Source organism: Crassostrea angulata, chromosome 2, assembly GCF_025612915.1.
Source record: "Crassostrea angulata isolate pt1a10 chromosome 2, ASM2561291v2, whole genome shotgun sequence".
Lineage (NCBI taxonomy): Eukaryota > Metazoa > Mollusca > Bivalvia > Ostreida > Ostreidae > Magallana > Magallana angulata.
Window position 1 is genome coordinate 61,427,563 of NC_069112.1, and position 288,358 is coordinate 61,715,920.

Consider the following 288,358-nt stretch of genomic DNA (forward strand, 5'->3'; position numbering starts at 1 on the left):
CTGAATTTTTAATTCAGCAAATATAATGCAGTCTGTCAGTTACAAAGTGATTCTTAACCAAACTTTTTTTTCAACACTTTGCACTTTTAGTTGAGCAAGACTGTGTTAAAACTAAATAATATGATGTTCAGAAGACAATCAAGTTTTAAATTAAACATCCATTTAAAGTTAAGAATCAAATGATCATAAAAGAAATTCATTATTGCATAATCTACTATATATAAATGTAATGCAAATATCATTACAATCTAATATATTAACTCATTGAACAAATTAAGACTTAAATTCTCAAAAGCAAGTTCAGAACAAAAATGTAATTCACCTTCAGTGCATCATTAATGTTTAACACTTTAACTTTTTTTCAATATTTCATAGGATCAAATTCAGAAAATTGATGAGTTGTTTCATCAAACTAGTAATCTAATACATAAGTTTACATCATTACTTTAATCAATGTCCTTTTAATCAGTTATTTCATTCAATTCTTCAGTAGACAATTTCACAATAATTCAATGTTTTTGTTTAAATTTATTCTATATATGCACCTTTTCCAACACACGACATTATCATAACTTACTTTAAAAGAAAATTAAACAAAGCTTCTTTAAGATCAAGATCTTGTACATGCAAGGTGCCTACAGGATTATGAAATTCAAGATATAAATATTTTTATTGATGCTTCATAAAAACAGCTTTGTTTGATTCGGTGTGGTGGGGCTATGAACACTATGAAAACTCATGTTTCAAACTGTCATTTTCAATAAAATATAATGGAAATAAGGCTCGTGCCATGTTTTTGTTTACATAAGTTCAATATACCGGTAAAGGTTCTTTTTCAGGCTGAGTTTTCTAATTACTAAATCGTTTTTAACAGTTCCTAGCGTTTGTAACATTCTTTTTTGGTCTAAACCTGACATTTTTCCTCAACATTTAAAATGTACCGGTAATCAAAATCATGACATCAGCTTTGGTTACATAATCAAAATTGTGAGCTCTATATCTCGCTTATAACTTCACGACTGACACTCAAATTTTTGGTTGATTATTAGAAATGCCTATTTAAGTCATTGTAAACATTAAAAAGAGAAAAATTAATTTTGAGCCAAATCGTGACCATGCCCCTTTAACATTAAAGGCATCAAGTTATTTGCAGTATGTAACATTTTGCAACACAGATCTTTTCTATAGGGATGTACAGGTTACATCTGCAATTATTCTTGGTAACAACAAATATCAATTTTTTTTTAAAAGAAACAAAATTCTAAAGGTCAATTCATTACAAACAAACAAGATATCTGTGAGCCAATACTCAAAAGTGATACCCCTGCTCTGATCTGAATATACAAAATATGCAGTCGATATTTCACAGGGAGTTGACATCATTTTTTTAAAAAATGGATCCCATCATATGGCATGCCTACACAAAGAGGTTAAAATTTTAAGCCTCTGCTATAAATAGGTGCCGAGAAATTTTTGACAAAAATTTGTTTGAAAATTTAAGCTAAAAATAAACAGTCGTCATTTAACAAAAAGTTGACATTTGATTGGTACACAAGGGTAACGCAGTATACGCCCTCTCCTTTTGAGTGGAGTATTAAAATACAATAACCCAGCACAATAAAAATGCAGACAATATGGCAATTCAAAGAATACTGCATGTACATATAGGCCAAGTTCCATGTTTGTTTTAAAAGGGGCATGGTCATGATTTTGGTCAAAATTTATTTTTCCATTTTGAATGTTCATCATGCTCAAGTAATGCATTTCTAATAGTCAACCAAACTTTGAGTTTCAGTTCTCGAGTTTTAAGCGAGACACAGGGCTAACAATTCTTTGGTATGTAAACAAAACTTGTGCCATGTGTTTGTTTACATTTTGAAATTCCAGGTTAAGACATGAAATGAATATGACAAATACAAGGAGCTGTTTATTGATGTACAAAACAAATTAGCAGATAAAAAAATCAGCTTGAAAAAGAACTTTTACCGGTGTATTGAACCAATGTAAATCAAAAAAATAAGACACAAGCCTTCTTACAAAACAAAGAATTGAAGCTCTGCATCTGGCTAATAACACTACAACTAACACTCAAATTGTGGTTGGTCATTAGAAATGCATTATACTAATGCATTATAAACAATAAAAAATACAAAAATAAAAATCTGACCAAAATCGTGACCACTCCCCCATGAGATGTACTAATTGCTAATATCTGACTAGAAAACTACATACTATTCATATGCATATTCACAAGTCATGTTCATTTCTAAATTGTTCATATAGCCACCAACTCCAACTCTGCAAGTTTTTTGGAACTTCTTAGCCTCGCCGTTTTTCTCTCATTAAAAATCTTTGTTCTGGCTTTGGAAATTGTTGTCTTCATATGAAGACCATCTAATGATGATATATTATTTGTCTTCAGGAAGTCTTCAATTTCTTTCTTACCTGTAAAAAATAAAGAGGATTGAATGATTTGTCATTGATTATATTTTTAAAAACATGTTCATGAACACCACATAAATAGGCATAAAGTCATCATTTTAAACATTAATATTTTAATCAATCTCAATGAAATAATCCTAAATTAGGTAACAAATTCCCCAACCGACTTCACTGAAGGGAACTAGAGATTTTTTCTCCATCTGTCTATCCCACTTCAGTTTTTCACAATTTTTTTTCATTATGGGTTTGAAGAATAATATTAACTTGCTTCAAAATGTCAAACAACAGATCAAGTTTACATTTTAGTAGCCTCTGGTCGTCATATTTTTGAGAGAATTGATTTTGAATTTTACATTCCAATTTTTTTAATGACTGGATTCGGTGTATGTACTCAATAAATGAGGCCAGTATGTGGTCAGTAATAATATCATGTATTACTTGTATCATTACTTTTATCATTTCTTACAAACAAAAAAGTTTTGTAAAATATGTCAAGTATCGTGCTGTACATTTTATCGGCAGTTTTTTTTTTTTGTATTATAACAATCCAGTGTTATTGTGTCTGGGTTGTTAAATATTAAAGTTTGGTTTGAGGTTCAGGGTACAGAAGACTGCAATGATTTTGTGTATAAAACAGGGAATACTTCTAGCAGCGAACACTTAATTGACTTGGCAAAATTATACGAGATAAAATAAAGAGTATTAGTTTACCCACTTTGTATTTAATTTCAACATCGACTGTGTCTGCTTCGCTTCGAATATGTATTTTCAAAATGGAATTTCAAGGTTGTTAGCTGTTTGTTGTAATTATTTTTCATAATTTCATACTATACAAGAAGTCATTAATTTCTGAGTATTTCAACATTTATGATGGGGGATATTTATTACAAAAGGTCTCAAAATTTTGCCATTCTTAATTACTTTATAATGTAAAATTTAAATTATAATATAAAATAATTATATGATAAATATTTAACATCTGATGCAGGTTATGTATTTTTCGGCATGTCGCTACAATCATATTCTGCAGGAATCACATTGAAATAAAAACTTTAACTTAAGTCTATTCTCATGCAGTTAGTGGTCTTGTGACAAAATAGTCAACAGACAGGAGGGCTTACAGCCAACTTCATGTCATTAGCCAGGCTCGCTTGAAGTAACAATTCAAATGATCACCTTTAATTTACAGTTCATGAGCTAAATAAATTGTTACTTACATGGTAGATTCCCTGTGTTATTGTTTTTCTGAGTAAATATGTACTTTCTAAAATGATATTTCAAATCTGCTGTATCTTCCTTTGACCACTTAACTGTTGAAATACAGAAAAAAACATTGATAATTCAAATTTGCATGGGTTAGGTGACATAAAATTATCATTACGTTTCTCGGGCCAAATTTCTCCTAAATAGATGGAGGAGGGTGGCAATTTTTTTTAAAGTAGTAAATAAGTAGATGCGGGAGGGCTTTTTTATATATTCATTAGCCATCTTGAGTTCCACAAGCGCATACCTAATGAAATTGTCATCAACACAACCCGCCCCCTCCTCCCCCCAAAAAATTCAGGGCCATACTTAAACAAGGAAAAAGCTGTCAAAATGACAGCAAACCAGGTTTCCTTTTGTGTGAACAGTATCCATTATACATTTGTCAATCCTAAATTGATATCCAATCCAGAAAATTGAGGCACTTTATAATCTATAAAAACATAGGTAATCACAGATTACAAAGCTCACCGAGACGAGACATCACCCTTAAGAGACTTCACCTTTAAGAGACCACCTTTATCATATTAAATGAAAATCATACTTTATGATCTTGGATATTCATGGATTCTGTTTTGACACAATATCGTATATCATCTGTTAAAAAATTGTATGATAATCATATGTTCATTTGTTAATCAATACAATAATATAACATTAAAGTTTGCGTCCTATCATATTTACAACATATATCATAAAATACAATAAAATACCATAATAAACAATAATGAGATATGATATTGTAACGTATGATATGACATTGTATTGTGTTATACGTTATTGTATTTGATCAAATAATACATTATCATTATATAATATATATAACAATATAGTATTATATTACAATATCATATTACATAATACATCATAACATTGAAACATATGATATTATATTGTAAAATATAGTATGATATTGTATGATACTGTATCATTTTTAATACATAATATGATATTGTATCATATGATACAATATAATTTGATACAACATTGTATCATATCAAATGATACAATATTATGTGATAAAGTAAAATATTATATAAGACAATATTATATTATACATATTATACAATATCGTATGATACAATATTATAGAATATACAATATTGTATCATATGATACAATATTATATTTTGCAATATCTTATGTAATAGTATCTTGTGATGAAATAATAAATTAATAATACAATATAATATTATACATATTATATTGTACCATAATATACAATACTATACATAACGATATCATGATACAATATCATAACATAAAATATAAATAAAATTGATACAATATCATATCGTATCATACAACTTTCTATAATATTATATATGATATTATATTGTGTCATATTAAACAATATTGTTTCATACCAAACAATACTATATCATAGGAATCATGTTATATCATTAATCAACAAACACATCTATTCATCGAGCAGGTTTGAATGAGGTAGGAGATTTCTTTAGCATCCTTGATAATGGAGATCAGGCTCTGCATCTGAAGCAACCTCTGCGTTTCATTTATAATATAGTTAAATCAACTACGCAATTATCATCTATAAAACATGTGACATGTTCCAAAAAAACTAAACCTCATCCAGCATCCGAAACCTATGGCTCATTTTCAGCATTCAAGCCTGTCAGGTGCATCAGTATACATAAGACGCATCTTCATGCAAGTTTGGTGAAATTCAGACCAGTAATAACTAAGCTATTATCATCAGAGGGCACTAGCAATTAAAACCTTAACTTGCTCCAGCATCCACAACCTATGGCTCAGGTTCAACATCCATGCCTGTCAGGTGCATCTGTATCATAAGACACACCATTCATACAAGTTTGGTGAAGTTAGGACCTGTAATAACTAAGATATATTTTTTAGCATCCTTGATAATGGAGATCAAGCTCTGCATCTGAAGCTTCCTCTGTGATTCATTCATACTACAGTTTAATCAACTATGCAAGTTTGAAATAGTACTATTATCTATTAAACATGTGACCTGTTCCAAAAAACTTAACTTTATCCAGCATCTGAAACCTATGGCTCAGACTAAGCATTCAAACCTGTCAGGTGCATCAGTATCATAAAACGCACCATCCATGGAAGTCTGGTGAAGTAAGGAAAAGTAGTAACTAAGATATAATCATCAGAGGGCACCTGCAACAAAAACTTTAACCAGCTCTAAAAACCTTAACCTCCTTCAGCATCTGAAACCTATAGCTCAGATTCAGCACCCAAGCCTGCCTGGTGCATCAGTATCATAAGACACACCATCAATGCAAGTTTGGTGAAGTATGGACCAGCAGTAACTTAGATATTGCTATCAACGGGCAACTGCAACAAAATCTTTAACCTGCTCAAAAAATATTAACCTCCTCCAGCATCCGAAACCTATAGCTCAGATTCAGCACTCAAGCCTGTCTGGTGCATCAGTATCATAAGACACACCATCCATGCAAGTTTGGTGAAGTATGGACCTGCAGTAACTTAGATATTGCTATCAAAGGGCACCTGCAACAAAAACTTTAACCTGCTCCAAAAACCTTATTCTCCTCCAGCATCTGAAACCTATAGCTCAGATTCAGCACTCAAGCCTGTCTGGTGCATCAGTATCATAAGACACACCATCCATGCAAGTTTGGTGAAGTACAGACCTGCAGTTACTTAGATATTGCTATCAAAGGGCACCTGCAACAAAAACTTTAACCTGCTCCAAAAACCTTATTCTCCTCCAGCATCTGAAATTTAGGACTCAGATTCAGCATCCAAGTCTTTCAAGTCCATAAGTAGGTCCAGATGCATCATCCATGCAAGTTTGGTGAAGATAGGACAAGTAATAGCTTAGATACAGGACCTGCAACAAAAACTTTAACCAGGTCCGGACGCCGACGCCGACGCCAACACCGACGCCGACGCCGAGGGTATAGCATAAGCTTCCCCTGACTTCGTCTCGGTGAGCTAAAAAGTACATTGTTATACCCCTGTAAAACAGTTACTATATAACTCTATACAAAAAAAGTCCAGCATTTTGACTGTTGGACTGGAACTGTTAGATTGGAACTGTTAAAATCGACTGTTAAAAACTAGAACTGTCCTAATGGGACTAATACCCCCGCTAGGCTAATTTCAAATGGGACAAATAATTGAATTGAATAATAATTAAGGTTTGGAACATATACAAAAAAAAAAATTCTAGAATTGTAAAACAAAAAAAAATAGTTAAAGAAAAATTAAAATCAAAATTGTCAGAATTTCACTGTAAATACATATCTATAACAGTAATACATTTACAAATGTATGTATTTGATGATATATTTTTTTAATTTAATTGATTGTTGACTGTGTCTCATGCAACAGTTGATCTGTCGGACGGGCTCGCAAAATGTTGCCCGCGGCCTTCGACCTTGGGCAACAGTTTGCGAGCCGGTCCAACAGATCTACTGCTGCCCTCGACCCCAGTCAACAACTGTATAATATTGTCTATATTTAAAGAATAAAGAATCATTTTTTGGGTATTTTGAGGTGATAAATTTGGTCGAGTGTGATCAAATCCATTACTTTATTTTTACTTTAACATTTACTTGAATGGAAATATATGCATAAAGGAAAAGTTTTCCACCTCAAACAATATCTGACATTTCAACTGAACTAACATGTAAACAATGAAGACAAGTATGCACATTATTTTTTAGCAGGGGTGGGGAATGGGGGGGGGGGTATAGTTTCAATTAGGCTGGAGGCAATTCCAAACAAACAATAATTCTATTTTGCCCCAAAATACATTGACATTAATAATACATAAATATTTACCAGTCCTTGGGTTTTTCTTCTCTTTTGACTCTAGAATTTCATCTAAGTAGGAGAAAAAAATTAATGATAAGTCTATATGATATGTTAAATATAAGGTTTCACATCATCTGTCATTCAAGTTGCTTTTAAATAAGTAATATTAACATTAAGAATTTAAAACTAAGGTGGCCAACTTTGGATTTCATTGCACATGCTTTTGTGCTTGCCATGTATATACAAATTTGTTGATACCATTTACCAATATTTAACCAAATAACAAATTACCAATCAAAACAATTTGGGGTGTTTTAAAATCTGGTAATATAGTAAGATAGTTAATGTATATTTTATGATGCCCCCTAAAATGAAAACAAATGATTAGATTTTCATAAAACACTGCAGGTACATGTACAGGAGCACTTAAGTTGACTGAAAATTAAATATTTTTTTTCCTCTTACAGTGGTGATATCATGAAAGTTGACAAAACAAAACAATCCTATCCTATATCCTGTATCATGTATCCTTTCCTGCAAACAAGCTCTATTCTATCCTATCCTATCCCATATTTAGGAATAAAAGATAAATGAAACGAAAAAAGAAATTAATAACTTTATCAACTAATATTATGCTCAAAAGATCCAATTAATACAGGTACATAAACGTGACGATTTTCAGAGCGAGGTAGCATTTTTACCTGCCTTGAATAATCCATTATTATGCCTCCTGTCAGTTTCTCTATATATATTCAATACTCATCTATTTTCGCATAGTATACAAAGGGATGACAACCGCGGATTTTACATATATGATACGTAGATACATACGATTGACATCGAACAATTAATATAAATAGCACATAATACTGACGGGAATTCTAAAGTTAAAGTTTCAAATAAACATTTGAACAAATTGATTAAACATTTGTGATCGAAATTGTACTTGAGAATCCCGAAAACCCTATATTAAATGATGCTTGATAAAGAATATATGGGATAAAAATTAAATGAGATAATTTTGTCTGCTAAACAACTTAAGTTTCCCCGGTAGAGTCCCTCGCATCTCATTTCTTGAAAAGAACATAAACGTTTGTCAATTTATTTATTGAACAGCAACTTGTTGATAAAATAATCAATCAAATCAAATGATTTATTTGAATGAACAAACGTTTGCCTTTCTGGTTACTAGACAACATTCGAACGTCACAGCTACTTATAGAAAGGCACACCAGTATATTCAACAGTCGGCATAACAATAATAGTGTTGTGCATGTACTATGCTTAAATAGTGGTCAGGGTTTGATACAGGCTCGTGCACTTTGTATCAAACCCTAACTACTATTTAGGGATAGTACTTGTAAAACACAACACTATTATATAAATAAGCAAAGCATTGTTTTCAACATGAAATAACCTACATGTAATTTAAGAATGTGACACTATTAAGATTTCTTTCCATTAATTCTAAACAGTATAACACATCAGTTAAAATTCTTTCAACATTAAGTTCTGCTTTACTTACCAAGACAGTGTGTTCAGTTCAGAAAGAGGAACTGTAAAAAGATTTTGTTGAAAGATTAATGCAAGGCAATAGTAAGAGTCTTTACATCCTAGAAACAGAGGTTTTATAAATTATTTAAAGGGAAATAAGTTTAGTGAATTGCATGCACTTGACTGCCTCATGTCCATCATTCGGCATAACTTCAGTTTAAGAGGGCTAGATGGTCGTTGCCATTTTTTGACAATATCAGTCTCCTTCAAAAGAAGAGCTCTGTATAAAACTATATATATAAAAGCTAAGCTATTTGGATTTGTGTTTTTCTGATTATTATGGCCAAAATAAAAAATTGCTGTAGTTTTCAAGTACATTTGATAGGCAAGTTGTTGATTACCCAATGCCCTTAAAAATTACATGATCAGAAGCCATATACATGTAATTTTTTAAAGGGACCAAAACGCGATTTGAGCTTCAATTTTTCATATTTAGTTCTCCATTTTTAATGTTTAGAATTGTAAATATGGTTATCTTTAAGGCTTCATTTAAATTTGAAAGTCAATATCGAGTAACCTCCAAGGAAAGAGTTTAGAATTCTTTGTGTGATGTAGTGGTATAAATTTTGATCAAGTGTTGCTTTCTTTGCTGACAATATTATTTATGAACATATTAAATCAAATGATCTTGTTTGCCACAAGTCATTTGTGACTAACTTTACTTTACATTATCTGTAAACAAACACAAGACTTGAGATTTTTTTGACGTAAAAATGAGCTTTCATCTCTGTATTTAGCTTGTAATTTGACTCCTAACATTCAAATTTTGTCTGATCATTCGAAATGCACATTCAAACCATTTTATACATAAAATATAAAATGTTGACCTCAAATCATGTCCAATTCCCTTTAAGTTATGTTTAGTAAGAATAGGGTATGTAGGACTAAGAGCTGGTCCTCTTATATTTATCCCAACTTGGAAGGAAGCTACCCAAAATGGCCCCTTAAATCATCCCAACAAAGATACACAAAATCTAAAGTACACAAACAAAAGATATGAAATTGGTCCCCTTAATCATCCCAGCAAAGATATACAAAAGTGGTCCCCTTAATCATTCCAACAGATACATAAAATGTAAAGTATAAAACAAAAGATACTAAATTGGTCTCCATAATCATACAAACAAAGATACTCAAAATGTAGAGTATATATACATAAGTTATTGAATTAGTTTTTTTATCATCCCAAATAAGATACATTTAATATGATAAAAAAAACACATTAATGAATAGGTCCCATAATCATTCTATTTAGGATAAACAACATGATTATCACCTACTCTTTAATAACAAAGTTAACTTAACTGGTCCCCTTAATCATCCCAAAGAAGAAACACAAAATATAAAGTACACATAGATCACTTTATTGGTCTCCTTAATCACCCCACAGAAGATACACAATACCAATGTCTCTAATTTGGTCCCCTTAAAAAAAACTCAAGATGAATAAAGAAATGTATGATGAATTCTTACCTAGAGAGGAGAGACTATCGCTATATGATTCTTCCACCAAAGATGACTCATTTAAGTCAAATGGATCCGAGTCACTATCTGCAAGAAAGTAACAAATATATACATTAATGTCATTTTTCTAAAAATAGATTTGCTGCAGTTATGAAAAAAAAAAAATGAAAAAAAGTGGGCCAAAATCATTCTTTCACAATAACTTATGACTTCACAACTGACAAGATTAGTAACAAAAATGATTTGCAATGACCAATCTTTCATATCATAAACTCTATGTAAAAGATCTTGAATATATCTAAGTTGGCATAATATTGAGTTCAAAGCCTGATAACTCAATCTCGTAATTGCACAAATTAAGTATTTTGGGGGGTATTAATATGATAAAAATCCACAGACTATTTGGAAAACAGCAATTCATTAATGGTCAATTCCCCTTTCTCTTGTGGTGCATAATTACCACACGATGCATCATCCAGCAAAATTTGGCAAAGGTAGACCCAATAATTACGTAGATATGGTAATCCCAAATATTTGACCTGCTTCAAAAACCTTAACTTCCTCCAGCATCTGAAATTGACTGCTCAGATTCCAAGCATCCAAGCATGTCATTTGCATTCAAAGTATCATAAGATATACCATTCATGCAAGTTTAGTGTAGTAAGGACTAGTAATTAATAACTTAGTAATGGCCATCAAAGGGCGCCTGCTCCAAAAAATATAACCTGTTCAAAAACATTAAACAACTCAAGCACCTGAAATCTATGGGTCAGATTCAGCATTCAAGCCTATTAAGTACTTTGGTATCAGAAGATGTATCATCCATCTAAGTGTATATAGTAAAGCTAAAACCAATAATTTAGATGTTTCTGTTTAAGGTCACATGCCCAAAAAACTTTCACTTGCTCTAAAAACTTTAACCTCCTTCAGCATCTAAAATTGATGGGTCAGATTCAGCATTCAAGCATGTCAGCTGTAAATGTATCATAAGATGTCATCCATGCAAGTTTAGTAAAGTAATGACTAGTAATAACTTAAATAAGACCATCAAAGATTGATAAAATAACAGGAATAAGTTAACAAAACATAGAAATGCAGCAACAAATAATAATGTTGTCAACTAAATGCAGATAAAACAATAACTGGAATAAGTTATCAAAACATAGAAATAGAGCAACTGATAATAATTTTATCAACTAAATGCAGATTAATGTTGGTGTAAAACCTTCAAATAATACAAAAATAAAAAAGGAATTTTCCAATTACCATAGGTATACACATCAGGTATAATTTTTTCCTAAAAGAAAAGGATGAATATTAAATTGATAATTGGCAAGACTTAACCATTAATTTTATTGATAAATATTAAGACTGTTAAAGTCCTATAACACACCTGGCCATGTAGACAAATTAAAAACTGCCTTATTATTGACATGGTATGATAATTTGTCTGCATGGCCTGGTGAGTTATAGGATAGGACCAAAGATATCCTAAAATAAGCTTTTATTTATATTCATTTTTATGTTTACTTGTAATGAAATATTCTTGTATCACACTAAAAAGTCATTATACACGCTCCTTGTCAGAAATATGAATAACAAATGGAGCAGCAATAAAAAATGGTTAACAGTGTGCTTCTGCTGCTAAAAACATTGCCTAGAAAATTCTATTTAAGATTGAATTTTTATGATTTAACAATTATTTTTCAAAAGTATGTAACAAATTGGTTATGTAACTTTGAGTGTTTCATTTAATCTTACAATAAGAAATATATTCAAAACTTTTAACGTTCACTTGTGATCGTATGCCGTGTCAGATTTGACATTATTAATCAAAGTAACTGAAGTACTGACGGGAGTTGATTTTATCGATTATCATTTATTAAAAATCATCGATATGTGATTTTGCATGGCAAGTAGTATCAGTAATCGAAATATTTCTGAGAAATTGTATGGATTTAGGCAAGATTGAACTCTTGTCTTGTTCAACCAAACGCTCGGCTGTCTCCGTTTATCTCCGACAAACAAGAGAGACTCTGTTTTGTCGGATATTAACAGAGACAGCCAAGCGTCTGGTTGAACGAGACTACATTGAACTCTAGCGTGGGAATACATACGACTTTAAAATAAAAAAATATCTAAATTGTTTGTACAATTTATAAATCTTATTATTTTCATGGTATTAATAAATACGTTTTCCTGAAAAACTATTCTTCAGAATACATAGCATCGGATTTATATCGATTATTTTCAAGAACTAAGTGTTGTCAGCGGTATTGATTTGTGCTTAGGTCCAAACACTGTTTCACTTTCGTTTTGCCCGAGTAAGTGCATAGGAGAGTTGATTAACATCAACTCCCAAAAATTGAATGTCACAGATTTCCAATGCAGACATAAGGAAAAAATACATAAACGGGCATATGAGAACTTATGCATGTTGTTAATTCTTGCCTTAATATTCTAAACTAAAAGTTTCAAATATTTACAGAATCTTTTTTTTTTATAATAAACCATTTCTGCACTGAAAATGGGGTATATAATGTAACTTTGAATGCTTTCATCATCCAAAATTTTTGTAAATAGCTGTAATTATACCCTATCTAAACTGTACAGCTGTACATCACATCCCTTCTCCAAAATTATTACAGTCAATGCACATTTTGCACAAAATACAACCAGCCAAAAAAGCATAGTGCCAGTCCAGCAAAAACATCTTTAAATCAAATAAGATGATACTATTCATTAAGCTAATAAGATTTTATCGTTTAATTTTAATTTAACAGGCGTTTATCACACTCCTAGTTAATAAAATATTGACTAACAGACATTGCATTACCTTAATTAAAATCCTCTAAATAAATAAAAAATAATGCATTTTAAAATTAAGTTTCAAAATAAACAGAACATGCCTTATTTCTCCACCAAAGATTTTTGTCATCTCCATATGGATAAGACAATTCTTCACCTACTCCTATGTCTTTGTAGCAAAAAGACATAGTTTCGGCCTCCCATCGATATCCAGTAGTTTCATTCTGGCGTTTGCATCCTTCACATTGTTGTCGTTCACATACTGACAAATATGTTCAACACAAGTTGCAGCATCAATGCTGAAATAAAGAGCAAAATGAAAGCATCATAATAACTATATATATATATATTTATATACATCATTAACATAGTAAATTACTGATATACATGTATAACTTTTTTTGGCAACTTTTATTGATATGAAAAATGAAGATACTGTGATAAGTAAATAGTCATCGGTATTGATTTTCATGTTTTAATTGAAAATCAGTTTAAAGGGTAGAGTAATGACCCTTTAAATTCAACTTGTTATTTGATATTGCATTACAAGAACTCTCGATTTTAATAAATTTATGGATCAACTCAACAACGAAAACTAAAATATTGGTATTCAATGAATATTGATGAATCTACAGTAACTTACCAGTATTGCTTTCCTTTATAAAAAAAAGAAATATCATGTTACAATCCAGCTTCTTGGAACGAACAGCAGCTTCTTCTGGTGAAATATTTTCACCGAAATATTCCAGCAAAAACTCTCCTTTTTTGAACTGTTCTTTTGCAAAAACACCAAAACCTTAGGATGATAATGAATAACATATTTTGAGTGTTTCAATTTCTTCCTTTCAATTTAGCGTCATTTTTGCTTTTCTCAAATACCATGAAGTAAGAAAGTTAATCTAGTATTTACACCAATGTAAATTATGCATATCAATTGAAAATTTGTTATGCTTTGTCTATAACCAAGCCCCACCCCTAAACAGAAAACCATTCTATACTTTCAACAATATGTGTCACATACAGTACCTGCAACATTATTTTTTACAAGATAAACGATAGGATAGGATACATGCACGATAGGATAGGATTAACGCACAATAGAGCAGGATACACGCACGATACGATAGGATTGATACACGATTGGAAAGGATAAATGATGTTCAGGATAAACTCATTATCCAGTGAGTATATACAATAGTCACACTAAACCTGATGATTGCATACTTTGATAAACAAAAGGTACGAAGCAATTAAGTTATAAGCAGAATTTCTATTTTATTTTCAAACGAAATGTATTGCTAAATATAGATGCCTCATTTGAAATGAATACACTGAAAATATAATTGAGGTGGGCTAAAACTATCTGTATTGTACATATACACAAATGTTGTTTACGTTACCTATCAGCCAATCGTGGAACAGCTCAGCCTGATGAAAATTCACACAGAAAATAGTGGCCTAGAATAAAATTCAATCTTGTTTTGAATTATTATAAAATCTATTATTAATATAATTATTTTTTTAAAGATTATTGCATAAAATATGTACATCGCGTAACGTACAAGTTGTGTGAAGCAGTAAGACACTCTCCGCGTACGATTTAATAAATTAAATGTACGGGTAAATAATATGTTACCTTGTTCCTTTAAATTTTGACTGCTCATATTACTCATTTATCTCCATTTTGTAGAGATGATTATATTTTGTTTATTTCTTTTTAAAATATCTTTGAAATAAAGTAATTGCCTACATATAACTCAATATTGTTCATCTGATTGAGTGCTTTATCTAGTTGTGCATTATTATTCGATAAATTATCGTTTGCGGCTTACTGAACGACTTTTAACTTGAATATAAAATCACTTTCCCACGAAAAGGCAGCATACGATTAACACAATCGGATAAACGAAAATAATGATAAACGATAATTCTGATAGGATTAACGCACGATAGGATATGATTAACGCACGATAGAACAGTATACACGCACGATACGATAGGATTAACGCACAATAGGATAGAATAGGATTGTAAAAAATAACGTTGCGGGTAGCTCACCTGAGCAACAGTGTCTCTAGATAGAAGTATTTGGTAATTTGCTTATGAACCAATGAAATGCTTAAACACACAGCTTCATTCAGGTGAACTAAATATGTATTGTATAACCTCAAATTTACCTTTGAAATCAGAAATGTATTTAACTTGAAATCCGTCTTTATCTAGACCAGACCGAATATAAAATTTTAGCATCCTCCTCTGGTGACGGTCGCCTTCTCTAAAAAAATTATGTAGTAGAACATTATTAAGTAATTTTTGAACAAATATTGTGATGCTGGCTAAAAGAAGAATTGCTAATAAAATCAGACAAAATTGTGAATTTGCCATTTTGAATCAAGATTATGGTGTGGTTGTTTATAAACCCACACCACTGGGGATCTTCTGACTTTTCTGTATCTGTCTTAGTCAAAATATCTTAGCTATAGAAAAACCTAATATGCCAGTCATGTTATGTTGAATGCTGTTTCACTGAAATAATGCAATTTTACTTCTGCTGCAAATATTTTTTTCTTTTCATACTATATTCAATATTGGCATTTTTGGTGATGCTACTTTCTTTAATTCAATTCAACAATGTCACAAAATCTTATTTGTAAAAAATTTCATTCGGCACGTTCTCCAGACAAAAAATTTAACCAATAAGCTTATATTGTGTCTAGTGATGTTTACTCTATTGCGATATTATATTCATCTGTTATTTCATATCACTAATTAAGCTACAATAAGCTTTTCCAATTTAATTACCATTAAACAGGAATTTATAGATATAGACAGGAAGGCATATTTGTTTTCTTTTTACACAATTTAGTTTAATAAATAAAAAAAATGTGTTATTATGCATATTGTGCAGTAAAGACCAACAAACACTCTCTCTCTCTCTCTCTCTCTCTCTCTCTCTCTCTCTCTCTCTCTCTCTCATGCTTTAAATGTTGACAAAGCATCAGAAAGCGACTTAACATCAACATCATGCTTTTAAAGGAAATACAGCCTACTCCGGATATATTGAAATTCAGGGGACCATGCAAATTATTTCAATATATCCGTATTTCAATATAAGCGAAATTGACTGACGTGAAGCCGCCATTTTTGAAAGTTCAATCCTGATGTAAGCCTAGAAAACCAAATCCGAACAGATTATTTGGTCATCATGTATCTATTATACAGTGGACAGATTGCAAGGTATATTAGTCCTTGAAAGTTTGATTAAAATTATATCCGTAAGTTTTGTAAGTTTCATTTTGTTTACTATCTTAAACATCATCATCATCTCCGATCGCATTCTTTTACGTTTTAGAGAAAAATCACCAGACTCAAACGATTCAAATCAGTACTGCTAAACGCTGCTTGTATATCATCCTAAGTGTACTCGCGATAATCTCAACACCCTAAGCTATTTCGAATTTAGGCTTTGTCCTTTTATCAATAGCCATAACTAGTTCGTATTTAGTGTCTGAAGATAAGGTTTTTCTTTTCCGTGGGGTTTCCATATTGCGTCTAGCCTCAATACATCCGTATAAGTAAAAACAAAAAATTCAACAGTGAATAAAGTTTACTTTTTAAAAGAAGTATAAAAACACACATGATGAAAACTTATCTATTCACACCTTAATATATCAACCGGTCAGTCTGGCATAATTACTGTCACCAACCGTGACGACAGCAGCCAGGGAGTACTTCAATATAACCATTATAAAAACAACTAATTATCACCTATGGGGACTGATCAGTGGCTTCAATATAAGCAATATTTCAAAATAACCGATTTCATTATAACCGTTATATCAATGCAAAGAAAATGAGAGGCAAAAACTGGGGATTTATATCTATTTCAAAACAAGCGGAATTTCAAAATAAGCGATTTCAATATAAGTGGAGTAAGCTGTACAACAATATTCTTCTCGTAGGCAATTCTCAGGAGAGTTTTTAAAAAGCCAGAGGACACTAAATCAACATAAACTCTGACTACTCAATAACTTTTTATAAAAGGAAATAACTCTAACTGTAATGGACAACAATTTGATTTTACACCGAAATCTCTCTGAATTATCGAATCTAAGAATCTCACAACAGCTATCAAATGAGGACATTTCTTCAGAGTTGGATAGGTGTTTGTAACCTGCCTTTATTTGAATGACTACATTTGGTGAAATAAGATTTTGAGGATTCCATTGATTTCCTTAAATTTCAGTTATTAGTGACTGTACATGATTCTCCTCAAACCGAAATGACCCGTTTAGTGAAATGCGAACTGTAAACAACATGTTGACAAACCAAGAGTACTGGCTACGTTTCATGTTCTTCTTTAAGAAGTTTTAATTTATTTGACTCAATTAGGACAATTTGTTGAAATAAATTCTTGTTTGAATCACTCATTCACTATGCTGTCGTGGAAGTTACAATTTTCACAAGTTAATAAAGTAGTTGCAACATTCAATTTCAGTTTAATAAACTTAAGACAAGTTAAGTTATTAATTATCTTAATCCATATAAAAGTGTTTTTAATAACATTAACATGTTAATTTACACCATCTAATAGTTATACAGAGTTGGAGAAATGGCCTAGAAATCCACCAGACATTGTGTCCCATAAATTTTCAAAATTTGCCAGACATCTTGAAAATTATTCAGACAAGTAAATAAAATGACAAAAATACACGTTTAATATGTGAAAACATTTTCATTGTTTATATTTAAAGCCACTCGGCTTGAATTCTGTTTACCGTACTTCAATACGAACAGTTCTAAAATGGTTCTGCAGTGTTTGTTTCGCTGCAGTTTTGTCCAAATTTTGTAATGCCTTCTCATGTTATGTAGAATCTTGGTAAAGTCTAGAGGCTTTATAATCATATATACTGCTGATGTTTAAAAATAAGTTAGAATACCCTTAAATACTGAGCCTAGCAAGGCTTATATAAACGTAACACGTTTCTATATGAGAAAATCATTTTCAAACATAGAAGTTGAATTAGGGTTACTATCATCAAGCATCTCTTCCATCTCACTGGCGCCGCCATATCGGATGCCATTTTTTTAACAAAGTTAACTCGATCATTAAATGGTTGTTGGTCATTTATGTTTACTACTTTTAACTCCCTCTGAACTTGATACGAACGTCTTATTAAATTGATAAATGAAGGAAACCCCTAAATATCAAAAAACCAATCTTTGAGTTACTCAATTGAATTTTGTTTTCTATACTGCGTTTCAAAATTTACCAGACACAATGTCCAACGGAGTTCTAACATTCACCGGACAAACATAAAAACAACCACAGATCACCTGCCATCCGGCATATTTCGCCAACTCTGGTAATGGTAATACTAAAAGATTGAAAACTGTTCACACTGCTCTTTCTCAACAGATATTCTGGACATTTAATTAACATTTGGTGAGTGGATTTAGTATTTTTTATTAGAAAAAAAGCCTAAGAACAGATAGTTGTAGAAATCTAAATAAAGCTAATATTTGTTCAGTTTTTATGTTGGGACATCTTTATTTGATAAACGGGGAAAATGAACTTTTTGGCGACCTGGGGGTAACGGTTACCATAGAAAATTGTCAATAAAACACCTATTTTTTGATGCACTGGTTTTCTTCCTGTAAGAAATTTATTTAATAATCTTTCTTTGGTCGACATATCAATGCAAAAATTGACCAGAAAACTTCACCACTGCGTGTATTACATTGATGAATGTTTTCCGGTGAATGAACATAGTTTAAATGTCGACAAAAATAATATGTATGTATAATTTTTGCAAATGCCGTGGTAATTTGATAGCCAATGTGGTACTTAGGGATAATAGACCGTATTATCTTCGCACAAAGGACTATGTGTGGTATGGTCAAATATCTGCCCCCGATTTCAACCAATTTTTAAATATCATCGTATAAAAATAAAATCTTCACAAATCATTGAATAGAGGATGCTTATAACTTTAATCTTGATTTTAGTCACCATTGCTCATTCGCTGTTTATCTATGACGTCACTTAAATGACCTAATTCCCGCAAATTTGCAAAAAAATGAAAATATTCTCATTTTTTCACCATATTTTGCATTCGGAAGTATAGAGCACAGGTCTGCTCAAGTGCGATTTTAACATATGTTTTTCGTCAAATAGTTATACACATTGTATTAAAAAATGGTACTTGAGCAAGCCTGCGCTCGATGTTTCCCAGTCGAAAAACCATAGGAAAATACCCATATTTTGCAACAAAACACCAATTTATCAAAAAAGTGCAATCTTCATGACGTCATTTCTACATTATGACGTCACTGTGGTGATAACCTTTTACACCTTTATTTCCAATATGATTTTAACTATCTTTCACCTTATTTTTAAAGCTCTTTCTAAAACTTATATTTTGGGGGCAAAAAATGCATAAAACCGCACATAGTCCTTTATCTCGCATGTAAAATGAGCGATTGTTACGAACATCGAATTCACAATATTACGTCACAATAACTAAAACTCGATGAAAAATCGTTTATGACGCAATATATGGTTGTTTAACTTCATATATACACACTTTATAAGGCGCAAGTAGAGGCTGACCTTGCTATAATTTAACATGCTAAAATACGCTTTTCAACATAATTTAACATGCATAAATTTCTTTAGAGGATGTCACAGTACTGTAGTGAGATTTTTATTTGCTCAAGTTATTTATTGCCATATATATACTATGTAGCAGGTTTGAAACAAACGGTAGCCCGCTAGCCCGGGACAACTGAAACTTGTGGTCAGGCTACCAAACAAGTCATAAAGGTTGTACTGTGGGGCTACTGAAATTTTAAATACCATACTACCACTGAAAGCAATGTGTTAATATTTTTTTTACAAATTCCCAAATATTTGCTACCGAGATTTTTAAACATCGGTGTGAGATCTACTATGTTATTGTTCGACGTTGTTTTGGTCCGACTTAACAGAGAATGCAAGTGGTGCACCGATGTAGACATTTGATCTGGGGAAAATATGGCATTGCCTGGTGGATGGTTCTACCGCATCTATAGTAACCGGGTGTCAATTTTCTTTAAAGATTTGGCATTATTATGGGTTCTAACTCTTTAGAATCTCTTTATTTTGGAACAATATATGGATTCCCATGTTAGAAATCTTGGTACCAGTACTTTTTTTAAAGTAAAAAATTGACAGATGACGTTATGATAAAGTCATTATTTATCAATAACCTGTGGTTGAATTTAATCATATATCAACGGTCGCAGCGTTAACATTTTATCTCTTTGTAATTGTTTGAAAGAGTATGAAATAAATTGAAATATCTTACCAGGATCCGTTGAAAGTTCCCAAAACTAATAGGCTCATGGTGGTCTACCATTTCTTTAACGGTATTTCAATAACTCGTACATCAATGAATTCGAATTCTGTTTTAAAACCCTAACACAAGCAAGCAAGCAATATAAACTGTGCGAGTACGAGACCTTAATCGATCGACAATAATTATTTGAATCAGTAATTTGATTTAATTCATTAATATCAAATCTATCGACGACAAATTGAGCCCAGCAGCCTTTGGTAAACTTGTGAACTCCGGACCCCCCCCCCCCCCCAACACACACACACACCGCGAGTCATACAACGTTAGATATTCTATATTGCAAATTAAATCTTATAAAAAAAAAACAAAAAAAAACCCCACTCATCGGAAAGTTGAAATAATTATTATACAGACAGAACACTGTATGAAATTTGTAAGAAGGTTGTGTGTATTGTACATGTAGCGGCGTTGGATGCGATGTGCATTGTACATTAAAATATCGTCGGCTATTAACTTTATTGTTGTTTGTGGTAGTTTTCCCTACGAATAAACAAATTTAAAGAATAAAGCAACATTTACTCACCTTCTGACCGGTGACATTGAAAATGCAAGATGCCATTTTTCTTTGGAAATCCCCGGATTATGTACGAAGTACCCGAATGATAATGTCCGTAGACAAAATTGAATTCTTCACGGTGAGGTAAAAATTCGATTTTTTATGTGTTTTCATATTACGAAATAAACCATCCAAAAACCTTCCAAAATGACCACTGTGACTTATGATTTAAAAATTTTAACTACATACATGGCAAAATTGGGAGAAATCGTCGAATTTCCGCGGTACCCTTGTTGCGTATTTTTATGTATTTTGACATATATGTGGTCAATGATTTTGGCACCTTTTAAATCTTTAAAATGCAACAGAACAAACAATTTTAACAGGCTACAGTACGGATATGTCTTTAATTATTAGGCAATTAACAATTTACTATTAATCAAGGTTGCGTTGGCATACAAATTAAGCATGAATATTAGGGAACCCGGTTTGGTGTCCCCTTATTCTACAGGTCCCCTTAACATGTATATAAATTTACAGCCGGTGTCCCTAATGTTGAAACTCTGTGTATATATATATATATATATATATATATATATATATATATATATATATATATATATAAAGTGATTAGCAGAATTTTGTCCGTGCCATCCCTTGTAAAACAATCCCTCCCAATTTATAGATCCGCGCATTTCATGGCATTTTAGAGCGTACAGGCCCCGAGGTTATAAAACTTTTTTCCATATTCGTACTCCAACTCGTACTCCGTACTCCGAGTATGTGCTCCACTGAGTACGGTTCTAAAAACCGAGGTTATAAAAGTTTTGGAGTACGTTCTCCGCTGAGTACTATTTGAGGTATGCTCCAAAAGCCGATCTATGAAATTTTACGTCTCTGGAGAAAGACAGAGAACGGTAATTCATGTAAATAGTCCTGGCATGTAGGCAAACTGTACATGTATTCAGGATTAATTATTTGACTGCCGTCATGGGAAAAGGGCCCTTAAGGTCAAAATTTCACAAACTCACTTTTTTGTCAATTCTTATTAGTCAACTCTTTCTGAATACAAATATACTAAGATATCCAAGATCTTGTGTATTTTAAGCATTTTATGACAATTTTAGTAAAAGATGTTAACACGACTTTGAGGTAGCTCGTCGAAAACGTCACGGCGTCAATTTTTTAGGGTCTTCCGTCTTCAGCGGAAGACCCTTCTATTATTCTATTGTTTCTTTTTCACTTTTCTTATTGTTATTAGGGTCTTCCGTCTTCAGCGGAAGACCCTTCTATTATTCTTCGGTTTCTTTTTCACTTTTCTTATTCTTATTATTAGGGTCTTCCGTCTTCAGCGGAAGACCCTTCTATTATTGTAATGTTTCTTTTTCAGGTTTTTTTTTTTTCTTTTTCTTTTCTTTACAATTTTTGTGCAGAAGATTTCTCTGAGATGGGTGGTCCGATTTTTGTCAAATTTTCAGCATCGATCTATTATTATATAAACTTGATACGCTTTTTTTTATTTTGTAAAAAACACTTCCGGTTCGGACTTATCCGCCATTTTGTCATTTTTTAAAAAGTTCTTGTCCACGTATCTCCTCAAAAACGAGCAAAGATAGAAAGCTGAAATTTTCAGGAATGATAGAGGACATGAACGTCTAGCCTCACGAGGAAAATCATTGTCCGGAAATTCCGAGTACGGAAGCTAGCTGGGGTCAAAATATAGGACACGTTTTTGACGAAAACGTCTTGTCCACGCATCTCCTCAAAAACGTCCAAAGATAGAAAGCTGAAATTTTTAGGAATGATAGAGGACATGAACGTCTAGCCGCACGAGGAAAATCATTGTCTGGAAATTCCGAGTACGGAAGCTAGCTGGGGTCAAAATATAGGACACGTTTTTGACGAAAACGTCTTGTCCACGCATCTCCTCAAAAACGTCCAAAGATAAAAAGCTGACATTTTCAGGAATGATAGAGGACATGATCGTATAGCCTCCCGAGGAAAATCATTGTCCGGAAATTCCGAGTACGGAAGCTAGCCGGGGTCAAGATATAGAACACACTTTCGATGAGTTTTCATTGTCCACACATCTATTTGAAAGCGAGAAAAGATAGAAAGCTGAAAATTTCAGGAATGATAGAGGACATGATAGACTAGCATCACGAGAAAAATCATTGTCTGGAAATTCCGAGTAGGGAAGCTAAATTTTAAAACTCATATTAAATGTGTTATAATGACCTCAGACTAATTTTAAAACATAATATCTAAGTTGCATTTTAATTCTACGTCTAATAAAATCTTTTTCCAATTGATGGGATGAAATTTAAATTTTTTTGAAAATTTTAAATTTAATTAAATCGTTATAAAATGACCTCAGACTAATTTTAAAACATAATATCTAAGTTGCGCTTACAATTTTTTGTCCAATGAAATTTTTATCGAATTAATTGTATGAAATTTAACTTTTTTAAAAATTTAAAATTTAATTAAATCGTGTTAAAATGATCTCAGACTAATTTTAAAACATAATATCCAAGTTGCACTTACAATTCTGCGTCTGATGACATCTTTTTCGAATTGATTGGATAAATTATAAATTTTTAAAAAAATTTAAATTTAATTAAATCTTTATAAATTGACCTGAGACTAATTTTTAAATGTAATATTGAAGTTGTGCTGACAATTCTGCCTCTAATGACATCTTTCTCGAATTGATTGGATGATTTTTAAAAATTTTGAAAATTTTAAATTTAATTAAATCGTGTTTAAATGACTTCAGACTAATTTCAAAACATTATATTTAGGTTACGCTTACAATTTTAAGTGTGATGACATCTTTCTCGAATTGATTGGATGAATTTTAAATTTTTAAAAAAATTTAAACTCATTTAAATTGCATTAAAATGACCGCAGACTAATTTTAAAACATAATATCTAAGTTGCGCTTACAATTCTGCGTCTGATGACATCTTTCTCGAATAAATTGAATGAATTTTAAATTTTTAAAAATTTTTAAACTCACTTAAATCGCGTTAAAATGACCTCAGCCTAATTTTAAAACATGATATCTAAGATGTGCTTAGAATTTCGCGTCTAATGACATTTTTGTCGAAATGATTGGATGAGTTTTAAATTTTTAAAAGAATTTAAACTCATTTAAATTGCATTAAAATGACCTCAGACTAATTTTAAAACTTAATATCTAAGTTGCGCTTACAAATTTGCGTCTGATGACATCTTTCTTGAATAAATTGAATGAATTTTAAATTTTTTAAAAATTTTAAACTCATTTAAATCGCGTTAAAATGACTTCAGCCTAATTTTAAAACATGATATCTAAGTTGTGCTTAGAATTCTGCGTCTACTGACATCTTTGTCGAATTGATTGGATGATTTTTAAATTTTTTGAAAATTTTAAATTTAATCAAATCGTGTTTAAATGACATCAGACTAGTTCTTAAACATAATATCTAAGTTGCGCTTTGAATTCTGCGTCCAATGACATCTTTCTCGAATTGATGGGATGAATTTAAAAAAATTTAAAAAATTTAAATTTAATTAAATCGTGTTTAAATGAGATCATAAAAATTTTTGAACATGATATTTAAGTTGCGTTTTGAATTCTGCGTCTAATGATATCTTTGTCGAATTGATTGGATGATTTTAAATTTTTTGAAAATTTTAAATTTAATCAAATCGTGTTTTAATGACATCAGACTAATTTTTAAACATAATATCTAAGTTGCGCTTTGAATTCTGCGTCCAATGACATCTTTCTCGGATTGATTGGATGAATTTAAAATTTTTTAAAAAATTTAAATTTAATTAAATCGTGTTTAAATGACATCAGAATAATTTCCAAACATAATATCTAAGTTGCACTAACAATTCTGCGTCTAATGACATCTTTGTCGAAATGATTGGATGAATTTTAAATATTTAGAATTTTTTTTTATTTTTTTTTAAATCATGTGAAAATAAATTATTGGACGGAAGACCCACTCGTTGCTCGCAACGAGATCGAATCTAGTTATTATTATTATTCTTTTTTTTTCTTACCGATTTTGTGCAGACGATTTCTCAGAGATGGCTCAACCGATTTCATTCAAATTTTCAAGATTAACGCGACTTTATCTGAAGTTTATTGTTTTCTATCCATTTTTGAAAATACACTTCCGGTCGGAAGTTATCGTCCGTTTACGATTTTTAAAAGTCAGTTTTGTCTGTCGGGTTTCTCAAAAACGAGCAAAGATATAGAGCTGAAATTTTCAGAGATGATAGATCTACCGTTTTTCTAATGTACCTCGGTATAGCGAATGTCCGCCGTCACTTCCGGTCGTCATCGGAAGGAAATTTGAAAAATTGAATTTTTCAACTTTTTTATTTTTTAATATTTTTCTTTGAAATTTTTACACCTTATAGTGACCCTTTTACTGATTAAGAATATGTAATTAGTTTTAAAATCGATCAAGGCATTCTCGAGAAATTAAGCGTCAAAGTTCTGAAGCGGAGTCCGAGTAGCTCAGTCGTTATAGTCGTGGACATGGCCAAGGCGACCCGGGTTCAAGCCTCGAGTGCCGCAAATTTTTTTTCTCTTTTTCTCGCTAAGATCTATGATTTTATCTTTAAATTGATAAGTTTAATTTTATCTATTCAAAAATTGGACGGAAGACCCACTCGTTGCTCGCAACGAGATCGAATCTAGTTAGGGTCTTCCGTCTTCAGCGGAAGACCCTTCTATTATTCTATTGTTTCTTTTTCACTTTTCTTATTGTTATTATTATTATTCTTTTTTTTTCTTACCGATTTTGTGCAGACGATTTCTCGGAGATGGCTTGGTCGATTTCGCTCAAATTTTCAATACAAACGTGTTTTTATCTAAAGCTGATACATAATTTTTTTTTTTTGGAATAAAACTTCCGGTCAGAAGTTATCGTCCGTTTACGATTTTAAAAAGTCAATTTTGTCTGTCGGGTTTCTCAAAAACGAGTAAAGATAAAAGGCTGAAATTTTCAGAGATGTTAGATCTACCGTTTTTCTAATGTACCTCGGTCAAGAGAATGTCCGCCGTCACTTCCGGTCGTCACCGGAAGGAAATTTGAAAAATTGAATTTTTCGACTTTTTTATTTTTTTATATTTTTCTTTGAAATTTTTACACCTTATAGTGACCCTTTTACTGATTAAGAATATGTAATAAGTTTTAAAATCGATCAAGGCATTCTTGAGATATTAAGCGTCAAAGTTCTGAAGCGGAGTCCGAGTAGCTCAGTCGTTATGGTCGTGGACATGGCCCAGGAGACCCGGGTTCAAGCCTCGAGTGCCGCAAAAATTTTTTCTCTTTTTTTCGCTTAGATCTACGATTTTATCTTTGAATTGATAAGTTTAATCTTATCTATTCAAAAATTGGACGGAAGACCCACTCGTTGCTCGCAACGAGATCGAATCTAGTTATTATTATTATTCTTTTTTTTTCTTACCGATTTTGTGCAGACGATTTCTCAGAGATGGCTCAACCGATTTCAATCAAATTTTCAAGATTAACGCGATGTTATCTGAAGTTTATCGTTTTTTATCCATTTTTGAAAATACACTTCCGGTCGGAAGTTATCGTCCGTTTACGATTTTAAAAAGTCAATTTTGTCGGTCGGGTTTCTCAAAAACGAGTAAAGATAAAAGGCTGAAATTTTCAGAGATGATAGATCTACCGTTTTTCTGGTGCACCTCGGTCAAGAGAATGTCCGCCGTTACTTCTGGTCGTCACCGGAAGGAAATTTGAAAATTTGAATTTTTCGACTTTTTTATTTTTTAATATTTTTCTTTGAAATTTTAACACCTTATAGTGACCCTTTTACTGATTAAGAATATGTAATTAGTTTTAAAATCGATCAAGGCATTCTCGAGAAATTAAGCGTCAAAGTTCTGAAGCGGAGTCCGAGTAGCTCAGTCGATATAGTCGTGGACATGGCCCAGGCGACCCGGGTTCAAGCCTCGAGTGCTGCAAATTTTTTTTTCATTTTTTTCGCTTAAATCTACGATTTTATCTTTGAATTGATAAGTTTAATCTAATCTATTCAAAAATCGGACGGAAGACCCACTCGTTGCTCGCAACGAGATCGAATCTAGTTATTATTATTTTTTTTTCTTCTATACTTCCTTTAATCGTCTTTAATTGTTTGAAGTAGAGTAAATTTTTCTACAATTCTAGATTTCTTACAATTTTAGCAAAATAGATCAAAACATTTTGAATATCCAGATATAGTTAATGTTCTGCACATTTCTTATTATCCCCCCCCCCCCCACCCCCACCCCTTGAACATAAGATAGATCGATAAAGGATATCTAAGGAAAACAAATATCGAACTTCTCCCCAACCTTTAAATAAATCAAAGTTATTTAAGCTGCCGAGAAGCAAATTAAATAAGCAAACATGTAACAAACATAAAGATTGTCAAATTCGATGCTTATGTTTCCACAATTTCGGGGCACTGTCGAACTGCATACACGAATTTATTTTCAAAAAGAGAAATATTTATTCTTTTTAATTAGTTAACGTTTTGCACGGAAATATTATCGCATATTTACTGATATTACTTTTTAAGTATCTTCATAATTCTGATGCAAAATCAATTATATAGCTGTTTTGAAACTCGGATGTTATGGTGTTAAATTATTGTCATGATTTCTTTACTTTATCAACACTTAATTTTTATAAAATTACCGATGGAAAAAAATCGGCTTTGACTGTCTCACTAAAAAGTAATTACAACTGCAAGAATGTGGACGGTTGATTTGAGAAAAAAGATTTTAACAAAAATGGCATCTTATATTTCTATATTTAAATTGACATCCACTAAGTATTTTTCCCTCTATTTCTTACGAAAATTGATTGTAATTCACAGCTGTATAGAAACAGACAGGACTGAAATCTACTCGGTCCAGTTCTAACCATGCAGTTTACCGATCGGTCAAAATCTGCTGCAACGTATGAAAAATCACGGATTGCATGATGATGCCAAACTCAAATTCCCATACATTATAAGACGCTTTGGCTATAGCTTTTATCTAACGTACTGGTGTACATTAGCAATAATTTAGTGACTTTGACTTACTTTTTACGATCAATTCAATTCATTCATTTATTAAATGAAAGATGTGAATATAAACAATAAAATGCTTTCTTCGGTGATACATGCGGGCTATAAAGATAGCCACATTACAGAACGCGGATTACGTTAATTTTTTTCGGAATTGGTCGCTAATTTTTGTTTATGTTTATATATACTCTTACATCCCTAATTAAGTGTATCAAATACGACAGACCAACAAAGACAAAAGCCACCCAACGTGCAGAATCTACACTTCTATTCAATCGCTTCGTAAGTTCACGCGTACCGTTGTATTTTTTGTGATGCGATTTTTATAAACCATAATCGTACAGTTGAAATAATTAATTTTATAAACATTATTTACTTTTTTTTTCAAAATGCGTGATTGCAAATACATTTCAGTAAGACTTCTGCATTAATTATGTCCATTCTGTTGCACTAATTGGTAGTACAGTGCCGATAGACGTAGCTTATACTCAGTGAGAAGTAACATTTTTACATGTTGACTTTTCTTATTATCGATGCTACACGATGAATCTCTCTCTCTCTCTCTCATTGAATACAAATATCGGCCAAGCGATCAAAATGACAAATTAAATGATAGACGTTTATAGAGTGCATAAAGTGCATACGGTATTCCGAAGTTTTAAGAAATATCGCGATTCTCGGATTTTTTTATTGCTGTATTGTAACAAACGTACATAAACAATAACTTCAGTATCATCGAAATTTGTTTCTTGTATAAAAAAGAAAAGATGATAAACCACATCTATGAAGGTGAATCGCGATGGCCATGCATGTTATTGTCTTTTATTAATTTTCAATCTAAAGTTGAAAATGATTACATGACAAATTAAGTCACACCCTTTTGTTATTCGTCTTGTTATTTTGGTTATAAACAAAGACTTGGGCAGCTTCTCAACCCAATGGATGTATCCGTTTGTTGAGGCTAGATAGATTAAAAGAAGGCAGGAATAAAGCAAACGTCCGGCTGGTTTTATTCAATGATGAAAAGTGACCAACAAAGCTATAAAGAGCGACTCAAGGCCTTACAAATTTACCAATGTTATTACAAATTTCATTCCATCAAAGTTACTTAATTTAAACATGTTAAAGGTATAATAAAAAGAAATTAAACAACATATCATAAATCAATATCTGGATTAAATCAAACCAAAAATAAAACAATGTTATAAAACAAACCTGACATAACCTTTTTCTATACTTTTTCATGTAAACAATGTAACCAATAAAGTTGGGATCAGAGACTCGGCGATCGATTACGTAATACAAATAACTGAAAAGCTTTGCAAATTCTACTTTACCTGACATTGCTTCAAAAATGCGAAAACATGCATAATGCTTAAATGCTTTTGAGAATATAAATGCCATTATTATGTAATAGATCATTAATAACACATCGGCGATCATCTCACTAATATTTTCTAACAATAATGAAAGTAAGTCTGTCCATTTTTGGCAATAATTTGCACCTCGATCCCGATCCCATTGAACATAAAAATTTACAAATTTTACTGTGCAACATAAAAACTATTTCACTACATACCTTCACTCTGTAAACAGGTTTGCATTAGTGATGTATACAAAGGTAACTAACTACACTATAATTATTTCTAACTTAGACAAAGACCAAAGTGAGCAATGACCAAAATTAAAAAAAAATAAAACTTTTAATTAAATCCTTTACTAAATTAATTTCAAGCTCTAAAATTTCTTAATTCGAATGATTTTAAAGTTTAACCACAGTAATTAATTACCTAAGAAAAATAGAACTAAAGTTACCTAGATAGATTAAAAGAAGGCAGGAATAAAGCAAACGTCCGGCTGGTTTTATTCAATGATGAAAAGTGACCAGCCGGGACGCGCAACCTGTTTGAATCAAATTTCTAAGATGTCCTTTTTAACCAATCAAAATGATTCTGGAGATATTGGTTGTCCAAAAAAAAGAATTAGATTACAAAAGAACATTTGGTCAATGCGTGTCCACTTAATCTATAAGTCTTTGTGACGCAACTAATTAAACAACACTTGGCCAGGTAAATAATTCTAGGGGCATCGTTAATCCCGTAACAAAGAACTTATCACTCATGGATTAAATCAAATGGATGCTATAAAAACATTTACAACAAAATTACCTCAAAAATCTTGTGAAGCCCACGTTCGAAAATCATTTATCAGGAGAACAAAGAAACCTTAAGTTTGGCATACCCGATAAAATAAAGTTGACATGTGCAATAAATAAAATGACACCTCAGAGTAACCAGACAAAAGCTAAAATAAAATACAAAAACATTTCTGAACGTTTTTTTCTTAAAGCACCAAAATCATTAAATTCTGTAATAGTTAAATTTATCATAAAATATATTTCAAAGAAATGAAAATTTAACTGTTTGAATTACTAAATTTAAATACATATTTCAGAGATGAATAAGTATATTGAAAAACTGTAAGTTTTTCTCCACGACAAATGTCTTTTATTAATTTTCAATCTAAAGTTGAAAATGATTACATGACAAATTACCCCCCTGGCCACAATAGGTTTGGTCCCCAAACCAAAAATAAAACAAGTAGAGATTAAAATAAAAACCTAATATAAGTATTTACAATTGAGCAATAAAAAAATTGTTGCTGAATATAGTGAAAATTCACAGGTATCATTATGCTAATCAAGTTTCTTCTTTGATTTATTAAACAGAAGAACAGCATTTATAGAACACAAAAATGGTAGACAAATAAAACAAATCAGCAAACAAATAAAACATATATACATAAGATAGAACTACACTACATGTTGCACAGTATGAAAAAAAATATTTATTTGCAGAAAAAGAATTCAAATATCATCAAGTCCTGTTTATCATTCAAGTCAATTAATGCCCATAAAAAGATAAAACTCACTCATGTTGGTTGCTGAAAATGAAGGTATGATTAGTTAACTAAACAATTGTAAGCAAGTCACAAGAGTTTTGACTTAAGGAGGAGGGAGTTATGATTGTATTAAAACCTTGGTGTGTAACCATAACATATGCACAATATGGTTGTTTTAAAATTTTTGTCACATTTGAATGATTAAGCCAATTCAAAGTAATTACTTTCGGAATTTGGATTGTTTTGGAAGATTGTTTATCAATAACGTCGAATTGATCCCAGTCTGCATAAAGTTTAAAATTTAGAAAATTTGGGGAAGTTGTTAAATTTCTAATGACCGGGCTCTGAAATTTGTAATAAGATGGACACAAAGGCAAGGTCAAAAGAGGAATTATTGCACATTTACCACCAGATGTAATTTCCAATTGTAAAATTGTTTCTTTAGATGGTCTTGATCTCCAAAGGTAAAAGATAATAATGCACAAAATAATAAGTATGATGAAACCAACAGTGAAAACTGCATGAATCCAAGAAATCTCAGAAATTAACAACTTTTCAATAGACACTGGCGCTTTCAAAACAGGTGCTGTTGTTTTAGCTTGATAAATAAATGAAGGAATTGTTTGAGAATTTGCTTGTGCCACTTGTTGTAAGATTAATAATTCAATTTTGAGTTTTCTTAATTTGATTAAAGCCAAAACACAGAAAATCAGAGAGACAACTGTTCCTCCCATAGTGGTAAATATTAAAATAGCATTGGTGTCAGGCCAGGAAGAAGGAATATTAATCAATCCATCAATAAGAGGTTCTGATAACTGCTTAAAAATTGTCTCATCTTTCTTTGCTGCTTCAGCCATTTTATTTAAACTTAATTGATACCTGTGATCATCAGCAATGACTTTATCCATGGAATGGTTAAAAATTTTAAACAATGGGACTTTCAAATCAATAGGCTTAGGGAATATAGGATCACCTAATAAATTTGCAAGTTTGTTTTCATCAAAAAATTGTTGAAGTAAAGCAAGGTTGAAAGGATGCAGAATTGTAAAATTTTGCTGGGATTGATAGCAATTCACTAAACGAGGGGGTAAATATAAAGAATCAGTTGACAATGAACACTTGCATGGTACATGAATGATACAAAATGCACAACCTGAAATCACTTTCTTTTCTTTTGGGCAATCAAGTGATAAACTTTGAATCTTATAAATCAATACAGATGTTGGGGATAATTCAATGATGTTGGAATTCAACACATTTGGAATGAACTTAAAGTTACAGAGTTTATGAATCGCCTTGACATCATTGTTAAAAAGTGCAATGGAGCAATCCTTACTGGTTATAGGCTTCAATGGTAAGTTATGATCACAAAGGATAGTGGGACCTGCATGCACACAGTTAAGTAAAACATCAGATTTAAGGTTGAGATAGTAGTCATGGTGCTTGGTAATTGCAAAGTATTTTGGCATGTTAAGAAGTTGGGTAGCATGTGATGAGGAAATATTAATAGGAACAGGAAGGGAGGTAACTTCGTAAAGTTGCATTGGGGCCTTGTGAGTGGAAATGGGAAATTTAACAGATAGGTAGACATGCTTATTATTTCGTGCGTAGAGGAATTTACCATGTGAGTAATAGTACGTGGGATTAGTATGAGTTAGGTAGAATCCTTTGTGTGAAGTTCTGAGCATTTTTGAAATATCTTGTATAACTGATTTCAATTTTTGTTTTGGAATAAGAAAGGGAGATAACTTTCCTTCAATTAAATTTTGAATTGCAGATTGTAAATTGTCCAAATTGCTTCTCAATACATTTGCCTCATTTATTTGTTGAATCAAAAGAGATGACACATTAGTCATGGCATGCTCCATTTGAACAAATTTAGCATCAACTGCAGCAGCAATGTTGTTAATAACTTTAGTATTCAACTGAATTCCTTTAAGCAAGTTAGTAGTGCGATTATTAACAATGGATATGAAAGAAGACAGATGTGCATCATATTGTTGCATAGCAAGTGCAAATTTAGTAGTGCGTGCATTAAGAGCATTGACATGTCGGGCTAATAACTGAACATCTTCTATAGTGGCTGTTCCAAATAGACTTCTTGATAGAGAGCCAATAAAGGGCAAAAATGCTCTTGGGGATTTTTTTGAAGATTTTGTTGGAAAATTAGTTTGAGGAATTAAAGACCTAATAGTTTTCACAACTTCCTTGACATGACTTTGAGTTTCAACATGCAGAGTTTGAAAAACACTAACTAAATCATTCCATTTGTAACAGTGAGACTCATTACGATTGCACCTAGTTGAGACATTGGTGGGCTTAATAGAATTGGGTAGCTGTAGGTGAAAGGTGTGGGTCCAATATTCTTGTGACAAAACTAGAGTTGAGTCCTTCTTAAAGATTACTCCATAGTTGAGGCGATGAATGTTGTCTCCCACTGGACTAAACTCAACTTCTTTGTTTGTTGCAACTGCTACTGGGATTAGGGATAGCATGAAAAGACTGATGAGAGGCAGGAGTTGGTACCAGATTGATGAGAGAGACCCTACAAAATGCCAAAATGGGAAAAAAAAATGAGTTGTGATGATATCATTGACTGCAAGGTGGCCAACCTAACAATCTAGCACTATATAACCTACATAATATAATGTAAAAATGGGGGGCATCATCACAACAATTTTGATATTTTCAGAATTTAGAAAATACACCTAATGTCATCCAAATTTAGTTAGAAAAATAAAATATTAAACTCTCTACCAATGCAATCTCCTCATTAATCTCTTAAAGATCAATACTTATCAAAACCCTAACCTAAGCAGTCAAAAATAAACTGGAAGAGAAGAAGTCCATTGTATTGACACTGTTGCTTGTATGGAATAATTATACATGAAGATTTTAGATGTAAGACATGTAAGGAATCATTACATGTAAAGTGGCGCAATAAAGATGTGATGTATGGGATATCTACATACACATAAAGAAATATGAACATGTAGGGGATGTATACATGTCATAAATGGGATCAATATCATGTAGGGGATGTTTACATGACTTAATTGGGATAAACACAAGTATGGGATATATACATGTGTGTAATGGGATAAATAGTGTGTATGGGATAGCTACACATAAGAACAAAAAACATAACTCTGTGGCATATACAGAGAGCAATTACAAGTTTGGGGATGAATTTTGCATACAAAAGGGATAATAATTAGGATATCTATTTCAGAGATAATGGAATGGTAACAATTGGAATAAAGAGTAGTTTCCTGAGATTAAGAATAGCTTCTTGCACATGATAATGAAGGAATGAGTTTAAGATTGGGATGGTTTTACAAAACAAGTTCGTTTACGTTTACCATATTTGGTAAAGCGTCTGTTGATATCGGCTAGCATTTCAGGTGAGAACATTTCATCTGGTTCCCATGTCCTTGTACCGTCTTCCCATACAACCCTTATTAGTCTTCTGTTGTTCTTAAATTTGGCTGTTGGGATTTCTTTGATATTCCACATTTTATCCTGTGGCTGAGAAGAAGTACTCTGGTTACCTGTTGCAGGTGGTGTTGGATGATCTTGTGGTAAATTAGGCGTTGAGTCAGGAATGTTAGGAAGGGGATGGTGAGCAGGAGTGGGATTTGGAGTATTTTGTGGTCTATCAGGTGTAGCTGGGTTAGGAGGATCAGGTGCATCATTGCCTTCTGTTGATTGTGCATCACTGCCTTCTGTTGATTGTGTATCCTCTTGTCCTTCATCAGATGGGGGAAGTTGTAGATGAGCTCTGTATGTTTCTGGAGGATAGTAGTCTTTTAAGTGAATTGCACTTACCAAGGATGGGTGTACCTTGTTGTCAGATATTCGACGTAAGCGGTAGGTATAATTTGGTCCCAATCCTACGATTTGGTATGGTCCAGTACACTTATCCCATAGTTTGGAGGACTGACCTTTAGGCACTTGATGAGTTGTTGTCAGTACAGTGTCACCAATCTTAAAGTGAGGTGTTTTTGCTGTTCGGTCATATCTCTCTTTGTTCCTCTGCTGGTGATATTCCACATTTTTCTGTCCAATCTCATGGGATATTTTGAGACGTGACATGAACTCTCTTAGATATTCCCGTGTGTCCTGACTTAAGTTGTCCTTAGGTTGTAAATCTACGTCAAATGGTAATCTCATATCTTTACCAAACATCATATGGAAGGGAGAGAACTCAGTAGAATGAGAAGAGACAGATTTTCTGAAGGACATTAAAATACCAGGGAGAAACTTGGGCCATAATTGTTGATCCTTATCACAATATGCACGAAGAGATTGAGCTATGACACTATTCTGGCGTTCAACTAACCCATTGGTATTGGGGTGATATGCACTGGTATGATGCTGAGAAATGTCAAAAATTTCACAGAGAGCATTGATAAGTTTAGACATAAAGTTCCTACCTCGGTCAGAAAATAAAATTGAAGGAGCACCATAGCGAGCAAAGATGTTTTCAAAGAGAACATTAGCAACTTCCTTTGCATTCTGAGATTTAAGAGGGAATGCTTCTGGCCAATGGGTTCCAGCATCAATACACAATAGGATATACTCATATCCTTCAGGACTCTTGTGTAGCGGACCTAAAATATCTATTTGCCAGCATTCAAACCTTTCTCTAGCAGGCATGGGTTGCATGGGTGGCTTCACAGGATTGTAGTTCCTCTTGGCAAATTGACATCTGGAACAGGATTTGACATAGTCCACTATGTCTTGATGCAACCGTGGCCAAAAGTATCGCTGTATCAAGGAAGCACGTACCTTTTCTATTCCTAAGTGTCCACCACCTGCCAAACTATCGTGATATTGTTTAAGTGCATCTAGTCGCAAGACTTTAGGAAGAGCTATCTGTGTTATATACCTCATTTCCTCTGGTTGTCTGCTACAGCGTCTTTGAAAAAGATGGGTCAGAATACCATTCACTATAGAATAGTGTTTAGACTCGGCTACTATACTGTTATGTTTAGAAGTGTCTTGAGGCAGTTCTTGCTTTTCTACATACCTTATAATATCCTTGAAGTCTGGACATTCCCGTTGTAATTGAGCAATTGATTTTCTATTATCTAACACTGGTTGTAGGTGATCTTCTTCTAGGACTACTATATCAGTTTCAGAAGGGTCATAGAATAAATTTACTTGCACACATACCTTTTCAATGTCATTTTCTTCATCAGAAGATTCTGTCAGACAGATGGAATTGATAGGAGGTGTGGCAATAGTAATATTCTCTTGCTCCTCTGGGTAAGGGCGTCTGCTGAGAGCATCAGCTACAAAGTTGTTCTTACCTGGTCTATGGATGATTTCAAAATCATACTCCTGCAATTTCAATGCCCAACGTTCTAACCTACCTGTGTGTTTGGCAGACTTTAACCAGACTAGTGCTCTGTGATCTGTATATATGGTGAACTTACCTCCCACAAGATAGGGTCGATATGCTTCCACTCCCTTTACTACAGCTAAGAGCTCTTTTTCAGAAGTGGTATAACGTTTTTCCTCCTTAGATAAGGCCTTACCTCCATAGGCGATAACATGTTCCTTTTTGTCTGAGGATTGCTGACTTAGATAATAACCTATAGCTTTGTCTGACGCATCGCAGGTTAAGATGAAAGATTTCTGAGGATCAGGATAAGAAAGTATAGGTGCAGAAATAAGGGCACTTTTGAGAGTTTCAAAGGCAGTTTGGCATTCGGAGGTCCATTGAAAGCGTACATCGTGTCGTAGGAGTGCATTTAGGGGAGTAGCTATTTTAGCATAATTGTGAATGAACTTGCGATAATAATTGGCCATACCCAAGAAACTTCTGACATGTTTTTGTTTTCTGGGGACAGGAAATTCATTGACTGCTTTGGTTTTTTCTGGATCAACTTCACCCCATGACGTGAGATGACATGACCCAAAAACTTCAACTGTTTGACAGCAAAGTGACACTTTGAAGGTTGTAAGGTCAGGCCAGCTTCACGTAGCTTACTGAAAACCTGAGCAATGTCTCTAAGATGGGTTGAAAAGTCCTTGGAGAAAATCAATACATCATCAATGTACACAAGTACAGACCTGAAGTTCATTTCCCTAAGAACCCCTGACATGAGTGTCTGAAAGGAAATGGGTGAATTCATCAACCCGAATGGCATCCTTTTCCACTCATACACTCCATCTTGGGTTATAAATGCGGCTTTATGCTGTGAACATGGGCTCATTTCTACCTGCCAAAATGCAGATCGAAAATCAAGATTTGTGAAGTATTGAGCTTTAGTTTCACCAATAGCATCAAAAACAGTTTCAAGGTGAGGCAAAGGAAAGGACATTGGGACTGTGATCTTATTCAGAGCTCTGTAATCACATGCAAATCTCATCTGTCCATTCTTTTTCCTAACCATGACCACTGGAGAATGCCACTCAGAATTCGAAGGCTGGATGATGTCATGCTTGAGCATTTCATCGACCTGCCTTCGGATTTCCTTAGCGGTTTGAGGTGAAGTTCTATAGAACTGTTTTCTGACTGGCTTGGATCCAGGGAAGGTCTCAATTTTGTGTTTGTACAAACTGGTCTTCCCTAGCTCAGACAAGTCAGCAGAAAATATATCTCTGTAACCAACTAAAAACTTCTGAAGATTTTGTTTTTGAATTTCAGTTAGATCAGAATCAGAGAGGTCAAACTGTAAATCAGATTTGCACTCTGACTTCTCTGTTCCCATACTCACAGTATTAATGTTGGTGACACTTTTTTCTTCTAGGGGTATAACCTTACCTTTGGATAGTTCTTGTACTGTAGCAAGTACTTGATTATGGGTAAGATTGATGTCATTATAAGTAGGGTTCATGACCTTCAGATATGCACCATGATTGTGCACCGTGACAATGCATTTAGCAGCAATTATATGTTTAAGAGCTAGTGCTGGCACGGGCTCTAACAACACCTCTTCACCTTCTACACACCTAGAAATCTTAACTCTGATAGTTGTTTCACTACGCTTGGGAATAATGACGTTGCCAATGGCTCTAGCTAACCCAGTATCAGCAATAATGGGACAAACATGCATGTTAGTCTTAGTATCTATGTTCAATGTGTTAGTTGCATAGTCAATATTGGCATGATTGGTTCTCAAAAAGTCTAAGCCAAGTATGAAGGAATAATGAAGATCTTGTATGACATGCACAGAGTGAACAAACACCATACCATCAATAAATATTTCTATATCTAACATTCCCAGCACCTTTAAATAGTTTCCTGTGACACCTTTGACTTTTGGATGTTTAGCACTTAAAAGGGGAGAGTCTTTATAGCAAGTCTTACCTAAAAATTCCTGACTTACAATTGTTATACTAGCACCAGTGTCTAATAGAGCACGAATTCTTTTGTTTCCTACATTAATAAGCACTTTATTTTCCTTTAGTGAAGATACTAAACAAATTTCATGGCTTTTGCCTTTGTGCCCATCCTTAGACAAATGCCTATGGACAGGCTCGCACCCCTAACGATTTTGATTAAATTGAAGGGAATTTTCGATAAACCTCTTGTGACATACTTTAACTAAATGATTCTTGACACCACAATAAGAACAAAATTGATCATTAGCAGGGCATTTCGACTTGTCAAAACAGGACTTACCCCCACATCTGAAGCAAGGTCCTGGCTCTCTGCTCCTGTTAGTCTGTCTGAAGTTGTCCCTGTCCCTTGAGACTGGTTGGGGCCTTCGTTGTTGGGTTTGGCCTGCAAACACACCATTGACATCTGCAAGCTGATCGTCTAAGTGGTTTCGGACCTTGGTCTCCACTGCAGCATCCACACTGGCAAGGGCGATTTTGATTCCCTCCGCAAGGGCCGTCTTTAGGTCAGTAGGCGGGGTGTCGGTATCCTTACCAGTAGCTTCCTCTGCAAGGGCTGCCATTTTTCGGAGGTCTTCCAGGGACTTTGGGTTCTGTGGGACCACTATTACCGTCAGCTTCTGAAGAAGACCCTCTCGAGCGAAGTATGTGATGCTGTCCTCTTCCATTGAGCAGTCAGCAGCCAGTTTCCTCACTCGGTATAGGTATTTATCCACAGATTCGTTGGCTCCCTGCTTCACCCGCATCAAAGCTTGACTTATGGGGACTGTCGGTCGGAATCTAGAAAAGAAAGCATCCCTGATGCTGGTTAGTGAGGTTTTTGACAAGCTGTCCAAGTGTGTGAAGAATTGAAGGGCTATTCCCATCAAATAGAATGGCAATAGTTTTATGGCTTTGGCCTCGGTGATTGAATGTAGGGCGATGTAGGCCATAAATGTGGTCCACCATTCTGACACAGGGGTATTGCCATCAAATTTGTCCATTTGTGGCACTGGGATTCTGCGTGCTGGCTCCAAAACCTGCCTTGGTGTAGCTACCGGTTGAGGTTGTCTGTCAATTTGCTCCTCCAATTCTCTTCTCCGGCGATACTCTGCATCTCTGGATGCTTTTAAGGTCTCCAGCTGTCTCCGCAGGGCCTCTACTTCATTGACTGAAGCTGTGGCTTCAGTGATCCCTTGTTCTGATTGTTCCTCCTGTATTCTGCCTTGCTGAGAGGAACTTCTCAATTCCATGTTTGATGGGCCTGGCATGGTAACAGTGATGATATAATATTATGATGAATCTGGAATCTGGGGAAAAAGCTCGGATCGTTCCACTACCCGGATTCTCCACCAGTCACACCCTTTTGTTATTCGTCTTGTTATTTTGGTTATAAACAAAGACTTGGGCAGCTTCTCAACCCAATGGATGTATCCGTTTGTTGAGGCTAGATAGATTAAAAGAAGGCAGGAATAAAGCAAACGTCCGGCTGGTTTTATTCAATGATGAAAAGTGACCAACAAAGCTATAAAGAGCGACTCAAGGCCTTACAAATTTACCAATGTTATTACAAATTTCATTCCATCAAAGTTACTTAATTTAAACATGTTAAAGGTATAATAAAAAGAAATTAAACAACATATCATAAATCAATATCTGGATTAAATCAAACCAAAAATAAAACAATGTTATAAAACAAACCTGACATAACCTTTTTCTATACTTTTTCATGTAAACAATGTAACCAATAAAGTTGGGATCAGAGACTCGGCGATCGATTACGTAATACAAATAACTGAAAAGCTTTGCAAATTCTACTTTACCTGACATTGCTTCAAAAATGCGAAAACATGCATAATGCTTAAATGCTTTTGAGAATATAAATGCCATTATTATGTAATAGATCATTAATAACACATCGGCGATCATCTCACTAATATTTTCTAACAATGATGAAAGTAAGTCTGTCCATTTTTGGCAATAATTTGCACCTCGATCCCGATCCCATTGAACATAAAAATTTACAAATTTTACTGTGCAACATAAAAACTATTTCACTACATACCTTCACTCTGTAAACAGGTTTGCATTAGTGATGTATACAAAGGTAACTAACTACACTATAATTATTTCTAACTTAGACAAAGACCAAAGTGAGCAATGACCAAAATTAAAAAAAAATAAAACTTTTAATTAAATCCTTTACTTAATTAATTTCAAGCTCTAAAATTTCTTAATTCGAATGATTTTAAAGTTTAACCACAATAATTAATTACCTAAGAAAAATAGAACTAAAGTTACCTAGATAGATTAAAAGAAGGCAGGAATAAAGCAAACGTCCGGCTGGTTTTATTCAATGATGAAAAGTGACCAGCCGGGACGCGCAACCTGTTTGAATCAAATTTCTAAGATGTCCTTTTTAACCAATCAAAATGATTCTGGAGATATTGGTTGTCCAAAAAAAAGAATTAGATTACAAAAGAACATTTGGTCAATGCGTGTCCATTTAATCTATAAGTCTTTGTGACGCAACTAATTAAACAACACTTGGCCAGGTAAATAATTCTAGGGGCATCGTTAATCCCGTAACAAAGAACTCATCACTCATGGACTAAATCAAATGGATGCTATAAAAACATTTACAACAAAATTACCTCAAAAATCTTGTGAAGCCCACGTTCGAAAAACATTTATCAGGAGAACAAAGAAACCTTAAGTTTGGCATACCCGATAAAATAAAGTTGACATGTGCAATAAATAAAATGACACCTCAGAGTAACCAGACAAAAGCTAAAATAAAATACATAAAATTTTCTGAACGTTTTGTTCTTAAAGCACCAAAATCATTAAATTCTGTAATAGTTAAATTTATCGATAAACATGAATTGATTTAAAAAAACGGCAATTTTATCGACTTGATATCAAACGTACAGTAGATTAATGATTGCGTTTACAACCCTGTTTAATTTGAGGAATTTTGAATCATGTACGTAACTGATTTGAGATGAATATAATCTATACTACTATTTTAAAATAATAGACTCGAATTTTTAGTCTTTAATACCGAGAAATCGGAAGAATACTGTCTTTTGTTTTAGATATTTTAAACATCTTTCGTACTTGAAGATTACCAATTTGTTTTTATTTTTTCTCAGTTAAGCTTCGCTAATTAATAATCAACGAAAATTCCTCAAAAAATCCCGGAAATCACCTGGATTTTTTGGATTTTACAATCGTGCACTTGCGCAATACATTCACACTAACGGGATCTTTAGTTTATATTTGTTTCCACAATATCACATCTGCCTGAATAAACTCAGAAATGTCAATAATAAGGTGTATCGATGTACCTATTTCTAAATGTTCGATATGCAATGTCAACCCATGCACGCACGGGTCAAAGTCTAGTCATATAAAATGCAATAAATCCATGAAAATGTGGTGAGTTTTCAGGCATGTTATGACTGATTTTTTTTAATGTAAGTTAGCTCAAAAAGTACACACATGTGGATTTAATGTGGATTTGGGTTGATAAATTGCAAATTTAAGAAAACAAATAATGTTGCGCTCAAATAATAAACAATTTTTCATTCGTACAGGTATATATACTTTAATATTGTTTCATTTAGGGCACTTTTCATGAAAATGTCTCTAAGAATCAGTTTTTACGCTGTCAAAATATTTCTCAAACTCTTCCAATCCGTTCGTCATAGCTTTTTAATTCGTTTAATAATTTCAAAAGAATGTGGGCGCTTAAGATGTAGATTCGGCAGGAATCTGGGCGCACAAGGAGAGTGAAAATTTCATCAATTAAGTTTGAATATTTTTCGAATTATAACCGTTATTTGGTTTCTGTTGGATGTGGAATGAGTGGAAAAATATTTGAAATGCAAAAGGTTTTATTATAATATGGGTCTAAATATAGCAACACGATGCAATTCATGCAAAATCCTACTTATTTACAACTGATTTTAAATGATTTTGTTGTCTCTGGGTCTTCTCTCCACAAATTTGAAACGTGTAAAGATAACATATTTCAACATTAAAAATTTCGCTTTTTAAAAAAAGATGGAGAGATGACCCAGAGATGACTAATTATGTACTTTTTCAAATTATTTTTTGAAGGATAAAAAACAAAGTCCATTGATGTGACAGTGTTGTTTCAAACAGTACTTTATAGAGAATATATTGTCAAGTCTCCGTGGCGCAGTGGTTTCGTGCTGGATGTAGTGAATACATACATTCAGTGTTTTGGGTTCAAATCCAACTGGTCGTCTTTTTAAAAAAAATTAAACTTTTTTGTTTTAAATGTTTGTTATTATAACATGATGTTGAATTATAATATACCGGAATATTTTAATTTGGTTTTATTGATTTCTAGATCTGCTGTATGAACACTATTAAAAAATTCTTTTCTTATTACTAGTTTTTTAGGATATACCGGGTACACAATATAACTTCATTAAAATATGTTTACATTAACATTTCCAACTAGTTATCGGTTTACCTCTCATTGCCATATTTTGAAAGCTTTGTGAGTTTTTTAATAACCGGAATAGCCATGTACTTCGACTCTCAACATAATATATTTTTGTTGAAACCTGTACATAGCCTTTCGAGGTTATAGACATTTAAATCCCAATTGATTCGTGTCGAGGATTCCTGCAAACTTACAATCTTGTGCGCCCACTTTCTTTGATCGCAAATTCTTAAATTGTAATAGAACAGTCATGCGATAATTTATTTTGTATGTTGGCAGTAGCACTATAATTGAGATATACATGTAGCCGCTTCTCTCGTGTTCCTTCCGACTAATATAAAAAAAGTGTAGAATCGTCTGTGAGGTGAGCTTCCAAACTTATGATTTGAAATATTTGACTTGTATTGTTTCACAGTAATTACTGCACAGATAACTGTTAGATTTGAACAATACTGCTCTGCATCGATTCGGTATGTCTCAGCCTTCAACCCCTCTTATCAACAACGAGCGTGCGGTTTAGTTTTTTTTTACTTTATTAAATCATACATGTATTGCTCATGCAAACTAAAGTTGTATAATTTTACTCAGATTACTTTATAAATCATCATCGGAAATCCACGACCAGTCTCGCATTTAATTACAAACGCGTATGCGAAACGAGTCTTTGGTTGCTAACAATGATTTATAAAAAAGTGATTTCCAATTAGAGCATATTTTCGCCACACACTAGAATGTAAAATGTGGTGTTTTAGTTTAATAGCGGATGCAAAAGCAGCAATTTTACGACGTCTCAGCATCAATTTGTATGCAATATTACGCGTTCGAAATGGGTAGATATTGACGTTACATGTGTATATTTCATTTATCAAATGTTTATTCTTTAAATCAACATGTAATATTTGACTGAAAAAAATATTAATCGCGGTATAAAAACAAGGCCAGACTCTAGTTATTCAGAAAACACAACACAGACGTAGAAAAAAAAAATTAAAACAGAAAATGAAAAAAACCGCGTTTACAATGCCGCTACTTTGACGTCGTTTTCTGAGCATTGTGACGTCAAAAGATAAGGGCCCTTTTCTCATGACGGCAGTCATTTATCAACAAAATGTAACACATTATTTACATGTACATATTACCTTCTAAGTTCTTCATCTGCAAGCATGGAGATGTGTCTGCATCTATAACTAATTACTTATGAATTTTTGAGCAACAAAGACGATAAATCCAGTGTAATTGGTAAAATTATATTCAAATTGTGTTTATGTAAAGTATATATCTCTCTCTCTCTCTCTCTCTCTCATGAGACTCAGATAGTGATTCATGCTTGTGGTGGTTAATTATAATTATGTTGTAAGGAACGATATGAATATAAAAGAAAGAAGTAAGAATTTACACGGATATGAAGAGAGAATTTCAACATAGAATTTAGTTCGATAAATCTTAAGTTTTCCTGGCTTTTTAACGATTTTAAAATTTTACACGCCAAGAAAAGGTCAGAAACGACGTCAATATAAAACTGGAAAGTCACTGCCCCCAAATGGATATCTCTTAAGGTATCTTTTTTTTCTTTTTTTTACATATTAAACAAGCTTTAAATTAACTGTAAATTACCCGAATTCTCAAGCAGAATATATTTAAGGAATGAATTCAATATTTATTTGTTTTATACGATATAAAATGGTTTGGGGCAGTTTACGCTTTATAAACCGCGAAGCGGTTTATAAAAAAGCGTAAACTGTTTCAAACCATTTTATATCGTATAAAATTAATAAATATTGAATTCATTGCTTATAATTTAATTTTTTTTACTCTTCATTGTAGATAAAAACGGCCATTTGACCTTTAAAATGACGTAAAATTGTACAAAATTCAAACGTAACGTCAGGCGTATTGATACATTTTTCGACGTTAGTCTTACTATGACGTAGGCAACATTCTTTATACGATATAAAATAATTTTTTAGCCAATCAGAAAGCGCGTTACAGCCAGAATTAAATTATACGTCGATCATACTAATGTTTCTCCATTTTCACGATAATCAAAAAAGGGTCCCCGCAAGTACATCTGATCACTGCTGATTGAAATTGATTAATAACGATACATGTACATTGATTTCTTTGTTTTGACGGGGTGTATGACGGGGTGTATGGGTCGTATTTGACTAAAAACAGAATTCTTAAAAAGTCGAGCTTTTCAACGATAGTATTTTACGTAGATTTACATGTATATGTACATTAATTAATGAAGCAAACATTCTAAAAGTTATGTTGATAACTTTGCTTGCAGTTCGCCCTTACTCTTAAATTCCCCTCCATTATATCTAGATATGTCATAATATAAATAGTACCTATTTGAGAGCAATATGAACAATATTATATGTTTGCACTGCATTTTATTTAGATTAAATGTCTTGAATACGACTTTGAGAAAGCTTCATAGCTTACTCCGAAAATCGCCGTTTTGTACTCAGCTGGAGTACGAGTATGAGTATGAACAAGTTTTATAACCTCGATACCTTGAGTATGAGTACGGTTTGGAGCACGGAGTACGATTTGGAGTACGAAATTGGACTCAATAAAGTTTTATAACCTCGGGGCCTGGTTAAATACGTATTTTAAAAATAATACAGTGTGACATTTTTGTCAGATGTATAACAAAAGCGAAACATAGATCTATTCACATTTGTTATCAAACCGCTTCGGTTGAGTTTTTTCCGATAGCGTCACAATCAATCCTGTCAGCTATGTCAAACATACACAATACACATCGCCGATGTAAACACTTTACGATTTGTCAACTCCTTTTCTTAGGCGGTATTATGCAGTGCCAGAGCTGAGGGATTTCTCAGAACAGGTCACCCCCCCCCCCGATATTGACTATCAACAATATTTAAATTGTATGCAAATCTCTCTCTCTCTCTCTCTCTCTCTCTCTCTCTCTCTCTCTCTCTCTCTCTCTCTCTCTCTCTCTCTCGTGAACTATCATCAGGTGCTAGCTTTATTTCCAACACGCATATTAAACTTAAATAATTTAGAGTATATGAAAGTGTGCATTTCCTCGTCTCATATATCTATATGTTCTGTACAGTAATGCAAATCATGTTTCGACTGCAAGATAAAAGTTGGCATCGTGCTGTTTGAAACAACCGTATACATGCATGTACACCTGCTGAGTGGTTCTATTCAGTATCCGGGTCGATTGTCTTACGTGTTTTTGTTTTTCTATATATATTTATATACCTGCATAGGCGTCGGAACCGGGGGGGGGGGGGGGGGGGGGGGGGGGGGGGGGCTATCCCCCACTTTTTTTGCAAAGTCATACCTAACCATTAGAAACATAGCATGATAGAGGGTTAAGCCCCCCTCCCCCACTTTTTCCTCGCAGGAAAGATTATTGTTCCAAAATTTACCTTGAAAGATTGAGAAGATGGATTCAGAAGCATACTAGCCCCCCCCCCCCCCCCCCCCCCCCCCCCAACGGATTAGGAATTTCATGATTTTGGAGAAAAAAAATTTGGGTAAGTAATTTTTTTTTTTAAAGTTTAGGTATCCCCCCCCCCCCCCCCACGGATTAGGATTTCCATGATTTTGGGAATTACTTTTTTCTCAATATTTCTGAGGATTAGTCTAGCCCCCCCCCCCCCCACCTTTCAATTTGCTTCCGACGCCAGTGACCTGTGTCTACTGACTTTTGTTTGTTAAACCAGAAATCTAACAAAGCTAATGAATATCAATGACTGTTTAGAAATAAAGACAATATTTTACTTTGTCCCAAGATCATTTTGCAGCATATTTTTTTTTTTTTATAAATTTATTTGATATTTATAAAAATGATGTCCATTCAGTAGTATGGGAAAATCTTTATATACCGCAGCTTGAAATAAAAATTCAAATGAGATTTCGCGTTGCAAGTAAAATGAAAGTACCCGGATAATATCATTAAAACATTGTGCGAGGTTTTCCGAGTCACTTCCGAATGGAGAATAGATGTCAGTATTTTGCAGTATAAACTTCTGTTTCTTCAAAATTCAAACTCTGTTTTGTTCCTTTAAAATTTTACGAGTTCAAACTTGTATTGTGTCAATAAAGACATCTTGTAAATTTTCCCTTTCGTCAATTTCAATTACACTTATTTCACAGGTATGTGTGTTTCACAGGCACTTTACGTTATATATTTTTCTCATAAATATAATAAAATAATATTTATAGATACATACATGAATTTTTATTACAAATCGCACAAATGTGCTGCATATATATCCTGGAACAGACACAATGTTTTTTCCGTCTTGGCATGTGCCCGTACTGAAAAATGACCACCCCCGTTTAAAAATGTGCATGACTTCTAAAAACGATACCCAAGAAACATTAGTTAGAATGAAATGAGCGGTGTAGGCTATTTCTAAGGCAGTATAAAGAAAGTGCATGAAGGGTCAGACCTGCCTGAACACTTAAATATCTTCATTCGGGACATTTATGAAAATATAAAAATGTAGATGTTAAAAATGAACGTATGAAGTTTTTCTTAATTTCCTAAAAGCGATAAGTTCCCTACTTAATTTTTTTCTCTGCTATTTGTAGTATTCCGCCCCCCCCCCCCCCCTTCTTCTTCCAAGATCTAACTTCTCACACTGGATGCTGTTGTAGCTCTTCTAAGTTCAGCTGTATGACGTAACAGTTGTAACTACGTCAGATTTGGATGTATTTGCAAGATGTGCACACTAAATATGTGCTTCTTAACAGTGGCTAAAACATCGAGGCGGATCCAGAAATTTCAAAATTTTAAAGTTGGTTTTAATGCGGAACGACTACAAATTTCTTGGGGATCTTGGTGTATACATTCATTTGGTTAATGGAGAATCCTATTATCAGTATATATTAACATAATATTGATTATTATAGAATTTTTCTTAAAGAAATGATGAACCCAACAGGTTAAAATTATTTCTGCATATACAGAGAGACGTTTATTCATGTTTACACACCACTGCTTATTTGTGCAGTTTGACTAAAGAAGAAACATGCATTCAAAACGTCCATCATTCCTGTAATGTTAGAGATACCTATTATAGCGAGCGCAGCGAGGCGGTGCGAAGCGCCGCTCGCGTAGCGAGCTCCATAGACAACGTGTTCGAACTGAGGAAATTCGAGTTGAAATCTGCACATTGTTCAAAGAAAATTTTATGAGGCCACGTGAAAACGTTCTACTATCCCAGTGATCCTTTGCGGTGCATAGCAACATGGCTGAACAGGAAGCGTTTTTAAGGAAAATTCTTACCTGTAAATCGCATACATCATTTTCATTTAACAATAAAAAATCCTTTTAAAAACATTAAAGTAAACAACACATATGCTTACGTAAAAAACTGTACCTATGGCGTCATTTCCTTCCCCGAATTTGTCCGACAATTTACGAAAACTGTCGAGCGCAAAAAGTTATGTATGACGTCACAGTGATCTCGCGTTTTATATTCCCGCGATACATTTAGAGGTGGATCAAGCATCTGTACTGAATGTAACGTGTAGGAAGTACTCAGTAGGGAGTCACCGTTAATACTGATACTATGCTCGCTATTGACGGTGGCTGATTAGTTTTGTTTTGATGATTTTTTTTTGCTCAGTAAATACACATGCAAGTTCCATGCTAAATTTATTGTCATATTGATCCAATCAGTGTTATACGTTAGGTAGGTGACACAAATTATTAAAAAAGAAAAGTCTAATCGTTATTAGATCTACGTGTAGCCACGTCATTTTGTAATGAATGAATAAAAGAAAACAAATTAAACTGTTAAAATATCAACATGTATTTGTTATAGTTGCATATGTGGTCAAACCTTTCAATAATATTGGATATCACACACTAAAAAAGGGGGAGGGCACATATGTCTACAACGCTTATATAGCGTACAAAAATTAAAAAGATTAAAAACAAAATTGATGTCTCAGAGGAAAATAATTAAAACACCGGAAACAACAAGAAAAAATGAGATATAACACAGACACACAATTTATTGATTTTAATGATCATTATTAAAAGGTAAAGAAGAGATAAAAAAAAAACCGGCTTTGTGTTTATCAAAATAATTTAATAAGTCTGTTTAACATTTTATTAATGCTCAGTGGTAGTTTTTATGTTTAAGTGTATTTAATCCTAGGAAAGGACCATTAGAATAAAAGTTTGATATCTTCCGGTTCCTTGCGGTAGTAAAAGTTTTCGAGACAAAGCCAAAGTTTTTTGGTTTGGTTAAGTCCACGGGTTGCATTTAACAATGATGACAGATGTGTGGCTCCTTCTGCACTCGCCCCAACGGTCACACCGTAAAACATATTACATGTAGTATAGTAAAAATAAATAGTACTGCTTGTACTGTAATCACATGCAGAAACTGAAATAATTTAATTCTGGTTGTAACGCGCTATCTGATTGGTTGAAAAATTATTTTATATCGTATAAAGAATGTTGCCTACGTCATAATAACACTAACGTCAAAAACGTATCAATCCGCCTGACGTTACGTTTGAATTTTGTACAATTTTATGTCATTTTAAAGGTCAAATGACCGTTTTTATCTACAATGAAGAGTAAAAAATTGAATTATAAGCAATGAATTCAATATTTATTAGTTTTATACAATATAAAATGGTTTGGAACAGTTTACGCTTTTTTATAAACCGCTTCGCGGTTTATAAAGCGTAAACTGCCCCAAACCATTTTATATCGTATAAAACAAAAAAATATTGAATTCATTCCTTAAATAAAATGGTAATTTAAAAAATCAAATTAATGAATACAACTTGAACAACACATATAAATACCTGTTCAAGATACGTTATTTATATACCGTACTGTTAGAGTACATGTACCTGTAAAATAGGAGAAAATATATCCTTGTTACGTTAATATTTCTACTTAGTAATGTGTAAACACTTAGGTAAACCCCGCTGAAATTATATTTATTTTCATGTCGCCAGGGACTGATAAGATGTATCCAATTTTAAGTTCGTAGAGATTTCAGGCTTAATTCATGATCCGCCGATCAATTTCAACTCTCGGTGCAAACAGAAAATATTGACGTCACGAACACGGAAGTGACGCGGAGCGGTAAATCTTCTGTGGCAATGGATGCAGTGCTTGTTGGAACTTGTCATGTAAATAACGTCCGGCTTATAGCTATGATGTTTTATTGTAACTCGGAATTCGGTGAATTTCTTAACTGCCGCGACCGCAGTTTGGATTATGTACGTCTCGATCGTAGCCATCGCGTTTTAGCCAAGCATTGTCGCATACAAAGGCTACTTCACTTCGTTTCATTGTAAGTTTAGATTTGAGGATTGCAGTGTTTCTTCCAGTCAACATCTACGATGTTATAGTGGCGAATTTACAGCTTGTGGAGATGATTTACGTATTACAGATCAAATATCAATGTCTAAATTGAAAGGCAGCTGGATTTTACGCGAATGGGGGAGGGGGGGGGGGGGTTAGCTTTTCACTGAAAAACTAAGGGGGTTAGTTTTTCAGTGAAAAACTAACCCCCCCCCCCTTTTTCTACCGGAAGATGTTAGGAGATTTGTCGTACAAATCTGATTTATACAAATGAAAATTTATCAAATAAAGAACAAACAAACAATTACAAAACAAATAAATAGAATAAATTAAAACAAATAAATAAGATAAATACTGGTATATAAATTCAGAGCATAGAAAATCATGTATTTTTCTCCATTACTCCTGCCACTGCTAAAATCACACTATCTCATGGATTTATATTTTTTTTTATGTAACTAAGGCTATTAGGGCCAGTTACAATATTCCATCAGGAAAAAGGTGAATTCCGAGGAAAATAATTATTCCGAAATAAAATAATACCTTGTTACCAACTCTTACACAACAAATAATTAAAAGAGATTGTGTGATAACTAACAAACAATAATCATGAGAGTAATATAATTATTGTAATACTATAAGCAATATTCAAAAGTGAAAAAATTGTCAATTGAAGAATGACCTTTATAATATATTTACATGAAAAAGAACGAGGAGGCAGCTAGCGTAAGAATATGAATACTTCACATTTACATTTCTTGGGGTGGGGTGTTTATTCAAAATAATTTTAAGTGAATTTTGTTTTCTTCCACGTATTACATATATACATCGATATTCTAAATATTTATTGTAATGTTGTATCTGCTGATCATGAACATATCTATATATTTTAGCGCAAGAGTACCTGACTATAGTAATATATCTTGAATAGATAGTAGGCATCGAAAATATTTGTTTAGATATTTGATCAAGCTACTATTATTATTTTTATGACACTACATGGTAGACACAATGTTCTGTCGTTAAAATTACAAATGTCCTCGTACCCAGTTTAACGATAGAATTCATCCCGTATCCTCACTTTGTAGCAAATAAAAAAATTATATCGCGCTGTAGCTTGCCTAAATATGATTGGTCTCAAAAACCTACAATGTTGCTCTTTGTAGAATCCTATATTACCACATTAACTGTTTATGCAACAAAATCACTGCCACTTTTAACATCACGTTTGAAAATTCGCTGTTTATGGTCGCCATGTTAATGATAAAATCCAAGACATTCAAAGTGCGATTTACAACTAAATGGCAGGCAAATTCAAACGTGTACTTTAACAAAATGCCTTCGTATGACTCATTAAATGGATATTTTGTGGAATAAACGACATATGCATGTTCAAAAAGGTTTGTTATGTATACAAATGTGATTTTCCCCTGCAGATTATTTATAACAGACTTAAAATCGACACGAAGCTGATCAGCTTCGTGGCTGCTACATTGCAAGTTTATGGGACGAATTCTTACTGTGACCTGAGCTTAGCCTGGTCACGGTAAGATTATTCTTTCTAACCAGCTAACTACATGGCTATATTGTACAACATGGCTATTGTAGACTATCACAAATCAAGTAACTCATAACACTACTACAGTACATCTTCTATATATCATCAAAGTTCAAACGACATTAAATTTTAGTCAAGCATATGGAAATGCCATTAATTGCAAAATTTGGAGAATAAAGTGTCCAAGTCCCTTTCACATAAAAATAGCGTACAAGATGCCAGTCTACAATTGCTGTGCGAAATCATTGAACTATTTTTTTTGTTTTGGTTTTGATACAAAAGAAGTTGCATTATGTACTTACCTTCAAATGTTGAAAATCTCTTGCAAAATATTACAACCAACCGGCTATTCTTCTAGCTTTTCCTTCTCTTCTACTTCTGTTTACAATTTCTTATAAAATCGTTCGCAGCAGACGTGTGCAGTAAGCGACGGAATTACGTCACAAAACGGTGTCTTGATATTTCGTTCCGTACAAAATTCAGATCGCTGAATTACCGTCCTATCACACCATCGGTTTAATGTTGGATAACTTCCATTTTCTTAATTTTATTCATTTGATTCGACACTTATCTACCAGTGCTTCTCCTATGTTCTTCTTTTTTTCTTTCTTCCCTATGTTTGTACATAGTTTCATTATTTAGCAGTGTACATTTACCCCCTTCTTTTTTTCTTAGATTTTAAACCCAATGCATTGATTATACATAATCTTCATGCAATATATTGCTATAACAGATTTAAATTGAATTCTTCAATGGCCGCATTATACTGAGTCCAATTAAGAGTTACTTTATACATGTAGTTGAGTTAGATTTGCGCATCGATATAATAATTACATGTCCGACTCCACGCGCTCGTTCATCCCCCTCTCGCTCACCCAGCGACCCCCCCCCCCCCCCCCCCCACCCTTCCAAGAACACTGAATCTCGAGTGAAGATTTTATTTTTCTTACGATTTTCTTTAAGTGCTGTTAAGTATTAAGTATACACTCAGGTTCTCATACTAATTTCAATTGCTTCATTTAAGCATGCCATCGAATCATTATTTTTTAAATGATACAGTCTCATAACTGTGGCGGTGAGTGCATATAAATTGAGTAAATCTACGTTGGAGTACTCTAATTATTCATGCATTTATTTTTTTATGATTTTGGTTTTTTTTCTAATTTCTAATATTTTATTTCCTTTCTCTTATAGATCTATTCATGCTTTTCTTCCGATTATATATAGCCGGTGCGCTTATACATAAGCGTCTGTTTGTTGTTGTTATTGCTTTTTGTTTCCTGATTTTTTTTCCACAAACGCAATGTAATATTGATGATTATCGGAGCAAATTAGATCTATACAGCAATAGATAATTACAGTGTACATGTCCTTATCCACGATCTCGTTTACCACGAATATCTCAAGTTATCGCGTTACATGTCAAGGTACTTCCAGTAAGTATTCTTCAAGGCAGTGTGCACCCCCCCCCCCCCCCCCCAAGAAAATAAAATCAGTGGTCGAGGACCTCGGAAGAACTTTTATTAAACTTTTTAAATGTAATGTAATGTAATAATATTATATTATTGTGTTAACGAAGTTCTCATTCGTACTTCATTTCCTTTGTGTATTCTAATTGCGAATACACTGCGGTCAGTTGCTGATCCAAGATATATTGTAACGCAAACTGTGGTGGGGTGCAGTAGAAGATACCAGCTTCTGAAGAAGGGGGGGGGGGGGTGTTGGTTTTTTTTTACTCAATGATTGTAAAAAAAATTTTTAACTACAACGAGAGAAAAGGGGAGGAGCGCACATTCAAACACAGACACCCCCCCCCCCCCCCGCCGCACACGCAGGCATATACATGTATGTCCAGACAAAAGAGAAGGAAGATCGATCAACATGTCGATAACGCTGAAGATATGAATGCACATTTTAACTCATAAAATTACCCGCAGAAACGATCAAGCACCATTCTCAGCATCTGCAGTGGACCGAAAACCCTTGGCTAGCGAAGATGCATTCTCAATTACAGTTACATGGACCAAAAAAAGTCAACAAAATTACATTTCCGAGAGCTTAACACATTCAATGATGGAAGGAAATTTTCATTTCATTTTCATTTAGGCTTATATTAAATAGATATATTTTTTGTCGTAAAAAATTTCTTACTGATACATGTACATGTATTTAGATGTATATTTTTGTAGTAGCGTTTTCTTTATATATATATATAAATGAAAACTCCACGTCTCAGGTTCGATGGATTTATTATAATTTCATTATGAACCCTGTAAAAGGTCAACAATAGCGTATAAGCATTCATTATAACAATAAACATATTATATTAATACAATGACATTTTCATAGAATTATACATAAATAAATTTCTTTAAAAGTTGACAATATATACTGAGTAAATTATGCAAAAGAATCATAAGAGTTATTCCCCTTATATCAAAGTGATATACACGTATAAATTTATATAAGAACTTGATCGTTGATAAGTTCACGTACACAATTATAAATTATAATCATACGAGTTATACAGCTCTTATTCATAATAAATATAATACATATTTCTATACATGTATACCTGATTATGGATCAGGGTTCCAATTAGATGTATGGCCCGATTAATGGGTGAAAATACTGAATGGCCAATAGCCCTATTAATAAACATATAAAACCGATATACAAACTTCATATACATGTACTTTGATTCAATTACAGCTTAATTTGATCACTACTAAGTGAAACTCAGTATATTGCATTTAAATTACATTAAAGGTAAAAAACAGATTAATTAATGGAAAATAAAGAATTAGTATGAAAAAGAAGTCAACTTACAGTCAATGTCCTGGAATCTTTCGTAATTAATTAATGTAAATATATATATATAGTCAAATAACCCAGGAACCAAGATTGACCTCACAACTGGCTGAAAATATTTCTCGCTCTCACTGACCAGTACCAAGAACTTGGCGGGAATCTCCCTCAACCAATGAAAATCAAGGATTTCAATAACTAGCCTCAGGACTTATATGAATAAGTAAAACTAGAACTGTCCTAATGGGACTAATACCCCCGCTAGGCTAATTTCAAATGGGACAAATAATTGAATTGAATAATAAAGGTTTGGAACACATACAAAAAAAAATTTCTAGAATTGTAAAAAAAAAAAAAAAATAGTTAACAAAGAAAAATTAAAATCAAAATTGTCAGAATTTCACTGTAAATACATATCTATAACAGTAATACTTTTACAAATGTATGTATTTGATGATATATTTTTTTAATTTAATTGATTTAAAGAAAAACCAACAAAATGACAATAATCCCTCCCTTTGCAGTGAATAGAAATACCAGTAGCCAAGCAATGCTCTTCTGTTGATAAAACTTTCAATATCTTTCTAATAAGAGTCTTGACAGATGCAATTAGTTGTTTCAAATTTTCCTCACTTTCTCCTATGGCACAATGGAACTCCATATCAGAAAATTGATCCCATAGGACTATGATTTTCTTTGATTAACTTGTTAAATTTAATAAACTCCAAAAACATTACCATAATTACCATACTATGTAAAAATATGTAAAAAAAGAAAATTTAATATTACAAACAATTTTAAAATTGCCAAAACACTACAATCATATCAGTAATTTTGAATTTCATTAAAATTAATGCCCAATAGGGTCACTTCATCAATTTACTTGACAAATAAATTTAAACAACCTCTAAAAATAGTTTAACTTCTTTATTAATAATTATATTATTTATTTCCTTATAATGATAGACCTTTTGGTTTACATGAAACAGTTTTAAAATAGCCCCAAAACCATCACCCACTTTACAGATTATCAATTTCCCCTAAACACATGCTCCATCTGAACCATGGCTCAGATAATGGCTCCCTTGGGACAAATGAATTCAGCCACACTTGTCTTTGATGTTCTTATTAGCTCCTAAGAATTTATCATTGACAAACAAAAACTTTGCATTGTCAGTTGATAGAACACTTATAAAAAATAATTTCTTTTTTATTAATTAAGACATAAAGACAAAAAACTCCATCTGGATGTATTTATATAAATATATTTTAGAGTGTTTTCTATTAATTAATTAATAAAATCTGTAAGGATTACCTTCCTTACTTTTCAACATTAGTGTACAATATATAGAATAAGGAAAATGAAAACTGTCATAAAATCATTAAATCTTGTCTGATCTTAAAAAAAATTCCAGGTGCACATCTTCAGATGGTGTTCAACATATGTACAAATTTTCAAACTGTTCCATGCAGTAATAAAAAATTCTATAGGGGGGACAAAGTTGCGTCTACAGACAGACGGACAGACGGACGGACAGACAGACGGACAGACGGACGGACAGACAGACGGACAGGGTGAAACCAATTTACCCCCCTAAACTTCGTTTGCGGGGGTATAATAAAAACCAAAACTATTGTATGCTTTTATTAATTACGGAAAGTCATCGCGGATATTCAAAAACGCGAATTGTAGAAATTATTGGTTGCATTTGATATTTAATCATTTAAATAAAAACACATTAAAAATAACACTCTACCACATTTTAATGACTGCTCCCAGCTTACTTTAAAAAAAATGCTACGTGCTTGCATGGTTTTCTCATTTTTTTGTGGGGGGGGGGGGGGGGGGAGTTGTAGATGAATCCCCCCCCCCCCCCCCCAAAATCTTCCGATCCTATGACATAGCATCAAATCTATACGTCATTGTACGAAATTTTACCCGCTAAAAATTCCCGCGTTCAGGCACAGCTCGTGCAAAAAGCTTCATTTCCAAAGATGGCGGGGCTACGGTTAAAGGTATATGTGATTTCAGATGCCAACACTAGGAAAAGTGACAGGGGAACATTTTTCAATACAATTGCGTATGAAGAAAACGGCAAAACAATAAAAACAGTTCAATACCCGGAAAAGTTCCGTCTACAGAAGGAAAATTTTTACCTTTCAATCAACGTATCAGTGGTTGAGGACACGGTCAGACTAAACGACACATCGAGGGTAAGTAACTATATATCCATTAATTTAAATAAATATATACAGAGAGATAATACGATAACATTTTATTATGTTTATGAAATGCATGTACAAATTCTAAAAAAAAAAAATCTCCGAAAAAGGGAGATTGGCTCCGATAAAATATTGCACTATAATCACGCCACGTACACTTGCGCTATATTTTTCTTACTCCAAATCCTAATTTATTTTTTTTTACGTTTGTGCTGGAACTTTTCCTGGAGCATTCCAATTTGTTCTTGTAAATACACTATCATGTAACGGGGGTGAATAAATGACAGACATCTGACGAACATCTGAGGGTCTGTTGTTAAATATTTTTTTTGTAATTTACAAATTACCCTGTATATATGCATAGATATAATAAAGTTACAGAAAACTAATTCATATGATATAGTAATTAATTTCCCAAGCATGAAATATACATAGCATTTCAATGCTACAATATGAAAAAGTTATTTCCCTTATCGCATCATTTTTACATGAATATCCATTAGTTACTGAATTTTTACAAAAATCATCCATTCTCGGATTATCATTCATGATCTTTTCCGATCATATAAATATTGAAATATTCAAATATATATTATTAAAAAAAGTTTGCAACTGATTAAGTGTGACGGTCAGACCGGTTCGAATACCGGCGCCAGATAGCTCAGTTGGTAGAGCACCTGACTAGAGATTCAGGGGGCCCGGGTTCGATTCCCGGTCTGGTCAGTCATTATTTCTCCCATCCTGTTACATTTGGTGCTGTGACCAACCCCTGGAACTGAAAGGTGAACTCCTACCAGGGGAAGAGCCTGGGGTGATCTTCGAGAGAGAAGATCATTTAAGGGGGGAGGAATGTGACGGTCAGACCGGTTCGAATACCGGCGCCAGATAACTCAGTTGGTAGAGCACCTGACTAGAGATTCAGGGGGCCCGGGTTCGAATCCTGGTCTGGTCCGTCATTATTTCTCCCATCCCTTTCATTAGCATATGTTAATTAAGAACATTATAATAATTAGTACCTGTTTTAAAATAGAGCACAGTATATAATATAATTACAAGCTGATAACTTACAGTATAAATCAATCTTTGACTGTAATCAAAATAACATTTAATTAAGGAATAAGGAATTATTCTTTGAGTATTATGAGGTCACAATTTCGGTCGAGGCATGGTCAATTCGAATAAAGCCCAAACAGCTTTATGATACATTTCACCGCACATATGTATACTTCACATAACTGCAAAAGCACTTCAAAGTACAAGTTTTAAAAAAATCATTTTAATTATACTTCATATTTTAATTCCATATTTGTAGTTTATACCTTTTATAAGCATAACACAGTTACTATGCATTTTAACAGGTCTTCCAGTGTGCAAAGTTCGAAGTGGACAAACACAAAGTTGATATCATACTGAATCCACCAGTACACATGGTTGAGGACACGTACCTTATCCCACCAAAAACAATCATCTCCGTGAAGGGTATATTAAGAAAAGTAAGTCATATTGATTATGAATCAATATTAATTTCTTTTTAAATTATTGAATATTACTATAATCCAGTGTGTTGCCTGATTGAAAAAAAAACCCTGGTTGTAGGTAACTTAAAAACTTAACCATTTTCCAAAATCTTCTTCACTACCACTGTGCACATCTTAAGAAAAAGCCCAAATTATAACTATGTACACCAACAAGCCCTCTACCAAAATTGTACATTCCATGTTCCTCAGGGTATGGGTTTTGACTTGAGGACAAATAAGTCTTAACTTGTCAAATAGTCTTATAGATGTATAATATTTAAAAACTCCTCTACTACCACTACTTCCACAAATTTGTAAGAAAGATTATGTAGATGAAGAAGCCCTCTACCAAAATTATAAATTTCATGTCCAAAGGGGTTAATTGGCATTCTGACTTTAAAGTGGAACCAAAATTGTTATATTGTGTTAATGCATACAATATCTAAAAAAAAATTCTCTGCTCCTACACATCATTAAGAGAAACTAAATTCATGATTAGGTACACCAGGAAGCTTACTACCATAATAACCTTTGTCACTATGAAGCATTAACATGGCCTAACATAGAAATTTTATAAAATTGCCATTACATTGTTTTAAAACCACTCGAAGCAACTTGAGGTTTTCAAAACATGTATGTGGTTGGTGTGAAGAACACTAGATATCATTTGTCCCTGGAATTCATAGTTTGTCTATTTTAAAGCAGCAAGACCTGAAGTAACTTAAAGAGAAAGAGATCGATTGATGGATGAAATAATCTGATTTTACATTGCATGATGAACCCATATCAACAGAATAAACTGGATCATGTACACCCCTTCTTCCTGTCTCCCATTATCCTCAGAGAAAAACGGTGGTGGGTTAAACAAAGATAAAAACAGAGAGTTATGCAGATTGAGAAACGGAGACCCACCACCCAGTCCAATCCCATCCCTGCCTCTCATTTTTCTCCTAGAATTCGAAAATCTAAGTCCCTAACTATAAATCTTATCTAAATAATAAAAAACAATCAGTTATTATTTTTTTAAAATGTCAGTTAAACTTAAAAAAATGAAAGTAATTTTGATTCATAACTGCTATGACATTTATCTGCAGTGTACCACTCTTGAAGCAAAAAATCCTTCCTGGTAAAATTGAAAACTTTGTTAAAGGAGATTTAGGAAACAATCCATAACTATATATAGTATAATAAACCAAATGTATAACATCCAATTCTACAATATAATTGCATTGTAGATAAAAAAAAATTCATAAAATCCCCATATTATAAACAATAAAAACCAAGTATGGGATGTTGGGTTTGTTTTGTAGCCCTAGTTAAAATATTTCGGGGAATAATTTTCTGAAAGTCTTTCACAAACTATTTAATTGTAATATTGTGCATAATGCAGTAAAGATTCTTAATGAATTTGCAACACAAAAATAGTGGTATCCCACAATGAGTTCGATCTTCCAATGTATAAGATACATCTTTAAGCAGGGCGCTGACAAATCCAATTGCCTGACTCCCAGGGCAAGTGATATTTCCGATCGGGCAAGTAAAAATTCAATACGGACTTGCCCGTGGGCAGTATATTTATCGTTTATCTTTAATCACAATACAGAATTTGGTAGGGCTAGTAGATATTGAGGTAGGGCAAGTAAATTTTGCCTGACCACTTGCCCAAGGGCAAGTGTCTAAAATGTGTGTTTGTCATCCACTGTAATAAGGATTAAATGTGTTGCCTGTTGTGAATTGCTCAGTAAATAATGTAGCCACTGAGCCTCTTATTTCATTTTAACCTTTCTGTTTTATATTTTATCCAGTCTTCAGATTTGATAGAGAGCTCTAACAGCAGGAGAAAAGAATTGACCCTCGAGTCCCTTGACGGCCAAGACATTATAATATGCAAGTTATGGGGGGAAACTGCAGACTTGGTAGTCCCACCCATAGACTCAATTATCACTGCCACATGTGTACAAGTTGCTGTCTGGAAAGGGACTATGAGTCTTAACTCCACAAACCTGACAAAACTTAAGGTAAATAATGCATTTACTTTTAAAAACACATGATAATATCCCGCTCAAGCATTGGAATTGGCAGTTCACACATTTTAAAAGATGATACAATGCTTATTATGATCTAGAACCATATATTTGTTCATTTTGTATATTAACACACAATATGATTCAGCAAACATCTGATTTTGTATGTTTTTATTGTAATGCAGGAAACAGATGAAGAGACACTATTTCAAGGTGAAATAGAAGGGTTGGAAATCCTTGAGTAAGTTCAAATAATAATATAAATATACATGCACTTTACTAATTTTTAAGTCCCGCTCTGCGTGCCCCTTATAATAATCACTTTGGTCATCTATCTGTCCTTCTTCTGAGGATATGTTCTCTCCCCTTGGCCCAATCTGACAGAGTACCTTTGCATAAAATGTTTGCAGTGACCTTGAATGAAGTTTGTATGTCAGGAATCAACATCATATCTCATTATTTTAAATCTTTTTTTCACAGCATATATACTCTCTACCTAGCCCTATTTGGCTCATTCTTCACATGAAGAAATCTTTTAGGGGAAGGGTTATAGTCAACCTGCTTTTTTATGCCCCCCGCAAACGAAGTTTTGTGGGGTATATAGGAATCACCTTGTCCGTCCCTCCGTCTGTCTGTGCAAAATTTGTGTCCTGTCCATATCCTTTTTTTTTGGAGAAAATAGAATGTTCTTACTTCACACAAAGATTGCTTATGACCTAAGGCTGTGTCATGACCTTGACCCAAGGTAATTTGGGTAGGAAAAAGTCACTGACAGAAAAGTGCAAAATTTATATCCAGTCCATATCTTTCTTATGGACAAATATTGGAAGTTCTTAATTCACATAAAGATTGCTTATAACCCGAAGGTGTGACAATGACCAATTGAGAAAGGATAAGGTCATTGTTTAAAAAATGCTTAATTCCTGTCTGTGTCATGTCTTGTATTAATGGAAAAATTTAGAAGGGGAAATATTTCATGCAAAAAAAAAAATTCGAAAAAAAATCGGGTTCAGTATACCAATAATACAAAATGTGTATATAAAATGGTTGCTTGACATGTGAATTTCTGTTGATTCAAGTCATGTTTGTTAACATAAGAATACAAATGTCCTTATGCATTAACAGTTAACTTGAAATAAATACAATTTAAAGAATAGAAATTGGTTTGTGTATTCATATTAACAGTTGTAAAAAATGAACAGTGAAATAGATTTATCCGATATTTTCTAAAATAGAAAAAATACACGAGTTATGATTTTTTCTTAGCGGGGGATATCAATTGTGAGCTTGCTCACAGTACCTCCAGTTTTTTCTTACACAACCAAAAAATACATCATCAGATAGAGAAATTGTATTACATAACACGTATCTATAGTAAAATTCTAAATTTCACATTTTCAATTATTTTTCTTTTTTAAGTGAAATATCTTGTTAGCTCACCTAATCTGAAAGCTAAAGTGAGCTATTCTGATCACATTTTGTCTGTCATCCGTCTGTCTGTCTGTAAACTTTTCGCATTTTCAACATCTTCTCAAGAACCACAACCAAACTTGGCACAAAGCATCCTTAGCCTAACGGGATTCAAAGTTGTGAAAATTAAGGAACAAGTCCTCTTACAAGGGGACATAATTAGGAATTAATGAAAATTTTTGAGAAATTTTAAAAAATCTTCTTCTCAACAACCATTTGACCAGGAAAGCTGAAACATGTGTGGAAGCATCCTCAAGTAATGTAAATTCAAAGTTGTGAAAATCATGATCCCCCGGGGGAAGGGTGGGGCCAAATGGGGGGCGGGGGTCAACTTTTTACATAGGAACATATACAGTAAATCTTTAAAAATCTTCTTCTCAAAAACCATATGGCCATAAAAGCTGAAACTTATGTGGAAGCATCCTCAGGTAATGTAGATTCAAAGTTGTGAAAATCATGACCCTCGCGGTGTAGGGTGGGGCCATGGCAGGTCAATTTTTAACATATAAATATATAGAGTAAATCTTTAAAAATCTTCTCTTCATAAACCATTTGGCCAGGAGAGCTGAAACTTAGTGATGTGTGGAAGTATCCAAAGGTAGTGTACATTCAAAATTGTGAAAATCATGACCTTTGAGGTGTCGGGTGGGCTACAATGGACAGTAGATTTTTAACATAAGAATATATAAATTAAATCTTTAAATATCGTCTTCTCACAAACTATTTAGCCAGGAAAGCTGAAACTCGAGTGGATGCATTCACAGGTAGTGTATCTTTAGAGTTAAGGTGGAATAACACACCTTGTAAAAGTCACTCAAATCTACAGGACATTATTTGATAATGAGATATATAATGATAAATAAACTGTACATGTGCCAAATAAGCGAAAAATTTGCAGTTTGGGGATAAAAAATGAATATCTCAAATAATTTTTTCATTAAGTTACAACAAAAGCCCTTGTGGGATTCAAATTCAGGATGTACAGATCATAAGTCTGACGTACACTTTATCCCCTCGGCTATGGAGTAAATTACAGGTCGCAATCAATTAAATTATTTTAATAAAATATCTTTATTTATTTATATGTCACAGACCTTTATGATTCAATTATTTTACCGATAGTTACTTGAATTAGGGAAATTCACATAAAGTTTAATGCTACACTGGAATTTGATTTGCTGAGGTATTGATCCCATTAAAACAGTTTTGACTATACTGGATTGCTTGCATGTGAAAATATTAAATTACACCAAATATTAATATAACGTACGTTAATTATTCAAATATCAAGCTCTTTCCAAATAACAACTGCAATACAATAATTTTTAAGATTTATTTCAACTTTTCTTTCTTTCAGAGAATCAAATTACATCATCGTGGATGGCAAAACCTTAAAAGTAGACAATTCCCTATTGGAAACAATTTTCCCTGGAAAAATATTCAAAGAAACGATCTCCATTGCGGGCAAAGCAAAGGGTCTGACAATTGCTGAAGTGTAAGTCTTAGGAATCTTTATAAAAGTACTCACTGCTGATTAATTATAGTATAAATATTTTCAGCTCGCTTTTTCATGATTTTGATAAAAAAATATATAATAATATACCTTTGAGTAAATTGTGATTTCATTGGATAAAAAATACTTAGTACAAGATTTCTTTATCTCTTCTTATATACACAGGAGATATTGAATAGAAAAAAAACAAATTTCTTACTAAAATTTATATTAATGGAAAATATTTACATTGTTTATCTAATTCAACTTCTTAAAATGTCGCCAAACAAATTTTCTAACTTTATCATCCGGGTACTTCCCAGTAGGTTTCTTAGCTCATCTGAGCTAAAATCTGACATGAGCTTGAATTCCTGATAACTTTCTGTCTGGCGTCAGTCTTTCTGTCTGTCTGTAAACTTTTTGACCTCTTAAGTACAGCTATTTGTAAGAACCAGGCAGGGGGTGATTCATGACCAACTCAGATTTCTATGAAATTTTAATATGAAGTTTTATGGACCACCAGAACATCATTGGAGATGATGACTTTTTTGTTCAACCTTTGTTGCCATGGTAACGTGGCACCATGTAAATGTACCTGAACAGCAAACACCAAACACATACTATTTTGAATTAATCTCTTACTTTCGGCAATTAAAAAAAAATTAAACAAAACTATACAAATTTTATTTTTGTTTCTGTAAATATGGCCCAATATATTCACTGTTAATCATAATAACAATATTATTCTACCTTTCCAACAAATGGTAAAAATAAGTTAAAAACATGTTGTTTTTTAAGAAATCGTCATTAAGGTTTTTCCTCAGAATCAAACATTTTCAAGGGCATAATACGTAAAAATGCCACATGTGCCAAAATTTTGAGCACAGAGGATAAAAAGTACACATCCCTTACAAAACACTTTTAAGATAAAATTCATGGGTTTTTAAATACATAATGTGTTACCATGGCGATGAAACTACATGAAAATTCAAATTTTACATATACACTACCTATCATCATATTTTGGAAAGATGTTGTGGAAAAATAACACTTGTCAAAGAAATCTTAATACCTAAAATAGAAAGTACACACCTTGAACATTTAAAACTTTAGATAAAACCGATGGGTTTTTAAAAAGCATTTGGTAACCATGTCAATAAAATTTCCCAAAATATCGTTTTCATCAAAAAACCAAAAATTGTTACATTTTGTGGACATACTGCTAATAATAAATACAAGTTTAAAAAGAAATAGAGCATATAAGATAGAAAGTACACATCCTAAAAATGACAAAATACAGATAAAACTGGTGACTTATTAACTATCAAACTGTTACTATGGCAACGAAATATCCAAAAAATTGCCTTAAAAAATACAACTTAAATTTTTACATTTTGGGAGCATATTTCAGTTAGCCGCACAAGTTTAAAAAATTTTGAGCATATACATGTAGCAAGGAAAATACATATCTTAAACTTGAATTAAAGCATTTGGAATCTTAGTATTACTCTTTTACCTTAGCAACAAAAAATATCATCACAATCTGTATTTGAGTAAAATAAAATTTCGTCAAATATTTAAAAGATCAAACTGAGATATTAAACGAAACATTCATTAATTTCAAATATACAGAATTGACAATGCCAATCCTCAGAATTCAAAATTTAGATAAATTGTAAATTTCTGTTACCATGGCAGCATAATGACTACAGAAAGAGTTGAAGCAGAAATGACTTTTCACGTGTATATCTATATATAAATCAAAGTAAAGTCCTGTGCTAATATGTTTCAACAAGGAATATTTCAAAATCACAAAGAGTCTATTAGCTAGTAATTATGACTGTGAGCAAATTAAAGTTTAGCTTTTTTTCATTTCAATTCTTTAAAATTGATAAAAATTAATACAAAAAAATAACCCACATGTATATTTCCTTTCTTTTGAAATCTACTTTTTAGATATCTATGCATTATCACAACTGTTATTGCCATGACAACCACAGAAGCTGAAAGAATACATATAAAAATACACCTAGGTTTTGCCACATATCATTTATGATTCCATGCATGTTAGATGTACATACAGACATTATCTAAACAAACCAACAATCATTGAAAGACAGCACCAATATTTCTACATTTACAAGTTTAAACAATCATATTGGACTGTCAAGCTCTAAGGTCATGGCATCTCTAATGCTGTCTCTTTCTTCTTCCTCATATATTGACTGCAGTATTTCTCGCAGATGGTCATCTTCTTCTGGTTCATCCTTGATATCCTTGGCTTTTGCATTCAGAGAAAGTCTTGAAAAAAAGGAGTTAATCTGAGAAGGCTGCAGCCATTCATCGGGATTGAAAAACTTCTCTCCAGTGCTGTTTCGCAGAGATTTCATACGTTGAGATACTTCAACAGGAATTGCTTTCCTACCTGATTCTTCGCCCTCTTGAAAAACTCTATGGAGAAAATCTTTCACTTTGGAAGAGAAGCGTGCAAATTTCCTTGTTTTTTTCAGTGCCCATCCTTGTTGAAGCTTCTCTACTGATGAATTCTTCACAAGGGTATGGTGATCTCTGCCTATTTGCACCAGCTGTTTAGAAATGAACAAATTGGAATTACACAACTCGGACCAATGATGTCGTAGAGCATCATAAGTTGATGTTTTCTCTTGAACATGTCTATCCAGAAGAATATGCTCTTGAAGTATTTGGTATGAGGAAAACTGCTGATTACAGCCTAATTCAGAACAGTGGAAAATACTGGTTGGTGTAACTGAACAGTTTTTTATGTGAGAGATCACACCATAGTTTTTTGATGGTTCTTCAAAGTCAGACAGTATGATGAGTCCTGTGTCAAGCTGCTCACTTTTCAAGACATCTTCTCTTTTTATCTTGATACCAATACCAATACTAAATCTGTGCCAGGCAATGATATCATCCCCTTCAAAGGCAAGATTATTAATGTTGGTGATTCCCTTGATGCAATGACTAGTCATTGTCTGGTTTTTCCTGTCAACTTCCACAACTGCACATTGACATCCTGCTACACCACTTCCATCCATTATTGCCTTCTTCATGTCAAATGGTGTTGTTACATTTTCTCCAGATGAAACAAACATCCTTAATTTGGATCGCATATGGGCAATTTTGGCATCGCAATAACTTTTTCCTGCCTGAGGTTCACTGAAGTCATAGCGTACAATGCTGATACCTGAAAAAAAAGTTATTAAAACCTTATAAACACTACTTTCATCATTTGCACAAATTAAACAAGTACTCTATGGGCAATGAATAAACTTGATTCATGCTCACCTCACAGCCAATACCTACTGGCAGTCTTCTGGTCTAGTCTGAGATTCATTGGGTCAGAGAGAGAGAGAGAGAGAGAGAGAGAGAGAGAGAGAGAGAGAGAGAGAGAGAGAGAGAGAGAGCAAAGTCAAGACAAGGATTTTGACAAATAAAGGTCTGCTAGTCCCTTAAGGTTGATATAAAAACTTGATTCAAGGTCACTACACAAGTCAACCTTTACCAGAAGGCACTTTGTCTGTGAAGTATTTGCCAGATTGGGCCAAGGGAAGAGAAAATATGCCCCAGATAAGTGATACCAGAAAGACAGATGGATGGACGGACAGACAGACTGATCCCTATTGGGTGCCGGCTAGGAGGATACAATTTTTAGGGAATCAAGTATCAAAGCAAATACCTGTGACAAAGTCTCTGAATGGCACTGTTCAGCGGAATTCTCTGTCTCTGAATGGCACTGTTCAGCATAATTCTCTGTCCTTGTTTGGAGGTTCCTGGACTGCTGAAAATGTATATATGTTTATAAGTAAAAGATCAAACTCATACAGGTTTTATTTTAAAATGCAATTTTTTAAAAACTGTTTGGTCCAATTCTTTGCTCATTACAGTATTTCTGTAAATAATTTTTCATCCCAATCAATTCTCCAAAAATTTATAATATTTTTTCAAATTACCCAAGCAATATTCATCTCTTTTCAAAGAGATAAATTCAGAAATATTCAAATTTAAAAAAAAAAGAAGGTTTATAACAGGTTAAAGAAAAAACATATGTACAATGTGCATGTGACATGGAAATGTATAAACAAAACAAAATCATTTGAAAACAAAATCATTTGACTTTGTCCAAATTTGAGAGTTGATCGATTTACTGTACTTTTATGCATCATTAAAACAAACTTTAGAAAGTTTCTGACAAGTTGTACACACAACTATCTTCAGGATTTTATTACAATTAGCCTCATATTTTATAAGCACATGAAATTAGTGCATAAAATAAAACTGTTTGAAGACTAGTGAGAGACAAATTGATAACATTACCTGTAAGGTTGCTTCAGGGGTGTCATCCGAGGTATTTTTGCAAATTTGAGCAGAAGATGCATCTTTACAGCACTGAAATTATGTCATATATTAAAATTTAGCTTGACAAAATAGTTTGTTACTCCAAAATAATCACTAAAACGAGACACAAATGCATTTGAACTCTAACTTGGCCATGCAGCGATATAAATTTTTTATCTTATAAATGCCGATCCCGATTGTTTTTAGTTTAATTTGTGTATGACGTGCGATTCCGATAAGGTCAATATCATAATCATATTGATTATAGACATGATCAAACAGATAAATACATTGCCTTTATTCTAAGCAAATTTAAATACATTTTGTTAAAAATGCAGCCAAATTATTTTTAGAGTTATATATACTAGGTATTATGTACTTTAAAATAGCATATAGAAATAAGTTTTTTATGTGTGTGTGTGTGTGCTCATCTATTCCCATAATCAATCATGTATATCATACATGTATAAGTTATTTAATAGCATTCAATTCATTGTTTTATTTGTTTTAAAATAAAACATAAAAATTATTTCTTACCTCGCACCATTTCATTTCCTGGGTTACATTTTTTCTACATCTACTGCACAAGCCTAAAAATGTATTTTAAACTAGACTCTTGTTGCTATAGCAACAAAAAGGTCTTCCGTTCCTCATGTATTAATCTGCACAAATCTCCAGTTATCTTGTAAACAGGAAATGGATATAATATATACATTTTGTCTTTCCTCAAAGTTTGGATGTTCAAGTTTTTGTTTCCGGGTAGTTGTAATATCTCGTTGAAAAAAGGTTTTTGTCTCGGGACCGGAAACGAACAAACAGAAGTGATTAATGAAACGGAAAGTAGATATTTTAGTACATTTACCTACGGTACGTTACTATTCATCACATTGAGTAAAATGTTTAAAAGAAAAATTAAGAATTTAATAAAAAAGTTCTATTGCTTGAACGTTTCGAGTAAAACCGGAAGTGACGTACGACCAAATGAAACCCGTTAAACACATGTTCAATCAAACGTCCATCATTCATTTAAGCTTCGCGCTTTAATCTCTCACAGTTTCTGAAATCTTGCGGTTACTTTGTTTTTTATAAAAGAAGGCTACCTGAGATATTTGAGATGTCTCACCAGAAGTAGAGGTTTTGTTTTACCATGTGTAGATGACCTTTTGTATTTCTATGGCTAAAATGTTACTTCAATGCTTAATAACCAAATATTTCTAAAAATTCAAAATTTGGTGTACTTCCTGTGACGACCGGAAGTTACGCCGGATAAAACAAAATAATGTTAAAACATGTACATACATAGGTCTATCATCCTACAAAGTTTGGTTGTTGAAGTCGTTTCCGTTTTTGAGATTTCGTCGAAATAAGGTTTTTGGTTTCGGGACAGGAAACGGACAAACGGAAGTGCTCAATGTAAATTGTATTCAATATTTCTTGTATACTTGCCTTTTGTACATTATTTTTCATTTATCTAACTAAAATTATCAACGGAAAACAGATAAACTGATAAACAGCTTGATTTTTTTCGACTCTCCCTGTGTGGACCGGAAGTGACGGAAAACAAAATGAAACCAGTTAAACACATCTTCAATCATATGTCTATCATCCATGAAAGTTTCGTGTCTTGATCACTAATAGTTTCTGAGATCTCGCGGGTACAAAATGTGTTTTAAAAAAAGCTACCTGAGATGATTGAGATATCTCACCGGATGTAGATATTTGTTGTTGATTTAACATTGCATAGATAACTTATGTGTAGATTAATACTGATATAATTAATTTGTGGAAAATGAATTTTTTGCGTGAAATAACTATTTTTGAAGTGCTTCCGGTGACGACCGGAAGTTACGACGAACAAAACAAAAGTGTTTAAACACATCTGCATACATAGGTCTATTATCGTACAAAGTTTGGTTGTTCAAGTCTTTACCATTTTTGAGATCTCGAGGTGACAAGGTTTTTTGTTGCGGGACAGGAAACGGACGACCGGAAATGGATTTTGAAAAAATGAAAAAAACGTCCCTAGCGTTTATCATTTCCTATCATTCCTGAAAATTTCAAGGAAATATATCCAGTCATCGCTGAGAAAATCGGGGAAAAAAATAAGAATAATAATAATAATAATAATAATAAAAAGAAACATTACAATCACTATAAGGTCTTCCGTTGGAAACGGAAGACCTTAATTATGCATAAAAGACATAGAAGCTAAAATATGTTCCTTTATTGTGAGTTAATTTAATAGAATTTTTTAAAAGGCATTCAATGAAGATACAAGAGTGATATCTCAGAGACATAAATAACATAATAAATGTTATTTATGTCTCTGGATATATTAATTGTGGCATTTCGCACATAATTATAGGTGCTCCCTATTTAAATCAATATAACATTTTTTTTTATCTCCATATAACCTACTACTTGTATAAAATGTTATAGAACAAAAATTTTATACATTGATTAAGATGGGTTTTAGTGCCTATGTCAGAGACATAAATAACAGAGATTGTTATTTACTGTAAAACGAGAAAATATGGCGAACTACAAATTTTAGCGCCTTTGGCGCAACTGCCTCTGAGCGCTAAAATTAATAGTGCGCCAACGATTTTCCATATGTATTAAATTTCTTCAAGTTGCAAAACAATAACGTCAGTCCATTTTTAAGGCTATATAGAAGTGTCCATTTAAATATCAGATGCTGTCGGTTCTGTTTGTTTAAACAATTACACAGGTAAACGGTATGGGTTATCGGGTATAAGTGCCTAAACATGGATGAAATAATTCAGTTTTAATTGCTTTTAATATCTCTCATTAACACCTTGAAAATTGGGCTTCTCCCCATGCCACTTCCATTTAGCGCCTCGAGGTGAAAATGTGATTAAGCGTTGGCGATCGTAAACGCTGACAATACATGATTGATCATATTTTTTTTTTATCTCTGATTAGTGGATATAAAGATAACAAGACGATACCTATTTTTTTTCTGTTTTTTAATGTAAAATTACTGTAAAAAAGATTCTCTCATGGTGATCGAAACTCATGGTAAATGTAGGATTCGATTTCACTTTTAGTTTCGGGACTCTTCTAGTGTTATCCAAGTCGACACGTTAAATTTAAAGTCCGATAACTCAAATTTGTTTACCATTAAAAACAAGAAATCATATTGACGCAAGCGTCAAATGGGCCGCAAAAAATATAATTGTATAAATCATTGGTTGTTTACATAAAAACACACCACAAAGAAGAAAATAAGAGTTGGTTGTACTAATTTGTATGGTAAATTTTAATATACTTTCAGCAACTTGTTTTGAAGTTTAACATTTTACTATCATCATAAAGAATCGATTTTGTTACTGTAAGCATTTTTAACGGAAATTGTATGATCATTGCCATAGTATGAAGTAAAGGAGAACACATTGATTTTTACATTACTCTAATAAAAAGTTCAACTTATCATTTTTCTCTTGGAGATTATGTATTTCAAACCATTTTTTTTTTTGTTGCATTGCATTGAATGAAAACTTAATGCATTATATAGTCATTTTATTTGACACGGCACATAGAAATTCAAATGTATCATTTATATAAAATTTAATGACATTCAGGTCTTTCGTATTTCAGGTCTTTAGGATGTCCCGCATACCGATCCTGATGCATTGTTTTGAAAAGAATGAAGAACTCCGAAATTTTCCGAATAGATTATAGTCTCGATAAAAACGCGCCAAATACGACAATCTACTAAGTATGGCCTACTTTTCATTTACGAGTAAAACAAAAAATATGTGATATTTTCTAAAAGGCATAAAACATATTTCTACATGCAAATTTACGTTTAATTCATAAAAATAAGCATAGTATTAATTCTATTAAAAAAGAACTATCCCGCAGAAACGCAGTAACAATATTTAAATGTGTATCAAATAACGGACCGCCTTCCGGCGGCCCGTAATTACACATCATCGCCATTAAATGAAGTTTTCATATCTATCTACTGACAATTTACACAAAAGTAAGTGTATTGTTCTAAACGACAGTTTACCGTCCATGCGAGATAGAAATCAAAGTCGTTGTGTTCACGTGGTTGAGTGAACACAGAACCAGATGTTGGGCGTGATCGTTTATCAAACAACAAAATTTTTTGTATTCTTTTTTAAAGAAAAGATGGATGCGCTAAAATATAATTGCGCTAATGTACTGGCACTTGCATTTGCGCTAAAATACGTATGCGCCAAATTTTCTCGTTTTACAGTATGTTGATCCCTGCCTATAGTGATATGTTAATTCTGAAATCTATCCTGTTCTCAATATTATATAAATTGATATGTGTCTGCATTTTTAACATGTATGCAAAATCTATTCATTGACATGATATATGCAACTTCCACTACACAAATACGATACATATATATACCTGAGCCAATAGGGACAATATATCCATATAATGTATGAAGGTGCCGAGACATAGACAAAGTTATGCTCCTCCCAACCTCTGCCTTTGCCGTTGTACTGTGACTCGGGTGTGAGCAGGATGACTTCTTCTTCCATCGTATCCCAAGGGAGTATCGATGAAATGGACAGATGGTATAGTCCCCAAATAGCGAAAAAACACCAGCACGGTAACATATCAAATGTCCCTCAGAAGCTATATCTCCTATGTTACATGATTTGAGGTGGTTTTTAATGTTTCTCCTACAGTTTTTCACGTACACTAAACTGTTTTCATTTGGGAAATAAGGTGATGTGGTACACTTGCTTTTATCAGGTAAAAATGAAGAAAAACTGCATACAAGACTACTTTCCATGGATTCTAATATTTCCTAATATGAAATATATTAACTACATTGTTCAATATATTACTTAATTTCAAATAAAACTACATTTTCTTTCCTGTATAATCCTCACCTTCCATGACCTTCTACACACGGAAGAGCATCACTGTACCCTTTTCAACTCCAACACTGAAGAGCGACAAAGGGAGATAACTAGATTTTGATGAAATTGCATAATTTCTAATCGTAATATTTATTCATAGTTTGAATAACCCATGGAATTTTCAGTTGATATAAATTCTGCATAATCAATTAAACACAGTTTTGTTTTCCATATACCTGGAAAATGTAGGATTTTTAGAAACAAACCTTAAATGTGTAACCACTATACAATAGAGACTGTAGACTGAATCAGCAACTATGGTGTTTGTTGAGTTCATTTTTTTTTAAACCAGTGCACAGAATCAAATTATATTTAAGAAAAAATATTCATATAGATGTTTTTTAATGTGTTTGTACCAATTTTTACAAACAAATTAACTATCATGAATCAGTCATCTATGTTTCTGCCTGGTTCTTACAAATAGCTGTACTTAATTCTCAAAACCTCATGGTCCAATTTTAACCATACCTAGCACAAAGCATCCTTAGGTAAAAGCAATTAAAGTTTGTTAAGAACTCTCTCCTAAATTTGGATATAAGAAAAACTTATTTAAACAATTGAAATTTTTTTCATTCAATGATTTTCTTATAGCTGAGATTATGTTTTATAAATGTGAAAAACATTTTCCACTTTTTTCTTAAATTCTGCACATAGATTTGCAATCTATTCTCCGACTTTGTTATAACAACTATTCATGCAGTATTTTTAATAGGCAAACTAATAGATTTGGAGAATCTAACATCTGCCTTTGTTATAACAACTATTTCATTTTTAACAGAAATGTTTTATTATTTGAAATATAGATTTGAAAAATCTATTTGTGTTTGTTATAACAATGATTCCACCTTTAACAAGAATAATTCATGTATTATGTCTTTTAAACCTTTAGAAATTCATAATAAATGGTTATGACATCAGTACAATTTCTTTTATTTCTGGTATCATTGTCCTTGCATGACCACGCGTTTTCATCAGAAATTAACTCCATACATTATATAAATAGGTGTCAATTTCAACTGTTATCCTCCCAAACAGGCACTATTTATTTTGTTATACTGAATGTCTTAATTTTTAAGAAAACTTTACTGCTTTTATATAGGAATAACGTGAATTCTACAGCGAACCGTACGCGCATAATTTTCGCGCATGTAACATGTTTTTATGTTACCCGTTGCTAAGTGCGTTGCTAACGCTGAGGGTATTAGAAAATATTATTAACTGCGTCTTAACCAATCAGATTTCAGTATTTAACATGAACGTATAACAATACAAAATATTTAGAGAGAAACTCTAAACAGAGTTGCTAAAGTGCATATCTTCATGACAAGACCAACAATCGAACGAACTACATGTATTGTGTCCAAATGCTTATATAAACGAAAAAATTCTACTTCTGGTAAACATTTTAAATATCTCGTGTAGCTTTTTTCGTACAAATTATATACCTGCGAGATCTCGGAAACTGTAGATGATCAAGACACAAAACCTATATGGATGATAGGCATTTAATTGAAAATGTGTTTAACAGGTTCCATTTTCACTTCCGGTTCTCACTGGAAGCATTCAAACGAATAGAGATTTTAATAAGTATAGATTTTTTCTTTAAAATATTTCATTCAGCCTCAGGAAATGTTACATGCCGTAGGTAAATGTACTAACAATTCTTGGTTTTATTTTCTTTGCTCATTGTGTTTCTCCGTTTCCGGTCCAGAAACAAATAATTTCTCAACGAGATCTCAAAACTAGCCGATAATTGAACATCCAAACCTTCCGGAAATCCAGAAAAATGTATGAATATGTGATATCCTTGTTTTGTTTAACATGGAAGTAACGTCTGGATATATCATTCACAATAATCATATCCACTAATTTTTTCTATGCGAGAGAAGCAATGTCTTGCATTTAAATTGATGCATGTATATCAAAATGGAAGACCTTTTTGTTGCTTTTGCAACAAGAGTCTAGTTAAGGTCTTCCGTTTCCAACGGAAGACCTTATAGTGATTGTAATGTTTATTAAGGTCTTCCGTTTCCAACGGAAGACCTTATAGTGATTGTAAGGTTTTTTATTATTATTATTTTTTTTTGTCCACAAGATTTCTCGGATATGGCTGGATAGATTTTTTTTGAAATTTTCTGGAATGAAAGAGAATGATAATATCTCTAGGCGTTTTTTTCATTTTTTCAAAATTCATTTCCGGTCGTCCGTTTCCTGTCCCGCGTTGAAAAAGCTTGTCACCACGAGATCTCAAAAACGCTAAAGTTTTGAACACCCAAACTTTGTGGGATGATAGACCTATAGTTGTAGATGTGTTTAAACTATTTTGTTTTGTTCGTCGTAACTTCCGGTCGTCACCGGAAGCACTTCAAAAACAATATTTTTTACGCATTGAATTTCTTTTCCATAGAATAAATATAGAACTATAATTCTATACATAAGTTATCTATGCGATGTTATATCAACAAAAAAATTCTGCTTCCGGTGAGATATCTCAATTATCTCAGGTAACTTTTTTAAAACACATTTTGTACCCGCGAGATCTCAGAAACTATAAATGATCAAATCATGAAACTTTTATGAATGATAGACATTTGATTGAAGATGTGTTTAACCGGTTTCATTTGGTCTTCCGTCACTCCCGGTCCACACAGGAAAAGTTAAAAAAAATCAAGCTGTTTATAAGTTTAACAGTTTTCTTTTGATATTTTAAGTTTTTTTGATTAACAATTATGTACAAAAGGCAAGTATACAAGAAATATTTAATACAATTTACACTGCGCACTTCCGTTTGTCCGTTTCCTGTCCCGAAACAAAAAACCTTATTTCGACGAGATCTTAAAAACGGTAACAATTTGAACAACCAAACATTGTGGGATGATAGATCTATGTATGTACATGGGTTCACATTAGTTTGTTTTATCCGGCGTAACTTCCGGTCGTCATAGGAAGTACACCCAATTTTGATTTTTTAAAAATATTTGGTTAATTAGCATGGAAGTAACATTTAACCTATAAAAATGCAAAAGTTCATATACACATTATAAATAAACAACAAAAAGTTCTACTTCCGGTGAGACATCTCAAATATCTCAGGTAGCCTTCTTTTTAAAAAAAACAAAGTACCCACAAGATCTCAGAAACTGTGAGAGATCAAGAAACACAATTTATATGTATAATTAACATTTGATTGAATATGTGTTTAACGGGTTTCATTTGGTCGTACGTCTTTTCCGGTTCTCACTTGAAGCGTTCAAGGAATAAAAGTTTTTTTTTAACTATAGATTTGTTTTAATATTTTACTTAATTTGATGAACAGAAACGTACCGTAGGTAAATGTACTAAAATATCTACTTTTAATTTCTAAAATCACTTCTGTTTGTTCGTTTCCGGTACCGAGACTAAAAACCTTTTCTCAAAGAGATATTATAACTTGAATTAAAACTTGAACACCAAAACTTCGAGGAAAGACAAAACAATGTATGAAGATATGTTTACTATGTTCTGTATGATCCGGCGTAACTTCCGGTCGTCACAGAAAGTACTCAAAAATTGACATTTTGTCTTTTTGTTTTTTTTTTCTTTGGAATTCTTTTACAGTATATGTTATATCCACTTTCTGTTTACAAGAGAAATGGACTTTTTGTACAGATTAATAAATGAGGAACGGAAGACCTTTTTGTTGCTATAGCAACAAGAGTCTAGTTATTATTATTATTATTTTTTTCCAAGTTTTTGTCCAGAAGATTTCTCAGAGATGGCTGGATAGATTTATGTGAAATTTTCTAAAATGAAAGAGAATGACAATATCTCGAGACGATTTTTTCATTTTGTCAAAAGTCATTTCCGGTCGTCCGTTTCCTGTCCCGCGTAGAAAAAGCTTGAATCAACGAGATCTCAGAAACGGTAAAGACTTGAACATCCAAACTTTGTGGGATGATAGACCCATAGACGTAAATGTGTTTAAACTATTTTGTTTTGTTCGTCGTCACTTCCGGTCGTTACCGGAAGCACTTCAAAAATAACTATTTTTTCGCATAAAATTTCTTTTCCATAAAATAAATATATAAGTATAAATCTATGCATATGTTATCTATGCAATGTTAACTCAACAAAAAAATTCTACTTCCGGTGAGATATCTCAAATATCTCAGGTAATTTTTTTGAAACACATTTTGTACAAACGAGATCTCAGAATATATTAGTGATCAAAGCACAAAACTTTCATGGATGATAGACATTTGATTGAAGATGTGTTTAACTGGTTTCATTTTGTCTTCCGTCACTTCCGGTCCACACAGGAAGAGTTCAAACAAATCGAACTGTTTATCAGTTTAACTTTTTTCCATTGATATTTGTAGTGTGCTGGATGAGAAATGAAATAAAAAGGGCAAGTATACAAGAAATATTAAATACAATTTAGATTGAGCACTTCCGTTTATCCGTTTCCTGTCCCGCGTTGAAAAAGCTTGTATCAACGAGATCTCAGAAACGGTAAAGACTTGAACGTCCAAACTTTGTGGGATGATAAACATATAGCTGAAAATGTGTTCACACTATTTTGTTTTGTTCGTCGTAACTTCCGGTCGTCACCGGAAGCACTTCAAAAATAACTATTTTTTCGCATATAATTCCTTTTCCATAAAATAAATATGTAAGTATAAATTTATGCATAGGTTATCTATGCGACGTTAACTCAACAAAATAATTCTACTTCCGGTGAGATATCTCAAATATCTCAGGTAGCTTTTTTGAAACACATTTTGTACAAACGAGATCTCAGAAACTATAAGTGATCAAAGCACAAAACTTTCATGGATGATAGACATTCAATTGAAGATGTGTTTAACCGGTTTCGTTTTGTCTTCCGTCACTTCCGGTCCACACAGGAAGAGTTCAAACAAATCGAACTGTTTTCCTTTGATATTTGTAGTGAAGTCGATGAAAAAATAAAGTAGAAAGGGCAAGTGCAAAAAAAAGTATTAATTACAATTTACATTGAGCACTTCCGTTTGTCCGTTTCCTGTCCCGAGACAAACAACATTGTTTCATAGAGATCTCAAAAACAGTAACGACTTGAACAATCAAACTTTGTGGGATGATAGACCTGTGTATGTACATGTGTATACACTATTTTGTTTTGTTCGGCGTAACTTCCGGTCGTCACCGGAAGCACTTCAAAAATTTGTTTTATTCATTTTACATAAAATGAAAATATCAGTATACAATCTTACATATGTCATCTATATAATGTTAAATTGGCAAATAAATTTTACTTCCGGTGAGATATCTCAAATGTCTCTGTGTAGCTTTCCTTTTTACAAATTTGATGTCCGCGAGATTTTCGTCATTTTAAGTGATTGAGACACGGATCTTTCATGATTGATAGAATTTTGATTGGGGATGTGTTTAACGGGTTTAATTTTGTCAACTGTCACTTCCGGTTCTTACCGGAAGGGTTCAAACAAATCCTGTTTTTAACAAGTTTAACTGACTTTCTTGGAATTTCATCTAGCCTGATAAACAGTGATGTACATTAAGAAAATGTACGAGAAATACCAGCTTTTGTTTTTATTAATCACTTTCGTTCGTCCGTTTGGGACCCGAGACAAAAAATATTGTTTCAAAGAGATCTTAGATTTGGCAGAGACGTGAACAACCAAACTTTGAGGAAAGATTGAAATATGATTGTACAATGGTTAACATTTTTGTTTAGTTCGGTGTTACTTCCGGTCGTCACAGAAAGTACTTCAAAAATTGATTTCTTTTTCATTCTCGTTGTTTTACATGTCAGTAACGTCATTCACAATAATTATCATATCCACTTTTTTTTCTATGTGAGAGAAGCAATGTCTTGCAGTTAAATTGATACATGTATATCAAAACGGAAGACCTTTTTGTTGCTTTTGCAACAAGAGTCTAGTTATTATTATTAAGGTCTTCCGTTTCCAACGGAAGACCTTATAGTGATTGTAATGTTTCTTTTTATTATTATTATTAAGGTCTTCCGTTTCCAACGGAAGACCTTATTGTTATTGCTTTGTTTCTTTTCCTCTATTATTATTATTCTTTCTTTTTTTTCTCCCACGTTTTCTCAAAAACGCTTCAGCCGATTTTAATAAAACTTTCAGATCTTGTATATGACAAAATTTGTAAGATAATTACGTGGGATTTTTTTGGTCGTCACTTCCGGTCCCGAGATATTAAAGATTTTATGTTTTTGCTTGTTCACGAGTTATCTCCAAAAGTATTTAAGGTAGAACTTTTAAATTTTCAGGGATGGTAGAGAGTGTCCAGACGCATATCCGAACGCCCGCCGTCACTTCCGGTTGTCACCGGAAGGAAACAAAAAAAGTCATTTTTTAACTTTTTTGTTTTGAATTTTTTTTTTGTTACTAATCGATAGAGACACATAAATAACTTCAGAATATGAAATCCGTTTTAAAATCGATCAACGCATTCTCGAGATTTTAGGCTTCAAAGTCTTGAAGTGAGAGTCCGCGTAGCTCAGTCGCTAAAGTGGTGGACTTGTGCCCAGGCGACCCGGGTTCAGTCCCCGAGTGTCGAACGTTTTTTTCTTTCTTAATTGAGGTTTGTTTAACGATTATATCTTTAAAATGATGGATTTTAATGTTTTCCGTTTTATATTTATTGTTAATAAGAATAATAGTATTTTTTTTTCATTACAAATAGATAGCTTGTTTCTATCAGCAGTTCGCTAAATTCAAACGCTCGTCGCATCGCAGGCATCAAAGACGTGCCGCCGAAGTACCCCTGCAGTACGCTGGGTTGCTTTTTCGGCATCAAAGAAATGCCGCCATCTCAATGACACACACAATATTTAGCAATGCACCCACATTTAAGTCAGTATTTTACATGACCTTAAAAGGAGGACTGAGTAGTATTCACATATATAGATACACGCATGCATGTATATAAATGTGTTTTTTGACATACGTTGCTGATATACTGATTCTCTAAACACTATAAAAAACAAGAAAATCTCTCTCTCTCTCTCTCTCTCTCTCTCTCTGAAGTAGAAATGTTTTAGCATTTGAATAAGAGCTAGTTCAGGTAACATGCAGTCAATTGGATAGTGGCTAAATGTACATTGACATCCAAACATTATACATGTATTTATTTCATGTTACGGGATAATGTCTATGGATTCAAATAATTTGAAATTCATTTTTTAATGATTGTCTTCTTACTGATTGGAATTCAACGCTAAAAAGTCATTTTTATTAAAGACAGTGTACGTTTTCCTTTTTGTGCATGTCTATATACTGATACAAATCTGTCTGGGATTAAGAAAAACCTCCGAAATTTATACACGTAACTATACAAACGAACGGGTGATTGCGACAAGGTTTGAAAACTGACTACCCGTTTATGAGTGTTTTAGCCTAAGAATAAACACATGTAAAAAAAAATCAATAGTTACATCTTTCAAACAACGCTTATACATTGTTCTAACATATGTAATTTATTTAGAAATTGTTTAATATGTGATATTTAGAATTTAATATTCTACGTTTAAAATAGAAGTCCCCGACCGACCCCCCCCCTCCCAATTCATAAAATCATTAGTTTTTCTGGCCCGATTTTCCTTGATTTTTGATCTTGGGCCTTTAATTTCAACTAAGTACCATTCTAGATTACTGTACAAATTACCAGACCAATTCGTTCATTATTAACAGAGTTATGAAGTTTTTGGCATTTGAGTTTCAATTGTCGTGTTTGATAGGTACTGTAAAAAAATCCCAACTCCAAAGCCCTTCACTCAATCCTAATGATAATTCATTAAAATGAACCCCGGACCCCATTCTTATTGTCTGTCAAATATGCAGCGAATTGTACAATCAAGACAAATTCCTGAGATTAAACGGCACTTATTGCTTATACCTGGAAATTAAATTTACACAGTACACGCACCGACCCCCCCCCCTTCCTATTCACAAAATCATTTAGTTTTTCTGGCCTGATTTTACTGGATCTTTCATCTTGAACCCTTATTTTCAACCTAGTTCAATTCTAGATTACTGTACTAATGCCCAGACCTATTCGTTAATTTTAAGAGATTTATGAATTTTTGGGCATTTGAGTTTCGAGTGGCGTGCTTGACATGTACTGTAGAAATTTTTTTTAACTCCCGAGCCCCTTACTCGATCCTAATGACATTTTGTGTAAATGTATCTCGGATCCCATTCTTAATGTCTGCAAAATATGCAGCGGATTGAATAATTAAGAAGTAATTCCTGAGATCGGGACTTAAAATTTACACAGTACAAGGGATGTAAGCAGCTGCGTGATATATCTGTTGCATGTATATTTCTTGTTTTCCGTTTAGTCTGTATCTACGATAGCGTGTGAACCACTTATGAATGTTAGAACTGTGGAAATTACTGTCATCAAATTTTTACCGAATAAATTTACGTGTTACTGATTTCGTTATTTCTACATTCATAAAGATTTTATCAATCCTGCTGAAATAGAACAGTCAAACATAATAGTAAACGACACTTCTATTCTTATAGTTATTAGGGTCTTCCGGTTACAAAGGCAGACCCTCTTTTTTTCTTCCGTTTCTTTTTATTACAGGTCATTAGACCCGTTATTAGGTCAAAATACCTCTTATTTAATATGAAATAAAATGGGGCTGGTCCTTTTAATTAGGGATCCAACGGGGTGTGTAATCCTTCATCCATCGCTCTTTTAGATCACATCTGCATTTCCTGATATGTTTCGTTGATGAAAATGAAAGGCAAGGTCATTTCCTCTTCTAAAAATCGGACGGAAGACATCCTCGTTGCTCGCAACGAGATCGTGTCTAGTTAAGGTCTTCCGTTTCCAACGGAAGACCTTATAGTGATTGTAATGTTTCTTATTAAGGTCTTCCGTTTCCAACGGAAGACCTTATAGTGATTGTTAGGTTTTTTCTTTCTTTCTTATTATTATTATTTTTTTCCCCTTTTTCTTTCGTGAATTTCTCAAAGATGTCTTGAGGGATTTTTATAAAATTTTCAGGAATGACAGAAAATAAAAAGATCTAGAGGATTTTAATAAAAAATGTTCTTAATTAACTTCCGGTCGTCCGTTTCCTGTCCCGCGACAAAAAGCTTGTCACCTCGAGATTTAAAAAACGGTAAAGACTTAAACATTCAAACTTTGTGGGATGATAAACCTATAGCTGTAGATGTGTTTAAACACTTTTGTTTTGTTCGTCATAACTTCCGGTCGTCACCGGAAGCACTTAAAAAATGTTTTTTTTTACGCATCAAATTTTTTGTCAATAGAATAAATATATAAGAATAAATCTATACATAGGAAATCTCTGCGATGTAATATCAACAAAAAAATTCTACTTCCGGTGAGATATCTCAATTATCTCAGGTAGCTTTTTTAAAACACATTTTGTACTCGCGAGATCTCAGAAACTATAAGCGATCAAGACACGAAACTTTTATGGATGATAGACATTTGATTGAAGATGTGTTTAACCGGTTTCATTTTGTCTTCCGTCACTTCCGGTCCAAACCGGAAGAGTTAAAAAAATCGAGCTGTTTATCAGTTTAACTGTTTTTCTTTGATATATTTTAGTTAGATTAATAAAAAATAATGTACAAAAGGCAAGTATACAAGAAATGTTGAATACAATTTACATTGAACACTTCCGTTTGCCCGTTTCCTGTCCAGAGATAAAAAACCTTATTTCGACGAGATCTCAAAAACAGTAACGACTTGAACAACCAAACTTTGTGGGATGATAGACCTATGTATGTACATGTGTTAACACTATTTTGTTTTATCCGGCGTAACTTCCGGTCGTCACAGGAAGTACACCCAATTTTGATTTTTTAAAAATATTTTGGTTATTTAGCATTGAAGTAACATTTTAGCTATAGAAATACAAAAAGTCATCTACACATGGTAAAAAAAAAAGATCTACTTCCGGTGAGACATCTCAAATATCTCAGGTAGCCTTCTTTTTTAAAAACAAAGTACCCACAAGAAACTGTGATAGAGCAAGACTTATATAGATAATGGACATTGATTGAACATGTGTTTAACGGGTTTCATTGGGTCCTACGTCACTTCCGGTTAATACTTGAAATGTTCAAAAGCAATAGAACTTTTTTAAAAACTTTTTACTTTTTTAAAAACATTTTACTCAATGTGATGAACGGTAACGTACGTAGGTAAATGAACTAACATATCTACTTTCCGTTTTTTAAATCACTTCCGTTTGTTCGTTTCCGGTCCCTAGATAAAAACCTTTTTTCAACGAGATATTATAACTAACGAAAACTTGAACATCCAAACTTTGAGGAAAGACAAAATGTACATGTATCCATTTTCTGTTTACAAGATAACTGGATTTTTTGTGCAGATTAATACATGAGGAACGGAAGACCTTTTTGTTGCTATAGCAACAAGAGTCTAGTTATTATTATTATTTTTTTTTTCCTTTTTTTGTCCACAAGATTTCTCAGAGATGGGTGAATAGATTTTTATGAAATTTTCTAGAATGAAAGAGAATGACAATATCTCGAGGCGTTTTTTTCATTTTGTCAAAAATCATTTCCGGTCGTCCGTTTCCTGTCCCGCATTGAAAAAGCTTGTATCAACGAGATCTCAGAAACAGTAAAAACTTCAACATCAAAACTTTGTGGGATGATAGACCTATAGCTGTAGATGTGTTTAAACTATTTTGTTTTGTTCGTCGTAACTTCCGGTCGTCATCGGAAGCACTTTAAAAATATCTACTTTTTCGCATAAAATTCCTTTTCCATAAAATAATTTTTATAAGAAAAAATCTATGCATAGGTTATCTATGCGATGTTAAATCAACAACAAAAATCTACTTCCGGTGAGATATCTCAAATATCTCAGGTACCTTTTTTGAAACACATTTTGTACAAACGAGATCTCAGAAACTATAAGTGATCAAAGCACAACACTTTCATGGATGATAGACATTTGATTGAAGATGTGTTTAACCAGTTTCGTTTTCTCTTCCGTCACTTCCGGTCCACACAGAAAGAGTTCAAACAAATAGAGCCGTTTATCCATAAAACTGTTTTTCTTTTATATTTGTAGTGAAGTCGATGAATAATTAAGTAGAAAACGCAAGTACAAATGAAATTTTAAATACAATTCACATTGAGCACTTCCGGTCGTCCGTTTCCTGTCCCGAGACAAAAAACCTTGTTTCGACGGGATCTCAAAAACGGTAACGACTTAAACAATCAAACTTAGTGGGATGATAGACCAATGTATGTAGATGTGTTCCCACTATTTTGTTTTGCTCGGCGTAACTTCCGGTCGTCACCGGAAGCACATAAAAAATAACTACTTTTACGCATTTAATTCCTTTATCATAAAATAAATATATAAGTATAAATTTTATGCTTAAGTTATCTATGCGATGTTATATCAACAACAAAATTCTACTTCCGGTGAGATATCTTAAATATCTCAGGTAGCTTTTTTTAAACACATTTTGTATAAACGAGATCTCAGAAACTGTAAGTGATCAAAGCACAAAACTTTAATGGATGATAGACATTTGATTGAAGATGTGTTTAACCGGTTTTGTTTTATCTTCCGCACTTCCGGTCCACACAGAAAGAGTTCAAACAAATAGAGCCGTTTATCCGTTAAACTGTTTTTCTTTTATATTTGTAGTGAAGTCGATGAACAATTAAGTAGAAAAGGCAAGTACAACAAAAATATTAAATACAATTTACATTGAGCACTTCCGGTCGTCCGTTTCCTGTCCCGAGACAAAAAACCTTTTTTCGACTAGATCTCAAAAACGGTAACGACTTAAACGATCAAGCTAAGTTGGATGATAGACCAATGTATGTAGATGTGTTTCCACTATTTTGTTTTGCTCGGCGTAACTTCCGGTCGTCACCGGAAGCACATAAAAAAAAACTTCTTTTACGCATTTAATTCCTTTTTCATAAAATAAATATATAAGTATAAATTTTAAGCATAAGTTATCTATGCGATGTTATATCAACAACAAAAATCTATCTCAAATATTTCAGGTAGCTTTTTTAAAACACATTTTGTACAAACGGGATCTCAGAAACTAAATGTGATCAAAGCACAAAACTTTCATGGATGATAGACATTTGATTGAAAATGTATTTAACTGGTTTCATTTTGTTTTCCGTCGCTTCCGGTCCACACAGAAAGACTTCAAACAAATCGAGCTGTTAATCAAATTAACATAATTCTTCTGACATTTGTAGTGTGCTCGATGAACAATAAAGTACAAAGGACAAGTATACAAATAATATTTAATACAATTTACTTTGAGCACTTGCGTTTGTCTGTTTCCTGTTCCGAGACAAAAAACCTTATTTCGACGAGATCCCAGAAACAGTATTGACTTGAACAATCAAACTTTGTGGGATAATATACCTATGTATGTACATGTGTTTACACTATTTTGTTTGGTTCGGCGTAACTTCCAGTCGTCATCGGAAGCTCATCAGTTTTTTTTTCTTAATTTATATATAAGACATAGAATGAATATATCAGTATACAATCTTAGTTATTACATATATATAATGTTAAATTAGCAAATAAATTTTACTTCCGTTGAGATATCTCAAATATCTCTATGTAGCTTTTCCAAATGTGATGCCCGCGAGATTTTTGTCCCTGTAAGTGATTGAGACACAAAGCTTTCGTGAATGATAGACATTTAATTGAAAATGTGTTTTACGGGTTTTATTTTGTCAACTGTCACTTCCGGTTCCCACCGTAAGGGTTCAAACAAATCATGTTTTTAACAAGTTTAACTAACCTTCTTGTGTGTTTTATCTAGCCCCATAAACAGTGATGCACGCTAAGCAAATGTATGCGAAATACGAGCCCTTTTTTAAAAACTTCCGTTCGTCCGTTTCCGGTCCCGAGACAGAAAACATTGTTTCAAAGATATCTCAAATTTGGCAGAGATGCGAACAACCAAACTTTGACGAAAGATTGACTTATGATAGTAAAACTGGTTAACATGTTTTGTTTAGTTCGTCGCTACTTCCGGTCGTCACAGAAAGCACTTCAAAAACTGATTTCTTTTTTTTTCCGGTCCTTTTACATAGAAGTAACGTCTGGATATATCATTCACAATAATTATCACATCCACTATTTTTTCTATGTGAGAGAAGTAATGTCTTACAGTTAAATTGATACATGTAAATCAAAACGGAAGACCTTTTTGTTGCTTTTGCAACAAGAGTCTAGTTCTTATTATTATTCTTATTTTTTTCCCCGATTTTCTCAGAGATGACTGGAGATATTTCCTTGAAATTTTCAGAAATAATAGAAAATGATAAACGCTAGGGATGTTTTTTTCATTTTTTCAAAATTCATATCCGGTCGTCCGTTTCCTGTCCCGCAACAAAAAACCTTGTCACCTCGAGATCTCAAAAATGGTAAAGACTTGAACAACGAAACTTTGTACGATAATAGACCTGTGTATGTGAATGTGTTTAAACACTTTTTTTTTGTTCGTCGTAACTTCTGGTCGTCACCGGAAGCACTTCAAAGATAGTTATTTCACGCAATAAATTCATTTTCCACAAATTAAATATATAAGTATAAATCTACACTTATGTTATCTATGCAATGTTAAATCAACAAAAAAATTCTATATCCGGTGAGATATCTCACTCATCTCAGGTAGCTTTTTAAAAACACATTTTGTACCCGCGAGATCTCAGAAACTATTAGTGATCAAGACACGAAACTTTCATGGATGATAGCCATTTGATTGAAGATGTGTTTAACAGGTTCCATTTTGTCTTCCGTCACTTCCGGTCCACACCGGAAGAGTTCAAACAAATCGAGCTGTTTATCAGTTTTACTGTTTTTCGTTGATATTTTTAGTTAGATAGATGAAAAAAAATGTACAAAAGGCAAGTATACAAGAAATATTTAATACAATTTACATTGAACACTTCCGCTTGTCCATTTCCTGTCCAGAGACCAAAAACCTTATTTCGACGAGATCTCAAAAAAGAGGAACAACTTGAACAACCAAACTTTGTGGGATGATAGACCTATGTATGTACATGTGTTAACACTTTTTTGTTTCATCCGGCGTAACTTCCGGTCGTCACAGGAAGCACACCGAACTTTGATTTTTTTTAGAAATATTTGGGTATTTAGCAAGGAAGTAACATTTTAGCCATAGAAATACAAAAGGTCATCTACACATGGCAAAAAAAGTTCTACTTCCGGTGAAACATCTTAAATCTCTCAAGTAGTCTATTTTTTGAAAAACAAAGTACCCACAAGATCTCAGAAACTGTTATAGATCAAGACATAAAACTTATATAGATTATGAACATTGATTGAACATGAGTTTAACGGGTTTCATTTGGTCCTACGTCACTTCCGGTTATTACTAAGCGTTCAAGCAATTGAACTTTTTTTAAAAAACATTTGACTTTTTTTGAAACATTTTACTCATCGTGATGAACAGTAGCGTACCGTAGGTAAATGTAATAAAATATCTACTTTTCATTTCTTATATCACTTCCGTTTGTTCGTTTTCGGTCCCAAAACAATAACCTTTTTTCAACGAGATATAATAACTAACATAAACTTGAACATCCAAACTTTGAGAAAAGACAAAATGTATGTATTATATCCATTTTCTGTTTACATGATAACTGGATTTTTTGTGCAGATTAATACATGAGGAACGGAAGACCTTTTTGTTGCTATAGCAACAAGAGTCTAGTTATTATTATTTTTTTTTTCCCCCGATTTTCTCAGAGATGACTGGATAGATTTTCTTGAAATTTTCAGGAATAATAGAGAATGATAAAGTGTAGGAATGATTTTTTCATTTTTTAAAAATTCATTTCCGGTCGTCCGTTTCCTGTCCCGCAATGAAAAAGCTTGTCACCTCGAGATCTCAAAGATGGTAAAAACTTGAACAACCAATTTTTGTAGGATGATAAACCTGTGTATGTAGATGTGTTTAAACAATTTTGTTTTATTCGTCGTAACTTCCTGTCGTCACCGGAAGCACTTCAAAAATAGTTATTATACGCATTAAATTCATTTTCCGTAAATTAAATAAATAAGCATAATTCTATACATAACTTATCTTTGCAATGTTAAATCAACAAAAAAATTCTACTTCCGGTGAGATATCTCAATCATCTCAGGAAGCCTTTTTAAAACACATTTTGTACCCGCGAGATCTCAGAAACTATAAGTGATCAAGACACGGAACTTTCGTGGATGATAGACATTTGATTGAAGATGTGTTTAACTGGTTTCATTTTGTCCTCCGTCACTTCCGGTCCACACCGGAAGAGTTCAAACAAATCGAGCTGTTTATCAGTTTAACTGTTTTTCTTTGACATTTTTAGCTAGATAAATGAAATATAACGTACAAAAGGCAAGTATACAAAAAATGTTTAATACAATTTACATTGAGCACTTCCGCATGTCCGTTTCCAGTCCCGAGACAAAAAACCTTATTTCGACGAGATCTCAAAAACGGTGACGACTTGAACAACCAAACTTTGTGGGATGATAGACCTATGTATGAACATGTGTTAACACTGTTTTGTTTTGTTCGGCGTAACTTCCGGTCGTCACCGGAAGCACTTCAAAAATTTTGTTTTCTTCATATTTTATTCATTTTACATAAAATGAAAATATCAGTATATAATCTTACATATGTCATCTATATAATGTTAAATTAGCAAATACATTTTACTTCCGGTGAGATATCTCAAATATGTCTGTGTAGCTTTCCATTTTACACATTTGATGTCCGTGAGATTTTTGTCACTGTAAGTGATTGAGATTATTCACAATATTTATCATATCCACTTTTTTTCTATGTGAGAGAAGCAATGTCTTACAGTTAAATTGATACATGTATATCAAAACGGAAGACCTTTTTGTTGCTTTTGCAACAAGTGTCTAGTTTGATTTTATTTTTAAACTTACTTGTACGCTATCGTATAAATCAATGCTTAATCAACTGTACAAGTAAGATAAATTTATCTTTTCATCTTCCAATATTATTGTTGGTAAATAAGAACGATGTCTATTTGTAAAGTATGTTTACTAAACAATGAACACAGTCATCTGAAAGATAAGAAGCAATTCATATATAAGTAATAAGAACTTGATTGTTAAATGATACATCGATCAAATAAACTATAAACAAGTGCGCACCTACCTAGGATATCATGTGTTTAAGACAAAGTAAAAGTCAGAATTAAACGTATAAATTCCGGATTAATATGAATATCCTCTATCTCCCCCCAAGTCTTTTTGGATATGGAATAAAATAAAAAGCTGGTGAATTAAGACTTAATTGTGAAGTTAGATATGCATTTCATAATCTGTGTGCCATTTTGGGGCGCGAGTAGAGCGTCCAGAGCGGCCAGGAGTCGTCTCAGTTGCTGGAGGTGCTTAGTGAGGTTTGAGATGACTTTCAGGTCGTGGCTCCACGTTATTACCATCAACTGATGAGGTTGGACGGTCTGAGGACGTCTGCTCCTGGATGTCAGGTATCTCCTTTGTGGGCGATCTAGGGGGTGAAAGGTCTGGTTCTCTTTCAACAGTAACAGTAGGTGGATCAGTTGTTTGGGGACAAGCGTCTGAGATGTTCGGAATGGGTGCTGGTGGTATGTCAGTGGGGTCTGGCCATGGTTTCGCAATTGGCTCCTTGTCATGGTGTGGAGGGAGTACCTTATCATATGCCAGCGGAGATGTGCATGTGGCCTTGTGGTGCAAGTCAGTGTCAATGGTCCTTGTGGGTTTTAGTGGCTTTATAGGGATACTTTTTTGGGGGGAACTTTCTGTTCCGTATGGCTACCCTGCCTGAGCCGTCCATTTTAACAAGATATTGATCAAACTGTCGGACCTCTATAATAGTTCCCGTCCTGTCCCACTTGAGGGGATTTGGGTCGGTTTGGTTCTGGATACGTACATGATCACCAATGATCAATGGTGGACGGCGCTTGGTGTGCTCAGACCAGCGTTCTGCTGAGCGCATGTGGCGGATGCGAAGAGCCTCTTTCCTTGCAAACATGGTCTCTTGCAAAGTGTTGTGAGGTTTGTATTTTCCTGGTGGGATTGGTATATCTCTGATGGGGTGGTTGAAAACACGCATGGCTGGGGACAACTTAGTGTCTCTGTCAGAGGTATTCCTGTATTGGAGCATCGCACGTTGAAACAGATCAGTGTTTAGATCACCATTAGGGGCAGTGTTGTCTGAGATAAGGCGCTTTACTGTTTTCACACCTATTTCTGCCCGGCAGTTGCTATGCGGGAATGCAACTGGTGATAGTCGGTGATGTTCGCCCCAGTCTTTTAGAAATTGCCGTGTGGCAGTAGCTGTAAATTCTGGTCCACCATCTGTTGCGAATTCATCTGGGATGCCAAAAGTGACGAATGTGCGCCTGAGGCAGTTGATTAAAAATGTTGCGCCATCTGATGATTTCTCTACTATTGGCCAGTTGAAATATCTGTCAACAATGACGAGGTAATTTGTACCTTCTGGTGGAAAAAAACAGCACATAGGTATGGAGTGGATAGTCTGGGGAAATAAGGGGGGTGGGTGGAGCACTGGGGTTGGAGGGTGCTATCCGATTACACTAAATGCACTGTGCACGAACAGAAGTTATATCATGTGTGATCCCTGGCCAGAATACGGAGGCTTCTGCTCTACAAAAAAAATGGCTAAAGATTTTCAATTCTTTTATTCACTCAAGACCAGTTCACTGTATTTGAGGTTCAAAATCAGTTTATACAAATGTACACAAACACAGTCAAGGATCACATGTACAGTAGGAGTAATTTTGACGAAAAAAGGTTAAGTTTACTATACAATAAGTTGTTAAAGTTGGTGTCTGGAAGAACATACTTTGAAAATTTTCGTAATAAATATTGACAAATTTTTACTTTTTTAATCTTTAGTTTTTAAGATCTGTGTACAAACATAGAATTGTGAGCAAATCTCTGTATCTTGCTTATAATTCAAAGCTTAACACTCAAATATGGTTAGTAAATAGAAATTGTAAACCATTAAACACAAGAAACATGCACTATAACAAATAAAGAACACAATTTATTTTTTTGAAATGAATCATATATATACCTACATATTTCCGTCAGCGATATCAAACTCTATTTAAACTGAATAAACTCGAGAAAATGCCGAGCATCTCAACAAAACCTATTGCATTAATCTACCATTACGCAAAAGATAATGCCGAATTACCGATAGAATGAATTGTATTTCAGTACTTTTTTGATACATCAGATTTTGCTTAATTTGCGCAGGTAAACAGTTAACTGTTTGATTTATCGAAGTCTTTGTTTGATTTGATACGTAAAAATCACGAAATACAGACGATAGTTCCCAGGTTACAAAGCATAAATAATGAAAACGAAACGAAAATCAGAACAAGCTAACACCAACGTCATGTGTGAAAACTGTCAATGCATTGAAATATTTAGCCTCAATTTACTTCACAAAATCGTCACCAATATATTTTGCATGTTTCAAAAATGTCCCTTCATACGCGAACTGTTGCACAACAAGCAAATTCATCATAGTCAGATCGACCCTTTTTCGTATAATGTCATGGCTGCATTAAACAAAGAACCTCGTTTTAGAAGTATGGAATACGAGTCTTGGTTATTCAAACCCAGACCGTGGCAAAATAAAAGCCGGGGCAGATCGGCAATCGTCAATTCCAAATACGCATTATTTTGCAGCAATATTTACAGCAAATACAAATATACTGGTCCATTAAATATCCTGAAATTTTAATGAGATTGGCTGGTTAATAACTGCCAATCTTTTGTTTTGTCCAGGCCAAGTCTTGCCTACCCATTTTACCGGATGCCGAACCCGAAGCTATTAAACTGATTGAAACACGCCTTTCCTTTATTATTATTTTCGTACTAACTTTGAAACAGAATTAATCCTTAATTTTTGCAATTAATATTTTCCTTCCCATAAGGATAATTTATGCTAAACTACGTTGAATTGGACTCAGTAGTTCTTAAGAAGAAGATTTTTAAAGTCGTACCCCCTTTTTCTACAGTTTCAAGGTTTTCTCCGCTTTGAATACAGATCGGACTTTTATTTCTGCAATTTATATGTGCCCTCCCATAAGGATGCTTTGTGCCAAATTTGTTGAAACTTGGATAAGCGGTTTTAGAGAAGAAGTTCAAAATGTAAAAAGTTTACAGACGGACGAACAGACGGACGACGGACAAAGGTGATCAGAAAAGCTCACTTGAGCTTTCAGCTCAGGTGAGCTAAAAATCAATTTTTAAACCCCGGTATCTCTGTAATGCATCGTCCAATTAAAAAACGGAAATTACCGTAAGATACATATGTTTAATTTATAATATTGCAAAACATGAAAACTAAAAAAAATGTTTTACTTCCAGTTTTGACAGGATGTGTCTGAACTTAGTTTCCTGCCTTATGTCATAAGTAAAACGATAGTTATATCTTCTCTGTAAATCTCATAGCTTTATCTTTAATCAAAAATGAGAAAAGATCCGGACAAAATCAGTTTTTAAAACGTAAAAAAAACGTCATTATATGACAAATATGATGACGTCATCAATTTTTTTTTTCAAATTTCAAAGCAATCGATGCAAGTGTTTTTGAAATATTTGAGTTGGAAAACAAATAAAAAGACAAGGATTTAATACATAACTCTGCGATTACCTTAATCTTATACCTATAAATATGGTTTAAGGTCACTGCAAACCCTTTACCCAAAGGCACTCTGTGGATGAAGTATGAACAAGACTGAGCCAAAGGGAGAGAAGCTATGCTCCGGATAAGTGATCTTGGATGGAGAGACAGACGGATGGACAGACAGACAAACTGATCACTATAGGGTACTGATTACTATAGGGTACCCGCATAAATATTCTTTTCTATCTAACCGTGAAATAGTTTCCGTGCTATCTGCCCATGGTGAATAGTCATCAAAACCATTCACTCAATTTCCCTCATTTTTAAACTTGGAACACCTGTGATGTATTCCGTGCTGCATTAAATTCTTAGTCCGATAACTACGATTTGTTTATCATTAAAAAAATTCTGCATTTCTGATAAATAAAGCTTTTTGGATGATAAAATAAATATTTACTATTTGGACAATAGCAAGTTTAGTTTCCCCCTCGATAGCAGTTATTTCCCTCGGCTTGGCCTCATTTAGTTACTGTCTTGGTTCAAAATAAACTTGCTACATCATCATAGCCAGTAAAAAGGTGTATAATGTCCCATCCACCTACATTTGAGTTATATGACCTCCCATTTGTAACCTGCAATATCACTGTGTAGTCAACACAACATTCATAGTTTCAAAAGTTACTCCTGCTTCTCATGGACTTAACATTAGGAGCCTTCATATTGCATACCAATTCAAACAGGAGACATCCCTCTAACTAAAGATAATCATTAAAATTCATTTCATGAATCTTTACAACACTCATAAGCATTCAAGTACAGCAACTCTCAATTTTACAAAATTATTAATGGGTACTTTATTCGAAACCGTCCCTTGCTACCTTTAACTTAGTACATTATCATTTAATGCAAAGATGTTTTGTCTTAGACGTAGAAAGCTAATGCAATTCTGAGAAAAAGTATACCCCATTTTCCCAATTCCATTGAGGTTTAAGAAAAATATGGCCATTGAAGTGAACCCACCATTTCAACTTTTCTCTATTCAACATAGCCTTATTGGGTTCTTCATCTTTGCCTAACCTTTTAGAGGTCAATTGATGCTCAACCTCCTTCAATAAGAAACCTTTTTCAATACAACATACATCTTCATGATATTATCAAAATAAAAGCATCACATCACATCACCCCCCCCCCAATCTTTTGATTTTCATAAGAAGTCATTTTTTAAAAATCTTTTACCTAATTTTATGAAACTTGTGGCATTTCTTTGAGTCACTTTTCACACATATTTGAAATTAATCATCAATTAATGATACTATATTTTGATCTGTTTTTGTTTATTGAATGATTGGTAGCATTTTAATTAACAAATAGACATGTATTGCTGCATGTGAATTCTTTTTTCCATGAAAAAAAGTAAGCTAACAATCATATTTAGTGAATATTTAATCTATTCTGGTTTCTTGTCTCAATTTAACTATGCTAAAACATTAAAGCCTACAAGTTCAACATCTGCCTTATATTAAAATTAAATTCAAACACACCTGGGTAGCTGAAGATGAGGGAGACTTTCATGAAAAACGATCAAATTTTACACATTTTTCTATATTTGTATGCATATATACATTATAAGGTAAAAATGTGTTGTTTCTTGTTCATTTCAAAAGTAATTATCATGGCAGATGTTATTTTAAGGTCTAATGTACATTTACATATCCTACATGTAATCTTAATGGTGACAATTGGAAAGATTGGGGTGATTTTTCAATTATCTAAACACATCTAAATATCATTATATAAGGAATAAGGAATCATTCTTTGAGTATTATGAGGTGATAATTTTGGTCGGGGCGTGATCAAATCCAATAAAGCCCTTCGGGCTTTATGATAGATTTGATCACGCCCCGACCGACATTATCATCTCATAATATTCCAAGAATGATTCCTTATGACTTATATTTATATAATTTTAAACCATCGTACGATTAAATGTTTAAATATAAATAAGCAAACCCCGCTGGCGCCTCAATTTGGCTTTATGAGTTATATAGTACAAAATCGATACGTAGTGTTATCACAGGCAAAGACACTGAAGAATGTAAACATGAAATTATAAAAAACAAAATAAAGGAAACATAATTGTATACTTTTATTGAAAAACAAATTTTCACAGCTTACAATTGTAAATTACTTTAAACAGCCTAATTTTGTTTGTTATAATTTCTTATCAAACACAGACCACAACAAGGCATGATGCTTTCTTAAAGTTCCATTACAGCTAGTAACATGAATTATCCGATTTAATTTGAATTACCGATGTTAGTCTGTAGAACACAAGGAGAGAGAGAGAGAGAGAGAGAGAGAGAGAGAGAGAGAGAGAGAGAGAGAGAGAGAGAGAGAGAGAGAGAGAGAGAGAGAGAGAGATTGTTTTTCTCATAGTTCAACATTCAACATTTCAATTCGTAAACTATTATAGCATTGAATCATGATTTTTTGAAGTATACACTCTCATAACTGCAGCGGTATGTACATACAAATTGAGTAACGCGCGTTATATTTACATTTGTTAAATTCTTGCCTTGTCTGCAAATGTGATTCATACCTTAAAATTCCTATCTTATCCTAAGGGTAAATTAATATTAATGGAAGAGCCACAGTAACAGTCACAAGCGTGAACTTTGATTTTCGCTTGTGACGTTGCAGTTTACAGCGTTCAACGTTTGTGACGTCATAATAAAACTCGTCAATTTGACCTTTGACTACTTGTTGCATTTAGAGGCATTTGAAGATCACAGAATTTAATGGAAAAACACAGTAGAAAGTAAACTATAAAGGAATACTATAGATTGGCAAATAATCACGATGGTTTTAATTTCATTATGTTTGCGATTTAATATTTTCTTGCAAAATTAAACCCATCGTGAATACTGTCTATCATTAGTTTTAAAAAAAACATTTAAATGCTTATATTCTGATCAATTGAATTTTAAAGCAGCCTGAAATTAAAACCATCGCAGTTGGTACTTTAGTAGAAATCGTGAAATTTTAACACCGTTAAGTTAAAACGACTAACAGTATTTCATCCGAACAGCGTCAAAGTATAATTTTTTGCTATACCATTTGTTATTAAATGAATTCTACTGGGTTTTTTTTGGCAAATAAATTTAGCGAGGTTTTTTTCTTTTCTTATTAATTACATGTTTTAAAAACAATACTATGTTTAGTGTGCATAGAATTCCATGAACAATTTTACAAAGCTTTGGATTTTGGATGCACATTGAAAAACTGAGGGATTGCGTGATAATACATCTGAGGCACATGCAGTGAAGATTATTAGGGTCTTCCGTTTCAAACGAAAGACCCTATTGTTTTTGTTAGGTTTCTTTTTCTCTATTTTTCACTATTATTATTCTTTTTTTTTCTTAACATTTTTCTTAAAACTCTAATATCTCAAATATGCTACAATGGTTTTTAATGAAAATTTCACGAATAATAAAAAATATCAAGGTCTTTTATCATGTACAGTTTTGTTGATGACGTCACTTCCGATCGGCCGTTATATTCGTTTTTCTTTTTGTAAAAAGTGATCTTGCCCTCCCTTTTTCGCAAAAACGATTAAAGATAGAAAATTAAAAGTTTCAGGAATGATAGATTTTTGAATTTCTAGGGCCGATCAGGTAAAACTACGATCGTCCGTCACTTCCGGTCCGCTCAAACAGTATTTTTAGAAAATTGTGTTTTAAAATTTTTTTAAATCAAATAATCTACAATTTTTTTCCATCAGAATATGTTTTAAACTTATCAAATTCTAATATGAGCAGGTCGTCCGTCACTTCCGGTCGTCATCGGAAGTGATTCTAATATTTCGATTTTTGGAATTTTAAAGCATATGCGTTTTGTTGACATTCTTGTACTGAATACAAAAGTAAAAACCGTTTTAAAATCGGACAACGCATTGTGGAGATATTGACGTTTAAAAAAGACGTTTTCCAGAAATCTGCATTTCGCAGTGTAGGTTGAAAAATTAGTTTAAAAGGAAGTTAATATGATAGTAAATCGTACCAAATGTCAACAGTTTAATTGAACCCTATCAATTCAAAATCAAACGAAAGACCCACTTGTTCCTCGCAACAAAGTGCTTTCAGGTACATGTAATTAAGGCATTCACGAGAAATTAAGCGTCAAAATTCTGAAGCTATAGTCTGAGTAGATCAGTCGATAGAGTCGTGGACATGGCCCAGGTGAACCGGGTTCAAGCCCCGATTGACGCAATTTTTTTTTTTTTACTATTTTTCGCTTAGATCTACGATTTTATATTTGAAGTGATAAGTTTAATCTAATCTATTCAAAAATCGGACGGAAGACCCATTCGTTGCTCGCAACGAGATCGTGTCTAGTTATTTACATACATTTGTCTTACTGTAAAAATTGTTTACAATGTAGATGTGTTATGCATGTAAAGTTTACTTCATTTATTTCATCTTACAATCTGTTTTGCATGCTCTTTCACAGGCGATAGCCATACATAACAGAGAACCAGGCGAAAGGTCTAATTTTAATTAGATTGAATATTTACAATGTCAAATATATCTATTGAATTAAGCACAAGACTGAGTTTTTGATTTAATTAATTAAGTGAAGGCAATATGGTAGATATCTGCTATATTCAAATATTTAGGGTCAAGTTATCATCTTGCAAACATGCACTCTAAATACATCATTCTAATCTTGTGTGCCTTAGAACCTGCACCCTTTTTAATTGCAATGTTTTACAGTGTGTGGTGGGTTGTTCAATACAAAATAAGACATACATATACATAATAATAAATAGAATTTTAAAAGAGTGGTGTGCAAAACATACACGTGAAAATACACTGGACAGATAATATTCCGAGATTCCTATGACTCTAACGCCCGCTTTTAAATTGTGACGCGCGTCAAAAGCGAGGTTAGAGTCAGAGGAATCTCGGATTAGATTGAAAAGTGCAAATAATTTGAAAAAAAAGTCAATTCGACATATCCTGTATTAAAACATACCTTTATAATCTGTCATACGTTAGTTGAGCTGAAATTTCCACTATCGACGTCTTGCAGGCCATGCTTCTTTTAAAAATGTTGACACACCACTATCAGCTGTTGTCCGCAGTCAAAACATGGCGAGTGGACATGGGGAATCGTACGATAATTATTTCGATTATAACTAATAAGACTAATAAAAACTAACAACGTAAGTATCCATCGAGTTAACGAAATCGTTTCAATAAACACTATGGTTAACATTTTAAAAAAGGAGTTCGGTTTTATGACCTGTACGACCTGTTTTCAGCAGGCGTTACTTTCAGTGTGAATTTTACACTATTTTTTAAACATATAACGCGGAATCAAAATTTCCGGAAAAATCAATATTTAAACGCCAATATATCTGTAATGCATCGTCCGATTTTAAAACGGAAAAGAGTTATCATAAAAAGACTTAGTAGCCCTTCATACCCCTAATTTGAGGGGTCAGTATCTATTTCTTGATATCAAATAAAAGGTCTCGCTAATATATAAACATATTTTGTTCTACAATTGTTCACGAATTGTTAACCGTGCTCGAGTTATCTAAACAACTGTGTTTTAGGGGCTGGCCCTTAAAATCCTTACCGGGCCCACAAACAACAACATTTTAGGTATCATATTGTTAAGAACATTATTCTTAACAACTTTTGTCCTACATTGCTTTTCAAAATATTTTTTTTTCAGATATTAATGATCAAAGTTTTGAACTTCTGGCCCCTTAAAACTCCTAATTACGTAATATATGACTTAGGTATTGTACTGTATAGATAAACAGCTGAACATTGAACATTTTTGCTTCTATAATTAATAACAAATTATTGTTCAGTATTGTTCAGTAAAGAGTTATTGTAAAAAGACATTAGAGCCACACTGGCCCCTAATTTGAGGGGTCAGGCCCTTATTCTTGATATCAAATCAATGGTCTTGCAAATATAAACATATTTTGTTCAACAAGTGTTCACGAATTGTTAACCGTTCTCGAGATATCTGTACAAAAGTGTTTTAGGGGCTGACCCTTAAACTCCTTAATGGGGTCATAAACTAAAACATTTAACGTAGCATATTGTACAGAACATTCTGTTGAGCAACTTTTGTTCTACTTTGCTTTTTAAAACATGTCTCCTTTTTCAGATGTTAATAATCAAAGTTTCATACTTCTGGTCCCTTGAAACCCTTAATTACGTAACATATAACTTATATATGGTAATGTATAGATATAAAGTTATACAATGAACATTTTTGCTTCTATAATTGGGAACAAATTATTGTTCAGTAAAGAGTTATTGTAAAAAGACTTTAGAGCCCCCTTGGCCCCTAATTTGAGGGCCAGCCCCAATTCTTTAATATAAGATGAAAGTTCAAGTAAATCTTAACAACTTTTGCATTACATGTTTTCACAAATTATTAACAGGTTAAAAGATATTTTACAAATCGTGTTAAAATTTTGCCCAAACTTTTGGTGCTTATTTTTTACCTTGGGCGAGCTTCGGCGCCGTGCGCATTTTCCACAGTGTTAAATACAGAAGATCATCTACAGACATCCATCTACATATTCCTGAAAATTTAATGTTTTTATTACCATTAGTTTCGGAGGAGTTACATGTACGTGGACAAAATAGTCCTTTAAAATTCACAAAATCTTGAAAATCTTAAACCGGAAGTGAGGTAATCAGCTTAAAATTTTATACTAGCAAGCATGTTTAATGCTCTATCAGCACTGTAATTTCGTGAAAATCGACGAAATAGTTTTTGAGCTATAGCGCTCGAAAGATGTCAGAGGAAAAATATTATAAAATAATAATATAAAAAGAAACCGTAGAATAACAAGAGGGTCTTTTATAAACAGTACGAAAACAATAAGGTCTTCCGTTGGAAACGGAAGACCTTAAATAGCACATCTATAATCTCTTGTCTACAATCCCCTAAATTTTGAAATCAATATATTTTACCGTTTAGGGGGAGATCTATGAACAAGCATACCCTCTGAAAATCGCTAAAACGTCATTATTTTAAGAAATGAGTTTATGGAAATAAAAATTTAAAAAATCGGATTAATATCTCTTAGATCTGACCGTTTCCTGACAATCGGCTGAATTTTTTTCTGAGGAATCGCCTGCACAAGTTTTGTAAGAAGAAAAATAATAATAGGGAATAAGAAACTGAACGAATACGGAATACCTTAATAATACATAAGAATGAAAAACTAAGAAAAACAATAAATTCTTCCGTTGGAAACAGAAAACCTTAATAAAAAGAAACCGAAGAAAAGCAATAAAGTCTTATGTTGAAGAGAGTATTTTGATTATAATGAACTTCTATCCATATTAATATCAACGTGTGTCCTATGCCACCTTAAGAAATCATCGAAACGAAAGTTCAACACCTTCCTATGCCACGTGATCTAAAATCGTTTATGGTTTTTTGTGAGTTCTTGCACGATTAAAACAAGTATTTATGAAAATTAAAAAAAATCCCCCGCTTTATCTATAATGAAATTTAACTTATATCTGTTGATACATTCAAAGTGTTATTTTTCTAAAGACGAAAAGGTACATTTCGTTTACGCAGACACAGAAAGTTTAACTTTATGCATGTAAAGGCAAACTACAAAGTTTCAATTATAACCGTTGAACATTCAATGTCAAATCTATCACGTGCCAATGCATAAACGAAGAGTTGTATTTGTCAGAGATAAAAAAAGATAAGGGTATCTGATGTCTCGTCTATTTGTAAACATAAATTAGATAAATATAAGTCCATCGATCAAAAATGTTTGATTAATGTCAATATTTATTCATGGCAATATTTTGCTAACTGATATAAATGTACCACATTTGATAACATAATTTCAATTTGATGAATCATATAACACTAAAGGTAAAGACGGGTAAGTCGACTATACGAAATTTTAAAGTCAATATCGTTGTATTTACTCTTCACTTTTTTCTGCATGTAAAGTGTGTGGAAAGCTATAACAGTTATAACACCGTAATACACAGAGTACTTTTAAATATGTTAAATGATGAGTTTTATTATGACTTCATAAATGTACACGCTGAACTTACCTTGGGATAATATATTAATTTTGAGGTAAAACTCACAGTTGCAGACGAGGCAAAAAAATATATTTGAATATAAGCATTAAATGTTTACTTTTGGATAAGGTCGGTCGTATAACAAACCAGACCAACGCACGGTATTCAATTTGTCTGCATATACTGGTGTGTTATAGGACCTTTTTTAAAAGGCTATCTGGATATTTTTTTTAATTTTGAATCAGTTCTTAACTTTTTGTTGTTTTTGTTTAAATATATTACAGTGAACAATTTGAAAGACCCCTAATTTTGAAATATGGAATGGTTAAGAAATGGTAAGTAAATATTAATATGAACGCAATCATAGAAATATTATTTTATTTCTTAATCAAAATAATAATATTTCAAAAAATGCAACTTATGTTTTTCGATCAAGACAAATGAAGATTATTTATAATGTTATGTATTCCACTTACATTTCTCCGAGACATTAACCTTCTTCAGTATCATTCAAGTTGAGCAAACAAGTAAACTCATTTTAATTCTCTTAACATTTTCCCAAAATTGCCAAATTTATGTTTGTTTGCAAAAACCTAAGGAGCAAATTAGGAAAAAAGGTACCATTTACATATTGAAATAATTTATATAAACCTTTAAAGTTTTTGATCAGGTGTGGTTCCAAACGGTAAAGATTATGCATAAATCATTAACGCATTGTTATGCCTTTGTGTACACTTCTTTTGTTCTGATATTGATATAAAACTATAAGATAATTATTTTTTATATAAAATAGTCCAGTTTTAAAATGTTGTTGACGGGGTCGCAGCGGTATCGTGATTTTTTTTTTGTATTTTCGGATATGTAATAACGTCTTCCTTACTCAGACTTTTGAACCTAAAGTTAAAAAGTAAATTTTATAATAAATGATTAAATTTAAATGCAAAAAAAACCCCAACAATTGATGATATGATGTAATCTATGCACTGGCGGTTGTGTAGTTCGTTAGTACCTGAAAACGTGCCATTAGGACAGGCTCTTTTTTGGATCTGTATATTGAAGTAAGCTTTAATGATAAAAAAAAATATACAAGCAGAGAACAATTATTAATTGTATGCTTTATAAAATATCTTATTTTATTATTTCTGATACGTTGAAGCATAATGAGAGTCCCGAGAGTATCTAATAGCGAAAGTACCGAGCTATTTATCCTGGACGAAGAAATTGAACATTTGTTTTACTGGGGAAAAAACCTCCTTTTACTGAGTTTTTTTTTACAAATATTTCGGTGTGAACGTGTCTTTTGATAACATTTGCAACATTGAGTAGGAGAATTGCAGAACTTTTGTTTAGTAATTCTTTTTTAAATTGTTTACAAATTGTGACCTACTTTCGATTCTTCCCTTGTGTAAATCTAATATATTTGTCATAGAGAGTAGAGCAGATACGTGTGCCCCTATGGTGGAAGCCCAGAATTCACATTTGATGTTTTTTCTCGTTCTAAAATGTCACACCTTTATTGGTTTAAACATAGCACGTGACTGCCCCATAAATCTCTACGGCTATTCGGTGAGAATTAATATTAGGCTAATTGGTCTTCATTGACTGACGCTTCGACTTTACTCATTTCGACATTTCATATTATTTAATACTGAAATTCCATGTTGTATGTTCTTACAATATTTGAAGTAGTTCCTATTTGAAATTCGTTAAAATAAGAGTAGTTGCCCTTTGAATATTGATGTCACATTGTTGTGTCTGAAGCAGAATAAAAAAGCCACTTCGGGATTTTTCAAATCTCTGCAGAGGAAAGAGAGAAAACATTTAAAATTGATTAGCAACAAAATATTGTAACTTAACATTAGTAAAGCTTAGATTTTCCAAGAGTATCTGAAAGGTGAGATTGATAAGTTTAAAGAGTTTAAATGATTTAAATTGGACGAGATGTAAGGCAACATGTATACATGGGCTTGCGTAGATCATCGCTTTTTGTGAATAAATGTGACACTTGATAAAATTCGGGAAAACTAAACAATTATTAGGTTTGTTAATGACTGACTACGAAATATATCGGATTAATTTATTGCGTAGATGGCGAAACAAAACGAGCCTTCTATGAGATTGATCAACCCGATATGTATATATATATATATATGTATATATATATATATATATATCTGTAGTCAGTCGGTAACAAACCTAACAAGCAGTAGGACAATACATATTATCTCATAGACAGCTACATTTTAATCATCAGCTGTACGGAAACATTTGACATTCACAAATGAATCAATCGTTTTATCATTAACACAAACTTCTATTAAAGAATACTTTGGGAAACATTTCAAACTGAGATAATGTATATCGTATGATAGGACATAAACCTATAATTAAAATTGTTGAAAAAAAAAATTGAAGATGCATGCTTCATATTATATCTGTAATGCTTTTTTACAGTTTTCCGGGATTTAAAAGACTGGAAAGATCGTGAGTTATGAATTGATTATTTATTGTTGTACAATGTAACGAATCATTTCATTCGTAAAACATACTCATGTAAGTATATATTATAATATAATTTGCTTACGTCACAATACCACACGCATGGAAATCGTATCAATCCATTGACGTTACCTTTGACGTCATTATATTAAATAATGGGCCTTTTTGTAATTTAGCTGTTGAAAATTTTGTTTTTTTAGAAAACATTTACCTATTATAAGAGTCTTACATAACTTCGCAATTAACATGTATAAAGCGTAAACTGCCCTAAGTTATGTTATGTCATAATTATATTGGTGGGAATTAAACTCATACCTAGTCTCGTCCGAGCGGAAAAAAATCTTTTAACGACAAATAATTATTATTGCAGTCAGCATGGTTTGTTATGTGCCGAGTCTCAAAAAACTCTGCTGGCTCTTATAATTAATGTACTGAAAAGGGCTAATCATAGAAGAAAGTGTTAAAAATATACCGACTGTTCTGAAATTATTTGTAAAAAATTAGATTTGAATCTGGAGTTGTTTGTTGTACAATGTAGTAAGAATGCACTTACTTAGAAATCTCAGATGAAATAAAATTAAATAAATAAATAAATTGAAATGAATAAACACAACACTGGGAGTTTAGAAATGATTTTAATATTAGATATATTTGTCTCCAATAGGTTTAATACATAATAGATATCTACTTTTAAAACTATCAAATAGCTATCAACTATTTTGTTATGTATTCATGTTTTGTCAATCAATATTCACCATGCAGCTTTTAAGGCCTTAAACTTCGATTCCACAACTCTAATATGGTCATCTTCTTGTCTTCCAACCACAGTATCTCTTTTTATTATATCTTTTTTATTCCAAATGAAATTAAGTATGTAACTATTATGTCACGTTTTGATTTATAATACATAACATTGATTTCACACAAAGAATGTGATGTATAAATTTAGTTATGTCCTGTTTATGAGAATAATGGTTTATTTGTATGTTATTCCTCTTTAATAAGAAATATAAAGTGAATTCAGATCGTTCCCATGGTTTTTATCACTGCAATCCCTATAACCCCTATAAAAGATGCAGACTTCCTAGCAGTTTAAAGTATTCTGCTGAAGAGGTATCAACATCTTGCCTCGCCGCGTTATTCGTTGCGAAGAAATTATCAAATTGTACGCAATTTTGTTAAGCCAGAAGATTTATATTATTAAAAAAAGACAGGCCAATGCATTTTTATAAACAGAATATGCACATCAAATAAAAAAATGCATAAAATCCAAAGACCACGAAAAAAAAGTGTGATGCTAACGCTGAGGGTAATAGAACGGATTATCAACTGCGTCTAAACCAATCAGATTTCAGTATTTAACATGAAAGTATAATAAAAGAGTTTGTTTCATGTGAAATACATTTGCACTCGAGACATATACATTAATGTTAACTGATATACTATCGATATGCTGTATTATTATATTCCTAATAAAGCTACACGTATTTTTAGTCTTAGATAGGATGTATATATTTTTGCATGGGAATCTTGGTTCTTAGGGCTTAGTTGGTCATTTTATTAATTGTTCGGAGATTGTCCGGAACAAATACAAAATATGTATCGATTGTTTTTGTTCGCATAATTATCTTGTACACTCTATGGCAGTGGATGCTAAATAAGTTCTAGATTGGATCTAAATCACGCTTGGTGTTATATCTTTTTCCTATAAAACTTTAAAATATATATCTGTTTTCTAATTTCTGGACCCCCTCCCCAGCCCCCAATTTTCTTCGAACAACATTTATAAAATTTTGTGCATCTTTGCCTAAGCGATTGATGAAAAAACCCTCTATACAACATGTATTGTACTATATAAGCAGATAGAGATCTTTAGAAGTTGCCTATAGTTTGATACTCTGTAGTATGTTCTTTGCATTTGCAATTTATTTTGAGAAACTTATTTAATCATCATTATTGTATTTGTAATGGCAGAATGACATGGATGACGATTTTATTTTCGCATGCATTTTGGTATGCCCGGTACAAAAGTCAAGAGACAAAACAGTTTACACGCATTTTTTATCGAACGCGGCAAGTACCAATGAATCTTTAAAAAATTATAGTTATATTCGAAGATCTGAAAATGTTTACAGTGGGTTCTGAGAAATATTTTTGTTTTCCAGGGAAGGAGAGGACCATATTAATCATTTTTGTTTAATTAACTATTTTCAAAATTATCGGATTGTCGTTATTACCTTTTGATGCAGTTAAAATACAATGAAGTCGTCAATTTCGGGTCGTCTCCAAATTGGGGGCACTCGTGTGTGTTTCATGTCACCTTGTAAAAACTGAAGCAGAAAAAAAAAATAGAGCAGAGCTCCATGGCAAAGTCCCGAGTAGGTCTTTCGTTGTTGCTGCGAGTTGAAATATATGTGATATGGTGTCAAGCGATTATATTGACTACACTTTAAGTTTTGCTTTGGTTATAAAAACGTGTTGTGATTGACAGCCTTAAATAAAATGTGTTTTTAAAAAGAAAGGAAGAAAATACTTTAGAAAAACTATATGTTGAACACAGTTTATGTTATCGTTTCAAACATTCTTTAAGAAATGAGATGTTTAATGGCGAGGTAAATTTTTAAAGGGTAGCAAACATTGTTATAAACAGTATGACTTATGTCAGGAATTGTGGTATTTTTTAGCTGAACCCGCCTAAAAACACGTAACCTTTTCTCTAAGATAATTTCTTTATTTAAATATTTCTAAAGACTATGTGCAAGTTTAGAATTGTTGCGTGGCGACAAAATATACAGATCCTGAAACGTACTACTACACCAAAAAGCGCCCGACTTACGTGCGAGAAACGTTTCGTGTAAACTGTTTAGTGTTTCGTTTGAATCGTGAAGCGTTTCGTTTAAACCGTTTTGCGTTTCGGGCAAAGCTTGTAAATCGTTTCGAGCAAAACGTGCGAGTACCGTGTAAAACGTTCATCAGATTTTATTCGGAATTCAATTGTTTCAAAATGGCACCTTTGTTTTACATTACTTTAAACTGTTTGTGTTTGGCAAAACCCTTTTGTAGGTATTTTCATGAAAAACAATCTACAAGAAATGATATACTTATCTTTTTACAAAATTGAATTGATTTTTAACAAACAAAAGAACGGTATATGTATTAAAAGACAACTAGTTACAAAGTACATGTATATATAACGTTTTTATACGATGTTTCAGTACTGGTTCAATATAAAAATTTGCTATACGTAAAAAATATTAAATATAGTTAGCAAAACATGATTTCTATTGGAAGAAACCTGAAACAACTATAATTTACACGATCATGTTTTAATAAGCATGTACTTTTTTTTTTATTTACATCGATAACTCTTACTGAGACCATTCGTCTGTGTACAAGCAGCCCACATAACCTCGGACATCGGGTGAGACCTGCAACTGGCTGAACCTGTCAATCAAACTCTGTGTATTTGTTTTCAATGGATGGTCAAGCGTCTCTTTTTTGTCAATAGCCAATGGAAAAATTAATGACTTTAATGTAATCGGAATCAGTATTTGATAAAGCACACATTTTAAATAATAGAAAAATTATTAATTACATTAGGAAGCCATGTTTTAAATCCCCGGGAGTAAATCATGTGACCCGCCAAAATGGCAGCCTAATGCATGTCGACTGTACAGTTTCTGAACAAAATACAATGACCGCTGACCGCGTAAGACAGGTGACCGCTCTTTAGAGGGCAATTATATAGGATTTTTCATCGGAAGGAAATAAAATGACCGCATACGGAAGGTGACTGCTTAATAGGGGTGGCCGCTTCGGCAGTTTTGACTGTATTTGAACAAAATTAAATGTAAACATAGAAAGAAACTAGATACGATATCGTTACGAGTAGGTCTTCCGTTCAATTTTTTTTGACGATACCATTAAAATATCAAAGAAATTTTTAGAATTTCCACTCAACCCCTCCCTTTCAGATAATGTATACGATTGTCAATATCCTTTCAAAAGCTTGACAAAAAGTTTTGCTTTTTCACATACAGCACATTAAAGATTTAAGATTTCGGTCCCTTATATCCCTAATGACGTCATCAGTGGCTGTGGCAATGAGTTTTACAAACTAATATTGTTACGATCAACAACTTTGCTTCTATAATGCTTTACAAAATCTTGATAGCTTTTAAGGCATTTGTAAGAGACTTTACGAATACTAATATGTTTTGTTCTTACAACTAGATAAAATGGTTGTTCATTTTTGTGATACAAATGATTAAATATTTTAGGGGCCAGTCCTGTAGATCCTTAATGAGGACAGACATTGGTGCTTTTGAATCGATTAGAATCATCAATGCAAACATTTTCTCTTCTATGATGTCTAACAAAAAATGTCTCCTTTTCTAGATATATTGCGTCAAAGTTTAAGTACTTTGGCCCCTAAAAATCCCTTATTTCGTAATAAAGGGGTGTGGCAATGTTTTTTCTGATAGATATTGGTATTATCAACAACTTTGCTTCCATAATGGATAACAATATCTTTATCGTTTTTAAAATATTTGTAATAGAGTTTACGAGTCTCTTGGCCCCTAAAAAAAGGGGCCAGCCCCTTTTTCTAGATTTCGTTGGAAGAAACTTATGATCATCTACTACTTTTGTAATATATTTCTTAACAAAATATCAACTGATTAAAAGATACAGATTAAAACGTATGAACATTTTGAATAAAAATTCGTACCCAATTTTCGTGCCTAGGCGAGCACCAAGAGATAGCGCCACTGGCGTAAAACAACACAATAGTGCACAACTTCAAACTATAGACTACCTATCCTGAAAATTTCATGGTCATATCTCTGATAGTTTCAACTCTGCACAAAATAGGTCGTAAAAATGTGCAAAATGGCCGATAAATCGGTACCGGAAGTGACGACATGGAAAATCTCAAAAATGTATGAAGTTTACATCAAGTCCCATCTTCTGTAAAAAAAAAATTGATTGAAATCGTTCGAATAGTTTTCAAGAAATCGCGTGCACAAAATGTGTGGAAAAAATAATAATAACTAGAGCAAAGCTCGTTGCAAAGCAACGAGTGGGTCTTCCGTTAATGTCGGAAGTAGAGCTGAAAGTTCCTGTAAGAAGCAGAGCTCTTTAACCGATAACAAGAGTAACTAATATAAAAAGATGAAAAAATTCGAATATTCCTGGTACGACTTAACAAAATACGAATGATTTTAAGTGCGACTTAACAAAAACCTTTCCGATTTTAAGAACGACTTAACAAAAAAAAAAATCAGAATGTGTTCAAGTACGATTTAACATGTATTTTTGGTACGAGTTAATTTTATTTTGAACATTACGCTATTTTTTAAACCAAGGACGCGGAATCAAAAATTCCTGAAAAATCAATTTTTAATCCCAATATCTCTGTAATACATCCTCCGATTTTAAAACAGATTTCATGTTAGATTCAGCTTTTTAAGATCAATTCTATGTAAGAATCAAAATTCGATGGCCACGCATAGTCACGGATTTTCTTCATACTTGACAATTTGATAGACTTTGGTGAATAAAAAAGCCTAACACCATATTTTTGTTGCTATGTGGTCCCATTGCCATGGTAACCGAGGTTAAATATGTAAAAATGGCATTTTAATGCTTATTTGAGAAGATATTGTGAGTAATGTGCAGAACTTGGGGTTTCCAGGGTAGAATATATAATTAAAAATAGTTGTCATTTTTCAAAAGAAAGAAAAAAATTCATGGAGAAACGCATATTTTTAGAGCGTTTCCATGGTTACTAAATAGAAATTTTAAAATCTGTTTTCTTCATCTAATTTGAATAAAAAGTGCAAATCTTGGATTTTTTGGTAAACACTACTATGATTGTGCAATTAAAAAATTAAATATGAAAATTGAGAACCGTTGCTATGGCAACAAGCTTAAAAATAAGGAAAGTTATAATATTTTTTGGAATCTTTAAATGGATATTATTCACTTATAATGAATAAATATATAAAACCAAATGGTGAGAAAAAATAAAGTATGTCCTTAACTTTAATGACACTTGAAAAAAATCTGAATTTTTCTAAAAATAACTGCCGTTGCTATGGACTTTTCAAAAAATAAGAATTTCTGTGTGATTTTTTACGCAACTTAATTTTCCATAGCAACAACACTTCTCTGTTGCAAAACAAAGGTTTTTGTGGTGTATAATGAAAATTTAGATATATTTTTACAAGTTCCAACTAAAACAATTGCAAATAAATTCTTAAATCAGGAATGAAAGCATATCAAAATAATCTTCAATTTCTCAGTTTTTCTAAAATTTGGCCTTGTTGCCATAGCAACGGATGTCAATTTTCATGATAAAAATATGTAATGCATGGACATTGATATGAATGTAAAAATTTAACAGTTTCCCATTTGGGCTTATTAAAAAACCGCAGAAAACTGATTTCAAAAATTTGTAATGGTTTCCATGGTAACAAATTAAAAGTATTGGTTTCTCCATCAATTTTCTTATATAATTAAATAATTGAAAATAGGACAAAGGCTGTTTAATGTGTTTGATAGCTTACATTAGTGGGCAAAACCTTCTAATATAGCTTCAAACTTGGTAAGTTATGCTATTTTCCCATCTTTAGCCTCGATTACCATGGCAACGATTACCCCCAGCAACCAACTTTTAGTGTGTTTTTGTGTTTTACACCTAGGTGTGTCCATGTATGAAATATAAGGAAAATTGGTGACTATGCGTGGCCAGACCCTTTTATAAATCATTGATTCTTACATAGAATAGATCTTAAGATCTGCAAAATACGTATACGTTTTTTATTTGATCAAAAAATTTATTTTTTGGAAAAATTTGAATCACTTCCGGTTTCGACCAGAAGTGACGGATTTTTAATTCCAGCCTTATTGCACATGTAAATTGCCAAATTCATTACCACTGAAAATTTAAAGACTCTATCTTTAAGCTTTTTTGAGAAATGCCGCGGACAAAATGACTTTTTTAAAACTTTAAAAATGACGTAACGTAAAAAGGAAGTGACGTTGTTATGGAAACTTTTATATCATTGAGGAATTTCAATTGCACATAATCTCTGCAAGTTTCATTGAAATTAGTTTAAAACTTTTTGAGTAATGAAGCCGAAAAGGAGTCAGAAAAAAAATAAAAAAAAATTATAAAAAGAAACCGAAGAATAACAAGAGGGTCTTCCGTTGAAAACGGAAGACCCTAACTAGATACGATCTCGTTACAGTGCTGCTATCCTGAAAGTTGACAAGGATAGGATAGGATAGGATGCAGGATGCACGATACATGATAGAAGTATAAAAGTTAAGTTTTAGCCTATCCTATCCTATCCTGCATCTTGTAGCCAATCAGATTCGAGTATAAATTTCAGAGTTAATTTGCAAAACGAAAATTGGCTTAACAATGTATTTTCAATGTCAATTTAATACTTTTTACAAGTTAAACCATTTAAGAATAATATTATATCAGGAACGCGGTGCATAACATTGATGCGCGCTAAAATGTCGGCGCTACATCTTTGTCAATTCGTACGCAAGTACAGAGTTACTGCGATAATTCGATGCAACATTTGACATCGTCAGAAATAGATTTCTGTATTTACTTCATTGAATGTCTGCAAAGTAATAAAAGCTTGAATTTATAAATGACCAATTCGGCAATTTAAAAGATAAACATGTTTACAAGAAACAGACATTGCTTCACGTTTCATATAATTTCTTCGATGCCCAATAACATGGACGCGTATTTCTGTCCGATATTAAGCTAAACATATCGAATTAGTAAATGTTAGCTAGCTATAAAAGCTTAAGAATTTATACTTTAAAAATAACTCCGAGTGGTTTAACTATAAACGATATAAACTTCCTGAAGGAATTATTTATTTCCAGATCGTGTTTACATTTATCGCCGAACGAATCGCTCGAATAATGATATTTACGCTCAGTTATATGTGATAAGAAAATAATTTGATAAAAATATGTGACTTAACACTTCCTCAATAAGTGCATCGAAGTTATCTATCTGTTTTTTATGCATAAATATAATAAAATCAAAACTCGAATCGCTTTCCTGTTTGTTTACGTTATTGTGTCCATCCTGCGTACGATTTAATTTTACCGTAGTACAGGTAAGTAAGTTATCCCGCTCGAAGAATATTCGGTTTTAAGATTTAATTGTTCATATTGAGTACTACATTAATTGATATAATCATTTAATTCTAAAATTTCATTTCATTTAACTGGCATTCCTAAATTTTGAAGGTATGGGATAGGATAGGAAAGGATAGAGATTATTTGAAGGATAGGATGCAGCATACAGGATATAGGATAGGATAGGATAGTTTTGTCAACTTTCACGATAGCACCACTGTACGAGTAACGAGTAGGTCTTCCGTTCAATTTTTAAACGATAGCATTAAAATATCAATGAAATTTCAGAATTCCCCTCAACCACTCCCTTTGAGAAAATGTAAACGATTGTCATTATCCTTTAAAATGCTTAACAAAGAGTTTTGCTTTCTCTCATACAGAACAATAAAGATTGAGATTTTTGTCCCCTAAAATCCCTAATTACGTCATCAATGGGTTTGGAAATGAGTTTTACAAACTGATATTGTTACGATCAATAACTTTGTTCCTACAATGCATTACAAAATCTGGATCGTTTTTAAGTTATCTGTAATAGAGTTTACGACAGTCTTGCCCCTAAATAAAGGGGCCAGCCTCTTTTTCTTGAGTTCATTCGAAAGGTCTCACAAATTATATCATTTTTTGTTCTTACACTTATCTAGAATTGTTGTTCATTTTATATTACAAATCATAGAATATTTTAGGGGCCAGCCCTCTAGATCCTTAATTGGGACAGACATTGGTGTTTTGATTAATGGAATCGATTAGAATCATCAATACAGATATTTTCTCTTCTACAATGCTTAACAAAATATGTCACCTTCTCTAGATATATTACGTCAAAGCTTTAGTACTTTGGCCCTTAAAAATCCCTAATTACGTAAAAAATGGACGTGGCAATGATTTTTCTGATAGATATTGTAACGATCAACAACTTTGCTTCTATAATGCATTACAAATTCTGTATCGTTTTTACGTTATCTGTAATAGAGTTTATGAGTGTCTTGGCCCCTAATTTAAGGGGCCAGCCCCTTTTTCTTGAGTTCATTCGAAAGGTCTCACGAATACTAACATTTTTTGTCCTTACACCTATCTAAAATTGTTTTTCATTTTTGAGATACAAATGACTGAATATTTTAGGGGCCAGCCTTATAGATCCTTGATGGGGACAGACATTGGCGTTTTGATTAGTGGAATTGATTATTATTATTAAGACAGACATTTTCTCTTCTACAATACTAAAGAAAATAGTTCTACTTCTCTAGTTATATTGCGTCAAAGTTTAAGTTCTTTGGCCCTTAAAAATCCCCAATTACGTAATAAATGGGCGTGGTAAAAAATTTTTTTAATAGATATCTGTACATGTACGATCAACAACTTGGCTTCTATAATGCATTACAAAATCTTCATCATTTTTTAGTTATTTGTAATAGAGTTTAAGAAAGCCTTGGCCCCTAAATAAAGGGGCCAGTCCCTTTTTCTTGATTTTGTTGGAAAGAACTTTTAATTTTCTACCACTTTTGTTATATATGTCTTAACAATACTTAAGAAAATAGTTCTACTTCCCTAGTTATATTGCGTCAAAGTTTAAGTTCTTTGGCCCCTAAAAATCCCTAATTACGTAATAAATGGGCGTGGTAAAAATTTTTTTTAAAAGATATCTGTACATGTACGATCAACAACTTGGCTTCCATAATGCATTACAAAATCTTCATCATTTTTAAGTTATTTGTAATAGAGTTTAAGAAAGCCTTGGCCCCTAAATAAAGGGGCCAGCCCCTTTTTCTTGATTTTGTTTGAAAGAACTTTTGATTTTCTACCACTTTTGTTATATATGTCTTAACAAAATATCAACTGATAAAAAGATATAAATCAAAACGTGTGAAAGTTTTGAATGAAAATCGTACCTAATTTTCGTGCCCAGGCGAACTCCAAGAAATGGCGCAACAGGCATTAAACAACTACATACTGCACAACTTCAAACTATCGTCTACCTACCCTGAAAATTTCATATTCATATCTCTTATGATTTTCGAGTTTATACACATGTAGCTGCACTAAATGGGTCGTCAAAAATTACAAAATGGCCGACAATTCGGTACCGGAAGTGACTACGAAAAAATTAAGAAAAATGTATTAGGTTAAGATCACGCCCTAACATCTTTGAAAAAATGGTTGAGATCAATCGAATAGATTTCGAGGAATCTCTTGCACAAAATTTGGAAGAAAAAAAATAATAACCAGAGCAAAGCTCGTTGCAAAGCAACGAGTGGGTCTTCCAATAATGTCGAAAGTAAAGCTAAAACTTTCTCTAAGAAGCAGAGTTCTTAAACCAATAAACATAAGTAAATAAAACATAAAGAAAAAAATTGAATTATTTTTGGTACGAGTTCACAAAATCAAAATGATTCTAGGAACGAATTAGCAATAACATTATCAATTTCAAGAACAATATAGCAAATACAAATCCGAATGTGTTTAAGTACGATTTAACAATTATCGAATTATTTAAGGTACGAGTTAATTAAACTCTGAACATTACACTATTTTCTTTACCACGAATGTGGAATCAAAAAATTCAGAAAAGTCAATTTTTAAACACCTATATCTCTGTAATGCATCGGCCGATTTTAAAACGGATTTCAGTTTTACATTAAACTTAATAAGCCTTTATTTTTGCTTTTATGATTTATAACAAATTATCGCTCTAAAAAAAGTTAGTATTAAAAGACTTTGTAGCCCTCCTGGCCCCTAATTTGAGGGGTCAGCCCTTTTTCCTTGATATCAAATTACAGGTCTCGCATATATATATATATTGTTCAACAAGTGTTCACGAATTGTTAACCGTTATAGAGATATCGGAACAACTGTGTTTTAGGGGCCGACCCCTCAACTCCTCACTGGGGCCACCAACAACATTTTTTAGGTATCACATTGTAAACAACATTATTTTCAGCAACTTTTGTTATACAATGTTTTTCAAAATATTTCTCCTTTTTAAGATAATATTGATCATAGTTTTGGACTTCTGGCCCCTTGAAACCCCGAATTATGTAACATATGACTTTAGTATGGTCCAGTATAGATGAACAGATGTACAATGAACATTTTTGCTTCTATAAATAATAACAAATTATTTTTCAGTAAAGAGTTATTATATAAAGTCTTTAGAGCGCTCTTGGCCCCTAATTTGAGGGGCAAGTCCCTTTTTCTTAATATCAAATAAAAGATCTTATAAATATAAACATATTTTGTTTAATAAGTGTTCAGAAATTGTTGATCGATTTGGAGATATCTGAACAACAGTGTTTTAGGGGCCGAACCTTAAACTCCTTACTGGGGCCACAAACCATAAATTCTAAGATACCATTTTCTAAAAAACATTATTTTGAGCAACTTTTGCTCAACATTGCCTTTCAAAATATTTCTCCTTTTCAAGATATTAATGATCAAAGTTTTGGTCTTCTGGCCCCTTGAAACCCCTAATTACGTAACAAATGTTTAAAATAAGGTACTTTGTAGATAAACAGCTGTACAATGAACATTTTTGCTTATATAATTAATGACAAATAATTGCTCAGAAAAATTATCTACAGGTTAAAAGATATTTTGCAAAACGTGTTAAAATTTTGCCAAAAATTTTGGTGCCAATTTTTGACCTCGGGCGAGCTTCGGCGCCGTGCGCATTTTCCACAATGTCAAATACAGAGGATCATCTACAGACATTCATCTACATATCCCTGAAAGTTTCACGTTTCTATACCCTTTAGTTTCGGAGGAGTTACGTGGACAAAATAGTCCTTAAAAATTCACAAAATCTTCAAAATCTTAAATCGGAAGTGATCTCATCTGCTCAAAATTTTATATTCGCAACCACGTTTTATGTTCTATCAGTCCTGTAAATTTGGTGAAAATCGACCAAATAGTTTTTGAGTTATAGCTCTCGAAAAATGTCAGAGGAAAAATATAAAATAACTAGACACGATCCCGTTGCGAGCAACGAGGAGGTCTTCCATCCGATTTGGAGAAGAGGAAATGACATATTGCCCTTAATATTCGTCAACGTAACATATCTGGAAATGGAGGCGGGATCTAATAGTTATGGATGAAAGATTATCTACCCCTTCTCTTGATGTCATAAAAATGCTCTTGTTATTTCAAACACATTTTGTTCAAAAAGTGTTTAGGAATTTTGTAATGTTCTCGAGATATCAGGAGAAAGTCGTTTTAGGGGCCATCCATGTTGCTACTTTTAGGGACCGGATAACAAAGAAATTTTGGTAGCATTTTGTTTAACACTTTATTTTGAGCATCTTCTTTTCAATATTGCTTTTCAGAATTTTCCTCCATTTTGAGATATTGATGATCAAAGTTTCGGATATCTGGCCCCTTAAAATCCTTAATTACGTAACAAAGGAGTATATAATTGGCATGCATAGGTAAACAACGTTATAAGAAACATAATTGCTTCTATAACAAATAACAAAATATTTCACTTTCAAAGTTATCATTTACAGACTAAAGAGCCCATTGGCCCATAATTTGAAGGGCCAGCCTCTTTTTCTTGATGTCATAGGAATGGTCTTGTCAATTTAAACACATTTTGTTCAAGAAGTCTTTTTTTCGAAATTTTGTACCGTTTTCGGGATATCTGGAAAAGGTCGTTTCGGAGCCGACCTTTTAACTCCTTTTAGGGACCGGATAATAAAGACATTTTGGTTGCATGTTGTTAAGCACATTATTTAAAGCATCTTCTGTTCAATATTGCAATTTTCCTCCAGTTTGAGTTAGTGAAAAGCAAAGTTTTGGTTAACTGGCCCCTTAAAATCCCTAATAACCCCCCCCCCCCAAAAAAAAAGGAGTAAACGATTGCCATGTATAGGTGAATAACGTTATAAGAAAATAATTGCTCCTATATGTATAACATATAACAACATATTTCATTATAAAAAGTTATCATTAAACAACTTTAGAGACCTCTCGGCCCCTAATTTGAAGGGCCAGCTCTTTTTACTTAATGTCAAATGAAAGCTCTTGACATTATATAATTTCTTGTTCTACATGTTTTCACAAAATACTATCGAGAAAAAAGATATTGAAAGTAAACCAGGAAAAATCACGACGCTTTTTCAACTTTTCCAGCAAATTTTTTTTTTCCTTTTTTTCGCTAAGATCAACGGTTTTATCTTTGAATTGATAAGTTTGATCTAATCTATTCAAAAATTGGACGGAAGACCCAGTCGTTGCTCGCAACGAGATCAAATCTAGTTATTCTTTTTTTTCTTTTTGGAGCGTCTTTTCTCAAAAACAACCCAACCGATTTGCACGAAATTTGTAGAAGTAATAGAACAACGTCGTCGCTAAATATTTTAAATTTTCGAATGATGACGTCACTTCCGGTTTCAGATTTAGACAATATTGTAAATTTTTAAGGGTCATTTTGTCCACGCATCTCCTCCGAAAGTTATCAAGGTAGAAGCTTAAAATTTTCAGGGATTGTAGATGAATGTCTGTAGATGTACTCCCATGCTTCCAATTATGAAAATTGCTCAAGGCCTTGAAGCTCGCCTGAACCTGAAAATTAGCACCAAATTTTTTTCACGAAATTTTTGCACATTTTCTGTAATACCTTTCGATGTGTACATATTTTGTTAGTACGTGTAATGCAAAAGTTGTTCCAATTTACAAGGGCTTTCATTTGATATCAAGAAAAAGGGACTGCCGCCATCAATTAGGGGTCAAGAGGGCTCTTAAGTCTTCTTACAATAACTCTTTACTGAACAATAATTTGTTATTAATAATAGAAGCAAAATGGTTCATTGTACATCTGTTTATCTATACAGTACCATATTTAAGCCATATGTTAGGTAATTAGGGGCTTCAAGGGGCCAGAAGTTCAAAACTTTGATCATTAATATCTGAAAAAGGAGAAATATTTTTAAAAGCAATGTAGAACAAAAGTTGCTCAAAATAATGTTCTGTTCAATATGCAACCTTAAATGGTTTTGTTTATGACCCCATTTAGGAGTTAAAGGGTCGGCCCCTAAAACACATTTGTACAGATATCTCAAGAACCGTTAACATTTCGTGAACACTTGTTAAACGAAATGTGTTTATATTTTCAAGACCTTTTATTTGATATCAGTAAAAAGGGGCTGGCCCCTTAAATTAGGGGCCGAGAGGGCTCTAATGTCTTCTTACAATAACTCTTTACTGAAAAATAATTTGTTATTAATTATAAAAGCAACTAGACACGATCTCGTTGCGAGCAACGAGGAGGTCTTCCGTTCGATTTTTAGAATGAAATATGACATCATCGACTTTGATTTTCGACAACAAAACATGTTATGGAAAAAGGAGTGAAGTACTAATGCTTTATTGCATCGCTTTTTTAAGTTCTCTTGCTTTTTTAAATACTTGCATTTCTTTCAATTAAGATAGAAAAGATCAAACTTGTTTACCTCTGGTCCCTCAAAAACCCTAATTGGGTAACGCAAGAGAAAATCATTATATTGTTAGGATATATAAACGTATTATACCTAATCTAGCTTTAATAACCTTTCATAAAATATCCCTCAATAAAGGGCTATAGATAACAGATTTTAGAGCTCTTTGATCCCCTAGTTTAAGGGGCAATCCCTTTTTCTTGGATTCAAATGAAAGGACATTTAATTCTGAACACATTTTGTCAACAAGTGTTTAGAAATTCGTTACCGTTTTGGAGATATATGAGAAAGAATGTTTTAGGGGCCGATCCCTTATCTCCTTTTAGGGGCCGTTTAACGAAATTTTGAAGGTTGCATTTTGTTGAGAACATCATTTTGAACAACTTTTCTTCGTACTGCATTACAAAATATATTTCCTTTCTGAGATATGGGTGATCAAAATTTTGGACTTTTGGCCCCTAAAACCCTTAATTGCGTAACACATGATAAAATCATTACATTGCTTTGATACATAACTACGATAAACATATTTGCTTCTATAAGCTATTACAAAATATTCCGCAATAAAGAGTAATAGATAAAAGACTTTAGAGCCCTTTTGCATCATTTTGAACAACTTTTCTTCTGTACTGCATTTCAAAATATTTTACCTTTCTAAGATATGGGTGATCAAAACTTGGGACTTTTGGCCTCTAAAAACACCAAATTACAAAACACATGACAAAACAAATACATTGCTTTGATACATAACTGCAGGATAAACACATTTGCTTCTATAACATTTCACAAAACATCCCTCAATAAAGGGCTATAGATAAAATACTTAAGAGCCCATCGGTCCCCTAATTTTAGGGGCCAGCCCCTTTTTCTTGATATCAAATGAAGGTTATTGAATTCTCAACAAATTTTGTTCAACAAGTGTTTAGAAATTTGTTACTGTTCTAGAGATATATGAGAAAAAAGGTTTTAGGGGCCGGTCCCTTATCTCCTTTTAGGGGGTGTTTAACGAAATTTTGACCGTTGCATTTTGTTAAGGACATCATTTTGAACAACTTTTCTTCTGTATTGCATTACAAAATATTTTTCCTTTCTGAGATATGGGTGATCGAAATTTTGGACTTTTGGCCCCTAAAACCCCTTAATTACGTAACACATCATAAAATCATTACATTGCTTGAATACATAACGGTGAGATTAACATATTTGCTTCTATAATCTATTACAAAATATCCCTCGGTAAAGAGTTATGGGTAAAAGACGTTAGAGCCCTTTAGGTCCCTAATATCAGGGGCCAGCCCTTTTTTTCTTGATATCAAATGAAAGGTTATTTAATTCTGAACACATTTTGTTCAACAAGTGTTTAGAAATTCGTTACCGTTCTGGAGATATATGAGAAAGAAGGTTTTAGGGGCCGATCCCATAACTCTTTATAGGGGCCGTTTAACGAAATTTTGAAGGTTGCATTTTGTTGAGAACATCATTTTGAACAACTTTTCTTCTGTATTGCATTACAAAATATATTTCCTTTCTGAGATATGGGTGATCAAAATTTTGGAGTTTTGGCCCCTAAAAACCCTTAATTACGTAACACATGATAAAATCATTACATTGCTTGAATACAGAACTATAAGATAAACACATTTGCTTCTATAACATTTCACAAAATATCTCTCAGTAAAGGGCTACAGATTAAAGACTTTAGAGCCATTTGGTCCCCTAATTTTAGGGGCCAGCCCCTTTTTCTTGATATCAAATAAAAGGTCATTTAATTCTACACAAATTTTGTTCAACAAGTGTTTAGAAATTTGTTACTGTTATAGAGATATATGAGAAAAAAAGTTTTAGGGGCCGGTCCCTTATCTCCTTTTAGGGGGCGTTTAACGAAATTTTGACAGTTGCATTTTGTTAAGGACATCATTTTGAACAACTTTTCTTCTGTACTGCATAACAAAATATTTTTCCTTTCTGAGATATGGGTGATCGAAATTTTGGACTTTTGGCCCCTAAAAACCCTTAATTACGTAACACATCATAAAGTCATTACATTGCTTGAATACATAACTGTGAGATTAACATATTTGCTTCTATAATCTATTACAAAATATCCCTTGGTAAAGAGTTTTGGGTAAAAGACGTTAGAGCCCTTTAGGTCCCTAATATCAGGGGCCAGCCCCTTTTACTTGCTATCAAATGAAAGGTCATTTGATTATAAAGACATTTTGTTCAACAAGTGTTCAGAAATTCGTTACCATTCTTGAGATATCTGAGACAGAATGTTTTAGGGGCCGGTCCCTTATCTCCTTTTTGGGGCCGCTGAACCAAATTTTTTATGTTGCACGTTGTTAAGTACATCATTTTGAGCATCTCTTCTTTTATACTGCATTTCAAAATATTTTTCCTTTTTGAGATATAGGTGATCAAAGTTTTGGACTTTTGACCCCTAAAAACCCCTAATTACGTAACATATGAGAAAATCGTTATACTTCTTGGCTTTATAACTGTAAGATAAACATATTTGTTTCTATAATTTATTACAAAATATCCCTCGATAAAGAGTTATGGGTAAAAGACTTTAGAGCCTTCTAGGTCCCTAATTTGAGGGGCCAGCCCCTTTTTCTTGATATCAGCAGAAAGGTCTTGTAAATATCAACTTTTTTTACATTACATGTTTCAACAAAATATTTTCCAGAAAAGAGATAAAGAGAGAAAAGCACAAAAAATCACGACGCTTTTTTAATGTCAATTTTCGAGCCATAGCGAGCTTTGGCGCCAGTAGTGCTAAACATACAAAACAACAATCATGCAAAACTTCAATCTTTCGTTTACCTACCGTAAAAATTTGAGCTTAATATCTCTTATAGTTTAGGAGAACAACAGAAGACAAAATACCCATATAAAAATTAGAAAAATCTCAATATCTCAAAAACGGATATGACGTCATCAATACAAAAAATTTCCAATCAAGTTCAGACCACTATCTGTCACATCCTAGAATTTGATTGAAATCGGCCGAGCCGTTTCTGAGAAATCGCGTGCACAAAAAAAGGCAGAGAAATAATAATAACTAGACACGATCTCGTTGCGAGCAACGAGGAGGTCTTCCGTCTGATTTTATAGAAATTGAGATTTATGATCGATATTGATTTTGCTATTTAACAGCTATACATGATTTAAAACAGGAAAAGAGGATCTTCATTTTAGGTGCCTGATACTATTTTGTTTCAGGTGTAAGAGTTTTGTCCAACAAGTGTTTAGAAATTCGTCACCGTTCTTAGGATATCTCAGAAAGAATATTTTAGGGGCCGGACCTTATCTCCTTATTGGGGCCTCTAAAAAAAAATTGTAAGATTGCATGTTATTAGGGACATTATTTTGCGCATCTTTTCTTTTATACTGCATTACAAAATATTTTTTCTTTTTGAGATAAGGGTGATCAAATTTTTTGACTTTTGGCCCCTAAAAACCCTTTATTATGTAACACATGATAAAATCATAACATTGCTTGAATACAGAATTATAAGATAAACACATTTGCTTCTATAATATTTCACAAAATATCTCTCAGTAAAGGGCTACAGATTAAAGATTTTATAGTCCTTTGGTCCCCTAATTTGAGGGGCCAGCCCCTTTTTCTTGCTTTCAAATAAAAGATCATTTAATTCTACACAAATTTTGTTCAACAAGTGTTTAGAAATTCGTTACCGTTTTGGAGATATATGAGAAAGAAGGTTTTAGGAGCCGGTCCCTTATCTTCTTTTAGGGGCCGTTCAACGAAATTTTGACGGTTGCAATTTGTTGAGAACATCATTTTGAACAACTTTTCTTTCATACTGCATTACAAAATATTTTTCCTTTCTGAGATATGGGTGATCAAATTTTTTAACTTTTGGCCCCTAAAAACCCTTAATTACGTAACACATGATAAAATCATTACATTGCTTGAATACAGAACTATTAGATAAACACATTTGCTTTATAATATTTCATAAAATATCTCTCAGTAAAGGGCTACAGGTTAAAGATTTTAGAGTCCTTTGGTCCCCTAATTTGAGGGGCCATCCCCTTTTTCTTGATTTCAAATAAAAGGTCATTTAATTCTACACAAATCTTGTTCAACAAGTGTTTAGAAATTCGTTACCGTTTTGGAGATATATGAGAAAGAAGGTTTTAGGGGCCGGTCCCTTTTCTCCTTTTAGAGGCCGTTTAACGAAATTTTGACGGTTGCATTTTGTTGAGAATATCATTTTGAACAACTTTTCTTCTGTACTGCATTACAAAATATTTTTCCTTTGTGAGATATTGGTGATCGAAATTTTGGACTTTCGGCCCCTAAAAACCCTTAATTACGTAACACATGATAAAATCATTATATTGCTTGAATACATAACTGTGAGATAAACATATTTGCTTCTATAATCTATTACAAAATATCCCTCGGTGAAGAGCTATGGGTAAAAGACTTTAGAGCCTTCTAGGTCCCTAATTTTAGGGGCCAGCCCCTTTTTCCTGATATCAGCCGAAAGGTCTTGTAAATAAAAGCCTTTTTTACATTACATGTCTTAATAAAATATTTTCCAGAAAAAAGATAAAGAGAGAAAAGCACAAAAATTTACGACGCTTTTTTAATGTCAATTTTCGAGCCCTAGCGAGCTTTGGCGCCAGAAGTGCTAAACTTACAAAACAACAACCATGCAAAACTTCAATCTTTCCTTTTCCAACCGTAGAAATTTGAGCTTAATATCTCTTATACTTTAGGAGAACGACAGAAGACAAAATACCCATATAAAAATTAGAAAAATCTCAATATCTCAAAAACGGATGTGACGTCATCAACACAAAAAAAATTTAATCAGGTTCAGACCAATATCTATCATATCTGAAACTTTCATTTAGATCGGCCGAGCCGTTTCTGAGAAATCGCGTGCACAAAAATAGGAAGAAAAAAAATAATAATTATAGGGCTATAGATAAAATATTTTAGAGCTCTTTGATCCCCTAATTTAAGGGGCAAGTCCCTTTTTCTTGGATTCAAATGAAAGGACATTTAATTCTGAACACATTTTGTCAGCAAGTCTTTAGAAAATGTTTGGCCCCTAAAAACCCTTAATTACGTAACACATGATAAAATCATTACATGTCTTGAATATATAACTATAAATTAAACACATTTGCTTCTATAATATTTCACAAAATATTTCTCAGTAAAGGGCTACAGATTAAAGACTTTAGAGCCCTTTGGTCCCCTTTTATTAGGGGCCAGCCCGTTTTTCTTGATATGGAATGAAATGTCATTAAATTCTAAACAAATGTTGTTCAACACATGTTTAGTAATTCGTTACCGTTTTGGAGATAGATGAGAAAGAATGTTTTAGGGGCCGGTCCCTTATCTCCTTTTAGGGGCCGTTCAACGAAATTTTGACGGTTGCAATTTGTTGAGAACATCATTTTTGAACAACTTTTCTTTTATACTGCATTACAAAATATTTTTCTTTTCTGAGAAAAGGGTGATCAAAATTTTGGACTTTTGGCCCCTAAAAACCCTTAATTACGTAACACATGATAAAATCATTACATTGCTTGAATACAGAACTATAAGATAAACACATTTGCTTCTATAATCTATCACAAAATATATCTCAGTAAAGGGCTACAGATTAAAGACTTTAGAGCCCTTTGGTCCCCTAATTTGAGGGGCCAGCCCCTTTTTCTTGATTTCAAATAAAAGGTCATTTAATTCTACACAAATTGTGTTCAACAAGTGTTTAGAATTTCGTTACCGTTTTGGAGATATATGAGAAAGAAGGTTTTAGGGGCCGGTCCCTTTTCTCCTTTTAGGGGCCGTTGAACGAAATTTTGACGGTTGCATTTTGTTGAGAATATCATTTTGAACAACTTTTCCTCTGTACTGCATTACAAAATATTTTTCCTTTGTGAGATATTGGTGATCGAAATTTTGGACTTTCGGCCCCTAAAAACCCTTAATTACGTAACACATGATAAAATCATTATATTGCTTGAATACATTACTATAAGATAAACACATTTGCTTCTATAACATTTCACAAAATATCCCTCAAAAAAGGGTAAAAGATAAAAGACTTTAGAGCCCTTTTGCATCATTTTGAACAACTTTTCTTCTGTACTGCATTTCAAAATATTTTACCTTTCTGGGATATGGGTGATCAAAATTTGGGACTTTTGGCCCCTAAAAACCCCTAGTTACAAAACACATGACAAAACCAATACATTGCTTAGATACATAACTGCAGGATAAACACATTTGCTTCTATAACATTTCACAAAATATTCTTCAATAAAGGGTTATAGATAAAATACTTTAGAGCCCTTCGGTCCCCTAATTTAAGGGGCCAGTCCCTTTTTCTTGATATTAAATGAAAGGTTATTTAATTATAAATAAATTTTGTTCAACAAGTGTTTAGAAATTCGTTACTGTTCTGGAGATATATGAGAAAGAAGGTTTTAGGGGCCGATCCCATAACTCCTTATAGGGGCCGTTTAACGAAATTTTGAAGGTTGCATTTTGTTGAGAACATCATTTTGAACAACTTTTCTTCTGTATTGCTTCACAAAATATATTTCCTTTCTGAGATATGGGTGATCAAAATTTTTGACTTTTGGCCCCTAAAAACCCTTAATTACGTAACACATGATAAAATCATTACATTGCTTTGATACATAACTATAAGATAAACACATTTGCTTCTATAACCTTTCACAAAATATCTCTCCGTAGATTAAAGACTTTAGAGCCCTTTGGTCCCCTGATTTTAGGGACCAGCCCTTTTTTCTTGATATCATATAAAAGGTCATTTAATTCTACACAAATTTTGTTCAACAAGTGTTTAGAAATTTGTTACCGTTCTAGAGATATATGAGAAAGAAGGTTTTAGGGGCCGGTCCTTTATCTCCTTTTAGGGGGCGTTTAACGAAATTTTGACGGTTGCATTTTGTTAAGAACATCATTTTGGAAAACTTTTATTCGGTACAGCATTACAAAATATTTCTCCTTTTGTGAGATATGGGTGATCGAAATTTTGGACTTTTGGCCCTAAAAACCCTTAATTACGTAACACATCATAAAATCATTACATAGCTTGAATACATAACTGTGAGATAAACATATTTGCTTCTATAATCTATTACAAAATATCCCTCGGTAAAGAGTTTTGGGTAAAAGACTTCAGAGCCCTTTAGATCCCTAATATTAGGGGCCAGCCCCTTTTTCTTGGTATCAAATGAAAGGTCATTTGATTATAAAGACATTTTGTTCAACAAGTGTTCAGAAATTCGTTACCATTCTTGAGATATCTGAGACAGAATGTTTTAGGGGCCGGTCCCTTATCTCCTTATTGGGGCCGCTGAACCAATTTTTTCAGGTTGCATGTTGTTGAGTACATCATTTTGAGCATCTTTTCTTTAATACTGCATTTCAAAATATTTTTCCTTTTAGAGATATAGGTGATCAAAGTTTTAGACTTTTGAACCCCCAAAACCCCTAATTACGTAACATATGAGAAAATCGTTATACTGCTTGGCTTCATAACTGTAAGATAAACATATTTGCTTCTATAATTTATTACAAAATATCCCTCGGTAAAGAGTTATGGGTAAAAGACTTTAGAGCCTTCTAGGTCCCTAATGTGAGGGGCCAGCCCCTTTTTCCTGATATCAGCGGAAAGGTCTTGTAAATATAAACTTTTTTTACATTACATGTTTCAACAAAATATTTTCCAGAAAAGAGATAAAGAGAGAAAAACACAAAAATTCACGACGCTTTTTTAATGTCAATTTTCGAGCCATAGCGAGCTTTGGCGCCAGTAGTGCTAAACATACAAAACAACAATCATGCAAAACTTCAATCTTTCGTTTACCAACCGTAGAAATTTGAGCTTAATATCTCTTATAGTTTAGGAGAACAACAGAAGACAAAATACCCATATAAAAATTAGAAAAATCTCAATATCTCTAAAACGGATGTGACGTCATCAATACAAAAAATTTCCAATCAAGTTCAGACCACTATCTATCACATCCTAAAATTTGATTAAGATCGGCCGAGCCGTTTTTGAGACATCGCGTGCACAAAAAAAGGAAGAAAAAAAATAATAATAATAATAGGGAAAAAGAAACCGAAGAATAACAAGAAGGTCTTCCGTTGGAAACGGAAGACCTTAATAATAAGAATAGGGAAAAAGAAACAAAGCAATAACAATAAGGTCTTCCGTTTCCAACGGAAGACCTTAACTAGACACGATCTCGTTGCGAGCAACGAGGAGGTCTTCCGTCTGATTTTAGAAATTGAGATTTATGTTCGATCTTGATTTTGCTATTTAACAGCTATACATGATTTAAAACAGGAAAAGAGGATCTTCATTTTTAAGTGATACTATTTTGTTTCAGGTGTAAGAGTTTTGTTCAACAAGTGTTTAGAAATTCGTCACCGTTCTTGAGATATCTCAGAAAGAATATTTTAGGGGCCGGACCTTATCTCCTTATTGGGGCCGCTGAACAAAAATTGTAAGGTTGCATGTTATTAGGTACATTATTTTCAGCATCTATTCTTTTATACTGCCTTTCAAAATATTTTTTTCTTTTTGAGATATAGGTTATCACATTTTTGGACTTTTGACCCCTAAAATCCTTAATTACGTAACACATGAGAAAAATCATTATAATGTTAAGCTACATAACTGTTAGATAAACATATTTGCTTCTATAATCTATTACGAAATACCCCTCGGTAAAGAACTATAGGAAAAAACCTTTAGAGCCCTCTAGGTCCCTACCGTTAGGGGCCAGCCCCTTTTTCTTGGTATCAGATGAAAGGTCATTTGATTATAAAGACATTTTGTTTAACAAGTGTTCAGAAATTCGTTACCATTCTTGAGATATCTGAGACAAAATGTTTTAGCGGCCGGTCCCTTATCTCCTTATTGGGGCCGCTGAACCAAATTTTTTAGGTTGCATGTTGTTAAGTACATCATTTTGAGCATCTTTTCTTTTATACTGCATTTCAAAATATTTTTCCTTTTTGAGATATAGGTGGTCAAAGTTTTGGACTTTTGACCCCTAAAAATCCCTAATTACGTAACATATGAGAAAATCGTTATACTGCTTGGCTTCATAACTGTAATACAACATATTTGCTTCTATAATTTATTACAAAATATCCCTCAGTAAAGAACTATAGTAAAAAGACTTTAGAGCACTCTAGGTCCCTAATATTAGGGGCCAGCCCCTTTTTCTTGGTATCAAATGAAAGGTCATTTAATTATAAAGACAGTTTGTTCAACAAGTGTTCAGAAATTCGTTACCATTCTTGAGATATCTCTGAAATAATGTTTAAGGGGCCGGTCCCTTATCTCCTTATTGGGGCCGCTGAACCAAATTTTTTAGGTTGCATGGTGTTAAGGACATCATTTTGAGCATCTTTTCTTTTATACTGCATTTCAAAATATTTTTCCGTTTTGAGATAGAGGTGGTCAAAGTTTTGGACTTTTGACCCCTAAAAATCCCTAATTACGTAACGTATGAGAAAATCGTTATACTGCTTGGCTTCATATCTGTGAGATAAACATATTTGCTTATATAATTTATTACAAAATATCCCTCGGTAAAGAGTTATGGGTAAAAGACTTTAGAGTACTCTAGGTCCCTTATTTGAGGGGCCAGCTCCTTTTTTCTTATATCAGCAGAAAGGTCTTGTAAATATAAACATTTTTTACATTACATGTTTTAACAAAATATTTTCCAGAAAAGAGATAAAGAGAGAAAAACACAAAAATTCACGACGCTTTTTTAATGTCAATTTTCGAGCCATAGCGAGCTTTGGCGCCAGTAGTGCTAAACATACAAAACAGCAATCATGCAAAACTTCAATCTTTCGTTTACCAACCGTAAAAATTTGAGCTTAATATCTCTTCTAGTTTACGAGAACAACAGAAGACAAAATACCCATATAAAAATTAGAAAAATCTCAATATCTCAAAAACGGATGTGACGTCATCAATACAAAAAATTTCCAATCAAGTTCAGACCACTATCTTTTACATCCTAAAATTTGATTGAGATCGGCCGAGCCGTTTTTGAGAAATCGCGTGCACAAAAAAAGGAAGAAAAAAAATAATAATAACTAGAGCAAAGCTCGTTGCAAAGCAACGAGTGGGTTTTCCGCTAATGTCGAAAGCAACGCTAGAAGTACGTCTAAGAAGCAGAGTTCTTAATCTAGTAACAAAGAAACCTAAGTACAAAAAGATAAAAAAAAAATCGAATGATTCTTGGTACAACTTAACATGATCCGAATGTTTTTAAGTACGACTTAACCAAAATCCCTTAACCATTTCAAGAACGACTTAACAAAAAAACCAATGTGTTTAAGTACGACTTAACAAATTTGACTTCATTTTAGGTACAAGTTTACTTTACCTTGAACTAACATCTTTTTTCTTAACCCAGAATGCAAAATTAAAATTTATGTAAAAAATCAATTTTGTTTAAAACATAATTCTGAGCAACTTTTCCTCTTCACTGCTTTTCAAAAGGTTGACCTTTCGTACTGTGTGCTCGTTGGGTCATTAATTGTCAGAAACTTATCGATGTTAAGTTTACTTTACTGTACTTCTGTGAATATTTTCTATGTAAAATTACTATGAACCAGACAACATTGAAATGGTGAACATTTCAAATGGCCCCGCTTATGTTATTTCAGAGAATTCTGCTTTGACCTTGACCTATAACTTGAAATTTTTCCAGCTGGCATAGAACTTTTAATTCAATTTCATTCCCCCTAACATACATGCATTTTTGTTAAATCTGACCAAGATTAAGCATATTTGGAAAATAATCTACTATTTAAAACTAATTTTAAAAAGATCTGCTATGACCTTCACATTGGCAGACTTGGTTCAAGGTCACTGCACGCCATTAACCAATAAACTCTGTAAAGGTAAAATATTAGCCAAATAGGGGCTAAAAGGAGAGTATATCTATGCTCTTAAAATATGGATTTTTGTGTGATCTGATATGACCTTGACTCTTCATCTACAAATATCATTCGAGGTCATTGCATATATTTTGAACAAAGGCATCATGTGGGTAAAGTATGAGGCTGAATGGAGCAAAGGGAGAAAAGATATACTCCGGACAAGGATTTTTAAAAATATAATTCTGATATGACCTTCACAGTTTCTTTTCACTGAAAATAGGTTCAGTGTCACTACACACCCTTTCACCCTTTACTCAAAAGCTCTGCTTATGTGAAGTCTGAGCCAAATAGGGGTTAGTAGAAATTATATATGCTCTCAAAAAAGGATTTTTGCATGATCCGATATGATCTTCACCCGTTACCTAGAAATTTCATGCAAGGTCACTGCACATCGTTTAACCATAGAGACACTCTGTGAGTATTAGCCAGATTGAACCAAAGGGAAAAAAGATATGCCCCAGACAAGGATTTTATATATATACTGCTATGACCTTAACCTTATACCTAAAAACATGGTTCAAGGTCACTGCACATCCTTCAACCAAAGGAACCCTGTGGATGAGGTATGAGCCAGATTGGGCCAAGGGGAGAGAAGCTATGCTCCTGTCAAGCCATCTCGGATGGACAGACCGACAAATTGATCACTAGAAGGCGCCCGCATAAACATGCCTTTATATCTAAAATAGTATCCATGCTATCTGCCCATGGTGAATAGTCATCAAAACCATTCATTAGCAGAATTTGATTTCCCTCCTTTTTAAGGTGGTATGGGACATCTGTCGATATTAATGTGGATTAAAGTACTATATAATTGAAAACTTTTCACCGGTTTAGAATTTTCAAATTTTACAATATTTAACCAAAAAATAGCTTTTAAAAATATTTGAAAAGGTAAAAATTGTAAAAACCCCAGCGGGATTCGAACTCATGACTTATAGGTTCCTAGTAAACCCTCTAACCCACTGTGCTAAGGAGTTAGGTGACCATTTTTGAGAAGAAACTACATGTACTTATATAATTACTCTTTATTTTATTGTTTATTTCGATAAACAATATGTCACAACATGGAAGTGTCCCATATCACCTTAAACTCGGAACACCTCTGACCTAATAAGATCGCCGCATTAAATACAAAGTTTGATTTAACTCTAATTTGTTTATCATCAAGAAATTCTGCATCGCTGACAAATACAGTTTTCTTCTGTATAATGAAATACCAATTAACTGACTATTCGGACAATAGCAAGTTTATTGTCCCATTCAACAGCTACTATTTCCCTTGGCTTTGCCTCATTAAATATTTGCTGTCTTGGGGGACAATAAACTTGCTACTGTCCTCATACCCAGTAAATACTAAATAGGCATATAATATCCTATCCACCTACATTTCATGTTATATAACCTCCCGTTTGTAACCTTCAATTTCACTGTAAAGTCAACATATCTGTCATAGCCGCAAGTTTCACATTTTATTTCTGCTTCTCATGTACTTAAAATTAGGGGCCTTAATATTGCTTACCAATTCCAACAAGAGACATCCCTCTAACTATTGGTAATCATTAAAATTCATTTCATGAATCTACGCAACAATGATAAACCTTCAAGTACAGTCACTCTCAATTTTACAAAAATATTGACGGTACTTTATCCGAAACTGTTCCTTGTATCTTTAACTTAGTACACTAACATTCTTATGAAAAAGCCGGTTTGTCTTAGAATAAGAAAGCTAATGCAATTCTGAGAAAAAGAATACCACATATTGCCAATTCCATTGAGGTTTAATAAAAATATGGCCATTTAAGTGAACCCACCATTTCCAATTTCCTTTAGTAAACACAGATTTACAGGGTTCTCCATAGTAAATCATCTTTATCTGACCTTTTAGAGGTCAACTTTTGTTCAACCACCTTTAAAAAGAAACCTTATTCAATACAACATATGCCTACATGATATAATCATGATAAAAGCTTCACATCACTTAGAAATACCCTTACATGTACATACCCCCCACCCCCCAATCTTTTGATTTTCATAAAAAGTCATGGTTTGAAATGTTTTACCTAATTTTATGAAACATGTGGCAATTTCCTTGAGTCATTTCTCACACATATTTGAAAACAATCATCAATGATTCTAAAATGTGATCTTTATTTGTTTATTGTATGATTTGTACCATTTTAATTAACAAATAGACAGCTGTCCTGCTTGTGATTTCTTGTTTTCATAAAAAAAGTAAGCTAACAATCATATTTAGTGAATATCTAATCTATTCTGATTTCTAGTCTTCTTCTAACCATGCTAAAACAGTAAGTTACAACCTACAAGTTAGACATCTGCCTTAAATTAGAATTAAATTCAAACACACCCAGGTAGCTGGAGACAGAGTTGATTTCAATGAAAAATGTTCAAATTTGACATGTTTTTCTACTTTTTTATGCATATATACCTTAGAAAGGTAGAAATAGGTTGTTTCTTGTTCATTTCAAAAATAATTATCATAGCAGATGTTATTTCAAAGTCAAATGTACATTTACATATCCTACATGTAATCTTAATGCAGACAATTAAATAGAGGGGGGTGGGGTTTCAATTATGTAAACACATCTAAATATCTTTATGAAATAAAAAATAAAGGAAACATAATTGTATACTTTTATTAAAAAACAAATTTTCACAGCAATTATGAATTTCTTTAAACAGCCTTAATTTTGTTTTCATAATTTCTTATCAAACACAAACCACAACATGGCATGATGCTTTCTTCAAGTTCCATTATTGTTCATGCATTATCGGATTTAATTTGAATTACCAGTAAATAGTCTGTAGAACACAAGGAATATGCATGTGGATAGAGGTGACAGGTTAATCTCAGGAGCTGACCCACAAGAATCAACAGATACCGGTAATAGCCATGTGGTAACAAGAGTCTGTTTTGAGCTGAAATAAATAAAAAAAATAATTAGCTGTGTTTACATACATGTACTAGTAATAGCTGTGTTTACATTAACATATGCATAGTATTTCTGTAAAAAATACACTGACCATGCAGTGTAATAAGTATGACATATCCCAATACATGACATAACATTTAGGCAGTACAAGATCAAAAATTTGCATATCAAGTCATAATATAATATTAAAAAATTTTCATAGGTATAAACACTTATCAAATTGAGAAAGAGAGAGAGTTTGAGAGAGAGAGAGTTTATTACCATACTTGTAGTGCAACAGTCAATATTTCAATTCGTAAATTACAAACGAATATTACCCATCGAACAGCGTCAAAGTACATGTACTGGTATTAGCTTCTGGTATACCATTTTTTATCAATTCTACTGTGTATTTTTTGTTTGCAAATAAATTTAGCGAGGGTTTTTGTTTATTTTCTTATAAATTACATGTTTTAAAAACAATACTACATGTAATAAGCATAAAACATGTATGAGTAAACTTAATGAAGAATTTTTAATAGATTATTTTTCAAAGAATGTGGTACATTACATGTATGTCAATCTTTATAAAACTAGCGTATATTTCGTGCGCCATAAATTGCAAGTTTTTTGTAAATATCATTTACTTGCATGATAGGTATATATGGTCTAACCAAAATTTTCTTCATAAAGCTACAGCTGTATGTACCACATATATGTTTTGTCACAAGTATACATTTTAAAAAAAAATACCCAAATTCCAACAGTTTAAATAAACTCAACTCATTCTCTGATAAGTTCATTGTGTTTTGTGCGTGCATATCTTATTTGTCTGCTGCAACAGCAGCCAATCAGCGGTAAGCTGAATCCACAAAAAGAAAGTTTGTGTTTTAGGAGCGGGTAAATTGTTTATGCGACACTGTCAAGAAAACCACACCAAATAATAACAAGAAACATAAATATTCACTTAAATGTATTCTGTTGTAAAGTAAAGGTTTTTAACACTTATTGCATCTTGCAAAACATGTGATGACCTTAATCATCTGTCATATATCTGATATACATGTATATGTAAAAGATGGGAGAAATAACGACGGAACAAAGTGGGATTCGAACCTGGCCCTCTGAATCTCTAGTCAAGTGCTCTACCAACTGAGCTACATGTATCTGGCACCGGTATTCAAACCAGTCTGACCGTCACATTCCTCCACCTTAAATGATCTTCACCCTCGAAGATCATCCCTGGCAGGATCGAGTTAACCTGTTAGTTCCAGGGGTTGGTCACAACACCAATATTGTAACAGGATGGGAGAAATAATGAAGGGATTTGAACCTGGGCCCCCTGAATCTCTAGTCAGGTGCTCTACCAACTGAGCTATCTGGCACTGGTATTCAAACCGGTCTGATCGTCACATATATAAAGAATTATTTTAAACAATGTTGTTCAATTAAAAATAACACTCGCAACCTTCAGTTTTTGTCTGTAATTAATCAATATTGGCGTGCGATCAGTTCTCGCCGAGTACCATTTCTCACCAGTGCATTGTTACGTCATTTTATCAACACATAAAATTATATACGAAAATATGATGTAACAGTGCACCAGCGAGAAATGGTCCTCGGCGAGAACTGCTCGCACGCCAGTACTGCCAGTAGTCAGATTAAAAAAAGAGAATAAAAAATTACATTTAAAACATTAACAAGGACAATTTAAGTACACATCATAACTGCTAAACAAGAAAAATTATGTGAACTGGTAGAATGGTAGGCATAGTTCTAACTTGTAACCTACATGTACAAGTACATGTACCGGGTACCCGTTGGTCTGCTATACCTCTTTAATGATACAATGATCGGCATCATAAAGATATTAAAGTCATGTTTTAACTCTGAAGTCTGAAGTATACAATTTTATTTACTTGAAGTTATGTCTACAGGGTATTCATGACTACATTTGGAGTCCTCTGCACAAGAATATATGATATGTTTCTAATTAGACCCTGCTTTGAATTTTGAGTTGAAAATTCACAATCTGTTATTTTTTTAAATAGATAAATTCAGTTACCCTTTCCAGTCCCCCATGAACCTCGAGCGAGTCTAAACACCCATGAAACATGTAAAAATTACATGTTAGTAAACAAACACCCACACCATAACAAAAACATCTAACAGTGTGCACGTACTTACATGTACATCTATACTATATACTAAATTTTAACCAGTTAACAAGAAACTTTAAAAGGAGTAAAAGCCTCACCTTCTTCAGTAACATCCACATAAATCACACACTTTAATGTCCATCTACTCGTAGCTTATCAACGGCTGATCGTCGACAGAAGTGTGGCTGTCAGAATTTCCTCGTAAACGATTCACACGAGAAAAATATCCTCCTTAAACAAATATGTAGTATTGTTCCCTGTGCATATGTTTCACAGCAAATTGAAAATGCATGTGAACACCGAAAGAATACACAACTTCTCTTCTGCATTACGGCTCTCTCTTTTCTACAATGCCGTTCGTTACTGTTTACATTCGGCGCGCGCGCGGGGGTCACAAACAGGGGCGCCCCGACAAATAGTTGCACATAGAACACAGGGGCTCGTCACGAAGTTTTTTAAATCTTTTATATATACCACCTCTATACTATAAAATACACAAGGGAGGAATCAAAACTCGAAAAAATCGCTACCTCCCGATTTCGGTCGCCTCGTATTAATTCATCTCGGACGTTAAACCCTGCACTCTAGGTATCATTAGATCGGGAAAGGACCATAGTTTTTAGGAATACCTGCAAAATTTAAACATCGGCAACAATTTTAGAAGTTTTCACGCATTTCACGAAATCGGGAGGTAGCGATTTTTTCGAGTTTTGATTCCTCCCTTGTGTATTTTATAGTATAGACAAATGATAGAGGTGGTATATATAAAAGATTGAAAACACTTCGTGACGAGCCCCTGTGCATAGAACGTTTAAATAATGTGTGTTCATTGAATTCATAAATGATATAGATGAAAAAAATGAAATTGAATCACAACAATTTATCTAAGACGCATCACAACGTAATGCAGTAAATGCCTGGGCCTTAATGTGGCATTTGTTCGCTTGTATGTCTATGTAGACATATTAACTCGTTCATGTACGATTCTCACATATTTGTTTTATGAAATTTGAAAAAAAATATAGGACAGAACTTGTTTGATTTGATACCAAATGACATTATTTAATATATTAACAATAACTAAATTAATTTTTTTTTCATAAAATGATAACGATTTTTGCTATCAGAAAAATACGTGTATGAGCTGCTGACCCCTAATTATAGGGGCCAGCCCTTTTTTCTTAATTTTAAATGAAAGCTCTCGTTATTCTAAACAACTTTTGTTCTATATGTATTAACAAAATATTTCTAGTTTAAAGGTTATAATACAAAAAGCAACAAAATTTCAGCCCCGAAAAAATCTTAAACTTTGGCGACAAATAGCTCAAAAACTAACAAAGAAATTACCAAAATTTTCATGCCAGCAAAATTATAAAATGTTACCGACAATTTCGCCAAATTTCATGCATCTATCATCTGTAGTTCCCGAGATCAACTCTGGACAAAAGACCCCCCAATTTTCAATTAAAGGGCAATAACTCATAACCGGAAGTGAATTTTAAAAATTTGAAAAAAAAGTCTAGAGATATTAATATCATCTACGTACCCTGAAAGTTTCATAGCAATCAGACAAAAAATGTTCGAGAAATCTCGTGCACAAAATTTGCGGGAAAAAAAAAATAATAATAAGAAACAGTAGAATAACAGAAGGGTTTTCCGTTGAAAAACGGAAAACCCTAACTAGACACGATCTCGTTGCGAGCAACGAGGAGGTCTTCCGTCCGATTTTTAGAAGAGGAAATGACCTTGCCTTTTATCTTCATCAACGAAACATATCAGGAAATGCACATGTGATCTAAAAGAGCGATGGATGAAGGATTATACACCCCGTTGGATCCCTAATTTGAGGGACCAACCCCATTTTATTTCATATCAAAAAAGAGGTCTTGTGATTCCAATACATTTTGTGTACCTTTATAACTCCTTTTAGGAAGTGGTTAACAAAAAACAGTTATGGTTACATATTGTTGAATACTGCTTTTCATTTTTTTTATTATGAAAATCATATTGAAGATCAAAATGTCGGACTTCTGGCCCCTTTAAATGCCTAATTAGGTAACATAGGAGTAAACAATTTTCATGTATATGTACATAACATTTGAATTAACATAACTGCTTTTGTAATGTATTACAAAATGTTTCACAATTAAAAGTTATGGTTAAAAGACTTCAGAGCCTTATCGTCCCCTAATTGAAGAGCCAGCCCCTTTTCTTGATGTGAAAAGAAAGCTCTTCTCATTTTAAACACATTTTGTTCAACAAGTGTTTAGAAAGTATGTACCGTTCTCGAGTTATCTGGAGAAGATCATTTTAGATGCCGATCCTTTATAGCCCCTTTTAGGCAGTAGTTAACAAAAAATGTAATGGTTACATATTGCTGAATACTGCTTTTCAATATTTTTTTTATTTTGAGATATATAAGATCAAAATGTTGGACTTCTGGCCCCTTAAAATCCCTTATTAAGTAACATATGAGTAACATTTCGATTAACATGATTGCTTCTGTAATGTATTACAAAATATTCCACAATTAAAAGTTATGATATAAAGACTTTAGAACTCTTTCGGCCCCTAATTTGAAGGGCCAGCCCCTTTTTCTTTGTGTGAAAAGAAAGCTCTTCTCATTTCAAACACATTTTGTTCATCAAGTATGTAGAAATTATGTACCGTTCTCGAGTTATCTGGATGAGATCGTTTTAGGGGCCGACCCTATACTCCTTTTAGGGACCAGATAACAAAAAAATTATGGTTGCAAATTGTAAACGGCATTATTTCGAGCATCTTTTGTTCAACATTGCTTTTCAAAATTTCTCTCTATTTTCAGATATATAAGATCAAAATTTCGCACTGCTGGCCCCTTAAAATCCCTAATTACGTATTAAATGAGTAAACAATCGTCATGTTTAGGTACATAATGTTACTATGAACATAATTTCTTCTATAAAGTATTACAAAATATTTAAAGTAAAAAGATAGTATTAGAATACTTCAGAGCCCTTTCGGCCCCTAATTTAAAGGGCCAGCCCTTTTTCTTGAAGTCAAATGAGAGCTCTTGACTTTTTAAAGTTTTTTTGTTCTATAAGACTTAACAAAATAGTTTTGAGAAAAAAGATATTTAAAGAAAACCACAAAAAAATCATGACGCTTTTTATCTCAATTTTTAAGCTCCGGCGAGCTTCGATGTTTTTTGTCACAGAACAATGAAAATGCTTCTGTCATATCCACAATCATAGGTCTACAAACCCTGAAAATTTGAATCAAATATCTTTTTCCGTTTAGGAGAAAATCACCGGACAAGCCGACCCTCTAAAAATCGTAAAAACGTAAAAATCTCTAAAACGTAAATGACGTCATCAATATAAAAATTTTCCAATAAGGTTCAGATCAATATGTGTTAGTTCTGAAAGTTTCATTAAAATCAGTCAAGCCGTTCCCGAGAACTCGCGTGCACAAAAATGCGTAAGAAAAAAGAAGAAGAATAATAATAAGGGAAACAGAAACAAAGCAATAACAAGAAGGTCTTCCGTTGGAAACGGAAGACCTTAATAATAATAATAAAAAGAAACAATAGAATAACAAGAGGGTCTTCCGTTGGAAATAATAAGAATAAGAAAAGTGAAAAAGAAACAATAGAATAATAGAAGGGTCTTCCGCTGAAGACGGAAGACCCTAATAAGAAAAGTGAAAAAGAAGAGTGGGTCTTCCGTCCAATTTTTGAATAGATAAGATTAAACTTATCAATTCAAAGATAAAATCGTAGATCTAAGCGAAAAAAAAAAGAATTTGCGGCACTCGAGGCTTGAACCCGGGTCGCCTGGGCCATGTCCACGACCATAACGACTGTGCTACTCGGACTCCGCTTCAGAACTTTGACGCTTAATTTCTCGAGAATGCCTTGATCGATTTTAAAACTAATTACATATTCTTAATCAGTAAAAGGGTCACTATAAGGTGTAAAAATTTCAAAGAAAAATATTAAAAAATAAAAAAGTCGAAAAATTCAATTTTTGAAATTTCCTTCCGGTGACGACCGGAAGTGACGGCGGACATTCTCATGACCGAGGTACATTAGAAAAACGGTAGATCTATCATCTCTGAAAATTTCAGCCTTTTATCTTTACTCGTTTTTGAGAAACCCGACCGACAAAATTGACTTTTTAAAATCGTAAACGGACGATAACTTCTGACCGGAAGTGTTTTTTCAAAAATGAAAAAAAATTGTATCAGCTTTAGATAAAAACACGTTTATATTGAAAATTTGAGCGAAATCGACCCAGCCATCTCCGAGAAATCGTCTGCACAAAATCGGTAAGAAAAAAAAAGAATAATAAGAAGAAAAGTGAAAAAGAAACAATAGAATAATAGAAGGGTCTTCCGCTGAAGACGGAAGACCCTAATAATAAAAGGCTGTTTTGTCTAAATCTTAAAGGAAGAGTGTTTTTCAACTTGTACTACAGTCCAACAGCCCCTTTATGTTGAATATTTTAGTTAGAAAATCAAAAAAAAAAAAAAAAAAAAATGGAGAGAAAGAAATAGAGAGAAAGAAGAAATTTTAGCTCCGGCGAGGCCTTTGCAGGTGTCATAACAGTATTTCAGCAAAGGTTCACGTCAAAACATGGCTGACGCGAAATAATTCCCGAATTTCTCTTTGAATTTGGGGCGTTTCCGCCCGGGACAGGAGCTGAATTTTTGTATGAGATGAGGAACGATGTGTGAGATGTCTGACTACACAGGTTTGGTAACAGTGCAAAGTCATTTGAAATATTGATGCGTGTTTTTGTCTGGAGGGGGGTGAAAAGACCCGAGCTTGATTTTCGTCGTAAATAAATCGAAAGTAGAATTTTGAGGTGTGGATCTCGGATTCGGTTAACGACAATTAGGGGAAGTAAAGTCCTAAAGCAATGACTGATGCATTTTACACATGTATTTCAGTGTTGAGATTTTTTTTCGTGTCGTTTACTATTGTGTTTGACTGTTTTATTTCAACAGGATTGATCAAATCATTATAAATGTAGAAATAACGAAATCAGTAACACGTAAATTTATTCGGTAAAAATTTGATGACAGTAATTTCCACAGTTTTAACATTCATAAGTAGTTCACACGCTATCGTATATACAGACTAAACGGAAAGCAAGAAATATACATGCAACAGAAATATTACGCGGCTGCTTACATCCCTTGTACTGTGTAAATTTGAAGTCCCCGTACAGACTATAAACGCCGCTTGATCTCAGGAATTTCTTCTGAATTGTTCAATCCGCTGCATATTTGGCAGACAATAAGAATGGGGTCCGAGTTACATTTACACAAAATTTCATTAGGATTGAGTGAAGGGCTCGGGAGTTAGAATTTTTTTCTACAGTACATGTCAAGCACGCCAATCGAAACTCAAATGTCCAAAAATTCATAACTCTCTTAAAAGTGAACGAATTGGTCTGGTAATTAGTACAGTAATCTAGAATGGTACTAGGTTGAAAATAAAGGTTCAAGATGAAAGATTCAGTAAAATCTGTCCAGAAAAACTTAATGATTTTGTGAATGGGGGGGGGGGGGGTCGGGGTCGGTGCGTATAGTGTGTAAATTTTATTTCCGCGTATAGGCTATAAACGCCGTTTGATTATTCTTAATTGTTCAATCCGCTGCATATTTGACAGACAATAAGAATGGGGTCCGAGGTTTATTTTCACGAATTTTCATTAGAATTGAGTGAAGGGCTCGGGAGTTAGAATTTTTTTGTACAGTACGTGTCAAACACGACGATTGAAACTCAAATGCCAAAAAGTTCATAACTCTGTTAATAATGAACGAATTGGTCTGGTAATTAGTACAGTAATCTAAAATGGTACTAAGTTGATATTAAAGGTCCAAGATTAAAGATCAAGTAAAATCGGGTCAGAAAAACTAAATGATTTTATGAATGGGGGGGGGGGGTCGGTCAGTGACTTCTATATTAAACGGAGAATATTAAATTCTAAATATCACATATTACACAATTTTTAAACAAAATACATATGTTAGAACAATTTATAGGCGTTGTTTTAAAGATGTAACTTTTGATGTTTTTCAACATGTTAACTTTATTTCAGTATGAATACATAGCTATGGATCTCAATACTCAAATACGAGGAAAAGCGATATTATTGTAACTTCTTTTACTAAATCAAAACAGAATAGAACAGAACCCATCATTTTAAAGATAAACAAATCAGATCTAAGCACAAAAAGAGGGGGAAAGAAATTCGGAACTCGGGGCTCGAACCCGGGTCGCCTAGGCACATGACCGCGACTCTAACGACTGAGCTACTCGGACTCTCGCTTCAGGACTTTGATGCCTAATATCTCGAGAACGCGTTGATCGATTTTTAAACAAATTACATATTCTGAATCAGTAAGAGGGTCACTATAAGGTGTAAAAATCTCAAAGAAAAATATCAAAAAATAAAAAAGTCGAAAAATTCAATTTTTCAAATTTCCTTCCGGTGACGACCGGAAGTGACCGCGGACATTTTCTTGACCGAGGTTCACCAGAAAAACGCTAGATCTATCATCTCTGAAAATTTCAGCCTTTTATCTTCACTCGTTTTTGAGAAACCCGACAGACAAAGTTGACTTTTAAAAATCGTAAACGGACGATTACTTCTGACCGGAAGTGTTTTTCCAAAAAATAAAAATTATATATCAGCTTTAGATGAAAACACGTTTATATTGAAAATTTGAGCGAAATCGACCAAGCCATCTCTGAGAAATCGTCTGCACAAAATCGGTAAGAAAAAAAAAGAATAATAATAATAATAACTAGATTCGATCTCGTTGCGAGCAACGAGTGGGTCTTCCGTCCGATTTTTGAATAGATTAGATTAAACTTATCAATTCAAAGATAAAATCGTAGATCTAAGCGAAAAAAAGAGAAAAAAAATTTGCGGCACTCGGAGCTTGAACCCGGGTCGCCCGGGCCATGTCCACGACTCTATCGACTGAGCTACTCGGACTCTCGCTTCAGGACTTTGACGCTTAATTCCTCGAGAATGCCTTGATCGATTTTAAAACAAATTACATATTCTGAATCAGTGAAAGGGTCACTAAAAGGTGTAAAAATTTCAAAGAAAAATTTCAAAAAATAAAAAAGTCGAAAAATTCAATTTTTCAAATTTCCTTCCGGTGACGACCGGAAGTGACGGCGGACATTATCATGACCGAGGTTCACCAGAAAAACGCTTGATCTATCATCTCTGAAAAATTTCAGCTCTATATCTTTGCTCGTTTTTGAGAAACCCGACAGACAAAATTGACTTTTTAAAATCGTAAACGGACGATAACTTCTGACCGGAAGTGTTTTTTCAAAAATGAAAAAAAATGTATCAGCTTTAGATAAAAACACGTTTATATTGAAAATTTGAGCGAAATCGACCCAGCCATCTCCGAGAAATCGTCTGCACAAAATCGGTAAGAAAAAAAAAGAATAATAAGAAGAAAAGTGAAAAAGAAACAATAGAATAATAGAAGGGTCTTCCGCTGAAGACGGAAGACCCTAATAATAAGAATAAGAAAAGTGAAAAAGAAACAATAGAATAATAGAAGGGTCTTCCGCTGAAGACGGAAGACCCTAACTAGACACGATCTCGTTGCGAGCAACGAGGAGGTCTTCCGTTCGATTTTTAGAATGAAATATGACATCATCGACTTTGACTTTCGACAACAAAACATGTTATGGAAAAAGGAGTGAAGTGCTAATGCTTTATTGTATCGCTTTTTTTAAGTTCTCTTGCTTTTTTAAATACTTGCATTTCTTTCAATTAAGATAGAAAAGATCAAACTTGTTTACCTCTGGTCCCTCAAAAACCCTAATTGGGTAACGCAAGAGAAAATCATTATATTGTTGGGATATATAAACGTATTATACATAATCTAGCTTTAATAACCTTTCACAAAATATCCCTCAATAAAGGGCTATAGATAAATTTTTTTAGAGCTCTTTGATCCTCTAATTTAAGAGGCAATCCCTTTTTCTTGGATTCAAATGAAAGGACATTTAATTCTGAACACATTTTGTCAACAAGTGTTGAGAAATTCGTTACCGTTTTAGAGATATATGAGAAAGAAGGTTTTAGGGGCCGATCCCTTATCTCCTTTTAGGGGCCGTTTAACGAAATTTTGAAGGTTGCATTTTATTGAGAACATCATTTTGAACAACTTTTCTTCTGTACTGTATTACAAAATATATTTCCTTTCTGAGATATGGGTGATCAAAATTTTGGACTTTTGGCCCCTAAAACCCTTAATTACGTAACACATGATAAAATCATTACATTGCTTTAATACATAACTATAAGATAAACACATTTGCTTCTATAACATTTCACAAAATATCCTGCAATAAAGGGTAATAGATAAAAGACTTTAGAGCCCTTTTGCATCATTTTGAACAACTTTTCTTCTATACTGCATTTCAAAATATTTTACCTTTCTGGGATATTTCTGCGATCCCTTATCTCCTTTTGGGGGGCCGTTTAACGAAATTTTGAAGGTTGCATTTTGTTGAGAACATCATTTTGAACAACTTTTCCTCGTACTGTATTACAAAATATATTTCCTTTCTGAGATATGGGTGATCAAAATTTTGGACTTTTGGCCCCTAAAACCCTTAATTACGTAACACATTAAAAAAGCATTACATTGCTTTGATACATAACTATAAGATAAACACATTTGCTTCTATAACATTTCACAAAATATCCCTCAATAAAGGGTTATAGATAAAATACTTTAGAGCCCTTCGGTCCCCTAATTTTAGGGGCCAGTCTCTTTTTCTTGTTATAAAATAAAAGGTTATTTAATTCTAAACAAATTTTGTTCAACAAGTGTTTAGAAATTCGTTACCGTTTTGGAGATAAATGAGAAAGAAGGTTTTAGGGGCCGATCCCATAACTCCTTATAGGGGCCGTTTAACGAAATTTTGAAGGTTGCATTTTGTTGAGAACATCATTTTGAACAACCTTTCTTCTGTATTGTATTACAAAATATATTTCCTTTCTGAGATATGGGTGATCAAAATTTTGGAGTTTTGGCCCCTAAAAACCCTTAATTACGTAACACATGATAAAATCATTACATTGCTTAAATACATAACTATAAGATAAACACATTTGCTTCTATAACATTTCACAAAATATCTCTCAGTAAAGGGCTACAGATTAAAGATTTTAGAGCCCTTTGGTCCCCTAATTTTAAGGGCCAGTCCCTTTTTCTTGACATCAAATAAAAGGTCATTTAATTCTACACAAATTTTGTTCAACAAGTGTTTAGTGTTTAGAAATTTGTTACCGTTCTAGAGATATATGAGAAAGAAGGTTTGAGGGGCCGGTCCCTTTTCTCTTTTTAGGGGGCGTTTAACGAAATTTTGACGGTTGCATTTTGTTAAGAACATCATTTTGAACAACTTTTCTTCTGTACTGCATTACAAAATATTTTTCCTTTCTGAGATATGGGTGATCAAAATTTTGGACTGTTGGCCCCTAAAAACCCTTAATTACGTAACACATCATAAAATCATTACATTGCTTGAATACATAACTGTGAGATTAACATATTTGCTTCTATAATCTATTACAAAATATCCCTCGGTAAAGAGTTATGGGTAAAAGACTTTAGAGCCCATGAGGTCCCTAATATTAGGGGCCAGCCCCTTTTTCTTGGTATCAAATGAAAGGTCATTTGATTATAAAAAAATTTTGTTCAAAAAGTGTTCAGAAACTCGTTACCATTCTTGAGATATCTGAGACAGAATGTTTTAGGGGCCGGTCCCTTATCTTCTTATTGGGGCCGCAGAACCAAATTTTTTAGGTTGCATGTTGTAAAGTACATCATTTTGAACATCTTTTCTATTATACTGCATTTCAAAATATTTTTCCTTTTTGAGATATAGGTGATCAAAGTTTTGGACTTTTGACCCCTAAAAACCCCTAATTACGTAACATATGAGAAAATCGTTATAATGCTTGGCTTCATAACTGTAAGATAAATATATTTGATTCTATAATTTATTACAAAATATCCCTCGGTAAAGAGTTATGGGTAAAAGACTTTAGAGCCCATAAGGTCCCTAATTTGAGGGGCCAGCCCCTTTTTCTTGATATCAGCAGAAAGGTCTTGTAAAAATAAACTTTTTTTACATTACATGTTTTAACAAAATATTTTCCAGAAAAGAGATAAAGAGAGAAAAGCACAAAAATTCACGACGCTTTTTTAATGTCAATTTTCGAGCCATAGCGAGCTTTGGCGCTAATAGTGCTAAACATACAAAACAACAATCATGCAAAACTTCAATCTTTCGTTTACCTACCGTAAAAATTTGAGCTTAATATCTCTTATAGTTTAGGAGAACAACAGAAGACAAAATACCCATATAAAAATTAGAAAAATCTCAATATCTCAAAAACGGATATGACGTCATCAATACAAAACATTTCCAATCAAGTTCAGACCACTATCTATCACATCCTAAAATTTGATTGAAATCGGCCGAGCCGTTTCTGAGAAATCGCGTGCACAAAAAAAGGGGAAAAAATAATAATAATAAGAATAGGGAAAAAGAAACCGAAGAATAACAAGGTCTTCCGTTGGAAACGGAAGACCTTAACTAGACACGATCTCGTTGCGAGCAACGAGGAGGTCTTCCGTCTGATTTTAGAAATTGAGATTTATGTTCGATCTTGATTTTGCTATTTAACAACTATACATGATTTAAAACAGGAAAAGAGGAATAAACATTTTAAGTGCCTGATACTATTTTGTTTCAAGTTTAAAAGTTTTGTTCAACAAGTGTTTAGAATTTCGTCACCGTTCTTGAGATATCTGAGAAAAAATATTTTAGGGGTCGGACCTTATCTCCTTATTGGGGCCGCTGAACAAAAATTGTAAGGTTGCATGTTATTAGGTACATTATTTTGAGCATCTTTATTTTATACTGCATTTCAAAATATTTTTTCTTTTTGAGATATAGGTTATCACATTTTTGGACTTTTGACCCCTAAAAATCGTTAATTACGTAACACATGAGAAAAATCATTATAATGTTAAGCTACATAACTGTTAGATGAACATATTTGCTTCTATAATCTATTACGAAATACCCCTCGGTAAAGAACTATAGGAAAAAGACTTTAGAGCCCTCTAGGTCCCTAATATTAGGGGCTAGCCCCTTTTTCATGGTATCAAATGAAAGGTCATTTGATTATAAAGACATTTTGTTCAACAAGTGTTCAGAAATCCGTTACCATTCTTGAGATATCTCAGAAAGAATAATTTAGGGGCCGGTCCCTTATCTCCTTATTGGGGCCGCTGAACCAATTTTTTTAGGCTTCATGTTGTTAAGGACATCATTATGAGCATCTTTTCTTTTATACTGCATTTCAAAATATTTTTCCGTTTTGAGATATAGGTGGTCAAAGTTTTGGACTTCTGACCCCTAAAAATCCCTAATTACGTAACATATGAGAAAATCGTTATACTGCTTGGCTTCATAACTGTAAGATAAACATATTTGCTTCTATAATTTATTACAAAATATCCCTCAGGAAAGAACTATAGTAAAAAGACTTTAGAGCCCTCTAGGTCCCTAATATTAGGGGCTAGCCCCTTTTTCTTGGTATCAAATGAAAGGTCATTTAATTATAAAGACATTTTGTTCAACAAGTGTTCAGAAATTCGTTACTATTCTTGAGATATCTGAGAAATAATGTTTTAGGGGCCGGTCCCTTATCTCCTTATTGGGGCCGCTGAACCAAATTTTTTAGGTTGCATGGTGTTAAGTACATCATTTTGAGCGTCTTTTCTTTTATACTGCATTTCAAAATATTTTTCCGTTTTGAGATATAGGTGGTCAAATTTTTGGACTTCTGACCCCTAAAAATCCCTAATTACGTAACATATGAGAAAATCGTTATACTGCTTGGCTTTATATCTGTAAGATAAACATATTTGCTTCTATAATTTATTACAAAATATCCCTCGGTAAAGAGTTATGGGTAAAAGACTTTAGAGCCCTCTAGGTCCCTAATTTGAGGGGCCAGCCCCTTTTTTCTGATATCAGCAGAAAGGTCTTGTAAATATCAACTTTTTTTACATTACATGTTTTAACAAAATATTTTCCAGAAAAGAGATAAAGAGAGAAAAGCACAAAAATTCACGACGCTTTTTTAATGTCAATTTTCGAGCCATAGCGAGCTTTGGCGCCAGTAGTGCTTAACATACAAAACAACAATCATGCAAAACTTCAATCTTTCGTTTACCTACCGTAAAAATTTGAGCTTAATATCTCTTATAGTTTAGGAGAACAACAGAAGACAAAATACCCATATAAAAATTAGAAAAATCTCAATATCTCAAAAACGGATGTGACGTCATCAATACAAAAAATTACCAATCAAGTTCAGACCACTATCTATCACATCCTAAAATTTGATTGAGATCGGCCGAGCCGTTTCTGAGAAATCGCGTGCACAAAAAAAGGAAGAAAAAAAAATAATAAGAATAGGGAAAAAGAAACCGAAGAATAACAAGAAGGTCTTCCGTTGGAAACGGAAGACCTTAATAATAGGGAAAAAGAAACCGAAGAATAACAAGAAGGTCTTCCGTTGGAAACGGAAGACCTTAAAAATGTTCATTGTACAGCTGTTTATCTATACAGTACCATACTTTAGTCATAAATTACGTAATTAGCGGTTTCAGGGGGCCAGAATTCAAAACTTTGATCATTAATATCTGAAAAGGATAAATATTTTGAAAAGCACTGTACAACAAAAATTCTTCAAAATAATGTTCCTAACAATATGATACCAAAAAATTTGTTGTTAGTGGCCCTGGTAAGGGGTTAAAGGGTCGGCTCCTAAAACACAGTTGTTTAGATATCTCGAAAACGGTTTACAATTCGTGAACACTTGTAGAACAAAATATGTTTATATGAGCGAGACCTTTTATTTGATATCAAGAAAAAGGGGCTGACCCTCAAATTAGGGGTCAGTAGGGCTACTAAGTCTTTTTATAATAACTGTTTTCTGACCAATAATTTGATATTATTCATAAAACAGCAAAAAAGCTTTTATTAAGCTTAATTTAAAACTGAAATCCGTTTTAAAATCGGACGATGCATTACAGAGACAATGGGATTTAAAAATTGAGTTTTCCGGAAATTTTGATGCCGCTTACTTGGTTTAAAAAATAGTGCAAAATTCACACTGAAAATAACTTATACTAAAAATGATTCGTACTGATCATAAAACTTGATAAGAAAGCATAAAATTGTATGCATATTGTAGAGTTTGCAAAGCTAAGTGCAAACTGAAATTCGTTTTAAAATCGGATCATGCATTGCATAGATATCGGGGTTTAAATATTGATTTTTCCGGAAATCTTGATTCCGCGTTATTGGTTAAAAAAAATGTAATGTTCAAAGTAAACTCGTACCAAAAATAATTGTTAATTCGTACTTAAAATCATTCGGATTTTGTTAAGTCGTACCAGGAATAATACGATTTTTTTTCATATTTTTATTTTAGTTACTCTTGTTATTGGTTTAAGAGCTCTGCTTCTTACAGAAACTTCCAGCTTTACTTCCGACATTAACGGAAGACCCACTCGTTACTTTGCAACGAGCTTTGCTCTATTTTTCTTGGGTTTTTTTCTTAAGCATTTTTGTGCAGGAGATTTCTCGGAGATGGCTCAATCGAAACTTTCAGATCCGATAGATATTTATTTGATCTAAATACATATTTTTTTATTTTGATGACGTCACTTCTGTTCTTGAAATAATTACGTTTTAGCGATTTTCAGAGGGTCGGCTTGTCCAGGGATCTCCTCCTAAACGGTAAAAGATATTGATTTCAAACCTTCAGGGATTGTAGACAAGAGATTGTAGATTTGCAATTTGACATTCATATTTGTCTTGCTCAAAAGGCGTTAAAGCTCGCCTGGTCCCGAAAATTGAGACTAAAAAAAACGTCGTAATTTTTCATGGTTTTCTTAGTTTATCTCTTTTCTGAAAAATATTTTGTTAAAAAAAGTTTATATTTACAAGACCTTTCATTCCATATCGAGAAAACGGGGCTGACCCCTTACATAAGGGGACCAAAGGGCTCTAAAGTATTTTATCTGTAGCCCTTTACTGAGGGATATTTTGGGAACAGTTATAGAAGCAAATATGTTTTTTTACAGTTATGTATCCAAGCAATGTAATGATTTTATCATGTGTTACGTAATTAGGGTTTTTTAGGGACCAAAAGTCCAGAATTTTGATCACATATATTTTAGAAAGGAAAAATAGTTTGAAATGCAGTATAGAAGAAAAGATGCTCAGAATGATGAATTAAATCATATGCAATTTCCAAAATTTCGTTAAACAGCCCCTATAAGGAGTTCAGGGATTAGCCCCTAAAATGTTCTTTCCCATACATTTGTGTATATCTCAAGAACGGTAACGAATTTCTAAACAGTTGTTGAACAGTATGTGTTGAGATTTAAATGACCTTTTATTTGATATAAAAAAGGGGCTGACCCCTAGAATTAGGGAATTAAGGGGCTCTAAAAATGTTCAACTGTAGCTCTTTACTGAGGGTAATTTAATGAAAGGCTATAGAAGCAAATATGTTTATCTTACAGTTCTGTATCCAAGTAATGTAATGATTTATTCATGTGTTATGGAATAAGGAATTTTTAGGGGTCATGAGTCCATAAACCAGCTATATCTCAAAAATGAAAATATTTTGAAATGCAGTGTAGAAGAAAAGATTTTCAAAATGATGTACTTTACAAAATGCAACCTTCAAAATTTGGTTCAGCGGCTCCAATAAGGAGGTAACGGACTGACCCCTAAAACTTTTTTTTCTAAGATATCTCAAGAACGGTGACGAATTTCTAAACACTTGTTGAACAAAGCTCTTATCCCTGAAACAAAATAGTATCTGGCCCTTAGAATGTAGACCCCGTTTTTCTATTCTAAATCATGTTTAGCTGTTAAATAGCAAAATCAAGATCGAACATGTATCTCAAATTCTAAAATCAGACGGAAGACCTCCTCGTTGCTCGCAACGAGATCGTGTCTAGTTATTATTATTTTTCTTTTTTTTCTTACAAATTTTGTGCACGCGATTTCTCAGAAACAGCTCGACTGATTTTCATGAAACTTTTAGATATGATAGATAGTGATTAAAACCATATCGGTTTTTAATTATATTGATGACGTCCCCTCCGTTTTTGAGATATTGACGTTTTAGCGATTTTTAGAGTGGTGGCTTGTTGCTCTAACTTCTCCTAAACTATAAAAGATATTGAGTTCAAACTTTCAGGGATAGTAGACAAAAGATTGTAGAATCGCAATTTTATTTTCATTTTGATCTGGCTTGAAAGGCGCCGAAGCTTGCCTGGACCCGAAATTGAGTTTTTTTCGTGTTTTTTTTTTCTGGTTTTCTTTGTTTATCTCTTCTGTGAAAAATATTTTGTTAAGACATGTAATGCAAAAAAGGTTTATATTTACAGGACCTTTCTTTTGATATCAGGAAAAAGGGCTGGTCCCTCAATTTAGGGGACCAAAAGGCTCTAAAGTCTTTAATCTGCAGCCCTTTACTGAGAGATATTTAGTGAAAGGTAATAGACGCAAATATGTTTATCTTACAGTTATGTACAAAATTTCATCAAACGGCCCGTATAAGGAGATAAGGGATCGGCCCCTAAAACCTTTCTCATATATCTTTAGAACGGTAATTAATTTTTAAACACGTGTTGAACAAAATTTGTTTAGAATTAAATGACCTTTCATTTGATATCAAGAGAAAGGGGCTGGCCTCTAAAAAGGGGGACCAAAGGCCTCTAAAGTCTTCAATCTGTAGCCCTTTACTGAGAGATATTTTGTGATAGGTTATAGAAGCAAATGTGTTTATCTTACAGTAACGTATCCAAGATATGTAATGATTTTATCATGTGTAACGTAATTAAGGGTTTTTTGGGGCCAAAAGTCCAAAATTTTTAATTAAGAAATTAAGAAAATTAAGAAAAAGGGGCTGAACCTTAAAATAGGGGATCAAAGAGCTCAAAAATCGTTTATCTATAGCCCTTTAATGAGAGCCATTTTTGGAAAGGTTATTAAAGCTAAATAAATTAGGTATAATACGTTTATACATGTATATCCTAACAATATAATGATTTTCTCTTGCGTTACATATTTCCTTCTAAAAATCGGACGGAAGACCTCCTCGTTGCTCGCAACGAGATCGTGTCTAGTTATTATTATTCTTTTTTTCCAAATTTTGTGCACGAGATTTCTCGGAATCTATTCGACCGATCTCAACCATTTTTTCACAGATGTTAGGGCTTGATCTAACCTTTATACAATTGTCTTATTTTTTTGTAGTTAATTCCGGTACCGAATTGTCGGCCATTTTGTAATTTTTGAAGACCCATTTTGTGCAGCTATAAACTCAAAAACCATAAGAAATATGAATATGAAATTATCAGGGTAGGTAGACGATAGTTTGAAGGTGTGCAGCAAGTAGTTGTTTAATGCGTGTTGCGCCATTTCTTGGAGGCCGCCTGGGCACGAAAATTGGGTACGAATTTTCATTCAAAATTTTCACACGTTTTGATTTATATCTTTTTATCAGTTGATATTTTGTTAAAACATATATAACAAAAGTGGTAGAAAAGTTCTTTCCAACAAAATCAAGAAAAAGGGGCTGGTCCCTTTTAAGGGGCCAAGGCACTCTTAAACTCTATTACAAATATTTTTAAAACGATAAAGATTTTGCAATGCATTATGGAAGCAAAGTTTTTGATCGTAACAATATCTATCAGAAAACAATCAATGCCACGTCCATTAATGACGTAATTAAGGATTTTTAGGGGCCAAAGTACTTAAACTTTGACGCAATATGTCCAGAAAAAAAGACCTCTTTTGTTACGCATTGTAGAAGAGAAAATGTTTGCAATTATGATTCTAATCGATTCCTTTTTGAAAAGTATCAATGTACGTCCCCATTAAGGATCTAAAGAGCTGGCCCCTAAAATATTTAACCATTCTTATCTCAAAAATGAACAACAATTTTAGTTAATTGTAAGAACAAAAAATGTTAGTATTTGTGGGATCTTTTGAATGGACTCAATAAAAAGGGGCTGGCCCCTTAAATTAGGGGCCAAGAGTCTCTTACACATACCTTAAAACGATCCAGATTGTGTAATGCATTGTAGAAGGAAAGTTGTTGATCGTAACAATATCAGTTTGTAAAACTCATTGACACCCATTGATGACGTAATTAGAAATTTTAGGGGACTAAAATCTTGAATCTTTAATGTGCTGTATGTAAAAAAGCAAAACTCTTTGTTAAGCATTTTAAAGGATATTGACAATCGTATAAATTATCCGAAAGGGGAGGGGGGGTTGAGGGGAAATTCTGAAATTTCATTGATATTTTAATGGTATCGTTTAAAAAAATGGACCGGAAGACCTACTCGTTCCTCGTAACGAGATCGTATCTAGTTAAGGTGTCTTGGACCCCAAATAAAGGGGGCAGCCCCTTTTTCGTGATTTCTTTGAAACGGTTTTCAGAATTCTAACATTTTTTGTTCTTACATGTAACTGGTTAGTGACCCATACGCATAAGCACAAAAGCGCACAGCATGCAGTTATCTTACAAAGCTAGTTAGCATACTATAAAGGGTGTTTTAGGATCAGAGGGTGCATATACCACAGAAAAGTGAGCTGAAGATAAACAGATTAAGAAAAATTTAATTCAAAATGGAAATGTAGGAGATTTGTGAAGTGCGTGTATTATACAGTAGCTATAGGAGTGACATATAGTAGGCACATTTAGCATAGTTATCTAAAGCATAAACTTATTACACTGACAACATGCATTTAATCATTATACATGCACATGTAGTATTGTGTGATAATGTATGGTACAGAGATATATTGAACACATATTGTACATGCTACATGTACAAGTTATAATTACAATCAAGTACACATGCAATCTAAATACGCAACATCATTCTGTTATACAAAATCTCTCTCTCTCTCCCTCTCTCCTCTCTCTCTCTCTCTCTCTCTCTCTCTCTCTCTCTCTCTCTCTCTCTCTCTCTCTCTTACACACATGCACACAGGAAATGTGATTTGCTGAATATTGATCTTAGGCTTTAGCCTCGTGACGTAATAGTCGGTCCTACGTCATTTTGAAGTGGATTTTGTTAAACTTGCACACTAAAACCGGTGCTTTTAACGGCAATGAAATACAACGGCGGATCCTGAAATTTATAAATTTTAGATGGAATTTTAGAGCACAGAGGTTCTTAATTTCTCCAGATCCTTTATATATACGATGCTACTGGTGGTTGGAAACATCCCAAGTTTGTCAAAAATAATAAATTTTCAATATGAAAATATCGAGGTTCTTTTCACCCCTCCCCATTCTATAGCTTTATATTTCAGTGTACCGGGTTTACGCCCATTTTTAATGATGTAAATAAAAGTATAATAAATACACACATTTTAAAAAATCATCTATAATATAATAGAGAAACATGACGGCAGCATACACTATATAAAAGTAAGCATTATTTTTGTGAAACAAATGTACCGCCAATTTTTTTTTCACTGTTGAATATGGCGTCATGGAAGACGGAAGTGACGCTCAATTTACTCCCTACTGCCGTGATGGCTTCGGCTTTATGTTACAAGTTCGGTATGTTCCACCGCGCTGGGAGAATGATATCGCTATCTAGAAGGTAAACAATGGTAGGTACACATGTAATTCACAACAAAAAAGGGCGATCAAATCGGCAACGCAGATGTGTTGACATAGTATAGTGTACACGCCGATGCTGCACTAGAGATCGATGGCTATCTTTTTACGATCGTTTTTTTTCAGAGAGGGATTGGAAAATGCATCTTTGTTGCACATCGAAATAGGATATGTTAAAGAAACCGAAGAACATCTCTTAAACTGAATGACTGAAAGGACAGACTGGAACTAAATTCAACTTGTGGAGAAGGGGGGGGGGCTAGTAAATCCTGGATTTACAAACCATAGACATCACGCATACGCCCAAAAGGGGTTAGCAAATCCTGCATTTACTAACCCTAGAGAAAACCTGGGGCATGCGCCCTATATGGGTTAGCAAATCCAGGATTTGCTAACCGCCTTTGTGAATTCTGAAGAATTTTTACTCAAACACATAAAAAAAGAACTTAGATCACACCACCTACAAATCAACATTTACAGAATATCTTTTGTAATGAATACATTCACTGTGTAAGAAATACATGACTGACTGTTTTTAAACAAAGTTAATATCTACAGACATTTTATTTTTTTTATTGAATACATTTGTAAAAAAGGTGATACTAAGAAATTTCAGTTTTCAAATCAGTAAACTAAGAGCAATTAGAAATGCCCTGTGTTACATTGACTGTGTGAAAATCAGGGTTAGTTGATGAATAAGTAGTGACTAAGGCTACTTCGCAGGACAGTTAAGGCAACATTTTGCTTTTAAACAGCAGTAAAAAGAGGTAGTTTTGCTTTTGTCTTTTCATTTCTGCATAACGAATAGTTATACACTATTTTGTATGTTTTTGTAAATATATGGGTCACCTTAACTTGACCATGTCTAGATTTGACGGTCACGTGTCTTTTTAGGGTCACGCGGGCTTCTTTTAGACAAAAAACGTCAATGCTAAATTGAGACAAAAAGTTCAAGGGCAAGGCAAAGAAAGTTTAGAGTAAATAATATGGCAACATATTCAAAATTATCCATACATCACAGAAATCAATGCTCATTCAGTTGTAAAGTTTGCCTGGTAAATGTCTTACGAAACTGGCTACTTGTTCCTAAAATATTGCATTTTTGTATATTTGGATTAAAATTACAAAGTAAACCTTCATCTCTCAACAAATGAGCATCAGTTTTAATAAAGAACTCGTAAAGGGGAAGAAAATCATATCAAGTTTAATAATATCCATAGCCGTCTTGCACTTGAACTTTTGCATTTAATTTCTCAATCTGGAAGGTCTCTCAAATCAATACACATTTCAAACGCACAAGTGATCCCAAAAGGGGAGGTAACTCTTTAAGCGATAACTCTTCTGATATAGGCGCGATGTCATTTTACACCTAATCCGAATTAATTTTAAGATATGTTTCAACATTACATTATGTAAATGGTTATTTGAACATAGTGTTTATGTTTTATTTATTGTAATAGAGACAAGAAGGTTACGATGAATCGCCCGCATTTCCTCTGTCGCACCATGGATGTAAACAAAAAAACGCTGTGTATCAGTTTTCTTGGTTAACCGCATTCGCGGAGTTAATGAGGTCTTAATATTTTTTTTAGGAGTTTGAGAAAAATATATAAGAGATAATTGTACACAATCATTTGAGGGGTTGGGTGTCAAATTGGCTCTGATATTATTATAACTAAATTAGTCTCATGATATCAGAGTATATATACGTCCCTGATAATATATATTAAAAAATAAGATATGAAAGGGTTTTTTTACAATGATTAAATGCCAGATGAATGCATGTGCTGCCTTTGCCCAGTGACTGCAAATTATATAGCACTGCTTTGGTCTGTAAATATTATTTTGGTGAGGGGGGTTCAAAGGTGTAACTTTATTCAGTTTGCCAGTGGCCAGGTACATGTACCATGGTGTTTTACTATGTAAATTGTGAATTAAATTAGAATTTTCCACGGGGACTATACATGTAGATCTGCCCATGTATAAGGCCTTTTCCCATCCCCCATAGTCTAAAGCAAATCAACAGTATTCACCTTTGTGTTACACATGTTACACTTTTAATTTTAACACCCATTAAAATTTACTTTTTTTTTATTCAACACATGCAGAATGATTAAGGGGGGGGGGGGGGTAGCATATCTACTCATTCACAAAATAAATTATATTTGCTCATTTATCATTACTGGGAAAGAAAAGAGGGTGTGTAAATCCTGCGACAAGGGCGATCAAAATACATTTTGGTTCACATCAATATATAGAATTTAAATAAGTTTGAATTCTCCTATATCAGAGACTCTCTCTCTCTCTCTCACCCATTTACCTCCTTAATACATGCAGCATATAGCAACTTAATATATAAACTTGAGTAAATGTCCCCTTTCACTTCTTAAACAAAATTATGAATATAAAAACAATTATATTTGGTTCATTTGTTTTATTGATTCAAGAAGATAAAAAAAAATTCTGGAAAATAAAAATTTCTGTGAAATCATTTAAACCTGACATATATGCATGCAAACTCAAAATCGCAATTTATTTATATGATGTCAATGTCTTTATTGTATGACTTCTTAGTTCTGCTCCTCTTCTCTCTTCATAAACACGGTCTTCTTGTTCTTAAAGTTCAGGTTTTTCTTTTCATCATTTCATCTTTTATATGACCCCAGTATAAGTGTGCAGGAAAATTGTCACCAATAAGAACATCATTTATGTAAATCCCAAAACAAAGCAGGTACATGTACCAGCTTAAATGAAAATTATACATATTTCAGTAAGTTTAACTTGTAATCAAAATGGCTGAAAGACTGAAATGGAGTATTTTCTTCAATTTGATAGACAATAAATGGAATGGTTTATCTTAATAAACATTTCATTATGTTTTGATGTGCATTTAAATTTTGCACAAATTCAAATACAGCATTGAAATATTTTTTCAGTTTGATTGATTTGAAATTATTAGCATCCTCACCCCTGATATGTGCATGATAGTTTAATTACATCTCTTTATTTTACCCGGCATGACCTTAAAAGTGCACTTCTCTCTCTCTCTCTCTCTCTCTCTCTCTCCTCTCTCTCTCTCTCTCTTTCTCTCTCTCTCTCTCTCTCTCTCTCTCTCTCTCTCTCTCTCTCTCTCTCTCTTAACTGATTTTATACAAGATTGATATTATAATGCTGGTGCGGTCAGTGTGAAAACATTCCAATGTATTGTTAATACATGTATGTTGATGAGCAATTTGTAAACATGAACTATTCAAAATAGGTTTCTATCAATCATATTAAAACATGAAACCATTCAAACATGGAAATGCTTTTTATAATTGAATTGTCTCATAGAATTATCAGATTTTTCATTATTTCAATGATAAATTATTGTGTATGTATACATGTATGTTATTTACCTTCATTTTCTTCAAGCCTTTTTTTCTCAAATAAGTGCGACACTTTTCAAATTACTCTACAAAAAACAAAAAATAATTATGGGAAGTCATAATATTTAATTTACATGCACATACTGTCAACAATAATTTGAACATTTTTGTGAAAGTTCTACATATATTTTGCATGAATGGGTAAAATGACCAACACTTCAAATATTATTTGAAAGTTACACATGCACGTTCTACATAAACAATGCCATATATGACAATGAATGAAGATTCCTCATTTTGAGAAAATCAGATGGAGACATGCAGTCATTTGTTTATATTATTTGCCAACAGGTGTTTTTTTTTATTACCAATAGTACAGCATCATAAGTATGAACCCAGGTGACAAGATTTTAAACAGTGTTATGATAGTAATATACTGAGTTCTAAAAACTAACTAATAATAATTAAGAATAAATGTGCATAAACATATTATATCAACTGGATGAATGTGCAAAAAATATAATGAACTGTCATGGAAGAATATTGAACACAGTAGAAAGATGTTATTGATCAGCTGTTCATCAATTTCCAGAAAATAAAATCAGCATCTTCTAGCCTGTACTGTTCTGATTTTCAGAAAATTAAATCAGCTGATTTTACACAGTCTGTGTATTGTTTTCTTACAAATTGAGAAAAAAAAACAACTAACAGTTGTGTAAAGCTAAATATTGTCAGTAAGATTACTATGAACTGATTCGTGTCGATTGGTGAAAATGATCAACAATTTAACGGACTGGCAATAAATTTAAAGCTACATGTAGCCTTCTTTGTATAGGCCTAAATGTAAACAATGCAGTCTCTCCTCATGTTTTGAACGAAACAACACAAGAGGTCGATCAGAAATGCATCAACAGTATATAATCACAATAAAATAGTTATTAAGCTATCTGGTACATTACAAATACACTGTATATCTATTCTACATACCTGATAAATCATCAAAAAATCGCCATCATCGGGAATACCAGCTATACACGTGTTGACATCGTCTGACGAGCGCTTTTAGGGCGCAGATTCACATCCATACGACAGATGCGTTATGGAAATTCTTCGTATATTCTGATTGTTGTAAACTTATAAAAAAAACACATGAATGATTCGTAGTTATATTTTTCTTATGCAGTATTAAATCAGCCGTATTTTTTGCTTAAACTGCTGTTTTCGGTATATTTTCTATATATGGAAATATTTTCGTTTTGATCGCAATGCATAACCTTGAAATAGGAATCTTCCACATCGGAGTCATCAGAATTTGTAACTGGAATTTCCACATCAGGTTCCTCTGTAATAATTTCGCCGGTGTTAAGAATTTCTCTTCTGTTCACATTTTTCACTGGTCCTGAACCATCTGCTATTCGAATAGAATATACGCTATCACGTAATGCAATAATGACTTTATACGGAGAAGGGTCCCACACACCTTGAATCTTATTTCTTCCTTGCACACGATTTCGGGTTAGAACTCGGATTCCTACAGGAATAACACTTTCTTTTGCACTTTTATTATAATGTTCTTGTCTTCTCTGCGTTTTCCTCTAAATTGTTCCGTGCATGAAAAAATGCAATTCCAAGTTTCTCTTTATGGTTGGAAAGGTACTTATCGACGCTGTTTAGATCTGGAGTAGATATTCCTAACAAATGGTAGATGGGTAACACTGGTTCACGACCGAACATGAGAAAATATGGCGTATATCCAGTTGACGAATGAATCGTTGATGTTCTGTCCATTTGCGTTGCTGTTCTGGTGATAAGGTCTTAAACAAATTATGCATAGTTCTGTTATATCTTTCAACTTGCCCGTTTCCTTCCGGATGATATGGGGTGGTTCTACTTTTGGAAACATGGTACATATCACAAAGTTCTTTGACGATGGACCTCTTAAAGTTTCTCCCTTGATCACTGAAAATCCTCCATAATGGAAAAAACCACTCGTTGATAAGAACTTTTGCCACTGTCAGTGCTTGTTGGTCTTTCGTTGGACCAGCTTAAACTTACTAAAAATGTCTGTCACGACAAGCACATTCTCTCTGCCATCAGATGAAGGTTCCGTTACAATAAAATATATCGCTAAAAGGTCCTGCGGCTGATATGCTAGTAAACTGGTTATCGGTGTTCGTATAGATGGAATGGGAGCTTTGGCTACCATGCATCTTTCACAGCTTTTACAATACAGTTCTACATCTTTCACCATGGTTGGCCAGTAGCACCGTTTCTGAATTAACGATAGTGTTCTTTCACATCCTTGATGTCCTGCATGGTTATGGAAAGTTTCTAACACATGATCCTCAATATGGTTGGAAGCACAAGTTGAGTTAATAATCCAGTTTCCATTTCCATGGTTCGATACAAGATATCTTCTTCTTTAATTTGTCTCTTTGTTTCAGAAGTTTCCTAAAATCTTTGTTATCTTGCTTCAACTGTTCGGTAGACGGTTTGGTAGAGGACCTCAACCAGTAAATAACACGGCTAATCAATGGATCATTCCGTTGTAATGACGCTATTTCTACTGTTTCATATTCTGGTAGCGTTGATGTAGCATCTGTTCTTGATTCACAGTCCTAACTTTTGTAATAGGTTTTCGACTTAATGCGTCAGCATTTCTATTTGATTTTCCAGATCGGAATTTCACCTCAAAGTTGAACTGTGCTAATTGGCTAGCCCATCTCATTTCTGTAGCCCCTAACTTTGCGGTCTGAAGATAACTTAATGGATTGGTGTCCGTATAAACTATGAATCGAGATCCAAGTAAATAATCTCGAAACTTCTCTGTTACGGACCATTTCAGACCAAGTAGCTCTAACTTCATGGAACTGTAGTTGTTCGTGTTTCGTTCTTGCGGTCGACGTGTTCTGGATGCATAGGCAATAACAACTTTGCCATTTCCTTGTTGTTGTGATAACACGGCGCCAAGACCATCCATACTTGCATCAGTTTCTACGATGAATTCACGTTTAAAATCAGGATATCCATGTACTGGCGAAGATGTAAGTTTCTGTTTTAGAGTATTGAATGCATCGTCACATTTTTTTGTCAACAGAAACCCTGTTCACTTTTATGTTCTTTGTCGACTTCTTTCCACCAGATGTAAGTTCATGTAAAGGTCTTGCGATTTTGGAAAAGTCTCTCACAAAGCGGCGGAAAAAACCAACCATTCCCAAGAAAGATCTCAATTTTTTTTCTGTAGTTGGTTTAGCCCACGATTTCACAGCTGCTGTTTTCTCTGGGTCAGTGGAAATTCCCTCAGATGATACAATTTGTCCTCAATATTTAACAGATTTTTGGAAGAACCAGCATTTTGAAGGTTTCATTTTAAGTCCATGCTGGTTAAATTTAGAAAACACATTATCAAGTCTAGCAAAATGTTCTTCAATAGATTTTGAGAAAACAAAAATGTCATCAAGATATAATAACGGAATTTCAAAATGTATCTTCACTAAAGCAAGCCTCCATAAGTCGCTGCAAGGTGGCTGGACTGTTGCACAGGCCAGAAGGCATGCGAAGGTATTCATACAGTCTTCCGGTACCAACTCTGAATGCTGTTTGGGGAATTGATTCCTCATCCATCTCCACTTGATAGTATCCGTGTGCCAAATCTATGGTACTAAAGTACTTAGAACCATGTAACATGTCAAGGGTCTCCTCTATCCACGGGAGGGGGTATGCATCTTTGATGGTCTTCTTGTTCAACTATCTTTAGTCGACACATAGGCGTATACTCCATCCTTCTCGCAGACAATAACAATGGCTGATGCGAAAGGACTGTTACTTTTTCTGATGATTCCTTGATCCAACAGCTTACTCAAATGTTGTTTCACTTCCTCCGATTGATTGGGTGGAATTCTTCCATGTGGTACATGAATGGGTATTTCGTCAGTTAATTTGATCGAATGTTCAACAAGAAATGAATGTCCCAAATCAGAATCATTTTGACAAAATGCATCAGAATGTTTCTTTCATAAAGCGTCAAACGGTGCTTTCAGTTTTTCAGTAAAATCTACATTACCAATGTGGAATTCTACATCAAAACACGATTAACATATTTCAGAATATTGCATCAAAGATTTCCTTGGACAGTACTTGAGTTAGTATTTTTGGATACAAGAAATCCGACATTCTGAAATACATAACCAAAAAGTTCAATGTCAAGTTTTACATAGCCTAGGTATGGAAAGGCAGTATTATTTGCAGCAACTAGTTCAACATTTGGAAAGAATTTTCTATATGCAGTTTCATTCAATCTAGAGACTTATGATCCCGTGTCTAATATAAATGTTACATTAACTAGTCCATTCAATTCGACTTTTGTTGTTGGACACTTTGAAATACTGATTTCACTTTGAATGCTTTGTTGTTGTAAATCTGTTTCAGAGTCTTTCCTTGGTGGCCCCTCATCAGTTAGACTCCCCACTGAGAGGGTGTGCCTTTTGGGTGATTCATTGGTCCTTAATCTTTCCATGATTATAATATCCTCTTCCGCTATTATAATATCATCTTCCATGTCCTCTTCTGTTAGAGTGACCCAGATAGTTTTGGCCTCTGTATCTTTGGGAAAAGTTTGGTTTCTGTTTTGTCATGGACATCAGCATATATATTTGTTTCGGTTGGTGTTCTAACATGATTTGTTGACATTTCACAAGTTCTAACAGGTTTTCGCTGAGCGGAGTTTCAGTTGATACTTTGTTGACTTGAACTGATGGTGTATCATCCACCCACTGTAGCATCCTCTGTCTGAATTCAATAAACGTTAACTTAGGGTTTTCAAATGCAAATCGACGCACTTCTCTCTTGATCTGTGAATCCATGATACCATCTATGAATTTATCTGTCACAACTTTGTGCATGGTTTTCATATCACAGCCCTCTTTCTTCGCAATCAATGATGCTATTTTCATGAGAGCCAGAGCATATGTTTCTAATGTTTCAGCATTCAGTTTTCTCTGGTAAAATTTATGACGAAGTTGAGTTACAGTATCTTGCACTTTATAAGTGGTCATTGATGAATTTAAATTTTCCTTCTGTTGATGGAATACTCAGTATATAATCTCTCATATCCATTAGCCAATCGTCCACATCCGGATCACTGTCGTTTTCAGGTCTTCATGCAAACTTACTCAGTTTTCTTTCAGATTTGATGTATACTGTAGGCTGTTTCTGCTTCAGTTGATTTTGGGCAAGCTCCATAAGTGTAAACTTCTCTTTTATTTTCCTAACCTCTGCCTCAATTGCAGAATACATCGCTGATTTTACATACACTATAAACTGTAGTAACGAAATGCTCCTCGACGTCACCAAATCTCTATCCTGATTCGATGCCCCAGCTCTTCATACAATGTTGTAAGTTCCTCTCCTCAACGTCAGTGAAGAAGTGCGGTGAGTCATCATCGAAATCCAACTTCTGACACCATTGTTACAAACAAGTATGGTATATGTACTTTGTTTATTAACTATTGTTAATATTATGGTGACGCTCCTACAAAACATAATACACATATAAACTTCAAAATAATTAAGCATCACAATTAATTCAATTACTATAATGACACATATGTTCAATTACAATATATTGTTTTTCTACTTATCTTATATTTAATAAATGATGTCATAAAAAGAAATAACCCTTTTACAATATTGAATATGCAATATTGCAGATTAAAAATATACTCTGACAAAATGTAAATGCCATAATCAATAAGTTCTCAAGTACACTACTACATACCCTAAATAAGGGTGACAGGAACTGTATATACACAACTGTACAATTACATGCACTGGTGGGTAATATCTGAAACAAACCATTTAGACATGTAACTATGCAAAATATGCATGTTTATAATTGTATAAAAATATATGTAAAATCAATATTACTGTACCCTTTTCAAACATTAGTCTGTATTCAATTCATGAGTACAAATCACTGTGAAACCTTTAAACTTTGTAAACTGTCTTAATAATTTCACCATATACTCTCATCTGTTATACAATGATTACTTTAATAAAATTACTGATAACAAACTAACTTTACATTCAATACAATATAGTAGCAGTGCAACTATTTTACTTACAAAAATGTTTTCAACTCACAACTGGCCTCAGCGATGGTCACAAACAAAATGGCTATTGTCCGAAATTTATAATCTCCTTGATTATTGCAAATCTAACAAAATCAATTTCTTTATAAAATTACTTTCAAGAAAAACTATTTATATCCGTACACTATATGAAAAGTACCTTACCTTATAAGACAGTGGTCATTACTTCCAGCGGCCAGGGTTCAATCCCCAGTGGAACCTCTCTTTTTTATTTGAATTTTTAAACTTATTTATAAAATATTTATAAAAAAAATATGATATACAATTCTTCATTTTACACATATATGAGACTCTTCGACAAATTTGTGTATAGATTATGTTCTATCTAGGTGACTATTAAGGCATGTTGACCTTTTGTTAGAATTTGTGTCCGATCCTTTTGGTATTTAATAGTTTATGAAATATGTTCAACTCAACTCAGAGAAAAGTCCGGAAAATAAAAACCACGTTTAACACAGCGAACTGTCTGTGTAGGAGTGCTGAAAGATTAAGTGAACGAATTAATAAGCTGATTGAGTGTTGCTGTTAATTAATTGTACATGTAATGAACAATAATGAAGGTTTGTAGTGGGGACTGGTTCTGTAAATAAATAAATATTCACCAAGGTCTACAAGAGTTTAAAAAAGAATAAACAAAGGGATAACAGACAAAGAAACGAGGGCTTTATGTGTTTAAAACACAAAGAGGGCTAAGTAAGTAAGTAGGTAAGTAAAAAGACAAATAAAAATATCAAAAAAAAAGAACAAATAGAACCCTTATAAATTAAACCGATTGAGTAACGGGCTAAGAAGTAGACTTAAATGAATTAAATTATAATATGTACATGAAGATAAATTTGATGATAGTGATACATGTATATTAAGAAAAAAATGAGGATTATTGAGTTGATGTTTATTTTATTTTTTCAATGAATTAATTTAATTTGTTTATGCTGTCAGAGCGTAGTTTACGTTTTGTCTATGCATCTTTAACGTTTCTCTGTCATTCACTTCGCACTTGTCAATTCAGGGTTGTGATCAATTACCAAAACCACCTTGTCCTCCCATTAATGTATTTATGTATTTGTTACTACCTAACTCAAAATCTTACCGGACTGTTTTTTCTTTCTTTTTCTTAGTTTTGATGTTAGAATAGTAGTTTTTGATTGAAACAAAACAAAGGAATGTAATTTGATATATTTACATTTTCCAGTGTCTTTGCCTGTGATAACACTACGTATCGATTTTGTACTATATAACCCATAATACAAATGACGCCAAATCGAGGCGCCAGCGGGGTTTGCTTAGTTATATTTAAATATATAATCGTACGATGGTTTAATATTATATAAATATAAGTAATAAGGAATCATTCTTTGAATATTATGAGATGATAATTTCGGTCGGGGTGTGATCAAATATATCATAAAGCCCTTCGGGCTTTATTGGATTTGATCACACCCCGACCGAAATTATCACCTCATAATACTCAAAAAATGATTCCTTATTCCTTATTTCAACACAAGCATTTTTCACCTTCAAATTTTACTATGGATACATTTGAAATTCTTTATCCTCTGACATTTTTTTCCAAGATTGTTAAACTCCATCAAAGAATGACTACAGAAGCTAGCTTAATAATTTTTCTTTTATAAATAGGTTATTTAAAAACAATCTAAAATAGAACGTAACACATTGTTAAAGAACTTTTGTATAAATTCTCTCGACCGATTATATTTTTTTTAAAGAATAACATACATGATTGATATGATATATGTGTATAAGGTTTAAGGTCAACAATTTTTGAAGGACAATTTTATAGTATATTCTATAGTAGTATGATTGATTTTATAACAGTACTTTCCAAAATTACTAATATTAATAAACTTGTCACCTTTTTTCTCCCTATTTATAAAACATTTATGTACCTACCCTAATCATTGTAATAGGACATTTGGTTTTATAGCCAATGTCCACTACACCACTTTAGTTGATTTTAAGATGCCATCATCATATGTTCATATGAATTCTTATTTCAGACAAAATTGTATGAACAGCATCTATTAATTTTTTCCAGGAAAATTACCAGAACAGACATCGGAAGATACTAAAGGTACAACAACACATATAGCCATTATCTAATGACTTCCACTTCTAAACAGTGAACATTTAATTCCTTTTAGACCCTTTCGCTCATTTGTCTCTACTTGATGAAAGAGTTATCCTCCTTTGCTTGTTATATTAAGTAATTAATTATTGAATGTAATTTAATTATTAATAAGAAGTAGTATGATCAAAAGAGTTACGCAGTTATTTTTATCATTTGAAACAAGAACAGTTTTTGAACTTTCTGAATAAACAAATAGATTTGTTTATTGTAAAATAATATTTGGCTAACTGAAATAACCGATACATGTAAAATGATTTTGGAATAAATGCCAGATGGTAATTAATTGTTAACGAAGGACGTATTTTCAGAGCTGGAACAGGAGAAGTGAATATCTCATGATGGTTTATAAGAGCTGGGTTTTTTTTGTTAAATGCCCATCGGAAAAGTTTCTCTTTGCCCCTAGGGGTGGAGGGATGGGAGGTTGTTTTAGATAAAAATGTATAATTGCCACCTTGTTTTAGTTTATCTATGAAAACATATACGCATAAACTCTATCCTGAATGTTAACAAATATGGAGAAAAGAAATTATATCAGATCTTCCACCTTTTTAATATCAGGTCATGCACTATGTTATGATTTTTACGCTTTTTGCTAAAATTACAGGTTCCATACTCCTTTTTTAGTATCAGGCAAGGACGTGGTCGTCATTAGAAATTTATAATTATTTTTACTCAGAAATGAAACCTCATTAAATGCATATATAAGACTCGACAAAAATGTGTGTATGGATTATGTGCTATTTAGGTGACCATTAAGGCCTGTTGACCTCTTGTTAGAACTTGTGTCCGATCCTTTTGTTATTTAATAGTTTATGGAATATGTTCAACTCAACTCAAAGATTAAAAATCCGGAAAATAAAAACCACGTTTTATACAGCGAACGGTCTGTGTAGGAGTGCTGAAAGATTAAGTACAGGTTCACGTAAGAATCGGGCAATATCGAATTTTTGCGATAAGAACTCAAACATAAAATCAAATGAAATTTTACCCTGTAAACAACTGGAATTTATAGGAATGTGTACAGAATAATTTTAAAATATTCCGTCTCGTTGTCGAATACGGACCCTATATATTGATACGGCGCACCAGCTTAACGCCATGCAAGTCTTACTTAAACTGCAGAAATAATTATACAATTTAAAAATAAAACAGCAAGCCTTTTATGAAAATTTGATAATAATTAGTAAATTTACTCACTGAGCACAATAATTTCCAATTTTAAAAAGTATTGAAAAGTTTGAGTTCCGAGTTTAAATTGCCGTAAAAATTAGCAAATTCAAGTGAACTTTGGTTGTCTTTCTTGGTTGATTCACAATATCGTTGCTAGATGGTGCCTCGTGGCTACGTACCCTAGTGCGCGAAAATGGAAGTTCGAGAAGAAGACACGGTTTTGGGACATCACGCAAACAGTTTCGCCAGTTTGTATAAAGCCTATCCAGAATAAACAGCTCCAGTGACCCTTTGTAATTGTGGCAAAGACATAACAAGACATCTGCAAGGTTTAAAACTATGTGATGGCCGACAAACAACCAGTCAACAAGCAACCGGACAACGAAGGAAGTCATGCCCTAATGAAGCACATTATTTAGGTATATTATTCCATATCCACGCTATACATGTTGACTGCATTAAGTTTTTCAAACAGTGATGTAATTTACCTAACAACTGCAGTGAATTTATCGTTTTATTGGCATATTTCACTCATGTGTCGGTGATCATACTGGTTTTCCCCGAATCTATTTTTAGAACATCGAAGCGATGGATGCAATTATCCGGACACTAAGATATAATTGCATACTTTACGAATGTATAGTTGTATTTACAGTTCTAATTATAGAAGGCTCGTTGTTATAACTTACATTCAAAATTATCATATCTTGATTTGAATAAATGTACCGCAGTATCCTTTTACTGCCCTTTGTTTTCAGAAACATTAAAAAAAAGTTTCTCTACAGGTATTTGAGAAACTGTAATTCATGTTAATGCTACAATCAACAATTTAAACAGTCAATCCTGAAAGAAAAGTTGCACAGTATAGTTTTTTTTCACATCTGCTTTTCATTGCGCGATAGGTTGGTTTTTTCCTTCACTAAACTTACACATTATTCCATTATCTATGTTTAAAAAAATACTTTTAGAAATAACTTAAGGGGGTATAGCATACCTGTCGATATTGATGTGGATAAAAGTATATTTTTAATAAAAACATGTTCACTATTTTAGAAATTTCTACTTTAATTTATTTGACCAATAATATTAGAACATGGGGGATTAAGATGGCTTAACTGCCAATTTGGTTTAATCGTGAAATACAATTTCAAATTTAACATTTTGTTCAATTAAATATATTCGATATGTTATAATAAAAGTTTACAAAAGGGTAATTTCTAACTATATTCAGTTTGAAATATTTCCCCAAAAAACGGTAAGAAAAAAATATACATTAAAGTTTTGGTGGTATCGAACCAACAACATTAAAACCCAAGTCTTATAAAGTTACCTAGTGCCTGGTTTCTATAACCACTGAACCGTTTCATTCACAACAAAGTGCGTCGTTTAAATGCTATATGAGACGAATTTACGGACTTGTATTATTTTTCTAAAGCGTGCAATTGTTGGCCTACAAAATGACATTTTTGAAGTAAAGTGGGTCATCTCTTCACATTTGTGTTGATTAAAATCGGTTTAAATTCCATTAAACCGCATTAAGACTATGACAAAAAGATGGAGCTCAAACCCACTCCATAAAAGAAAAGGCATTGAAGATATAACAATGACACTATTTGGAGGTTTTGACACGCATACGCCAGTTTAAATCAACATATTTCAAGTATTTAGAATATTTAAGGGTTCCAAACCGATGTAACGTTAAATATAAATTCTTTTTTATTATTTTATTTTTTTAAAATTATCAGATTTATTGATATTTTATTTTTTCAGTACCTAATCATTCCTCATATGAGCATTTTACACGCCTTATTCACTCATTTTTTTAAATAAAATAATTGCAAAGGTAAAATAATGATAAAGTCATTTCCACCCCCTCATTATATATCGGTAATTGACTGTAGTCCGGTAGAGGTCTCCACCCCTATATGTATATTCTTAGATGCAGCTCATGATAAGATGTAGTGATTACTCTGGTATGCAAATTAATGGATCTCTTATCCTATGTTTTTATAATACTTTAAAACAGTTTACATCCCACCCTCAACCATTATTTATTTTCTTTTAAATTATTTTGTTCACTTTCACAACACATATATGTACATGTACCTACATAACATATCTTGTACATAGAGAATAATACATACCCTTTTCCATATCACAGCCTGTATTAGCCCAAAAGTCCAATATCAGCCCCAGGGCCGAAGGCCCGAGATATGATATTGGTCGAGGGCTGATACAGGCTGTGATATGGAAAAAGGGTATTCATTATAATATTTATTACAAACTTAGTAATAAATTAAGTAAAAAGGCATCAACTTGAACAAATTGATTTTAAAGGTATTTGTGGCGTATTTTTTCATGCTAAAAAAATCTTTGATTGATTTATTTTTTTAAATATGTTATATTAAAATATATCTTCACAATAAATTACGCAGTTTTTATCAATCGGGTTAAAAAGTTATAGAAATTAATAAAAATAAATTGTAATTATTTTCGCGTCCACAATAAATACAGCATTTGAATAAACCCCGCCCTGAATCGGCCACGTGATACCACGCTCAGTCTATCACAACAACAATGGCGACGACGAGAAAGATAGGTATACCCGTAATACCGTTAAGTTTGACAGATTTGGCCAAGAAATAAAAAAGAGACAGACTGACAAGGATAGGAACAATGGGAAAATTGTCAATGGAGACCATGTACATGTAGATTGATAGAATTGGAATTAAAGCCGAATTAAACTTAACTGTAATAAGTTTTTATCATGGAATTATAGGGGTTTTGCTAGTCAGGTTTGTACGTGCTCAATGTGTTCCATGTCTTTACTTAGTAAGTTATTTTCGTTTAGAGAAATTTTTGAATACAGAATAAATAAACACTCTCAGTACAATCATGCAATTCTCAGGAGAGGGGTATTTGTTTAACCGTGTCATTGATGCTAAAATAGTGTTTCATCTTTATTACACATTATAATCAATTAATATCGTTCTACGTTAATGAATAATGGAATAATATTGTTTCGGGTACTATCTGATATAAGAATTATCTGATTTAAGACAGGAAAAACGTGATTCTAATTTGCAAACAAACTGTTCTTCCATCGTGTTTTCAATACTAGGTTTTCCTGCAATCATGCGCAGTGGTGTTACAAATGGCCGAATACATTAATATTCATCAGACGTGAAGCAAAGTTTAGAGACAAATAACTAAAGAGAGAACCTGTTTTACGGGCCCAGAGTTTGTGAAACGTCTAATTATAAGAAGCATTATGTATGTTTTTACTAAAACTTATGTCAAAAATTTTACTCCAAATACGCCACATACACCTTTAAATATTATCTGAAAGTAGTCTGTATATTTATTGAATAAAAATATGATATATTATTGTTTTACCAACATGTAGCTACAGAACTGAAATTTCCTCGTGTTTTAAAATTAAATGTTCCAAAACTTAAGTTTTTAACTGCATTTAAAAATGTCGACTGCAAAAAAGGTTTCATTTTTCATCTGTAAACATGCACAAATGCCGAAACGAAAAAAAAGGCAGAGGAGTCCCGCGAGGAGTGTGATACGCATCCGTATCAGCCATAGAGCTGATAACCTGTATCAGCCCCGGAGGCCGATATGAGTTGTGTGATGTCATCTATATCACATATGCCAAAAACTGTATTTATTACTAAGTATGTAATAAATATGGTTATATAATCATGTTGGAAAGTTTTTAACTATTTGATTATTCTTTATTATACAGTTCTTACTTATGCTGGGAAAGCAAATTTTGAGAGAGAGAGAGAGAGAAAGAGAGAGAGAGAGAGAGAGAGAGAGAGAGAGAGAGAGAGAGAGAGGATTTGGCCATTGTTCACATATGTATAAAAATATAAACCATAATCATGTGATAGGGATACTTGAAAGAGGAAAAAGGAATAAAACACAAAAAATCCGAAAAAGACATCACAGTTCAAAACAAAATTGAGATGAGACATAATAGAGAGGCAATTGAACTATATATACTGCAGTGCTACAGCTTATCACATATTTTGTGCAAATGGCGTTCATACTCCTCATTTCTACAACTTTTCATTAACATATATCTTTCGGTCAAGAGCCATTCTATTATAACTATTTTTTAATCCCTGAATATTGGGATTTGCATTACTTTTGTATTTACAAGAAAAAATATATTGCTTCACAATATGAACTATTAAGTTGAAAAATCTATAAATATTTCTATTTTTATATTTTCCAAAGAGAACTGATTGTTTATCAAATTTTATTATCAAATCAAACTATCGCAAGATCCAGTCTTCACCAGCCGACCATAACTCTGTTACAATAGTACATTCATAAAATAAATGCACAATACTCTCTTCATCTTTTTTACAGAGAGTGAATACAAGAGACTCTGCTTTTTTCTATTTTAAAAAGATACTTATTTGTCGAAACATTCTTATGAAGAATTAGGAACAGTAACCAATGTAGTTTTTATTCTTGTGTAAATTTAAAAGGGAGTCCAACATTTTGTTCCAGGTTTCTTGTGCATAATTATGACCCTTTTCTCTCCGTTTTGATATAGATCGATGCACATTTTTCTGTCCTTTTATCTAATAATAAGTTTTACATAAGTTTGTGGCGCCTTTTCAATTATTATTATTAAGCAATAGGATATGATTAGGGATAACAAGTCCATATTATTTTATTTTTTGTAAGTATGTATAAATCTAACAATTATATTTCTTGATGGTATTTGAGGATCTATTTAATTAATGTAACTATCCCCTGTTGTTTTTCCCTAATCCCACGCAACCATTCAGTATATCATAAAAGGTCATAACGGCTAAGATCCAATTGCAGAAGTTCAAATCCTTTTTTAACTAATTCATCTTAGATTAAATTGGTTGAATAGTGTCTTAGGGTTCCACGACTGGTCCATACTTCAGTTTTACCAATCCACCCAACCGTTAACTTTCCCTACCTACTGATTCTTTCTTTTCAGACTCGAATAGGAATCAATGTTTTATCTAAGCTTTATAGACATGACCGGTGTACATGTATTAATATGATATTCTGTTTTATATTACATACATGTATAAAAAGTAGCGTTATTTCTAGTTCTTAAAATTTTTCTATTTCAGGGTTCAGAACTTTGACAATCATGCACAGACCCTGTCACAAGCATTAAATTGGATTGATGAGGCAGAATATATCTTACAGAATATGTTTTAACAAGTGAAAAGTCGAAGAATGTGTTGACTCAGTGCTTAATCTAGGCAGTCTGAGAAATTAACACAATTGATTATGTTAGGACCTAAAACAACTCCAAAAGATAAAGATCTTACAAGCACAACTATCAAACTACATGTATATTAGGAAATACCAAACATTGAAATTCACACTCAATTTTTTTCAGTAATGTCAAAAAACCTATGTTATGTATAACAGTAACTGTACATGTATCACTAATTTATGTAGAAGATGCATATCCCTCTCTTACTGACTGTTCATTTTAAAGAAAGAAGAAAGAAATTTTATACCTCAATACTGTAAATTCCTAATTAAACGCAAGGAATCAATATCCGAGTAAAATCGCGAGAAGCATCCTTCGCGGATTTTAAAATCTCGCCATTCTTTTCTGAGAGTTGCAAAATATAAGAAAAAAAGAAGAACAGTTCAACGTTCGCAATTTTATATTCTCGCGATTGGATACAAACCAGCGGGATCGCGGAATTAAATACTCGCGTAATATAAGGAATTTACAGTACTTTAACAAAAATTATGTGTTATTAACAAAGAAAGACATATTTAATTGCATGGTTAATATCCAAGAAAGACAGAACTTTTACTATTGATTAAGTGAAATGAATTTTCTAATAAAAAGAAAGAGTATGCTATGAAATTTAATGAACTAGTAAAATACTTATGCACTTATCATGATTTTATCTTCATATTTGTACATGTATTGGTGTGATTACCATGATGGTAGGTATATTATTTAGACTTGATATACATGCATATAGGAATATTCTAATAGTATAAATGTGAATACACAGGATTTATCCAACTGCTGCTAACTTTTATAAATGTATGGACTATGTGTATCCCACCCTTCAAAAAAGGGATGGCATATCACTTTGCTGCTGTCCGGCTGTTTGTTGGTCCGTCGGCCGGACCACCAGTAGTTTCCATTCACTTTCTTTGGAGGGGTTGCACAAATTGAAATGAAAGAACAAGGGGCAGTAAGCATATATTATTTGCCCAATATTTTTGAAAAATTTCAAACAAGCTCAATCATTGACGTGATTTGATTTTTTTGTTGATGGGATGTTGTTTTTTTTCAATGTATATTCGCAAAATTGTCACCGATGTTTTTTTTTAGTAGAGTTATCCCTCTTTTGATCTGAGTAATTTTCCGGATATCGCGTATTTCCTATGAAATGGTCACATTCCCAACAAGAATTAGATATGACCGCATGCAAACAACGCGGTAATATTTTTACAGATTAATCAAAATAACGAAAAAGAATTTTATTCTCAAAATATGTTTTTGTTGTTTGCATGCGGCCACTGTTTAAAAAATAAATTATGTTGTTTTACGATGGGCGAATTTTTCGGTTCCTGTTTCGGTTTTTATACACAGCAGACGTAAACAAAAGTGAAAGTCGGACGACAGCAATAGATATGAAGGCAAAATCATTTCATTAACTGGTAAGAATGTGTGAAAATAGTATAAGACTTAAAGATACAGCTATGCATTATGAATTTAAATGGGGTATTGTAATTGATCTGCATTCTTAACAATGTTTACGAGATCGACAGCTGACCGAGCGATCGATAACTTGCATGATTGACAGTAATCGCTAACTACACCATGTGGAATACATTAGGCTATAGTCTTATTTCTAGTAAGTAGTTTGAAAATGTAATAACATTTTAAAGGAAAGAGATATCGATATCGTTTATGAAACCGCTTCCGTTTACAATGAAAACTAAGATTAGTAAGAACACGGCTACATTTTAAATTGCTTTTGATCAACTGTTGATTGAATGTCAGCTATAGCTGATTGAGTATAGCATTACGACAATAGGTTGACATTTCACAACACATGGAATATTCATTTAACAATCAAAAAATAATATGTTCAGTATATTTATCAAATTGCCCTCTTATACCAGGGCTATGTTAATTTGTGTTTTGAGTAAATGATACCCTAGCACACAACTGTTATTTGTGTATTTTATAAGAAATCTGTTATTTTTATGTTTTAAAATAGATCTAAATTTTATACTTTATTGTATTTAAATTTTTTAGATAATCGCTTTAATAAGAATTGGGTAATGTACATGTATATAATGGTTATGTATATAGAATACATGTATGTTTTTAAAACCCATGGTAATATTATTTTTATACAAGTAATATCCTGTAACATGTTTATTGAAATTCTTTCTTTCATTCTTACTGTAATTGGTAAACATTTTCTTTACATACATGTAAATGTAACAAAATCAATATCCAATTACTAATTCAGTATTTACCTTCTCTACTATTGCCCTAGCTTTTTGGCCTCTAGAGGAATCCGAAACACACACACCAATGATTAAAATAAATACACGTACATGTATATATTGTTTACCCTATGGTATCGTATATAGTGATTGTCATTTCACATTATTAAGTAACACATTTATAATTAAACATGTATAAGAATATAAAATAAACATGATATTTTATATTAAAAGTGATTTTTTTTTCAATTCAGTATTTAGCATCTTTGACAAATGGTGAGCTTCAAGAGAGCTATGGGAATTCTGAAAACATGCATACATGACATAGATCCCAAGAAGTAATGCTGCAGAATGAAACCTCAGTAATCTGATTGTTGCTGGGTTTTTTACTAAAGCTTGCAAAGGAATACACAGTGCCAAGCACACGAATTATGAAAGTGATTAATATCATCTGACATGGTCAATTATGACAATCTTGATGATATGCCCATATGGATAGTCACTACATTTCAGGAACACAATATCTTATATGGATTGAACATTTTTTCTGGAGCCATTTCTTAATTTATGCATGTGTGGTACGGCCAATGTCGCACTGGTGTGAGAGTTGATGGGGTCAAGTCTTTGATACTTTGATTACTAAAGACACATACTCTCTATGGAAGAGCTACTCAGGACTGTGTTTTCAGCAATTATTGGTAGTTCAAAAAGTTAACAAAGTGAAACATAAAAGTGACAGCGATTTTAAGTCAATGAAATTCATTGTTCCTTTTTTAGCTTACCTGAGCTGAAAGCTTAAGTAAGCTTAACTATTCTGATCACTTTTTTGTTTGGCATCCATCTGCATGTCTGCTTTTACATTTTCGACTTCTTTCCCCGAACCACTGGGCCAATATTAACCTAACTTTGCACAAATCATCCTTATTTAGTTGAAAGGATTTAAGTTTATTAAAATGAAGGACCACACCGTCCCTCAAAGGGAGATATTTAAGGTGGTATGGGACACTTCAATGTTGTGACGTATTGTTTATCTATAAACTAGATCGTTCGCGTTGCGAGCAACGAGTGGGTCTTCCGTCCGATTTATGAGTAAATGAGATAAAATCCTTCACTTTTAAGACTAAATTGTTAATCAACTCAAAACTTTAGGGGAACAAATTTCGGCATCCGAAGCTTGAACCCGGGTCGCCTGGGCACATGTCCACGACTTTAACGACTGTGCTACTCGGACTCTCGCTTCAGGACTTTGATGCTTAATATCTCGGGTACACATCAATCGATTTCAAAACAAATTACATATTCTGACTCAGTAAAAGAGTCTCTATCAACCCGTTAGAAAAATATATAAAGAGCAAAAAGCTGAAAAACCGAATTTTTTATCTTTGCTTCCGGTGACGACCGGAAGTGACGGCCGACGTTTTCATGACCATGTTGCAACAGGTAAAATTAATGTCTATCCTCACTGAAAATTTCAGACCTATATCTTTATTCGTTCTTTGGATCTCTAGCCGACAAAATTGACTTTTAAAAATCGTAAACGGACGATAACTTCCGACCGGAAGTAGTTATCAAACAATTGAAACGGCGGTACAAACTTCAGATGCCGATAAATTAACCCTTGAAATTTGGAGAAAATCGAATGAGCCATCTTCGAGAAATCGCCTGCACAAAATTTGTAAGACAAAAAAAGAATACAAAGAATAATAAGAAAAGTGAAAAAGAAACAATAAAATAATAGTAGGGTCTTCAGCTGAGGACGGAAGACCCTAATAAAAAGTGAAATTATATAAGTAGTTTCTTTCCAAAAAAGGTTACCTTAGGTTTAGAGGGTTTACTACGAACCTGTAAGTCATGAGTTAGATTCCTGCTGGGGTTTTTACAATTTTTACATTTTCAAATATATTTAAAAGCTATATTTTGGTTAAATATTGGTTAAATATGGTAAAATTTGAAAATTTTAAACCGGTGAAAGTTTTTCAATTATATAGTACTTTAATCCACATTAAGTGAGCGTCTCAGAGAAAGTCATGCAAAACAGTCCACAAGCATGGTTGATGTATCGATATCAATTTTGGTGTGCAACATAGTATTAATATGCCATAAAATTCGCCACATATGTTTTTGTTATGGTTGGCATAGTTAATGAGTAAAAGGCATGTTACTAAAAATAGAACAAGGGGTAAAAAATGGGAACAAAAATCATGAAATCTACACATATTTCAGGATCTCTCAACCAACAGTAATAATACATGCATAGAAGCTAGTTATAGGGGGTATAAGCATGTTGTCTAGCATGCCATGTGGGGAGGTACATTTATATAGAACTTATCTAGTTTAAGTACAAAAAGGTCATGAACTTTTCAAATTGCTACGTTTTGGGGTCTGTAAACGCTTCAATTTCTTTTATTGCAATTACACCTATAAGTACAGACCATGAATAGTACAATATAAAAAATCTGACTTTGGACTCTATAATATAGGTAAGATATGAGGTCACCAATAAGACTGGTATTTTCATTTTTACCAAAAAAACGTTAAAATGGCTAATATTCAATTCATTTAAATATATACCAGAAAAGTTCTAAAATATCACAGCATTATTTTGACAATTGATACAGCAAATCATTATAAAAATTAATTTTGAATATTTCAAAACAGGAAATACAAGTTGTCATTAATAACGCCATCATATAAGTACATTACGTATATTACTGTTATAAAATACTGTTACATAAAAACTTCAAATTGTTTTTTTTCCTCATTTTGGACTTTTAAAAAATAATTCTGATGCTTTATGGTTTTAACAGAGAATACTAAATTAAATGTTATTACTCTAAAATAAGTTTTGCAAATATTAATTTCATTATTTTCAAATACTAGAATAAAATTGGTTACTAAAATGAAAAAAACTTGTTTCCAAGGAAATTTACGTTTGTTTAGTTTCCTGAGAAAACCTTAATATATTACTGACAGTGCATTGAACCTTCAGAAAGTTAACTTTTGGTGGTGTCTATTTAGAAGTGACAATAATCATTTATATAGAACTTATCTATAAATGAAATGAATCATTGCACTAACGTAACCTGTGAGTTGCGATGCTCACACAATCATAAAAGATAAATACCAAATGTAATAAGAAATACATTCATGCTAAAATACACATACTGAGTGTATTTATTTTAAAACCTGGAATTTTTCACCTTTACAAATATCTTAAAGTATAAAACATTGATAATTTCCATGTAAATGCATGTTATACAGGTTGCCACAGAGATATCCAAAGGTAAATTAAGTATTTGCTGCATAAAACATATTTTCATACATGTCAGATACAGTCTGCTGACGTTCTTCTGCCTTAAGATTCATGACAATTTCTTGAAGATGTTCATCTGTTTCTGGAACTTCCACTAAAAGAATCTGTTTGTCCCTGTAATTTTTCTTCTTGTTGTTAATATATGATGCAAACAAGTTTCTCAGTTGATTTGCTGTTAGCCACTCAAATGGTCTAAAAAGGCGCTGTCCATTTTCATCACAAGCTTTTTGAAGTTCTCCACTTAAAGCTGCATAATTCGGCCGTTTTCCTGTCTTTTCACAGCTTTCAAAAATCTTCTTTACATACTCCTTCACATTTACGGAGATTCAGTTCCATTTAGCAACATATTTCAATGCCCATCCTCCTGAACTTTGGGAAAAGATACCTTTATCACGACTCTGAGACAACACTGTCTCACAAATGTGAGCATATTTCTCTCGGATGGCAGAACACTTCTCAACCCAGATTTTGATGCCACAATCAATTCCGGTTTCTTCAGCTTTCCTCTTAAGGTGATTGCCTAATGCTAGATGTTTCTCAAGGTTAGCAGACCTCACATACTGTTTCTGGCAATAGGGATCTGGACATGCATACAAATCATTATTCAGGTGCCCTTGGTCCTGATCCTGTTCTCCTCCATTTTATTTTGAATGTTTGGGTTCCTCATTCTAACACAGACTTGTCCAACATCAACTGCATGAGATGGAAATTCTTCTAACACCTATAAAGCAAGAAAATCCCAATGACATTTGTAATTTTTAGACTATATAGCACATACATTTGTAATTTACTACAGAAACTATATAGTATATGCATTTGTAATTTATATAACAGAGACAAAATAGCTAGTATGTCTTCTTTATGATATTGAATCGAACATTATATAAGTAATGATTATTAATTGTTATAACTTAACATTTACCTCAAAACCATTCATTTCTCCAAAATTAAGATGCTGATCCTTCAAATGATTAGTCTCAACTAGATTTTGACCCGTGCGTACACGGGTTGACATAGCATATGTGATATCGGACATTTAAGAAATAGATACATCGACACACCGTATATTGTTGACATTTGGATAACCAAGCTTTAAGCCTACAGTAATGCTATTAATTTCAATTTACTTTAATGAGTTGGAATAATGTAACTGGGGAAAGGCCTTCACCACAGTTACAATGCCTCCCATAGACCCGTAATGTAGCAGAAAATTGCATAATCGCTCCAAAACGATTTTGGAGAAAATTGATAAAGTTGCATTGAAAATAACAGTCAAATTGTTTATAACAAACCATTTTAAAGCTGTTAATACCTTTCTTCGAAAAGTTCAGTTCTATAATTGAAGAATTCAACATTTCTTCAACAATGTTTTTTACACGCCATGTTGAGACGAAACTCTTTGGATTTTTTTTTATAGTGAATGCACAGTGTTAGAGTTGTCTCCCATATTTTCTTTGATGAACAGAAAAAAAAATTCCATTGAAATTTACACGCATTTGTTTTATCGTCTCTGAGTTTATCCATGAAGATGTGATATTGTGAAAACATAAAAAAAAGATCCTCCCGTGAATTAGCGTGAATGTAATACGCATGCGCAAGATTGTAAAATCCAAAAAATTCAGATGATTTCCGGAATTTTTTGAGGAATTTTCGTTGATTATTAATTAGCGAAGCTTGATTAAAAAAAAATAAAAAAAAAAATGGTAATCTTCAAGTACCAATCATGTTTAGAATACATAAAACAAAAGACAGTACTCTTCCGATTAACCCTTATTAAAGCCCAACAATTCGAGTCTATTATTTTAATATAGTAGTATAGATAAGGTGTCCACAACCAATCTGATATGCAATAACTGAATCCACATCAAATCTGAAATTGTTCAGAAGGCTAATCTGAAGAAGTTTGGATTTTATCTTTGGCTCCTCTGCATTGTCAATGGAGATAACACAGGTCTTTGTTCCTTTCAATCCATTATTACTTTCTAAGGCTCTCTTCAAGTCTGAGGCAGAACGGATATCATTTCCTTCATTCAGAAATCTAGCCACATGCATTCGACAGGAACCAGTTTTGCTGTCACAAAGATCTTTTCCAGACTGTGCTTCACTGAAGTTGAACTCCTTGATGGTAATAGGAAAATGACTGTGATTATGACTGATAAAGGAGATTAGTGGTGTACAGTGATAGCAACCAGCATTGTCTGTCTTCATGTAGATCTCTTTCAGGTTTGGATACTGCACTGATAGAGTCAAAAGAAGGTGTCTAATAATATGAGCAACGGAAAACCAACCTTGAGTACCATTCTCAAGGATATGTATATAGGTGTTCAAGTCAAGATGGTCTGACGATATGCTAGCTGTTGGTTCAGGGTCACTCTTCTTGGTAATTAAACATGAAATATGCCAGCTAATGCCCTTTTTTCCAAAGAAGTCCGACTGTGTTTCCCTGTACTGGATGGGTAGAAACTTCATGGCCCAATCCATATTAAGAAGTCCCTGGTTTGATTCAAGGTGTTGTAGGATGTCTGATCTTGCAAAGTCTTGGTGCACAGTTCTAAGAAGATGAGCCTTCCAGTCCTTGATGGCTTTTGTTGCCATGGTAATTTCATGCTGCAATTCCTCCATCAAATCCTCAGATGGTATTCTGACTGTTTTAGTGGCTTCAGTGATGCCCTCGGTAAGTGTGTGTGTCAAAACACAATTTGAGCAAATGTCTGAATGGTCATGATCACAGTTACTAGAAAAGCATGTGTCTGTTGGATCACTCAGGGCAAACATTGAACAATGATCACTGGATGAGGAACTTCTGCTGAAATGGCTTTTCACATCAAATTTCAAGTGCTGACTACAGATGTTGATCATATCAATCAGAGTGTCTTTTTTCTCCATATCCAATCCATATTCCCCAAGTCTTGTTACAGCCTTCTGTAATGACTCCATGGCATTCATTCCAAGTGCTGTAGTATTGTCAAGTCCATGCATTGCTTTCCTTTTTGATGCTCGACAGGCTTTCAGGATTCTGTACAAAGATGCACGGCTGAAAGTTTGGAACCCTGTTTACTTGCAATACTCTAGGTAATTTGCAATGATTCTAGCACTCACAGCATTTCTGATAACTTTTGGAATTTGTATTTTTTCTCCACTTGACAAATGAAGTTGCATGGTACCAAAACCAAGAACCTGGGAAATAGAGGGCATAGATGCATTTCCAGAAAGTGTAGCAATTTTGGTCTGGTCAGACGTATTCTGTATATCTTTGGTGGATTTAGTATCTGTCCTGGTCCCATCATTGAAGCATGTTTTCTGGCGGCATTAATTTTGGATTGTGTCAGTGATGGTACAAGTTGAAGAAGCTTTTCCTTTGTAAAGTTGTTCGCAAATAATGACAAGATCTGCAGCTGCGTTTTTTTTGTCTGCTGTGACATGATATGCCTCTATCAACTGTTGTGTAGCTTTGTCTGTTGCATCACTTTCATTTGTAGAGGATGGACTGAGTTTTGAGAGAATGGTGTCCTCTTGTCCTGGGGCTGTAATGAACAGGACTATCATAACAGCTTCTTTGGCCTTGCTGATGTAGTAATACTTTGCAGACTTGGCTTATTTAGACCAAGGTCTTGTAAGTTGAGATTTCAGAGGTTGAAACTTGTTATCAATAAACAAAGTTGTTATCTTTATGATATAATTTTACAAATAATATGACGTACCAGAAAGGACCAGCAAATGTTTAGAAATTTACAAATTTGTTAAATGAAGTAATGTACTCTGCAAATTACTTTGCTTTTTAAGTTGCTTTCTCTTACTGAAATATTATCAATCTTCAAAACTAAGAATAAGCAAAGAGCCCTAATGCCACATCACTCACTGTGTAACAGGTCTTAGTGCGTGCTTGCATCCCCTACTATATTTCTTTTATATATATATATATATATATATATATATATATATATATATATATATATATATATATATATATATATATATATATATATATATATACATGTATTACTAGTTACAATCAAACATATCCCGAATGCTGTTTTTTAAAACAAAGACGTTTTGATTCATCAGCATATTTGAAAGCAATTGTCTAACAAGTTTCTTGAAAATTACTGTTAAATTACGTGAAAGTCTCAGTAATGCTTCATTTAGTTTTTCTTTTGGTGTTTTGTTCTGCTCATACCAGTCTTGGGATGATGGTAAGGAAGGGTAACAAGAACTTGTGGCTGGAAAGCAATACAGTGTGGTTCATTACTAGAAATCTACCGGTAACAAGAAAATGTGAATTCATGTATAAATCCTATGTGTATGATCTTCTCATGTAGTATGATTTGCATAGTCAATGTCTATGATTTGTCTCAGTATATTGCTTTACTATGATATATTTATTAATTGATCAAACTTTAATATATTTAGATACACTTGTGAGTTATTAATTGAATATGCAGCTCTAATAATGGAAACAAGATATCTGCAAGTGACCAATGCTCACTAGTAATACCCTCGCTCTGATGTGCATATATGTACAAAATAAGCAAAGTCTACATTTAACAGGCAGTTGATGTACACATGGTACAATAATAAATCCCACTATATGGCATGCCTACACAAAGTGTGAGTTAAAATTTCAAGCATCTGTTATGAATAGCTAGTTGCTGAGAAAACTGTGACAGAAATGTTTGTTACAGACAGACAGACAGACAGACACACAAGGGTAAAACAGTATACCCCCTTCTCCTTCAGAGCGGGATACTAATAATTCACTATAGATACTAAAAAACTGACATATTCTCAAGATAAACAATCCTCCTTATATGGTCTACTTGTGACATATTCTGTCACACAATTGTGTTAATGGACAGACAGACAGTTGTACAAAATGACATTTCTCTTAGAGTTCCAAGAATTTTTACCGAGTCATAATTACTTTTGACATTGGTTCGCATCTTGCATTGCATACATTTTTATTTTTTAAACTTTTTTTTATAAACAATGCACAATAAACATTTACAGTACACATTTTCACCTAACAAGAATATTTGTCAAATTTATAGGAAATAAGATAATCATATTAACACCAAAAAATAAATCAGTTGAGGCTAATATAGTTTGTAAATATGCATTACATGTAATTGATTTGTGGCTTAATTTATCTGCATGCATACACTTACAGAGAATTTCAAACTCCATGTCTGTACCCACTGTGTCTGTGTCTTGTGAACTTGGTACACCTGTATTTAGGGAAGACACACATATCAATTAAAAACAAAGCAATATTGCTACAGACCTTTAGATATATATCCACTCTTTTATTATTTATCTGTTTCTGATAAGAATTAGGAAAGGTTATTGGTTTATCTTTACATACCGTATATAGTTACATATACCTGTAGTTGCATCTAGATCGAGTTAAGAAACCACCAACATTGATGCTGATGTAGCTGTTTCACAAACAATACACGTTTCTGTTCAATTCAACTGTGTACTTACTGTGTACATCAATATCAAATGCTGTTTCTTTGTCTTCAACTATAGCTGGTACATGTGGCACGTGTATGTCAATCAAGTGGGACTGTAGATGTTCACCTAAATAAGTATAATGCAAATCTTTTCAGATTGAATTTATGCTTAACATAAAAATAGTTGTATATTTCTTAATTTTGTATAAAAATTTGGTTTAACTAACAAACAGATGAAATTACAGATAAATGAATAGATTGATTTATAATTTGTCCCTAACAATGATTCTTTCGTCCCATTCATGTGGATAATGTAGCTTTGAAATTTTATGTAAACTTGCATTTTTATGCGCATACATGAGAATATCCAAAATCAAGTCTTTTACTGAGAAAGAATATCTGGTTTAATTCATTTACATATGGAAAATGCACTAAATTTCATCGAAAAAAATGTGTCTGATACCATGACTTTTTGATTTTGTGCTGTTCTCTGTGCGAAGAATTCTACAAATCTGTCAACACCACTCTGAAAGTAAAATAATAAGGTCTTCTTAACAATTACTTTTAAAATAATACCCATATGAAAAGCTAAAATGTATCATTGACAACCCCAAGTTGCATATATATCTATATTTAACAAACCTGGTATTGCACAATATATCACAATACATGCAGTTTTAAATTTTTCAAATTTTTTTAAGCTTTAAATTTATTGTTCATGCATGCATATCTACATGTTCATGTGTGTTCTTAACATTTGACTTATGAAAGTAATCCTTCAAATGTTTAGGATGATATCATTCGACATGTTACAATGCCATCAATAATTAGAATATATTCCTTTACAATTTCTAATTGTATACATGCATGTTTGTCAGTTTATTACATTTACTATTGTATGTACATAACTGAATAATATACAGCAAAATTATTACCTTGTTCTTCTACATACTCTACATTGTATGATGGGGACACATTCTTCTTATGGTCCATTGAGCACCTTTAGCAAATTGCTACAAGTAAATACTGCACATAAGATCAAAGTTCAATCACTAAACTGTGCATTGTAACACAATTTGACACATGTTTTGATTGTGACAAGTTATTTTCATTTAGTTTATTAAGGTCTTCCGTTTTGCAACGGAAGACCTTATTGTTTTCGTTCGGTTTCTTTTTCCCTATTATTATTATTTTTTTTAATTTTTTTTCCAACCAATTTTGTGTACGCGATTTCTCTTAAACTACTTCAACGATTTACATGAAACTTTTAGGTCTGATAAATAATGATCTGAACCTTATTGGAATTTTTTTTTAATGATGACATCACTTCCGGTTTTGAGTTATTTACAATTTAACAATTTTCAGAGGGTCGGCTTGTCCAGGGGTAAACTCCTAAACAATTTAAGATATTGAGTTCAAAATTTCAGGGATTGTAGACAAAAGGCTGTAGATCTGACATGTGGTATATATATTTTCCTGTGACCAAAAGCGCCGAAGCTCGCCCGAGCTTGAAAATTACAGTTAAAAAAGCGTCGTGATTTTTCGTGGTTTTCTTTCAATATCTCTTTCCTCGATTGTATTTTGTTATAACATGTAGAACAAAATTCAATCTTTATAAGGTCACGAGCTTTCATGTGACATCAGGAAAAAAGGACTGGCCCTTCAAATAAGGGGCTGAAGGGGCTCTAAAGTCTTTTAATGATAACTTTTCACTGTGAAATATTTAGTGATATGTTATAGAAGCAATTATGTTTATTCTAACGTTATCCACCTACGCATGACAATCATTGACTCCTATGTTACGTAATTAGGGATTTTAAGGGGCCAGAAGTCGAAAACTTTGATGCTCAATATCTCAAAATGGAGGAAAATTTTGAAAAGCAATATTGAACAAAAGATGCTCAAAATATTGACCTTAACAATCTGCAACAATAATTTCTATGTTATGCGGCCTTTAAAAGGAGGTCCAGGGTCGGCCCCTAAAACGACCCTCTCAAGATATCTCGAGAACGGTACAACATTTGCAAACACTTGTTGAACAAAAAGTGTTTGAATTGATTAGAGCTTTCATTTGAAATCATGAAAAAGGGGCTGGCCCTTCAAATAAGGGGCTGAGGGAGCTCTAAAGTCTTTTAATGAAAACTTTTTACTGTGAAATATTTTGTGATACGTTATAGAAGCAATTATGTTTATTCTAACGTTATTCACATACACATTGCAATCATTTACTTTTATGTTACATAATAAGGGGATTTAAGGGGCCAGAAATCCAAAAATTTGATGCTCAATATCTCAAAATGGAGGAAAATTTTGGAAAGCAATATTGAACAAAAGATGCTCAAAATATTGAGCTTAACAATCTGCAACAATAATTTCTTTGTTATGCGGTCCCTTAAAGGAGTTACAGGGTCGGCCCCTAAAACGACCCTCTCAAGATATCTCGAGAACGGTACAAAATTTGAAAACACTTGTTGAAAAACTTGTGTTTGAATTGACAATAACATTCTTATAAAATCAAGAAAAAGGGACTGGCCCTTCAAAAAAGGGGCTGAGGGGCTCTCAAGTATTTTAATGATAACTTTTTACTGTGAAATATTTTGTGATACGTTATAGAGGCAATTAAGTTCATTCTAAGGTTATTGGTAATAACATGGTAATCATTTCCTCCTATGTTATGTAATTAGGGATTTTAAGGGGCTAGAAGTCCAACACTTCAATATCTTGAAATAGAGAAAAATTCTGGAAAGCTGTATTTAGCAAAAGATGCTCAAAATAATGTGCTTAACAATGTACAACCATATATTGTTTGCTATCTGGACCCTAAAAGGAGTTTTAGGACCGGATATCAAAACGATTTTTCCCAGATATCTCAAATATGGTAACTAATTTCTAAACACTTATTAGCGGTACACAAAAATACCTTTTAACAAAAATGAATGAAAAGGAGCTGATCCCTCAAATAAGGGACACCAAAGGGATAGATAGTCTTTCACCTATTACACTCATAGATTCCGCCTCCTTTTCCGGATAAGTTTCGTTGACGAAGATCAATAGTAAAGTCATTCCTTATTCTAAAAATCGGACGGAAGACCTCCTCGTTGCTTGCAACGAGATCGTGTTTAGTTTTTCATATGATTGTGAAATTGAAGTAGTTTTTAAAGCAAAACATATTGTAGTGATCTAAAGTACTAATACACAATAAGACTCCCCCCCCCCCCCCCCCCCCGAAAACAAAACTATTTTTCATTGGACCCCTCCCCCTTTTGGAAAAAAAATCTGGATCAGCGCATGTACAGTTAAGGTCAATTGTTAAAGTAATTCTTAATCTTTACAGACCCTCATGTGTATATTACATCTATATCTAGATATAGAGGTCCTCCTAGATATCACCTGTTTATAAAATACACTAATTTTCTCATAAGACATGTATTTTACATTACATACTCTTTCAACGTCCTGAATTAGGGTGACTGTAAAAATAACTTACCTGATCCTACTGGTATAATCTGTCTTGTTTTTAACCAGAGTTCTTTACACATTGTTGGACTGGCCCCTCTGTCAGCTTTCATATTACCCTGATGACCAGGATAAGAACAGGTTCTCTTTGATCTTTTCCACCGTGCTCCCAACTCTTCGCGGTGCTTCAGGCATATTTTCATAGAAAGCACTGCCTTATCGATGATGAAATACCCACTTCGATACAATATTACTATGTACTCAGGACATATGGAGCATTAGACACACACCTGTCTAGAATTTGTGCACTTTGTAAACTGTATAAGTGATTCATAATATCCCTGTCACACTCATAAACAGAACAAATGTTTGCAAGATCACATTCAGATCCTCCGGATCCATTATAAAAGTTACATATAGCAGGACATTCAGTTGCTAAACGTAGTGCGTTTTCATCCATTTTCAGGAACAAATAGGTCAAGCTAAATTAAAATAATCTCATGGTTCCTTCTGATGGAAAATGATAGGGTCATAATGATCAAATAATTTGTATTCACCCCATTGTCATAAATTATGTGTTCAATGTGACCTCCATTTGGCGTCTCTTCACTTTTTAACCTCCTCTGCCTAGAGATTGCATCAAAGGGGAGGTAAATCTTACAAATTATATTTCACAGCCAAAAATTTACAGGTTTGGTGAGCAATAATATCAATAAAACAAATATTTATGACAAGAAAATATCAATTTTGAATTAAATTATTCTTTCAAAATCCATTTAATAACTTATTTTTTGAAATATAGATATATTTAATAATATGCTAGAATAAGTTTATTTTGATGGAATGTATCAGTCAATATATTATCATTGTGTGTTATTCTTTGAGAGTCCAAAAGTGGATTTTTGAGAAATTAACACTTATGCCTTCTTCTTAAAAAATCATGATAAATTTTGAAGATGCAGGCGTTTACAAGTATGTTTATACCTTTATCAAAGTTGTTTATTTTTATACATCTAGCAGAGTTGGCAAACTGCCAGTTTTCAAAATCTCTTTTTCATGGTTCTATGGGCAGTTTTTAATAATTTAAATTGGTATTATGAAAAATGAAGTTTTAGGTAACATATTTATAAATAAAACAATTGTGAAAAATTTTCTATTATTTTCTTTTTTTTTAGTGCTCAAACTGCATTGTTTTGCATAATTTTTCTTGGTCTTAAATCCATATTTAGGCCATTATTCAAATTAGGTCACAGCAAAAAATAGAACGACACCAGCAAGCAATTGAATTCAAAATTTGGGCTTTTATGGGATAATCTTTCTGTTTTAAACACTTTTTAAGATATCTAAGATGTGCGCTTGTGGACGATTTTGATAATATTGCTTGACTTTCTCCGAGACGCTCACTTAATATCGACAGATGTCCCATACCACCATAAGAATTTTAAAAATTTGTTGGTACATGTTTCTTTAAGAAATCCTCTTCTAAAAAACCATTTGGCCAGAAAAGGTGATACTTGTGTGAAAGCATCCTCAGGTAGTGTAAATTCAAGTTTGTTCAAATCATGGTCCCCTGGGGTAGGGTGGGGCCACAACTTTATGTGCAAGATCTACTGTACTTATTTGTCAACATATTTTGAATTTGATATTGTACACTAAGTGCTTATTTGATAAGCTTTTGCCGCTCATGTGAGGGATGTGGCCTCTGGGCCTCTTGTTTAATGATTTAGAAATCTGTGATATTTTCATTAGAACTATTATACTATTTCACCCAACTGTATAAACTTCATAGATAAAAAGTTGTTTTAGATTATGAATTATTTAATCAATTATCCGATGTGTAATTTACTAATGCATGCACTATAAAATTATAACAAGGAGGAAAATGTGAAAAAAATAAGACTTTTTTGTGATGAACATTAGTCAGTGGTGGTTATGTTTGTTAATTATGTAATGTGTGAATGTTAGAATTCACCTTCATTGAAATGAAGTATCAATTGTTTTATTAATAAAAAAAACCATTTTATAATGAAATTGAGTTTTAGTCATGTTAAGAAAAGAGGTTTACGTTGTGTTTAATATGTGGTAATGAATGATGAACTATGTCATGATAAATTATTAAAGCTGCGTGGTCCGATTTTATATCAAATTTTATGCACGCTTTTAAACGATGGCCATGCTTAGTATATGTATAATAATAGATATTGCAGTAGTTTTACCGGTTAATTATGCCAAATTTCAATGAAGAAAAATACGTACAAAATTTGCTAACAAAACAAACGACATTAAAAGGTACCGCGTTATTTCGCCTCATGTTGAATTTCACCCCTGACGACGAGACGGGTATGGGTGTATTACGAATTTGACATCGCTTTAAATAAAGGTCGAAATGATCAGACAAATTACAAAAAAACATGTGTACGTTTTGTTCGCTAATATTTCCAAAGTCTGCTTTCATTACAATCGATGCATAGCATGCGGGTTTAATAACCCCAATCATTCGGGGGACGAAACCAAGCGGTTTCCTTTTCTAAACATTCCCGTGATGCATTTTGGTTTGTTTTTTCGTTTGCTCAAAGAGAAATTATTTTCATTTACTTTAAATATTTCTAACTTTGAAAGGAGACTGATTCTGCTGGTGCAAATAGGAGAAAGTCCATAACTTTCTAAGATAAATGATTTGTATGAAAAAAAAATTGATGCTGTAATTACAAAAAAATCGGACCAATCAGCTTTAAACAAATATTGTCCCATTAAATCCCCCAAATTCTTACATACATACTTATATAATGTTTTTAGAATTTTAATATATATATATATATATATATATATATATATATATATATATATATATATATATATATATATATATATATATATATATATATATATATATATATATATATATATATACCGTAAATCTGGAAATTTTTACGTCGATTTATTTTTGCGAATTCGAGTCATAAAGCTATAGATTAATTTTTACAATTTAAATATTTGCGAATTGTCATCGGTGCTAAAAAATAAAAAGCACTCAAATTTTAAATGTCAACATACTGACATGCACAATGTTAGCTAACCTTCGGATATATTACCACCGCCTCTAATTTTCTCACGAATCGTATATATGTTAACCAACTTCATATAGTATCGTGTGAGAGTTGATGTCTGCAATTTATATCCTGTTCAAATTACCGATATATACAATAACAGCAGCAAACGCAACAAAACTACCTAAAGTGGTATCTTGATACGGATTTATAGCGAGATAATTATCCCAATTAGCAGTTCACACCTTCACATGCGACGGTTTGTGTACACCACACAAGTATCGGAGGGTCACGTGTCAAACACAGGTGATGTTTTCCTGTGTCAAGCGAGCGAGAATGAGAAGAAAATGGCGGCATTCAGCGAGAAATTTAAAATACTGTACAAATTTTCGCATTCCGTGAATTTTGGTGTCCCGCCGGTACACTGTACTGTGAATGGGGTAAAAAAAAACCCGCTTCATTCTGCGTAAGGCCGGTACATATCCTATCTATGAATAAATCACGCATGCATGCAGTGTCATCAGTATACATGTTCACTTAAGATAGACATGAGGCTACCAGTCAACCGAAGATACCGATTTTGAGTGAAGTCCTTCTCCACACGCTGGTTTTAACTTGGGGGTAATTACCTGGTTATATAAACAGGTTTTTTTTAATGACAACGGACACCTGTTCATATTGTAAGGAGAAGAGACAAGCCTTCGGCAAAATTTTTACTACTTTTTTTGGTTGTTGATTAATTTTTAGAAAAACATTTCCAGATTTACGGTATGAATAAAGGGAATGAAAAATGCTTATTTTGTTTTGTTAAAAACTGGAATATAAAGCATGCCCTTATATACAGGATTAAACTATATCCAATGTACATGATATATACTAAAACAGGGTTACAATAATTACGCTTACAAAAAATTCACACTTGCGGACCCACCCCCCCCCCCACACACACACACATTTAAATTCTAAAACATATTCTAAATTTATATATCAGATATGAGACTGTTTTACTGTAATAGTATAAAGGTATACATTATTTTTTTGATTGGCAAGGCTGGGCTAAGGATCCACATAAAAGTACTTTTACATTAATTATGCTCCTTATATGATAAACTCAATTTAACTGTTTAATATTGTGTGCATGGTTATCAAATCTGCAGATATCTTTGTTAAAAAGAGAATTGTGGTGGGGTTTTTTTAAGTCAGCAACCCTCTACATGTTGACCTCATTCCAAATTATGTAAAAATAATATGAATTCTTCAAAAGTACATGTAGGTTCAGGTATTTTTACCATCGAAACAAAAACATTTTGTATATGTTTTAAAATAGTAATACACATTACTCACTATAAACATGATAAACAGCAGGTCGGACATGTGTTCCTTTTCCCTGTTTGTTATTGTAAGTCTTGCTAACATAGGCTACTTCTATTACTTTTTGATAGACATACTTATATAATGTTTTAAGAATTGTGTTACATCATTAAATATTGTTAAAAACTAAACTTTTGATAACTTAATAAACGTATCCCTTAGAACTCAGAGAAAATTCGGAATATAATTTGATACACAATATTTGGTTTTCCGATCCCGATCAAAAATGATGTAAGATCACATTTTTTACACAGGTAATGGGTTAAAACAATAAAATTTTCACATAAATAAAATCAAAATATAATTCTTGTTATATATTAAACTAAGAGTATGCAATATAATTATATCAATTCTCTTAGATACATGTAAAAATGGTTAACTTTTTTTTTTTACATTTTCTGTAGGAATTCCACATGTTTGCTTAAACTATGTTAATTGTCTGTTAATTTTTCAAAACTTTTTATAATGTAAAATATTATTTCAAAATCTCATTTATTCATTACACAACGTCATATATGCTTGCTGATTTTTTTAAAAAAGAGACATTCAAATGATCGTTTTTCTCTAATTTTAAAAACTGTATGGTTAATTATGGTCATGGTTGCCATGGAAAAATATGAGATACCACCTCTGTAACATGAGAAAAAAGAATATGGCATTGTCTTAACTTCAAACCAACATTTTTAAATAAATGAATTGACATTGAATTTCTGGAAATCCTGTCAAAACTTTATACCATAGTGGTTTTATTGTGTTTAAATACTGTGACAGAGTGGATCTATTTTTAGAAACACAGCTTCACAATAATCGATGATTCACTAAACCAATTATCATTTTTGGAGAACACGTGTTTATATTGTTCTCAAATAAAATTATCATAACAATATGAAATATATGACTTATCACTGTTTGCCTGATTCTTACGTGAATCTGTACTTAAGTGAACGAATTAATTAGCTGACTGAGTGTTGCTGTTAATTAGTTATACATGTTATGACCCGTAATGAAGGTTTGTAGGGGAGACCGACTCTGTAAATAAATAAATATTCACCAAGGTCAACAAGAGTTTAAAAAAGAATAAACAAAGGGATAACAGACAAAGAAACGAAGGCTTTATGTGTTTAAAACACAAAGAGGGCTAAGTAATTAAGTAGGTAAATAAAAAGACAAATAAAAATATCAAAAGATAAAAAACCCAAATAGAACCCATATAACTTAAACTGATTGAGTCACGGGCTGACACGTAGAATTAGGTAAATAAAATTACAGTATGTACATGAAGATAAATATGATGATCGTGATACATTAAGAGAAAACTAGAGGTACTGTGAGCAAGCTCACAATTGATACCCCCCGCTAAGAAAAAATCATAACTCATGGTTTTTTTTTATTATAGAAATATTGGATGAATCTATTTCATTGTCCATTTTCTAAAAATAACAACTGCTCTTTTTTTAAAACTGTTAATGCTTATATGAGTACACAAACCAATTTGTATTCTTTAAATTCCATTTTAGTTCAAGTTAACTGTTAATGCATGAGGACATTTGCATCCTTATGTTTACAAACATGACTCGAATCAAACGAAATTCCACATGTCAAGCAGCCACTTAATATAAACATTTTGAATTATTGGTATACTGAGCCCGATTTTTTTTTAACAATGACCTTGAACTTCCTCAATTGACCTTTGGTCAAGGTCATGACACACTCTCAGGTTATAAGCATTCTAGATGTGAATTAAGAACTTCCAATACTTGTCCATTAGAAAGATATGTTCTGGACACAAGTTTTACACTTTTCTGCAAGTGACCTTGGCCTTGACCAAATGACCTTGGGTGAAGGTCATGACAAACCCTCAGCTCATAAGCAATCTTTGTGTGAACTGAGAACTTCCAATGTTTCTCCATAAGAAAGATATGGACCAGACCAGAACTTTGCATTTTTTCTGCCATTGACCTTGACCTTGTCCAAATGACCTTGGGTCAAGGTCATGACACACCCTTAGGTCATAAGCAATCTTTGTGTGAAGTAAGAACTTCCAATATTTCTCCATTAAAAAGATATGGACCGGACACGAATTTTGCACTTTTTCTGTCAGTGACCTTGACCTTGCCCAAATGACCTTGGGTTAAGGTCATGACACACCATTAGGTCATAAGCAATCTTTGTGTGAAGTAAGAAATTCCAATGTTTCTCCATAAGAAAGATATAGACCGGACACGAATTTTGCACTTTTTCTGCCAGTGACCTTGACCTTGCCCGAATGACCTTGGTTCAAGGTCATGACACACCCTTAGGTCATAAGCAATCTTTGTGTGAAGTAAGAACTTCTAATGTTTCTCCATAAGAAAGATATGGACCGGACACGAATCGAACAGACAGACGGACAGACGGACGGACGGACGGACGGACGGACAGACGGACGGACGGACGGACAAGGTGATTCCTATATACCCCCCAAACTTCGTTTGCGGGGGGTATAAAAATCAGGATTCTTGAGTTGATGTTTATTTTATTTATTCAATTTATTAATTCAATTTCTTTATGTTGCCTAAACGTGTCTCTGTCTTTTTCTTGGCATTTGTCTATTCAGGGTTGTGATCAATAACCAAAACAATCATGTCTTCCAATTAATTTATTTGTTACCATCTAAGTTCAAATGTTACCGGACTGTTTTTTTTCCTTTTCTTAGTTTTGATGTTAGAACAGTAGTTTTTGGGAGAGAGAGAGAGAGAGAGAGAGAGAGAGAGAGAGAGAGAGAGAGAGAGAGAGTAAACGGAGAAAAAGAGCTACAGTTTATTGTTGTTTAAAAAATTAATCGTTAGAAAAGTTAAATATGAAATGTTTTATGATTCAAGTTGTATTCGTTCGAAAAGTAATCAAGTAAAACAGGTGAAAATGATTTTTCAACCCTATGAAACTATACATAAACATTACGAAAAACAAAACAAAACAAAGGAATGTGATTTCATTTCAACACAAACATTTTTCACCTTCAAATTCTACTATGGATAGATATGCAATTCTTTATTCCCTTTGACATTTTTTAAAAAGATTGTTTACTCTATCACTTAAACGTATTTAAAGATAAGATCTTGTTTTTACCATAAATCAAGGATTTCTACATATTAAAGTCGGCTAAAATGATACTCAAGCTCATGTGCTATAGTATATAAAAGTTTAATTTTGAATTGTCAATTTATCTGCCAAACTGTCACTGAAATTGGCAGTTATCAAGAGAAAGACTACTAAAGCTAGCTTAATATGTTTTTTAATAGTTATTTAAAAACAATCTAAAATGAGACGCAACACATTGGAATACAACTGTAAAAATTCTTTTGACCGATTATTTTTGTTTTGTTTAGGAATAACATACATGAATGATATGATGCATGTGCATAAGGTTTAAGGTCAACAATCTTTGAAGAACAATTTTATAGTATATTCTATAGCAGTATGATTGTTTTATAACAGGTACTTTCCATAATTACTAATTTTAATAAACTTGCCTCCTGATTTCGATTTTTTGTGTTAGAAATCAAGATAACCTAGCAACTTTTCTCCCTATTCATGAATCATTTATGTACCTACCCTGTTCAATGTAATAGTACAATTGGTTTGATAGCCAATGTCCACTACATCAATTTAGTTGATTTTAAGATGCAAACATCATATGTTCATATGAATTCTTATTTCAGACAAAATTGTATGAACATCTATTAATTTCAGGAACATTACCAGAACAGACATCGGAAGATACTAAAGGTACAACAACACATATAGCCATTATCTAATGACTTCCACTTCTAAACAGTGAAAATTGTCACATATTACACCTGTATATAAGAACAAGGGCAACCCAGAGGACCCCTCAAACTATAGACCAATTGCACTCACATGCACCTTATTTAAAATACTGGAAAAAATTCTTTTAAAAACCCTGCACAATTATATGAAGGACCACAATCTTTTATCTAAAAACCAATCAGGATTTCAGCCCTCTGATTCCACTATTAATCAGCTTACTGAAATTTATAATATTATAATATCTAACCTTGATAAAGGTAAAGATATTATGTTCATATTTTGTGATATATCAAAAGCTTTCGATAAGGTCTGGCATAAAGGTCTCATCTATAAATTACAAAAATATGGAATCAGAGGAGAAATCTTTGGATGGATAGAAAACTATAATACTGATAGAACACAAAAGGTTGTCATCGAGGGCTATTCCTCAGGAATTGAAACCAATAATGCAGGAGTACCCCAGGGGTCAGTGTTAGGACCCTTCCTCTTTCTTATTTACATTAATGATATTGTTGAAAATATATGCTACCAAATAAGACTCTTTGCAGATGACACATCACTTTTTGTAGTAGTTGATAATGATAATGATAATGATAATAATTCAGCTAAATCATTAACAGCTGATCTCGAAAAAATCAAACAGTGGTCTAATCAATGGCTGGTGGATTTTAATCCAAGCAAAACAATAAATGTTAACTTTTCCAGAAAGAAAAAACCCATCCCCAGGTCTCTTTTGGTAACACTATAAACAATATTATCCAAAAAAATAATCATTGTCATTTAGGACTTACTTTGCAATCAAATGGGGGATGGTCACATCATATATCAAATATCTACGAAAAAGCATGCCAAAGATTGAACATGCTACGCATACTCAAATATAAAATAAATAGGGAATCTTTGATTAAAATTTACTTTGCATTTATTCGCCCTGTGTTAGAGTATGGTGATGTAGTCTGGAACAATTGTACAGATGAACAAAGTAATTTATTGGAAAGTATACAGATTGAAGCTGCACGAATAATTACTGGTCTTAGACGAAACTCATCTAAACAATACCTATATCAGGAATTAGGCTGGGAAACACTTAAGAAACGTAGAAGTAACCATAAATTAATATTATTATTCAAAATATTAAACAATTATACCCCTGAATACTTATCTAATATTGTTGGTGAATGTTTCCCCCCACATAATACCTACAATCTTCGAAACAATTTCATCTATCGCACACCTGTTGCAAGAACAACATCTTACTTCAATAGTTTTATACCATCTACAATTATATTGTGAAACAATCTACCTCAAAATACAAAAAATATAACTACAGTTTCAGCATTTAAGAACAGCCTCAAAAATATTAATAGTAAAAAACTGTATATGCATAAATTATTTAACCATGGCAAAAGATTAGAAAATATTTGGCATTGTCAGTTGAGAAATAACAGTAGTAACTTAAATGCTGACCTTTATTCACACAACCTTATTGCTTCTCCACTATGTCAGAAGTGCTTTCTTGAAGTGGAAGACTCTAAACATTATTTCTTACACTGTCCATAATATGCCTCCCAAAGAAAATCTCTATTTGATTATATGAACGACAATTCCATACCAATCACAATTAAGAATCTACTTTTTGGAAGTGATAAACTAACATTTCAAAATAACTTACTATTATTTGATAAAATTCATTTTTACATAAAAAGTACAAACAGATTTAAGTAAATGCATAGGTAAAAATGTACACATTGTATAAAAAATGTATCAAAATGGGTACCACTGACTTTCCTTACACTCCTTTCTTTTCATTTTTTATTGCTTATTTGTTCTCCCCCTCCCACCTCATCCCCCCAAACTTTCCATTTTTTCTACTCTGTTATTAATTTTTGTTTTGTTTTTATTACATGTTTTTTCTTTTCTTTCTCATTTTTTCCCTACATTACATATACTTTTTTATTTCCAACCTTAGCAATTAACCATTATTTTTCTATTTTTTTTATTTTCATTTTCCTATCATGAACTATTTGTTTTGTTTATTTTTTTTGCACTGTACCTCCTTCCAATACTATTTACAATATTAATCTATTATACAAAATTCCATGGCAATATATATGTATATATATATATATTATATATAATTATATAATTACTCATATTATACCTTGACTACAGGAGAGAACATAAATAGGCATTGTGCCTGCTGTTCAATCCATTTCAATGTATTTATATACTTGAATAAAATACTTATTAAATAAATTAAACAGTGAACATTGAGTTCCTTTTAGCATTAAATCCTGTTGTTCATTCATTGCTTCTTGATGATATCTTCCTTTGCTTGTTATATTAACCCTCTAGTGCCCCACGTAGCATATATGCTACATGGACTTGGATAATATACTTAATGATAATAATTGTATATAATAAATTATCTCCCTTTGATTTGAACTCTCCACTATCATATTAGCAAAGTTTGGTTTTGGATTTTAACCTAACTCTACGTCACATGACTTGTTTACCCTATCAAACATGGCTGCCTCCATGAAGAACATAACACTGTACAGAGCCAGAGTTTCCTCAGTTATTTTCTAGAGTACATAGTGAGTATTTGTAAGAACACTTAAAAAAATATCTTTCAAAAGGATCAAATAATTGAATGGAGTATGAAAAATCCCTAAAATAATACATAACTGAATGCAAAAATTTATTTGAAATGATGTGTTGCATATGTGATACATCAGGAATTTATTTTTTTGTATATTTTATGATACACCGGGCATTTACAGAAAATACAGCTCATTTAAATTTTGGGCACTTTAAACATTGCAAATAACTTGAATATTGAAAAATAAACAGTTGTTTGTGATGTGTATTGTTATGTACAGTAAATACTACACAATTTATTTCGAAAGATTGTTTTTATTTTTTGCTAATCAATGAATAATATTTAGGTAAATCTATGTATCACATATGAAACATTGGGCATTAAACACTTGCTTTACAGTTAAATAAAACACAAACTATCCTTATATCAATGTACAGGTTTTGCATTAGTAAATCTGTATTTTGCAAATAAATCATTCATTTCTACTTTGGATGTTTATTTCCAATGTTTATTTATTTTCTTATCAGTGAATGTGAATCATCTGACTCATATTTTTGAGACTTTATATCAACTAAAAAAATCAAAAGCCTTCCTCTGTTCATGACTGTGATTCTGACTCCTAATATATACACCCCCCCCCCCTCCGCCCTTGGAAGCAGCTTACATCAAGGAGAGAAACAGTATAAAAATCATAGTGATCCTCCTATCAGGGAATTGAATTTATGTGAAATAACTGAAGATGCAGACCATTTAGATGTACTACATGTACCTCAGCTGCAAAACCAGGAATGGAATTGCTCAAATCAGCAGTACAAAGACCCATACACTGATTTTAAGGGAAAACCTGAGGAAGCTCCTCCTGATGGATTGCTTACTCCACTCCAATTTTAAAACTCATGGTTCCTGACCACACGATTTCAAATACTAGTATATCTGACGCAATGCAGAAAAATGCCCTCCCCCTTTAGCCTTTTGTTTCATATCTAGGGCAGTAGGTGCAGGTTGAAGGATGATTTTCATTAATGTCAGGTGTAATGCACCATTTTGGTTAAATTAATTGTAAGCTTAGATGTTAAATGACCGATCGGGAGATTAAGAAGGTCAACAAATAATTAACCAATGAGTTTTAAGTAAAAATTTCACCTGATGTGACAGTTTGAAATAAATCCAAGATGGCGGCGATGGGTACCTTGTGTATTACCAATTTTAGGGTATTTATCTCTATTATGACAAAAATTTAAAATGTCAGGTGCCCGTGTGCTCATCTTTGTCTAACAAAGACAGAAACTGTTTTACAGCTTTCTCATGAAAATGAAACATTCAACAATGCTTCCCCATTAGTGCCATATATATGAGTTGTTCAGATTTGACAATTGGTTATTCTAGTTTGACCTATTGCTGGTTATACTTAAAAATTTTAAGTCTGTTTTTTGTTTATTTTTTTATAATTGTTGTCAGTTATTAAAATATTTTAGCAAATTAAATGTATTTTCAATTTGAATTATTCGAGTATTTGTATCATATATGCAACATGAAGTGGTAATGCCAAATGTAGCATATATGCTACAAGCTGTAAAATGTATAAAAATTGAGATATTGCGTTAAACTATCCGATTTCCTGTTAAAAATGATGATGCAAGTTTTATTTATAAAAGTCAGAATTTTCTGACTGACTTAATTGGGTTTGGGCACTAGAGGGTTGAGTAATTAATTATTGAATGTAATGAAATCATTAATAAGAAGTAGTATGATCAAAAGAGTTACGAAGTTATTTTTATCATTTGAAACAGAAACGGTTTTTGAACTTTCTGAATAAACAAATGGACTTAATTGTAAAATAATATTTGGCTAACTGAAATCACCGATACATGTAAAATGATTTTGGAATAAATGCCAGATGGTACATGTAATTACTTGTTAATGGAGAATGTACAAGTATATACAGAGGCTGTAACAGGAGGAATGAATATCTCATGACGGCTTATTAAAGCTGGGTTTTTTTTGTTAAATGCCCTTCGGAAGAGTTCCTCTTTGCCCCTAGAGTTGGGGGGATGGGAGGTAGTTTTAGATAAAACATGTATACATGCCACCTTGTTTTAGTTTATCTTTGAAAACATATAGGCATGAAACCTATCCTGAATGCTAACTTATATGGACAAAAAATATTATATCAGAGTCTTGCACCTTTTTAATATCAGGTCATGCACTATGTTATGATTTTTACATTTTCGCTAAAATTACAGGTTCTATACTTCTTTTTTTAAACTCAGGCAAGAAGGAGGTCGTCAATAGAAATTTATAATTTTTTCTACTCAGGAATAAAAACCTCATTAAATGCATATGTAACAAACGAGTATGGTATATGTACTTCGTTTATCAACTATTGTTAATATCATGGTGACGCTCCTACAAAACATAATACACATATAAACTTCACAATAATTAAGCATCACAATTAATTCAATTACTATAATGCCACATATGTTCAATTACAATATATTGTTTTTCTACTTTTCTTATATTTAATAAATGATGTCATAAAAAGAAATAACCCTTTTACAATATTGAATATGCAATATTGCAGATTAAAAATATACTCTGACAAAATGTAAATGCCATAATCAGTAAGTTCTCAAGTACACTACTACCTACCCTAAATAAGGGTGACAGGAACTGTATATACACAACTGTACAATTTCATGCACTGGTGGGTAATATCTGAAACAAACCATTTAGACATGTAACTATGCAAAATATGCATGTTTATAATTGTATAAAAATATATGTAAAATCAATATTACTGTACCCTTTTCAAACATTAGTCTGTATTCAATTCATGAGTACAAATCACTGTGAAACCTTTAAACTTTGTAAACTGTCTTAATAATTTCACCATATACTCTCATCTGTTATACAATGATTACTTTGATATAATTACTGATAACAAACTAACTTTACATTCAATACAATATAGTAGCAGTGCAATTATTTTACTTACAAAAATGTTTTCAACTCACAACTGGCCTCAGCGATGGTCACAAACAAAATGGCCATTGTCCGAAATTTATAATCTCCTTGATTATTGCATATCTAACAAACTCAATTTCTTTATAAAATTACTTTCAAGAAAAACTATTTATATCCGTACACTATATGAAAAGTACCTTACCTTATAAGTCAGTGGTCATTACTTCCAGCGGTCAGGGTTCAATCCCCAGTGGAACCTCTCTTTTTTATTTGAATTTTTAAACTTATTTATAAAAAATTTATAAAAAAAATATGATATACAATTCTTCATTTCACACATATATGAGACTCTTCGACAAATTTGTGTATAGATTATGTTCTATCTAGGTGACCATTAAGGCATGTTGACCTCTTGTTAGAATTTGTGTCCGATCCTTTTGGTATTTAATAGTTTATGAAATATGTTCAACTCAACTCAGAGAAAAGTCCGGAAAATAAAAACCACGTTTAACACAGCGAACTGTTTGTGTAGGAGTGCTGAAAGATTAAGTGAACGAATTAATTAGCTGATTGAGTGTTGCTGTTAATTAATTGTACATGTAATGAACAGTAATGAAGGTTTGTAGTGGGGACTGGTTCTGTAAATAAATAAGTATTCACCAAGGTCAACAAGAGTTTAAAAAAGAATAAACAAAGGGATAACAGACAAAGAAACGAGGGCTTTATGTGTTTAAAACACAAAGAGGGCTAAGTAAGTAAGTAGGTAAGTAAAAAGACAAATAAAAATATCAAAAAAAAAGAACAAATAGAACCCTTATAAATTAAACCGATTGAGTAACGGGCTAAGAAGTAGACTTAAATGAATTAAATTATAATATGTACATGAAGATAAATTTGATGATAGTGATACATGTATATTAAGAAAAAAATTAGGATTCTTGAGTTGATGTTTATTTTATTTTTTCAATGAATTAATTTAATTTGTTTATGCTGTCAGAGCGTAGTTTACGTTTTGTCTATGCATCTTTAACGTTTCTCTGTCTTTCACTTCGCACTTGTCAATTCATGGTTGTGATCAATTACCAAAACCACCTTGTCCTCCCATTAATGTATCTGTTACTATCTAACTCAAAATCTTACCGGACTGTTTTTTTTTCTTTTTCTTAGTTTTGATGTTAGAATAGTAGTTTTTGATTGAAATAAAACAAAGGAATGTAATTTGATTTCAACACAAGCATTTTTCACCTTCAAATTTTACTATGGATACATTTGAAATTCTTTATCCTCTGACATTTTTTCCCAAGATTGTTAAACTCCATCAAAGAATGACTACAGAAGCTAGCTTAATATTTTTTCTTTTATAAATAGGTTATTTAAAAACAATCTAAAATAAAACGTAACACATTGTTAAACAACTTTTGTATAAATTCTTTCGACCGATTATATTTTTTTAAAGAATAACATACATGATTGATATGATATATGTGTATAAGGTTTAAGGTCAACAATTTTTGAAGGACAATTTTATAGTATATTCTATAGTAGTATGATTGATTTTATAACAGGTACTTTCCAAAATAATAATATTAATAAACTTGTCACCTTTTTTTCTCCCTATTTATAAAACATTTATGTACCTACCCTGATCATTGTAATAGGACATTTGGTTTTATAGCCAATGTCCACTACACCACTTTAGTTGATTTTAAGATGCCATCATCATATGTTCATATGAATTCTTATTTCAGAAAAATTGTATGAACAACATCTATTATTTTTTTTCCAGGAAAATTACCAGAACAGACATCGGAAGATACTAAAGGTACAACAACACATATAGCCATTATCTAATGACTTCCACTTCTAAACAGTGAACATTCAATTCCTTTTAGCATTAAACCCTTTCGCTCATTTGTCTCTACTTGATGAAAGAGTTATCCTCCTTTGCTTGTTATATTAAGTATTTAATTATTGAATGTAATTTAATTATTAATAAGAAGTAGTATGATCAAAAGAGTTACGCAGTTATTTTTATCATTTGAAACAAGAACAGTTTTTGAACTTTCTGAATAAACAAATAGATTTGTTTATTGTAAAATAATATTTGGCTAACTGAAATAACCGATACATGTAAAATGATTTTGGAATAAATGCCAGATGGTAAATAATTGTTAATAAAGGATGTATATTCAGAAGCTGGAACAGGAGAAGTGAATACCTCATGATGGCTTATTAGAGCTGGGGGTTTTTTGTTTGTTAAATGCCCATCGTAAAAGTTTATCTTTGCTCCTAGGAGTGGGGGAGACTTATTTAGTTTATCTATAAAAACATATACGCATAAAATATATCCTGAATGTTAACAAATATGGAGAAAAGAAATTATATCAGAGTCTTGCACCTTTTTAATATCAGGTCATGCACTCTATTGTGATCTTTACGTTTTTCGCTAAAATTACAGGTTTCATAGTCCTTTTTTTAATCTCAGGCAAGGAAGTGGTCATCATTACAAATTTCTATTTTTTTCTACTCAGAAATGAAACTTCATTACATGCATATATGAGACTCCTCGACAAATATGTGTATGGATTATGTGTTATCTAGGTGACCGTTAAGGTCTATTGGTCTGTTGTAAGAACTTGTGTCCGCTTCTTTTGTATTTAATAGTTTATGAAATATGTTATCAACTCAAAGATCAAAAGTGTGAAAGAAGAAAAGTGTACCTCACTGCACCAATATGAATTTGCTCAATTCCTCAAATTAAAAACATTGAAAAATATTCTTGGCCTTCTCATTATAAACGATTGTCGTTTACCAGGCATGAATTAATTCCGTATGATATTTCATATCTTTACTCACTTGACTGATGAATAAACTTAACTGAAAAATGTTGTTATATATGTTAAAGAGCTATTATTCAAATCAATGTATTGGCAGGCATGTCTATCTCTTGTACCAAGGCCCACCCATTATTTTCATCTTTTATTTTCATTATTAAAAAACAACAAATGTCTACAAAGATGATTTTCCGATGCAATATTTTTTAAGAACAACGCTTATGCTTTTATTCTCATTATAATAATGTGTCAGGACTACGGGAACTTTGTAAAAGACGTCGTTTTAATTTGTGCTTTATAATCTATCAACAATTTGTGTAGATTGTATGAAATGCATAGCTTAAGAAGCACCGTAAACACCCCCTAACGCGGGGAAGTCGACAAAAAGTAGGGGGGAGTCGATTCCAACGCATGGGGGAGTCGATTTTTTTCGCTTCGAAGACCAAAGGAATTAAGGTCACGCCTTTTGTAGATATTTATAAGAAGTATCTCCAACTAGATCTCGGTACGAGTAACGAATAGGTCTTCCGTCCGATTAGTTTTATACATATAATGAAATATCGATCATACTCTCTGGCAAATCTGAGATCCTTGTGAAACTATTTTTTTTTAATCTCGAGACTGGAAACGGACGGACGAAAGTGATTAATGGAAAAAAGCTAGTAGTTCTTGTACATTTGCTTAGTGTTCATCACTATTTATAATGCTAGATGAAACACCTAAGAAAATCTGTTAGACTTGTTAATAACATGGATTGTTTGAACCCTTCCGGTGAGCACCAGAAGTGTCTTGACAAAATTAAACCCGCTGAACACATCTTCAATCATTTATCTATCATTCATAAAAGTTTCATGTCTCAATCACTTACAATGACTAAAATCTCGCGGATATCAAATTCATTAAATAGATAGCTACCAGTACTTAAGTAATTGATATAACTCACCGGAAGTAGAATTAGATTGCTTATATAACATTGTATAGTTAAAATATATAAGGTCGTATACTAATATATTCATTCCATGTAAAATATACAAAAGAAGGGGGAACTTTTTTTAAGTGCTTCCGGTGACGACCGGAAGTGACGACGAATCAATCAAAATAAGGTAAACACAGATACATACTTTAGGCTATTATTATTGATTAGGCCAAAGTTTGGTTGTTCAAGTCGTCACCGTATTAGAGGTCTCGTGGAGTCATTTTTTTTGTCTCTTGACAAGGAAGTGGACAAACGGAAATTCTCAGTGACACAAGACCACTGCAGTTTATTGTTTATCAATTTTACTAAAATTGTCAAAGAAAAAGTCAAACTTTCAAACAGCTTGGTTTGTTTGAACCCTTCCGGTTAGGACCGGAAGTGACGGTCGACAAAATGAAAGTGGTTTAACACATTTTCTATCAAATGTTTATCATCTTTCTTAGTCTGGTGTATTGATCTCTTGACTTTCTGACATCTTGTGGGTAAAACAGTTATTTAAAAGAGGCTGACATATTTCAGATATTTCACCGGAAGTAGAATTTTTTTTATTTATTTAACATTTGATATATGACACATGTAAGGATGAACACTTATACTTTAATTCTCTATGAAATAAAATTAATGCACAAAAAATTAATTTTTAGAGGGCTTCCGGTGACGACCGGAAGTTATGACGAACAAAACAGAATAATTTGCAGACATCTACAACTAAAGATCTATAATTCTACAAAGTCTAAATGCCCAAGTCCTAATCATTATTTAGACCTCAATGTCACAAGTTTTTAACGCGGGACAGGAAACGGACGACAGGAAATGAACTTTCGAAAAAATGAAATAAATTCCTGAGGATAAAATTTTGTTCTATCACTCCTGCAAATTTCAAGAAAATCTATTGACCCATCTCTGAGAAATCTTCTAGACAAAAAATGGGGAACAAAAGTCGTACCCAATTTTCGAGCCGAAGTCAGCTCCTAAGAATGGCGCCACTGGCGTAAAACAAAAACAATAGAATCAACTTCAGACTATGGTCTACCTATCCTGAGAATTTCATATTCATGTCTCTGATAGTTTTAGAGTTTTAGTGTGCACAAAAAGGTCGTAAAAATGAACAAAATGGCTGATAAATCAGTACCGGAAGTGACGACAGGAAAATTATCAAAACTGTATTAAGTTCATATCGAGTATAATATACTGTGAAAAAATGGTGGATATCGGTCGAATAGTTCTCGAGAAATCGTCTGCACAAATTTTGAGGAAAAAAAAATAACTAGATACGATCTCGTTACCAGTAACGAGTAGGTTCTCCGTTCAATTTTTAAACGATACGATTAAGATATCAATGCAGAATTCCACCCTCAACCACTCCCTCTCAGATAATGCATACGATTGTCAATACACTTGAAATGTTTAACAAGTTATTTGTAATAGAGTTTACGAGTGTCTTGTCCCCTAATTTAAGGGGCCAGCCCCTATTTCCTGGTTTTTTAAACATAGTATTTCCTATTCAGCATAGCTGAATTTAAAATATAGACGAACTCAGCAGGCCTCTCACACCCATTTTTGGTACTGGGGCCGGGGCCGATAGATTGCAAAAAAATGCAACGTTTTGATTAAAATCGGGAATTTGTTTTCTTACTTTATACGTACAGTCCCCTGAACAAAAAACCAGGGTACCGGTATACTGATAGGATTTCTTAAAAATTAATATTTCTTTAAAAAATTATTTTTAAAACTGGGCACATGAGTATAACAATGAGAAGAACAGAAGTTTATTCATATAGTGTGATATAAATTTCTTAATGAAGATGTAAAATATCCCAAAGGTTTTTGTGTAATTACTATATATGTCAGAGAAAAAAATAAAACAGTTAATCAGAATTTCAAAAAATTTATCTTATTTGTATTGATGTAAAATTAATTTATTTTTGTATTTATACCTTTTACAAATAATAAGTTTTTTGATTGAGTAAGCAGAATGACAATATTTATAAAATTAGTTTCTTTACTTTTGTATATTTGTGGTATTAGTCCAACCCTCTGACCCACTTACTACTGTTTTGTAGAAGATCTGTTTAGACAGACATTTTTATAATAATTTTAACATTTACTGCAGAATTATAAATTATTAACAGCTTATCAACTAACTGTAATATCAGGATTAAAAGTATTAAACATTGTTTTTCAATTACACTGTCTCTGTCTGAGGAGATTATGGCTAAGTTACCGATCACAAGAACAAGTTTACAATGCGGTAGTGTTGCAAATCTTCAAAGTGCTTTTATTACTGCTGAATATACATGATATTTAGAATAAGTGTGGTTTTCTTTTATTTACATTATTTACAAAACACACTTAATTTTGGAAAAAAGATGCCCTTTTCACGTTGGGAATTGGGCCAAATATCGACCCATATTAAAGCGAATCGAGAGGTCTGGTTGAACTAAAGCATAACCTCAGCTTTGTGTACAATCATACAGAAGCACTGTGCGCAAAGCTCTGTATCTTGCTTATAACTCGAAGCTTGACTCTCAGATTGGTAAATAAAAACTTGTAAACAATTAAAACAAGAGAAAAATGCACTAAAACAAAGAAAAAACGATTCCTTTCTCATCATATATATACTAATGTATTTCTAGCAGCGAGAAAAATATCCGTTTAGATCGAAATTGTTGAGCATCTTAATAAAACATATTGCATTAATCAACCATTACGTAGAGATTGTACCGAATAACATGTACCAACGTAATAAATATTATTTTATGTTGTTAGTGCATCAGATTGTGTGCGATTCATATAAACGATCACCTGTCTAATTTACCTGTCTACACATAATAAATTTAAATTCTAAAATAAAGACAATGGTTCCTCTCAAGTCAAAACAAAAGAAACTAAACATGCTATACGAAAATCAAAACTAGCTAAAACCACCATCACAAATGAAAATGTCAACGCATTAAAATATTTAACTTCAATTTATCACATTCATTTCAGTTCAAGATGGCTGTTTCTAGCATAGACTGGTTTTCGATAAATGAAATCGAGTCTGAAGTTAAACCGATTGACCCCCATTTTCTTTGTCTTATTATTTTCGTAAATTGCTGAAGTTTGAAACAGAATTAGCCCTTAATTTTTGCAATTTATATTCTCTTTCCCCTAAGGACGATTTATGCTAAATTACTTTGAAATTGACTCAGAATGCATCCACCTTTTTCTACAGTTTTGAGGTTTTCTCAGCTTTGAATAAAAATCGGTTTTTCATTTCTGCAATTTATATTTGCCTTCCCATAAGGATGCTTTGTGCCGAATTTGGTTGAAATTGGCCAAGCGGTTTTACAGAAGAAGTTCAAAATGTAAAAAGTTTACAGACGGACAGACGGACGGACAGACAAAATGTGATTAGAATAGCTCACTTGAGCTTTCAGCTCAGGTGAGCTAAAAACCACTGAAAGATTAAGTGAACAAATTAGTAACAGTACCGATCAGACCCAACCTAACACCAGAGTAAACCCCCTCTAAACCCCGGGTATACTTTCTGGGTTTACTTTTTGAAAATTTGGGTCCACTTGGGGTTTACTTTGGGTTTACTCGGGGTTTACTTCAGAACTACTTTTGGAGTCAACTATACGCACTGAAGTTTGAAGCAGACCTGTATTTTATCTAATCATCCAACTGCCTGTGATTCCTGTCCCTTGTATATTCCGAATACACATATAGCGTCTGCTTTTAGGGTATACTTCTGATCGGGGTTTACTCTCTGTGTCCACCCTAGGTTTACTTGGAGTTTATTCTTGGTTTACTCTGGGTCCACTCTAGTAAACCCATAGTAAACCCAGAAAGTAAACCCAGGGTTTAGTTGGGCTTTACTTTCTGTTCGGTTGTGTCTGATCGGTACCGTAGCTGATTGAGTGTTGCTGTTATTTAGTTATACATGTAATGACCCGTAATGAAGGTTTGTAGGGGAGACCAACTCTGTAAATAAATAAATATTCACCAAGTTTACCAAGAGTTTAAAAAAGAATAAACAAGGGGGTAACAAACAAAGAGAAACGATGGCTTTATGTGTTTAAAACACAAAGAGGGCTAAAAAAATAAGTAGGTAAGTAATAAGACAAATAAAATATCAACCAAAAAAAACCAAAAAAACAAATAGAACTCTTATAAATTAAACAGATTGAGTAACGAGCTAACACATAGAATTAGGTCAATTAATGATATGTACTTAAAGATAAATATGATGATAGTAATACATTAAGAAAAACAATCAGGATACTTGAGTTGATGATTTTATTTATTCAATATATTAATTTAATTTGTTTATGCTGTCAGGGCTAATTGAGTTTAGTACATGCATCCGAAACTTTTCTTTGTCTTTCTCTTCCCATTTGTCTAATCGGATTTAAGAGAGAAAGAAAGAGAGACACACATACACCGAAAAAAAGACACAGAGAGAGAGAGAGAGAGAGATGGAGAGAGAGATAGAGAGACACAGTTTAAGGTCTAAAGTTAATCCTGAAATCCTAAAGGAAAGATTTACATACCATATCGCAATGAACGAATTACCATTTGCTGCTTGTAAAGAGGGGATGTCATTATTAAACAACTTGGGGCGGGGAAATAGATTATCATACATTTTCTAACTAATTAGGGATACAGCTGCACCTGTATCTACCAAAGCCCTAAATCTATTTTTACCTACTTTTAATAAACAGCTACTGGGGTTGTTAGTAAAATTAATTTCATATGTAAGTCTTTGTGTTTAAAGTTCTTTCTTCGGGCTTCAACGAATGAAGAACGTCTTAGTTTTCCAGTTTTTTGTTTGTCAAAAGAGGAGCGAATTTAGAAATGGCCCCTTATTTACTTGGTTGCCTAATTCATATGTTCGGCCTTGACGATTTGATGGTTTGCCCCGATTGTGCTGCGTTCTCCGATACAAACGCGAGCTCCAACAATCTGCACGCACATGACCTACTTAACCACAATTCCAACATTTCATAGGTGAACGGGGGTTCTGCTCTATATTATGGACGGGCTTGTTTTGACTGAGTCGTTTATTCATTGGAGGAGGGGACCTGACTTTGGGTATATTTTGAGGACATAATCGAGCCCTTTGAACCATCTGTTTGCATTTAAAACATCTACTATTTTGTGCATGGTCAATTTCCATTGGTTCTACATGCATTGTTTCTATTGAGGTAAGATAATCTGCTTTATCTTTAAATAAGGGAAGAATAGTATCAACATTTGAAAGAATTCGTCCGTTGGCATTACTTTGTACAAATTCTGTCATATTTGACTCTCTTATCGCTAGCCTCTGTCTCAGGTTTTGTTCTCGCATTGCTATTTGAATTGCGGATTCTAAATCCTTACAGTTTTCTCGCAAAATTTTCATTCTGATGTAGTCGAATGTTAACCCGTTACAAAAGATATCTACTAACTATTGTTGTACCAAAGTATATTTTTGTGTGTTTACTGTAGGCGTCTTCTGCGATTTGCAGTAGTCTCTCAGCGAACAACTGAACACTTAATTTGAATTGTGTCGAGTCCTATGCATTACTGCTAGCGCGTGTCTGGGATCTGTTATTTCTGCAAATCTATTTTTAAGGAATTCCCTGAGACCGTTCCAAAGTGGGATTTCTTCAGACGCATCTGTTTCATCTAAATACCTTTTAATATAATCCCCAACTGAACCCTTACTCGTTATGTACGCAAGCATGGGGATCTCATGACCTTGTTTCCCAGACATTACACTGTACTTTTCAACTTCTTTTATCCATGGTTTAAATTTTTCAGCATCCTTTTCAAAAGGAGTTAACACAGAAAATAGGGGCACTGAAAGTGCGGCTGTTATAGCTTTAACTTGACCAATGAAAAAATCTTTATCATCATCCTGATGGTTAACGAGTTTCATACAACCTCACATGATGATACATGTATGTTTTAAAAGTGTTTTGTTAAATATGTTCTTTTTGGGGGATTTTTTAACCTGTTTTTTGCCCTTTATTTTGTTTTGCTCCGACCCAACCCCGCGAATTGTTTTTCTAATTGCTCAATTTGATTTTTAAATTCTTTTTTATCAAATCCATCACCTGTTGCCATATCAGTTGCTTAAGAGGCAGTTGTAACAATATTACTATAACTATTTATAGTTGTACATTTGACAATGTGCCTAAGCGGCCACGCAAAAGATCATGTATTTTGTATATCACACAAGCGACATGGATTCCGATTGTGCGCGCTTTGTTATGATGATGTACCATGTGCTTCTAAATAAATAGCAGATCTCCACGTTCCTGTCTGAAGTTCTTGACATATTGATACATGGTGTCAGAAGTAAAAAAGTGAGTACGTTTTAAGTAACAGACACTTGCTTTGTGAAACATACATGGTATTGAGAAAAACGTCGAAGTACGTCTGTGGACCGAATTTCCTCGCATGCAGAGAAACGCAGCGTTGGAGTTTGAAGTAGACTTTATTCGTAAGAGCCGATGAGCATCACTGATCAGATTGACTTTAGTGAATCCTTACGACATTTATTCAATATGGGAGTCCAGGCAGCGGCCATGCAGAGTCACGTTCCGGTACCCCCGAAACTAGATTTAGGCGGGAACATTTCTCAAACATGGAAAACGTGGAAACAAATATGAAACTCTTACGTGATAGTGACAGGACTTGCAGACAAAGACAATGCGTACCAAGTGGCAACGTTTATTACCTGCATCGGACATGAAGCATTAGAGGTATATAACGGACTTCCGTTCAGAGATGAAAATGAAAAAAATGACCCCACTGTCATCCTAAGATTAATGGAGGAGTACTGTGTGGGAAAGACTAACACGATATATGAAAGGTACGTCTTTAACAAGCATCAGGAATCCAGTGAATCTGTGGACGCTTACGTCACGAAATTGAGGAAACTATCACTGACATGTGAGTTTGGCCAGTTAGCAGATCAGATGATACGAGACAGAATAGTATGTAGCATAAAAGACAATGCAGTTAGAAAAAAAGTTACTACAAGAAGCTGACTTGTCGTTACAGAAGTGCGTTGACATATGCCGAGCAGCTTAAAAGACTGCAACCCAGATTAAATCTATGAACCTGCAAGATGAAGTTCATGCACTGAACAAGTCATCTAGAAAACCTCTCAAGGCCAACGCTCCACACACGGAACAGAGAAAAGTAGGAAATCCTCATCACGCCGGGGGAAAACCTCATCACGCATCAGGGAAATCTCACCAAGCAAAGAAAACCTCGTGCAGCTTTTGTGGATATCAGCATCCAAGAGAAAAAGGAAGCTTTTCCAGCTTACGGCAAAGTCTGTGCAAATTGTGGCAACAAGAACTACTTTAAATCCGTATGCCGACAACCGGAGAAGAGAGTACATTGGTTGGAGAACTGCGACTCTGACTCTACATCTGATGATGAAATTCTCAGTGTGGAACATACCTCGGGAAAAGAACATCCAAAGAAATTATTCGCTCTTATGAAAATTCATGACCAGTCAAAACTAGTGAAGTTTCAGATTGACTGTGGTGCAATCTGCAATGTGTTAAGCCAGGACATTATCCCGAAAAATGTGAGAGTTCATAGAGGACAGCACACCTTGAGAGTCTATAGTTGCCAAGAGATGAAGACCATTGGTGCCTGCGAAATTACCTTGACCAATCCAAAATACGGAGAAAGTTATGATGAGAACTTTGTCGTTGTCAATAGCGGGTCACACCCCATTCTGGGTTCAAGCACAAGTCAACGTATGAAATTAATTGCTGTACAGCATGATAACATCATGAACATAGAGGACTCCGCTGAGGATCGGAAACTCTCTATGGAAGAAATTGAGAAGAAGTTTGGAGACATCTTCACTGGAAATGGACATTTCAGTGAACAAGTACATCTGGAAGTAGATAATACGGTTCCCCCAGTGAAACCTCCATTGCGACAAGTCCCAGTCGCAATCAAACCCCTACTACAGCAAGAGCTGAAAAGGCTGGATGGGTTACAAGTCATTGAAGCAGTGAACTAGCCAACTGACTGGGTCTCGAGCCTCTTAGCATTCAAGAAATCCAATGGCAAGTTACGTATTTGTATAGATCCGAAGCCTTTGAACAAGGCTCTGCGGCGCAGTCATTACCCACTACCGATAATCGAAGATATATTACCGGATTTAACAACAGTACGTATCTTCACACTCTGTCATGTGAAGAATGGGTTCTGGCACGTTGAGCTAGATGAGCCGTCCAGCTATCTTACAACCTTCGAAACTCCCTATGGACGTTATTGCTGGCGTCGTCTACCATTTGGGATCTCACCAGCACCGGGAATATTCCAGCATCGATTGGAACTAGCCATTCAAAACTTAACTGGTGTTAAAGCTATAGCAGATGACATCCTCATCTACGGAGAAGGAGAAAGTGAAGAGGAAGCCATACGTGACCATGATCAGAAGCTGAGCAGATTCCTATATCGTTGCCGTGAACAAGGAATCAAGTTGAACAAGGACAAGTTCAAGTTGCGACTAAAAGAAATGCCCTACATTGGACATGTACTGACAGCCAAGGGACTGAAGCCTGACCCTCATAAAGTACAGGCTATCATTGACTTTGAAACTCCTAAGGATGTAGCCGGTGTTTATAGATTCCTAGGACTAGTGAACTACCTAGCCAAGTTTATGAACAACTTAAGTGTCATGTGCGATCCGATTCGTTCCCTCATACACAAGAACGTTGTTTGGAGATGGACACATGAGCATGAAGAAGCCTTAAGCAAGATCAAAGAAGCAATATCACAAGCACCTGTATTGAAATACTTCGACTCGAAGCTAGAAACGACACTGCAGTGTGATGCATCAAGCACTGTACTTCGCGCAACCCTTCTACAGCAAGGACAGCCTATCGCTTATGCGAGCAGAGCCTTGACTCCAGCTGAACAGCAGTATGCACAGATTGAATAAGAGCTATTGGATGTGGTGTTTGGAATGGAACGATTCAACCAGTACACATATGGAAGAAAAGTACTTGTGGAAAGCGACCACAAACCCTTAGAAATAATTCACAAGAAACCTCTGATCTCCGCTCCAAAACGCCTTCAACGCATGTTTTTAAGACTTTAGAAGTATGAAATTGAGATCATGTACAAGCCAGGCAAGGAAATGTACGTGGCAGACGCTCTATCCAGAGCTCATCCCAAGAAACTATCCAAAGAAGCTTGTACAGAAGATGTGTTCAAGATATTTGAAGATATCAACATGGTGGAATAACTACCAATCTCACAAGCAAGGATGTTGAAGATTAAACAAACTAGTGACGTAACACACGAGTTGCTGAAGAAAACTATCCTTGAAGGATGGCCGAGAACCAAGGAAAGTACACCCATGGAAGTGCACCCTTACTTTCATGTGAGAGATGAACTTTCCGTCCAAGATGGTATCGTATACAGAGGAACCTGCTGTGTCATACCAAAGGGATTACGGGCAGAAGTAATAAGGAAGCTTCACCAGTCACACATTGGAGCAGAAGGGTGCCTTTGCAAAGCCAGAGAATGTGTGTATTGGCCAGTCATGAACTCAGAAATCAAGGATCTAGTCTCTAAGTGTGACACTTGTAGAACTTATGAACCGTCACAACAGAAAGAAACTCTCATCTCCCATGAGACACCTAACCGTCCGTGGTCTGTAGTAGGAGTAGACCTTTTCCAGTCACCAGTCAGCAATGACCAGTACCTCATCACAGTAGACTACTTCAGCAATTTCTTCGAAATAGACAGATTGGAGACCACTTCATCAGCACCGGTGATCAACAAGTTAAAACAACACTTCGCTAGGCATGGAATTCCAGACAAAGTCATCAGTGACAATGGACCCCAATTTTCCTCTCAACAATTCAGTAACTTTAAGCATATGTGGGAATTCGACCATAGAACATCGATTCCAGCCTACCCACAATCAAATGGGAAAGCAGAAAATGCAGTTAAATCAGCAAAGCAACTGATGAGAAAAGCTAAACACAGTGGACAAGACCCATGGCTTGCTGTACTGGATTTCAGAAACACACCATCCCAGGGTATTTGAGAGAGTCCGTGTCAGCGACTAATGAACCGTAGAACCAAAAGCTGATGCCTGTAAAAGAATCACTACTCTCATATGTTGGTGATCGAGCTAACATCAAAAACATGAGGAAGGAAAAAGACAGACAAGCGCACTACTATAACCGAACAGCGAAAGACCTACGCGAATTGCAACCAGGAGACACAGTGCGAATGAAGCCAACACAACTGCGAGACAAGGAGTGGAAGAAAGGAACAATCATCGGAAGAGAAGGATCCAGATCGTATAACGTGCAAACTCAAGACGGAACGTACAGGAGAAACCGATCTCACCTAAAAGATACACGTGAGGAAAGAAATGACTTTACGGTATTTCCGGAATACACATCACCGTCTATCGAAGATCTTCCTGAGAACGATCGAAAACCAGCCATAGATGAAACTGCTGACCTGGAACAAAACGCAAATGACCAACAAATGGTAATTACGAGCAGTGAAGTAACAACTAACAGAGAGTCCGCTCCGACCACTCGTTATGGCCGCGTTGTGAAACCACCACGTTATTTGGAGAACTATGTGCAAGCGGTGTACAATGTCTGACTGTGGTGAACTGTTGTCTTTGCATTATTTTCAAAGTCTAGTCAAATGTAAAGTTTTAGATATTTTTGCATAATATTGTCAAGCTAGTCAATATTTACAAGTAGCTGTAGATCTTTTCCTTTTGTTCATATTGTTTGATAAAAAAAGGGAGATGTAACAATATTACTATAACTATTTATAGTTGTACATTTGACAATGTGCCTAAACGGCCACGCAAAAGATCATGTATTTTGTATATCACACAAGCGACATCGATTCCGATTGTGCGCGCTTTGTTATGATGATGTACCATGTGCTTCTAAATAAATAGTAGATCTCCACGTTCCTGTCTGAAGTTCTTGACATATTGATACAGCAGTCTACGGTAGAACCATGCAAATGGCTATCAATGGAAGTATATCGAAATTTCATGAGACTTGGCACAAATACTCATGATAACCTAACTTGATTATGATGAGAAGGATTTTGATTTCATTACATCAGTAACCATGGAAACGGATGGCACCTTGGTTTTCCCTTGTTCTATTTATAGAACTTTTGAAAAATTAGACAGTATGCAATTTTTTTTAGTTTATTGGAAATATTACACACTGCAATTGAATGAAACTCATTTCTTCACATTGTGAAAACCCAAAGTAATTTTAAATAACATGAATTTCAATTTCTAAACACAATACACAGAGATATGAGGGCCTTAACTTCATGAAAATACTGAAATTTTACCAAAATTGACCTATTTGCACTAAAACCAGCATAACTGCCCAAGAAACGCATCAATTTATATATTATTTTGTCAGCTTAAAGAGTCTTTACTTTTCTTTAATCTGTTTGATGGAATTTGGTTGCAAATAAATTCAGTGGAAATATCGGGGGGGGGGGGGGGGGTAGACATGGTGTACAATTACTTAGAGTAGGAAAAAAACTGTTACATAATTATTTGGATATTCCTCGCCAAATAGAAAAACTTATATTGAACAATTAGGTAGTCTTAAATATGATTAAAATTAAACATGTACACACATCATTTCTATGGATTGTCCTCAGTCGGGGGGGGGGGGGGGGGGTGCAATTGATAGGAAACTTGGACCATTAAGCATTAAGGTAGAGTTTGCAATCCAATACAATTTGAATCTGTTGAGTATTGTATACATGTCATACATCGTTTTGTCCAGGAAAAAAGAGCTCTATTATTGTAAATGGTTCTAAATAATATTGCCCCCGTCTTGTTTGAATTATTCACTCTTGCAATTTTAAGCCCTATGCTGTAATGTATCTATAATTTGTTATCTAGAATGTGTTTCCCCCATAAATAAATTTCTCGGAAAACTTCCCGGTATTTGATTATATGTTTTCATTATGAACGTTGTGCAATAATGAAAAATATGAACTTTCATAATTTAAAGATTTGTTTATCAATTTATGAATGGCACTATTCTATTTCAAGAGATATTATCCTTAAGGTAGTTTGGAACACTTCCATGTTGTTACGCATTGTTTATCGAAATAAACAATAAAATGATGTGTAATGACATGTATATATTAAGTAGTTTCTTTCCCAACATTGTCACCTAACATCGTAGTACAGTGGGTTAGATGGTGTACTATGAATCTGAAAGTCATGAGTTCAAATCATGCTCGGGGTTTTACAATTTTTACCTCTCTAAATAAAAGCTATTTTTTGGTCAAATATTGTAAAATTTGAAAATTCTAACCCGATGAAGTTATTTGAATAATAAAGTACATTAAACCATAATAATATTGACAGATGTCCCATACCACCTTAATTTATATAAGTATCCACTTTGACATAAAACTGTTAAAATACAATAACAATCGATTTCATGTTACATGTATTCAAATTTTAATGAGTGTAGTGTATCAAACAATTCTTATTATCATATATTTTTAAGCAAAGTTTACAACATTAGCATTATGATAAGATGGTATTTGAGAAAAACACAACAAATTACAATCTTTTAACTTAATTTATAACCTGTTCAATATTCATGGATTGTTTGTTACAGTAATGAACTTAAAAAAGTACATATTACCACCTGATAGGAAAAACATGCCTACATGTAACACTCGTTTATAAGAAATACTTGAAATGAGCCTTAATTTGCTTCAAATGGAGCAAAAACAAAGATCAAATTATTCCAGTTATTTACATGAAATACGACTAGCCATTCTTTACACAACTGTGCAATAAAATAGAGATGCATTTTAACCTTCAATGAATACATAAGATGGAGAATTTCAATTTCAGAATAAAAGTTACAAAATTTGTGAATTGAAACATTCATTATTCAGTAACTTAAGAATAATAGATAGAGATGTGCAATTAATTTGAATTATGAAAGCTATCATAATCAACTAATACAGGTATCCCTATTAGCCAAATAACAACATCAATAATACATGTAGTGCTATTAGTCAAATAAAATCATCAATTTATACATGTAGCGCTATTGGACAACTATTATCAATTAATACATGTATCACTATTGGCCAAATAACAACATCAATTAATACATGTAACACTATAAGTAACTACATGTATTAGCATTAATAACCAAACAACATCAATTCACACATGTAGCACTTATCTATTAGTCAAATAAAATCATCAATGTATACATGTAGTGCTATTAGACAACTATTAACATCATACATGTTGCACTAAAAGCTAAATAACATCATCGATTTATACATGTAGCACTAAAAACCAAACAACATCAATTCATACATGAAGCACTATTTGCCAAAAAACATCATCAATTTAAACATGTAGCAATTTTAGACAACTATGAACATAAATGTATGTATGTACGTTTAACTATTGGCCAAATAACATCACCAATTCATGTTGCGCTGTTAGCCAAAAAACCTCATCAATTCATACATGTAGCACTATTAGTCTAAAAACATCACCAATTCAAACGTTAAGCACAATTATCTAGCCAAGTAACATCATCCATTCACACAAGTGCTGTAAGACAACTTTTATCATCAAATCATTCATAAAATGCCATTTTCTAGCTTACATCCTTAATTGATACATGTAGCGCTATTAGCCAAATAAAATAATCAATTCATACCTGTAGTGCTATTAGTCCAAACATTATCAATTCTTATACATGTAGTGTTAATAGAGGACTAACATCATTATTCATACATGAAATGCTTTTAAAGAACTGACAACATCAATGTTTTTATCAAACTTACATTATCAATTCATTATTGTAGCACTATTAGACAAACAAAATGATCAATTCATACATGTAGCACTACTAACCAACATTCATACATGTAGCACTATTGGCCAAATAACATTATCAATTCATACAAGTGATGTTAGACAAAATTTATCATCAAATCATTAATGAGGTGTTATTATCTAGCTTACATCCTTAATTGATACATATTTATTACATGTTTGTCTATTAGAGATCTAACATAATCAATTTATACCTGTAGCACTATTAGGCGACTTACATCATTCATACACATATAGTGCAATTAGAGGACTAACATCATCAATTCATGCATGTATCACATTTAACCAAATAATATCATCAAGTGACTGTGATACATCATTGGAAACTTTAAATTGAAATTCTAGCTGGCAAGAGTTTGAACAATAACTTAACTAAAAAGACAAATTCTGATTTTCTATACATCAATACTAAAAGTATCAACATGTATACATTTACACCAGTGTGACAGTATCAGGAAATTGGATACCATTTCAAGAATAACAGATATCAGAAGTAATCACCCTCACATTCAAAGTGAAAGAGTATATCCTATACGAAATTGTTCTTAACCAAGTGTCAGTTCAGAGACAATACTGGATAATACTTGGCTACGTTCAATGGCAACAAGATCACTGATTACATTTTGAAGATCTTCATCATTTTCTGCACTTTCCTCGCCTTTCACTATGTTGGATACTTTCTGTTTTTCAAACATAAGTTTCTAAAGAAGCTTCTAATCTGTTGAGGAGAGAGCCATTCATCTGGAGAAAACACTCTGTTTCCCTCTCCATCTGTTTCAGATCCCATTTGTCTAGCAGCTGTGTGTGGACTTGGTTATTTCCCCGTCTCTTCTCCATTTCTGAACAAGACAGTGAGGTAATTTCTCACCTTTCCAGAAAAGCGGGATGTCTTTTTTTCTTCGTTTTAGAACGTAGCCATTGCTTTCACAGAAATTTGTTGGTTGTTCAAAAACCTCTAGGACAGATGAGATAATTTGTTGATTAAGTCGAAGTTCACTGCACTGTGCTGACCAACGCCTTTTACTCCTGTCCTCAAGGGTGTCCAACTGCTGTTCATCATAGACATGCTGACCGACAGAAAGGTGTTGGACAAGTTGGTTCTCTTTCCGAAATACTTTAATGCAGTCTGGATCAATGTAAGGAAAATGGTTCGGTTGTTTAACTCCTTGAATGGTAGTTGGCTTTGGGTCTGGCTGTTTCACTCCAGAGAAGACCTGAAGAATACCAAATGCATATAGTAATTTAAAATACATGTACCTAAACTCAGAAATAACCATATACCCCAGGTATTAAAAATATATGTTTTGTATTCTTAAAATTTGACAATATTTGTTAAAATAATCAAATAAACATGTAAAACAATTTCCTGAGTAAGATTCTAAAGCTATTTTGCAATGGAACATCCTATAAACAGTTTCTAAGTTACTGATTTTACTCTAATTACTAACTCTGATATATATTTTTCTAGAAATGTTTAAGCTGTGCATATTAGACTACTATTAGTAACAATATGTACTCTAATATGCTGCAATTTGACAAAATGTGTCATTTTGATGCAAACTGTAAAATGATTGAAATAGTTACAATGTACTTACCAAGTTCTCATCTTTCAATAGCAACTTTTCTGAAATTCTAGTCATATCTTCTGCTGAAATAAGCTTTCCTCTAAGGCCATATGCTTTATATGCCATCATTCCATCATTTTGAAAAATGAAATTGTTATGCTGTGATATCTGGAAGGATTTGAGCTGTCCAGAAAGCACTGGTGTTTGGGGTTCAGCTAATAGATCTACTACTGAGATTTACATGTTTCTGATGCCACCACAGGATGAATGACCATCTTTAAGTCCTCCTTAAAGATAGCTTAAAGGTGTTTAAAGGTAGCTTAAAGACGATCTTTAAGCCACCTTTAAGCTACCTTTAAGCTATAAGTATTGCTTAAAGGTGGCTTAAAGAAAGCGTAAAGATTGCTTAAAGGCAGCTTAAAGACTATCTTTAAGCCACCTTTAAGCCACCTTTAAGGACAACTTATAGGTCCTTAATGTCCAAACTTCTTTAAGCCACCTTTAAGCCACCTTTAAGCTACCTTTAAGCCACCTTTAAGCCATTAAAAAAAATTTAATTCAATATTGTGCTTAATTTCCAACAAAATGTATTAACTTTATGAAAGAAAAGGTATTAAAACGGTTTTTGTTCTAGAAAGAAAAATGAAAAAAAAACCCAAAAAAAAAAACCGGCCGCGGCGAGAATTGAACCCGGGACCCTTAGTTTACTAGTATCACCACACCTCCTCTGCGCCACGGCAACTTACTTATATATGAGCGTTTTTATATCCTATTTATAAGTGGATATTGAATCACTGTATTGAATGTGTTTACTTGAAAAGATTTTGACAAACCATTCAGTTTGTAACAATCAATTATATCTAATTTATAAATTACATGCATGCATGTATTTAGAATGAAATACGGAACTTGGTCTTCAGTGAACAAAAATATATTATACCTAAATGGAAACCGTAGGTTCACTATAGTAGGCTTTCTTAGTTAATAAATTTAAACCGAGTAGATATACGTTCATCTAATTTATAGCTATAAAAATGTAAGAAAGAAAATGAAATCATTTCTTTTATTAAATGCATTGATACTATTAGGGTATTTGTTCAATTTCCCGCAATTTCCCGGTTTTCATGATCGCGGCGCCGTTCCAATATGTTTAAATATTTACATGTAATTGTATGTACATGTACATGATTTTTAAAATATCAATTCTATAACAAACAAAATTACCAATTACCGGTGACATATTTACTGCATGTGGCAATTGCAAATGACTTGTACATACAATTGTATGATGTGCCAGGCCGGGTATATTTGACATATTTACCCTTATACATATATTTAAATAATCAACCCCTATTTACGATCACCGGTACATTAATTAATTAGCCTCAAGATTTTACTCTTACATACATGTTTCGTTAATTTGTAGACGTAACATCTTTGAAACCCAGAGCTAGGAAATAATACTTTGAAAATGAATTACAAATGTAAATTAACTTTTATTCACTAGACTTATCGTATACTCGTACATACTAAGATTCAACGCCTTTAGAAACCCTGACGTGCACCTGGGCACACGACACACCTGTTGTGTATATCTTGTATATTCTGTGTTAGTTCCAGGGGTTTTCTTAAGTTGGACAAACAATAGACTTTAATTAGATATACACAAACATGCACCTGGGCACACGACACAACTGCTGTGTATATCTTGTATATTCTGTGTTAGTTCCAGGGGTTTTCTTAAGTTGGACAAACAATAGACTCTAATTAGATATACACAAACGAACAAAACTATGTCTAGACAAACAAAGCAGTAATATCCTGCCCGATATAACAAAGGCATTTGAGAGTCTTTTCATCTTTAACATGTATCTAGCAGATCTAGAGTTAGAAATAATGAAAATTGAAAAAAAATACAAACCTTAAACCGATTAACAAATTAAATCATGCATTTTTGGTTCATTATCTTTATTTTGCTTAATAACCGGATGAACTGAGAGAGAGAGAGAGAGAGAGAGAGAGAGAGAGAGAGAGAGAGAGAGAGAGATTTTTTTTTCACCGATTAATTTATAATAGGGAACAAACATACTTTAATTAGTTTTATGCACATATTAAGATACAGAGACTGCGCTCATACCTACAATAATTTTGAAACCCCCCAAAAATTATAAAGAATTTTATAACGGCAATCTGTGTCCATCAGAGCGGTGCTGATGATAGCGATCTGTGTTTAATGGAGCGACGATTAAAACCGCCTGGAACACCCCCCCCCTTCCTTGGAAATTATATTTTCACTCGGATGACCCCCTCCCATCTCTATAAAAGAGCTTTTGCATTTAATATATGTGTTTATTGTTCAGCTTGATCAATATTGACTTAAAGGCCACTTAAAGACAGTGTAAAGGCAGTGTAAAGAGAGCGTAAATGCCACTTAAAGATGCTTAAAGGTGGCTTAAAGGTGGCTTAAAGGTAGCTTAAAGAAGTTTGGACATTAAGGACCTATAAGCACTTGCTTAAAGGTGACTTAAAGGCAGCTTAAAGGTTGTATAGCCTTTAAGCTCCTTTAAGTCACCTTTAAGCCACCTTTAAGGGCTTGCTTAAAGATGGTTTTTCGCCCTGTGCACTGTGACTTTCAAGTGCCAACTTCATCTGTTTAGCATTGAGAATGTCATTACCGTCATTCACATAGTTCAGCATGTGAAGTCTGCAAGTTCCAGTCCGTGAGTCACACAGGTCCTTGCCTGATTGAGCTTCGCTAAAATTGTACTCCTTTATAGATAATGGCAGCTCATCACGGAATTTCTACAGGTAGGATAGCATTGGGCGTGTATGATAGCATCCAGCATTATCTGATCTTATATATGCATCCCTAAGATGTGGATGAAGAGACTTTATTGTCTAGAAAGCATCACCAAAGATCTGACTCACCAAGTGCCAACCCTGCTTTCCTTCTTCAATGAGATGAATCATAGAAATGATGTCAAACTTGTTATTGTTGTCAATGTCATCTGAATGTGGGTGACAGATAACAGCACAAATCATGTGCCAACTAATGCCCTGCTTCCCAAACTACTCACTCTGTGTCTCACGGAAAGTCTGGGGCAAGTACTTCATGGCCCAATCGGCAATTATCAACACCTCATGTGACTTCAAGTTTTGGAGAATGTTCCTTTTACACAAGTCCTGATTAACATTCCTGATTAAATGACCCCTCCACGCCCAAACTTTCTCTGCTGACACTTAAGTCATGAATTTCGGTTCTAACACTACATGATGTCACAAGACTCACAGGTACCAGTGTGAGCATGCTGGCACTCTTCTTCCGACAATGCATATTGTATACAGTGTTGAGCACAGTCACTTTCAGGTCTGATGTGACTTCTAAACCCACTCTTTATATGCGGCTTCAAAGTGTCAATCTTTCCTTTACGTTCAGATATTCTAATCTCTGGAAGTGCAAGATTTGACAAAATCTTCTTCAAGGTATCGATGCCCTCTAGACCATCATTAAAATGGTTGTCCAAACCATGTAGAGATTGAAGCTGGCAGGCTGCACATGCCTTGATAATTTTGTAAAGAGTTGCCCTGAATGGAGAAATTAGAGAATTCTCCTTTGCAGTAGTTTTCATATGTTGTAATAAGCCGAGAAGCAATCATTGTTCTAATCATCTTTGGAACTTTCACTGTAAGGCCTGAGGATAACTTCAAGTTTTTTTTATCCAAATCCGACAACTTGAAGATAACACGGAGCACAAATGAATTCAATAAAGTGATGAATTTTCTCCTTTGAAAGACGTAGTCGGGATATTTTTGGTGGAGTTACATACTGTCCAGGTCCATGTGTTGAAGCGTACTTTCTTGCAGCATCAATTTTGTAGATGGTCAATCCTTCAATAAATGTCTGAAGCTCTGACTTAGTGTACATTCCCACAATTATGAAAAAAAAACCTGGATCTTAATTGTGTTATCTTCAGCTTTTTGGTAAGCTTCTACAACAGTCTCCGTGAGGGGATCTTTAATTCTGGGTTCCTGATCTTTAGGTTTTATGATTTCGAAGACATCCTTCATCAAGAGGGAGCCCTGGGATGGTGCAATGCTTTCACAAACATATTGGAAGGCAGAACGAGCTTAACGTATGTAGTACATTCTCGTTGAATACTGAAGTTGATCAAGATTCATTGATGGCTGTGATTTTAAGGGGGAGTACTTTCCATCTGACATTAATTCCATAGGTTCATTAAAGATTTCACGCTGTGATCTTTCATCTTTGGACCAATCAGACCCCACAGTTTTCTGAGATGACAGAAGATCAAAATCTAAAAATAAATATAACAATAAATATATATACAAATGTATATATTCCTTCAAATATATTTATTCAAAGTATTAGACTAAACCCAGCTGTTGGATACACGCACACACACACACACACACACACACACACACACACACACACACACACATATATATATATATATATATATATATATATATATATATATATATATATATATAATAAAAAATGAGTGAAAGGTGATATCACACAGTATAAATAATCAAAAAAGAAAAAGAAAACTAGACACGATCTCGTTGCGAGCAACGAGGAGGTCTTCCGTCTGATTTTAGAATTTGAGATACATATTCGATCTTGATTTTGCTATTTAACAGCTAAACATGATTTAGAATAGAAAAACAGGGTCTACATTCTAAGGGCCAGATACTATTTTGTTTCAGGGATAAGAGCTTTGTTCAACAAATGTTTTGAAATTTTTCACCGTTCTTCAGATATCTGAGAAAAAAAAGTTTTAGGGGCCAATTCCTTATCGCCTTATTGGAGCCGCTGAACCAAATTTTGAAGGTTGCATTTTGTAAAGTACATCATTTTGAGCAAATCATATCACAAACTATTCCTCAGTAAAGGGCTACAAATAAAAGACTTTAAAGCCCTTTGGACCCCTAATTTTAGGGGCCAGCCCCTTTTTCTTGATATCAAATAAAAGGTCATTTAAATATGAACACATTTTGTTCAACAACTATTTAGAAATTTGTTACCGTTCTTGAGATATATGGGAAAGAACATTTTAGGGGCCGATCCCTAAACTCCTTATATGGGCCGTTTAACGAAATTTTGAAAATTGCATATGATTTAATACATCATTCTGAGCATCTTTTCTTCTATACTGCATTTCAAAATATTTTTCCCTTCTGAGATATATGTAATCAAAATTCTGGATTTTTGGCCCCTAAAAACCCCTAATTACGTAAGACATAATGAAATCATTACATTGCTTGGATACATAACTGTAAAATAAACATATTTGCTTCTATAACTAATCACAAAATATCCCTCAGTTAAGGGCTACAGATGAAAGACTTTAGAGCCCTTTGGAACCCTAATTTTAGGGGCCAGCCCCTTTTTCTCGATATCAAATGAAAGGTCTTGTAAATATGAACTTTTTTTGCATTACATGTGTTAACAAAATATTTTTCAGAAAAGAGATAAACCAAGAAAACCATGAAAAATTACGACGTTTTTTTAGTATCAATTTTCCGGACCAGGCGAGCTTTAACGCCTTTTGAGAATGACAAATTTGAATGCCAAATTGCACATCTACAATCTCTTGTCTACAATCCCTGAAAGTTTGAACTCAATATCTTTTACCGTTTAGGAGGAGATCCCTGGACAAGCCGACCCTCTGAAAATCACTAAAACGTCATTTTCTCAAGAACGGAAATGGCGTCATCAAAATAAAAAAATGTATATTAAGTTCGGACTATTATCTATTAGATCTGAAAGTTTCACGAAAATCGGTTCGGCCATTTCCGAGAAATCGCCTGCACAAATTTTGTAAGAAAAAAAAAAATAATAATAATAGGGAAAAAGAAACCGAACGAAAACAATAAGGTCTTCCGTTGGAAAACGGAAGACCTTAATGAACAGTTCCAAAATTGATTTTTTTTTCATGACTTAAAGAATACCATAATAACATTGCATGTTTTTTTTCCTTCTTTTTATTTGACAGTGTAAGTTAACAGTGAATGACTAGGTGCTGTATTTCTTATTTGTTATTTTTCATCCTAATTATTGATAGAATACAATGTTAGAGTAAGCTCCCAAGGCACTCCGAATAAATCGTTTGCATAACATTTATCATGAGTTCACCGTTCACTTTGCGCTTTTGTTTCAATTGCGTATTGCGTTCGCTCATTGTTCATCACTCATAAGCTCTCACCAAATTCCATTCAGAGTTCGCTAACCGTTCAAGTGGAAACGTAGAACACTTCATGGACTGTAACTGAAGTCATCAGAATCAATCGCTGCACAAAGTTTTATATTTATCAGGCAAAGGGTTCTCAATTGAAAGATAATGAGTACAAGATTTACTTCCTAATACACTTCTGTATATGAAAAAGTTCTTAAAAGTGGTTCTTAAAAATTCACAATATTGCCATCTGGGAATTAATATAATTTTAACTTCATATAATCAGAATATTTTTATCTGAGGGGCACATGTATTTGTCGTACCTGAATCTGGTGTCTGAGAGCATGGTGCACTATCGCTTTTGGTAATTTCTGGAGCATCAATTCTTCTATCCGTGTCTAAAAATAAAATTGAAAAATGTATGTATATATCCAAAATAGCAAATTAAACTTTGTCTTTTCAGTTTGTACAAGTCATACTTCACAAGGACCAACTTGTGATAGGTCTTTGTATTGAAATCTTGAGATTTATATTCTACATGTAATTCATAACTGCACAGCTACACCTGTACATGTTGCATGTGAACATGATACACAATGTTTTGTTCTAAATGGGTTGGGATCACCCCCCCCCCCCCCCTCCCCCAAATAAGAAAATATTTTTCAGGTATGTGCAATATTATAATATATGAAATATAATATATAACAGAGCATTATGCACATGGTATCACCTTACCTGATATTTCCATACTGTCTTCAGGTACAAAACGTTGCCTTTCATTCTCTTGGTCCTCTGAAAGAACAAAAAAAAAAGCTCACTTAATCAATGTATTATTCATTCAAAATGATGATCAGCAACAAAACAACCACAACACTAGACAATACAAATGATTCTATTAAATTGTAAAATATAATTTTTTTTTCTCTGTTATACCTCTTGGGTGAGATCTATCAGCGTCCATTGCTTCAGAATCTGTAGTTCTCTCTAATAAACAGCATATTTCTACAAAAAAGTACATGTAATGTATATAATATAATCTAATATAACGTATATGTAATCTATATAAATCTTATTTTTGATTTTCATTCACAATCTCTAATGTACATATACAAATATCAATTGGATATCCCAAGTGTTGATTAGTTGAACTCTATTGACATTTTATAATATAACTAAATACAAAGTGTAGACGATTAAAGATTTTGATCCAAAAGATATTTTTATTATCAGTTACTCTAATGTTGTCCAGCTAAACAAGTTTTCAGCATGAATACAAACTAAAAGCTATCTTAAGGAGTCTCGGGGGAGAATTTTTCAAACATACGATTTCCTTTAAATTTTTTACAGTGAAATGTCAACTTATGAGTAAACTATGTGCAAAAAATAAAGTAAATTGACCGGATAGTTTATCTGTTTGTCGCGCTCAAATTTTGGTCGTATGTCCGATTCATCACCGACATTTTATATATGATTATACAGGAAAATGAGGGTTTTCATTTTCAATTTCATATTTAAAAAATTACATACATACGATTTTCTTTAAATTTTCAGCGATGGAAGGGCCACGTATAAGTAAACTTTTTGCCAAATTAAAACGAAATTGACTGGATGGTTTTTAGGCTATCCGTCCTCATAGCTTGATCCTATAAACGTGCTGTGCCAGCCATTTTACATTATAGAATTGTATAAAACAAAAGGATGTTAACGAATCAAATTTAATTTAATTTGTATTAAATACATTTCCACTCACACAGAACGTACAAGGGTCGCATATGTGTTTTTATTTTGCAAATTATAGTTTTGATTTTAATTATTGACGCTGTAATAGAAAATGCACGACGTTAATTTTTGTCAATTGTTACGTCAGAGTCTCAACTGACGTCACCCTAAGACGTTTACTCCGACGACAATAACGTCGATTTTGAAGAAGCGGCGAAAAAATTAAAATACTTCTGACATTATTCTAACGATTCATATCACTTAAAATAAATTTTTGATAAGTAACTTTTCTGAAATAAAAACGTTTCATGATAACCTGCATCATTGAACATTTTACTTTAAATTTGTGTTTTACAACAGTAATGCGCAATACCCTGCGCAGAGGGCGCACAATTTTAAACCCACTACCGACCTTAATGATAAAAAAAACATTTACCCTTTGAAATACCCTTTTATTTTTAAACCTTTTTATGTGTCAATCTGTGTTGTTCTCTTAAATGCTTCAGTGAGAGAAGCAGGTCTGGCATACCCCCCCCCCCCCCCTCAATATCTATGGTATGAAAATATCAGACAACATTTGTTCTTACATGTAGTACTCCTCAACCCCTTTGTATTTATATTTTCTGTTTCATATAAAATGTGCAACAAAGTTGTATGAGTTGAATACATCATAATAATTCAGTCAATCAATTGTGTAAGAAACACACCTTTCAACTCATCCTTCATATCTGCATTTTTCTTGAAACAGTTTTTATGCTTCTCAATACATCTTCTGCAAACACATATTAATGGTAATATTCCGAACATTATTCTGATATATCAATGCATTATTTCCCTGTAAACATTGGTTCATTTGCTGTTCTTTAACAGAGTTTTTGTTCATTTTCAAAACAATAATTTATCAATGACAACATATAAGAAAATTGAGATCAAGCATGGGTTTAAAACAGCAAAAAAATTGCTTTCAAATATGTGTGAGTATTTCAACAAGTAAATTTCAGATTTAGAACACTTTAACACTATAAAAAATGTACTGTACATATACATCTTTTCCATAGAATGGCATAGATATCTAATCAAATGTGGCGGGGGGGGGGGGGGAGAGAGTTTTAAACTGATTAGATATTGACAAGATTGATATGTATTGATACATGTAGTAGGTCCTAGCAATATTTACTGGTACACATAATTGGACTGTCATATAAATATTTTTGGTATGTTAAGAATTATGTCATTACGTAAAGGCGAGGGTTTTCTTACCAGAACCAGTGGGAACATGTGTGCTCAGCTTCACCCATATCTCTCGGCTTTGAATGAATGTAATTCCCCTCGCGACTGTGCCAGATTGAGATTTGTCATGTAGTGGATGGCAGCATGTTCTCCTTTTTCTTTTCCATTGAATCCCAAATTCTTGCCTGTGTTTAGCACATACACGCCCGCTGAACTTTGACAGCCTCAGCCCATGCACACCAGCACGGTTAAGAATTAACAATGGTTCTGGTATGTGAGCAAAATCTGACTCAGAGGTACATTTAAAAAATCTCAAGTTTGCTGAAGTCTCTTTCTTACAGTCTTGAAGTATATAAACTGCTTTCTCTTTACAATTTTCACCAAAACTACATTTCAAACCATCCATCTTGTTGACATCTGATTTCTCCAATCATTCTTCTTTATCTTCTTTTCACGAGAGTTCCACAAAGGGAGAAAATTTAATCTCTAAAAATTCGGAATTTAAACACCGGAAAATAAGCTTAATATTTATTTGCAACCAAATTCCCATTCAGGTATATTTTTTTTATGGATAATTCTATTTTTTTAACCAAGAAGTTCTAAATTTAAAACGTTTCTTGGGGTTTTATATCCTGCTATGAGAAGTTAAGTGTGATGGACATTACCTATCTTATTATAATATTTGATCATCTAGCTTAAAATCAAAGAATGAATTAAAAAATATTTGTGCACCAAATCAAAGGTATTTGTATCAGATGTTATGTGAATCTGACTTTAGGTATGATTAAACTCTATTTAATACTTGAATGACTATCTGAAATAAGCCTTATTCATGCATGACATTTATCATGAATAATGAGCTAAAAATAGAAATGGTCTATCTGGGGGATTTCGGTGGTGCAGATATTTTTAACCATGAAAATTTGATAAAATAGACAATATACTTTAGATATATCCAGATGAACTATGAAAATTAATCTACACCCTTCATTATAAAACTTTGATTTTGCATGGTTCTATCGAAGACTGCCACTTAAACAAAATTATTTACTGCGAGATAGCTATAAGAAACATATAAAAATAGTCCTTACCTTAATTTGTTTTCAAACTCGCTAAGTCCTGGTCACGGACACCAAGAAAGCTCGTGTAACCCTTCCATCTTATTGATCCACTTGAGGGTCAGCTCAAACTTAGTAATCACCAAGTCCAGTAGTTCTTCCAGCAGTTTTATTAAAGTCAAAATTACAACAATTAAAAGTAGCCCATTAAAAGAATCTGTTCAACATCACTTTACATGGGTATATATAACATTTCACTTGTGATGGTCAGTCCTGACTTGTTCGGACCATCTACGATAATTATGAGTGAACATTTACTGTTAAAATTCCAAAGTAATATTGTATTTCTAAATAAAGCAACAAAACTGTCAGAAATAATATTGTGATGCAGGTGGTGATATTAAAACGCCATATTATCATTTGATATTATCTCAATTTGGATATTACTATGCCCGTGTTATGCACCTGGTTTCATACATCTTTAAGGAATACAACACAGTGCTACAGTGTCACAGAGTTCATTCTGTTAGTTATTATTATCATAATTCACTGCGCAGTATCTAGGTATACATAAGTGTCATAGTGACCAATATGTGATACTAGCAATTCAAGGTCATAGCATGGCTATCTGTTTACACATGTATACATATAGTTTCAGTCACGCTGAAACCCACGGTACATATACGCTTGTACGGATTAATGATCATAAAGCTGGAATTATACCGGATAAAATGGAGGAAAAAATGACAATTACAAACCCTCAACCATCTTAAAAATAAATAATATCGCTATCCATTCAAATAAATGTTAGTAGTGTTTTAGTGATGTGTAAACCATTTGTAATCGTATCTGCAATTTTCTTCATACTGAAACCTAGCGGAAATGTGTTCAAACTGATTGATAATTTTATAATAATTTGTGCCATTTCATACATTTCAATTTTGGTTTCCACATTGCAGCAACCATCAATCTAAAGGTAAAGTTTCTGCTGACTAAAACCTAACGGATACTTGCGAAATCGATATAATTGTTTTCGCATTGCGGAAACTATACATGCTACTTCAACTCCAAGTTTAAGCAAAGTTTCCATATAGTTTCAGTGTTGCTGAAACTAGATTTAACATTCAGTGTCAGCTTTTTTAAAAACTTAATATTGCGCAGAACATTTTTAACCTCTAGCTAAAGCTTTACAGTCATTTCATGCATATTTTTAAATTTCGCTATGCTTATGGTATGCAATGTCAATGATATGCTATAAGATTTAAATGCAATGCAATGGAATTTGTATAGTATGCTATGAGAAATAAAAAAAATTAAGTCCCAACAACTTATTTTCAAGTATGTTACCCTCGATATCTCAACTACTTGGATATCATTAAGTTTTTGAACTGCCCCATCTAGTTTGAGATAACGAAGTTTGACTTCATTTTATGGTTATGAGATGTGAACAAAACCCCTCCGAATAAAGTCAAATGATAAGATGCCAAATATGTCTACTATTTCGCAATGTAAACAATTATTCTTTAAAATTGAAGTGTTTAAAAACAACCGAAATTATTTGGTTTGATATGGTATGGTAGACATGTATGATAAGACAAATGACAATTTATGAGATTGTATTTTAATGTACGAGAGTCCAATGCTATTGTATGGGATTCCAATGCGCTATGGTATGCATAATATGATATGGTGTTTGTTGTAAAAGATATACTTGACCCGACTGTAATTTTCACATATAATCAATAATAAATACAAATCAAACAGATGTCACCCATGTCTTTAAATTCTATAGTACATCTTTATACTTTTGTTTATTAGTATTCATTGAATTGAGCATTTATATGCGTATATTAACATGTCCAGTGTCTTTTTCTATGATGTCATCGCGAATCGAGTTTGTATTGTACAAACCAATAAATTCAAATGACGTGTTGTTAGCGCACAAGCAGGGCTGAATAATTAAAAGAATCTAAAACACATAAATATTTAAATATAATTATAGTTAAAAATTAATTATTCTTTAAATATTATGTTGTGGCAATTTCGGTTAGAGCGTGATCATATCTTTTATTTGATTTGACCCGACCAGAATTATCACCTCATAATACTCAAAGAACATTATTCTTAAAATAACTAATCATTGCAAATGTGTCTTTTATAACTTAAATATACTTTTGCAGGTTTATATTTCTGTCAAAGAGACGAAGAAGACAAACAATTTGAAAACTTTTGTACTCTTTATCTTCCGAAATGTCGAGTACAGAAACTAAAAAAAGGGCAAACAATTCCTGGTCCATTATTCTTGGTGCTGAACATACCACCGGTTAACAGACAAGACAACGTTAACGTTCTTTCTAAATCTATTGATGATATCTACAGACTTTTTAATATTGAAGGTAATTACATTTGATCATTTTTAATTTAACGTTGAAAATCTTGACTTAAACAGCGGCAAAACCCACATTTTTAAAAATATATTTTTTAAATATATTTTGACAAACATATAACAAAACAAGAAAAAGAATTGCTATACTATTATTGATGTTGTTTTATTTTTAAGAATATTCAGAGGTTATTCTCGTTCAAATTTCCTTCGATGGAAATTTCAGCAGTAATCCACCGAACATGATGGACGATGTTCTTTTTGAAAAACTAGAAATTGCAGTAGCAAGGAAGTTTAATTCGTACATCAATATTGTTTACGCAGACGGGTATGACTATACAAACAGTCCTTTTAATATGGAATCAGCTGAAAGGTTGAACAATATGTGTATAAACAATTCTTAAAAAAAATTAAACAATTGTTCTTGTCTTATTGTATAATTTTGCTTTGCTAACTTAAGCCAAATGCCAAGGTGAGCTTTTCTCATCAAAACTTGTTCGCTGTCTGTCGTCGTTGTTGTCGTTAAATAAAAAAAATCTTGAAAAACAGAATATATTCTACTAAAGATATTTTGATTTTCATACTCTAAAACTGGTTTTTTAAAGATCATACATGTAGTTATTGTTGCCCTGGTGAGCGATGTGGCCCTTTGGCAACCTATTTATTTCTTGTTTTCTGAAATAAAATGATTTAATGAAACATATAGTTCATGTGAAGAAAATAAGTCGTCATTTCTTGTACCAATGTGAATGAAACATATATTCACATCTACCAAGTATTATTTTCTCTGTTTCGAAAGGAAAATTATAGTTTATCCATAGCTCTATAGGAGCACTCAGAATATAATCTACACGCCCCATTTATCGATTGGTAAAATTCTACAGCGGCTGAAACTGACAAGAAACTGACAGGACTGAAATTGACATGCTCTGTTAATCGATTGGTCGAGACCTACAGCGACCTAAAAAAAATCACGGACTGCACGTAAAAAATCATGATGATGTCAGACTCAAAGTCTCACAATATACGATTTGGCTGTTTCTTTTAGCTAACGTACTTATGTACATTACCAGTAAATTAGTGAATTTTACTAACTTTTCATAACTAATTTATTAATTAGTTAAAAGAAAGATGTTAATATAAACAATAAAACGTTTTCTTTAATGATTCATGCCGGTTATGAGGGTAGCAATCATTGGAGGAAAAAATTACATAACCCGCTAACGCAGGTTATGTATTTTTCTTCAATGTCGGTACCTTCATATGACGAATGAGTCACCATAGAAAGCATTTACTGTTTAATTGAATAAAGAAGCAATGTATTGATTTTAAAATGCTTCTATGTAAACGTAGAATTTCGATGAATAAAGAAAAACTGAGAGGTATTCTGACATACATTATGTGTCATAATGCACGTGTTCGGTATTGAGACCATTCATATAGAAATTGATACATATTGAATGAATCCATGCTTAGCAAAGAATACTTTTTATCTTTGAAATAAAGTACAGACAAATACACATTCCCTGTTACTATCTGGTCATATTAACAAAAATTCAAAGGTAAATGTAAATGTGATAACAAAACGATGTAACCATCGGGGTTTAAATAGGTTCAGACCCTTTTTCTTGATATAAAATGAAAGAAGGTCCTTTAAATATATTTTCTTTTCAACAAATGTTCAGAAAATTTAAGCCGTTCTAGATCGATATCTAAATAATGCTGTTTAAAGGGGTCGACCCTTTTACCTATTACCAGGGCCGATATTCCAAAATTTTCAGGTGGCATATCCTTTTCTATTTATTAATGATTAAATATTTAGAGTTTAGATATTTAGAGTAATCATTTTTTAATTTTATGTATCACAACAAAATAAAAATCAGGCCATCATTAAAAATATTTTTTCTACTTACCCGATCCTAAATCTTGAAGTTGGGTAGGTAGATATTTCTTTCTGAAAGCCCTTGATATTTTGCACATATTTTGTTCTGTATGTGTTTAGAGAAAATTTTAAACTAAAAAGCTACATAAGAAAACACAGCCAAAAATCAGCATTTTTTGAAACACAAATTCAAATTAATTTTTTGAAGCTTTAAAGGAGGAAAATTGTAAAAACAAAACTCGGAGGACAACGTTCAAAGTCTCTATTTTTAAGATTTGTGACTTTGTAACACATGCTGTGAGCGGTTTCAGAGCCTTTGCGTGCACAAGAATGCCTATATTTTGGGGGAAAAGGGGAATAACTCGGTACCGGAAGTGTCGATTTCAACGGTTTTCCTTAGATATTGAGAAATAGTAACTACCAATAAGCTCTAAAATTTGAACTTTATAGGACAACAAACAACTAAGATATTTGAGTTTTAAACAAGAGGCCCATGGGCCACATCGCTCACCTGAGGAACAATAGGTATGATAAAGTCAGCTTAATGGAGTCATAATACATACAATCTGGACAATGTACAATAATACATGTAGATCCTGTATAAATAAAATCCATTTTCCCCCTTGGAACTCGGATAGCCCTGATTGCTGCCAATACTTTCATCACCGCTCCTGCACATATATAGGGACTCAACGTTATGCAGGCAGGGACTGAACACCTACACAACTCAAGTGGTACCAACGTTAACGCAAGCAGGAATAACGCAAGCAGGGATGACCTCACACTTGCGCCAACCGCTCAACCTAACGCAAGAAGGGAGTGTTGCACACTTGCGCTTGAAAGGCCAGAACACCAGCAGGGATGACCATACATTAGTGCTCCGCTGCAACCACCACAAATACAAGCAGGTATGATCGCACACTTGTATTATTGCAATACAGGGCAGGAATGACCGCACACCCTGTATCGTAGGTTATAAAACACGAATATTAGATAGAGCAGGGATGTCCACACACTTAATCTATCCATACCTGTTCAAGTTTAACCCTAAACAGTCATTCGTTGTAGTGCAATAGACACTGTCCCTATATATGTGCCAGCCTAAAATAATTCATAGTATCTAAAAATTGGAAATAAAAACTAAACAAACTAATCCGGCCTAACCCAAAACAACTTATGCAGAACAGCTTATATACATTGAATATTTATTATTGTATAAAAATAATCATCACAATATTTGGTTAACAGTGGATGCATTAATTAAAATAATCAAGAATCAATAACTCAATACAGTAATACAAAAAGATTCTAATGAAAAAATAGCTGCCTGCTTCAATTTTATAGTCATATCACATGTTGCGTATTGCAGTTCTCAAAAAGATACTTTACAATTGTTTATATATGGGATATTTAGCTACATCAAACTCTGAACCTTCTTGTGAGGCCGAAGAATTGTCCTGGAGCCAAAGTCTTAACAATTATAAAGAATCATCTTGCAGATTAGTTTCTGAGAAGAAGATTTTTAAAGATTCTCTATATATTCCTTTGTCAAACTTTAACACACCCCCCCCCCCCCCCCCCCAATGTGGCCTCACCCTACCCCCAGGGATCATGATTTTCACAACTTTGAATCTACACTACCTGACGATACTTCCACACAAGTTTCAGCTTTCCTGGCTGTTTAGTTTCTGAGAAGAAGATTTTTAAAGATTTACTCTATATATTCCTATGTAAAACTTCGACCCCCCCCCCCCATTGTGGCCCCACCCTACCCCCGGGGGTCATGAATTTCACAACTTTGAATCTACACTACCTGAGAATGCTTCCACACAAGTTTCAGCTTTCCTGGCTGTTTAGTTTCTGAGAAGAAGATTTTTAAAGATTTACTCTATATATTCCTATGTTAAACTTCGACCCCCCATTGTGGCCCCATCCTACCCCCGGGGGTCTTGAATTTCACAACTTTGAATCTTCACTACCTGAGGATGCTTCCACACAAGTTTCAGCTTTCCTGGCTTTCTGGTTCTTGAGAAGAAGATTTTTGAAAATTTCTCGAAATTTTTCATTAATTTCTAATTATCTCCCCTTGAAAATGGGTGTGACCCTTAATTTTCACAACTTTGAATCCCCTTTGCCTAAAGATGATTTGTGCCAAGTTTGGTTGAAATTGGCCTAGTAGTTCTTGAGAAGATGTTGAAAATGTGAAAAGTTTATGGACAGACAGACAGACGGACAGACGGACGACAGACAAAATGTGATCAGAATAGCTCACTTGAGCTTTCAGCTCAGGTGAGCTAAATACGTCTAGAAGAAAAAAAAGAATAAAAAGAACTAGAGCAGAGCTCGTGGCAAAGCCACGAGTAGGTCTTCCGTTGTTGCTGCGGGTTAAAAATATATGTGATATGGTGTCAAACGATTATAATGACTAAACTTTCAGTTCCGCTTTTGTTATAAAAACGTGTCGTGATTGAAAACCTGTATATAAAATGTGTTTTGAACAAGACAGGAAGAAAAAGTTTTTGGAAAACTATTTGTCGAACACAATCTGTGTAATCGTTTCAAAAATTCTATAAAAAGTGAAAAGTTTCATGGCGAGTTAAATTTTCAAAAGGTAGCAAGCATTGTTATAAACAGTATGTACTCATGATTCATGTCAGGAATTGTAGTTTTTTTTTTTTAAACCTAACCTGCCTACAAAACACGTAACCTTTTCTCTAAGATAACTTGTTTATTTAAATCTTTCTAAATTTTTGAAGACTATTTGCAAGTTTAAAATTGTTACGTGCTGACAAAATTTAGTAATTTGTCAAAATTGATGACATCTTTGAGATTTTCTACAGGGAAATGTGTGTCGTCTGATATTATTTAATGATACGAGTAGAGTTGGACATTCAAAATAATATATAATCAGCTAAAAAAAGATGAGCGGGAGAATTTATGCAAAAGCGAGCATCTAAATTTTACACCAGATGGTGCTGTTTCATAGGGACACCGCTATGTAATGTGAATTAAATAACCTTATTTACAGAAATGAATATTACTTCTCTCGACGATTTAATGATATGCAAAATCCTTATTTTTATGTCAGTGGGTTGACTAATTAAATTTTAAAAAAAACTTCAATTGCGCTTGCGTAAATTGGAATTCTGGGAAGGAATTAGACAGTCCGTGTTAGAGAAATTCGAAGAAGTTATGAAACTGGTCATTTTCTATATCAAACTGTGCATTGATGTATTAAAAGACTATCATTGGTATCGTCTGTAGCCATTGTCCGGAATCCGTATGTGCAGTCATACATTGTATGTACATCGATACACCTATACCTCCTCACCTACAGCCATACAAATGAGGGTGCAACCTTCATATACACAAGCATATTTGTATTATAGTTCTGGAAACTATTTATCTTGTATTTTAATATATTGGGTATTAATTGTTCACATAAAAGCCACATATATTCCACTGACTGTAGCTAACCTTGTAAGTAAATTAAGTTGCATTACAACCTCATAATACACAACTTCAATTATTTATTTTTTTTAATCAATTTCCATACAATTAGCAATAAATAAAATTCCCAATAACGCACATCTATCTCACTTAGTGTAACTTTGAGAAGCGCATATATTTTTGGGAGGCAGATATGTCACTATATTATAGTCTGCAAGTCAAGTGAATTATCATGGTCTTTCAAAGAAATAAGAAATCCGTCGACAGTGGCAGTACTTTGATGATTTCTATGGTGATCGACTGCATTGCTAAATGTAGTGGTATTTCCGAAGAACAAAATTGTCTTTGTCTTCAAACTTTTAATTATAATATATTATGAATTATTATGTTCATAACTATAAAAGTTTAGCGTGTTCAACATGTTAATTTATTAGCCACATTCTTAGGTTACGATTTCACATCTTTAATGTGAAGATGATTGACTTCGAATAATAGTCTTATTGTTTATAAAAGCACCCTTCCAACTGTTACTCAATTACATATGTTCTGAGTTGTGTGCGCTGAAGCGACACAAGATCTTCGGTCGCACGTGGCGATTGAATTAACACAGACTGACCGAATAAACAAACGGGTGGGAAAATTAAACACGTTGAGGAGAAAATGTTACACATAACAAGAAGTCACCAACAATTATTTTCGACAGATCTGGATATCTTTTCGCCAATTTAAAAAAAAATCCAGCGCGAGCACTTGTCAGAGGGGCGGGAGGAGGGGGGAACGCAGCACTGAGTTCGCTTCCACACTGAAACGAACAACCATGTAGAAAATCTACAGAGTGATTAATATGTGACTGATAGAATCTAATCTATAATATGCTTTTAAATAATCATCAAATGCCTCAATTCAGGACATTCTTTTATCGTGCTAGCACCTACCGCAAACATGTAACATGGAACTTTGATTATAATTTGATTTGATTTTTAAACTACCTTGTACGCTATCCTTTCATTAAATCAATGCTTAATCAACTGTACAAGTAAAATAAATTCATTTATTTTCGTCATAAATCTATATAATAGTTGAAAACGTAATAAAATAGAGTTCTGTCCGTGCAAAATATGAAACATGAACGCGTGATAAGGTACATGTAGAAGAACTGGATCGTGCTGGATCTCCTCGGCCATGTGCGAGGGATGATCATCATTTCATATTTGGGAGGGGGGGGGGGGGTAATTTTTATTAGATATACAAACCAACCATTAATTTATGTCTGACTATGTTTCCGATTTGGAGTAATATCTTTCATTAATATTCAGTTACACTCAAATGTTTAATTAAATAAATACAATATGGACAAACTTTTATAATATAAAATTAAAACAGTTCTTGTATTTACGGCTATATAAACTCAAACACATTCATCTTCATCTAAGTGTGCGTCGCAGTGTGCGAATCCTGTGTATTAGATAATCGCTTACCGCTAGTAATGCAGCCGTGGCTGATCTTCTCGGCCGTGGACGAAAATTAGATTACGTAAAGGTACAACGCACAGACACGCACAGCTCAGAACCCAGGAAGATTTGAAAAGTTTGCAGTATAATGACCATATTCTATCAAATAGAAATTCTTTATTTTAAACTTAAAACCCACAATTGATCTATGTCTGATATTGCTTTAGATTGAGAATGACATTGCTTTTAGTAATTAACAGAACGATTTCTTAATTGACACCAAATCTTTTAGTCCATAAACTTTTATGTGTAATCAAAACTAAAACAATTTTTCAGTTCGCGTCTAAATAAACTCATTTATGAGAGACGCAACTCTCGTGTATTAGATAACCGCTCACCGCTAGGTAGCCCAGCCGCGACCACGGTGACCGATTTTCTCGGCCGCGGGCGAGGGAGAGTTTCGTTAACTTGGCCAAATTGCCGCGAGTACTGGTCAACACGTATTACTTTTTACCCTCATATTATGCAATACACGAACAAAAAAACAGTTTTATGAGATCAATAAAGTCACAAACAACATTTTTTGCAGCGACGCCCATAACGAAAAATTTACCGTTTAAGAGTTATGAAGCAAAAACTTTTAAAGGATCTAGACCCCTCATTTTAGGGGCTAGCCCCCTTTTTAAGGTATCAAATGAAAGCTCTTAATATTCTGCACAACTTTTATTCTATATGTGTCTAGAAAAAATTTACAACTAAAAATTTATTGAGCAAAGATACAGGCAAAATTTAACATTTTTTGAAACATAAATTTCGATGTAATTTTTTAGGCAGTATACGTGTGTTAATCAAACATATAAAACTAGGAGGACAACGTTCAAGATGTCTACATTAAAGATTTGTAAATTAAAACTACTTGCTACGTATCAACTCGGAGCCTTTGCAGGTACACGAGACCCACTAAAAGAATATTCAAAGGGGAATAACTCAAAACCGGAAGTAGCGATTTCACCATATTTTTTGCTATAGTAAGCTATTGTCATTTACAATAAATCCTGAAAATTTGAATAAAATCTGATGACAAACAAGCGAGATATTACAGTTTAAAGAAACGTCTAGAAGAAAAAGAAGAAAAACTAGAGCAAAGCTCGTGGCAAAGCCACGAGTAGGTCTTCCGTTGTTGCTGCGGGTTAAAAATATATGTAATATGGTGTCAAACGATTATAATGACTAAACTTTCAGTTCTGTTTTTGCTATAAAAACGTGTTGTGATTGAAAGCCTGTATATAAAATGTGTTTTGAACAAGACAGGAAGAAAATGTTTTAGGAAAACTATTTGTCGAACACAGTCTGTGTAATCGTTTCAAAAATTCTATAAAATGTGAGATGTTTAATGGCGAGTTAAATTTCAAAAGGGTAGCAAGCATTGTTATAAACAGTATGTACTCATGATTCATGTCAGGAATTGCAGTTTTTTTTAAAAACCTAACCCGCCTACAAAACACGTAACCTTTTCTCTAAGATAACTTGTTTTTTTAAATCTTTCTAAATTTTTGAAGACTATTTGCAAGTTTAAAATTGTTACGTGCTGACAAAATTTAGTAATTAGTCAAAATTGATGGCATCTTTGAGATTTTCTTCAGGGAAATGTGTGTCGTCTGATATTTTTTAATGATACGAGTAGATTTGAACATTCAAAATAATATATAATCAGCTAATAAAAAAGATGAGCGGGAGAATTTATGCAAAGGCGAGCATCTAACTTTTACACCAGATGGTGCTGTTTCATAGAGACACCGCTATGTAATGTGAATTAAATAACCTTATATACAGAAATGAATTTTACTTCTCTCGACGATGTAATAATATGCAAAATCCTTATTTTTATGCCAGTGGGTTGACTAATTAAATTAAAAAAAACAACTTCAATTGCGCTTGCGTAAATTGGAATTCTGGGAAGGAATTAGACAGTCCGTGTTAGAGAAATTCGAAGAAGTTATGAAACTGGTCAGTTTCTAGATCAAACTGTGCATTGATGTATTAAAAGACTATCATTGGTATGGTCTGTAGCCATGGTCCGGAATCCGTATGTGCAGTCATACATTGTATGTACATCGATACACCTATACCTCCTCACCTACAGCCATACAAATGAGGGTGCAACCTTCATATACACAAGCATATTAGTATTATAATTCTGGAAACTATTTATCTTGTATTTAATATATTGGGTATTCATTGTTCACATAAAAGCCACCTATATTCCACTGGCTGTAGCTAACCTTGTAAGTAAATTAAGTTGCATTACAACCTCATAATACACAACTTCAATTAAAAGTTGTTTTTTTTAAATCAATTTCCATACAATTAGCAATAAATAAAATTCCCAATAACGCACATCTATCTCACTTAAGTGTAACTTTGAGAAGCGCATATATTTTTGGGAGGCAGATATATCGCTATATTATAGCCTGCAAGTCAAGTGAATTATCATGGTCTTTCAAAGAAATAAGAAATCCGTCGACAGTTGCAGTACTTTGATGATTTCTATGGCGAACGACTGCATTGCATAATGTAGTCGTATTTCCCAAGAAAAAAATTGTCTTTGTCTTCAAACTTTTAATTATAATATATCATGAATTATTATGTTCATAACTATAAAAGTTTAGCGTGATCAACAGGTTAATTTATTAGCCACATTCTTAGGTTACGATTTCACATCTTTAATGTGAAGATGATTGACTTAGAATAATAGTCTTATTGTTTATAAAAGTACCCTTCCAGTTGTTACTCAATTACATATGTTCTGAGTTGTGTGCGCTGAAGCGACACAAGATCTTCGGTCGCACGTGGCGATTGAATTAACACAGACTGACCGAATAAACACACGGGTGGGAAAATTAAACACGTTGAGGAGAAAATGTTACACATGAGAAGAAGTCACCAAAAATGATTTTCGACAGATCTGGATATCTTTTCGCCAATTTAAAAAAATTCAGCGCGAGCACTTGTCAGAGGGACGGGAGGAGGGGGGACACAGCACTGAGTTCGCTTCCACACTGAAACAAACAACCATGTAGAAAAACTACAGAGTGATTAATATGTGACTGATATAATCTATTAATCTTAAGTTGTTTAAAACTCATGTGAATATTCTTTTAAATAATCATCAAATGCCTCAATTCAGGACATTTCAGGACATTCTTTTATCGTGCTAGCACCTACCGCAAACATGTACATGTAACATGGAACTTTGATTATAATTTGATTTGATTTTTAAACTACCTTGTACGCTATCGTATAATTAAATCAATGCTTAATCAACTGTACAAGTAAAATAAATTTATTTATTTTCGTCTTAAATCTATATAATAGTTGAAAACATAATAAAATATACTTCTGTCCGTGCAAAATATGAAACATGAACGCGTGATAAGGTACATATAGAAGAACACGAGCCGACCGCAGATCACTTGTCCACTCGCGCTGGATCTCCTCGGCCATGTGCGAGGGATAATCATCATTTAATATTTATTTTTTTTTTTGGGGGGGGGGGGGGTTAAATTTTTTTAGATATACAAACCAACCATTAATTTATGTCTGACTATGTTTCCGATTTGGAGTAATATCTTTCATTAATATTCAGTTACACTCAAATGTTTGATTAAATAAATACAAGATGGACAAACTTTTATAATATAAAATTAAAACAGTTCTTGTATTTACGGCTATATAAACTCAAACACGTTCATCTTCATCTAAGTGTGCGTCGCGGTGTGCGAATCCTGTGTATTAGATAACCGCTTACCGCTAGTAGTGCAGCCGTGGCTGATCGGCCGTGGACGAAGGATAGATTACGTGAAGGTACAACGCACAGACACGCACATCTCAGAACCCAGGAAGATTTGAAAAGTTTGCCGTATAACGACCATGTTCTATCAAATAGACGTTCTTTATTTTAAACTTAAAACCCACAATTGATCTATGTCTGATATTGCTTTAGATTGAGAATGACATTGCTTTTATTAATTAACTGAACGATTTCTTCATTGACACCCAATCGTTTAGTCCATAAACTTTTATGTGTAATCAAAACTACAACAATTTTTGAGTTTGCGACTAAATAAACTCATTTGTGAGAGACGCTACTCTCGTGTATTAGATAACCGCTGACCGCTAGGTAACCCAGCCGCGACCATGGTGACCGATTTTCTCGGCCGCGGGCGAGGGAGAGTTTCGTTAACTTGGCCAAATGCCGCGAGTACTGGTCAACACGTATTACTTTTTACCCGAATATTATGCACTACCCGAACACAAAAACAGTTTTATGAGATCAATAAAGTCACAAACAACATTTTTTGCAGCGACGCCCATATCGAAAAATTTACCGTTTTAGAGTTATGAAGCAAAGACTTTTAAGGGATCTAGACCCCTCATTTTAGGGGCTAGCCCCTTTGTTATGGTATCAAATGAAAGCTCTTGATATTCTGCACAACTTTTATTCTATGTGTGTCTAGAAAAAAATTACAACTAAACAGTTATTGAGCAAAGATATAAGCAAAATTTAACATTTTTTGAAACATAAATTTCGATGTAATTTTTTAAGCAGTATACGTGTGTTAATCAAACATGTAAAACTAGGAGGACAACGTTCAAGATGTCTACATTAAAGATTTGTAAATTAAAACTACTTGCTACGGATCTACTCGGAGCCTTTGCAGGTACACGAGACCAACTAAAAAAATATTCAAAGGGGAATAACTCAAAACCGGAAGTAGCGATTTCACCATATTTTTTGCTATAGTAAGCTATTGTCATTTACAATAAACCCTGAAAATTTGAATAAAATCTAATGACAAACAAGCGAGATATTACAGTTTAAAGAAACGTCTAGAAGAAAAAGAAGAAGAAAAATAATAATGAAGAATTTCCAACAGAATCAGTACAAGGTCTTCCGTTGGAAACGGAAGACCTTAATAATAATGAAGAATTTCCAACAGAATCAGTACAAGGTCTTCCGTTGGAAACGGAAGACCTTAACTACCAACAGAATCAGTACAAGGTCTTCCGTTGAAAACGGAAGACCTTAATAAAAGTTCACAATGATAACAATGGTAACTATTTTTTTTTTAATCTCTGCTCATGATTTCTTTTCGACCGATAAAGGACTAAGTGCGGTTTTATGCATTTTTGGCCTCCAAAATCAAAGTTTAAGAAAGAGCTTTAAAAATAAGGTGAACTATTGTTAAAATCATGTTGGAAATAATTGTGTAAAAGGTTATCACCACAATGACGTCATAATGTAGAAATGACGTCATGAAGATTGCATTAATTGGATAAATTGATTATTTGTGGTAAAATATGGGTGTTTTCCGATGGTTTTTCGACTAGGAAACATCGAGCGCAGGCTTGCTCAAGTACCATTTTTAGTATAATGTGTATACCTATTTGAAGAAAAACATATGTTAAAATCGCACTTGAGCAGACCTGTGCACTATACTTCCGAATGCAAAATTTAGAGCAAAAATGAGAATATTTTCATTTTTTTTGCAAATTTGCGGGAATTGGGTCATTTAGGTGACGTCATAGATAAATAGCGAATGAGCAATGATGACTAAACTCAACATCAAAGTTATAGGAATTCTCATAATCAATGATTTGTTAAGATTTTATTTTTATACGATACAATTTAAAAATTGGTTGAAATCGGGGGCAGATATTTGACCATACCGCACATAGTCCTTTAATGTTTAGAACTTGATCCTGAAAATTTCAGCTCTGTTTGTTTCTTAAGACCAATTCTATGTAAGAATCAAAAACCCTTGGCCACTGTATGTCACCGATTCAAATGAAATTTTATATGTAGTACAATTATAACCATATAAAGCCAAAAAGAGTATCTGCAGCTTTGACTTGACAACGGTTGTCATGGAAACGGATTTTCTAAGTTCATGCCTTGGCAACAGGGCGAAATATGTGATATATTGAATAATTCCACTAAATAGATACTGTTCTGAAAAAACAAATATAGAAAAATATTGTCTTTATTAACTCAAGAATTTGATACATTTTTTTTATTTTTTACTCCATTGGAGTACTTTTAATTCCTTTTTTATGCTACAACTTTTATTTTATTACGCTTCCTTTGGGATTAAAAAATGAATATTTGCCCACTGATCTTGTGTAAACTTACGCACTGAAAACAAATATTGATATCAACTGAAAAATAAGAAAAAATCAAATTTGTGGAGAAACTAAAAATAATTGAATAATTTTACATGATTTCATGATAAAATATCACATAAACCATTACAGAGTTACGGTTTTTTATGACGCTCTTCGGTGTAAGAGGTTAGGACGGCCTTCATTTGTTTACAAATGGATGAAAAGAACACTTGCAGTTTTCATTCGTTTTATTCTTCAGAAGTTTGTTCTGAATCGGAGAGTTTTTGTGCTATTGATTCATTGCCATCCACTTTATCTGCAATTATTTTAACCGAGTCGGGTTTATTTTATGGAAAACAAACAAATTCATTTAACATTTGTCAAAATCATATAAAAAGCATCCGAAAGAAGAATCGTCTGCAAATGAAAGTGAAATGTTGTGGAATTCCCAAGTTTATTGCCTCACACACGATTAAAAATCAAAAGCGGTCAGGAAAGCAAAGGGCCGACAGACATCGAACAATCCAACAAGTGGAGGATGTACGAGGAAACTATGGAATAGTCCTCCCCATTGGAACACGTATGTAGCCTACTGTTGAAGTGTTTTTACTCCCTCGTTTTCAAACAACAAACGCCATTATTATAATCTGGTTTATATATCCATGTTTCATTAATCTAAATTCAAACCATTGGTCCCTACCAAATAAACTTTGATTTTTTTGTTTAATTTATTATCATCAACTCCAGTACAATTATTAGATTTAGCTACGTAGCTTGAAATACCTACACTCGTGTACATACACGTTGCTTTATTTACCAAAAAAAAACATGCATTTCTATTATTTGAATAACTGTATGACACCTTGTGTGCAATATTTGAGGCATGGATAAGTGTGGTTACTAGCTCAATTCAAATTGTGCTTAATTATAATTCACCATCCAATTATCATGTTGACCAGAACTTGTAATTCCATTTAAAAAGTAACTGCTTTGTAACACATAAACATACACATAGCCCCAAAACTTTAAGAACTTTGACTGCATTTGCACAAGCGTGATTTTTTCATGAATTGTTTTCAGATCAATAAAAAGTTGAAAACTATTGTTGCACCTGAGTGTGACATTTTGTACAAATGCTCATTTAAGATAAAAGTATGATTGAATAGATAAATAAGCTTATATCAGGTAGGTAAATAAAGTTTTTTATTTAAACAATATTTTATTATGTAAAAAATATTACATAATAGGATTGGGCAGCAGGCAATCTGCCTATTTGAGCCCTCTCCTTTAACAGTCAATTTGACAAACATTGATGGTACAATGTAACAATAGAATATAGTTGAGAAAAACAAAGGAAAAATAAGTGGAATTAAGATGCTTGTTACCGGGTATTATTTATGTACAAAATAAAAATAAGTGTAGAAAGCTAGCGGTTCAGCTGTTTGAATGACACTGAAAAATGCATTAAAACTTAACTCTTTTGGTAGCTAATATATAATATTGTACAATCTTAAATATAGCAACATTTTTGTTATAAGGCAAACTACTGTACCCATATAACAAAAAGTCCAGAGAGATGGGGATATCTAAATGTAAATAACTTATTGACTGTATAAAAACTTGCCTCTGTGCATCATAATGTGGACAGACAAAAAAATAATGATAAGCATTTTCAGATACATAACCACACATATCACAAATAGAATTTTCACACAAAAAATGATTGAATAGGTAAATAAAGTTATGTGCACAGGTAAATCAATCTACGTAGCTAAAATCTAGTGATTGTACCAAACCTGATCATTGGTCAAATGCACATGATGGTTGGTATGAATATATTCAATACAGATTATGTTGATTCACAGTTAATTAACTTTAACAGGACAATAAGAATACTGATAATTATTTATATCTAGAAAATGCATATATCTAGTTAGTCTTTTTACATAATTTATCATGCTTGTGGATCTCATAAGATACACACATAACTGTATTTTCCTTCTTCTTTTTTAACAGTGTAAGTTAACAGTGAATGACTAGGTGCTGTATTTCTTATTTGTTTATTTTCATCCTAATTATTGATGTAAGAGTAAGCTCATAAGCTCTCACCAAATTCCATTCAGAGTTCGCTAACCGTTCAAGTGGAAACATAGAACACTTCATGGACTGTAACTGAAGTCATCAGAATCAATCGCTGCACAACGTTTTATATTTATCAGGCAAAGGGTTCTCAATTGAAAGATAATGAGTGCAAGATTTACTTCCTAATACACTTCTGTATATGAGAAAGCTTGCAGACAAAGTGGTTCTTAAAAATTCACAATATTGCCATCTGAGAATTAATATAATTTTAACTTCATATAATCAGAATATATTTATCTGAGGGGCACATGTATTTGTCGTACCTGAATCTGGTGTCTGAGAGCATGGTGCACTATCACTTTTGGTAATTTCTGGAGCATCAATTCTTCTATCCGTGTCTAAAAATAAAATTGAAATATGTATGTATATATCCATAATATCAAATTAAACCTCGTCTTTTCAGTTTGTACAAGTCATACTTCAAAAGGACCAATTTGTGATAGGTCTTTGTATTGAAATCTTGAGATTTATATTCTACATGTAATTCATAACTGCACAGCTACACCTGTACATGTTGCATGTGAACATGATACACAATGTTTTGTTCTAAATGGGTTGGGATCACCCCCCCCCCTCCCCTAAATAAGAAAATATTTTTCAGGTATGTGCAATATTATAATATATGAAATATAATATATAACAGAGCATTATGCACTTGATATCACCTTACCTGATATTTCCATACTGTTTTCAGGTACAAAACGTTGCCTTTATTTCTCTTGGTCCTCTGAAAGAACAAAAAAATCTCACTTAACCAATGTATTATTCATTCAAAATGATGATTACAGTGCTGCTATCGTGAAAGTTGACAAAACTATCCTATCCTATCCTATATCCTTTATCCTGCATCCTATCCTGCAAATAAGCTCTATCCTATCCTATCCTATCCCATTCTTTCAAAATATAGGAATGCAAGTTAAAGGAAACGAAATTTAAAAATAAAATGATTTTTATCGATTAATGTAGTACTCAAAATGAATAATTAAATCTTAAACCCGAATATTCATCGAGCGGGATAACTTACTTACCTGTGCTACGGTAAAATTAAATCGTACGCGGGATGGACACAATAACGTAAACAAACAGGTAAGCGATTAGATTTTTGATTTAATTATATTTATGCATAAAAAACAGATAAATAACTTCGAACCACTTATTGAGGAACTGTTTAGTCACATATTTTTATCAAATTATTTTCTTATCACATATAACTGAGCGTAATTATCATTATTCGAGCGATTCGTTCGGCGATAAATGTAAACACGATCTGAAAATAAATGATTCCTTTAGGAAGTTTATATCGTTTATAGTTAAACCACTCGGAGTTATTGTTAATGTATAAATTCTTAAGCATGTTTAGCTAGCTAACATTTATTAATTCGATATGTTCAGGTTAATATCGGACAGAAATATCCGTCCCTGTTATTTGGCATCGAAGAAATTATATGAAACGTGAAGCAATGTCTGTTTCTAGTATACATGTTTATCTTTTAAAATGTCGAAATAATCGATTATAAATTCAAGCTTTTATTACTTTGCAGACTTTAAATGAAGTAAATACAGAAATATTATATTTCTGACGTTATCAAATGTTGCATCGAATTCTCGCAGTAACTCCGTACTTGCGTACGAATTGACAAATATGTAGCGCCGTTATTTTAGCGCACATACATGTTATGCACCGCGTTCTTGATATAATAATCATTCTTAAATGGTTTAGCTTGTACAACTTATTAAATTGACATGGAAAATATATTGTTAAGCCAATTTTCGTTTCGCAAAATAACTCTGAAATTTATACTCGAATCTGATTGGCTACAGGATGCAGGATAGGATAGGATAGGATAGAACTTAACTTTATTATTTCTATCATGTATCGTGCATCCTGCATCCTATCCTATCCTATCCTTGTCAACTTTCAGGATAGCAGCACTGTATGAAACCGCCTAATATCAATCTGTACAGTATTGTTGACACACATTCGTGCGTAAATCTCGTTGGACTGCGGGTATTTATCCACATGTAGACAGGTTATAGGGCTATCTGAGTTGACGTTAGGTCTCAACATGCATTCCATTTGATCATTTTTCTGTTTCTCATGCAAAACACTCACCACAATACACAGAGAGGCTATGAGTGTCTTTTAAATATAATAATTTAAAGATAGTAAAACAGATACCTTAATAATATGATTATCTCCAAGTCTCCTTTGGATCTCGGATGTCCTTACCTCGGTTATATATAGATGAGACTAATAATGACCTAATACTGTCATTAATACCCTCAGACTGTTTTGACCTCAAACGGTTTGCCCTTGTTGTATTGACCTTGACGATTAGCCCTCAGACTGTTTTGACCTCAAACGGTTTTGACCTCAAATGTTTGTGACCTTGTATTGAGTACATGACCTACTTTATGACCTTGACCATGCCCTGACCTTGACCTGACCTTGTGGGGGTGTGGTCCATATGACGTCACTGCCCCTATATCCCACAGACTATACCCCTTACTACTTATAGGCATTTTAATTTATCAAAAGAAATTAAACAACAAATCATAAATCAATATCTTGATATCACATTTTTTATTCTTTTTCATGTTACAGATGCTCAGCTGTCTCCGTTAATCTCCGACAGGTAAGAGATGACATCAGGTCACGTGCTTTTTCATGTGACAGATGCTCGGCTGTCTCCGTTAATCTCCGACAGGTAAGAGATGATACCAGGTCACGTGATAGCTTGATGATGCGACCTCTAAATATAGACCGACTCTCTGCTTGTCGGACCCGATGGTTGAACGAGACTATATTCAACTCTGGCGTAGGAATACATACGACTGCAGAAAACTTCTAAATTGTTTGTACTATTTAAAATCTGACTGTTTCTCAGGTATTTATAAATAAGTTTCCTTTTTAAAAACACTTCAGCGTACATTACATCGAATTTATAGATTATTTTCAAGAACTAACTCTTGTCAGCGGTGATGATTTGTGCTAAGTTCCAAACACTGTTTCTGTTTTGGTTTGCCACAGTTACTGCATAGGAGAGTTAATTAAAATTAACTCCCAAAAATCAATCGCAACTTCTCGGGCCTTTCCGACAAGCTCAGAAAAACACCTCGAATGTATTACCTAGGCGTCCATGACAAGCCCCCATTTTTTTAAACTTGATATAAAATTATAGATACAAAACATTTTATCAATATGTTGAGATCTGAGATAGACTATAAAACAGAAGCGGCATACAAGGCTGTCAAGCCGATACCTATTTCTATGTGAAGATACTCCATTATGTATAAAATTATCACATCCGGTGATGTTCATGCATTCGAGGTGTTTTCTCGAGCTTGCCGGAAGGAAAGGCCCGAGAAGTTGCGATTGTCAACAAAATATCTAGTTGTTGATTTGAACTGCTTTTTTTCACTTTGGTTTCACAGAAGTGAAGCGGAAGTAGTTATTGTCAAGTCATACATAAAATTTCTGTTTAAAACTGTGTTATTTTAACGATATACTACAAAGTACTAAACTAATTGACTTTAAAAATGACAGGCTTTGTCATTTTACAATGCCAAATGAGTGTTGGAAGTTGATAGATATCCTTGCAAGGGTTTTCTTTTAAACTTGCTTCCAAACTGCACATACACATACACACACACACACACACAACAAGTTGGGCGAGGGGATAATAATGTCAACAACCAAAAGGAGTAACGTTAGTCAGACTGTGTACCTTTATTACGGATTGTGTCGCTGTCCCTGTGGGTCGTTGCCGATGTACCTGGCTTGGTAGTATCCGTGACGTCCTCTGTCGTCGGAGTTTTTTCTATGTTTCTATCAGTATTGTTGTTGACAGAATGTGATGTATTAAAAATGTTAGTTATTAAAGTAGAAATGATGATAGTTTGCGTGTACTATACACTGTGTGGCCGAAGAACAGTTGGCGATGTGTATGATGTGATGCAGTGATGTCTGTTGTCAAAGTCTGCTGGGTACTGATATTGATAGAAGGTGTGGAATTAATCTTGGTAGGTGGGGGTTTTCTGCACTAACTGCATGAAATAAATTCGTTTTGTCATGCTCCTCTTGCGTTCTGCCAAATATCAATATATCGTCTGAGATGTTTTAAGCACCGGCCAGTTTTGAATCACAGTCTCTTGTGTCGGTAGATTCCAGTCGTACTCGACATAAAAATTAAAAATTGGCATCTAACTTATGTAACTGCTCAGCAATTTTACTTATTAATTATTACAATGTTAATCATTATTGGTCATCCAAGAGCATTCTTCTAAATAATTTGGGAATGCCTTTACATTAGCTGATCTAATAGTTTTTTTCAGATTCTTTTTATCTGTGCTGTAGTTTCTTTGTTTTTCCATCTGTTTGAACTGAGCTCCAAGAAATATTTTAAGATAGTTCAGCTCATATATCTTTTAAACTGTCAGTGAATACAATGCACTTACCTCCTTCATTAAATTAACGAATCAATCCTGTATACATGCTTCTCTCGTTTTAAAAAGAAAGGATGTAAAAACTTAGCATGTACATAGAGTTTAGTACACGAGTTAGTGAAATTATGAATGAAATAATAATAAAACTGCTACCCAAAAGTTGACTTCATTTTCTTTTATTATGAATTAAACTCTCTCCCTCTCTCTCTCGCTTTTTTACGGAGAGTGATATTAAAAATATAAAATTTACTTCAAAAAACAATATGACCATCCATTCAAAATAATGAAACACAACATTTATTCAACAAATAGATGTGAACTATATACATTCAACATTAAAGTTAATAAATGATACATAAAATATTTACAACACGGATGAGGAAAAATATATATACATAAAAAAAGAAAATTAACGGCGTCTAAGCTCCCGTGTACTTTCACAGGTCTGTAGTCTTGGGTTTCGGTAGGGAGGTCTCCCTACCTCCACCACATCCTCGGCCTCCTCCCGCTCTTTTCACGCGGAACAACATAAACAAAACACGGACATAAAACAGGACAACAACTTTAAATGAAAAAATTGTCCTACATTCCTTTGTTGTTTGGAATGACCTTTGTTGTTCGTGGACGTGTACGATGAGTGGCCCGGTCTTGTAGGTTGGTTATGTAACGACAGAAGTTTTTAACTATGTTCTTGTAGCTCAGTCGTATGCTTTGACGTTATGGTTTTGATAGCCTTTCTTTTTTTTAAGTGGCAAAGGTATAACCGTCGGTTTCAACTTGCAGACTTTTTAAATGTTCTGCCGGTTACTTTTTACTTTCTTTTTCACTGATCAAGTGCTCTCGGTAGCTTAGTTTCTGTTTGTAATCCATGGAGAAAATTGCCAAAGTTGTCGTTATCCTCTCTAGGGAGGTTTAACTCACAATGGAGTTTGCTTCCGAACCACGATGGGAAGCGGCCCGTCCTTATTCCATGAGAAATACTCTATTTACGTTTGGCGTGAGTTAGGCGGGTAGATAAGATGGCTTCGGTAGACTCCAACACTCTTAATTTCGTCATTGCCGATGTTCTATCAATATTTGGTAGATTAATAGACATGTCGAAGTCCTGTATAGCGGCTTCTTGGTTTGAAGGAACCTGGTCTTTCATGATGTCCATGTAGTCACATTCTGACATGTTTGTAGAAGATTTCTTGAGGGAGAGCTTACAAAAGTGCTGGTACATAGTAACAGAATGAGGACTGATGCTGGAGGTGTGCATGGAAATTTTATTTTTAGGTACTTTTTTGGGACATTAATTGAACATATATCAAACATGTACATAACCCTTTCCAGGATATACTAGTATCTTAATAAGGCTGAGGTTGATGAAACTATACAACACTTAAGGGATAAATCAACTGCACCATAGAGCTATAAAATGATTTCATTAGTCGTGTAATTATAAAGCACATGAATATAAATTACAAAAACAACAGTGTAGTTACTCAGGTGATCGATTAACGAATCGAACAATAATTCTCCTTCAGCTGTGTACATTTATTAAGGTTGAAGGCTACATCGTCACAACATGTCTGACTTCCGTCTTAAACGCCATTGTGTTCCGGATTGATAACATTATGTCGTCGTACAAAATAGCTATACACCGTTTAATTGAACTCTTCTAACTAAGGAGATGAGATAGGAATGGAATCACCAAAACGCTTAGAAAATATGTCAATTTTCTTCCTGTTTAAAGCTTTTAACTAACATTGATAATCAGCTGTTTTGTACGGAAAACGTGGAATCTAAATAATGTACAGTTTCCCTGCTCTGCTGCTACTGGCAATACATTTTTGTCATGTCATCTGCAACAGACGATCATACATATGTGGCGGATTATCGATATAGGTAAGCAGATGTCAAATTTTCATTTAAACTATATATGTATGTTGATTATAAAACGAAAATACCGTAGCACGATCTCTTGAATTGATCCTAACTTCCCAAATTAAAAAAAAAACATTTGTAGTAAAAGACTTTTGTTGAAACTTTGACATTAAAATAATGTATTTTGGTTAAAATAAATACAGCTAGGTAGCAATAGCACAGGAGGCCCGGATTTGCAAGCCCAGTGAGGGAAAGACAGAATTCTTAAAAGAAGCATGTTTTTCATTTTCACACGTGCATGTGTAACACTATGGACATCTAATGTATGTATTAATATGCGTATGGTTGTTGTTCATAATTGCAATTGTATATAAAAAAGTAAAAGGCAATTTAACTACTAATATTTTGTTTTAAAGAGTCAAATATATATAATGCATTCATCAAAAATATAATTTTTCAGCTTCAAACATTATCATAAGCACTACTAATCTTATATCTACATATTTAGCATAGACTTGTTCTTTTTTTTAATTTTTCTTCGTGATTTTTATAAATTAAAAAATTGATCCCAAGATATTTGAGACCATGTAAAATAAAGAAAGACAACTCTTAAACAGGATCTTTTATACCAAGATTTTTGCAATAATTAAGTATTTCCTTTAACTGTTCAATTTCATTCAATTTCTTTTCTTGATCCCATTAACTAACGAATATTGTTTATATTCTCAGGTCTTTGTGGGATTTTGTCCAGCAGTCTGCCTTAAAAGAATTTTTTTTTTATTTTAGTTTCATATTTATGTGGATTCCAATAAAAAATCATACAAACTTCATTCATGATTTTTTTTTTTTTTTTTCATATCTTAACTTAATAACATTTCACTTTCATAAGAATTTTAAAACAGAAATGTTTAAAAATTTGATAAATATGGGGTTATCTGGAACCAGACTGATATTTTAAAAATTCTCTAGAAAATAGTGTATTGTATTTTGAGGTCTATTATTGTTGAATCTTGGTCTAGTATTGGTAACAAATGCATGCAACAAAAATCTCCTACACTTATTTGGTGTAGAGATCCACCTTTGTGTGTACCATTGTGTGTACGTTTATAATGAAGAAAAAAGACACTTTACATATGTGCTGATTTAACATTAAGCAGAGTTTCGCAGATTTGATAACCCATTCATGGGATCATATTTTTCAATCGAATGAATTTAGTAAGAAATGTTTTAGCGCATGTCGAAAAACTAAAAAAGAACTTTGTAATTTCCGAAATACGGCGGACCTTAATACGAAATGCTTAAAATATCAACAGGAATTGCTAAAAAAAAAACTCAATGATTTATTATTTGAAAAAGATAAACAAGAAAAATAATATAAATAATTTATTAATAGATAAAAGCATACATATAACTATAAATGCGTGCAATCGAATGTATTTCACCTTTAGTGAGCCTCCTTTGATGAATAATTACCAATATCAATGACCGTCCTATGTTAATGAGGTTACGTGTTGTTTGTTCACTAGTTTATGCCACGTCGGAATGACAGACATAACAGAGAGAGAGAGAGCTGTTCCATTAAACGTCTTCAACAAGTTATATCTCAATTAATATTTTACCTAATGTGTTAATTAATGTTTAAAACACAAGGATGGAAAAATATATAAATACATAGGTGTATGTGTTTTTCAACATGAACTTAAAGACAATAACATCTACAGATGGTAAATACATAAACTGTACTATACCGTTTTGTGTAATTCTAACAGAAGGCGCGAAATGATTGACATCTCAACAGAAAGTATTTTATGTAGTGAATAATTATCTATGTTAATAAGGTATCAGAGAATTATCCAAGCATTCGTCCTACTCTTTAAATCTTACACAAATAGGATGTTATCTTATAAAAGGCTAAAATCTCCCCAGAACAATTTCAAAAAATTTCTTCATATGCACATTCGCGCATTTGCTTCATAATTCATCGGCAATGCACATGTTCAAACTTAAAATCAAAAAAGGAGTTCATACACAAATATTATTTACCTTTTAACCGAAAGTGAGGTAACTCTAATTCATTTACCAAACACCATGCAACAAGCTAGTGAATATAACTCTACAACAACGATGCAATTGTTTCAAATTTATCATTTTGTAATGATTGTACATTTTTTCACAAATTAAATAGTGACATTCAGGACAGGCCCAGCCGTGGTTCTTAGTTCCTTTACTATCACAAGAAGGGAAAAGGAAAATCACAACATATCTTCTAATAAAGTATTGATTTTCATATAGTGGTGATTTTAGATATGTATAAAATGACTTTCACTTAGCATACTAATTATATTCTCTATCCCATGTTTTCTCCATTAATTTGGACATCCTTATACTTGGGAAGGTTGGTATTCCCCTTCTTGCAAGACTCGTCTTTTGCCTTTACAGATGACAAGTATTCCTCACATTCCCTTCACAAAGTACGTCCTTCACTCTTCTTTATTTTATGAGTAAAATCGTACTCACATGTCATGCCCTAAACAGGCGGGCTCCAGATGGATTACTTCTCTCACATGTTCTAAGATGACGGGGGAATCTCTCCGTCCTTACGATGTGCTTTGCATCATATGGACAAACACGTACATGTAATTATGCATACACTGGATAATACCCCACTTTGCGGTTTCCGTGCCACCTGCTGAAGCCAGGTGTAAATAAAATGTGACGTCCCAATGCACTTCTTGTTTACATCTTCGGTCAAAATAATGTAACAAGTGAAAAGCTGATTTGCCAAACTTCCTATTTCTTAATATTTTAGCTATTGGTATGAATAAATGATTTACAGCACAATTTCAATTATTATTAATTTTTGGTTCTTTGTATCAAACTTCACTGGTACAACAATATTATTTTAAATTTGTAAAATATAGGAAATGAATTCGTTATATCCAGGTCCAACCAACGTTGTACGGGGATTTACCATGCGGCCTCAAATATTCTTCACGCAACGAAGATCAAGCACCCCAACTCCAAAATAGAATCCAAAATACAACCCATCCCCCCGCCAATAACATACATGTACCCCATCATCATTAGTAATTTCTCCAAGACTGAACCCCCGCCCTACACACAAGAGCCTCATAAAACAAAAAATAATAAAAATCATTTTTGTTTTTAACAAAATCTATCAAACCGGAAAGGAAAAAAATGGTTTTCTTTATCCCGAACCTCCCCCCCCCCCCATTTTCCTTCAGAAGCCGTAACGACAATTCTCAAAAAAGAATAATACTGTTCTTGTTAAATTACCTGTAAAACTCAATTTCTTATAATTTAAATAAAAAAATTACTAAAAATATGCCTCATTCAGACAATTTTTCTTGAGCTGGTATAATATTTATAAGTATACAGCTGAGGGACCCCCCCCCCCCCCCCCGTGGTATTTTATTCTGGATCCGCGCATGCAATGTAGAAAAGGTACTTTTATTTAACCGAATGAACTATTATTTTTACTTCTAATTATAATATTTACATTTGTATATGAAGATGATGTTGTTTAAGCGTTCAAGCCTCGAATCAGTACCCAAATTAATTCAGTTCATACACATAAATCATTTTTCTTTTAACCAAAAGTGAGCTAATTCTTAATTATGCAACTAGCTAGTGAAAAACAACAACAAAAACAACAAATACCAATTTTTTTCAAATTAAATAGTGACTACAAGTGATATTCAGAACAGCTCCAGCTGTTGTTTAAAGTTCTTTCACTAAAACTATACAGGACAACAAAATGAACCATATCATCTACTAATATATTATTTATATCATATAGTATTAATTTTAGCTATGTATAAAATGACTTTCACTTACCATATTAATTATATTCTCTATCCCATGTTTTCTCCATTAATTTGGACTTCATTATACTAGGGGAGGTTGGTACTAGTATTCCCCTTCTTGCAAGACTCATCTTTTGCCTTTACAGATGACAAGTATTCCTCACATTCCCTACAAAAAGTACGTCCTTCACTCTTCTTTATTTTGTGATTAAAATCGTACTCACATGCCCTAAATGGGCGGGCTGGAGATGGATTATTTCTCTCCCATGTTCTAAGATGACGGGGGAATCTCTCCGTCCTAACGATGTGCTTTGCATCATATGTACAAACACGACATTCCGCATACACTAGATAATACTAAATAATACGAAATTCTGCGATTTTAATGTAATCTGTGAAGTCAAGTCCATTAAAAATTTCTGGTTCTATTATTCCCTGTACCAAATTAATTCTCCATTGTGAAAAAGTTGTCAATTCATATTACTTGTTTTCTATTTGTTTTCTTTTTTTCCTGATATAGGTTATCATTCTACCGAGGTTCGCATCTTAAATGATTTTAATAAATACGCCATATATGACTTTAATGTATTCTAAAAAAATAATATTAAATAAAAATACAAGGCACGAAAACAATACACAAAACACAGCACAACAACTGTAAGAAAATGAATTAAAAATTATTTCCTATAAAGTAATAAAATCAGATATATATAACAATCTTGTCATCAACAATAAAGCTAACATTGCTTTATAGGAAAACAGAATAAGAATTAAAAAGAATTAAATTTTGAAAAATTAAAATAAAAATCAACAAACAGTTATAATCTTAAAAAGAAAAGCTCTTTGTCTTTGCACCTCAAAATAATTTGGCGTTTTCTTAAAACAAAAGCAATTTTTTACTTGTACAAAATCTAGGAATTCTTCTGCCATAGTTATATTCTGTCAGTGATAAATTCTGTTTGCAATTCCCCATTTATATATTCTTTTGGATGGACGCTTTGCTTTGTTTACTATTCGTAGAGTTGGAAAGCGCTCTCGGTTTTCTTCTTTCTTCGTTAATTCAACCTGGAAGAAGTTACCGATAAAATTCATTTGATCAACATCCGCTAGGACTCTAGATGTTAAAATTTCAAAAAACCTAGACTGATCCTCAATATTTTGGGGACTGAAAGGGGGAGACCGCTTCCTCATTCTCTTTTCAAGCATTTTATACTTTTTACTGTTTTGCCTTCTGTAATAGAAACAAAAGTCAATTTGTTTAACTTAGTTGTCTGACAAGTGTGCTGCTGTGTAAATTTCTTACATTATTATATATACTATGGTTCCAATAGGTAACAATAGCTAACCAATAGCTAACCCATACCAATAGGTCAAGGTCAATGACCTAACCCATATAGATCAATATCAAGGTCAAAAACAAAGTAAAACTCCTAAGGGCAAACCGTCTGAGGTCAAAAGTCTGAAGGCAACAATGACAATATAAAGTCAATATCAGTCTGCGGACATTTACGATTTACGTATACGATTATCAAATATGTATGAGGTCCAATTTTTTATAGCATGCCATTCTAACAAAACAATATTAATTTCAATGTCGTTTTAATCAATGTTCATTGTTATTTAGAAGATGTCGCAGTACAAGTGGATGCTTGTAAATTGGTGTAATTTACATACAGTCAAACGCGAGGAACTTATCAGTATAGAAAGCAAATGGTTTAATAGTAAATCGGAGTCAAGGCTTACCTTGATATCCAAGTCACCTTGATAAATGAGGTCACCTTGATGATCCTGATTTAAAAAAAACAACTTTGTCTGACGTCACCTTCACTATTTGATGTCAATGACGAACTTAGTAATTAGAACCGTCTGAGATCACCAGCATCATAAAAAGGACAGTCTATCACTCCAGTTCATCATCAAGGTAATGACATCTCCGTTATTTAACCTTCACATTTTCGGAAGTTTGATACCACAGTTTAGAAGGACAAAAAACATGATTGAAACAAAAATTTTAAACATTTGGATTTCTTTTTTTCAAAAACAATTATTATTACATTCTTTATTGCCATATAGAAATATATTTCTTTATTAAGTATTTTTTTTATATGTCATGTACTATGAAGAAGAAGCCCTACAGCTTTAAAATGACACTCCCTGTAGATGTGAGTTAATCCTAATATTAAGCATTATGATGTATTCAACCAAAATTTGGGAATACTTACTTTCATCACAATACATGATTACGCCATATACTATTTTTCTTATTTTGAAGATGGCATCTAAAGTAAGACAAAAGCACTAAAAACTGCCCATCCTGGTACAATGTAACTCCCATTATCTCTCAATACAAACTGTAGCACATCCTCATCTGCTTTAGAAAATTTTATCTCAAACGATAGCTTTGAAGACGACAAGACTCCAATCCGTGGAAGTAGGATGCATAAATTCAGCTTGCAATGTTCTGATGTACTATTGCACCGTGTTAAAAAATTAAACAATTAAGATAAATTCAGCTTAATAATTTAAATGTTTAACGCACAGTCATTCACAGTCTCAATTAGGAATTCCTTGTCCATGGAAGTATGATATAAAACAAAGTTTAAGCGCAAATGTTAAAGCATACTCTTTGAGGAAACATATTCCTGCTTTTGGCTGTGTCACAATATTACGTATAACACTTGATTCGAAATTCAATCAACTTACAGTAAATTGATAACTTGACCTAATTTAAAACTATCAGGTATAAAAGTTTCACCGTGCTAAGAAATATAAATCAAGAAAAGATAAATTCAGCTTGTGTAAAAATTCACGAACATAAATGTATTTGTCAATAAGTAGTTTTATAAATTATCCTTCACTTTATAAAAGAAACAAAAGACCAGATCTAGCAGGCAACGATTCATTGGATAAACGATTGAAAAGTAAGTCGCATTTCATTTTGTTATCTAAAAAGATTGAACATTCGGTTCTAAACATTTTACAAAGATGTCTCCTTTCAAGACTTGTCAATTATTCGACAAAAGTTCTATTTTTCTATTCAGAGCATTTATTTATTTCTTTAGGTCCCCTATTTGTTTTTCTAAGATCTCTTCGGCACCTTGTTTTGATAGAAGCTCTGTGGTCAATCGCTTTTTTTTTTAATTTGATATAGAATGATATTGGTTGGTCCGAGATCTACATTACAAAATTCATCATCGTCCGTCTTCGAAAAAAAAGGACTGAAAAAAAGAAGTTCATAAATCAAAATATATGTTAAAAAAAACCCAACGATTTTTTAAAAGAAAAACGGGAAAAAATGTAAAATTAAAAACCTCTTAGGGGGAGATGTTATTTCCGGAAAAGAACTCATCTATCGACGAGATAAGATTTTTTTTTTCTTGAAATAAAATGTCAGAAACGTCTTGTCTATCCTTTTACCCTCTGAAGAATTTTATTTACAATTCCTTATACCGGTGCTAATAAGACTGACTTTCCCCTCTCTCGTTCTCTCACATTTAATTCATAGAATCAGAGTAGTAATGGGGACAGAGAGCAGTCACTCTGCAGTCAAGATGACGTCATGGGCTTTTCCCATAAAGGTCAAGGTGGGAGTCTACAGTCAGGGGGGAGTCTACAGTCATGGGGTAGTTTACAGTTAATGACGTGAGGGGGTACATTTATGGCGAAGAGCATAGCAACAGTTGAAGGATGATACCATACATATCTACAATCAGGGTCACCTTAGTCATATGTAACCATAGCAACAGTGTAAAGTATTGATAAATTTCGAAGCATTTCTTTACTTCACTTTTTTGCATCAGAAGAAGAACCATTCATCATCTCTATACAGAATGTAAACCGTCATTATCCTTTAACAAAGTTTTAAGATTCTCAATCTTTTTTGTTATCAGGAGATCCAAAGACAACAGAGATAGTACAAATCATAAGTTTTTATTAACATTTTCTGTTACAAAGTATTGCGTGGTATAGTGTTAACAAAGGTTTACAAGTACATATAAAATGGATTAAACCATTTATCAACTTTAAAAGCATAATGTCCCTCAATGTCTTGTAAAAAAAGTTGTTACACTAACTTTACTTTTTAAAAAAAGTTAAGTCAGTTATTATTTTGATCTGTTCACAATCATCGCGAGCTCAGGGTAGTATTGTTGGATTCTGTACATTTCACACGGATACACACGGGCTTTCACGAAATGGTGTACCACAAATCAAACAACTAGAGCGTTGTAAACTTGACCCTTTTAGCCGAGGTACCGCTATCTCCTTTAGACAACTTATCTTCTATAAAGTTTAAGATGATTTTAATTTGCTCGCAATCCAAGGTCCATCTGGCCAGGAGGGCTTTTAAGACTTCGACTTTTTCTAAGACATTTTGTTTGCTCTGTTCCTTCATCCTTTTCTCCAATTTACACATATTGTCTGGATTTGTTCGCTTGTTAATGAATCAGAATCAATCTTAGTTACAGAGTGTCTGATTCCACATTCAATTAATTTATATCCCACATTTGGTGATTACTGGTTTGCCAGTTTTAAGAACCCATGTCTTTTATAACATATAAATTAGAAAAAGTAATTCAATTACTTTTTTTCAGAACCCTTTTGTAAATGAATTAACATCGATGGTAATCAGTAAGATGATGATTCAATATTACCCTGTAATTAATGTGTTTAAACAATCATCCCCTCAAAGTTGTCAGGATGGAGTCTTCCGCCTGACTAAATCGACCCTTATCATTATCCGAGTTACTGGTACATGTAACTGGCGCGAGAGCACTGAATTTTGAGTAGAGTGCCGACGAGTAGCTGACAACTGGTGCAAAGGTGTCGCAGTTACCCTGGCTCTCTGGTGTAGGACTTAGGGGTCTAAAGAGATCCAGAGAGAGGGTTAAAGACAGTAAAAATCAGTTAGCTAATAGTTTAGAAATACAAATGTAATGATTAAAGATTTTTTTTAAAAAGTTATTAAATATACATATAACACATTCTGGTACATTACGTTACACAAGAATCCAATCTTTACCTTTTTAATGACTCATTTTCTTTGCCAATTGTACTTAATGTCGAATGGTAGTTTGGAGAGGGAAGGGTGGAATATAACTTCAATAAAAGAGTGAGAGAAAATGTGAAAATAATTTACATACAGCACTAACATTTTTTCTTTCATATTTTTTAATTAAGGTCTTCCGTTTCCATCGGAGAACCTTATTGTTATTCTTCGGATCCTTCTTCTTCTTTTTTTCTTACCACTTTTTGTGCACGCGATATCTCAGAAATGGCTGGACCGATTTGCACGAAATTTTCAGATCTTGCCAACTATGTTCTGAACCTGATCGGAAATAATTTTGGTTGATGACATCATTTCCGTTCTTGAGATTTTGGCATTTTTAGGGGGTTTGTTTGTCCAAGGGTGTTCTCCTAAACTACAAATGATATTGATTTCAAAATTTTAGAGATGATAGACAAAAGATTGTTTATCTGAACAAAACCATTTCTGTTTGTATAGCGCAAAAAAAAAAACGCAGGAGAAACTTGAAGAAAATGAATTAAAAATTAGTTCCTATAAAGTGATAAAATCGGATATTTTTTGTTGTTGTTATCAATAAATGTTTAATTGTAAACGTTTTGTATGTAACTCAAAGCAAGTTTAAACGAGTTCTAAAATGAAATGAAAACAAATATTTTAACTACACAAATATTGCAACAAAAATTTGTAAACAAAATTCTCTTTGTCATTGAAATAAAAGCTCTCGATTTAAAATATCAAGGTCAATGACCTAACCCATACCAATAGGTCAAGGTCAATGACCTAACCCATATAGATCAATATCAAGGTCAAAAATAAAGTAAAACTCCTAAGGGCAAACCGTCTGAGGTCAAAAGTCTGAAGGCAACAATGACAGTATAAAGTCAATATCAGTCTGCGGACATTAACGATTTACGTATACGATTATCAAATATGTATGAGGTCCAATTTTTTATTGCATGCCATTCTAACAAAACAATATTAATTTCAATGTCGTTTTAATCAATGTTCATTGTTATTTAGAAGATGTCGCCGTACAAGTAGATGCTTGTAAATCGGTGTAATTTACATACAGTCAAACGCGAGGAACTTATCAGTATAGAAAGCAAATGGTTTAATAGTAAATCGGAGTCAAGGCTTACCTTGATATCCAAGTCACCTTGATAAATGAGGTCACCTTGATGATCCTGATTTTAAAAAAACAACTTTGTCTGACGTCACCTTCACTATTTGATGTCAATGACGAACTTAGTAATTAGAACCGTCTGAGATCACCAGCATCATAAAAAGGACAGTCTATCACTCAAGTTCATCATCAAGGTAATGACATCTCCGTTATTTAACCTTCACATTTTCGGAAGTTTGATACCACAGTTTAGAAGGACAAAAAACATGATTGAAACAAAAATTTTAAACATTTGGATTTCTTTTTTCAAAAACAATCATTATTACATTCTTTATTGCCATATAGAAATATATTTCTTTATTAAGTATTTTTTTTTATGTCATGTACTATGAAGAAGAAGCCCTACAGCTTTAAAATGACACTCCCTGTAGATGTGAGTTACTGTTAATAATAAGCATTATGATGTATTCAACAAAAATTTGGGAATACTTACTTTCATCACAATACATGATTACGCCATATGCTATTTTTCTTATTTTGAAGATGGCATCTAAAATAAGACAAAAGCACTAAAAACTGCCCATCCTTGTACAATGTAACTCCCATTATCTCTCAATACAAACTGTAGCACATCCTCATCTGCTTTAGAAAATTTTATCTCAAACGATAGCTTTGAAGACGACAAGACTCCAATCCGTGGATGTAGGATGCATAAATTCAGCTTGCAATGTACTGATGTACTATTTCACCGTGTTAAAAAATTAAACAATTAAGATACATTCAGCTTAATAATTTAAATGTTTAACGCACAGTCATTCACAGTCTCAATTAGGAATTCCTTGTCCATGGAAGTATGATATAAAACAAAGTTTAAGCGCAAATGTTATAGCATACTCTTTGAGGAAACATATTCCTGCTTTTGGCTGTGTCACAATATTACGTATAACACTTGATTCGAAATTCAATCAACTTACAGTAAATTGATAACTTGACCTAATTTAAAACTATCAGGTATAAAAGTTTCACCGTGCTAAGAAATATAAATCAAGAAAAGATAAATTCAGCTTGTGTAAAAATTCACGAACATAAATGTATTTGTCAATAATTAGTTTTATAAATTATCCTTCACTTTATAAAAGAAACAAAAGACCAGATCTAGCAGGCAAGATTCATTGGATAAACGATTGAAAAGTAAGTCGCATTTCATTTTGTTATCTAACAAGATTGAACATTCAGTTCTAAACATTATAAAGATGTCTCCTTTCAAGACTTGTCAATTATTCGACAAAAGTTCTATTTTTCTATTCAGAGCATTTATTTATTTCTTTAGGTCCCCTATTTGTTTTTCTAAGATCTCTTCGGCACCTTGTTTTGATAGAAGCTCTGTGGTCAATCGCTTTTTTTTTAATTTGATATAGAATGATATTGGTTGGTCCGAGATCTACATTACAAAATTCATCATCGTCCGTCTTCGAAAAAAAAAGGACTGAAAAAAAGAAGTTCATAAATCAAAATATATGTTAAAAAAAACCCAACGATTTTTTAAAAGAAAAACGGGAAAAAATGTAAAATTAAAAACCTCTTAGGGGGAGATGTTATTTCCGGAAAAGAACTCATCTATCGACGAGATAAGATTTTTTTTTCTTGAAATAAAATGTCAGAAACGTCTTGTCTATCCTTTTACCCTCTGAAGAATTTTATTTACAATTCCTTATACCGGTGCTAATAAGACTGACTTTCCCCTCTCTCGTTCTCTCACATTTAATTCATAGAATCAGAGTAGTAATGGGGACAGAGAGCAGTCACTCTGCAGTCAAGATGACGTCATGGGCTTTTCCCATAAAGGTCAAGGTGGGAGTCTACAGTCAGGGGGGAGTCTACAGTCATGGGGTAGTTTACAGTTAATGACGTGAGGGGGTACATTTATGGCGAAGAGCATAGCAACAGTTGAAGGATGATACCATACATATCTACAATCAGGGTCACCTTAGTCATATGTAACCATAGCAACAGTGTAAAGTATTGATAAATTTAGAACTAACAAACTATTGTATCTATGCATGGTTTAAATAACGCGGGTTTTTTTTTTCGTATGACCACTCCTTTAATATGAAGGCAAAATTGAGCATAAAAAGTGCAAATTTCGAAGCATTTCTTTACTTCACTTTTTTGCATCAGAAGAAGAACCATTCATCATCTCTATACAGAATGTAAACCGTCATTATCCTTTAACAAAGTTTTAAGATTCTCAATCTTTTTTGTTATCAGGAGATCCAAAGACAACAGAGATAGTACAAATCATAAGTTTTTATTAACATTTTCTGTTACAAAGTATTGCGTGGTATAGTGTTAACAAAGGTTTACAAGTACATATAAAATGGATTAAACCATTTATCAACTTTAAAAGCATAATGTCCCTCAATGTCTTGTAAAAAAAGTTGTTACACTAACTTTACTTTTTAAAAAAAGTTAAGTCAGTTATTATTTTGATCTGTTCACAATCATCGCGAGCTCAGGGTAGTATTGTTGGATTCTGTACATTTCACACGGATACACACGGGCTTTCACGAAATGGTGTACCACAAATCAAACAACTAGAGCGTTGTAAACTTGACCCTTTTAGCCGAGGTACCGCTATCTCCTTTAGACAACTTATCTTCTATAAAGTTTAAGATGATTTTAATTTGCTCGCAATCCAAGGTCCATCTGGCCAGGAGGGCTTTTAAGACTTCGATTTTTTCTAAGACATTTTGTTTGCTCTGTTCCTTCATCCTTTTCTCCAATTTACACATATTGTCTGGATTTGTTCGCTTGTTAATGAATCAGAATCAATCTTAGTTACAGAGTGTCTGATTCCACATTCAATTAATTTATATCCCACATTTGGTGATTACTGGTTTGCCAGTTTTAAGAACCCATGTCTTTTATAACATATAAATTAGAAAAAGTAATTCAATTACTTTTTTTCAGAACCCTTTTGTAAATGAATTAACATCGATGGTAATCAGTAAGATGATGATTCAATATTACCCTGTAATTAATGTGTTTAAACAATCATCCCCTCAAAGTTGTCAGTATGGAGTCTTCCGCCTGACTAAATCGACCCTTATCATTATCCGAGTTACTGGTACATGTAACTGGCGCGAGAGCACTGAATTTTGAGTAGAGTGCCGACGAGTAGCTGACAACTGGTGCAAAGGTGTCGCAGTTACCCTGGCTCTCTGGTGTAGGACCTAGGGGTCTAAAGAGATCCAGAGAGAGGGTTAAAGACAGTAAAAATCAGTTAGCTAATAGTTTAGAAATACAAATGTAATGATTAAAGATTTTTTTTTAAAAAGTTATTAAATATACATATAACACATTCTGGTACATTACGTTACACAAGAATCCAATCTTTACCTTTTTAATGACTCATTTTCTTTGCCAATTGTACTTAATGTCGAATGGTAGTTTGGAGAGGGAAGGGTGGAATATAACTTCAATAAAAGAGTGAGAGAAAATGTGAAAATAATTTACATACAGCACTAACATTTTTTCTTTCATATTTTTTAATTAAGGTCTTCCGTTTCCATCGGAGAACCTTATTGTTATTCTTCGGATCCTTCTTCTTCTTTTTTTCTTACCACTTTTTGTGCACGCGATATCTCAGAAATGGCTGGACCGATTTGCACGAAATTTTCAGATCTTGCCAACTATGTTCTGAACCTGATCGGAAATAATTTTGGTTGATGACATCATTTCCGTTCTTGAGATTTTGGCATTTTTAGGGGGTTTGTTTGTCCAAGGGTGTTCTCCTAAACTACAAATGATATTGATTTCAAAATTTTAGAGATGATAGACAAAAGATTGTTTATCTGAACAAAACCATTTCTGTTTGTATAGCGCAAAAAAAAAACGCAGGAGAAACTTGAAGAAAATGAATTAAAAATTAGTTCCTATAAAGTGATAAAATCGGATATTTTTTGTTGTTGTTATCAATAAATGTTTAATTGTAAACGTTTTGTATGTAACTCAAAGCAAGTTTAAACGAGTTCTAAAATGAAATGAAAACAAATATTTTAACTACACAAATATTGCAACAAAAATTTGTAAACAATATTCTCTTTGTCATTGAAATAAAAGCTCTCGATTTAAAAAAACAACTTGTCATCAACAATAAAGCTAACATTGCTTTATAGGAAAACAGAATAAGAATTAAAAAGAATTAAATTTTGAAAAATTAAAATAAAAATCAACAAACAGTTATAATCTTAAAAAGAAAAGCTCTTTGTCTTTGCACCTCAAAATAATTTGGCGTTTTCTTAAAACAAAAGCAATTTTTTACTTGTACAAAATCTAGGAATTCTTCTGCCATAGTTATATTCTGTCAGTGATAAATTCTGTTTGCAATTCCCCATTTATATATTCTTTTGGATGGACGCTTTGCTTTGTTTACTATTCGTAGAGTTGGAAAGCGCTCTCGGTTTTCTTCTTTCTTCGTTAATTCAACCTGGAAGAAGTTACCGATAAAATTCATTTGATCAACATCCGCTAGGACTCTAGATGTTAAAATTTCAAAAAACCTAGACTGATCCTCAATATTTTGGGGACTGAAAGGGGGAGACCGCTTCCTCATTCTCTTTTCAAGCATTTTATACTTTTTACTGTTTTGCCTTCTGTAATAGAAACAAAAGTCAATTTGTTTAACTTAGTTGTCTGACAAGTGTGCTGCTGTGTAAATTTCTTACATAATTATATATACTATGGTTCCAATAGGTCAAGGTCAATGACCTAACCCATACCAATAGGTCAAGGTCAATGACCTAACCCATATAGATCAATATCAAGGTCAAAAATAAAGTAAAACTCCTAAGGGCAAACCGTCTGAGGTCAAAAGTCTGAAGGCAACAATGACAGTATAAAGTCAATATCAGTCTGCGGACATTAACGATTTACGTATACGATTATCAAATATGTATGAGGTCCAATTTTTTATTGCATGCCATTCTAACAAAACAATATTAATTTCAATGTCGTTTTAATCAATGTTCATTGTTATTTAGAAGATGTCGCCGTACAAGTAGATGCTTGTAAATCGGTGTAATTTACATACAGTCAAACGCGAGGAACTTATCAGTATAGAAAGCAAATGGTTTAATAGTAAATCGGAGTCAAGGCTTACCTTGATATCCAAGTCACCTTGATAAATGAGGTCACCTTGATGATCCTGATTTTAAAAAAACAACTTTGTCTGACGTCACCTTCACTATTTGATGTCAATGACGAACTTAGTAATTAGAACCGTCTGAGATCACCAGCATCATAAAAAGGACAGTCTATCACTCAAGTTCATCATCAAGGTAATGACATCTCCGTTATTTAACCTTCACATTTTCGGAAGTTTGATACCACAGTTTAGAAGGACAAAAAACATGATTGAAACAAAAATTTTAAACATTTGGATTTCTTTTTTCAAAAACAATCATTATTACATTCTTTATTGCCATATAGAAATATATTTCTTTATAAAGTATTTTTTTTTATGTCATGTACTATGAAAAAGAAGCCCTACAGCTTTAAAATGACACTCCCTGTAGATGTGAGTTACTGTTAATAATAAGCATTATGATGTATTCAACAAAAATTTGGGAATACTTACTTTCATCACAATACATGATTACGCCATATGCTATTTTTCTTATTTTGAAGATGGCATCTAAAATAAGACAAAAGCACTAAAAACTGCCCATCCTTGTACAATGTAACTCCCATTATCTCTCAATACAAACTGTAGCACATCCTCATCTGCTTTAGAAAATTTTATCTCAAACGATAGCTTTGAAGACGACAAGACTCCAATCCGTGGATGTAGGATGCATAAATTCAGCTTGCAATGTACTGATGTACTATTTCACCGTGTTAAAAAATTAAACAATTAAGATACATTCAGCTTAATAATTTAAATGTTTAACGCACAGTCATTCACAGTCTCAATTAGGAATTCCTTGTCCATGGAAGTATGATATAAAACAAAGTTTAAGCGCAAATGTTATAGCATACTCTTTGAGGAAACATATTCCTGCTTTTGGCTGTGTCACAATATTACGTATAACACTTGATTCGAAATTCAATCAACTTACAGTAAATTGATAACTTGACCTAATTTAAAACTATCAGGTATAAAAGTTTCACCGTGCTAAGAAATATAAATCAAGAAAAGATAAATTCAGCTTGTGTAAAAATTCACGAACATAAATGTATTTGTCAATAATTAGTTTTATAAATTATCCTTCACTTTATAAAAGAAACAAAAGACCAGATCTAGCAGGCAAGATTCATTGGATAAACGATTGAAAAGTAAGTCGCATTTCATTTTGTTATCTAACAAGATTGAACATTCAGTTCTAAACATTATAAAGATGTCTCCTTTCAAGACTTGTCAATTATTCGACAAAAGTTTTAATTCTCTATTCAGATAATTTATTTCTTTCTTTAGGTCCCCTATTTGTTTTTCTAAGATTTCTTCGGCACCTTTTTTTGATAGAAGCTCTGTGGTCAATCGCTTTTTTTTTATTTGATATAGAATGATATTGGTTGGTCCGAGATCTACATTACAAAATTCATCATCGTCCGTCTTCGAAAAAAAAAGGACTGAAAAAAAGTTCATAAATCAAAATATATGTTTTTAAAAAACCAACGATATTTTAAAAGAAAAACGGGAAAAATGTAAAATTAAAAACCTCTTAGGGGGAGATGTTATTTCCGGAAAAGAACTCATCTATCGACGAGATAAGATTTTTTTTTTCTTGAAATAAAATGTCAGAAACGTCTTGTCTATCCTTTAACCCTCTGAAGAATTTTATTTACAATTCCTTATACCGGTGCTAATAAGACTGACTTTCCCCTCTCTCGTTCTCTCACATTTAATTCATAGAATCAGAGTAGTAATGGGGACAGAGAGCAGTCACTCTGCAGTCAAGATGACGTCATGGGCTTTTCCCATAAAGGTCAAGGTGGGAGTCTACAGTCAGGGGGGAGTCTACAGTCATGGGGTAGTTTACAGTTAATGACGTGAGGGGGTACATTTATGGCGAAGAGCATAGCAACAGTTGAAGGATGATACCATACATATCTACAATCAGGGTCACCTTAGTCATATGTAACCATAGCAACAGTGTAAAGTATTGATAAATTTAGAACTAACAAACTATTGTATCTATGCATGGTTTAAATAACGCGGGTTTTTTTTTTTTCGTATGACCACTCCTTTAATATGAAGGCAAAATTGAGCATAAAAAGTGCAAATTTCGAAGCATTTCTTTACTTCACTTTTTTGCATCAGAAGAAGAACCATTCATCATCTCTATACAGAATGTAAACCGTCATTATCCTTTAACAAAGTTTTAAGATTCTCAATCTTTTTTGTTATCAGGAGATCCAAAGACAACAGAGATAGTACAAATCATAAGTTTTTATTAACATTTTCTGTTACAAAGTATTGCGTGGTATAGTGTTAACAAAGGTTTACAAGTACATATAAAATGGATTAAACCATTTATCAACTTTAAAAGCATAATGTCCCTCAATGTCTTGTAAAAAAAGTTGTTACACTAACTTTACTTTTTAAAAAAAGTTAAGTCAGTTATTATTTTGATCTGTTCACAATCATCGCGAGCTCAGGGTAGTATTGTTGGATTCTGTACATTTCACACGGATACACACGGGCTTTCACGAAATGGTGTACCACAAATCAAACAACTAGAGCGTTGTAAACTTGACCCTTTTAGCCGAGGTACCGCTATCTCCTTTAGACAACTTATCTTCTATAAAGTTTAAGATGATTTTAATTTGCTCGCAATCCAAGGTCCATCTGGCCAGGAGGGCTTTTAAGACTTCGACTTTTTCTAAGACATTTTGTTTGCTCTGTTCCTTCATCCTTTTCTCCAATTTACACATATTGTCTGGATTTGTTCGCTTGTTAATGAATCAGAATCAATCTTAGTTACAGAGTGTCTGATTCCACATTCAATTAATTTATATCCCACATTTGGTGATTACTGGTTTGCCAGTTTTAAGAACCCATGTCTTTTATAACATATAAATTAGAAAAAGTAATTCAATTACTTTTTTTCAGAACCCTTTTGTAAATGAATTAACATCGATGGTAATCAGTAAGATGATGATTCAATATTACCCTGTAATTAATGTGTTTAAACAATCATCCCCTCAAAGTTGTCAGTATGGAGTCTTCCGCCTGACTAAATCGACCCTTATCATTATCCGAGTTACTGGTACATGTAACTGGCGCGAGAGCACTGAATTTTGAGTAGAGTGCCGACGAGTAGCTGACAACTGGTGCAAAGGTGTCGCAGTTACCCTGGCTCTCTGGTGTAGGACCTAGGGGTCTAAAGAGATCCAGAGAGAGGGTTAAAGACAGTAAAAATCAGTTAGCTAATAGTTTAGAAATACAAATGTAATGATTAAAGATTTTTTTTTAAAAAGTTATTAAATATACATATAACACATTCTGGTACATTACGTTACACAAGAATCCAATCTTTACCTTTTTAATGACTCATTTTCTTTGCCAATTGTACTTAATGTCGAATGGTAGTTTGGAGAGGGAAGGGTGGAATATAACTTCAATAAAAGAGTGAGAGAAAATGTGAAAATAATTTACATACAGCACTAACATTTTTTCTTTCATATTTTTTAATTAAGGTCTTCCGTTTCCATCGGAGAACCTTATTGTTATTCTTCGGATCCTTCTTCTTCTTTTTTTCTTACCACTTTTTGTGCACGCGATATCTCAGAAATGGCTGGACCGATTTGCACGAAATTTTCAGATCTTGCCAACTATGTTCTGAACCTGATCGGAAATAATTTTGGTTGATGACATCATTTCCGTTCTTGAGATTTTGGCATTTTTAGGGGGTTTGTTTGTCCAAGGGTGTTCTCCTAAACTACAAATGATATTGATTTCAAAATTTTAGAGATGATAGACAAAAGATTGTTTATCTGAACAAAACCATTTCTGTTTGTATAGCGCAAAAAAAAAAACGCAGGAGAAACTTGAAGAAAATGAATTAAAAATTAGTTCCTATAAAGTGATAAAATCGGATATTTTTTGTTGTTGTTATCAATAAATGTTTAATTGTAAACGTTTTGTATGTAACTCAAAGCAAGTTTAAACGAGTTCTAAAATGAAATGAAAACAAATATTTTAACTACACAAATATTGCAACAAAAATTTGTAAACAATATTCTCTTTGTCATTGAAATAAAAGCTCTCGATTTAAAAAAACAACTTGTCATCAACAATAAAGCTAACATTGCTTTATAGGAAAACAGAATAAGAATTAAAAAGAATTAAATTTTGAAAAATTAAAATAAAAATCAACAAACAGTTATAATCTTAAAAAGAAAAGCTCTTTGTCTTTGCACCTCAAAATAATTTGGCGTTTTCTTAAAACAAAAGCAATTTTTTACTTGTACAAAATCTAGGAATTCTTCTGCCATAGTTATATTCTGTCAGTGATAAATTCTGTTTGCAATTCCCCATTTATATATTCTTTTGGATGGACGCTTTGCTTTGTTTACTATTCGTAGAGTTGGAAAGCGCTCTCGGTTTTCTTCTTTCTTCGTTAATTCAACCTGGAAGAAGTTACCGATAAAATTCATTTGATCAACATCCGCTAGGACTCTAGATGTTAAAATTTCAAAAAACCTAGACTGATCCTCAATATTTTGGGGACTGAAAGGGGGAGACCGCTTCCTCATTCTCTTTTCAAGCATTTTATACTTTTTACTGTTTTGCCTTCTGTAATAGAAACAAAAGTCAATTTGTTTAACTTAGTTGTCTGACAAGTGTGCTGCTGTGTAAATTTCTTACATTATTATATATACTATGGTTCCAATAGGTCAAGGTCAATGACCTAACCCATACCAATAGGTCAAGGTCAATGACCTAACCCATATAGATCAATATCAAGGTCAAAAATAAAGTAAAACTCCTAAGGGCAAACCGTCTGAGGTCAAAAGTCTGAAGGCAACAATGACAGTATAAAGTCAATATCAGTCTGCGGACATTAACGATTTACGTATACGATTATCAAATATGTATGAGGTCCAATTTTTTATTGCATGCCATTCTAACAAAACAATATTAATTTCAATGTCGTTTTAATCAATGTTCATTGTTATTTAGAAGATGTCGCCGTACAAGTAGATGCTTGTAAATCGGTGTAATTTACATACAGTCAAACGCGAGGAACTTATCAGTATAGAAAGCAAATGGTTTAATAGTAAATCGGAGTCAAGGCTTACCTTGATATCCAAGTCACCTTGATAAATGAGGTCACCTTGATGATCCTGATTTTAAAAAAACAACTTTGTCTGACGTCACCTTCACTATTTGATGTCAATGACGAACTTAGTAATTAGAACCGTCTGAGATCACCAGCATCATAAAAAGGACAGTCTATCACTCAAGTTCATCATCAAGGTAATGACATCTCCGTTATTTAACCTTCACATTTTCGGAAGTTTGATACCACAGTTTAGAAGGACAAAAAACATGATTGAAACAAAAATTTTAAACATTTGGATTTCGTTTTTCAAAAACAATCATTATTACATTCTTTATTGCCATATAGAAATATATTTCTTTATTAAGTATTTTTTTTTATGTCATGTACTATGAAGAAGAAGCCCTACAGCTTTAAAATGACACTCCCTGTAGATGTGAGTTACTGTTAATAATAAGCATTATGATGTATTCAACAAAAATTTGGGAATACTTACTTTCATCACAATACATGATTACGCCATATGCTATTTTTCTTATTTTGAAGATGGCATCTAAAATAAGACAAAAGCACTAAAAACTGCCCATCCTTGTACAATGTAACTCCCATTATCTCTTAATACAAACTGTAGCACATCCTCATCTGCTTTAGAAAATTTTATCTCAAACGATAGCTTTGAAGACGACAAGACTCCAATCCGTGGATGTAGGATGCATAAATTCAGCTTGCAATGTACTGATGTACTATTTCACCGTGTTAAAAAATTAAACAATTAAGATACATTCAGCTTAATAATTTAAATGTTTAACGCACAGTCATTCACAGTCTCAATTAGGAATTCCTTGTCCATGGAAGTATGATATAAAACAAAGTTTAAGCGCAAATGTTATAGCATACTCTTTGAGGAAACATATTCCTGCTTTTGGCTGTGTCACAATATTACGTATAACACTTGATTCGAAATTCAATCAACTTACAGTAAATTGATAACTTGACCTAATTTAAAACTATCAGGTATAAAAGTTTCACCGTGCTAAGAAATATAAATCAAGAAAAGATAAATTCAGCTTGTGTAAAAATTCACGAACATAAATGTATTTGTCAATAATTAGTTTTATAAATTATCCTTCACTTTATAAAAGAAACAAAAGACCAGATCTAGCAGGCAAGATTCATTGGATAAACGATTGAAAAGTAAGTCGCATTTCATTTTGTTATCTAACAAGATTGAACATTCAGTTCTAAACATTATAAAGATGTCTCCTTTCAAGACTTGTCAATTATTCGACAAAAGTTTTAATTCTCTATTCAGATAATTTATTTCTTTCTTTAGGTCCCCTATTTGTTTTTCTAAGATTTCTTCGGCACCTTTTTTTGATAGAAGCTCTGTGGTCAATCGCTTTTTTTTTTATTTGATATAGAATGATATTGGTTGGTCCGAGATCTACATTACAAAATTCATCATCGTCCGTCTTCGAAAAAAAAAGGACTGAAAAAAAGTTCATAAATCAAAATATATGTTTTTAAAAAACCAACGATATTTTAAAACAAAAACGGGAAAAATGTAAAATTAAAAACCTCTTAGGGGGAGATGTTATTTCCGGAAAAGAACTCATCTATCGACGAGATAAGATTTTTTTTTTCTTGAAATAAAATGTCAGAAACGTCTTGTCTATCCTTTAACCCTCTGAAGAATTTTATTTACAATTCCTTATACCGGTGCAAATAAGACTGACTTTCCCCTCTCTCTTTCTCTCACATTTAATTCATAGAATCAGAGTAGTAATGGGGACAGAGAGCAGTCACTCTGCAGTCAAGATGACGTCATGGGCTTTTCCCATAAAGGTCAAGGTGGGAGTCTACAGTCAGGGGGGAGTCTACAGTCATGGGGTAGTTTACAGTTAATGACGTGAGGGGGTACATTTATGGCGAAGAGCATAGCAACAGTTGAAAGATGATACCATACATATCTACAATCAGGGTCACCTTAGTCATATGTAACCATAGCAACAGTGTAAAGTATTGATAAATTTAGAACTAACAAACTATTGTATCCATGCATGGTTTAAATAACGCGGGGTTTTTTTTCGTATGACCACTCCTTTAATATGAAGGCAAAATTGAGTATAAAAAGTGCAAATTTCGAAGCATTTCTTTACTTCACTTTTTTGCATCAGAAGAAGAACCATTCATCATCTCTATACAGTATGTAAACCGTCATTATCCTTTAACAAAGTTTTAAGATTCTCAATCTTTTTTGTTATCAGGAGATCCAAAGACAACAGAGATAGTACAAATCATAAGTTTTTATTAACATTTTCTGTTACAAAGTATTGCGTGGTATAGTGTTAACAAGGTTTTACAAGTACATATAAAATGGATTTAACCATTTATCAATTTTAAAAGCACAATGTCCCTCAATGTCTTGTTAAAAAAGTTGTTACACTAACTTTACTTTTTAAAACAGTAAAGTCAGTTATTATTTTGATCTGTTCACAATCATCGCGAGCTCAGGGTAGTATTGTTGGATTCTGTACATTTCACACGGATACACACGGGCTTTCACTAAATGGTGTACCACAAATCAAACAACTAGAGCGTTGTAAACTTGACCCTTTTAGCCGAGGTACCGCTATCTCCTTTAGACAACTTATCTTCTATAAAGTTTAAGATGATTTTAATTTGCTCGCAATCCAAGGTCACTCTGGCCAGGAGGGCTTTTAAGACTTCGACTTGTTCGCTTGTTAATGAATCAGAATCAACCTTAGTTACAGAGTGTCAGATTCCACATTCAATTAATTTATATCCCATATTTGATGAATATTGGTTTGCCAGTTTTAAGAACCCATGTATTTTATAACATATAAATTAGAAAAAGTAATTCAATTACCTTTTTTTCAGAACCCTTTTGTAAATGAATTAACATCGATGGTAATCAGTAAGATGATGATTCAATATTACCCTGTAATTAATGTGTTTAAACAATCATCCCCTCAAAGTTGTCAGGATGGAGTATTCCGCCTGACTAAATCGACCCTTACCATTATCCGAGTTACTGGTACATGTAACTGGCGCGAGAGCACTGAAGTTTGAGTCGAGTGCCGACGAGTAGCTGACAACTGGTGCAAAGGTGTCGCAGTTACCCTGGCTCTCTGGTGTAGGATTTAGGGGTCTAAAGAGATCCAGAGAGAGGGTTAAAGACAGTAAAAATCAGTTAGCTAATAGTTTAGAAATAAAAATGTAATGATTAAAGATATTTTTAAAAAAAATTAAATATACATATAACACATTCTGGTACATTACGTTACACAAGAATCCAATCTTTACCTTTTTAATGACTCATTTTCTTTGCCAATTGTACTTAATGTCGAAAGGTAGGTTGGAGAGGGAGGGGTGGAATATAACTTCAATAAAAGAGTGAGAGAAAATGTGAAAATAAAATACATACAGCACTAACATTTTTTCTTTCATATTTTTTAATTAAGGTCTTCCGTTTCCATCGGAGAACCTTATTGTTATTCTTCGGATCCTTCTTCTTCTTTTTTTCTTACCACTTTTTTGTGCACGCGATATCTCAGAAATGGCTGGACTGATTTGCACGAAATTTTCAGATCTTGCCAACTATGTTCTGAACCTGATCGGAAATAATTTTTGGTGATGACGTCATTTCCGTTCTTGAGATTTTTGCATTTTTAGGGGGTTTGTTTGTCCAAGGGTGTTCTCCTAAACTACAAATGATATTGATTTCAAAATTTTAGGGATGATAGACAAAAGATTGTATATCTGAACAAAACCATTTCTGTTTGTATAGCACAAAAAAAACGCCGGAGCTCGATAGGGCTCGAAATTTGAGATATGAAAGGCGTCGTGAATTTTCGTGCTTTTCTTTGTTTATCTCTTTACTGGAAAATATTTTGTTATAATATTTAATGTCAAAAAAGTTTAAATTTACAAGACATTTCTGCTGATATCAAGAAAAAGGGACTGGCCTTTTCAATTAGGGACCTAGAGGGGTCTTAAGTCTTTAATCTATAGCTCCTCACCGAGGGATTTTTTGTAATAAATTATAGAAGCAAATATGTTTATCTTACAGTTATAACGCCCAACAGTATAACGATTTTATCATGTATTACGTAATTAGGGGTTTTTAGGGGTCAAAAGTCCAAAACTTTGATCCCTTATATCTAAAAAAGGAGAACTATTTTGAAATGCAGTATAGAAGAAGAGATGCTTATAATGATGTACCTAACAAATTGCAAGCTTCCAAATTTGGTTCAGCGGCCCCAATAAGGAGATAAGGGACCGACCCCTAAAACGGTTTTTTCTCAGATATCGCAAAAAACGGTGACAAATTTTTAAACTTTTGGTTAACAAAATGTCTTAGAAATTAAATGACCTTTCAATTGATACGTAAAAAGGGGACTGGCTCCTTAAATAAGGGACCTAGAGGGCTCTAAATATTTTATCTATAGCTCCTTACTGAGGGATATTGTGTAATAGATCATAGAAGCAAATATGTTTATCTCACAGTTATGTATCCAAGCATCGTAATGATGTATCATGTGTTATGTAATTAAGGTTTTTTAGGAACCAAAAGTCAAAAATTTTGATCACCCATATCTCAGAAAGGAAAAATAATTGGAAATGTAGTACAGATAATAAGTTGTACAAAATGGTGTTTTTTACAATATGCAACCTTCAAAATTTCGTCAAACGGCCCCTATAAGGAGATAAGGGATCAGCCCCTAAAACTTTCTTTCTCATACATCTCCAGAACGGTAGCGAATTTCTAATTATTTGTTGTCAAAATGTGTTCGGAATTAAATGTCCTTTCATTTGATTCCAGCAAAAAAGGGCTGGCTCCTTAAATTAGGGTATCAAAGGGCTCTAAAAAAATTTATCTATAGCCCTTTAATGAAAGCCATTTTGTGAAAGGTTATTAAAGCTAGATTAGGTATAATACATTTATATATCCTAACAATATAATGATTTTCTCTTGCATTACCCAAAAAGAGTTTTTGGGGACCGGAGGTAAATAAACAAGTTTAATCTGTTCTATCTTAATTGGAAGAAATGCAAGTATTTAAAAAAGCAATGTAAGAGAAAAGCGATACAATAAAGAATCGATACTTCACTCCTTTCTTCATTTCATGTTTTGTTGTCGAAAATTTAAGTCGATGATGTCATATTTCCTTCTAAAAAATGGACGGAAGACCTCATCGTTGCTCGCAACAAGATCGTGTCTAGTTTTTTTATTATTATTATTATTATTATTATTATTATTATTATCATGTTATTAATTTTGAAAAAAGATGTCATCGAACTTTGTTATCTATTAGGACTAAAGAATATTAAATCAAGCCAAAGAAAGACAACTCTTACAAAAGCTGTTAAACTCACCTTGGCAAGCCTTCCATTTCCAACTCCTCCCCCATCTTCAACCACATTTCTTCAAACTCACCGAACGAGTTTGCTGAGTTTGTGGCGTCATTGTCAGTGTAAAACACAGTAATAGAGAATATGAACAAAGGAATTACATCTAACCATGTTTTATATTACTTTCGTACAAAATGTTAGGCATTTGAATAATAATGCATAAACAGCATTTATATTTTTAAGAATGAAATTAACGAAATTAACGATATGCCTACTCAGTTTATAACTTGTGAAATACCCTTTACTTTGTTTTGTTTAGGTCACTAATCACAACCCATTTAGGAGTTTTAAAATTGTGAAAAGAATTTTTTTTATTCTTAAACTCTTAAGCTTAACAATTAATGTACTTGTAAAGATGAAACAAGTTAAGAAAAAATTAATTATAAAAAAAGGAATATTTTTACCTACGGAAATTCAAGGAATGCTTCTGCCATATTGTCCGGTATTGTGTTGATGATAGTTCAGTTTTTAACAACCCTCTATTTATACTCTACCAAAACTGTGAACGTGACATGGGACATTTTAGAAAATAAAAAAACCACAATTAATCGCGTTTTAGATCAGAAACATTTACAGTGTAAAAGCCCAATAGTCAGGTACTGCGGGTGGGGTATATAGAATTTTGTTTGATAGAGTTCTTCGCGTTTAAGATCAGAAAAAATAATTGGGGGGTTGTAAGCCCTAGAGTCAGAAACTGAGGGTGATAAAGTTTATCGCGTTATAAATCAATAGAACTTGTTTTATAATAAATAGTTCATTACTATATACTGATTAGCTTTGTTTATTAATATTCACTGTTAAATGTTCTGCTCTCTCTGATACTTTTGATTAATTGAACTTAGGCAGTAGCACAACATTGTTACCGGTATATTAATTTCATTTTTAACAAAATAAAATCAAACAACAACGTGTTCAATGTTTATAGGAAACAAAATAATACAAACAAATATATAAACATTTAGTGCCAAATTACGTTGTCTGGCAATTAATAGGATATGAAACTATGTATGTTGTCCCAAAGTAATGTGGATATGACATACTGTTTTCAGCCAATATATGTGCAAACGTTGTAAATACGAATAATACATTTTACCAGAGTTGCCTCTGCTTACCGCTGGTGCATGTTTCTTTTATAAGATAACTCATTATTTTTCATGATGTTAATTTTATTACCATATACTTATAAATCCGTAAAGTTTGAATGCGTGTAATTAATCAGCTTGTCTCAAATGCAATATATTATCATCTTAAATGGTGTCAATGTAAAGATCTTGATTACTGTTTTTTTATATTTTAAAGGCGGTAACATGCATAAGTTCAGATTTGAACTTTGGTTTAAAAAAAAGAGCGTTTTTAAAAGTCGGTATCTAAATTCAATGTGCTTTAAGGGCGCACAATAAATTAATAACAACGGAACTTTCTATTAAAATCTGCTGTTAAAAGTATTCTTGATATGGTACAATACAAACAATAGGACATATTTACAAAGCGGGTATTAAATTTCATTTGAATAATCTCAAAAATAATTTACGTAAAACTTAGTAAACACGGTACATCTCCCTGATGTCACGGACATGTAGTTCTATTTCTACATGGTCTACTAATAGAACATTCTACCAGAAAATATTCCAGAGATGAGCTTGAATACAAGTTAATATTTCTGCTTGATTCCAATTTTTACGCATATTCAAATTAGTAAAAAAATAGCACGTACAAATTTTTAACAACGGGTTTTCATATTAAATTAGAATTAATACAGTATTTTAATACGTTACTTTATACTGAATTAAGGAATTTAAAATCAATGCACAATACCATGCACTTACATGTAAAAAATTGTTCGGTGTTCAAATAAAAAAACCGAAATAGTCGTCTTTTGACGATAAGTACAGAACCGATATTATTGAAACTGTTATCTTTTTAATTTCTAATGTATGAATCATTGATTTTCAACACAAGTCTGACTAGAAACTGAAGCTTTGTGTTTTTAGATTGGGTTCAATATATTAACAGATTTTGAGACTACATGTATGTAGAAGTTAGAAAGTTTATATGGGGAAGACCTAAAAATTGTCTCTACCGACAGACAGACAGACAGATGAATGGACGGACAGACAGGGTGATTCCAATACTAGTATACCCCGACCCTTAACTCTGTTTACGGGGGTATGGTAAAGCTCTTTACCTCCTTGAATTGCGATCTCTTTTCTGTGTACTTTTCAATCAAGTCTAATTCTTTTTCACTTAAAGTTGACATCGGGTCTACTTCGGTAGTTCGATTTAAGGTTGGCCAAGTTTCTTCGTTTGAACCCCGAATTTCACTAGCCAGAAATTCTTTCCACCAATTTGTACACTCGTCTGTAAATTGTGCAAGCTTGACGTCTTTGTCAAGAGATCTGAAATAAATTTGTTTTGTAAATTAATTGTCTTATGCATAATTATTTTTCATACACAAATAACATTCACAATTTTGATTTTTTATTCAAATAAAAAGAATTATAAGATATGTTTTTTGGTGTTTTAAGATCATATATTTTGAATCAACTTCAAAGTAATGTGTCAAATCTGGGACCGATAATATCAAAATATTATTGAACCTCATAAGAGTTTGAATATCTTCTTCTGCCATGTAAGGGTGCACTTGATTCGGAATGCCTGGAGGTGTCATTTGACATCCAACATCGTCTAGTTTAAAGATTTCTAGTTGTCTTTCATCAGATTGTGGATGCCACTGTTCTTCTGTCGAAAGTTTTTTGTACTGCACATAAACATGTCCAGTTCCATCTTTTTGAACCCTTAAATGTATAAAATAATTGAATGTATTAGAAATACAGAGTGTATTGCAATGTGAGTTTCGGTAATATTTATGTCTCGAAAAATCAAGGAAACAAAACAGCAGTAAGGCTTAATGTTCAAACAAATACCATATAACGGGTTGCTAATTTTTAAGAGTTTAATTATAGCATTAAGTAATTTATTTTTGACATCGTTATGACAATAACTGCCGTCAGGTGAACTTACAAATTGAATAACGCGCGTTATAAATCCGTAAAGTTATTCACAGCATTGAAAAATAAACACGTAAAATTTTCCGTACACACAAGTGTATGCATATGTATTTGGAATCCCCTGGACTCTATTTATTTCTTGCTTAAAAAAACATTGGAACTTGTTATTTTACCTCGCTCAAACTGCTTAGATAAGCAACAAACGTCTACATATTTGTATTTTTTTTATGACATGTGATCTATTATTGTCTCCGATGCAATAAACTCTCGTCTTAAATGATGTCAATAAGATAACAGCTGTTAAATATGTGATGCATTATTTCAGATTTAAAGTTTGGTTTAAAAAATAATATAAGAGTACACGTATTGAGAAGTTGGGATCAAAATTTGATACAGTGCAATCTATGCAAGATATATACATTGCTATGAAAAGAAATCATGACGATACTAAAGATCTTATTTGCAAATCGGGTAATTGAATTTTCACTTTGTAACTTCGTTTACTTTTATCTTAGTATAACTGGAACTTCACCTTGATTCTCAGTACATGTAGTTAAGGTGTTATACGATGTTTGCTGATTGCAACTGAACATTGAATCGGTATTGCTGATTTATTTCAATTTTTTCACATATTTGAATTCGTAAAGAAAAATTTACAGAACATATTTAAAACACCGGTTAGCCTTTTAAAAACCACTGCAGTAAATTGTATACTAAAGATGCAGAAAAATGATAATTACCTGTACATCTTCGGAAACGTCATGGTTTTTTTTTTTTTAATTTACAGATTTCCCGCAAAACAAGACGGTAAATGAATGGTGTAAAGACCTCCTAATTGTTCCATGAACAATTAGTTTACTAGTTGACTTTGAAATGAACATGCAACCCTTTTGATAAAAAAGCTTAAAGTACATGTATTTGAATACAAATTATTGCTCTCTTGGCTGATGAAAGGAAAAGATCAACATAGTCACATATCTATATATATATATATATATATATATATATATATATATATATATATATATATATATATATATATGTCCACCACACAAAAACATAAAAAAAATCAATTACATGTTATTTATATTAAACATCTTCTACATTAACTGTTCTTAACAAATAAACTTCTTAAAATACAAACCCTCCCTTAAACCGAAACAGAATGCCTGATATTCTGTGTTTTATCATATATTTATGATACGTAATTACTAAATGATGTAAAAATAAGTCATTCAACCCTAGCTGATCCTCAATCACAACATCCTTAAGTATTGAAAATAAAGGGAAACTATGACAATCAAGATTTATCATATCTTGCTAACTTTCAACCCAAAAAGCCCCTAATCTTCTCAATACATTTATATTGAACTTCTTGGTCAAAGCATCTGACAATGTAAGGTATTAAAATGATGCAGATCATATTATTTTCATTGCAAACTAAATTTTGATTTCCCCAGAATCATAATGTTTAATTTGGATCTTATAACTGCTTCTGATCTTTCGCGTAGAAATTTGAATTTCTTCTGAGTATTTCTGATATCGGCTGTTTTTATATTGGACTTTGACTGTGTCTGTATACCAGTATTCATTTCTGTGAAGTTTTCATAAGGGTTGCTTAGCTGGTGTTGGAATGTAGCTGAAGATGGTGGATTGCTCACAATTACAAAATCGAGGTTGTGTCTTGCTTTTTCTGGAGTTGAATGAATTGGTACCAATGTTTGAATGGCATTTCTTCGATTCAAAGTGTCCAGTCTTGAAGCCTTAAATTTGAGTACATACTGTGTGTACAAGTTTTAAATGTAAGGCGTCTCTCTAAACGTATAGAAATTAATAAATTTATTTATTGAATTAAGACTTACATGTTTCTTCATCAATCTAGGGGATCTCCTAATAGAAGAGAAATGGAAAGGCAAGATGGTCTTTCTCTTTGATGTGGTAAAGGTAGTTTCACGATATCTTGTTGAAAACGGAAAAAAATACATGTAATGCATTTAGTTAAAAAAGCACTACATTATGATTACTTGATAATATGTTATATCATTTATAACAACTACGGTAATTAATTTCAAACATAAACTCTTACATTTTTTTTTGGATTCAAGTTGATGATTGAGGTGGATGGTGCTGGGTTCATTATGGTTGCAGCTAAGCCAGTTTCCTAAAGTCCACTTTAAAACAATAACATTGCTGGTAATTTTTTGTCATGCATTTATAGTAAAATGAGCCATTTTCTTATATTTTTAGAGGTGCCCCCCCCCCCCCCAATAAAAAAAACGACAACAAAAAACAAACATTTTGAATTGTTGTGGATTTGGAGACAACAGATCCTGATGTTATGACATGTATGAAATCTGCAGCAGTAGACAAAATGTTGATATAATAACTTCGTGTTGCTTCCTCATGTTCATGCTGACAACAGTTGATAAAAACAATAAACAACCTATTCTTTCATGGTACCCATGCCTCTGTCCATGTTAAGTTTAGTTTAGTTTATTAGCTCAAAACCACATATACAAGTTTTAAGATATGCTAGCCGAAATATAATTTTCTTACACTTTTTTCCACAATAACCGTATCTTCATCTGCACCACTACAAGAAGACGATGTAGATGAGGTTTGAGGTACATCAAGCTTTATGACAGAATCTTGGTGTTAAACAGTATACAGAATGATTTTACATTATGGTATCTTAGAGATGCTTTACAGCTGCACTTGGTGGTTTGGGTACAGCAGCAGGAACTACAGCCTCTGATGAATGCTCGTCCAACATTTTTCTCATTTTTGCCGTGATTTTCTTTTTCGTTGTCCAGATCCTGATCTTGTTGATTTCAACTGCTTTTGTCCATCAATAAGATTGTCTTTCCCCTGATTAAAGGCAGCGACTATCTGCTCAGTGTGCTGCTCAACAAACGAATGAGCTGCTTTTTTGTCTGTAAAATAAAGATAAAATTTTATTGTTTTATACACCTATTTTTGACTAATCATAAAAAGAAATAATTATTACCAAAATCATATAAAGGTCTGCGTTTATGTTCGTAATTTCTGGGGGGTTTTACGGATTGCTACGGGTTTGGAATTCCCTTTTGCTTTATCGTGATTATTAAAGGCGAATACGAGGGCTTTAATTACGCATCTGTTCCTAATTTTTACACGACTTGTAAATTGTTCGGGGAATTTCAGACTGCATTACTATTATTGTCGATTTTTTTATTATTAAAACACATCAATGCAATCCTTAAATTAATGATTGGATTTTTTAAAATTAGAAGCAATTGTCATATTTTCTTTGATATGGAACATGGAAATGAATAAGACGAAAGGGTATTTTTAATTTGTTTCTAAAACCAAAACACCAAAAAGAGTTAATGTTTTTAAAGCAAACAAAAAAACACTTGCTAATGTTTTTAATTATTCACCCAGCAGGTCTTTAAAGCTGTTTACATTAACTGGTCAGAAATACTAAGTGCTGACCTACATCGCTTCTGTTAGCACTGCTGTACTTGAGTGTTATGCAATGTACAGCCCGCGCAGCCTTGTCAGTTTGACCATCGAAGACGCTATCGTTGTGAACAAAGAATCAAATAAAAAAATCAAGTTTTTTTTCCAAGTAAACTCGATCTACCGCTCACACACTAAGCAATAACAGGTATGTTAAACTATGATTTAAAATTTTTGCCAGTCAAAGACAGATTTACGCCGCAAAATATAGCTTATACAAGTTGTGTATTTTTTCTGCAATACTAGCGTCATATATATATATCCCACATGAATCACTGTAGAGTTTTAAATTCAATGAGAATAAATGCATAACATAAAAATGTAATAAATCATGTCAGATATTGTTAATAAGATGTTTCATTTTTTTCATAAAAAATTATTTCTGAAAATAAAAAAAACACTTTTGTTCATATCTTTTAAACCTATGGATAAATTCTTTAAAGAGACGCGTCTTATAGAAAAGAAAAACAGGTAACTCTTAAAGGATCGAACTTTGATCGCTTGAAGTTCTTGATCACTCGTTCTTGATAACTTGAAGTGAGATTTAGGGTCCCGATTTTTACCTTATATAATTAAGCATTTTTTATCTTGATTTCTTGAACTCTTGATCCCTTAAAGTCAAACTGCAGTCCTGTTATTCATAATCTATTGTTTACTTTTGACACCTTGAAGTGGCTATGTATAGGCAAACGTTACCTAATTAACATGGCTCTACGCTGCATGCACGCGAGACCCGCCTTGTAACGGGTTGTTTATTCAGGCGACACTTAATAATTGTTCGAAGATTGACCATACCGTTTCCTAATCTATAATAGAAATTTATGAATTAAAAACTGTAGAAATTATGCAGATCAGCATCATTGTCATTAATATAATGATTATTAATGAACAAGTGCTTACAGCTGGTGAAAGACCAGTGGATGATACTCAGCTAGTTATCTAGTTTACAACATGTCGTCTCACAGTCCAGTAGTACTGAACAATCTGGTCATTATACGATGCATAAAATTATAATTATCATCACTTTATTCAATATTTGTTTCTAGTATTTAGTTTTTAAAACACCCAGATTTGTATATATAATTGAAAAGAAAGCGGTGTGTTATGCACGTGTTAAACCCGTCAGTCAACCCGGTAAAATTCCAAACTCTTGAAAACTCGAACTCTTGATCCCTCAAAGTATTTCCTTGGTCCCATGGACTTCGAGGCATAAGACAATCATTTTTTATAAAGAAATTGAATCAATTGGCAAAAGTTTAAAAAATAGTCCTAATTTACAGAATTTGATCACTGGCTTGACTCAACAGAAGACTTTGCAAGTCTGGATAAAGAATGGCACTATGTCAAAGGTCTGTTGTACAATAAAGCAAGAGCTCACAACACATTTTATTTTTAATCCTTACAATACTTCTAATCAAGTTGAAAAATCCCTATAATATACAGTGAACGTACCTTGTATGATTTGTGAAGCTGTTTCTTTCCTTTATGAAATCATCATCATTATCATGCAAAATATAAATATTTTTTCATGTAAAACCATTGATTTCACAGAAAAATGTGCATGTGGTAAATTCAGCTACTTCAAAGAAAACCAGAAAGTTTACACCATTGATAAACAACTCTAAAACATCAAAATCAAAGTCTGCACATAATGAACAGACCATAGAGTATTCAAAATCATTAGGAAAGTCCATGAAAGCTGTAGGAAACTCCATCCCATTGTATTCATATCTTTCAATACAATATGGCAGTCAACTTCCTGTCATGTGCTTAATCCCCATACTGCAACTCAAAAAATAATTTCTGTTTCCCCATTATACCTGTATTACTTCATACAGCCAAAAACGTCTGTCACATTGGAACATTCAAAAGAAAACACAGACAAGAAACAAATTGATACAAATATCAAAGAACGGCTGCAAAACTAATTGTTTCTTTACATACAAGTTCTGTACATGTCTAAACAATGTGGAATTAAATTTAACATGTGACGTCTTTAAAAAAAAATGTGTTATTGAATCAAATGTAAAATCACCTCTTGAAAAGAGATGCAGACAATAGCCATTAATTCCAATACCTACAGATGTATATCAAGATGTAAAAAACCTTGTAAAAAAACTGCAGGGATTATTTCTTCACAAAAACTGTTTACAAAATACGCACTACATAATTATTAAATCATCTATAGGGTCTGCATTTGTTATTATCACATCCTTTGATGGTTTATCAACATAAATAAATGTTGATATGCATATCAACTCAGTTTATTTATTAAAAATGACTTAATGTGTCTTTTTAGTTATAATGTCATTATGTTTTAAATACACGTCAAATAAGCCTGGTATCTGTACTTTGATTACCAATTGTCAAATTGAGCTAAGGATCTTAAATACAAAATGTTTTGCAAGTGGTGACTGCTTAAGAGAGAAATGCCAGTGGTCAGAGTATAGCAGTTAAAAAGACTATGTATTATTTAGTGTCATTTCAGTAATTTCAGGTGTTATTTCGGTAAACCCTGTCATTTCGGTAATTCGATGTACAGCTGGAAAACGAATTCGAAGCTAGGAAAATTGAGGGGTGTTGAAATTATACTATCTTCGTAATTCATCCTTCAATTTTTCGGGAGTTTGATACCACATTTTAGAAGTACAATGAAACATGATTGAAACAAATAAAAAAAATTGGAATTCCGATAATAATTGTCGCATGCACGACGGTATTAGGCCAACCAACAACACGTCAGAGTTTCAACTTCAAAAGTTTATAAGTTGCATCAGAGACATAAATAACAGAGATTGGCAACTCCGCCATTAGCGTGTTTTGATGTTGAAAAATTTTGCGGGACCGACCTTACTTTGAGAACTACTTTATAGTAAACTGAGACAATGATCTTAAACAAAAAGTATACTGTTTTTTTTAAATGAAAAAAAGGCATAGGTTTTAGACATTTTTGAAACAAAAAATAGAAAAATAAGATTAATATATAGAAAATATATTGGCCAGCTATAAAACATCGGCGAAATCTCGGACGAGTAGCCAACTGCCTCCTAAGACACAAACTCATGAAAATATAATATTTTGAATGTATAAGTAATAGGTTATAGCTGTTATATTTCGATATAATTGTTTATTTGAAAGATATACTGATTTAAACTGGGAACACTTTACAATAGGGACCGCGAGATTTCGATCAGTTATTTATGTATCTGGTTTCATATAATGCTGCAAGTGGCAAGAAATTGTTTTACTAGAGCAAAAAACTATCTATGCAAACCTTTAGGCCCACAAACGACTTCTCACTTCCGATTCTTCACTGCGCGGCAACCGCCAATATCACATTTGCGAGTCGACATACAAGCCTATTACTTCCCGCCAAATTTATCATACGAATCAATCAGAGGTGTTCCGATAAGGAAGGAGTTTCCGGGTGATTTGTTTTGGGGAAAGCGCGACAACTCGTAGTGAGATAATATAAAACAAGAGGCCCATGGGCCACAAATCGATCCCCTGAACAATAGTCCTTGTATCATTTTATTTCAAAAGGGTTTATTATGAAGTGAACTCTGAATAAATATTGTAAAACTCATATATTAAACAATACATAAAAAGAAGAAACAATTTTATCTTTGGCATGTTTTTATTCATAGTTATTTTACACATCAACTGAGACTAAATTTTAAGCTCTAAAATACCCATTTGCAGTAAAAAATAAAATCCAATTACACTGAAAAAAATGAATTATATTCGTTAAATAATTGAAAGATGATTAAAAGATGATATTGGCATCTGTTTTGTATTTCAATCATTAAAAGCTTCTTTATCGATTAATCAAATAAAAATATTGCAGGTGTGATGAGGACATTAGGCATGTTAGATTTTGCATTCTCATCGATCATCTGTCTTATAGACTAAACTCAAAAAACATGGAAAGTCTATATATAGTTGATAAAGTCTATCAATGATTTCCTTTTTTTCCATAACCATTT

General features: G+C 33.1%; 7 protein-coding genes, 2 long non-coding RNA genes, 1 other non-coding gene and 5 pseudogenes across 12 annotated transcripts in view; 3 read left to right on the forward strand and 12 right to left on the reverse strand.

Annotated features, from left to right (window-relative positions):
- LOC128170853 (uncharacterized) overlaps positions 1-10,592 on the reverse strand; it is a 10,823-nt gene extending 231 nt beyond the window's left edge. Inside the window, exons 1-5 of the long non-coding RNA XR_008241927.1 lie at positions 10,513-10,592; positions 9,011-9,041; positions 7,513-7,554; positions 3,660-3,752; positions 1-2,445 (exon numbers count right to left, since the gene is read on the reverse strand). The exon at positions 1-2,445 is cut by the window's left edge and continues 231 nt beyond it. This is a non-coding gene — a long non-coding RNA (uncharacterized LOC128170853). The remainder of the gene's footprint in view (positions 2,446-3,659; positions 3,753-7,512; positions 7,555-9,010; positions 9,042-10,512) is intronic.
- Positions 10,593-13,385: 2,793 nt separating this feature from the next.
- Positions 13,386-15,586, reverse strand: LOC128174617 (N-lysine methyltransferase KMT5A-like; annotated as a pseudogene).
- A 41,996-nt stretch (positions 15,587-57,582) lies between these two features.
- Trnas-aga (transfer RNA serine (anticodon AGA)) lies at positions 57,583-57,657 on the forward strand. The gene has a single exon. It is a non-coding gene; the product is annotated as a tRNA-Ser (tRNA).
- Positions 57,658-58,066: 409 nt separating this feature from the next.
- LOC128173414 (uncharacterized) lies at positions 58,067-63,493 on the forward strand. The gene is made up of 4 exons (XM_052839087.1): positions 58,067-58,427; positions 60,257-60,469; positions 60,661-60,716; positions 63,303-63,493. The coding sequence occupies exons 1-4, from the start codon at positions 58,362-58,364 to the stop codon at positions 63,442-63,444; spliced, it is 477 nt and encodes a 158-aa protein (XP_052695047.1). The 5' UTR covers positions 58,067-58,361; the 3' UTR covers positions 63,445-63,493.
- Positions 63,494-64,099: 606 nt separating this feature from the next.
- Positions 64,100-66,792, reverse strand: LOC128174618 (uncharacterized). Its single transcript, XM_052840129.1, has 2 exons — positions 66,758-66,792; positions 64,100-66,674 (listed from the first exon to the last, which is right to left on the reverse strand). Exons 1-2 carry the CDS (start codon positions 66,790-66,792, stop codon positions 65,591-65,593), a joined length of 1,119 nt encoding a protein of 372 aa, XP_052696089.1. The 3' UTR covers positions 64,100-65,590.
- LOC128172865 (uncharacterized) lies at positions 66,711-72,675 on the reverse strand. Of its 2 annotated transcripts, none has more exons than XM_052838575.1 (4): positions 72,205-72,675; positions 68,331-68,383; positions 67,773-67,844; positions 66,711-67,233 (listed from the first exon to the last, which is right to left on the reverse strand). In XM_052838575.1, exons 1-4 carry the CDS (start codon positions 72,593-72,595, stop codon positions 67,090-67,092), a joined length of 660 nt encoding a protein of 219 aa, XP_052694535.1. In that variant the 5' UTR covers positions 72,596-72,675; the 3' UTR covers positions 66,711-67,089. The 2 variants fall into 2 exon arrangements, with proteins under 2 accessions (XP_052694535.1, XP_052694534.1); XM_052838574.1 differs by having other exon boundaries at positions 66,711-67,236.
- Positions 72,676-100,351: 27,676 nt separating this feature from the next.
- Positions 100,352-231,462, forward strand: LOC128172308 (uncharacterized). Of its 2 annotated transcripts, XM_052838103.1 has the most exons (8): positions 100,352-100,387; positions 100,820-100,870; positions 102,990-103,019; positions 164,090-164,125; positions 193,231-193,266; positions 200,664-200,699; positions 230,561-230,776; positions 230,941-231,462. In XM_052838103.1, exons 2-8 carry the CDS (start codon positions 100,852-100,854, stop codon positions 231,165-231,167), a joined length of 600 nt encoding a protein of 199 aa, XP_052694063.1. In that variant the 5' UTR covers positions 100,352-100,387; positions 100,820-100,851; the 3' UTR covers positions 231,168-231,462. The 2 variants fall into 2 exon arrangements, with proteins under 2 accessions (XP_052694063.1, XP_052694065.1); XM_052838105.1 differs by lacking the exon at positions 193,231-193,266.
- On the reverse strand, positions 178,404-179,717 carry LOC128172309 (uncharacterized; annotated as a pseudogene).
- Positions 180,276-181,826, reverse strand: LOC128172311 (uncharacterized). The gene is made up of 3 exons (XR_008242245.1): positions 181,656-181,826; positions 181,337-181,396; positions 180,276-180,391 (listed from the first exon to the last, which is right to left on the reverse strand). It is a non-coding gene; the product is annotated as an uncharacterized LOC128172311 (long non-coding RNA).
- Positions 217,420-220,867, reverse strand: LOC128172307 (uncharacterized; annotated as a pseudogene).
- Positions 224,656-226,920, reverse strand: LOC128172310 (uncharacterized; annotated as a pseudogene).
- Positions 231,463-260,208: 28,746 nt separating the features above from the next.
- LOC128174619 (uncharacterized) lies at positions 260,209-261,348 on the reverse strand. Its single transcript, XM_052840130.1, has 4 exons — positions 261,319-261,348; positions 261,013-261,089; positions 260,676-260,855; positions 260,209-260,425 (listed from the first exon to the last, which is right to left on the reverse strand). The coding sequence occupies exons 1-4, from the start codon at positions 261,346-261,348 to the stop codon at positions 260,209-260,211; spliced, it is 504 nt and encodes a 167-aa protein (XP_052696090.1).
- Positions 261,349-264,735: 3,387 nt separating this feature from the next.
- LOC128174620 (uncharacterized) lies at positions 264,736-266,495 on the reverse strand. The gene is made up of 4 exons (XM_052840131.1): positions 266,466-266,495; positions 265,541-265,617; positions 265,203-265,382; positions 264,736-264,952 (listed from the first exon to the last, which is right to left on the reverse strand). Exons 1-4 carry the CDS (start codon positions 266,493-266,495, stop codon positions 264,736-264,738), a joined length of 504 nt encoding a protein of 167 aa, XP_052696091.1.
- A 3,383-nt stretch (positions 266,496-269,878) lies between these two features.
- LOC128174621 (uncharacterized) lies at positions 269,879-277,862 on the reverse strand. The gene is made up of 5 exons (XM_052840133.1): positions 277,828-277,862; positions 271,721-271,940; positions 270,684-270,760; positions 270,346-270,525; positions 269,879-270,095 (listed from the first exon to the last, which is right to left on the reverse strand). The coding sequence occupies exons 1-5, from the start codon at positions 277,860-277,862 to the stop codon at positions 269,879-269,881; spliced, it is 729 nt and encodes a 242-aa protein (XP_052696093.1).
- A 4,439-nt stretch (positions 277,863-282,301) lies between these two features.
- On the reverse strand, positions 282,302-283,501 carry LOC128172722 (uncharacterized; annotated as a pseudogene).
- Positions 283,502-288,358: the final 4,857 nt, after the last annotated feature.

Excerpts from the sequence above, each read along its gene's own strand:
- LOC128174619 (XM_052840130.1), bottom strand. The coding sequence starts at position 261,348 with ATGTCATCAACCAAAATTATTTCCGATCAG. Across the intron at positions 260,856-261,012 it reads GAAAATGAGTCATTAAAAAG|ACCCCTAAGTCCTACACCAG; the intron begins GTAAAGATTGGA and ends GGATCTCTTTAG. Across the intron at positions 260,426-260,675 it reads TCCATCCTGACAACTTTGAG|GCGAACAAATCCAGACAATA; the intron begins GGGATGATTGTT and ends ATTCATTAACAA.
- LOC128173414 (XM_052839087.1), top strand. The coding sequence starts at position 58,362 with ATGGTTGAGGACACGTACCTTATCCCACCAAAAACAATCATCTCCGTG. Across the intron at positions 58,428-60,256 it reads TGAAGGGTATATTAAGAAAA|TCTTCAGATTTGATAGAGAG; the intron begins GTAAGTCATATT and ends TATTTTATCCAG. Across the intron at positions 60,717-63,302 it reads GAAGGGTTGGAAATCCTTGA|AGAATCAAATTACATCATCG; the intron begins GTAAGTTCAAAT and ends TCTTTCTTTCAG.
- LOC128174621 (XM_052840133.1), bottom strand. The coding sequence starts at position 277,862 with ATGGGGGAGGAGTTGGAAATGGAAGGCTTGCCAAG. Across the intron at positions 271,941-277,827 it reads GAAATGGAAGGCTTGCCAAG|AAGGCAAAACAGTAAAAAGT; the intron begins GTGAGTTTAACA and ends TTTCTATTACAG. Across the intron at positions 270,096-270,345 it reads TCCATACTGACAACTTTGAG|GCGAACAAATCCAGACAATA; the intron begins GGGATGATTGTT and ends ATTCATTAACAA.
- LOC128174618 (XM_052840129.1), bottom strand. The coding sequence starts at position 66,792 with ATGAATCTCAGACTAGACCAGAAGACTGCCAGTAG. Across the intron at positions 66,675-66,757 it reads GACCAGAAGACTGCCAGTAG|TGTTTATAAGGTTTTAATAA; the intron begins GTATTGGCTGTG and ends TGATGAAAGTAG.
- LOC128172308 (XM_052838103.1), top strand. Across the intron at positions 200,700-230,560 it reads GACATCGGAAGATACTAAAG|GTTTATATTTCTGTCAAAGA; the intron begins GTACAACAACAC and ends ATACTTTTGCAG. Across the intron at positions 230,777-230,940 it reads CAGACTTTTTAATATTGAAG|AATATTCAGAGGTTATTCTC; the intron begins GTAATTACATTT and ends TTTATTTTTAAG.
- LOC128174620 (XM_052840131.1), bottom strand. The coding sequence starts at position 266,495 with ATGGCAGAAGAATTCCTAGATTTTGTACAA. Across the intron at positions 265,618-266,465 it reads AATTCCTAGATTTTGTACAA|TTATATTCCACCCTTCCCTC; the intron begins GTAAAAAATTGC and ends CTTTTATTGAAG. Across the intron at positions 265,383-265,540 it reads GAAAATGAGTCATTAAAAAG|ACCCCTAGGTCCTACACCAG; the intron begins GTAAAGATTGGA and ends GGATCTCTTTAG.
- LOC128172865 (XM_052838574.1), bottom strand. The coding sequence starts at position 72,595 with ATGGAAAGTAGTCTTGTATGCAGTTTTTCTTCATTTTTACCTGATAAA. Across the intron at positions 67,845-68,330 it reads AGGAAATGAAATGGTGCGAG|TGCTGTAAAGATGCATCTTC; the intron begins GTAAGAAATAAT and ends ACATAATTTCAG. Across the intron at positions 67,237-67,772 it reads CCCCTGAAGCAACCTTACAG|CAGTCCAGGAACCTCCAAAC; the intron begins GTAATGTTATCA and ends ATACATTTTCAG.